This window comes from Ovis canadensis, chromosome 22, assembly GCF_042477335.2.
Source record: "Ovis canadensis isolate MfBH-ARS-UI-01 breed Bighorn chromosome 22, ARS-UI_OviCan_v2, whole genome shotgun sequence".
Classification (NCBI taxonomy): domain Eukaryota; kingdom Metazoa; phylum Chordata; class Mammalia; order Artiodactyla; family Bovidae; genus Ovis; species Ovis canadensis.
Window position 1 is genome coordinate 60,469,325 of NC_091266.1, and position 234,816 is coordinate 60,704,140.

Genomic DNA, 234,816 nt, shown 5'->3' on the forward strand with positions numbered 1-234,816 from the left:
TGTAATTATTACAATTGTATTTCTTTTTGGCCGTGCTGGGCCTTCGTTGCTGCACTGCGTTTTCTCTAGTTTCTGTACTCCGGCTTCTCGTGGTGGCTTCTCTTGTTGCAGAGCACAGCCTCTAGGGCTCCTGGGTTCTAGGGCACAGGCTTAATAGCTCTAGGGGCTTAGTTGCCCTGAGGCATGTGGAAAATTCCCAGCAGGGATTGAATCCATGTCTCCCTGCTGTGGGCAGGCAGATTCTTAGCCCCTGGGTTACCAGGGAAGCTCCCTTGTAGTTATTTAGTTTGCATTGTCCTTGGGACAGATTTACACATCAGTTTTTCAAAAATGAATTATTGAAGTATTGACAGTTTGGCCTAAATTGTAAAGCAGTTGTACAAAATCTACAGCGTCTCAATCAGGACAGCTGTCGCTCTTATCTCCCCTGGTGATAAGCACACACACGGAATAAGACTGTTAATTAAACCTGGATACGGACACACGTGCTCCAGGGGAAAGAATGTGGCCACACCCTCTCTAAATGAAGTAGAGACACATCTAGAGCAATGTTTCAACTGCTAAATCAAAATCATTAGTGAATTCTGAAGTCAGTTTGTTATGCACTGATCAACACTAAAAAGAAAGAAAGGAGTAGAATAGAATGAAATGGAACAACGTGGAAAGTATCAGTGCTGAAGATTACCTAAAAAGGCCTGTCAGCAGAACCATGACACACGTAGATGTGGTACCTGATGCTCCCTGGCTGAGGATTCTTTCTGACGAAATACAAGCTACCCACCTGTGACTAAAGTTTTCTCAGCAGGCAGGTAGGTGGTCTGGTATTCCCATCTCTTTAAGAATTTTCCAGAGAAGAAAAAAAGATGGCGGAGGAATAGGACGGGAAGACCACTTTCTCCCTCACAAATTCCTCAAAAGAACATTTCAACGCTGAGCAAACTCCACAAAACAACTTCTGTAGGCTGGCAGAGGACATCAGGCAACCAGAAAAGCAGACCATTGTCTTCAAAAACAGTGAACCTCTCTGAGTGTCCCTCAATGTGGAGAAACTTTTCATCTTTAACCTAGATGTTTTATCATCGGTGCTGTATAGATGGAGAAGTCTAGAGGCTACTGTAAAAACTGAAAACCAGAAGCAGGAGGCTTAAGTCCAAAGCCTGAAAACATTAGAGAACTCTTGAATTCAGGGAACATTAAGCAATAGGAGCTCATCAAATGCCTCCATACCTACACTGAAACCAAGCTCCACCCAAGGGCCAACAAGTTCCAGAACAAGACATACCACGCAAATTCTCCAGCAACACAGGAACACTCCCCTGAGCTTCAAAATACAGGCAGCTCAAAGTTATTCCAAAACCTTTGATGTCTCATAACCCATTACTGGTCACTCCACTGCACTCCAGAGAGAAGTAACCCCGCTCCACCCACCAGAACTCCAACACAAGCCTTCCTAACCAGGAAACCTTGACAAGCTACTGATAGAACCCCACCCACAGTGAGGAAGCTCCATAATAAAGAGAACTCCACAAATTACCAGAATATAAAAAGGCCACTCCAAACACAGCAATATAACCAAGATGAAGAGACAGAGGAATACTCAGCAGGTAAAGGAACAGGAGAGTTGCCCACCAAACCAAACAAAAGAGGAAGAGGTAGGGAATCTACCTGAGAAAGAATTCCGAATATTGATAGTGAAAATGATCCAAAATCTTGAAATCAAAATGGAATCACAGATTAACAGCCTAGAGACAAGGATTGAGAAGATGCAAGAAAGGTTTAACAAGGACCTAGAAGAAATAAGAATCAATATATAATGAATAACGCAATAAATGAGATCAGAAACACTCTGGAGGCAACAAATAGTAGAATAGCGGAGGCAGAAGATAGGATTAGTGAAATAGAAGATAGAATGGTAGAAATAAATGAATCAGAGAGGAAACAAGAAAAACGAATTAAAAGAAATGAGGACATTCTCAGAGACCTCCAGGACAATATGAAACGCTCCAACATTCGAATTATAGGAGTCCCAGAAGAAGACAAAAAGAAAGACCATGAGAAAATCCTTGAGGAGATAATAGTTGAAAACTTCCCTAAAATGGGGAAGGAAATAATCACCCAAGTCTAAGAAACACAGAGAGTTCCAAATAGGATAAACCCAAGGCAAAACACCCCAAGACACATATTAATCAAATTAACAAAGATCAAACACAAAGAACAAATATTAAAAGCAGCAAGGGAAAAACAACAAATAACACACAAGGGGATTCCCATAAGGATAACAGCTGATCTTTCAATAGAAACTCTTCAGGCCAGGAGGGAATGGCAAGACATACTTACAGTGATGAAAGCAAATAACCTACAGCCCAGATTACAGTACCCAGCAAGGATCTCATTCAAATATGAAGGAGAAATCAAAAGCTTTACAGACAAGCAAAAGCTGAGAGAATTCAGCACCACCAAACCAGCTCTCCAACAAATTCTAAAGGATATTCTCTAGACAGGAAACACAAAAAGGGTGTATAAACCTGAACCCAAAACAATAAAGTAAATGGTAACGGGATCATACTTATCAATAATTACCATAAACGTAAATGGGTTGAACGCCCCAACCAAAAGGCAAAGACTGGCCGAATGGATACAAAAACAAGACCCCTCTACATGCTGCTTACAAGAGACCCACCTCAAAACAAGGGACACATACAGACTGAAAGTGAAGGGCTGGAAAAAGATATACCACGCAAATAGAGACCAAAAGAAAGCAGGAGTGGCAATACTCATGTCCGATAAAATAGACTTTAAAACAAAGGCTGTGAAAAGAGACAAAGAAGACCACTACATAATGATCAAAGGATCAATCCAAGAAGAAGATATAACAATTATAAATATATATGCACCCAATATAGGAGCACCACAATATGTAAGACAAATGCTAACAAGTATGAAAGGGGAAATCAACAATAACACAATAATAGTGGGAGACTTTAATACCCCACTCACACCTATGGACAGATCAACTAAACAGAAAATTAACAAAGAAACGCAAACTTTAAATGATACATTAAATCAGTTAGACCTAATTGATATCTATAGGACATTTCACCCCAAAACAATGAATTTCACCTTTTTTTCAAGTGCTCATGGAAACTTCTCCAGGATAGATCACATCCTGGGCCATAAATCGAAACTTGATAAATTCAAAAAAATCAAAATCATTCCAAGCATCTTTTCTGACCACAATGCAGTAAGATTAGATCTCAATTACAGGAGAAAAACTATTAAAAATCCCAACATATGGAGGTTGAACAACACACTTCTGAATAACCAACAAATCACAGAAGAAATCAAAAAAGAAATCAAAATATGCATAGAAACTAATGAAAATGAAAACACAATAACCCAAAACCTGTGGGACACTATAAAAGCAGTGCTAAGAGGAAAGTTCATAGCAATACAGGCTTACCTCAAGAAACAAGAAAGAAGTCAAATAAATAACCTAACTCTGCAACTAAAGCAACTAGAAAAGGAAGAATTGGAGAACCCCAGAGTTAGTAGAAGGAAAGAAATCTTAAAAATTAGGGCAGAAATAAATGCAAAAGAAACAAAAGAGACCATAGCAAAAATCAACAAAGCCAAAAGCTGGTTCTTTGAAAGGATAAATAAAATTGACAAACCATTAGCCAGACTCATCAAGAAGCAAAGAGAGAAAAATCAAATCAATAAAATTAGAAATGAAAATGGAGAGATCACAACAGACAACACAGAAATACAAAGGAACATAAGAGACTATCAGCAATTATATGCCAATAAAATGGACAACGTGGAAGAAATGGACAAATTCTTAGAAAAGTACAATTTTCCAAAACTGAACCAGGAAGAAATAGAAAATCTTAACAGACCCATCACAAGCACAGAAATTGAAACTGTAATCAGAAATCTTCCAGCAAACAAAAGCCCAGGTCCAGACGGCTTCACAGCTGAATTCTACCAAAAATTTCAAGAAGAGCTAACACCCATCCTACTCAAACTCTTCCAGAAAATTGCAGAGGAAGGCAAACTTCCAAACTCACTCTATGAGGCCACCATCACCCTAATACCAAAACCGGACAAAGATGCCACAAAAAAAGAAAACTACAGGCCAATTTCACTGATGAACATAGATGCAAAAATCCTCAACAAAATTCTAGCAATCAGAATCCAACAACACATTAAAAAGATCATACACCATGACCAAGTGGGCTTTATCCCAGGGATGCAAGTATTCTTCAATATCTGCAAATCAATCAATGTAATTCACCACATTAACAAACTGAAAAATAAACGCCATATGATTATCTCAATAGATGCAGAGAAGGCCTTTGACAAAATTCAACATCCATTTATGATAAAAACTCTCCAGAAAGCAGGAATAGAAGGAACATACCTCAACATAATAAAAGCTATATATGACAAACCCACAGCAAACATTATCCTCAATGGTGAAAAATTGAAAGCATTTCCCCTAAAGTCAGGAACAAGACAAGGGTGCCCACTTTCACCGCTACTATTCAACATAGTTCTGGAAGTTTTGGCCACAGCAATCAGAGCAGAAAAAGAAATAAAAGGAATCCAAATTGGAAAAGAAGAAGTAAAACTCTCACTGTTTGCAGATGACATGATCCTCTACACAGAAAACCCTAAAGACTCCACCAGAAAATTACTAGAGCTAATCAATGAATATAGTAAAGTTGCAGGATATAAAATCAACACACAGAAATCCCTTGCATTCCTATACACTAATAATGAGAAAGTAGAAAAAGAAATTAAGGAAACAATTCCATTCACCATTGCAACGAAAAGAATAAAATACTTAGGAATATATCTACCTAAAGAAACTAAAGACCTATATATAGAAAACTATAAAACACTGATGAAAGAAATCAAAGAGGACACTAATAGATGGAGAAGTATACCATGTTCATGGATCGGAAGAATCAATATAGTGAAAATGAGTATACTACCCAACGTAATTTACAAATTCAATGCAATCCCTATCAAGCTACCAGCCATATTTTTCACAGAACTAGAACAAATAATTTCAAGATTTGTATGGAAATACAAAAAACCTCGAATAGCCAAAGCAATCTTGAGAAAGAAGAATGGAACTGGAGGAATCAACTTGCCTGACTTCAGGCTCTACTAAAAAGCCACATTCATCAAGACAGTATGGTACTAGCACAAAGACAGAAATATAGATCAATGGAACAAAATAGAAAGCCCAGAGATAAATCCACACACATATGGACACCTTATCTTTGACAAAGGAGGCAAGACAATGGAGTAAAGACAATCTCTTGAACAAGTGGTGCTGGGAAAACTGGTCAACTACTTGCAAAAGAATGAAACTAGAACACTTTCTAACACCACACACAAAATAAACTCAAAATGGATTAAAGATCTAAATGTAAGACCAGAAACTATAAAACTCCTAGAGGAGAACGTAGGCAAAACACCCTCCGACATAAATCACAGCAGGATCCTCTATGATCCACCTCCCAGAATTCTGGAAATAAAAGCAAAAATAAACAAATGGGACCTAATTAAAATTAAAAGCTTCTGCACAACAAAGGAAACTATAAGCAAGGCGAAAAGACAGCCTTCTGAATGGGAGAAAATAATAGCAAATGAAGCAACTGACAAACAACTAATCTCAAAAATATACAAGCAACTTATGCAGCTCAATTCCAGAAAAATAAATGACCCAATCAAAAAATGGGCCAAAGAACTAAATAGACATTTCTCCAAAGAAGATGTATGGATGGCTAACAAACACATGAAAAGATGCTCAATATCACTCATTATTAGAGAAATGCAAATCAAAACCACAATAAGGTACCACTTCACACCAGTTAGAATGGCTGTGATCCAAAAATCTGCAAGCAATAAATGCTGGAGAGGGTGTGGAGAAAAGGGAACCCTCCTACACTGTTGGTGGGAATGCAAACTAGTACAGCCACTATGGAGAAGAGTGTGGAGATTCCTTAAAAAATTGCAAATAGAACTACCTTATGACCCAGCAATCCCACTTCTGGGCATACACACCAAGGAAACCAGAATTGAAAGAGACACATGTACCCCAATGTTCATCGCAGCACTGTTTATAATAGCCAGGACATGGAAACAACCTAGATGTCCATCAGCAGATGAATGGATAAGAAAGCTGTGGTACATATACACAATGGAGTATTACTCAGCCATTAAAAAGAATTCATTTGAATCAGTTCTGATGAGATGGATGAAACTGGAGCCGATTATACAGAGTGAAGTAAGCCAGAAAGAAAAACATCAATACAGTATACTAACACATATATATGGAATTTAGAAAGATGGCAATGACGACCCTGTATGCAAGACAGCAAAAAAGACACAGATGTATATAACGGACTTTTGGACTCAGACGGAGAGGGAGAGGGTGGGATGATTTGGGAGAATGGCATTATAACAGGTATACTATCATGTAAGAATCGAATCGCCAGTCTATGTCCAATGCAGGATACAGCATGCTTGGGGCTGGTGCACGGTGATGACCCAGAGAGATGTTATGGGGAGGGAGGTGGGAGGGGGGTTCAAGTTTGGGAATGCATGTACACCCGTGGTGGAGTCATGTCAATGTATGGCAAAACCAATACAGTATTGTAAAGTAAAATAAAGTAAAAATAAAAAATTAAAAAAAAAAACCTGGATACATCCATTGATTATACCTAATTTGGGGGTTAATGAGTTCCCAGGTGGCACAGTGGTAAAGAGTATACCTGCAGTGCCAGAGACTTAGGTTCAATCCTTGGGTCAAGAAGATCCCCTGGAGAAGAGAATGGCTACCCACTCCAGTATTCTTGCCTGGGAAATCCCATGGACAGAGGAAGGCTGGGGGTTGCAAAGCGTCGGACACACCGAGTGACAAGTATACCCACGCACACAGAATCATTTCCATGTCCTTGGGTTTCAGGGGGTGAGTGGCATCTCCCATGACTGGACCCATGGCTATGGCTGCCTTCTGTCTCCCCATGAAATCAGGGCCAGTGTGGGTGGAGGGACAAGATGGTGAGTGTTGGGAACGTGGCTACAGAGCCCTAGATAAAGTGGAAGGCAGACGGATTCCTCGGGATGCTTTTCTTTACCCTTTGGTGAAATTACTTGCTGAATTATGTTTTCTACCTGGGAAATTGGCTTTTCCAATCAAGTAATTTAACAGCGCACGTAATGCTTTTCCCATTGAGTTTTAAGGAGCCATATTTGTTTCAGTTAGTAAACATCTGTTTTGTTTTGTGTTTTTTTTTGTAAAATAAATCAGACTTATTCTCCTAGAAACCCTCTGTCTCTCCATTTGCCCATCTTTCTCCTTACGAGTTCAGGTTGGAGGGGTCGACGTCACACACATCAAGCCACTGCTCTGAGACAGAAATAAGCCATTTGAAGGGAGTCAGGAATCTGCTGTTTGTCCTCAACTTTTCAGTAAGTGTTGCTTTTGAGGAACAAGACTGACTGGTGAGTCTTGCAGGAGTAGTCCGCTGAATCTAGATGAATAGCATGGTTTTGTGGCTCTATTCCTGGGGAAAGCCTCAGGAATCTTCACTGGATAAAGATCAAGGACAGGATTTCTATTCACATCAATGCAAACACCTGCAAAGAAAGTTAAGCCTGGCTTTTCTTGAAGTCATCGGTTTTTAGATTATAGCAACGAGGTAAGCAAACCTGTGGTTGCACCAAATTTGGGGGCTTGGAGTTAACAGTTTTCCATATCATGGGATCATCTGCCACGGCCGTATATATAATTGTGCTCAGTCACCAAGTCGTGTCCGACTCTTTGTGACCCCATGGACCGGAGCCCACCAGGCTCCTCTGTCCATGGGATTTCCCAGGCAAGAACACTGAAGTGGGGTGCCATTGCCTTCTCCAATGCATGAAAGTGAAAAGTGAAAGTGAAGTGAGTCAGTTGTGTCCTACTCTTACCGACCCCATGGACTGCAGCCCGCCAGGCTCCTCTGTCCATGGGATTTCCCAGGCAAGAACACTGGAGTGGGGTGCCATTTCCTTCTGCAGGGAATCTTCCTGACCCAGGGATCAAACCTGTGTCTCTAATGTCTCCTTCATGGCAGGCAGACTCTTTACTGCTGCACACCTGGGAAGCTGGCCATTATATAGACCAGCGGTAACTGAGGACAGCGTCTAAGAGCTTGGGCATCTGACAAATTCCAGTTAAGGACAACAGGAAACACCAGACTGGAAAGTCTTCTATTACGAAGAACCCTTTGAAGAGGTAAATGAACAGCTTTCTTCGGTCATAAAAGGCAACGTCCAGGGATTTGGGATGTGAGGGGATCCTTCTGAAATCAATATGGAGTAGCTTCTCCCTCGTTCATCTTCTGAGTGGGCCTGATCCTTATCATTGTCGTATCTCCAGTGTTGGTTTTCTGAGGGCCAGACAGGTTTTAAAGTGGTTTATTACTGTTAAGTGACAGGAAACAACAGAGACAGCTTTCAGCAGGGCTCCCAGCCAACCATGATGCTCTGCCATGATTCCAAGAGAAAGCAGGACTGGCAGCACCTGGCTGAGTGAAGCCTCTGCTCACATGAATGGTCCCACACGTCTTGAATCACCTCTAGACTTGACCCCAGGAATCGATTCTATCATATGTCCTCGCTGCAGTTAGAGTGTGATTGGCTCCAAGCCCATGAGGACTCATCAAAAGCAAAAACAACAAAAAGCATGCAGTCTTTTTCACATAAACATCTTATTTTTCTTCTCCTTCCTTTGTAGTCTAAAGATTTTTCTTTTATATGTTAGGAGCCCATGGGTTGTCACGAATCATTCTCCTATCCTGATCAATATAACCTCTCTTTTTAAAGAAAAAAAAAAAAGCATGATGCTTATTATTGGATTCTTCTTTAATCCAGAGTTTTAGAATCATCTAGATCCACCACTAGCCCCATTTTTACAAATGAGGAAACTAGAATAGAGTTGAAGCAATTCATCCCAATTCAGACAGCCTAGGTTGACTGTGACTCTGGAATTCTACCCAAGTGACTCACTGGAAAAGACTGATCCTGGGAGGGATTGGGGGCAGGAGGAAAAGGGGACGACAGAGGATGAGATGGCTGGATGGCATCACGGACTCAATGGATGTGAGTCTGAGTGAACTCTGGGAGTTGGTGATGGACAGGGAGGCCTGGCGTGCTGCAATTCATGGGGTTGCGAAGAGTCGAATACGACTAAGCGACTGAACTGAACTGAACTTACGGTCCTATGAATTAATATTTTGTAATTTTGCTTCATTTCATTTCAAGATCCAAATGCTAATTTCATGCTCTGAAACAGCACAGGATTGTTTTAAGCTGTCCTTATTAGTTCCTTATCCTGAATATTTGGTATAATGTCAGCATCAATAGAATAAATCCACTTGAGTTTGGGGGCTTTCCTAGTGGCTCAGATGATAAAGAATCTGCCTGCAATGTGGGAGACCTGAGTTCATTTCTTGGATCGGGAAGATCCCCTGAGAAGGGAATGGCTACCCACTCCAGTTTTCTTGCCTGGAGAATCCCTTGGACAGAGGAGCCTGGCAAGCTACAATCCATGGGGTCACAGGGTCAAACACGACTGAGAGACTAACACTTTTGAGTTCACAACTCACAAAACATCAAAAGCAGTTACATCCCTCAGCAACAAAATATGCAATATATTTGGAACAGTTTACCACTGAGAAGAGCGTGACACGCGTCTGGCTAAAGGTGTAATTCACTCCAACTGGGATGACTTTTGAATTTAGACTATACACAACAAGTTAAATTTAAGATGTTTCCAAAGCTCTAAGAGTAGAATTCAGCTGTACTATAGAAATCCCCCATGATGGCCTAACTCTATATTTGAGGTTCTTTGAGTGTTGCCAATATAAATTCTGGACTTCTTAAGGCGCCCAAAGATTTGCTCTCAACTTCGAAAGATCCAAACCATAAAAGTCCACCCTGAGACCATTTCTTTATGTCCCTGAACTAAAGTATTTCTTCCTTTGTGTGTTGTGAAGGAAAAGGAAGACCAGATTTATACATACGGCTCTTTGGGCCAGCAGTTGCGTGCAAAGTTCTTTCAGTTTTGGCTCCTGCCTCTCAACTCTTCTGAGCACTTTAAAGCAACATCATTCTGGGACTTCCCTGGTGGTCCAGGGGTTAGGAATTCACCTTGCAATGCAGGGGTTGAGGTTTGGATTCCTGGTCAGGGACCTAAGATCCCACATGCCGGGGAGAAACTAAGCTCACACATGACAACTAGAGAGCCTGTGTGCCAGACGCCCCTGGAGCCACAGCTGGGACCTGATGGAGTGGGCAAATAAACGTTACAGTAGATATCAAATATTAATGTTAATATGATGGTATACAATATATTGTCAGTTATATAATTATAATAGTATAATGTTAAATATTATATAATAAATAATATATCATATAATATATAATTATATAAATATGAACATATATATTTAAATTTAATATATATAAATTTATATATAAATGTATTTAATTTAAATTATATTATATATAATATATATTATATAAATATATTAAATATAATTAAATATAAAAAATATACCATATATAATATATTACATTATTATATATTATGTGATATAACATTAAGTGATTATAATTAATTATATATTTTATTATTTATTATAATTATATATTAATATACTAAGTATTAGTTATATTCATATAAATATTAAATATTATTTATATTAATATAAATAAATATTATTCATATAAATATAAATATATTAAATATATATTGGGGCTTCCCTGGTGGCTCAATGGTAAAGAATCCATCTGCCAATGCAGGAGACGTGAGTTTGATTCCTGATCTGAGAAGATCCCACGTGCCATGGATCAGCTCAGCCTGTGGGCCACAACTACTGAGCCCGTGCTCAAGTTCAGGAGCCTCAACTCCTGAGCCCCAGTGCCCTAGAGCCGGTGCTCCACAACGGGAGAAGCCCCGCAGTGAGAAGCCTTCAGGCCACGTCTAGACAGTAGGCCCTGCTTGCTGCAGCTGGAGGGAAGTCCACACAGCAACAAAGACCCAGCACACCCGACAAGTAAATAAAGTGACTTCAAAATAAAGTAGTGTGGTTCTATTACTAGGCTTCGGAACAAGAATGGGCCTACGACTTATTTCTGGGTGTCCAGGGGAGGAAAAGCGGTGCCCACAAAATCGTGGTGGCAATTAGCCTTTGGGGACTTGGTTTGCACAGGGAGCCTGCCTCTGCTGCCTTCTCTACGTCATTGCAGGTCCCCACCTCCTTCCCTTCTGCCTCCCCACAAAAAAACACTGCTCCTCCCTGCTTGGCAGCTGCAGCAGATCCTGCTCCATGAAGCCCACCCCCCACCCCCCCGACCCTGGAGTTCCACAGGCCCCAGCTGACCTGCATTTCCAACCCGCCTCACCCGGGGTGAGGGCCTTAGGGTCCCTCCCCAGGGCTCGGCGGTCTGGCAGCCAGGCCGCGTGCCCACCCAACCCTGAGGCCTTCCTTCTGATTCCTGAGTCTGCAACCTCAGCCAACCCCCTCGCCACCTCCCTTCACAGAGCAACTGAAGAAAAAGAAAAGCATCTGACTACTATTGCTGCGCCTTGAAACTTAGCGATAACTATGGCAGCCGCTCGGTTGCTAAGTCATCTCCGACTCTTTGCAACACTATGGACTGCAGCACGCCAGACTTCCCTGTCCCTCACCATCTCCCAGAGCTTCCTCAGACTCATGTCCATTGAGTCAGTGATGCCATCCAACCATCTCATCCTCTGTCGCCCCTCCTCCTCTTGCCCTCAATCTTTCCCAGCATCAGAGACTTCTCCTGTGAGTCGGTTTTTCGCATCAGGTGGCCAAAGTATGGGAGCTTCAGCATCAGTCCTTCCAATGAATACTCAGGGTTGATTTCTTTTAGGATTGACTGGTTGGATCTCCTTGCAGTCCAAGGGACTGTCAAGAGTCTTCCCCAGCACCATAATTCAAACCCTTCATCATCCTCACATTTACCCAGACAACATTTACATGTTCAACTGTGGCCTCGTTCTTTATTAAATTTGAAATTAGCTTTTGCCTGGAAGCTAAAAACTTTCTGTAAAACAAAAAGCATGAAGATGAAAGGTGGAGTGAAGCTACATAAAGTGTCGTGCATGCAGGCATCTTGTATTCACATACTTCCCACGTGACTGTGACAAGCGACGTTCACACAGACAGACGCCCAGGGAGACGGCCTTGGAGCTGTGCCCGGGAGGCCCACCCCACTCCCTTCCTGTCCCTGGGGCTTCTGCAAGATGCCTCCTGTAGCTAAATGAACCCTCTCTTCTAGCGGGACTGGCTTGGCAGTCTCTCCGTACCTTGTGATCAGAGAAATGCGATCAGGACCAGAACCAAACTCTAGTGTCTTCTCATCGCACAGCACTTTGTTAATGTCAGTACACAGTTCTTAACTATACTGTCTGTTGCATGCTCTCTGTACAACATACATAACCATACATAAAACTCTGATGTGTGTCAATTACGTTTTATTTATATATGCTGCTGCTGCTAAGTCGCTTCAGTCGTGTCCGACTCTGTGCGACCTCATAGACGGCAGCCCACCAGGCTCCCCCATCCCTGGGATTCTCCAGGCAAGGACACTGGAGTGGGTTGCCATTTCCTTCTCCAATGCATGAAAGTGAAAAGTGAAAGTGAAGTTGCTCAGTCGTGTATAGCCATTTATAAAACTATGTATATAGTTACATATGTCAAGTATCTATGTCTGTTACATTTATCAACTGATTTAACTAGATCAAAATACGTCAGTAAACACAGATCTGAGTGGCTACACCATGTGTCCACTGTGTGGCCAGAACTCTTCGGGTCTGAGGACACTGTTCACCTCCGTACGTGGTAGGTTTTCTTCCAGCTTTTTATTGAAATCTCAAACTATGTCCATCAGAAGACAAACCCTAAACGTTTTCTCTAGGGGAAACAAGAATGTGCAAAGCTTCTGGACTTGGATCAAAAGGACGAAAATTGTTACCCAGACATTCTGCATTTCCTGGGCGGTGAAAATAAACCTAAACCTGGGACAGAACTGAGAACTCTGTGACCAGAAGCTGGTGTTCTGAGGGCTGATGTCACACAGCCCGACGGGTCTCAAAGCCCCAGAACATACCCGTCCCTCCCTTGAGCTCTGGCACAAGACGGCGCATCTGGAAGTCAGGTATTCCTCGTGGTGACAGTGAGGTCCCTCCAAGAATCACAGAAGTGGGGCTGGGGGGATTCATTACTGAAGTGTCGTGTTCCCCATGATTCATTTTGCTTTTATTTGGCTTCATGCAGCTCAGGACGCCTGGACTCAGGGAGGTGTTGCTACCATTCGAATTGTTGGCTTTTCTCCGGGAGTCACTTCTCTTCTCTCCAGGGATTACCAAGCCTTTAAAGGGACCCACTTCTCAAGGCTCAGAGTGTTTGATTAAATTGCTCGTTCCAGGTAAACTGGATTTTGAGGAACTCGGTTGGATTTCAGAGGAAAGATAGCCAAGCAAGGCGTGTGGTCGACAATAAAGACAGAACAAGGGATGGGAGCTCCTGGTTCCTGGAGAGGCTGGCTCCTCTGTGCAGGACACTCCACCTCTGAGCCTGCAGAAGGGTGTGGAAGGGAGTTTCTAGAATCTCCTTAAATACTGAGGTGGCGTGACCCATTTGTCAGTGGGAAAAATTGACACTTTTTCCCCCTAAAATACGTATCATTTACTAATGGGTTCGCGTATTCTCAGCAGTGTACACATAACTTTTTTGGGGTGGGGGGAAGACATTCCCTTAGTTATTCCCACAGGAGATTTGTAAACTTGATTCTGAAAATTCAGTGTATTTTCAGGGCTTCCTAGGTAAAGAACCCGCCTGCCAATGCAGGAGACTTGAGAGACTCAGTTTAATCCCTTGGCTGAAAAGATCCCCCGGAGAAGGGAATGGCAAACCACTCCAGTATTCATGCCTGGAGAATCCCATGGACAGAGGAGCCTACAGTCCGTAGGGTCACAGAGGGCTGGACACAGCTGAAGTGACTTAGGATGCACACAGGGCTTGGGAGCCAAGCCATGGGCCCAAGTACAGGCCTGTTCGTCTGTGCAGCTGCGTTACTGCCCGTGAAAGAGAGAGATTCTTCCCACGTGGGTCCTTCCTTCTCTCTGGAGTAAACCTTCCACCCACCCTGGACCAGCTTAGGGAGATCTACCCACGTTTTACATGCAGAAGGCTCTGTGGCTTGGGATAACTCTCCCTCCACTGAAGGAAGCCCATGGAGGTTGATTGCTAAGTGGCTGGGGGTGGGGGGAGGCGGGGTCTGGGGACATTCACGTGCTTCCCGGGGTGGGGGGACATTCACGTGCTTCCCGGGGTGGGGGACATTTCACGTGCTTCCCGGCACTTTTCTGCCCAGGTGTGCGCTTGGCCACAAGATGATACTTGAGAGGCTTGACTTCAAGATTATGATCACTGTTGCGGGCGGCCTCCTGATGGCTGCAAGCCTGCTGATGTGCTTTATCATCTGTCTTAGCTACAAAGTGACAAAGTCAGTGAAGGGAGAGAAGACGGTAAGAGTGGCTAACACTGCCCCCCCCACTCCCCCCACCCCTCAGATGGGATCCTGGGGCTCCGTGCTTGAGCGGGGTCATCCCTGGCCCTGTGGCTGCACCCTGGGTGAGGTCAGGAACAGCGGGAGAGTATAATCTGTTTTTCTACCCCTTCTGGTCTGGGGCTGTGAGCTCACAAGTGGAATGCCCTCAGCCGCTGGGGCTGTGCTGCTTTGCTGTCACTTAGCCTCACCGGGTTAACCCTCAGCGGGTTGATTCCACACTGGCTGGCCGCCCCCCACATCGTCTGTCTGGGCCCTGCAGACTGGGGGCTGTTGGGGTGGCTGTGATGAGTTCTCTGCCTCTGCTCATTTGGAGGATGGGCTGAGTTGATCTTGCCCTGCCTGAGTCGGCGAGGCCTGGGGGTGTCCGTGGCCCTGGGGATGGTGAGATGGGCCTACGGGACTCTGAGGGTGTTGAGCTCTGCAGAGATCCCGGCTGATCTGATAGTGGGCTGCAGGTCATTAGCCTGCAGCTCTTTGCAAAACAGTTTTTACTTTATGTGGAGTCGAGGAGCCGTTTTGCAGCAGGTAAAGGGAACGTCTCGTTTGGGGAAGTTGCCCCTGTGAGGAGGAGGGGACCCCGGAGCCCAGGCTGGGTGTCTGAGTGGCGGTCCCTGTGCATCACGCCTGCCTCGAGCCCATGCAGACACTGTCAAGCCAGACCCGTCAGATTGGTGCCACGTCCCTTCTCACGGCTAAAACGCTGGAGGAGGACAGGGCTGGGTAAGGATTCGGGAGAGGGGCAGAGAGGTACGATGGAAGGCTGGGGTCACACGTCGCCACTGCCTAGCTGAGGACCTCTGATGAGTGCAAGAAATGGATTTTTTAAGTAATCGAATGTTTCTTACAAAATCTCTGAAGGAAAACGTAACGAGCAATGACGCTGACGCAAAAGCTAAGAAACCCGCTTTGGAGGCAGGTCAACCTGAGGTTCCGCCAACTCCAGCGTCAAAGCCCCGGTGACAGTCTCGGAGAGAGATGCCCTGGGGACCCTCAATCCAGACAGGTGGAGCCCCGGCATCTCCCGGCCACAGTGCTGCCTCGGGAAGCACAGTCAGCCGGGCTGCCTCCCGACTCTGTCCCTTCAGTTTCACCGGTCCCTCAAGGGTAAGAGCTGCCTCTCACCCTGGGGGTCCCTGTGCACAGCCCAGACTCCTTAGGTGTCAGGGGTAATAACCCCGTTGCCTTTGCACCAGATAAACCTCTCAGACACAGCAGGAAATCATGAATAGCATTAATTTTGCTTACTGGTAAGAGTATGTTCCACATTAGAATGTTTAGTAAAATAATTTCCTGCTAGTTTATTTTCTGAAAACCCATATATATCACAATGTCTTTATTTTACCACCCATTCATATTTAACATAATTGCATCAGCATTTAACATAATAGCTGGCATGGGGCTATTATTTTAACTCATTAAGTGAGTTATTATATGTAACGAATGAGTTAAAGGCCCTAAAATGTGGAATGGTGCCTGAGAACACATCCTGCAATTAGGAGCTGGGCTAAGAGGTCCAAAGGAAACATCTTCAATTCACTGCTGACCACCAGGGCCGGAGGCCCAGCCCTAGTTCAGCACATGGATTCCTGCCCAATGCTGCACTCTCTCCTCAAAGGTCTTCCTTCACCAGCACTCCGGGAGCTGGCTGGGGTGGGCACACGAGAGCCCATGGCCGGGAGGGGGGGGGACACAATTCAGCCAACCCTCCCCATGTTGAACGCCTCCTTCCTGCTCTCTCCTCTCCCACCCCATGTTCTGTCCCTTCTGATCCTTAAGAAGGACATGGGGAGCTTAAGAGGCGGGAACTCTATCAGGGTTGTGTGGGACGCAGGCCTCATGCCGGTTCCCAGCTGCCACTTTGGGCCTGGGAGGCGTCCTGCACATCCCCAGTCTCACCGCTGACCCTTCCCAGATGACACCTGTGCCTGGCGAGCTCCTGTCCTAAGGCTGCCATTTCCTCTCTCCCAGCCGCCAGACCACAGACGATGACCCAGCTTAACTCTGGGGAGTGGGTGCGGTCACCCTTAAGAGGAGCGGTCACCCCCCGGGCAAGGGGGAGTGGGACTGAGTGTCACTGGGTGTCTCTGGGTTTCACTGTCCTGAGTTGAAAGTTATTGGGTTTCTACTTTTGCCGCCCCCATTAACTGCGGAACCTGGGTCCCTTCCCCCTGTCACTTTACAAATTCACGTTTGCCTACTCAGCCCTCACCTTCTAAGCTGAACAGGAGACCCACCCCAGCCCAGCTGCCAACGCGTGGGTTCCCCACTCACAGTCCGAGCCGGGAACCCGCACCCTCGCTGCCTGGCTCCCATGTGTCTGATGGACGAGGTCAGCTGCAACCCTTCCTAACCCTGAACCCATCTCCATCTTTAACCCAACCTGTCCTGCCTCACCTTAAACCCTGGTCACCTCCTCTCCAAAAGGTCACATCGGGCTGCCATGTGACAGAGGACATTTAGCGAGTCCTTGTCCCCTTCCCCCACTACGCTCACCCTCCCCGACCCTCCCCGCTCAGCGGCGGCCCCTCTTCAGCAGCCCCCCCACCCACCCATGGGCACTTTCTTGCCTTTCTCTCCCCGGCTGCCTTCAGAAGCCCGTCTCCTCTCCTCCTCCGTCGCTCAGCGCCCGTCTCAGACTCCCCCAGCTTCTAGGGTCTGCCAGGGACCGCACCCTGACCAGGTGCGATGGTTTTAGGACATGCTTGCAGGTGGGACTCACCTGAAGGGCTTCTAAACCGCCTGTGACTTAGGCCTTCCCCTAGGAAACAATTAAGTAGAAGCGGGCAGGGCGGGGCGGGGGGGGCGGGGAGCAGCTCCCTTTTCAGAAGCACCCTGAGTGGTTCTGACGTGCAGCCACAGTTCCCGATTCACGGTCTAATCTATTTCACTTTGATGTTACAGAGAAAAACGTGTGTATAAGGCAGTGTTCTCTATTTTACCCAGTCCTCAGGGACAAGTGTTTGGTCTGTGCAGCCAACGCCAGGATCCTAAGACGTGCCCGTCACCCTGCGGGTCCCCCCGGCCCGCACCCTGGGCTCCCCGGGTCTGCATCAAGTGCACACGGGCATATGCCCCCGACCCCAGTCAGTTAAGCCAGCCCTCCTGGGGCGCTCTGGTCCCCATGAGGCCCCCATTACATTCTGAGGGGTCTGCTGCTCATCTCAACTGGGACCTCGAGCTCAGACCAGCAAAACCGCAGGCTTCCCCATTCACTGCCTACCGGGTTCACTGCCTTCAGCTGAAAAAGCCCTGGGTTTCTGCCTGCCACCCGAACCGAGGGTGGCAAAGCTGCTGACCCCCGCAGGGGCGCACAGGAGCCAGATGCGTCTCCAGGCCGCTGCCTGAGGCCACTCCTGCGGGTCTGACCCAGGAGCAGGTCTTCAAGCATAAATTGCTTCTTGGGACTTCCTGGTGGTCCAGTGGGTAAGAACCCGTCTTCCAATGCGAGGGATGCAGGCTTGACCCCGGTTGGCACAGTAGAACCCTGCATGCTGCAGAGCAGTGAAGACCCAGCGCAGCCAAAATAAAAATGAGAAAATAAATAGTTTTTAAAAAACTTAAACAAGGAATAAATGCTTCTCAATTTGTTGCCTGACTCAGGTCAGTTTCTAGAACCCTGAAGTGGTTGTTGGTAGCAGTTTTGTCTATCCTGGATTCTATGAAAAGGCAGCTACCACCCCCCAGTAACCCCTCCCCTCCAAGCTCACTGTCCTGCACAAATTCACTTAGAAGTGAGGTATGTACAGGGTTCTGCCCAGGTCACAACAGACTCCCTTCTGCCTCCTCCACTGTTTACATCTCTGGTCTCAGAGAGATTCTGAGGGTGGCGGCAGTGGCTTCAATCCTTGAGAATATACAAAGAGAAGAAAAAATTAAGGGAAGGAAAACTCTGTTCATCGCACTTAGTAAGGTACTAAAGCAGACTCCTGTGGTTCAGCAATATTAAAAGGGAGTTTTAGGTATAATTTTCAATTCTGCTTATAAACCTAAGGGCTTGTACTTGCAACCCTGCCTTAGCTAAAAGTACAGAATCATTAAGAGACTGCTATAGCAACTGGACCTTGCTCTGCTCCCCAAGCATGTGATCAGAGGACCGGCTGACCCAGTCCAGGTACTGCTGAGCCCACAGGACCGTCTTCTGTGGCAGTGAGCCTGGGGCCCGGGACGCGGGACTCTTTCCTGCAGCGCTTGTACCTGGACGAACGTCTCCTGGAGCAACAAGATACAAAGAAACCGGAAGGCACTGGAAATGACTGCAGGCAGGCACAGCTGGGGCAAATTACCGACGAGCTACAAAGGCGTCAGGAGCAAGAACAGGGTACTGCACATGCCCCCTGCCCTGGACGCCCCCACAGGGGCAGGCAGCACACCTAAGCCCCCCTCCAGCCTGACCCCTGCACGCACCTCTACCCTCATCCCACGTAAGCAACCAGCTCGTCCCCACCTCGGGGAGTGAGCCAGTGAAGCTGTTGCGTTTGCTCCCTCCTGTAGCCACCGGAGCCCCAGTGAAGCCTTGCCTGAATGTCTTGACCAGCCCTTGGTGGTGGTGGTCGAGTTGCTAAGTCGTGTCTGATCCTTGCGACCCCATGGACTGAAGCCTCGCCCCCACGGATTGCAGCCCGCCAGGCTCCTCTGTCCATGGGATTCTCCAGGCAAGGATACTGGTCTGGGTTGCCATTCCTACTCCAGGGGATCTTCCCAACCCAGCGATGTAACCGTCTCCTGCATTTCCTGCATGGGCAGGATTCTTCACCACTAGCGCCACCTGGGAAGCCCAGAGGCTCTTTTTCACAAGATGAATAAAACTCCTTCACACACAGCGAGCTTTATTCTTCACGCCAGCTTTGTCAGTTCTCAGCACGCGGGCATATCTGCTTCTTCCCCAAACACAGCAAGTGACAAGAACACATGGTCAGCCCGAGTGGCCAGTGAGCTTTATTTGGCTTCCTTCCTGCCGCGGAAGAGCTGTGGGCGCTGGGCGAGGGTCCACGCTGGCCACCCTGGGGGGACGCCAGGTGCCTGCAGGCCTGATGCCGGCCCCACGGCCTGTCCAGTCCCTGCTGCTGGGCGGGGAGCAGGGGGTGTTCTCCTTGGGCAGGGGCAGGAGCATGAGGGCAGCGGCCTCCCGGGAGCCCCTGCCGATGCCTGGCTCTACTCGGAGGCAGCAACCCAGCCCGGGGAGGGCGCCAGGGCCTTGCACTCAGCACGCGTGGGGCTGGAGCACCGTCCTGATGCCGGCAGCCAGGGCGTGTGGCGTGGGGCTCTCTGCGGTGCAGCTCACAGGCAGGCCCTGCGCGGCCAGGGCGTGGGCTGTGGTGGGGCCAATGGCCACGAACTGCAGGAAGAAGACAGAGGGGTCTCAGCAGAGCCACAGGCCTTTGGAGGGGAGGTGGGGGATGCAGGGGGCACCGGGTGCAGGGCCCGTTGGACATCCTGTTAGGATGATGTCTGGAATCGGTCAGGACCTCCGTGGTGGGAGCACAGAACAAAGCCTGGAAAGCAGCTCTCTGTGAGGCAGGGGCGGCAGCCGGGCCCCCCATGGAGGCAGAGCAGTCCAGACCGGGGCCCGGAGCCAGGGGGTCAGGTTCAAACGGCAGCTCCACAGCACAGTGGCCTCAGGGTGACCCACCCTCTGCGGGCCTCTGTCCCCACCTCCATGAAGCAGAAAAGTTAACAGCTTTGCTCATCTGGCTGCTCCAAGGATTAGATGAGCAACACGTGTAACCACTTGGCCTGTGCCTGGCACAGACCCATGCCTGGTGCCCGTCGGTGGTCACAGGACCGTCATTATCCTAGGTTAGAAGCTTCAGTGGCCTGGGCCACGTTTTGCTGTGACTCTGGCCCCTGCCAGCTGTCATTGCAAGTCACTTAGCCTTTCCGATCCTCAGTTTTCTCATTTGTGAAAGGGGCTCAATCACCCTGCCTCTCAGAGCTAGCTCGGGGCAGGGCGAGGCGGGTGAAATGGGAAGATTGACAGCTTCAGGCAGAGAGGTGCTCATCCCATCCCCCTCTGTGCTCACACCATGGACAGGGACCTGCCGGGGAGTGGTCTGTGACGGTGAGCCCCCTGAAGATGGCAGCCCCTGCCCGACATGCCCATCCGCCCCTCCCCAGGCAGGCTGGCAAGAGAGAGGACGAGATATCTCCTTCACAAAGTCTTAGGAAGTGGTGGCCAGACGCTCCTCCCCAGGGGCGTGTGGGGGCAAGGAAGGAGGCTGCTTACACAGAAGCTGGGGCTCCTGGAGCCCCCACACTCCCACCCCTTCCACAAAGCAGCTACCCCTTAAGAGACCTCCCTAAGGCAAAAAAATGAAGCTGGACCCCTACCTCACACCATGCACAAACATTAACTCAAAACGGATCAGAGACCTCAATGTCAGAGCTAAAACTACAACAGAAAACAAATAGTAGTGAATCTTCATGACCGTGGATGAGGCAATGGTTTCCTAGACACGATGAAAACCACAAGCAACAAAATAGAACACTGGTTAAAAAAAACTTCTGCGCCTCAAAGGACAACATCAACACAGTCAACAGACAAGTCATGGAATGGGAAGAAGTTTGTGCAAATCATGTATCTAATAAGGGACTTGCATCCAAAAAAACAAAAAGAACTCTTACAACTCAACACCAAAAAGACAAATAACCTAGTTAAAAAGTGGCAAGGATGTGAACAGATGTTTCTCTTAAGAAGATATCAAAATAGTAAGACTCAGGGAACTCAAGTTGGTGCTCTGTGATAACCTAGAGGGGTGGGGAGGGGCGGGAGGTGGGAGGGAGATTAAAGAGGGAAGGGACAGATGTACACCTAAGGTGAATTCATGTTGATGTACGACAGCAATCACACAAATGTTGTAAAGCAAAGATAAATACAAAAAAATTTTTTTAAAAGAAGGTATCAAAACGGTCATCGTGCCTATGAAAAGATGCTCAGCGTCTTTAGTCATTAGGGAAATCCTAACCCAAACCACAAAGAAACTACTTCATACCCACTAGAATGGCTATAATCATATAGACAAAAAAAAAAAAAATAACATGTGTTGGCAAGAATATGGAGAAATTAGAATCCTCATATATTGCTGGTGGGACTGCAAAATGGTACATCCACTTTGGAACACAGTTTGGCAACCGTTCAGAATGTTAAACATAACGTCACCGTATGAGCTAGCAACTCTACTCATAGGTATACACTCAAGAGAAATGAAAACACGTGTTCACACACACAAAAACCTGTATTTAAATGTTCAGCTATTACTCATGATGGCTCAAAAGAGGACACAATCCAAATGTCCACCAGCTGATGAGTGGATAAATAAAAGGTGGTGTATTCACAGAATGGACTGTTGTCTGGTAACGCAGAGAAATGAAGAGCCGGTACATGACGACACGGGTGAGCCCTGAAACGATCGGGCGAAGTGAAACGAGCCAGTCACCGCAGACCGTGTGCGGTGCGACTCCATTTGTATGAGAAGTCCAGAACACGGGGAGGTCCGCAGAGACAGGGAGAAGGCCGGTGGTGGCTGGGGGGCTGGGGCGCGACTCTCACGGGCACGCGGCTTCTTTCACGGTATTAAAATGTTCCAGAATGAGAAGATGATGGCGGCACAACTCCGTGAATTTACTAAAACCCACTGAATTGTACACTTTAAAAGGTAGATATTTAAGTCATAAAAAGTGAATTTCATGGTGTGTGAATTATCTCTCAATAAAGCTGTTTTTTTCTTAAAAAAAAAACAAAACACACACATTAAAAAAGAAGGAAAGAAACTCCCTGAAGTTGGGAACCAACACATAGCAAGCATAATTTCAGCAGAAGCAATCTGGTCACAAGATGACGTTTCCACGTGAGCCTTTTGTTTTCCCTGAAACGGACGGGTCACAGGAGGGGGCGCATCTAGAGAGCTCTGTTGTCAGATTTACCACCAGGGGCCTGTCTGGACCCACAGAGCCCACGGGGCTGGACCCAGGCTGCGGACGGGGCCCTTGGAGCAGGGCAGCCCACTCCCCACCGGGCCCCCAACAGCGCATCTCTGTTCCATCTCTGGGCCCCTGCCTGGGGCTGAGGTGGGAATGGGGAACCAGTCTATAAGGCAGGGACAGTCCCGACCCCCCCGGTGTGCTGGGCCACCAGCAGCCCTTCCCCAGTCCCCCTCGGGCCCTGTAAGAGCATCCCCATTACAGGGCTGTGATTACTTGCCAACTCCTAAAGAGTACAAATGGAAATCCTTTGAGTTAAAAACCCCAAAGAGGAGAAAGGATTTTAGAATAGATAATTTCAAGGCAGATGGGAAACAAGGGGAAGCATGCTAATAGCCAAGCCAGGACCTGAGCTAAGGGCTTGACTTGAACTCTTTCAACGAACCTATCAGGGAAGACCACGCACATGTCTCCGAAGACCACAGAGGGATAACTGTCCTCACGCTGCACAGGCTCACAGAGGTTAAGTAACTTGTCCAAGAGCACCAGCCAGGAAGCGGCGCTGTGGGCTGTGCGCAGGGGCCTGGGAGTCCCGACGCCCGCACTGCACAGCACGAGGACTTCCTGGACCAGGGCTGGAACTCCCCGCGGTGGAAGTGCAGAGGCCTGACCCCTGGACCGCAGGCAAGTCCAGCCCTGCCTTTTCTCCAGAGCTGCCATCAGGGACTCTGCGAGCTCAGGAGTGCTTTGACTTCGCATGGAAATTCTAGGATAATTAGTAAAAGCTAAAACAAACAAAAGGATCTGAAACAAAAAGATCAAGAGCCCACTGAATATCATACCTTAATTTGGCCAATGCTGTCACCAGATAACTCTTGAATATGCTTGAGACTGTGTGTCAGGCCAGAGGGGCTGAAAAATGTGATGCTGGCGGGAACACCCTGGAGAGGGGAGAGTAGAGTCAGTCCCTTGCCAGGGGCCGAGGAGAAAGATGCTCCTCGGCTGGTCACCATCACCCCTGGAGCCCAGGGTGCACCCCGGGGCAGCCCAGGGGCATTCGCAGCAGGAGGGCCCCCACTGAGAGATGCTCCCCAGCTGGTCACCATCACCCCTGGAGCCCAGGGTGCACCCCGGGGTAGCCCGGGGGCATTTGCAGCAGGAGGGGCCCCACTGGTTTGGGTCCCAGGCTCCCTAGAGATGCAGCCCAGGTCGAGAGCTGTTTAGAGGCGGGGTGGGGGAGGTTGGGCGCTGTTCCCTGGGCGCTCTGCCGCCCTCGCGTCTGCGTCTGCCCGGCCAGAGGACACAGGCATCTGGGACCCAGCACCCAGGCGAGTGGACAGCGCCTCCAGCTCCTGTGGCCAAAGCACACTGATCAAGTCAGACAGCAGGGAGCCTGCTCCCTGGCCCTCTCCGTGGCTTCTGGAGATGGAGCAGACAGATGGGCCCACTGGGCCTCTCTGCTCTAGTTGGTGCTAACAGGGCCTCCCAGGTCGGCAAGGCATTCGGAAGCCTGTCCTGGGAGAGGAAGGGGAGGCGTCTTATTGGGTGCAGATGTGGAAAGCTCCCATCAACCCCACAAGAGCCGAGCATTATTCTGCCTGAAGCCTCCAAAGGTTCCCGCTGCCTCCCCAGTTCGACCCAGACCACGCCCCGCCCTGTGGGCCTGCCTGGTGTGCACCTCACCCCTCTCCAACCTCTGCCCTGCAGCTCCACCACCGACCCAAGTGTCAAGTCCACTGCGACCCCGGGCTTTCTCACTCTTGAATGCTACACAGAGGGCTTTGCGTAAATTATCTCCTTTAACCCTTGAAAAACCTTACCAAATTGGGTCTGTTCCTACTTCCCAGATATAGAGATGGAACCAAAAGGAGGGACACTCCCCGCCCCCCCCCCCCACCGTGAGTCGCAAGCTGCGATGGACAGTGGAACCAGTGTCAGGAGGCTGGCGCCCCTCAACCCTGCCTGTGCCACCCGGGGGCCCCCGGCCCGAGCTCCTGAGAAGCGGCACGCACCTGCTGGGTGTAGTAGCTGGTGAGGTTCCCCTGGATCCCTGGGTGTGGAATAGTCTGGTAGACGGTCACGCTCTCCAAGGGGATCCCTGGGCACAACGGAGACCAGGAGACAGACTTTACTGCACCGGGAATGGACCATGGGGCTCCGTTAGTGGAGGCCCCCCAGGGCCGCACGACCTTCCAGGAGCAAGCGGCCGGGCACCGAGGGGCGGGGGCTGGGCCGGCCCTCCACACCCCACCCGATGCTGCGGAGCGGTCACACGGTGCAGGAGGAGCAGATGACAAGGAAGGATGGGGTCCCGAAGCCTCAGCCCCCCTCGGGACCATGATTCCTTTCGTCCCTGCGTCTGTGTGAACTGTCCACCAGCCTGGCCCTGGCCACTTCCGCCGTGGCTGCTGTCCATGTGGACTCCCACCCTGCGGGCCAGGGCTGGAGGCAGACCGCACGGGGGTCTGTAAGCCTGGGGGGTCAGCGGCCACGAGCTTTCAGGGCCCCAGACAGCCTGGGATGGAGCCCAGGGTTGGAGCAGGAGCAGGTCTAGGTCAGCTGAGCTGCAGGCCACCCCGTGCTTGAAGAGATCGGCTCTCCCTGAAGACCAGCTTCCCCATGTGCCCACCCAGGGGTCCTGGCCACCCCACCACCACCGAGGTCCTAGTGAGGGCTCCGGGTTCCCCGCCAGCCCCCAGCTGAGCTGAGTGGGTTGTGGGGAGCGGATCTGAAGCAGGAAGGCAACTGCACCCCAAACCTAACATGACGGGCGCCCACCTCCCGGCCCACTGGCCCAGCCCAGCCTTGCCCTCCCTCGAGGGCTCTGGGGTGACGCTTTGTCACTGCGCAGGCAGGCTCTCGGGACCCGGAGAGGCCGGGGCAGGCGTGGCCCCGAGGGCCAGTGCATTCAGTCACCTCTGTCCTTGAGCATTTTTGGCAGGATCTCTCTCTTGAGGGTTCCGCAGGGAAACAGAAGAGGCAGTGCCGATGACTCCCCTGCGAATAAATAGGCAGGCGTTGTAGAAAGGCCGAAGGTAACGTGTCAGGGGTGTGGGAGGCTCAGCCCCAGGCACCGCCCTGGGTCACGTTGGTTCCAGGACAGAGTGGAGGAAGCTCTCGGGGTCATGGCGGGGTTGGGGGCAGCATGTGGAACACTAACGCTCATGCGTGCCTCGGGCTGCAATCCCCCCAGCTTCAGGAGGCCCTCCCACCCTGGTGGCCCCGGGCAGTGGTGAGCATGCAGAGCTGGGTCACAGGTCAGGCCCAGTACTGGCCCCAGAGTAAACAGTCTCTGCCTCCAGGGTGGACTGGCTGGGAGGGAAGTAGCTGGAACCTGGGCTCCACGGGCAGGCAGCAAATGGGAGCCGGGCGTGGATGGTGGACGTGCAGCCGCCCCAACAGAGACCAGCTGCAGGGCCACTTCTGTTATGGTGGGGATGGCGGCCACCAGGCCAGGTGCCCCAGGGGCTGAGGGATGCCGGCAGTGGGGAGGCCCAGCCTGCTCAGAATGGCCCTGCCTCCTGCCCCCACGTACATCTCTGCTCTGGGAGAATCAGATGGAGGCCTCTAATTGCAGAATTGTGGAGACACCATGGAGACAGCAGCTCCCAACAAAATTGATGGGCCGTCAGGTGTCAGAATCCTCCCCAAGAGTGGAGGCTTGACGGCAAACAGCCTCTGGGGGAAGGACGCCCATGGCCCATCTCATCACCATGGAAACTGACGGCATCTCCCACCAGGGCACTGCTTGACCACACCACTCATCATCTTCGTCGTAAGATCACTTATGGAAAACGAATGAATGAATGAATTTTAAAAATTCCTTTTTTGGATGAGCTCAGCTAAACAGGGCAGTGTGAAAGCTGGTTGAGTGTTCTGCAGAGGTGAGCAGTGAGGTCTCCCTGCGATGACAGGGAGCACAAAGGGCCTGGCAACAGTCTAACCCCACGTAGGATGGTGAACCTCGGGGCTCGGATGCTCTGCACTCCTTTAACAGGAAGAGGGCCTGGCCTGCTGGGCAGAAGACGGCAGCTGCGCGGAAAGTCCTGAAAGCGCGCTACGTGGCCGGGGCGGGGGCTTCAGTCTCTGCAGGCAACGCGCGTGATGAGAGGGAGTGTGTAAATGTCATTTTCCTGGAGGAGACGCGTGTGTCTGTGAAACTCTAACGACCTCCAGGTCTGTGCCTTCTCAGGCCTGCTAGCAGTGGGCACTTTACGGCGGATAATCAGGATGATGAGGCTGATGGTGGGGGCGGGTGCGTGAAGGAGAGCCCAGGAAGTGGGCAGGTTGGCAGGAACAAGTTGTCGGTCAGCTCAGCTGCAAGTCCAGGGGGACAGTTCAAATAACCTGAGTAACCAATCAACTATAATCCAGGGAGATTAAAAATCAATAAATAAGCCTGCCTCTGACGTCCTCCCCTCCTCTTTCTCTCAGAAGACGCTGTTAAGAGTCATCTTCTGCCTCTGACCACTTCACTCGTCCTTTCTTTTCCGCCAGCAGGGTCACCCTGGGAGGGAAGACCTGTCCATCAGAACAAGAAACTACCAGATTCACTGAGGTGATGGCTTTAAGCACTTTAACAGTGCCCGTCACGGAGTAAAGAAGTATTTCAGTCAAACAAATAAGCAGTAACTACGAACTGGCCTTTCTACTCCAAGAATGCACTGGATCAGGCTTCAGAGGTGACTTGCAAGAAAATCCTAAACATCTAGGAGAAACCAGGGGCAAGTCCTTATTGGTCAGGATGGATTCTCATTTAGACGTGATTCTAGTTGGGAACTGAAGGTTCATTAGGACCCACAGGCGCACACTGGTCGAGCCGTGCAGAGTCCGTCCTCCCGTGCAGAGTCCGTCCTCCCGCTTGTCCCCTCGGAGCGCTGGGACCCTGGATGGTCACGAGGCCCCCGGAGCTTCCACAAGCCTGCCAAACAGCGTGCTGCGCAACCCTGGGGCACCCCCAGGCCATCCCTGCGGTGCCCCAAGTCAAGAGGGGTGGCTGAGCTGTGGCCTGTGCTCCGTGTGACAGGGTAACACGTTTTTTGTTTTTTCATTTTGATTGATTTAAATTTAAACAGGCACATGTGGCTCCCACAGTGGACCATGGTGGATGGTGGTGGAGAGGTGCCAGGGCCAAGCTGACCACCCAGTAATGCCCAGCCCTCGATACCAACAGTGACAGTGACCCAGGAAAGAGGAAATAAGGTCATTCATAAGAGAAAAGTGGGAAAAGGAGAGTGAATGGGAACCTGCAAAGTCCACTGTCCGCTGCCTGAGCGCCGGGAGGCCTGGCCCACGGGGAAGGGGAGGCCCAGGACTCTTGCAGGGGGGGCTCCCAGCGGTCAACAGGAACACACAAGCCCGAGCCCCTTCACCAACGGCACTGGCTCCTGACAGGAGGGCCCCCTAAGACTTCAGAAAGACCGAGACAGGCCAGCGCCACCTTGAGAACAAATGTTCCAACACACCACGCCCCACACAAAATGGCCCCAGAAGAAGTACAAGTTCCCGGTTAAGGTATTGCCCTCCCTGCCCACCCCGATGCCAACACCAGGGACAGAGAAGACAAAACCCTCTCCCAGACAAACTCACAGCAACACCTTGGGTGTCAGCAACCAACTGGCCCTGTCGCCAAGCTCAGAGAAGCTCTAGAGAGGGCCTGTACACCGCGGCCCCGGGTCAGAGCCCAGCACATGGTCTATGGCCGCTCTCCTGTTACGACGGGCAGAGGACAGGCCCGCAGAGCTGCCTGCACCCGGTCCTCAACAGAGGGGCCATTGATCTCGAGGGGCATGGCCCCGATCTCCTCAGCAACAGAAGGTGAGCTGGTTCATGGGGGTGTCTGATGACACGCATGTGTCAGGGAGGGGCCAACGTGATAAGGACACACGAGCGTGTGAGCATCTGTGTGCAGCTGGAGCAGGCACAGCCGGGGGGTGGGGGCTGGGACACACAGCTTGAGTGGGGGCTCCCCTACAGACACACTGAACCTCTGCTCTCTCTCTTCCAGAGTTCTGCTCCAGAAAGCTTGGCTCATGCCAGAAGCTGAGAATTTCATAACTAGTGCAAAGCCTAATTCCTGCTGAAATATAAACCTCCCTAGAACCTGTGCCGTTTTAAGTCTCAGCCCATGTGCTGCCCGATGATGAGCTTATGATGGGGTAGGGGGTGCTCTTTCATGGAGGAGTGGGCTTTGTGGGGGAGGAAATTCAGAGAAGGAAGCGACTCCTACAAGGAAGGGCAGGCGGGAGAGCTGGCAGGCAGGCAGACAGACAGACAGACGGTGCCCAGTAGCTCCTGCTGCCTTCACCCACCCCTTACAATCCCCAGAAAGTCCTGTTCCTGGTTTTGTCTCCAGTCCTTTCATTCTGTGTCAAGTTCGAGTTGTCTCCAGTCCTTGGGTGGAGCGGGTGGAGGGCAGTGGGCTGAACCTGATAAGCACAGATGGGAGCAGATACAAGGCACCTGATACAAGACAGCAGCAGCTACAAGAGCCCAGAGGGGTGCACGCACTCAAATCAGCTGTGTCATTACCAAGACAGCACCCAGGAGACGGCCTGCCCCGAGGCGCTGGCTGGGAGGCCCCCCACAGCAGCACCGGGCTCGACTGGGGCCCTACTCTACTTACTGGAGCAAATGTATTCTGCAAGCTTCTCTGCATTTCCACAGGTTTCTCCTTCTGTATGCAGGCCAATTCTGTTCACTGGAAAACAACAACAACATCTATGTATTTACATGGTTGTTAAAGTCCTTCTGTTCCAGGGCAGTGTTTTAAAGATGCAGAGACGAAGGCACGTGCTTTACAAAGACACGGAGTGTCTCCCCTTGGAAGCTGGCGTGGGAGGTGGGAAGAGGCACTGTGCACCCGAGAGGGAGCTGGGTCCCAGCCTGCGGCCCCCCCTTCCCCGCGGCCCCCAGACCTGTGGCTCTGGGTGATACAGGGTCAAATTAGCAACTTACTCTCAAAAGGTTCAGGAAAAATTCAGTTCTTTGCCTTGTATTTATACTTTTCCTGTAAGTTCCCTTCAAAATAAAGATGTATATATAAAAGAAAAAACTACATAACCATCACACAGATCTATCATAATTTAAATTGAACTCTTCCCCTGTTAGTGGACACTTGGAGTTTTTCATTTTTTTTACATTATAAGTAACACTACGATATAGTTGTGTATCCCAACCCTCTCCCCGCAAAGACTCTTGAGAGTCCCTTTGAGAGCAAAGAGATCCAACCAGTCCATTCTAAAGGAAATCAGTCCTGAATATTCATTGGAAGGACTGATGCTGAAGCTAAAACTCTAATACTTTGGCCACCTGATGCGAAAAACTGACTCATCTGAAAAGACCCTGATGCTGGGAAAGATTCAAGGCAGGAGGAGAAGGGGACAAGAGAGGATGAGATGCTTGGATGGCATCACCGACTCAGTGGACATGAGTTTGAGCAAGCTCCAGGAGCTGGTGATGGATAGGGAATCCTGGCGTGCTGCAGTCCATGGGGTCGCAAAGAGTCGGGCACGACTGAGCGACTGAACTGATAAAAACATTTCTCCTATTTGGGATTATTACCTTTGGATAGATTACCAGAGAAGGGATTAGTGGCCAAAGGGTACAAATAATTTGGTAAAGCCTTTGAATACATGTTGACCAAGTACTTCTCAAAACATGGGAACTGATTTTCAATGCCATTTAGCCATATCTGAATATATTTATTTCACCGCAGTCTTATCGGCATCGTTATGTAGTGGACTAATTACTTGTTATAAACTGAGTAAGGAAAAGAATCTTTTAAACTGAACCACGGGGCTCCATGAACTAAGTCAGGTCAGCGGGGAGGACACCTCCTGCTCCCCTCTCTCCTCTGCTCTCCACCACACTCACCCCTCTGCACGCTGGCTGCCCCAGGGGCGCAGGTTTTCCACACCCAGCAGTTCTCCGGCTCTCAGCTGGGTGTCCAACAACCTAACTCACGTCTGATGCTCTCTCCAAGGAGGCAGCGTCAGATCCCAAGGATCCGGGGCTCAGTTCCCCGGATCACGCCGCCCCCACTTCAGACCTAGGTTGTCGCTTGTGCTTCTGACAGACCGGCTCTGAGTCGGAGGGTCTCCCGGCCCACTCCTTGAGTTGGGTCACTTGCTAGAACAGCTCACAGAATTCAGGGAAAAGGTGTAATTTACTGTTGCTGGCTTCTTACGAAGGGTATTTCAAAGGGTGTCAATGAACAGCCAGATGGAGGAGCTACATTGGGCAGGGATGGTTCGGGGTCTGGGCCTCCCGGCTCCTCAGTGAAACTGCTCTTTGGATTTTTTGGCGGCTTCGTTGCATGGGCACAATTGACTAAATCACTGGTCACTGGTCATTAATTCAACCTCCGGGCACCCCACCATTCTTCTCCCTGGAGGTAGGGGGCAGGGAGGGCAGGATCTGAAAGTTCCCACTGGAATCACGGGACTGGTTCCCAAGGCAACTAGCCCCCAGTCTAGGGGCTTCCCAAAAGTCCCAACTCAGATGGAGTTGAAAGAGATGTTATGAATAACAAAAGACACCTTTTTTTTTTTTTCTTATCACTTAGGAAATTCCAAGGGTTTTAGGAGGCCTGGGCCAGGAATAGGGATAAAGACCAAATATACATTTTTTTATTATAACCACAATATCACAGTCATTCTTTGGTGTTTTATTTGGGCCTTGACTGCTTACCTAGAGAAGCAGTAGCATGTCCCACCACATACACCGACTTAGCATTCCATTTTTCTTTCAGAGACCTCTTCCAGACTGTAAAACATGAAATTCGATGTGAGTTGCAGATACCACGGTGGCTGCCTGCAGCTGTTTGTTCCTCCTAAAACACTTGTGAGCAAGGCAAACTATTAATGACCAGATATAAAGAACAGCATCTCAAACTAAAATCCATTTTTATATTCTATTCATAGTCTGCAGGCAAGTTTTTAAAAATCACTTTGGCCAAATGTGTCAGTATGCCTTGCTTGAAATAGTAAGTCATTTCCACAGCTGGCACTAGAAGCATTTTTAATGAATACCAGTAAACAAACATAATGAAGAATTAATTTGCTTGGTGATATTAAAATATAAAACTCTACCCTTTTTCCTTTGGCCACGCCATGAGACTTGTGGGATCTTGGCTCCCAGACCAGGGATTGAACCCACAGCCACGGCAGTGAAAGCACTGAGCCCTAAGCACTGGACCACCAGGGAATTCCCCCCAAAATCTAGACTTTTAGATAAAAAAGTTACTGCTTGTGAAAAAGAGGCAATTTAAATCTCTAATAAAGCAACTGCTGTTTACTTGCTGTCCGACACTTTGCAACCCCGTGGACTGCACCATGCAGTCCTCTGTCCTTCACTATCTCTTGGAATTTGCTCAAATTCATGTCCACTGAGTTGATGATGCTATCTAACCACCCCATCCTCTGCCATCTGATACAAGTGATTTTATTTGGGACATAAACCAAAGCAGTCAACAAACTGTCATCTCAGATAGGAAGGCTCATTTATCCATTAGGTCAAAGTAGAGATAATACATTTCAGGTTCAGAAACAAACACAGTTTTATAGAGGATGTTATCATTTTATGACAAAAGTAAACATTTTAAAATATGGGTTAAAGAAATACTGAAGAAAAAAAAAAAGTATCACAAGGCCACTTGGCATTCAACACCCTTTTAGGAGATCCAAGGAAACACTAGTTTTTCCTTCCTAAGATCTGACACCCGTCTGGGCGTTTAGTAGGCAGCACAGTCCTGTTTCCTGGGGACTTGGCACCTCGAAGTGCTCGCTCCCATCAGAAGGCTCCCAGGTGACGCTGTTCTGGGTGGGACACCAAGAAACAGCCTAGAGGAAGGAATCTCAACTCTTCTTCCCTCCAAAGGTAACACAGACACAAAGGAACTCAGTACCTAAATACTTTTTGAACTAAAAGTCACTGCGCTGTTTCAAACGTGAGGTCCAGCTCTTTCCACACTGAGCATCACCGACGGGAGAAACCAGAGTGACATCCAGAGGGATTCACAGCAGACCCCGCCCTCACCTTCAGCTTTAGTGTCTTTCTGCAAACACCGCTCCACGGCTTCCACCGCTCTGGGGCTGGTGAAAATGAGTCCCCCGTAACCTTCGGGATGAGACAGCTGCACACCAAACAACGGCAGAGGAATTTTATACGATGGCCAAGTTCAACGTTGCCCAAGATTCCACATCTTCACAAAAGTAGTAGGCAAACTACATGCATCCATCCATCCATCCACTCAAGACGTGAGAGCTCACTATGTGCCTGGAACTACTCTAGGTCTTTAAGGGCACACAGGTAAATTCATAGCATTTCCCTCAAATAGCTCACAGTCTTGGGGAGGGACGGGTCAGTGTGATGCGGGGTGGCAGGCATAAGGGAGCAGAGGGGATGTAACTCAGCCTGGGCATGGCTGGGGTGTAGGGAGGACCGCAGACTGGACCTGCATCCGTAATACACTGGAATATTCAAGAAGTGATATCAATGCTGAAGCCCCAGTTTCTGAGGATAAAAATGGGGACAAAATCTACTGACCACGTATTCTGAGCCCGGCAGTGGGCTGTCTTACACACATTGCTGCACTGAATGTGTGACAATACCCTGTGACGGGTGGAAAGTCTCGAATTGATCGGATTAAGACACAGAGGTTTGACACAGAGGCTTGGCGAGGATGAGGAAGCAGCCGAGGTGAGGGGTGCAGCTGTGATCTGAGCACGTGTCTCCACGGTGCCCAAGCCTGAGCACTCACTCACCGCACCACCAGAGCTTCAGCTGGAGCTCAGACACCCCCTCAGGAAACAAACTACCTGCGGGAGACAGGCTCCTGTTTCTAGCATTTTTCAGACCATCGGGGTCCTAGCAACGAGCTCGGATGATGAGCTCTGCTTCCGTTAAAGCTGCTTATGCGGGTCCCTTACGTAGTCCTCACAGCACATAGTCAGGGCAGATGCCAACTATTGAACGAATAATTCAACATTCAGCTCAAACGGAAGGGAGAAAGCAGAGAGGTGCTCCGTGACGGGCAGACTCCAATATGCAGAGCATGGGGGTGGTGGTGGGGGGGGTGCGGAGGGGGGATCCTGGGGCTCATAGCGGCCTGGGAGCCCAGTGGGCAGGGGTGGGCACACCCACCCCGTGAAGCCCCCGACTCTCGGCCCACGTGTCCAGAATGGAGCCCCTGGGAAGGTTATCTGGTGGCAGGTGCACAGTGGTGGAGGCTGCTGGGCACCGAATCTTTAGCTGGAACTGCTCCGATGGGGCTTCCCTGGGGCCGTCCCCGGCTGTAATCTATCACCCCAACCCGGGGGCAGTAGTCCCAACCCTCCCTCTAATCTGCTGCGGAACCCGGCCAAGGTGCGGGCCTGGGGAGAAACAACAGCTGTTGGGCTCTTTGCTGAGGTCGGGGGGCGCGGCCTGCAGGGAGGAGGAAGGGGAAGGGTCCGCGCCTCTGACAGCCCGCAGGCGGGGCCTCGCCGCGGGCCGCCTCTGGCTCAGGCGGCTTTCTGGAGGGGCTGCTAGAGGCTCGGGCTGAGGATCCGACAGAGGCTGAGACCTGGGGCAGGTGAGTTCACGTCGCCAGACTGAGACGAGTGCTCATAAACCGAGTGCTCATCAACGGGTCCTTCCCACTCGGGTTGGGAAGGATGCCATGGAAACCAAAGGTGTCTCATTGGAAAACGATGGTGCTCAGAGTCTGGCGAACCTTACCTTCTCCGACAGACCGGGGAGACACAGAAACTCAAACGATAAAACAGGGATCAAAGTGGCTTCGAGCCCATATAATCCCAGCTCCTGCAAATAAAAGGATACAGCTTTGAGCTGGCAGGGTGTTTTTTGGAAAATAAGGAAAAGGTGCCTGTTTCACAATTTACACTGTGCTCACTCCTCAGCTGATAGCAGATCGCCCCACCCTTGACTGACTTCAACACAAGCCAGGGCCAGGCGTTCTGGGACTGGGTGTGCCAAGCACTTACCCTGATGTAGGGGTCCTGGCCACAGTCGTCCTCCTTGGGGTCTTTCAGCAAAAGAACCTTCATTACGGCCTGGCAGTCCTTACAGGGTGCTACAGGGCAGGGAAAGGGGATGTTAACTTGATCTCCAAGGCTCTTCCTGAGCAGGGTCAGTGGGCCGGGCGGGCATGGGGCGCAGGTAATCAGCAGCAGCTTGGCTGGCCTCTCCCTCCCCCACAATGACTTGGCGTTTATGGGCTTGTTCCTTCTGAAGAACCTGTCACCGATAAGGCCTGAGGACAGCAGGCTGGCACTTGATATCACTTGAAAAGGCGGATTAAAGCCACTAGGGAAAGGCAGTGTCCTAGCGGAACACTGGAGACTCACAGAAGAGAAGTGATGCAAATTTTGGGTTGAATCAATAATAAATAAGAGAAATGAGTACCTTTTAAGGAAAGGAATAATTTTCCATTTCTTGATAAATCTACTCAGTTGCTTATAAGCTCTTTAGGAAATGATTATATTGATTCTTCTCATATGTTTTACAATGTGGTCAAGTACCATGAGATAATCTTCCAAAAATTTTTGAGAAACCTGGAAAAAAGCCTGTTGATATATATCAAAAGGCGTACATACTTCATACCCTTTCTTCCTATAGTTTCACTTTTAGAATAAATTCTAAGGTGTTATTCATAAATGTGTGCAAAGATTAACATAAAGGTGTTCGTCCTGGTATTTTTTTTTTAATTGACATATAACATAGGGCAAATTTAAGGTGTACAAGTGTGATTTAATACATTTATATGTTGTGACACAATTACCTCTGTAACATTAGCTAACATCTCTATCACTTCATAAAATTATCATTTCTCTTCTGTGGTAAGAGCAATTAAGATCTAGTCTCTTGGCAGCTTTGAAGTTGATAACACAATATTGTTGATTATAACCACCACGATATTCATTAGATCCTCAAAACTCAGCTGCAAGTTTGTATCCTGGTATGCTTTATAATTGCAAATAGTTAGAAACGATGTAAATGTCCAACAGGGAGAGAATGGCTAAATGAATCATGGTACAAGTCTACAAAAAATCACTAAAATATCCATAAAAAACTTAAATTACATGGGTTGTTTAATCACAAAATAATGTTAAGTTTAAAAAGGCAGGATACAGAATTGCATAACATGTCTGATCTTACAGATTTTATATACACATATACATGAAAGAATATTCTTTGCTGCTAGGTTAGGGTGATTATTTTCTCCTCTATCTCTTTCTGTATCATCCAATTTTATTTTTACAATAAACATTAAATTCCTCTTGTATCAAAGGAGGAAAAAGCACGTTATAACCATCCAAAGCTCTCGAAACAAAAGCCGCCAAAGACCTGCAGAACAAACTCTGCTGGAAACGCAGATTACATCCCACAAGTAGCATTAGACTAGCAATTACTTAATTAATATACAGTGGTTGATAATTGTCAAAGAGAATATATTGTTTGGAGCAGAAATGTGTTAACACTGGGAGCCATTACTAATAAATAATCACTGAACGTATTTCTGGAAACTTATAACATCTATGGGACATCTTAGAAACTCTGGCTCCAAATGAATTGCTTTGTATCTAAGCAACCAATCCTGGGTGAACTAATAATAATTATGAAGCCAAGTTCAATTACTGCTGCTTTCCAGCAGTTAGCTGGAGAGCCGGGGCAGGGGGGGGTGGTGGTTGAGGGGGGGCTTGGGGAAAGAGGCAGCAGCACCGTGTCTATCATTTCCTGAAGTTACTCACCATGCGTCTAACACAGAAACCAGAAATCCCCCTTTCCAGGATGCTCACTCTTAGGTGCCAACTTGGCCGGGCTCGTTTTCTCCATTTATTCAGCAGTGCCAACCTAGGTGTTGCTGGGCGGTGATCCACTCGCCATTCGTTGGCTTTAGTAAAAGAGATGACCCTAGGGCATCAGGGAGGGCCTGCTTCAGTCAACAGGAAGGCCTAAAGAGCAGAACTGAGGTTTCCTCGAGGAAGAAAGAATTCCACTGCAGCCGCAGCTGCAGGTAGTGCCCGAGCCCGGCCTGCCCTTCCCGTCGGCTTGCACCGTGGATTCCAGGCTTCCCTCGCCAGCCCCCACAGCTGCACAAAGCGATTCCTTGCACCAAGTCTCCTGATTATATCCCCTACTGTTCTCTCTGCTGAACCCTGGCTGACACACCTCCCAATCTGGGGGTTCAGCGATGTACGTCACTAAGTGGCAGAAGTGAGTGACAGAAGATGAGATGGTTGGATGGCATCACCGACTCGATGGATACGAGTCTGAGCAAACTCTGGGAGAGTGAAGCACAGGGAAACCTGGGGTGCTACAGAGTCGCACATGACTTAGTGACTGAACAACAGAAAGGGGCCTGGGGCTTCCCCAGGGGAGAAGGGCAGGCGTGACTCAAGTGCGAGGACCAGGGAGACTCTGGTTCACTGAGAAATGGGGATCTACCGGATCCCCAAATATCCATTCCTCCCTCCCCGTGCACAGACAGGAGCCCTTCATAACGTCAGGTACGTGGATGCCCAGGACAAATACGTGCAGATGGATGTGGTCAGGTGAGGAGGTGCTGGTCCAGATGATGGAAGTGGAAGTGATGCACACACTTCGGGTCCCGCCTGGACAGGAAGTGCTGTTCCTGCCTCCCTGCCGGGTGGAGGATGGATGCAGTTGGTCAGTAAGAGCTGCAGGGTCTTGCCCTGGGGGTGATGCAAGGAGCAGGACCTCTTTGCATGGCAGAGCCACCACTCAGCCAGAGTGTTTACATCAGAGGAAAGAAACATTCTATCCTGTTCCAGCAAATGTTAACGGTTCTCTGTTAGAGCAGTGGGACCCACATCCTCATCCATGCAGAGCCCAGAATGCTTCCTGGAGGACCCGATGTTCCTGGAGGATCATGTTCAGACTGGAGGCAGCACAGGTTCAAGCCTGAGGGGTGGGGAGAGGCCTGGGGCGGCTGGAGTGTGCAGGGGAGAGTGGAGAGATGGCCTCGTCTGGCCCTGTTAGGGAGTATGGACTTAGTAGCAATGGAGATGTCTTGTTGATGGAGGTACTGTTCTGCTTGCTCTTTCTCTTCCTTTTTCTCTCTGGGGCAACATAAGGAGGCAAGTGCAGGGTCACCGAACAGGCACAGGACTAAGGGCCAAGGGAGGCGGGTTCTGGTCCTAGCTTGACTGGCCACGACGTGATCTCGTTTTCTCTCCTGTTAAATGGGAATACCCTCTGCCCTCCCAAGGCACGGAGCGACTCACAGGACATAATGAATGACAGCTACCCAGTTGTTGTTATGTAGTCATTAAATCAGGCTTGACTCTTCTGTGACCCCATGGACTGTAGCCCACCAGGCTCCTCTGTCCATGGCATTCCCCAAGCAAGAATACTGGAGTGGGCTGTCATTTCCTTCTTCAGGGGATCTTCCTGACCCAGGGATCGAACCTGAGTCTCCTACATTAGCATGTGGATTCTGTATCACTGGGCCTCCTGGAAAGTCTTCAGTTCAGTTCAGTCGCTCAGTTGTGTCTGACTCTTTGTGACCCCATGAATCACAGCATGCCAGGCCTCCCTGTCCATCACCAACTCCTGGAGTTCACTTAGACTCACGTGCATCGAGTCAGTGATGCCATCCAGCCATCTCATCCTCGGTCGTCCCCTTCTCCTCCTGCCCCCAACCCCTCCCAGCATCAAAGTCTTTTCCAATGAGTCAGCTCTTCGCATGAGGTGGCCAAAGTACTGGAGTTTCAGCTTTAGCATCATTCCTTCCAGAGAAATCCCAGAACTGATCTCCTTTAGGATGGACTGGTTGGATCTCCTTGCAGTCCAAGGGACTCTCAAGAGTCTTCTCCAACACCACAGTTCAAAAGCATCAATTCTTCAGTGCTCAGCCTTCTTCACAGTTCAACTCTCACATCCATACATGACTACTGGAAAAACCATAGCCTTGACTAGGTGGACCTTAGTCGGCAAAGTAATGTCTCTGCTTTTGAATATGCTATCTAGGTTGGTCATAACTTTTCTTCCAAAGAGTAAGCGTCTTTTAATTTCACGGCTGCAGTCACCATCTGCAGTGATTTTGGAGCCCCAAAAAATAAAGTCTGACATTGTTTCCACTGTTTCCCCATCTATTTCCCATGAAGTGATGGGACCAGATGCCATGATCTTCGTTTTCTGAATGTTGAGCTTTAAGCCAACTTTTCCACTCTCCTCTTTCACTTTCATCAAGAGGCTTTTTAGTTCCTCTTCACTTTCTGCCATAAGGGTGATGTCATCTGCATATCTGAGGTTATTGATATTTCTCCCGGCAATCTTGATTCCAGCTTGAGTTTCTTCCAGTCCAGCATTTCTCATGATGTACTCTGCATATAAGTTAAATAAACAGGGTGACAATATACAGCCTTGACATACTCCTTTTCCTATTTCGAACCAGTCTGTTGTTCCATGTCCAGTTCTAACTGTTGCTTCCTGACCTGCATACAGATTTCTCAAGAGGCAGGTCAGGTGGTCTGATATTCCCAGCTCTCTCAGAATTTTCCACAATTTATTGTGATCCATACAGTCAAAGGCTTTGGCATAGTCAATAAAGCAGAAATAGATGTTTTTCTGGAACTCTCTTGCTTTTTCCATGATCCAGTGGATGTTGGCAATTTGATCTCTGGTTCCTCTGTCTTTTCTAAAACCAACTTGAACATCAGGGAGTTCATGGTTCACGTATTGCTGAAGCCTGGCTTGGAGAATTTTGAGCATTACTTTACTAGCATGTGAGATGAGTGCAATTGTGCGGTAGTTTGAGCATTCTTTGGCATCGCCTTTCTTTGGGATTGGAAGCCTTAGTTGGATAATAAAAACATGTGAGAGCAAACCAAATCTACTCACTGCAAATAAGGAAAATATTTCTTCTGGGTTCTACTCTGTGGTTCTCTCGGGTAATAAAACTGACACCTTCTGGATAATGACTGCTTAGAAATTCCATGAGATGGGCTGCAGGACTGGAAAAATAAAAATCAAATACTGCCCTTGGCCCTTCTCTGCCATTGCTCTAAGCATCTCCAAGGTAGTACTAAGAGGAGCCACCGCTGAAGCTTCCCGGCCACACCAGAACCAGCATCTCCAAGTTCACTGAGAAACAGATCAATGGACACGTGCACTCAGTCATGCCAACACACTGGTACTTTTCTTAGTAACTGAAGGTTTAAAGCTAAGACTGTGCAGAGAATTGATTCTCCTTCACATCTACCCTCTCACAACTGACAGGTACCAGTCACTGAACTACTGGGCAAATCCAGCCCAGGGCTGAATCCAAGGGCTCAGAGAAAGGTCCACAGACCCCTTCTCAACAAGGGAGGGGGTGGGACGTCCCTGCTGGGCCAGTGGTTAAGAATCAACGAGAAGCCCGTGCACCGCAGCTAGAGGAAGCCTGTGCGCAGCAATGACGATCCAGAGCAGCCATCAATCAATCAAGTTTAAAACAAAAAACGTTTTTTTCAGTTGACACCTGGCTTCCCTGGTGGCTCAGAGGATAAAGCGTCTGCCTGCAATGTAGGAGACCTGGGTTCGATCCCTGGGTTGAGTAGATCCCCTGGAGAAGGAAACGGCAACCCACTCCAGTATCCTTGCCTGGAGAATCCCATGGACAGAGGAGCCTGGTGGGCTACAGTCCATGGGGTTGCAGAGTCGCACATGACTGAGCAACTTCACACACCTGCATCACAGCAACAGGAGGAAGCCTGGAACAGGAAAGGGGAGAATGGGGTATATTCTCAGGCTTTTATGCAAGGAGGTTTGTATGTGCGTCACTTTGGACTTTGGCAAGAGGCCTGGTGGTGTGGAAGAATCTTGTGCCAGAGGGGCTGAAACCTGGGTTCTGGTCTATGCTGTCCTTCTCTTGGTATCTGTTCTTGAATCTGTGAAATAGGTTTGAACCAATGGTTTCCCTGGGCCACTTTCTTCCCCATAGTAGATGCTCAGCAAATATTTGTTCGCATTGTGGGAAAACAACGTTTTAGATTTACTCAGCAATTTTTGGAGTGTGGGGAATGGCCACTTTTCCTTAAACAGACAGGGAACTGACTTGATTAAGGCCTCTTTGCTGGTAAGAGAGCCACGTCTCAAATCCATACTTTTAACCCATGTCCTGCTGCTTTGAGTAGCAGCAATAAAAGCAGCTGCCCTTTCATGTGGCACTTACATGTGTAATTTACGGGGATAAGCATTTTACATGCAAGATCTTAATCCTCATTTAAACCAGCAAGGAAGGGCGTATTATTCCTTTTTTACAGAAAAGGAAACTAAAGTTCTGCAGGTTTGAGTAATGTGCTCAGGCTGCACAACACAGCAGTTGGCAGAGGTCATAATACAATGTAACCCAGTCTGGAGCCCAGGCCCGGTCTCGCAAGCATATGCTACCAGCTCTCTGCTCTTTTAAGATAAACTCCAGACTCCGTTATACAGAGTGGAGCATTGATAAGTCAGAAAGAGGAAAACAAATATCAAATATTAACGCATGTATGTGGAATCTAGAAAAATGGTGCAGGCGAACCTATTTCCAAGGCGGGAAGAGAGGCATAGATGTAGAAAGCAGGCATGTGGACACAGCGGGGAAGGGAGGGTGGGATGAACTGGGAGACTGCGATTCACAACCATACATTACCATGTGCAAAACACGTAGCTAGTGGGAGGGTGCTGTACAGCCCAGGGAGCTCTGCTCGGTGCTCTGTGATGACCCAGAGGGGTGGGGCAGTGGGGGCGGGGGCGGTTGCGAGGGAGGCTCCGAAGGGAGGGGATATCTGTATGCATATAGCTGACTCATGCTGTTGTACAGCAGACACTAACACAATATTGTAAAGCAAGTATATTCCAGTAAAAAAAAAAAAAAAAGATAAATTCTGAGTTAAGCTAAGGGGAGCCAGTGGGTTGGCAATCTAGTCTCTGACTGAGTGAAGTTCCCTGGGGCCAGTACTGGACTTTCTTGAAGGACAAAAACCATGGGTAGTCCATTTATTTATATTCACTGCTCTAACTCACACTCTGACCATGAGCTGAACACTGGGGACTAATCCCAAGGCACAAAGAAAGGCTTTTCCCCTCTTATTAAAGAACTAGATACTTATTGAGGATAATGTGCAAACTACAAAACAGTATGTTCCTCAAAACATTAAAAATAGAATTCCTATGATCAAACTGTGGTGGAGAAGACTCTTGAAGAGTTCTCGGACTACAAGATCACACCAGTAAATCCTAAATGAAATCAACCCTGAATATTCACTGGTAGGACTGATGCTGAAGCTGAAGCTCTATTACTTTGGCCACCTGATGCAAAGAGCCAACTCACTGGAAAAGACCCTGTTGCCAGGAAAGATCGAGGGCAAGAGGAGAAGGGGGCAAGACTCAGGGACAGCTCATTCCTTTTTTGCAATCACACTTCCCACCTACTCTGCTCGTTTTACAGAGAGAAAAAGGAAAGATATAGACCTCGCTCTCAGAAAGCTGATGTCTTCTCTGGTGACTTTTTTCCCCCAAATAACATTAACAGGCTGCAAACTGGCAGTCTGTGGGATAAATCTGACTGGTAGATGACTTTTATTTGGCACAATTTTACAAATCATGTTTTTTGGTAAAAGTCCAGCACTCCAGGTTTTCTTGCAAAGTGAGAACTGAGAACACTTTTCCACTTGGCCACAACTTGCAGAGCCGCTGGGTGCACGCTCTCTAGTTTACCACAGTCCTCTCCACTGTGTTTTCTCAAAATGGGCTCAGGTCTGTCCTTTAGATATCCCCACAGGCCCTGAAAGTGTTAATTGCTCAGTCATGTCCGGCTTTTTTAGACTCCTCTGTTCGTGGGATTTTGCAGCCAAGAATACTGGAGTGGATTGCTATTTCCTACTCCAGGGGATCTTGGTGACCCCAGGGATCAAATCCAGGTAGAAGGTAGATCCTTCAACTGTCTGAAAGTGAAAGTCAAGTCACTCAGTCGTGTCCGACTCTTTGTGAACCCATGGACTGTAGCCCACCAGGCTCCTTCCATCCATGGAATTTTCTAGGCAAGAGTACTGGAGTGGATTGCCATTTCCTTCTCCAGGGGTATCTTCCCGACCTGGGGATCGAACCCGGGTATCCCGCATTGTGGGTAGACGCTTTACTGTCTGAGCCCCCAGGAAAGCCCTAAGTGAAAGCGCCAGTCTCTCAGTCCTGTCTGACTCTTTGAGACCCCATGGGCCAGGATCCTCTGTCCATAGAATTCTCCAGGCAAGAACACTGAAATGGATACTCCTTTCCTTCTTCAGGGGGACCTTCCCTACCCAGGGATCCAAACCGAATCTCCTGCATTCAAGCCTGGCTTGCTGCAGTCCATGGGGGTCCCCGAGTTGGAGACAACTTAGCGACTGAACCAACAACAACTTGCTCTAAAGCAGACGAAGCTGATGCGTGAATTTTAAAGAAACCTTCAGATCGAGAAATGCGCTTAAGAATAGTGGGCTAAGGGTAGGTATCAGGATCGCATTCACTGATTACGAACAAGGCTGTGCCACCGACTGTGCTGGGCGACGCCTGCCGGGTTGGGGCATCTGCTCTGGTCCCGGAACCTTCTTTCCCTTCGGTGACCGCGCAGCACGGCCCAGCGCCCACCCAGGCCAGCAGCGACCTAAGGGGTTCCGCTGCCAAATCGACACGCACAGGCAGTGCCGCAGGCGGGTCCCCGTGAGTCTGCGGAACTCCTGTCTTGGCCGGTACCGTGCACAAGCGACACCTACCTAACAGGGCTGACGAGGCGCTGGGCAGGCGCCCACTCCAGGACGGACTCTCAGGGTTTCCGCCTGCAGGCCGCCGGGAGGCGGCGCGCAGCGCAGAGCCGGGAGGGCGGTCCCCTCACCTCTTGGCCGGCGTTGCCAGGACGACAGTCCAAGCCCCGCCCCCCGTTACTGGTCACCTGCGCCCGTGGTGGGAGATCCAGGAGCACGCGCCGAAGCTCGCGCATGCGCACTGACACCCAGGCCCGGCGACCTAATGAGATGGGTCAAACCACTGCGCAAAGCGAGGGGGGGGTGAGGAGAACCTTGGAAAGACGAGTCGCTCAATGGAAGCAGTTAGAAAAGGCCAAGATAGGACCCCCCAAATTGGACTTGACTTTCGGACTTCACGGCTGTGGGGTTGACGCCGACTCCGCGCCGAGGGTCTTCGTGCCCTCCTACCCGCCCCACCTCGGCTTGAATGGGTGGATCCAGAAGGGCGGGCGCGCGGGGATTGCGCAGGCGCAGAGGCGCCGGCAACATGGCGTCCCGGCCGAAGCGGCGTGTTGTGAGCCCCGTGCCCCCGGCTCTGGGCGACGAGGAAGAGGAGGATGAAGTGGAGGAGGAGGACGAAGACGACAGTGACGAAGAAGAAGAGGAAGAGGACGAGGCCGTCAATGAGGTGAGACGCCCGTGCGACCCCGGTTTACCTTCTGTCTAGGAAAAAAGCAAACTTTTTGATAACCAAAGCCGTGTGAATGGGTGAGCTGCCTGAAGTGGCGGCTTCCCCCTACCTGAGGGTCTTGAAACAGATCCTGGAGATGAGGAAAGGCCCTCACACAGGCACCACGTCGGTCTTTGACACACCGCAGCCACAAAGGTGTTTTCAGAAGGCCTACGCAGGCCGGGGCGGCGGAGGGCCCTGAGCCCTCCTATCGCCGCACCACCTTCCTCGGTGACTGTGTTTGGTTCTCAGGCTGAAGCCACAAATCCTCCTGGGTCGTCAAGGCCCCGAGTCCGTCCACTGCTCTCCCCGTGGCCTCCGCGCCGGGGGTCCCGGTACCCGCCTCCCTCACGGCGGCCCAGCCGCGTTTCCCGGAGGCCCGCCTCCTCCTCAGCTCTTCGCGCCGCCTGTATTATTCCTGCTGTGATTTCCCTCCGTTGTTCAAGTCTCAGCTAAGTCGACGTATCTTCCTTTCAAACCAGGTTCTGGTGACACGTTCTCATAGAACTGGGTCCTACCATAGAGCCTGGTTCTGGTGAAAGTGAAGTCGCTCAGTCGTGTCCGATTCTTTGCGACCCTATGGACTGTAGCCTGCCAGGCTCCCCTGTCCATGGGCTTTTCCAGGCAATAGTACTGGAGTGGATTGCCATTTCCTTCTCTAGGGTATCTTCCCAACCCAGGGATTGAACCCGGGTCTCCCACATTGTAGACCAGACGCTTTACCGTCTGAGCCACCAAGCCTGGCTCTAGGGATACTTAATGTTTGTTGTTCCTTAAAAAGCAGAGAGGTTACTTTGCCAACAAAGCTAAGTTGGTAAAGAATCTGCCTGCAGTGCAGGCGACCTGGGTTCAATCCCTGGGTCGGGAAGATCCCCTGGAGAAGGAAATGGCAACCCACTCTAGTATTCTTGCTTGGGGAATTCCATGGACAGAGGAGCCTGGTGGGCTGCAGTCCATGGGATGGCAAAGAGTCGGGCGTGACTGAACAACTAACACTTTCTTTCAGAGACATTACTTTGCCAACAACGATTCGTCTAGTCAAAGCTATGGTTTTTCAATAGTCATGTACGGATGTGAGAGTTGGACCATAAAGAAACCTGAGCATGGAAGAATTCATACTTTTGAACTGTGATGCTGGAGAAGACTCTTGAGAGTCCCTTAGACTTCAAGGAGATAACAACCAGTCCATCCTAAAGGAGATCAGTCCTGGGTGTTCATTGGAAGGACTGATGCTGAAGCTCCAATAAGTTGGCCACCTGATGCGAAGAACAGACTCATTTGAAAAGACCCTGATGCTGGGAAAGATTGAAGGCGGGAGAAGGGGACGACAGAGGATGAGATGGTTGGATGGCATCACTGACTCAATGGACCTGAGTTTGAGTGAGCTTTGGGAGTTGGTGATGAACATGGAGGCCCAGCATGCTACAGTCCATGGGGTCACAAAGAGTCAGACACGACTGAGGGACTGAACCGAACTGAATGTTGAATGAGTAATTAAGACTGAATGGTCCTTAAGACGCTAGAATGCCTAATAGGTAGCCAAATGTAACACGTCCAAAGCCAAAGTGGTAACTTCGGCTCCTAGACTTTGCCATGTCTATAAATGTTTTCCAAAAACTGGGGTCCCTTCTTGGTGGGTGTCAAGCCTGCAGACACAGCCAAGCCCAAGATCGGAAGAAGGAGCAATTTATTCTTGGCAGCAAATAAGGAGAACACCGAGGATCTTTCCCAAAGCCGTGTCTCTCCAAACAGCAAAACTGGGGTGGTTTTAAGTTGTCATTGTTCAGTCACTAAGTCATGTCCAACTCTCTGCGACCCCATGGACTGCAGCATGATTCAGTGATGCTACCCAAGCATCCTGTCAGGTTGGTTTATTTTTCTCCCTCAGTTTTTGTCTCATCGCCAACAAAAATTTGTAATGATAGACTAAAGGGTTTAAAACAAAAGACAAGTTACAGTTCAAGCAGATAGATCTTTTATTAAATAGACACTCCCAAGACACGGGAGCAGGCCTACCCCAGTGGAGTTACTGTAATGATCCCTTTCGGTTTCTCTCTTTTTTGACTTCCCGTCTCCTCCTCTTGTTGTGCAGTGGGCAGAATAGGGCTTGTACCCAATACCAGTCAAGAAATGGGATGTAAGTGGGCGTACACTCAAGACCAGTTGACAGTTGCATGACAACAGGCTCTATTGTGCATCTCTTCCCATAATCCAGTCTGTTGTAATCAGATGTATATATGTATAGAATATTTTATGAACCCTTAATGGGCTCTTAGCTGCCTAAGGTTATTCGAGGAAGCCCCTGTGGTTGGTTTGTATCCACAGTGTGTCTAGGGTACATTAGAAGTTGGAAAAGTCTCTGGTTATTTTGTATCATATCTGTGAGCTCCTCTAGGCACTTCTGCAATGGGGTTTAGAGATCAACGTGGATCCTTTTTGGCTGGGCCACCCTTCGCTGCTCATGCCTAACTTCCACCTAACAATTTCATCCTCATCCTTCCTACCTAACAATTTCAGTCTCCCCTTTCCCCTCTTGCCCTCTGTCTTTCCCCTGCATCAGGGTCTTTCCAGTGAGTTGGCTCTTCACATCAGGTGGCCAAAATATTGGAGCTTTAACTTCATCATCAGTTATTCAGTAAATATTCAGAGTTGATTTCCTTCAGGATTGAATGGTTTGATCTGCCTGCAGCCCAGGAGAAGGCAATGGCACCCCACTCCAGTACTCTTGCTTGGAAAATCCCATGGATTGAGGAGTCTGGTGGGCTGCAGTCCATGGGGTCGCTAAGAGTCGGACACGACTGAGCCGACTTCACTTTCACTTTTTACTTTCGTGCATTGGAGAAAGAAATGGCAACCCACTCCAGTGTTCTTTTCTGGAGAATCTCAGGGACAGCGGAGCCTGGTGGGCTGCTGTCTATGGGGTTGCACAGAGTCGGACACGACTGAAGTGACTTAGCAGCAGCAGCGGTCTGCAGCCCAGGGGACTCTCAAGAGTCTTCTCCAGTACCACAATTCAAAAGCATCAATTCTTCCGTGCTCAGCCTTCTTTATGGTTCAACTCTCACATCCATACATAACTGGTGGAAAAACTATAGATAGCTTTGACTATACAGACCTTTGACAGCATAGTGATGTCTCTGCTTTTTAATATGCTATCTAGGTTTGTCATAGGTTTCCTTCTAAGGAGCAAGCATCTTTCAATTTCGTGGCTGCAGTTACTGTCCGCAGTGTTTTGGGAGCCCAAGAAAATAAAAATCTGTCCCTGTTACCACTTTTCCCCTCTCTATTTGCCATGAAGTGATTGGACTGGATGTCATGATCTTAGGTTTTTTAATGTTGAGTTTAAGCCGGTTTTTTCACTCTTCTCTTTCACCCTCATCAAGAGGCTCTTCAGTTTCTTTTCATTTTCTGCCATTTCTGCATATCTGAGGTTGTTGATAATCTGACAGTCTTGATTCCAGCTTATGAGTCATTCAACCTGGCATTTCGCATGCTGTACTCTTCATAGAAGTTTAATAAGTAAGGTGACAGAATACAGCCTTGACAAACCCTTTCCCAAATTTTAAACCAGCCTGTTGTTCCATGTCTGGTTCTAACTGTTGCTTCTTGACCAGCATACAGGTTTCTCAGAAGACAGGTAAGGTGGTCTGGTATTTCTATCTCTTTAAAAATTTTCTACAGTTTGTTGTGATCCGTACAGTCAAAGGCTTTAGCATAGTCAGTGAAGCAGAAGTAGATGTTTTTTTGAGAATTCCCTTGCTTTCTCTATGCCATCGAATGTTGGCAATTTGATCTCTAGTTCCTCTTTTTCTAAACCCAGCCTGTACATCTGGAAGTTCTCAGTTCACATACTGCTGAAGCCTAGCTTGAAGGATTTTGAGCATAGTCTTTTTAGCATGTGAAATGAGTGCAATTGTATGCTAATTCGGACATTCTTTGACATTTTGATTGGAATGAACACTGACCTTTTCCAGTCCTGTGGCCACTACAGAGTTTTCCAAATTTGCTGGCATATTGAGTGCAGCACTTTCACACCATTGTCTTTCAGGGTTTGAAATAGCTTAACTGGAATTCCATCACCTTCACTAGCTTTGTTTGTAGTGACCTTTCCTAAGGCCCACTTGACTTCTCATTCTAGGATGTCTGTCTCTAGGTGAGTGAGCACACCATTGTGGTTATCTGGGTCATGAAGACCTTTTTTGTGTAGTTCTGTGTATTCTTGCCACCTCTTCTTAGAAGTCTCTTCTGCTTCTGTTAGGTCCATACCTTTTCTGTCCTTTCTCATGCCTGTCCTTGCATGAAATGTTCCCTCGATATCTCCAGTTTTCTTGATGAGCTCTCTAGTCTTTCCCATTCTATTGTTTTCCTCTGTTTCTTGGTGTTGTTCACTTAAGAAGGCTTTCTTATGTGTCCTTGCTAGTCTCTGGAACTCTGCATTCAGTTGGGATATCTCCTTTTCTCCAATTCCTTTCACTTCTTTTCTCAGCTGTTTATAAAGCCTCCTCGGACAACCGCTTTGCCTGCTTGCATTTCTTTTTCTTTGGGTTGGTTTTGGTCACTGCTTCCTGTACAGTATTATGAACCTCCATCCATAGTTCTTCAGGCATTCTGTCTACCAGCTCTAATCCTTTGAATCTATTTGTCACCTCCACTGTATAATCATAAAGGGATTTGATTTAAGTCATAGCTGAATGGCCTAGTGCTTTTCCCCACTTTCTTCAATTTAAGCCTGAATTTTGCACTAAAGAGCCCATCATCTGAGCCACAGTCAGTTCCAAGTTTTGTTTTTGCTGACTATATAGAGCTTCTCCATCTTTGGCTGCAAATAATATAATCAATCTGATCTAGGTATTGACCATCTGGTGATGTCCATGTGTGGAGTCGTCTCGTGTTATTGGAAGAGGGAGTTTGCTGTGACCAACATGTTCTCATGACAAAACTCTGTTAGCCTTTACTTCACTTTGTACTCCAAGGCCAAACCTGCTAGTTATTATCTCTTGACTTCCTACTTTTGCATTTCAATCCCCTATGATGAAAAGAACATTTTTTAAGTTAAGGGTACATGTATATTCATGAATGGGCTTAAGCAGAGGAGAATTAAGCATAAAATTGAGGCAAAGGTTGGTCAAGTCCCAGCTTTAGTTAATTGAAGTCGGAAGGGTCACCATCTTTATTCCATCCTCCACCTTGTGGGGACTTTAGTTCCTGCAGATCTCAGGTATTATTATGTTTATCTTTTGAGGAGGAACTGGGACTTCTGTCACTGCACTGTTGTTTAATTACCTTTTCTCCGTTCCTCTGTGTCCTTCAGATAATTAATTACTGAGACCTGTTTGAGGGCAAGCACTGTGGTCAGGCTTAGAATACAAAATGGATGAGGCCAGAATGGCTTATTTTATGTCAAGAAAGCCATTTGTGGTTCTTTATCACCTGGCACGCCCTAACTTGTCTGCTTTTATAAATGGTCCCCAAATTCAGAAGTTGCTCAAGTTCAAAACCTGAAAGTTAGATTTAATTCCTCCCTTATCCTTAAAATCTTGTTGGCTTTATCATCAGTAGCCAGACATTTCTCATCAGTGATTCTGTGCCGGTCACAGGCCACTCTTTGACTATCTCTTGCTTGGACTTCTGTAGTACGTTTTAACTGGCTACATTCTTGTAACCTCCAGTCTCTCCTCCATCCACAGCAGAGAGATCTTTTAAAAATATAGGTCTGGGGACTTTCCTCACTGTCTCGGTTGAGACTCCACCCTTCCACTGCATGGGACATGAGTTTGATCCCTGGTTGCAGAACTAAGGTCTCCATGCTGCGTGGCATGGCTAGAAAAAAAAATGTAGCTCTGTTCTCCCTTCCTTGCTTTGACTGCTCCGGTGGGTTCCCGTTTCACTTGTAAGAAAATCCAAAGTTCTAATGGTTATTGGACTGAGAGGCCGCTGGTATGGCAGGATCAGAATACGGAAGAGAGTGATGGGAAATGAGCATGAGGGGGAAGTGTGGGTGTAAAGTGAGGACTGTGGTTATGGGGGCTGGTCTATAATAGTAACTCTACTGACTGGTGGGGGCTGGAATATAATAGTAGCTCTACTGACTGGTGGGGGCTGGTATATAATAGTAACTCTACTGACTGGAGGGTTTTTGCAGAAAGTAACACCAGTGGCTGGCAGTTTATATAAGTGAATATTGAAACGTCTTCAGTCAATAATGTTTAGGTAACAAAAGATGAATTAATACGTCTCTGGCCAATAATGTGAAAAGCTCCATGGAGCAGAGCTTTCCCCTACAAAACAGCTCTTTACTTTGGCCCCTTCCTTGAACGTGGTCTCATCATTTTTTATTTAGCACTTTTAACTGGCTGTTTAGCTAACTTTGTGTTGTAGAAATCAGTACTTGTGTTAACATGGATAATCAGACTACCAGTGATTGAAAATTTGTGTAGTAACCATCACTGACGGTAGTGTAAGAAACTAGGCACTTGGATGTAGTGTTGGTGTGATGATAAACTGATGCAGCCTTTTGGGGGGGGGGTGCAGTTTGACAAAATCAAAGCTTAAAATATGTAAATCCTCTGATTCAGTGATACTGCTTGTAATTTAACCTCTATTTAGGATCCTCAAAGGCTGATCTTATTTAGCACTTAAAAGCCTTTAAAGTTTTGTTTTCGGAGTGAAGTAGTCCTTTTGTTTATTTATGGAATGTTTCAGTGGCGTTGCTTCCTAGAGTCTGTTTCATGTCACCGCGAGAGATGCGTTTGCCCAGCTCCACAGACCTTTTGGTTGCTTGTACTCAGCACGTTTCCTCCTGCCTCAGGGCCTTAGTACGTGCTGTTCCCTGTGCCTGGAGCTCTCTTTCCTCGTCCTTGGTTCCCACCTCCAGTGTCTCTTCTCTAAGGGAAGCCTTTCCTGAATTTCTGGCTCCTATTACTTAAGCTCCTATAGCCCCATTCACCTATCTGTAGCCTCCAAAGGTGTGATCTGTTTATTTCCATGACTCTTTCCTTAATGAAGTCACTCAGTCATGTCCGACTCTTTGTGGCCCCGTGGACTGTAGCCTACCAGGTTCCTCCGTCCATGGGATTTTCCAGGCAAGGGTACTGGAGTGGGCTGCCATTTCCTCCTCCAGGGGATCTTCCCAGCCCAGGGATCAAACCCGGGTCTCCCGCACTGCAGGGAGACGCTTTACCATCTGAGCCACCAAGGAAGCACATTTCCTTAATGTCTGTGTTGCCGCCTAAACTGTAAGCTCCACGAGGGTGTGATGTCTGCTTTTCATCTTGAGTGCCTGTCACAGTGCTTGGTGCAGAGTGGAACTCAGTAAACATTTGCCCAGTGAATGAAGCCTGGCCTTGTATCCATGGGCTGAATCAAGCTCCAGGCAATGCCAGGGACTTTTGGAGTGTTTTTTCTTTGTTCACACTTACTGCAGTCAGGTAAGAGTTTCTCTTTTGCTTTACTCAGAACAGACTTTCTTTGCATTAAAACCAGGTCACTCTGAGCACTCTGTTGTTCTCAGGCTTTGGTTTCAGATGAGATGGTGTAAAGGTGCTTTGTTGCCTGTGCAGATGGCAGTCTTGGCGATGTTTGCTTTTTATTTTGAAGCCTAGACAGTTGTAATTCTTTTGGTAACATTTTCTTCTTTTCCTCCTTTCGCTGGCATGTTCTGTAGATGGAGAGAGAGCCAAAAAGAATGGGGGAGGGGGGAAGGTAGGTGGAGGGAAAAAAACAATGGGCAAATGGAAAATAATGCCTGAATTGTCTTGGTGAGTTATGTATGATGACTGACTTTGTGTGTCATTTACAGGAAGTGAATATTGAATTTGAAGCTTATTCTATCTCAGATAACGATTATGATGGAATTAAGAAGTTACTACAGCAGGTATGGTCCTTATTCCCTGCACAGGAGTCTGCTCTTCTAAGAAATTCCAGGCCATTCAATATAAGTTCTGTCAGATTTCAGTTTTACTCTTCTAGAATTCCCATTCCTGCCTGCCTCCCTTGCCTGGAGGGAAGAATGCTTTTTTCCTTTCCCAGGGCTTCCTCCCCTGTTTGAGCCTCTGTCCCCAGACCTCTTCCCTTGGTGAACACACTTAAGTATTCTGTGTTCTGAAATGCCCTCCCTGTCATCTTTTCATTACTTGTGCTGTTACTCAGTTTTTCTCTAATTCATTTCTCAACTTTGTGGGGTTGGAGGAATTCTCAGGTAATCCCTGTTTCACTGCTCTGCCACCTGGTGTCACAAGCAGCAGAGGGCTCGGTTCTCTACCTGTCAGAGCCTCCAGGGTCTGTGGCCTGATGTCCCCTCCCGCCACCCCCTCCCTATCCTTGACCCTCCCCAGCACGTCCTGAATTACCACCGACTGCCTCTTCTCACATCTCTGTGCCTTGACTTCTTTGATTCACTTCGGCTTTTTCTTTCCTTTTGGATTGCTTTTATGGGTCATCTTCCTGGTCAACTCATTTGAAATTTCACTATTTTTATTTGCATATGGAAATGAGGAGTTTTATTAGAAGCTATTCTTCAGTTTTAATTTAAAATAATTTTTTCTCTCTTAGCTTTTTCTAAAAGCCCCTGTGAACACCGCAGAACTCACAGATCTCTTGATTCAACAGAACCATATCGGGAGTGTGATTAAGGTGAGCAGGACATTGGTGTTTATTCTGATTAAATTAGCTCCGTATCCTAAGTTCCTTCTGATTTACAGCACACAGGCCAGAAACTCAGATTGGAAAGTATTACTGGCTAGCAGGCCATCTCAGCAGTCCAGGGTTATTAAATGCAGTGATCCAGGCAGTGGCAGTGGGTGGTAGGGAGAGAAGTAGGCTGATTCAGAAGAGACTGGGGAGGTGAAATGCGACCGGGCTTAGTGAATGACCGGGTCTGAGAGAGGGGAAAGGAGTCGAAGAGGATTCCGCAGGGTCTGTCTGGAGAACCACAGTCCAAGTGTGGAGGAGAATCAGGTCAGGAAGGGAACATGACTGTGGGTTTGTACGTCTTGCATTTGATTGCATGTGATACATGCAAGTGAGCAGTGGGGCAGCTGCTGGAGTCTGGGGTGTTTTTAGCAGATAAACAGTCACTGACGTCATGAGAGGGGTTGAGATTGCTCAGGGAGGGCAGGGATGGACTCTGGCCGCACCGGTGGTAGCTGAGTGAGTGAACTGAGTGGCAGAGCCTGCAAGGAGGCTTGGGAGTGGCAGGAGCGGGAAGGGGGAAGCTTTGAGTGGTGTCATGCAAAGCAGGGGGTGGCGTTTGGAGGAGGGGCAGGCCGGGCCTCTGTGCACTCTCCGCTGGCTCTGTCAGCTCTGCGGCCTGACGGGCTGCCCCGCAGCTTGGTGTCTGAGGACAAAGCAGTCCTGCTTGGCTCATGGAGCCGCACTTGGAACAGAGCTCTGTGCGGGCGGCTCCTGTCACTTCAGTCACAGTAGCTGGAGGGGCTTCAGCGGGGCTGGAGGATTTTCTTGCCAGGTGGCTCACTGCCTTGACTCCACTGGGAGCCCAGCGGGGACCGTGGGCCTCCCTACCCAGGAGAGCCAGGCGGAAGTGGAGAGCACCATGGTACCGAGTCATTTGCAGCATCTGCCTCAGGAGCAGATGTGAAGGTCCGTGCAGGTTCAAGGGGAGGGTGCACAGACCCCCCTTGCTGGGAGGAGTGTCTAGGTCAGTGTCAGACGAGAATGTGGGATCGGAGAAGGGATGGGGACCACCTGTGGACGGCAGTCTGCCCGGTGACCTCACATACGCCCACGTGGCGCTCTGTCCGTGCGGGTGGTGCTGGTTCCTTCAGAGCGGTGGGTGCGCAGGGTGAGGTGTGTACAGCCGGGTCTGGTACTGGCTCGGGCTCTGTACGTGTAGCCGTCTGCATGAAGTCTTTTTTTATATCCCCCGCACCCACCTCAGTCTAAGGTTCCACTCTAACATAATCACTGTTGGCCTTCTCACTTTGTTTTCAAAGCCAAAATTCTTGAGAAAGATTCTACGTTCAATTTCCACCTCCTCTCCTCCTGAACACCAAACACCTCAATCTGGCTTTTACCCCCGACTCTCCTGACGTCCTGAAACTGATGGGGTCGCTAGTATCTTTGCACAGCAGACACTTTTCAGACCTGCGGCCAGCATGCAGAACCTCTGGCATGCAGAGTCAGGAGCACGAAACGAGTGACACCCCGGAGGCTTCCTCTCATGGGCTCAGTGGGGAGGAGCAGGCCGCCTGCTCTTTCAGCAGGTAGATGTGAGCTCTCGCTGACGAGTGTCCTGAGACCTGAGGGACACCAATGAGAAGCTGTCACTTTATTTTTGAAAAGTTTATTCTCTGGTTGGGGGATTCATCCTTTAATTGAATAATTACACAAACAAATCCAAAGTACAGTCAGGGATCCCTTGGCTCCCACAGAGACACCTGAGGTGTCCCAGGGACCAGACTTCTCCTTCTGAGGACAGGGACTGCCAGAACTTTCTGGACCCTGTGGAAGTGGGGGAATTTGGACTGTTCGAGAGAAGGCATTTTCGAGGGTTGTGGAGGGAAGAGGTGGGCTGTGCGTACCGCACGTGCTTGCTCAGCTGGAGACTCGGGGCCCAAGAGGCTCGGGAGAGGTAGGGGGTGGGCTGGGAGGAGGCCGGACTCAGGTCAGGCAGGGCGGCTCCTGCGGGGGAGGCGGGTGGTGGTGGACGAGGCTGGGCTGTGGTGACCAGCAGACCCCGTGCTGCTGCCTGGATGCCCGATGGCCTGTCGAGGAAGAGGGCTGAGCATGTTCCAGAGTGCTTGTTGCTTCTCGAGGAAGCATTTGGCAGGCTTCGCCTTGAGGGAGCCTTTTTCACACTCCCTGCCGTGGGCCTGTGGGTACCAACAGGCTTCGTCACAGTGGCTGGGGGTCCACCGTCTGCTGTTGCTTTCAGGGGGCCCAGGCGGTCGACACAGCACGTTTCCCTCTGCTGCTTTCCCCTCTCCTCCGAGAGAAGGCATACCCTTGGGCCTCTCACTGGGACTGGTGGTCTCTCCTGAGCCGCCCTCTCATCTTCTCCTTTGCACCCTCTTGTTTTGTTGAGCCTCAGGCTCCCCTCGCTTTGGCACATCACGTGTTTGGGTGACCTGGGCCTTAGCGGCCTTGCCTGAGCCACCCTACCCTTCCGTGTTCAGTAGGTGTGTTTTGTCGTAGAGCCTGGTTGGCCCCTCGCCTGAGGTCCCCTCAGTGGCATGGTCCGCTCAGATCCAGGAGCCAGGCCCCCCTGCAGCTCAGTCTGCTTTGACTCGGGCCCCGCAGGCAGTTCTACCCTGCTCTCTGTTCCTGCTGAGGCCCTGGCCGCAGGAGGCGCCCTGGCACCGCCGACTGCTCCTGTGCCTGGCTGAGTGGCGGTGCTGGGACCCCTTCCCGCAGAACAAGTTCAGGGACACTCGGGGCAAGCCTGGGTCCCTGCCGTCCTTCGGGGGAAGAGCAGCAGCCTCGTTTAATTCATTCAGCACATCTTCCCCGAGGACTTAGTCTGTGCCAAACTCTGTGCTGGGGACTGGGGAAGCCGAGAGAGGAGTTTACAGCTTGGACGAGCGGACAGGCAGCAGGTGAAGCAAAGTGTGGCCGATGCGTTGAGTAGAACCGAAGCAGGAGGTCAAAACACGAAAGGGTAGGGTGGCTCAGGAGTCACGTACCCCACTCTCGGTGCCGCTTTTGCAGTTTCTCGTTTCCCGTCTCACCCTCTCCTCTCCTGCCCGTGCGCTGAGGCATTGTTCATCTTCAGCTGTGGTCATCACTGGCCGGTGCTCTGAAGCATGGGTTTTGGGTGAGACAGTGTTGTGGACGCACAAACAAGCCTGGGCGGCCTCTAGCATCTCTTAGGAAAGAGACTAAAATGGTTGCCTTAATGAGGGCTTATCTGTTCTGGACTTAAAATACACTGAGCAGAACGTCTTAAGAGTCAAGAAAGATACTGAGAGCAGAAGGAGATCACCCAGCCTGTGAGAAGAGGACAGAGTCAGGGAGGTGACGTGATGGGAACAGGGCTGCACAGGTTTAGTCCATGAGGCTTTGCTAAGGCATGACAGTAAAACAGAGTTTTCATTTGAAATGTGAAAAGATAAATGCCACCTAGATTCCAGGACTTCTTACTGTACTTCTTTTCAACCAAAGGTAAAATGAGTGTTTTCTTTTTTTTGAAACAGCAAACGGATGTTTCAGAAGACAGCGATGACGATGTGGATGAAGACGAGATTTTTGGTTTCATAAGTCTTTTAAATTTAACTGAAAGAAAGGTTGGTTTCATTGGGTGGCCATTAGAGTGGTTATTCGTTAGGGCAGAACCTAAAAAGTTAATTCTATTTAATCCTTGATGAAAGTGTGTTTTATATCAGATAAAGATACTAAATATAAGGACATGTGCTCTTGTGAAATCTTAACTGTAATCCTTTTTTCAATATAAAGATATTTTTGTTTCTCTGAATAATCTGTACCCAGTTAAAGTCATTTACTGCCTGTGGTATAGAGAATTGTCCTCTGAGTTTTAAAGAATGGGTTTTCTGATGTTGGTGTGGACACAGCTGTTTTTGCTGTCTCTACAGCTGTTTTCTTTGATTCTGAGTCTTCATTGCTTCCTGAAATTGAGGACACTCACATGTATTTGTATTTTCATTCATATATTGACTCATTGATGGGTTCTAGTTAAAAAAAAAGAACCCAGGGGGTTTACCCTCCTTAGAATAAGATGCAGGCTACACTTTAATTTTTAAGTGAACTTTTCAGATACTTTCGTCTTATGGGACGGACTAGTTTCTATCCCAGTATGTCTGAGTTAGTATAACCTTCTCTGACCACTGAGTATGGGCTAGTAAATAACCAGGTGTAGTTACTTTTGAAAAAGAATCAACACAATCAGACTTGTAAAGTGAAAGTCGCTCAGTCGTGTCCGACTCTTTGCAGCCCTATGGACTACACAGTCCGTGGAATTCTCCAGGCCAGAATGCTGGAGTGGGAAGCCTTTCCCTTCTCCAGGGGAGCTTCCCAACCCAGGGATCAAACCCAGGTCTCCCGCATTGTGGGCAGATTCTTTACCAGCTGAACCACAAGGGAAGCCGAAGAATACGGGAGTGGGTAGCCTATCCCTTCTCCACTGGATCTTCCTGACCCAGGAATTGAATCAGGGTCTCCTGCATTGCAGGCAGATTGTTTACCTACTGAACGATCAGGGAAACCCGAAGACTTGTAAGGTTTTTTTTTAAAGGCTTTGGCAGGAAACCACACTTATCTATAAGATACTAAAAAGTGATAGCTCTCACGTTTATGTTTTCTCCTGTGGTTGATAGCCTGTGATAGAGCGAGCCTTCTCTTTGCTTTCTAGGGTACCCCTTGTGCTGAGCAAATTAAGGAGTTGATTCTGCGCCTCTGTGAGAAGAACTGTGAGAAGAGCACGGTTGAGGAGTTGGACAGGCTTTTCAACGACACCGCCAGGCCTGTGGGCTTTCTGCTGAGTGAGCGATTCATTAACGTTCCTCCACAGATCGCACTGCCCATGCACCAGCAGCTTCAGTAAGAGCCTGGAAAACGCCTTTCAGCAGGAGGCTTTCCCCCAAGTAGATTCAGAAATGTGACTCCAATGGAATATGTTGGTTTATGCATGTGTTGGGGGAGTGCCTGAGAGATGTATGTGTTACTAATAATAGGCTTTTTAATAGTTTTAATTCCTTAGGACTGTTGTGACAATAGTCTTAATAATCGTAAAGATTTAAATGGTATAAAAATTAGAGTTTCATATACACTTTAACGCCTATTTGATGAGTTTTTCATCCGCTTCAGAGATAGGATTTCTGTTTCACGAATGAAATGTAAATAATTACAATAACAAAACCGTAAAATTCCTAAATTCCATTGGGATATTCTGTGGCGAATGCAACCATGGCCTGATACTGCCTCTCAAGCTACTCAGGGTTTGTTACTGTTTTGCTTTAATGCAGCAGCTTTAAGTTTACAAGAATATTTTAACTGTACGGAGAGATAGGAATTGATATTGCCTGTGCTTTGACATAGAGGAGGATGAAATTACAGGTGGACACCCAGGCTTTACAGAGTATTATTTCTCAGAGGTCAGGGTACATCTTTGTGATTTCGCTGGAAATAGTTGGTGCAAATGTGACTATGGTTTGAAACCTTTTGGTTTTCCATTTTTCCTTTATACAGTTGCTTTTTAGCTTTGTTCTTTCTCCCTTGCCCCCTCCCCTTAGCTGCTCCTCATACTGTACTTGTGGTGCCTGCCTGTTTGACTTGTCTTTTTTCTGATCAGCTGAAGCTCACGTTTGTTTGATTTCATAGGAGGATCAGCTTTCTCCTGATCCTGTGAAAGAAAGCCGATGTGGGTTGTTTTGAGTTTCTTTACATTTTTGTTTAGCCAGACATACGGGGTTGCTGCTGCTGCTAAGTCGCTTCAGTCGTGTCCGACTCTGTGCGACCCCATAGACGGCAGCCCACCAGGCTCCCCCGTCCCTGGGATTCTCCAGGCAAGAACAATGGAGTGGGTTGCCATTTCCTTCTCCATGCATGAAGGTGAAAAGAGAAAGTGAAGTCGCTCAGTTATGTCTGACTCTTAGCGACCCCACGGACTGCAGCCTACCAGGCTCCTCCGTCCATAGGATTTTCCAGGCAAGAGTACTGGAGTGGGGTGCCATTGCCTTCTCCACATACGGGGTTATGTATGATTTAAAGGAAGGAAGGAAAGAGTTAAGGTTTCATTGCTGTCTCATTGATGTGGTAGTTCAGGGCATCTGTCTGGCCATTTCTGGCAGGCCGGAAATAAGTCCCAGGTGCCAGTGAATGGAGACTGTAGAGGTCACCTGCTGTTGAGGTCACCACGATGGCATCGGTCATGGCTGTGTGCCCTTGTGTGTTTCAGTTAAATGTTTTAGAAAATCCAGATTCTTAGGTATTTTTAACAGAGCAGTGATGTTGTTGAACTTGAGACTCTCTGTTAAGTTGCTGTGTATCTACAACTCAAGAGTGCTAATCTGCGAGTCACCATACGATTTATTATAAAAGACGCTGCCATAGTCAACTGAAGTGCATCCGGCTGCTTTAGAAGCATCCAGATCTAACGTCTGTCGGTTAAGCCTATGTCACCACAGAATTCCGTGAAGAGGTCTCAGTGGTTTTCTCTGTGCGCTGGTTTGTCCATGGATCTTGTCCGGCCCAGCAGGCAAACCTTGTGTCTGTGTTTGTGCCTCGCAGGAAAGAATTAGCAGAGGCACGCAGAACTAACAAGCCGTGTGGGAAGTGTCACTTCTACCTTCTGATTAGCAAGACGTTTGTGGAAGCAGGAAAAAGCAATTCCAAGAAGAAACGGAGCAACCAAAAGAAAGAAGCGTTAATGTTTGCAAATGCGGAAGAAGAATTTTTCTACGAGGTAAGACTGTCCTGTTCCATCTCTTTGTTTAAATGTAAATAAGGATTTTCTTAATAATAATCAGGATTTCTTGCTCTCTCACTTTATGCTGAAGTTTATATGTGGCCATTCTGTTTTTAAACCTCTGTATCTACAGCGCCTTGGAGCTAATAACAAAGTGGGGAGCAGGTGATTATCAAGCCGATCACGCTGATGGTTGGCCATTTACAGTGTGCTTAGTATGAGGTCTTCATTCTCCCACCGCTCTGGAAGGTGGGCGTTAGCCTGGTGGACAGGTGGGGCCGTGGAGCCACTGCCTGGTGGTATGGAAGGTGGGGTGGGCCCTGTGCCCCTGCTGCTGGCTCCCATGCCGCCCCGTGCCCTGGGACCTAGAGGTCATGTCCCTGGCAGGACTCTCCCTGTAAGCTTGTGCCCATGATGGACAGATGCCACAGCATATACTTCCTCATGCTGCCTGCCTCTCAAAAATGCTAAGTCTCTGAGGAGGACATATTTTCCTGGATTGGATGATATCACTTATTTTAAAAGGCGTCCACTGAAGACAAAAGCTCTATAGATTGAGCTCTGTCCTTGTTTTTCAGGAAGTACGTAGGTGGAAATTGTTTAAAATGTGTGCCTCAGCGCTTGAGGTGGGCCAAGGCAGGGGCGAATGTGCGGGTGTTCTAAGATGGGTTGGTCACGCAGACTTACTGTCCTCACATGAAGCTTTATGCCAAGGAAGCAGCCGGGACAGTGCTAAGACTAGTCTCACGGTTCTTCTCATTAACTGTCAAATGCTATGTCTTAATTTCACTTGTGTATCCCAAGATTATTTTGAGAATCAAATGGGCTTGTGAATATGAGTGACTTCAGAATTATAAAGGTGAAAGAAGGTGAAATTGAGTCGCTCAGTCGTGTCCAACTCTATGCGACCCCATGGTGTAGCCCTCCAGGCTCCTTTGTCCATGGGGTTTTCCAGGCAAGAATTCTGAGGTGGGTTGCCATTCCCTTCTCCAGGGGATCTTCCCAACCCAAGAATCGAACCCAAGTCTCCTACACTGCAGGCAGATTGTTTACCCTCTGAGCCACGAGGGAAGCCAGGGCATTATCACTCAGCTGCTTGTTCACCTCCTAGAAGTAGGACGCGTCTACCCACTCTCTTCATGCAGGTTAGAAATCTCCTTGGGGAGTGCTTTGTAACTTCTACCTGACTGTCCCATTTGAGCTTCCTTTCAATTGTCAGCCTTATTACATTTACCGCACTATTGTATTTCTTGTTATTGATTAAATGAGTTTTGCCTTCAGCTTGTGTGAATTTTAAATTTATGGTCCTTTGGTTTAGAAGGCAATCCTGAAGTTCAACTACTCAGTGCAGGAGGAGAGCGACACGTGTCTGGGAGGCCGATGGTCCTTTGATGATGTACCAATGAAGCCCCTGCGAACTGTGATGTTAATTCCAGGCAACAAAATGAATGAAATCATGGAAAAACTGAAAGAACATCTCTCTGTCTAACCCATCTCCCATGGACCGTGGCGGGCTGGCTTCTGCACAGTTACCGGAAGACTTGGTGGAGGCTTCCTGAAAAACTCACGACTTTATTCAGATGAAGGTCCTACAAAAAGTTGGGTTCTGTCAGCCGTGTCTGCGACACATTTACAAAATATCTTTGCTTTTTTAAAATTTTGGTCAAATTAAGAACAGTTAAGAACTTTTCCAATAAGAAGAAAAACCACGGGGTAGTAATTTAAGGAACTCAATAAAAACTTCTATTTTTAGTTTAAATAACACACAGAGCGTTCTTCCTTTCAGGGCTCCGTGTGGGCCGTGGCGCCTCGTCGGTGCTGCCCCGGTGGGCCGGCTGCCGCGCCACCTCTGGGGCAGGTATTGCACATGGGGCTTCGTGGACGCTCCGCAGCGTCACTGCACACTGCACCTCTGTTCAGTAGTTTCCGGGCACTTGTCACACATCTGCTCCTTTTTCGTTGCTGAAATAGGCGATAGGTGATCCATGACTTGCTGTAGAATATCCTTACTTTCACTGGGAGGCAGATTACTGAAATAGTATTGTGGTGCCAGTTGCATAAATCTGTTAAAAAACAAAAAATTATTAGTGGTGAGAGATTACCAAGCAAACATGACTGGACCCTTCCCAGGCCTGGAGGGTGTGCCTCCAGAATCTCGATTAGTCTGAACTTCTCAGCGACTCAGTCTGCCTTTGTAGGATGAGTACTTTGTGGTTCTCGTAGGACCAATCCAGCTGCATTTCTAGGAGAAGCTGGGTTCTCTCTGTCACTAACCACTGGGGAGACTGGTTTTTCCCCCAAGGCCTTCACAGTTCTGCAGCAGGTCAGATCAGGTGCTCGGGAGAACTCGGTGTGTGATGGAGGGAGTGTGTTTGCATCTCTTACTAACAGCACACTTTCCAGCTGCTGAAGCTGGACACACCTGTAGTTGCTCCTGGCTCCTGGCTGGAAAGATCAGCTGCCCGAGTGGGAGTGGTGTCTTCCCAGTGGGCCCGCACCTGCGGCGGCTGTGAGACAGTCCATCCACACCGCTCTCCCTGCAGGCCGTTCACTGTGCAGCCAGCGACCTTCCCGACGGAAAACGTTACTCTGGCTTAAAACCCTCTGACTGCCTTATACCACACTTAGGATCAACTCCAAACCCTCTCTGTGGTCCGTAAGCCCTCTGCCTCTCGTACCCACCTGCTCCCAGCCTCGCCTCCGTCCTGCCCTTTTGCGCTTGCTCCAGTCTCAGCGCTCACTGTCGTGAGAGGTGGCCAGGCTCACTGCAAGGTCTGCACCTGTGGGCTCTGCCTCCTCAGCGTGCCACGCTTGGCCCTGTGTTTCTAGACTGCATTCTTTCTCTCTGCTGTAACCTGAGGCACGGGCCTTTCTTAGTCATCTACAGGGACCTGCCTTTACTAGCTATGCTCCACACAAACTTAGATTAGCAGTCGTATAAGCTACTTATACTGAATGTAAGGAAACCCGTCTGCCACGTGCGCATCAAGTAGGAATCTAAGAGAGAGCCCTTTCGCTCCACTGCACTCACAGCTCGGGCGCGATCTCGGAGGCGGTCCTGATGTAGTTGTTGCTGGCGATGCTGAATTTGTGGAAGAGGACCCACTCGGGCATCCTCCCAGCGACGGAGTAGCAGGAGCGCGGGTGCAGCTGTGCGACCTGCTTGTGCGTGAGCATCAGGTAGTTGCCCGCCCCGTCCACGTCCCGAGCGATCTGAGAGGCGGCGCAACGGAGGAGGAAAGGCGGCGTGTGAATGCAGAGATGCATACGGCAAAAATACCGTGTTTAAAATTCCAAACTACTCCATAGAGAATAAACTACTGATTCGCTACACGTCTTCCATTTTCAGATACAGAAAGTAAGACATATACATGTTTTGCCCAAAACTTAAGAGCCAGCGATAAGGATGTGGACTAATTTCATCAGTTTCAGGGCAGCGTGCCAAAACAGCATGGGTGCAAAGGTGAAGGTTCTGGTCAAGAAATAAAGCTGTTCCCTGCCATGTCGTGGACTGCACACAGGCATCCAATGCTTTACACCTGACGTTTTGGCTCAGTTAATTCCTCACCATAACCCTGTGACATCTGTTTCCATACAGATGAGGAAATCCATGCTCAAATGCCACAGTGCTGCTCACTGTGATGTGAAGGATGCGTGCATTTCTGTAACAGGCTTTATTAACCGTTCAGAGCAGCTGCCTTAGGCAGCCTTTGCTCCAGGAAAGAAACCGACGGGATGCTGTCTACCTGTCGGGCGCCACATCACCAGTCAAGTGGGGACAGCCCGGTGCCGTGAGGAACTGCAACTGACATTCAGCCAGGGTGCTGTAAGAGCTCCCTCTGATGAGAAAGATCTCCTGTCCTTCCAGACAGAGCGAACCGTCTAGCTTAGCTCTTCACTCCCTTGAGGGGACGTATTTAAATACTGAACATGCAGTAACGTATAAGGGTTTTCACACCAATAAAATAATCACCCTAAGTGAGACTTCTGACAGGATGTCCTGAATGTGTGAGATTTTTGTAAAGACCGCACCGCAGGTGGCCTTGTCCATTCTTACCTGCATAAAGTAACCAGACAGAAGAGCTTTCTTTATGTTCAGAGTGTTCTCCTTTGAGCCGAAGGCAGGTTCTGTGTAGGGAAGCTCGATCCGCTTGATGATTTCTAAGAGTTCAGCTCGGATGACCTCTGCCGTCCTGAGTGCTGAGCAGTTGAGGAAGTAATCGTGACACCACTTTTCCACACAGTCTAGGAAGGAACCAACAAAAGGCTGCTGAGACGTGACCTGTCACAGCCGAGAGCCCGGGCTGGACACGCTCTTATCTCTGCGCCCTCTTGTCCCGTGAGCCAGTGGCGGGAGGCGGCGAGGACAGAGGCCTCTGGTGGCTCTGCCAGGCGCAGAGAGGGTGCAGGACCTGGAGCAGCTGCAGGGACTCCAAGATCCTGCCAGCTGTGTGAAGTGCAGGGTCCTAGCACTGACCCTTAATCTGGATCACAAGGGGCAGGAGAGACTGTCTTAAAGATCAACATTTTGTCCAGCGTGTGCATGGCCAGGATGTACGTGGCCACAACATTTAATCAGGCTAGGAGGCAAAAGCTTACAGTGCACATCTCTGCTCCATGAAAATATCTCACATGTCTTAGTTGTAAGGAAAGGATCACTACTAGGCTGACTTGGGAATCAATGTTGCAGTTAAGCTCGCCTGCCGGAGTTGCAAGTTTTATTGACACATTAAAAGTCAGTCCCCTGCAGCAGTGTGAAGTCCTCTTTCTGGCCATCTGGGATGACGGAAGCTGGACCCGGTTGTGCCTTGACCTGGGAGCACACGTGGCCTGGCACGGGGACTGCAGACCTTCGGCGCTGTCCTGTCCAAGTCATCCGGCCTACCTGGAGCCGTGAAAGCACGCACTTGGTCACGTGATGACCAAGTCATCCGGCCTGCTCTCCAAAGATGCTGCCAAATTCCCTGGGTACCTCGCTGACAACTTTTTCTTCTTAGCGTTAAAAACTAACTCCCTGCTCCGTACCGTTCTGCCGTTCTGACTGCTGTCACGTTTTTCACTTTACTTCGAGTACTTTTTCACACCCTCTGTTGGAGCAGAGGAGGCAAGAGAAGCATCATGGAGGACAAAGGTGGGCCTGGTAACCCTCCTTGTAGCCAGTTCTCTGGCCGCCTTTGCATTAGTGCTCCGCCCTCTTGGCCTCTGAGATCCCCTTCCTGTCTTTAAGGCTGGAACAGAGTCTCCCATGGAGGAGTTTGCCTCTCCGTTACCCCTGTAAGTTGGAACATAACCCACTGTGGTTCAGACACAACCTGTCCTCTGCTGCAGGTTTTCCACGAGCTACTCTATTCCCTGAACACCCCTCCTCTCTCATCCCCTCCTCAGCCAAGCTCAGTCTCCCTCAGCTCACCCGCCTCTTCGTTACTAATACCTGGAGCTAGGGGTGGTGTGTGTGTGTTTTGTTTTGAGTGATCACATTCTCTCTCCATTTAGCAGTGAACCTGCCATGTCAGAAGCAGCACGAGACACAGCTCTGGCTGCTGGCCACCTGGAGATGGCAGTTCTTTCCTTCTCCCCGGGCCCAAGAGGGCAGGGCCGTGCCGGGCAAGTCCAGGTCTCCCGTCCCTGTGGCCCCAGCAGGCTCACTCTGGAGGCTGTGGGCTGGGTGCCAGGGTGTGTGGACACAGGGCCCCGTCTGCAGGAGCAGGAGGGTGTCTTTACGGTTAAACCTGTGGGTGCACAAGGGGGGCCTGGAGCGCCGTGCTGCTCAGGTGACCCAGGGGCTCGGGGGAGAGAGGATGTTTGCTGAATCATAACGCGGCTTTGTTCTGGGAAGGAGAGGATGACTAGGAGGTGATTTCTGAGAACACTGAGCCTTCACTTACGCTCACTGGCGGCGTTCAGAGTCGTGTCCTGGTAGGCCTTGTAGATGTTGATGAGGGTGAAGTGATCTCCATCGGGATGTAAGAACGTCTTCCAGGAAGACAGGGCGGCCTCCTCAGCTCCGCGGGACAGGTGCAAAAAGCAATTAGGAGCTTTAAGACATGAAAAGTCAGAAGGTTGGCGATAATGAACATTCCCCTCAGCACAGCAGGCAGAGGGGGCTCACTGCCACGTGCAGCCCTGCCCGTCTTCTGGGAATAACGTGTTTTCCTTGTTTACTTAGAAATCAGAGACGCTCAGGGTGAGCTGTCATCATGCGCGTGTTCCTGTTAGCTTTACTCAGGGCTGCTTGGCACAGCGGACACCCTGCCTGTATTACAGCCGGAGCCGGGGAACCTGGTGCCTCAGAGGCCCAGGGACAGGACTGGAACCCAGGTTCTGATGCAGCAGAGCCTCTGATTTGCTCTGCCAGTAAAGGAATCTATTCAGACCTATAAACCAAGGCGAATGAGGTGGGAGAAGACAGGAAACGCGCGAGATTGGCAGGGGTAAGAACACTTCCGGTGACGAGTGCCTCTTGGTCGGTACCGCTTACTGCAGCAAAAGCAAGCTTGGTGTGCTGTCACCTGTCTGATCTAAGAAACCCTCTGGGTTTTTACTTAGGTATTTTTCATATTAAGATAATTCTCACCCTTTTCTACCTTTTCAATCTGTTTGAATTGGACTATTACGTTCCCATGTCAGTGGATCTCATTCAAATCTATACCTGCTGCAGTACAAAAGGACTGTCCTGAAGGAATACCTGTCACCATGGCAGCGATGGTGAGCATTTCATCGACACAGTCAAATTCACAGGATGCTAAGATGGACTTGGAGAGTTGTGGATCAAGAGGGAACTCTGACATGATGATTCCGAACTCAGATAGATTTCCATCGTTGTCCAGTGCTGCCAGGTAATCTAAGTCTTCCAAAGCCTGCATCAGACTCTCTGGTGCTGGGGAAGACAAAATTGACAATTAGAAAGTCTCATACCACCAAGATGGGGCAACAGGTACTGGATTTGCCCTCCCACACAGAACAAACAATAAGCAAAACACGGGAATCAATAGTCTGCGAGGCAGAGACCACCAGGCAGTGAACGGCAGTGATTCCTGAGAGGGGCCATCACTCAGGGAGCTTCACTGCCCTGAGTTTCCTGGCTGTGGTGGGAGGAGGGGAGCTGGGGGAGCTGCCAGGTTCCCCGCATCATGGAGGTGGTGCTGAGGGTCCCTGGAGACTCGGGGGCGGGGGTGGTCAGAGCTTGCAGGTCAGCTTCCTGAGAGGAGAGCGCTCTGCAGGAGGACTCAGATGGACGAGGGCCCCTCACTCAGTCAGCAGGGCCCGTAGGAGAAACCACTCCAGGCTAGGAGGGACAGCATCTGTGCCTGGTGCACCCATGCAGTCTCCGACAGGCCCGTTCCCACCAGCCAGGCTGCAAAGCTTCACGGTTCATGGGGCTCTGGGGAGGAAATAATAACTACACTCCCCGCCGCCCCCCACCCCATAAGCGCGGTTCTAGTGCCACCTACATAATCCTGAGATCAACCCCTGAAAGGATCGTCCTGCAGCCCAGGGCAAGCTCGAGAATACTTATAGGAATACGAAATGTCCAATATCCAATGCAGTGAGACGGACTGTGTCTGGCATCCAATAAAAACCACGTGGTAGGAAAATATAATCCCACAATAAAGAGAAGAACGCACCAATCGAAGCTGACCCAGAACTCACACAGATGACAGCAACAGCAGACAAGGAAACTGAAAGAGCTATTTGCCATTTGTGCAGTTAGAGACCCTGAGGCAAGGGTGAGGCCTTGAGAAGTCACAGTCCCAGGGAAGTAAACAGATGGGCTCCTTAGAAAAAGTATTTAGTCCAAGGTGCCATCAGCAAGCCCTGAAATCAAAAGTAACAACTGACCTGCCTGAGAAGGTTCAAGAGGCAGCAGCAGCAGAAATAAGCATCTTGGATTAAACAGGGCAGGAGGGGCTGGGAGTGCAAACTTAATTACTGAGAGCTGTTTAGAAACCAGTTTCCATAAGTCAGCAAAGCTGCTTCATCGTAAATTACAGGATCTCTGGGGACTGTCCCTGTGAGGATCTGGCTGGACAGCCAGCCTCTGTCCCCGGAGGGCACTGCTCCTCGTTTTTATACCCTGGAGTTGAGTCGGCTGCACACAGGGTGACTGGTGGAAATAACATCATGACTCTGCTCCCGGTCCTAACAGCAGCGGAAGAGAGGAAGTTCTTGGGGGTTTCATTATGCTAGAAAGAGCAAGTTAATGAATGCAGATGATACAGGTGAAGGAGCACTCATAAAAATAACTGCATAAGGTTTGCTAATATTACATTCTACGTTTTAAGCCAGCTCCCCGGTACGGCCCATAAAATTGTAGGTAAAAGCAAAAGGGTTTAGATGAGGATTCTTTATGGCAGTGCTGTTTAAGTGTAATCCACGGTAAATAATGCTAACAAATGGAATGTAGATGTTTTAGTGCCAGGCCTCTTCTTTACAACACTGCAAAATCACGCTGCTCTACTCCAAAGGCAATTTCAATATGAACAAAACATCGCCACTGTACTCCCTGCGGGATAGCTCACTGCAAGGTCACACGCCTGCCCCACAGCCATCGCTCAGAGTCACCTGGAGGGCTACTGACACACTTTCCTGCACCCTCTTCCCACGGAAGCCCAAAGGCCAGGCTCCAACATGGAATCTGCGTTTTCATGCCACAGCACTTGCAGAAAGGCTGCTCACAGAAAGGCTGTTTGTCTAGAATAAGGGTTGAGCCCACAGCCAGATGGAGGGCTCAGCACTGATCCGAAGCAAGAGCGCAGGTCCGATGGGTCCAGGGCTCTGCTGTGTCATTTCCAGAACCAACAGCCTCATGTGACATCTTTCCTATGGCCTTGGAAAGTCTGCCAAGATTTTCGATGTCAAATAGCAGAGTGTTCCCTTCCCTGTCATGGGGACCTCCACTCAGGTGCTCAGCAGGGGAGAGAAGTATGCAGAGATGGAGACAGGAAGCTGCGTGCCTGTGCCATTCAGCCTCTGCCCTCGAGGGTCCCAGAGGCATGGCTTGGGGTCACAGGACACATCCTTATCCCAACCCGCTTGGGCTGATGCTAGTCTGAGTGGCCGAATGTCACGCAACTGGTAACGAGGGCCAGGGCGCTGGGGTGCCTGCAATCCCGGCCGCCTCTGGCCCAGTGTGCCGAGGACAGCCCTGTTTCCCTCCCTCCCCAAGCTCGAGGAAGGCTGGCATTCCCGTTCAGCCTCCACCAGCTGGGCCCAAATAACAGAGTCGCTGGGCCCACAAAGAGCTGAACGGGTTCCGAGGGCTGAAGGTGCTTCCCTTCTGTGTCTTCTAAGCTCTCCCTCAGATTTTCTTTTCATTCTGAAAAATGACCTCCTCTCGCTCCCGAGAGCCTCACGACACTGGCTCTCGTGGGTCTCAGCACCTTCATGCCTCTTCTCCACCCTCCTCCCCGCCGTCTAGGAACAGCAGTCGGCTCTGTGTGGCCTCAGGCAGATGATGTGTGGCCTCTGTGCATTCAGAAACTGAGGTGGGGCCTCCTGCCAGCGCTGGGGTCGAATCCTGGCTATCTGGGGGCAACCGGCAGCACGCTCCCTGCCGGGGATGGAGGGATTCATGCCAGGCTCCCTCCCGCGGCCCATTTCCCCTCCGATCTCCTCTTCACACAGACCGTTATGTTTTAGCCCCTTTGTAAACTCCAGAGCAGAATCTTGCGTTTCCCGTGATGACCCACCACTTCTCGGGCGCACTCACCAAGCAGGCTCCTCGAAGAGAAAACTGCGGAGCGTCTTGACTCCCTGATTCAGAGGCTGAGAAGTCCCAGCCTCAGCCCCACAGGCCAAGGGTCTGGACGCATCTTCGGGGCCCTGACTCGATCCTGCCCTTTCCTCCTCCCCCCGTCTCTGAGACGGCCCTGTCTCGTCCCAAATGCCACGTCCGGCAAGTCTGCATTTGGGTCCACTCTTCACAGATGGTTCCAATGCCAGTCGTCTGGCCGCCAGCAAAACGAGCTCTGAGGCCAGATACCAAGGTGACGTCCAGCGTGGGCCTGGGCTCAGCGAGCTTGTCCCCGCCCGTGCTGACAGCGCTCCCCTGCCCTCCCAGAGGGAAGAGGCCTAGGACCACCTCAAGTGGTCGGCTGGCCCTGGACTCCCTGACCCTGATCAACAGGGACTGCGTCCTCCACTCACCATGGAGGTCAGTCCTCAGCACCAGCTTAGAAAATGAGGAATTTTTTTTTTTAAGAGAGCTGTGCCAAGGGACCCTGGGGGAGGGCATGGCAACCCACTCCAGTGTTCTTGCCTGGAGAATCCCCATGGACCGAGGAGCCTGGCGGGCTGTAGTCCATGGGGTCGCAGAGTCAGACACGACTGAGCGACTAAGCACACACGCACACACAGGCCAAGGGAACTGGACAAAGAGCCTAGTGACGCCAAATCTGCCTCACGTGGCCGCGAGTCCTGCAGAGGCGGCTATGCTGCATCTGCGCGTTTCATTTACGAGCGGCGTTAAAGGCAGCAGCTGCAACCGTCATCTTTTTTTTCTCCCTTTCAAAACGATGAGTCAGAGTTAATCCACGGTTGTATTTCCCCAAAGCAAAGCAAAAACAGTTATGTGCATACTGCCAGGAGACAAGAATAAATCGCTTCCCTCGCCCTTTTGTTCCCCGCTCTCGGCTCTAAGCCCCAGGCACAGAGTGAGCGGCAGAGGGTGACCACTGAGAAACACAGCAGTTCCTCTGCACTCTGGCTGTGCTGTGCCATTTGCTTTTTAAAATCTTGGACGTTACAAGGCCTGCTCTTCTCTCGTCATGCTGGTCCACCAAGTAACTACTAGCATGAAAACAAGATGCCCAGGCAATCAACATGAAAGAAAAAGTGAAGCCACTCAGTCGTGTCCGGCTCTTTGCGACCCCATGGACTATAGCCCACCAGTCTCCTCAGTCCATGGAATTTTCCAGGCAAGAGTACTGGAGTGGGTTGCCATTTCCTCCTCCAGGGGATCTTCCCGACCCAGGGATTGAACCTGGGTCTCCCCTGCACTGCAGGCAGACGCTTTACCGTCTGAGCCACCAGGGAAGCCCAGCATAAGCAGTTTTCAAAAATAAAACCTGTTTCTTCAGGGGGTGGTGTCTGGAGTGATGACTGGCTGGCTGGCAACAGATGCCCTGGAGTCTCCAGGGAGAGACTGGAGAGATGGATGTGAGTGACCCACCCCTGCCTTCCAGACTCCCTTTCCCTCAGGGACCAGAGCGAGACCCAAGGGCAGGGGGGCTTCACCATTTTCGAGGTAAGGGCTCATGGCTAAAGGAATCCTGGTTTCCCAGCCTTTCTGGACCTCATCACTCATCCCCCAGGGCCCCAGCCTGTCCCCTCCAACCACTGCTATAGAAGAAAAACGCATTCTGAGTTTACTCGCTTACATTCGCTTACATACGTTTTACAACCTTCCTGTGACTGCTTCTTTCCTCCGAGCTACCATCTCAAGGTATGTTTATCACTAATGTATCTATCACTTCAGCTAGTAAGGAAGGGCCCAGGCCTAATGAACCTCTTCTCAGATGGGGAAGCTCTGTGCCAAACCAAGCTGGCTGATACCCTCAGGGTCAAGCCTCAGGCTTGGGACCGCATGGCTGTTATCCTGGTAATGTGCTCATTTTCCCAAGAACCTGAATGCCACGGCTTCCTTTACATGCATTCAATGTAGGCCTCTCTCTCCTGCATGCCTAAGCTTCTGCTGGAGAACAGCGACCCTTTCCCTGCAAGAACAGACGGCTCCCAGGGAGGAGATGGCTACAGAGAAGGAGGGAGGTCTGTCTTGAACGAGACAAGGCGCTCACCTGGTCCCTCTCCTCCTGGAGATCACTGCTCCTCTAGGGAGAAGTCTGTTGAAAACCTTAGATTCCAAGGGTGCCCAAAGTAACTGGTCTTCCAAGTCTTTACTGGCAGAGTTTCAACATTAAACCCCCTACGGTTCTAGGGTAGGTCTCAGCGCCACCCCGGCTTCCACTGGCCTGGCCACCTGTCTCCCTGTGTCCAATGGCAGACAACATTCCAGTGTCAGGACGGGTATTTCCCAGAGGGTGCCTTTTTTTTTTTTTTTTTAAACAAAATTTTCAGATGACTTCGGAGAATGTTTACCTCTAGTGGAGACAAAGCTTTAGGACAAATCAAAGCCCCGGGCTGCTTGCTCTGCCAGGGGGCCACCCGCTCTTAGGACGGGGGTGGGCAGGAGCTAAGCGGGCAGGGCTGCAGCCAGGCGCCCTGCTGGCCCGCGCCCGTGCCTACCGGGTCTGTTCATGAAGTCACAGTGGCCCAGGCCCGCGATGTCCACTCTCTTCATGAAGAGCACCATGCTCGTGAGGTTGGCTTCCTGCATCTCTGCTGGCTTCAGGGGCCGCATGTCCCTGGAGGCAAATTCTTCGGAGTACAGACAGAAGAGTTTTCCTGGAAGAGACCGGGCAAAGGCGGGGCTAAGGCGTCTGGGGTGCCAGCAGACGGGAACCGCCGTGTGTGGCTCCGGGGCCCACGGGGCTACCTGAGGGAGAGGCGCCGAGGAGCTGCTTGCGGGTCTCGGCCTGGCTCTGGCTGATGGGCTGCGTGACGAGCGAGTCTGCTCTGATCCTGGGGTTGTACACCTTTGAACGGAAGGACAGCGGCTTGAGCATCAGCTCACTCAAGACCCCACGGGCCGGTCACCCGGAAGTGACTGCTGTTTGCAGCACCTGACTTCGTGAACTGCTCTGCTACTGTCGCGTTCCTTTTGTACGACATTTGCTATTGCTTCACTTGCCTTGAGATGGAAACTGCAAGGGCTTTGATAAATGGATTGAAGGGCTGTCTGCTTTCAGTGTGGCTTCTGTGAATATGAGGGCTCTGCATCGTCTGCTGAAACACGGATGCCGCTTCTCAAAGCGCCACGCTGCCCAATGGGGACAGATACTCACGTGCCCCATGGACAAAAGGATGATCCTCCAACAATGCTGCGTTTCCTCAAGCTTCTAGTCAAATGGACTGTGACCCCCCCAAGGGTCTCACCTCTATAACGCACGCTGGGCCTTCCCGGTCCAATAGGCTAATATAAAGCTACAGACGGCACTGACAGTGATTCTTCTCAGGGCTAAGTTTAAAGGTAAGTGGTAAGCCTGGGTTCTCTGAATGGTGGATAAATGCTGTAAGGTCAAGCCAAACGGGTTCCGAGGAAACCTTCCAATGGCTGGAATGGCTCTGTCATAGTAATCACGGATACTTAGGAGACCCGTAGTCTCCTGGGGGGATAAAAGTGACACAGCACCTCCTAACAGTAAACAGAGCAACACTCAGGGTAGGTTCTTTTCAGATCTTTTCAGTTTACAGGCTAGGACTTCCGAAACCCCACAGTCTGAGAGCTTGAGCCATCCTATTTCCGTTTTTCCTAATTTTTAAGGACAGTGATTAAAAGCATACATTTTTAAATTTAGGATGGAATTTTACCATGTTAATGATAAAGCCAAAATTTTCAAAAATAAAAGTCAGTGTACTTGAACCTAATCTCTAGTAAATTACCTGGGAGAAGATGCTAATTACTTTGATAAAGAGGCCACCAAAAACACCTAAGACATGTATGGAAGCAAAGATTAGTTCGGGAGTCAAGTAATTTGCTTTAGTAGTTGTGTTTCCTTAAAACTTTTTCCGTTAGCACCTCAATCAGTTTAATTTTCCAGACTTCCAGCCTGCTAATGAAAGGCAGTTGCCTATGCTCAAGACTCTGGTTACTGCACACAGCAGCGCTTCTCTGCACACATGGCCAAACAGAGAAGTCCCCAGATTGCAAAATGACAGGAACCCAAGACAATGGTCAGCAGTCTGATAACTGCCCTGCTCAGTTTAGGCAATTTACTTGCTCAATAATAATTACCTTTCTTCTCTCCACACCCACATCAATAACAAACTTGACTGTGTTGCTACAGATCAAAGATTCTCCGGAGCTAGCCGTCAACACCACTCGTCTCTGATAAACTGGGCATCTTTTTTCTGTTTCATCGTTTGGCTTGAACAGTGCACATTTCTCTTTTGGATACAAAGGAACAACTACCAGCTCTCCAAGATCTGGATTTAAGTTAGATCCTTCTTGGCAGACAATTTCATAGGCTTTTTCAATATCCTAAAGTAAAACAAGAACATCATCCATGAGAATAAGGTACATTATAAACAACTTTGTCCACATTACATAGAACTATAGGCAAAACCAAGGACCTACTGAGTAGCACAGGGAACTCTGCTCAATGTCATGTGGCAGCCTGGATGGGAGGCGAGTTCAGGGGAGAATGGATACATGGATTTGTATGGCTAAGTCCCTTTTCTGTCCACCTGAAACTATCACAATTTTGTTAATCGGCTATACTCCAATACAAAATAAAAGTTAAAAAAATAAAAAAAATATTTTTAAAAATTTGGCAAAAGCTGCATAATGTATTCATGGAAAGAAATACTTGTCTATAGGTATCGTCAAATAAGAAAGGAAGATATAACTGTGTAAGAACATTTCTTTGGGGAAGTTAAATATAATTTATAAATGATCTCATTGCTTTTAGTCCAAAATGGCTTTCCTTTTGTGAAAAGTACTGTCTTTGCCTTCATGCATTTCTCTAGCTTAAGGCAGTTTCTCACCTCTGTTAACAATGACAGGGAAACAAAAGTTATTTTCAGATTGGTGAGAATGCACCACTGTGCTCTGATGGTGGCAGGACTAAGAGCTGTAAAGCAACCTCTAGGTTTCCAATAGAAGCAAATATACATACACGTCCCATAATCAGGACCTTAATCTGGGTCATTCTGAAAATCATTACCCATTAGCATTTAACATTTTAAAAACAGCAGAAATGCAATGAAGCAGGCAGGAAATAATCACTGTTATTTATACGTTTGCAAGATTCAGGAATTTAGAAATACTCTTTAAAAACATTTCATTATCAAATACATTGAAAAAGAGTAAATTATGTGCCCTAAAACTATAAATAAGTATATTACTGCAAAATGCTCAAAAAGCAAGACACTTTACACAGTACTTTTCTAGTGAACTCTTCTCAAACCACAACCGGATTTCTACAACCTCACATAGGAAAGATGCCACAATGTAATTCTTACACCTTTTAAATTTGTTTCCAAAATTTGTTGTTTTTTTTTTAAGGGTCTAACTACCAGATGGAGGAAGGCAGTCAGTTCAATCCTCTGACTCTTTGCGAACCCATGAACTGCAGCATGCCAGGCCTCCCTGTCTATAACCAACTCCCGGAGTTTACTCAAACTCATGTCCTTTGAGTTAGGGATGCCATCCCACCATCTCATCCTCTCTCATCCCCTTCTCCTCCTGCCTTCAATCTTTCCCAGCATCAGGGTCTTTTCAAATGAGTCAGTTCTTTGCATCAGGTGACCAAAGTATTAGAGTTTTAGCTTCAACAGGAAGCCCCATTTCATTTTATTAGATTAGATTTCACCAAAAGCCTAACAATGCCTTCTGTGACTTTTATAAAGATTTGAGGCCCCTGCCCAGCGCTCCAGCTCATCTTTCCTTCCCTCCACACTACCTGTCGGATGGGACTTAACTAACTCAAGGGCTTCGCAGGTGGACATATCTGCCTGGAAAGTAGCAAGACCTGGGGTGACCTATTACCCCAGAGACCCCGGGGAAGCAGGGCAGAGGCGTGGCCCACACCGCCGTCACCTGGGCACCTCCTCCTGCTCACACTTCCCTTTCCTATGGAGCGGGTCTACTTGGGGCACGTTTGTTTTTTTTTTTAACCAAGCAAAGAGCAGGACTACTGACTGTAAAGAATGAAAGCTTGCCAGCTGGAATAATCAGAATAAAGCTATTTATTCCAACTTTTTTTTATCATTCTAATCATGTCACATTTTCAGCGAAGCAAGCTTAGAGACTTGCAGAGAGGAGAGTGAGTCCTCGATCTGCAGCTCCCTGCATGCGGCTGCTGCCCAGGCCTCACAGGGACCTGGGTACGTTCCTCTTGGTGGGGAGGTGGCACCCTTGGCACACACAGCGACCTGAGCTGGAAGAGGAGGCTCCATTCCAGCAGCCCACTCACAAGTGTCCAACCAAAATAAACCTTCAAACTGCACTGCAATAGTTCTCTCACTCTCTGAGAATCAAGGCCTGTCATTTTTCATTTGCTTCCAGCTGCTAAAACTTCAGTTATAACAGGATTCTAATGTTGAATTTTGTTCCAAATGGGGAAGAAAAAGAATTTTTAAAAATCTTCAAAAAGAAATCAAAAGCAGAGCAAAATAGAAACATTACTGTATCTACTTTAGATTCCTCAGGCTCAGATGACAGAAAGCTTGGAGGTCCTATCTTCAGAATTTTTAAAAAGTGCCTAAGAGACTCATCCGGTGCATCAAACTGTTTACTCATTTCCTTCTTGCTCAAGGTGTGCAGAGCATTTACATCCGCAGGGCTTTCCCATGACACCTGCAACAACTGTGGAAGACGCAGCCCCTGAGCTGACGAAGACATCCGGCCCCAGAGGAAAGGGCCTTGACCAGATGGGATATTTTCCAGGAAAACCTTCCACCTAAGAGCACCTTCCTGTGACAGCTTCAAGTTGCACGACTATCTGGCTAGACGGTCTCATTTGTCTTTATTTTTGTTTTCCAGTTAATCTACTTCATTTTTTCTTCAAATTATAAGATGGTAGAGTGGTTAGGAGCAACACCCTGGAAACATGCAGGTCTCCGTGTCTTGACTGAGCCCAAGACACGGGGAGTGCCTGGCTCTCGGGTGTTAACTCACAGCATGCGAGGGAAGACGGGAGGCATCTGACGTTTCTGAACCAAAACGTCTGAGGGTGTCTCTGCACTTTAGAATGGATTTCTTAAGAGGAAAAAAAACCAACAAGTAGTACACTTCTGTTAGACTGCTTGGCTTTGATTTCATATGACATTTCGTTTGCTGTGGCAGATTCTAAAGTTGTATACTGAAATCAAGAAAGATTCAAACAGCAAAGGGAAAGATGGTCAATAGCTATTAACACGGATTTCAGGGCAAGACAAAATTTTCCAAAAGACAAATTCTGAGACTATAAGCAGAGTATCTTATGCCAGTTAATCCTGACATAAGGAGTTAAAAAGAAAAAAGAAAAGTCCATCAGGATACTGAGCTGTGTTCAGCTTGTTAGGGAATAGATGGAGAAAAGAAAACCAGGTAACAGCTGTGGGATTTGGGGCTGGGCTGCGAGGAAGATCGTTGGCTCCCAGAGAAGGCATGCTCTAGCTGCAGGACAGCTGTCCTGCCGCCCACCGGCCGCCCGCTGGACGAGGAGACCCCCCCAGAGACCCCGGTGCTCCACTCGGCCACAGCAGCAGCCGCTGCCAGGACGAATGAGTCCTCACGCTCAGAGGCTCAGAATTGCAAACTCTGCCCCGAGCCTTCCCTGCACTGCCACGTGCGTGACTTTAAGACTGCAGGAAGCATAGTTTCTTAAGGAGACGTCTTTCCGGTCTGACTTCCAGGAAGATTCTATACCCTTCTAAGCCCTGTGGATTTTTCAGCTTCTACTACTATCCTACATAAAAATGCATCTTCTGAAGTCTGACAATTAAAAAGTCATTATGACATTACTTATAGCTTCTATTAGAGAATCAAATACTACCCCCAGCTCTGTTATGAGCGTTATTCAAAAATCCATGTGAGAATTTTTGGTTACTCTGAAGATGACTACTCACCCTGTCAGTCTTAATTATACTGCCCCCGTCCCCAGCATTGAGACATATGCCTTCTCTTTACCTGGTGACTCTAACTTTCAAATGTCTTAGACTCTTTAATTCTGCCCTTCCTCCCTTCCTGAGGCTTTACCCAGTTACACTGAAAACGTCTGTTCTCAGAAATCCTTTCCGTCTCCTTAATCGTTGTATTTCTTCCCTCAGGACTTTCTCGAATATCTCGCATCACGCAGGATTAGGGAGTGATAATAGAATACATCACTGTAGCAGGCAGATTTCCTACTCAAGAAACTGTATAATCTACACATGAAGAACATAAGTATGCTGTGGTTTATCATGTACTGGAGATTCTGAATTACTTTCTTTACAGAAACAGATAAAATTTACATTGTGAGAAAACTGTCTAAAGGTCTCAAAGCTCAGTCATCCTTCGTGCTGTGACTATGAAGCAGAATCAACACTCCTGAAGGCGTTTCAGAAAGCGTGTGCACACTTAAGGCTCTGATGCAGAGACAAGGTGCTTGTCTTTGTTCAGCTGGTGGCTCGGCCAGTAGCAAGCAGCTTCCTTTTGGTTTTTGTTTAATCACTGGAATCGTCATAGTCTAAAAGGTATGGCTTTTACTGGGAGTGAAATGACGGGCAGGGAGGAACAGGCCTGGCAGTCAGTCTCTAAGAAGAAAGTCTAACTCTTAAAAGAGTCCGGAGGTTTTTAGATCTGGCTCTCACGGCAGTGGGAGAGAGAGAAGCAGGGTCAGGGTTAACTGCGTTCAGACAAATGCAACCCCAAGTGGACCCTGACTGTCTGAAAGCAGTGACAGACGCGCAGGTGTCCATTTCCAGTTGTGCTTTTGGAAAGGCAGCTTCAAGTGAAGTGTTTGCTCATTCATCTTTTTAAGAAAAGTATAGGGAGACAGCCCTCTGGGTGTGCCGTGAACTCTAGTGTTCTGCCTAATTCTCCGCTGACTGTTTAGGAACACTTTTTTGCTTCCTGATTCTCTGCCAAGCGCTCAGGATGTGTTCTGCATCTCCAGCATCTGTTCCTGCCATAAGGCGGGCAGCCGCACCAGAGTGTCCCCTCTGCTGAGAGGGTTCACGGTGAGCCTCTGGGGCAGCCCAGAATCCCACCCGCTGGGGGGCAGGAAGTCAGCTCTGGAGATCACCCCACAAGCTCCTCAGACTCCCCCCTCCCTCTCCTCACTCTGTGCTTCCTGCTTTTAGAAGCATTTCCCTGTTCACCTTTAAAGCACAGGCTTTATTTACTCTTTATCGAACCTTCTTCCGAAGTATAGAGTAATGAGGTATGGTGGAACCAAATATTTAAACAGCTAATTAGCAATGTGAAATCTGTAGGTTATTCAGATCTTCGCAGCAAGGTTCAAAGGCTCCCAATAAGTAACCTTATTGCTCTGGTAGGTTAGAGTATTACTTACTTACTTGTTCACAGGCCAGAAAGACAACGATGTCACCCTTCTCACCCGAGTGGTGAATTTCAAAGATAAGGCGTAAAATAGACTCAAAAGACTCCTTCTGAGCCCCACTAAGGTACACAACCTCCATGGGGTGCTTGTTTTTCACTTGGATGAGAGGCACGTTTCCATAGTAAGAACTGAGCTTGTTGATCAGGTGAGGTGAGGAGTTAATTATGAGCTTCAGTTCCGGTCTTGCTAGTAACACATCTTTAAGAAGTCCAAGTAACACGTCAGTTGCGATGCTTCTTTCATGAATATCATCTAAGATGATGACCCCATAGCTACCCAAAAAAGGATTGGACATCATTTCTCTTTGCAACATATCATCAGTACAATACCTACAAAAAGGAAATATTAACGTTAGAATGCTCTCATTAAAAAGATCATACAAGAAACTCCTGACATAAGCCACAAAGATGCCTGTCTAGTATCCTTCTGTCTAAATCGAGAGCTTAAAATCTTTATCGGGGCCAAGATTCCTTTAAGCTGATAAAATCTACAGACCTTCAAAACTGAAAAATACATATAAACAAAAATTTTAAGCGTAGTTTGCATATGTTCACTGACCCTCTAAAGACCATCACTGAACCTTAGGTTAGAGACCTCTGCCTTAAATGTTTATTACAGATACTAGCAAGAGCTACATTGAACATTTGCCCTGAGCTTTTTAAACAAAAAAGTAACCTAGCAAAATACTCCTGTCGGGTAAGAGTTTTCCCCTCTTCCATCAACGGAAGGACGTCGAGTGGGAGCACACACTGTTCAGCGGAGCACACACACGTACACGGATGACCGTCCTGGCTCAGGTTCTCGGCCCGGTGGGTTCAGGAGAAGGACTCTGTTGGTGGCACTTTTTGGGAGATGACATCACCAAGGTGTGAGCATCACCATGTTTGAAATGTCACCCAAATAATACTCACACAAAAGCACCTAAAAAGTAATCACCTATTTGAGGGCAGCATGCAAACTGGGGAGTTTTCCTAGAGGAGGAAGGGGTCAGTAGTGATTTTAATGGAACTTTCCAGTTCTTGGGAGGGTTTTAAAAAATAATCACAAATACCTATTCATCATCCAGAACCATACAAACATCATCTTTCTGACAGTGTTCACATATCTACCTGTATTATTCCTTGAGGAAGCCAATCCATAAGCTTTATACCAATTTAAGGTATTTATTTTATTTGTCCCTGCCTATGGCAGGTCTGAAACATCTATTCTGAGAAAGGCCTGCTTGCAAGGGTGCCCCTTGGCTGGCATTTGGGAACTTAGACTTGGGGAGTGTTCTCACATTCCCAGAACTGAGGCTTACTGTCTGTAATATGGTCCAACCTTCTTTCCTTCTGGCAGTCCGGAATTTTAGAATACAGCAGGAGGCAGAGTGCCTATGTGACCAGCGCCCAGCACAGGCCCCTGGCACAGAGTCCCTGATGAGTTCCCGACAGGACTGCATTTCACACTCGTCGTCACAGCTCGCAGCTGGAGGGACGAAGCATGTGCTAAGGAGTCCGTGAGGAGGGGCTCCTGGACGCCCAGCCTGGTTCCTGCAGGCTGCACCCCTGGCACCACTTCCCTCTGCTGACTCTATCCTTCAGTTCAGTTCAGTTCAGTCGCTCAGTCGTGTCCGACTCTTTGTGACCCCGTGGACTGCAACATGCCAGGCCTCCCTGTCCATCACCAACTCCTGGAGTTTACTCAAACTCATGTCCATTGAGTCAGTGATGCCATCCAGCCATCTCATCCTCTGTCGCCCCCTTCTCCTCCCAGCTTCAATCTTTCCCAGCATCAGGGTCTTTTACAAGGAGTCAGTTCTCTGTATCAGGTGGCCAAAGTATTGGAGTTTCAGCTTCAACATCAGTTCTTCCAATGTATATTGAAGACTGATTTCCTTTAGGATGGACTGGTTGGATCTCCCTGCAGTCCAAGGGACTCTCAAGGGTCTTCTCCAACACAAAAGCATCAATTCTTTGGCACTCAGCTTTCTTTATAGTCCAACTCTCATATCGTTACATGACTACTGGAAAAACCATAGCTTTGACTAGACGGACCTTTGTTGGCAAAGTAATGTCTCTGCTTTTTAATATGCTGTCGAGGTTGTATCCTTACACTGCAGTAAATCTGAGCTGTGGACCAACTACATACGGGATCCCATGAGTCTTCCTAGCAAACCATCAGATGTAGGGGTGGCCTTGGAGACTCTGACCCAGTCCTCAATTAATCCACTTCAGGGAAGAAAGAAAAAGGAGAAAACATTAAGTTTCTAGTGTGTGCCAGGCATTTTGCTGGTACGATAGTTCTCATTTAACCTTTAGAGTAAACCTTCAAGATAGACACTACTATCCCATTACTTGTAAAAGAGGAACCTGAGGTTCAGACAGGTTCAGTATCCTGCACATGGTCATAATGTAAGGGAGAGGGTCAACTTAAGCCTGAATATTACATCTCACGCCATCATCAAATTATAAAGATCACGCCCGTGGCCACCATGGATTCGTATAAAGCCCACGTTCCCCCTTTCTGCACCTCTATGGAATCGGACGTGTGCTTTCTGCCCTTCTCCTATACTTGTTCTCATTCTGTGTCTATCTTACCAAACAAGCAGTGATAAGTTGCTGATTATTCCTTTTCTCAAACTTAAGAAATAAAACATATTAAATACTACAGTACTATACTTCATGCAAAATAAAAACAGGGTTGCATCCAAAATCTAGCTGTCAGGTGTTGCGCTGAGATTAATTAGTCTGATACAGTGATATAAGTGCTACTGGTTCTTGTTTAACACAAGCTATTTTAGTCTATGCTACTTCCTTAACATCAGAAATGAAATCCCTATCCCCTTCTCAGCAAAACTCATCTAAGCACTGATCTGACAGGAAGAAATGCTCCTTCTCTGCCAGACAAAGTTATGTATGTGATAGAAAAATGTCCAGGCTTAATCAAAAAGGGAGAAGTTGTGATTTACCTAAACTACGAGACTCAGCAAGCTAGACCTGGCCTTTCGGATGATTGCAAGGAGATCCGACCAGTCCATCCTAAAGGAGATCAGTCCTGGGTGTTCACTGGAAGGACTGATGTTGAAGCTGAAACTCCAATATTTTGGCCACACGATGCGAAGAGCTGACTCATTTGAAAAGACCCTGATGTTGGGAAAGATTGAAGGCAGGAGGAGAAGGGGACGACAGAGGATGAGATGGTTGGATGGCATCACCAACTCAATGGACATGAGTTTGGGTAAACTCCGGGAGTTGGTGATGGACAGGGAGGCCTGGCGTGCTGTGGTTCATGGGGTCGTAAAGAGTCGGACATGACTGAGTGACTGAACTGAACTGAAGGGAATACTAAGGATCAATCCTAAAACTTCCCACACAAACCTCCAGCTTTCTATATAAAACAGAGACCTATTTCTTACCTTATATTAATAAGATCATGTGTACAGTACGTAAGAAAATGCTGTCCCTGATGACCATGTAAAAAGATGGATACATCTTGGAAATATCATTTATACCTTAAATTCTTAAGACTAAATTTCCGAAAGCTAAGAGCATAATTTAGGAAAGTTTAATTTTTAAGTTATATTTATTGAATTTGACCTTACAAATGTGAATAATTTTAAAAAAATCTGTGTTCTAGAGGGTTCTTATTTGAAATTTATGTATCACTTCCACAAGATATTGTGATATCTATTAATAGTTCAAAGACTATTTTAGGCATATGATATTCAGGTATCCACTGGTTTGAAAAAAGCCAGGAAAAAAGCTTAAAGAAAAACTACACTGTTCTATATAGAATCCAGAAAAATGGCAGTGGCATAAAGATTATATTTACTAACTGCCTATTATGTGCCCAACAGATTAGATGCCAAGGAAGTACAAAGAAAATGGAAAAGACAATGTCTAATACAGAATACTCCCATCCATGGTCAACAGTCACCCTTCAGCTCAGTTCAGTTCAGTCACCCTTAGAGCCTCTTATTTAAATAGCTTCTCAGTCTGAACTTATCAATAACTATGGTGAGCATGCGTCTTCCAGGCAATGAACGTGGCTGGAGTTTACCTCTTTAGTCACCCAGATCACTAACACGGGCACCATGCTCCCACGCACCAGGCATGCACAGCAGCTCCCTGAGTTCTCACAACAACCCCTGAGCACATGTGGCAACTACCGTGGCTCAGGGATGAGGAAGCGGAAGCAGAGAGGTGGGGCAAGGCAAGGCAACAGGTGCGCATCTCTGAAATCAGCAGAGACGCTCATTTCACAGCCACGTCACTGCTCTTCGGAGCACAGAGCAACAGGAAGAAAAGAAAGGATGACTTTCTTTTATCAACACAGGGCTTTCCACTAGCTCTGGCCCCTTTGCTTGCAGCTCAAACTCTGTGAGCAACAAATCAGAGTATCTGCTGACTCTGCACTGGCTGGGGCATGTCAGGATGGAAAGCGCAGCGTCCCAGCAACAAGCGTGCCCGGGAAGTGAAGAGGAAAGACAAGACGGCTGAGCAGCCCGGCAGATGCGGAAGCCACCAGAACCTGCTGCGGTCACTAGTTCCCCTCTGCCTTCTAAGGTGTGCTACGGGTCAGCTCCTCCACAGCTTCTGAAGGCTATTCTCTGCATTAAGAAAGGAAAGCTACATGCAGAAAGAGCTAAAAAAACTGTCAACAGAAACTGTAGTCCTGCCTTTGGCTGTAAGGATTGAATGCCTCAGTCCTACAGGATTTTCCCCGTAAAGCATGAAAGCCAAGTCCCTACCCATAACAGATGTTTAAAAGATGAGGTGTGGCTCTGACCTGCCCTGACAACATTACTGGGTTACTCCATAAGTGTTTCACCTCTGCTGCTGCTGCTGCTAAGTCACTTCAGTCGTGTCTGGCTCTGTGCGACCCTATAGACGGCAGCCCACCAGGCTCTGCCGTCCCTGGGATTCTCTAGGCAAGAACAATGGAGTGGGTTGCCATTTCCTCCTCCAATGCATGAAAGTGAAAAGTGAAAGTGAAGTCGCTCAGTTGTGTCCAACTCATAGTGACCCCATGGACTGCAGCCTACCAGGCTCCTTCATCCATGGGATTTTCCAGGCAAGAGTACTGGAGTGGGCTGCCATTGCATTCTCCGGTTTATCTCTATGCCTTTCTAATATATATATAAATACGTACTCTTGATCTATATTAGTAAGATAAAAACCCCAAAATATTTCATGTTAAAAGGGACCACATCCAAGAGTCCTTTTCATAAGGTTTTCAAAGTTGCTGCTGCTGCTGCTGCTGCTGCTGCTAAGTCGCTTTAGTTGTGTCCGACTCTGTGCGACCCCTGAGACGGTGGCCCACCAGGCTCCCTCGTCCCTGGGATTTGCCAGGCAAGAGTACTGGAGTGGGTTGCCATTGCCTTCTCCTCTAAAGCTGAGATGGCATTAAAGATAAAAACGTATCTATTAAATGTAAACTAGTCAGAACTGTCCTTTAATTAAAAGGATGACCACTTGAAAGGCCACTTTAAAATAGAAACGATGAAAAATGAATCTGCTGAGTGTGGGATCCTTCACCCTTTGAAGGGTGCATGTCCTGCCCAACTCCTCAACTTGTCTGTGAGTTCCCCAAAGCAGGGAGGTTTGTACGTTTACCAATTGTATAATAAACAGTTTATAAACACACACTAACACAATGACTTGGGGACATCATGGCGCTAGTAAGAGAAGGTTATGTATCTTCGAGAAGTGCAAGTCCCAGGGCTCTTGATGGAAAGGTCCCCTATGGTTTAACACCGGCCTGAGGATTGATGTCTTCTACTTTTGAAGGTAAACGTTTGCGGGAAAGCAGCTTACTGCAAACCAAGTGAGTTCTACAGGCATTCTGGGAGTGATAAGCACTCTACCAGGGTCCACAGCAGCTGGCGGGGACCAGCGCTAGTCTTCCTTCCCATCATCAAGGGTGCTGCATACCCTCCACGGGACCAGTACGTCAGGCGCTGGGGGTACAAGTGAGCAGAGACCAGCCCTGCCCACGGTCCTCTGCCAGGCTGTGCAATGCCAGGGGATGCCGCAGCATCGCAGCATCCCTGCCAGGCCAGCAGAGGGCGTTCCCAGGGGTGTGCCCTGGCGTGCTGCTGTGCCCACAACAGAGTGAGAGACGGGCAGACACACTGCTCCCAAGACCCGTGTCTCAGCCCCCGTGCGGGCGGGCAGTGCCTGGGGCAGCTGAGGCCCTTGGGACGCCTCATCTTTCCACGAGGGCTGCAATGGAAACTGCCTGAGAAACTGGCCCAGAGCAGGGTTTTTTTTCCACTTTTCTTTTTCCCTCTAAACTCTTGGAACCTGCTGTGTAAAGGAAATCTCACAGTGAAGCTAAAGACAGATAAAAGGATTTTTTCTCCTCCTCACAACTTGTGGGAGCTACTGACAAGGGTCCCTGGAATCCGGAAGCACCTGAAAAGCAGAGTTGTGAAAACATTGACCCACACCGCCACCATGAAGGGCTGATATGGCATTTTACAGACTCCAGCAGAGAGCTTTCTAATTTACATTAAGGGAGGATTGAGGAAGTCTTCACAGAGCGGGTGACCTCTGCACAGGGCCGTTCATGAAATCAGCCCGGCCTGGAAGAGGCACGGACACTCCAGGTGGACGGAAGACGGTATCGAGGCCCGTGGACTCGGAGAACCACGTGTCACTGTGGCTGGCACTGGGCAGCTCCTACAGACCCACCAGAGCTGGAGCTCCAGAAGTTCTCTGCGGCCAGCCAAGACAAGTCAGAGCTTTTTGCTGAGGACTGTGGGGACATACGGAAGAAGTTTACAGACAGGGGATCTCTGATGGTGTCAGGCTGGTGACAGAGAGACGAGTTACTGTTATACAAGTTACAGGGGCTTAAAGCAGAGAACGCAAAGAACACGCTCTTCTGGGACTGCAGAAGACGAGCCAGGAGCCGCCCCAGGCACAGCACGAGGAAGCCCCCCACACTAACCTCAGGATGGTTTCACTGGTACAGCAGTTCTCAAAAGGAATCACGTAGCCGACTTCATGACCAATGTTAACATCCATCTCGTCTGCCACGCGGAGGGCGAGCTGGACCGCCGTGGGCTTGTGGACCTGTGTGCACACCACGCCCCCGTGCTGGTAGTGGATGGAAAGGCAGTACTCAGCACACCACTGTGGAACCTTCAACGGGACAAATGAGACAGGGTCAGCCCCAGGAGCACAACAACAAAACACAAGGGTTTGTCTCATACGGGATTTTTCCTTCCAACCTGTATTTGCACATCGAGTTATTACTAGAAAATAAAGTTAGGAATAAACAGCAGTTAGCACGGACTGTGAAAGTTAGACCCTCAGATGAAAAAAGGAAAATTAAAAAAGATAAAAGGCAAAGTAAAAAAAATTTTTGTTAACCTCAGCTGTTACGAAAAGACTAATATATTTAAGATTATTACTTTCTTTCTGGTTAAAAGAAAGCACCATCAAAGATACGGCTTTTGGTACCAACTCTAATGCTTTAAGCAATGTAAATATTAAATATCATTTAGAAGAAAAATAGTCGTTCAAAATTATAACATTTACATTTAAATCTAAATGATCATAACAAAATAACCAGATAAGCCTACTTTAACTTTCCCTGGCAATAAAACCTAAAATACACTGGCATTTATCAACTAAATATGATGAAAAATGAGCTCAGTGAGATAACCAACCAATCTTTTCAGATTTAGAAAGAGTCAGTTATAAGATTGCCAAGTTATTTCTTTTCAAATCCTTGTACGAAAATGTATAATAGTTCAATTAATTCTATCGAGTTTATCTCTGTAAGAATTATTATAGTAGAAAGCACTAATTCATTTGCATGTGCAATCTTTCTAAAAATTTTCTTCTACGTATTACAAATTTAGAACAGTATACGTATATATGAACCTATATCTCACACACATGTATGTGTGTGCAGCCGTCTTGGGCACTGTCAGTAAGTTATACTTTGTTACATGTATTTTTAAAATAAATCATTCTGAGTGCTTTTTAACAGATTCAAGGTATTTAAGAGTTTTGACATTTTAAATTATCTTCAGATTTGCTATTTACTGGGGCTTCCCTGGTGGCTCAGAGGGTAAAGCGTCTGGCTACAATGCGGGAGACCTGGGTTCAATACCTGCGTTTGATCCCTGGGTCGGGAAGATCCCCTGGAGAAGGAAAAGGCAACCCACTCCAGTACTCTTGCCTGGAAAATCCCATGGACAGAAAAGCCTGGTAGGCTACAGTCCATAGGGTCGCAAAGAGTCGGACACGACTGAGCAACTTCACTTGCTATTTACTAGACCCACTGTGAGATTCCTAGATTTTACTACTCACTATAACTTGAAAAATAAACATGACTTATCGGAAATCAAGTAACTGCAAAATGAATCAAGTAACCTGCAGATTCCTGATGACTGAAAGTGTAAATGCAGTTCCTCTATTTTAAGACAGGTGTCAGCCTTGTCAACAGGCTGAAAACTAATCAGCAATCATTTACTCAATACCAGCTTTGTCTAACTCTTTGTGACTGTATAGTCCATGGCATTCTCCAGGGCAGAATACTGGAGTGGGTAGCCTTTCCCTTCTCCAGGGGATCTTCCCAACCCAGGGATCACACCCAGGTCTGCCACATTGCAGGTGGATACTTTATCAGCTGGGCCACCAGGAAAGCCCAAGAATACTGGAGTGGGTAGCCTATCCCTTCTCCAGCGGATCTTCCCGACCCAGGAATCGAACTGGGGTCTTCTGCATTGCAGGTGGATTTTTAACCAACTGAGCTACAAGGGAAGCACTTGTTCCACGAAAGATGAGACATTTAACACACTACCTTCAGCAGAGCTGGAATCAAGGCACACCACAGGAATGGACAAGGCACTCAAGTGGACTCAAGTCAGGAGTTCTAGACTTGACCTGCCACTAGCTTCTGATTTGTAAATATAGATTTTACAAGCTTCCACTCCCTTTCCTGTAAAACGAGGTAAATGGTTGAGAGTCACCCCTCAACGTCTGAGCTCCTGTGCCATTTTCTCCACTGGTGCTGGAGATTTCCATTTACTCCTATACACAAATTCTGCAAGACTAGACTATGACAGGATGCTTGCCATGCCGTAAACATCATACAGGCCTGGCCGTGCAATAAATATAAACCAACCAACGGTCCTCACTGTCCTTTATGCCTCCCCCTCAGTAGAGCAAATTATTTCATCTACGAGGCAAAGAATATCATTCAGAAATGGGACAGCTCTTCTAACCATCAGTTAAAATAGCCAGCAGAAAGGCTGGAGACACACGTGTTGGGCTTACTGTGGGGACTACTCTGCTGACGCAGCCAAGCTGAGAGTTTGGGCCCAAATTACAACTGCAAAGCTCCTCTCCGGGCAGCTCTGACTGCAGACCATGTACCGCCGCTTTCGGCAACGATCACACACGGATGACAGCAGTGATGCAAACACAAACTGAAAGGCTCGTCTCTCAACAAAGAGGAGAGACACGTGAGATCGCCTCTCCCGATTATTATGACTTCCGAGCTTTGGCAGACCTTCCGAATCACTCTAAGCAAGCAAAGGTGCCCCGGGAAGTCTGGGGCCGTGGCAGACTCCTGAGTCTCAGCTGAAAGAAATGACGGTTTGGCAAGTGCTGGAAGTGTGAGCATTTCCTAACCTCAGGGATTTCAGGCACTGGGATTTCGGCTTCACAGGCACTCTTGCATTCTTGGCGCTCATAACAAATAGCATACCATGCGGGGCCCCGATTCTGAATCTCCTCCAGGAGTGACGGCTTCTCCGCCCCGACAGTCCCTCCCCTCCTCACGGGTAGCATGTGTGCCTCTCGGAGATTCTGTGTTGCTCTCCAGTTTCTCTTTGGAAGATGTCCTTCCCCTCCCCTCCCCTCTGGCATCGCGAATATACTTTAGTTCTTAGTGAAAGTTGCGCAACTTTACAACCATCTTGGTAACAAACAAGGTAGGAAACTGTTCTTTTATAACTGAAAAAAAAAAAACCCCAACAACCAAAACCAACCTATTCACAAATTTACCTGGGAGTTCTGGCAATAGACATCACTCACATTTATGTATGTGGTCTAGAATTTTTCCCTCCTAGAAAAATACCAGGACTTCAAATATTTTCATTCTGAACTCACCTAACGATTTTTTCACATTCTCTCGATCCAGTTAATTTTTTTTAACCTTTGGAGTGGCATGCGGGATCTTCCTCTCCCGGCCAGGGATTAAACCGGTGCCCCCTGCAGAGGAGGCGTGAAGTCTTAACCACTGGACGGCCAGGGAAGCCCCCTCAACCTAGCTTTAAAGGCATTTTCTAGGCTGTGTGATGGGCCCACGTGGTAAAGCCTGCCTCGACCCGCTCTGGGTACACAATCAAGGCTGGAGTGGAGCGGGCCCTTGGCTCGTATCCCCTCCCTGCAAGCAGGTCGCAGGACCCTAGCCAGTCTGCCGCTACAAGAGCAGGTAAGGGAGTCCTCCAAGAACCCAGAGTCTAACCTAGATCATGGCTTCACCGTCTGGGCTCCGCAACTGGAGTTCTCCAAGTTGCACCAATTTGGAAAATGAAGCAGCCAAGACTCTCCATCCCTCACCCCGGGTGACAGGCACGAGGCTGGCTGCTGGGCTCCGGGAAGCGGCGGCCGGCCTTCTAGCTGGGCTCATCCGGATCCGAACCAGGAGGACAGCCGCCTGAGTCACGCTGGTGTGGTACCTCCTGCCCCTCCAGCCACGACGAGAGACTATGCCCCTCTTCTGGTGGATACATGAGTAAAGGACATGAGACAAAAGGGATCCAGGAGGCCCAGCACCACTACAATTAAACGCATTCTAGTCCCAAGGCCCCAAGCCCTCCTTGAGTACCTCTGGTCTGCCCCGGGTGGCTAGGTCCTCTTCTGGGCCACCCAGGGTACAGCTGTGCTGAGGTCCCAGTCACTCACTTTCATTTAAGCACCAGAGTCACGGAACCCAAAGTCAAAAGGAACCGTGTTATCGTTGTTCAGTTGCTAAGTTGTCTCACGACTCTTTGTGACCCTGTGGACTGTAGCCCGCCAGATACCTCTGTAGTATATTCAAAAGCAGAGACATTACTTTGCCGACTAAGGTCCGTCTAGTCAAGGCTATGGTTTTTCCTGTGGTCATGTGTGGATTGAGAGTTGGACTGTGAAGAAGGCTGAGCGCCAAAGAATTGATGCTTTTGAACTGTGGTGTTGGAGAAGACTCTTGAGAGTCCCTTGGACTGCAAGGAGATCCAACCAGTCCATTCTGAAGGAGATCAACCCTGGGATTTCTTTGGAAGGAATGATGCTAAAGCTGAAGCTCTGGTACTTTGGCCACCTCATGCGAAGAGCTGACTCATTGGAAAAGACTCTGATGCTGGGAGGGATTGGGGGCAGGAGGAGAAGGGGATGACCGAGGATGAGATGGCTGGATGGCATCACGGACTCGATGGACGTGAGTCTGAGTGAACTCCAGGAGATGGTGATGGACAGGGAGGCCTGGCATGCTGCGATTCATGGGGTCGCAAAGAGTTGGACACGACTGAGCGACTGAACTGAACTGACTGATGATGGAATTCTCCAGGCAAGAATACTGCCGAAGTTGCCATTTCCTCCTCCAGGAGGATCTTCCCGACCCAGGGATCAAACCCGTGTCTCCTGCATTGCAGGCACCACTGAGCCTCTGGGGGAGCCTGAAAGGAATTTTAAGGACCAGCAGTTCACCCCAAGGCATGAATCGCTACAACAACATTCCTGCAAGCTGCCTAACCTGCACACACGAACCAGGAGGTCAGAACACACTCCTGAGAGAGGGTCCCCTTCTGGAATAAGTGTCACACATCCCTGGATACCATGATCTGTACATCTTGCGTGAACACAGCTAGACTCTGCCAGCAGAAAACGGGGGTAAGTTACAGGTGTCAAAAGGTGAAGTTGTTACAAGTGAACACATTCTATAGTATCCAGCATCTTAATTTAGGCTAAATCTCAGTTATGTCCTGCTTATTCAGCTCATTAACTCATCCATGTCATGGGAAATTTCAGGACAAGTAAAATAAGACAGCTCCAAAAATATTTCACTCTCTTTCAGGCTTCTTCATAAACTTGCTCCCAAAAAAAGGTAATAAGAAAGGCTCTCTAAATGCATGAAACATTGTCCTCTTTTCCAGAGAGCAGTCACTAAATAGCCTTCCATCCCACCTGCACCGAAGAGAGATGGAATTTTTAAGATCCAGCACAACACCCATGGTCCTCTTTGAAAGGCTTGAGGCTAAAGTCAGACTTTTCTTTGAAAGGTTTAAAATGCTAAGGAAAAAGAAAATAGTCTTGGAAGCTCTTTAAAAAAAAAAAAATAACCAAGTTGTTTCCATAATTAAGAAGACAACCAATGCTTTCATTATCTAAATTGGTTTAGAAGAGGCCCACAGTCTCATTTGAGTACTACTTTTGATTTCTCCCACTCTGAAGATACATACTGCCTTCACACTTAATAGAAACCAGCATGACTTATTATAATGATCAAGAAGTTAAAGATGGCAAGAGAAACCACTGCTAGGTAGTAACACATCACAGGATAACAATTCTTGCCCTTTAAAAACACACATTCTAAAAGAAAACTCAAGTATGTATTAAATTTTCCTTTAAATGACCGTGTAGGTTAGCAGTTCTGAAACTAAATTTCGGGTGTTATAAGACTGAACGAGCAATCGTGAATAAGCAGCGCTCAGTTTCTCACAGTCAGAGAAGCAAGTTACAAGCATGGAAACGGGAAAGGCTCGGACGAGTGCAGGACAGCTGAACTGGAATCAGAACCACCAGTAGAACCCAGGGTTTTTAAGAAGAGAGAGACAGAAATACAGATAAAACGGAAGTATGGAAAGGGAAAGAAATACAGAGAAGTAAAGAGAAACAGAAAGAGAGAAGTCGAAAGAGCTAGAGAGAAAGAGAAACAGCTTCGGAGCTAGAAAGACAGAGGTGTGAGCACACACATCTCACATGTTAGTTTCCTCACCCTGCTCACGGAGCGGGCCTGAGAGCAATGATAAGCCAACAGCATCCCACTGCCGACACATCTTGGGCTTCCCTTCCGGTTCAGCTGGTAAAGAATCTGCCTGCAATGCGGGAGATGTGGGCTCAAAAGATCCCCTGGAGAAGGGAAAGGCTACCCACACCAGTATTCTGGCTGGAGAAATTCCATGGGCTGTATAGCCCATGGGATTGCAGAGAGATACGACTGAGTGACTTTCACTTCACTTCACTAGGTTTTTAAATCTAATTCTCCACTAAAAGGAACCACCAGGGCTCTTAGAGGAAAATGGCTTTTTGTAAGACTGGAACAAGGAACATACTAGATGAGCCTGTAACACCTTGGGCTGCAAAGCAGAGACATGCTCAGAGAATGATGTCAAAAGGACACAGAAGTCATCTCAAATGTGGCCCGTGTTCCACATTAGGAACAACCTGAGCAACAAAGTAAATGGGCTTTGTAATGAACCCACAGAATAAGAACTCATGAGTCCACCCTGACATAAATAAATGAATCAATAATGAAGGCTAAAGAGCTCAGTTTTACAGAAGAATTCCAAACGTTAAAGGTAGGAGGAATCTTGGAATTAGAACAATCACCGTTTGGTTACTACCGTGTAAGGATGTCGAAGGTAAGAATCACGCCAGGATGCTGAAGCTGGCAGGTGGATGTGTGATGAGAAGCAGACTGGACACGGTCTCCTAGCATCTCCCCAAATATTTTAAATGATAGGGGGAAAATCATAACCTTACAAAAGATATCAAGACAGTCACCACCTTGTCAAGTTACCAGATTTAACGTCATTGCTACTGCTGCTGCTAAGTCGCTTCAGTCGTGTCCGACTCTGTGCGACCCCACAGACGGCAGCCCGCCAGGCTCCCCTGTCCCATGGGAAAACTCTTCTGTCCCCTGCTGTGAGGTCCTGAGGAAGACACACAGCTCTTCTGTGCTCTTCCCGCCACAAATGCAGAACTGGAGTCTAACCCAAAGGCAACACCAGACAGATCCAAACTGAGGGATGTTGTGCAAAACACCTACTACCTTGTACTTGGCAAAAATGTCGTGGTTGCGAAGGACAAGGAAGGACTGAGCAGCTGCTTCAGATCAAAGGTGATGAAGCAGAAAGGACAAGGAGATGCAGTGTAACCGAGGGTTGGATTCTGAACTAGAATTTTTTTTTAAATTACAAAGGAACTTAGTGGAAAAACTGATGAAATCTGAATATTACAAGTTAGATTTTGGTAATTATATTGTGGCTAGCCCTGTTTTTAGTAGGTACTGCTGAAGCATTTGGAAGTAAAGGATATGATATTGTCAACTTACTCTTAAAAGGCTCAGAATAAAATCATGTGTGTGTGTGTAGAGACAGGACGATGAAGCAAATCTGGTAAAATGTCAACTGTGGTGGAATCTGAGTAAACTGTATGTGGAAAAATCTTTGGACTATTTTGCAACTTTGCATAAGTCTAAAATTATTGCAAAATTAAAACTCTAAATCATTTTTTTAATTGCCACTTGTTCACAGAAACCAGGAAAGTTACACTCCTTCTGTGTTAATCATTAGCTTCCTAAGACAAACTGAAATCATTCATTGCAGCAACAACTCATCATAATAAAGGGAAAATTATAATACACCTTTGATATTGGCGGTTACAAACTCAATTAAAGGGGAAAAAAACCACCTGTGATTCATTTCACCTCTCTTCAAGCTCCATTTAGGACAAGGCAGGCTCAGAGGTAGTAAAACCTTGAAACAGCACAGTGTAAAGAGTTCTTAGAATGCCAAGACAGTCATGTGACATTCATTAGACAAATGATCACATCCCTCTGGGCCAGAGTTTCATCATCTGGAAAATGAAGGGGCTCTATCAGATTATTTCTACTCTAATTTGTACATCATGAAAATCTGTAAATTCCTTTCATAATAAAAATACTTATTGCTTGCTTTACAAAATATAGATCTCACTCAAACCTCGAGTTCAAATATAACAACAACAAACTGGCCAACAAGTTGTCACTAGCTTTCTGTGCCAATTGTTTCCTCCTCTTTCCTTCATCCCAGGCAAGAATACTGGAGCGGGTTACCTTTTCCTCCTCTGGAGGATCTTCCTGGCTCAGGGATTGAACCTGTGTCTCCTGCCTAGGCAGGGGGATTCTTTACCACTGAGCCACCAGGGAAGCCCTCTGTTATTTCTCAGAGTTTGGAAAACAAAGATTGCCTTGTGTTTTTAACTTTCCGTAGCTTGACCAATGTCACCAACAAGCGTATCCGTGCATTCTGAGTATCAGACTGCTAGACATGTAAACACGGCAGTTAATTCCAAAACTTACTGTGGGCCAGTAACATCTTTTAAAATACAATATGCATGACAGAATACTTTTTTTTACAACAAAATAATTTGAATAGATTCTTCTACTAAAGAAAGTTCAGTGGTACAATAAACACGATTAATATCCTCATAAGTATTAACTTTTATTCAGCCGGCTTTCATAAAGGAAATCAGGTTAAGTAACTTATCTGAGGAACCTGAATTGCTAAGATTCCTTTCTGTTTCGTCTTTCAGTTTGGACAATATCATTCTTACAACAGGACACTAGGCTGTGATGCTATAATTATTTCAGCACTAAAAAAGTACAATGTACAGAGCTAACTGGTTTTTTGCACGGGCTACTCACCTGAGAGCTCTTGCCACACTTAGCGTCCCCCGAAACGATCACAACTTGACTCTGAAGCAGCTTCTCCATAAAGGAGTATTTTTCCTTCCATATTGGAAGGTCTTCTCTTTCTTTCAGAAGTTTATAGTAACGTGATGAATACGGCAAGCCATCGAAAGGGTTAAGTTCCAAATCCTCACACGCCAGAACTCCCTCCTCATCCCCGTCACTGGAATCCAGGGACTCGGGGAAATAGCGTTTTTCAGAGGAGGAGTTAGGACATTCCAGGGTTGCTGCTTCCATCTTGTCCAAGGGAGCTTAAGCCGCCGGCATTCTCCTGCAACAACCCACTGCAAACAGAGCCGTCTCCGTACACAAACTCAGACGTCCCAACCTGCGGGACTGCAGGTCAAGGCCCTAGCCAGCTGAATTCCTCCGGTCTGCATCTGCTCTCTGCGGCGTTGGCTGCTGTGCTCCAGCACTCCTCTGCGCATTCAGGGATGGTCGATAAAGCTAGACGCAAACTAAACAAGAAGGAAAGTCAGGTACACAGACATACGAGGTGCTCAGAAGAAAAAGCAATAGGCATTCCAAAACAAAAGCCTGATTTTTTCTGTTAACGGGTTACTGTCTGGCATTTCTGCTGCCTGTTTAAAAGGCCAGTAATAATGCAGACTCGCTCTTCAGGTCTGGTTGGTTGCCGTTTCTCCCTGGCCAGTTTGAGCACGAGCCTACCCGGGACCTGATTCTCCCTGCTGACCCCTGTCCCAGGTCCCGGCATCTTGATTGACAGCGGAATCGGGAGCAACAGGCGGACATTGTGAGTGTGAGGCTCCATCACGTGGTCACTAATCCCACCACAAAGGAGACGGCAGACCCTCTAACTGTTGAGGGCCTGGCGAGTGTTCCCCCACACTGGCTTCAGAAACTCCACTATTAATTTATTTAGTTTAAAAGAGTATTAAATTTTCTTTTTCATTTTACATTTGCCTGTGCTAATTTACAAAGCCAAGTGAGTGAATTTATTATATTTTCCCATCTGAGGCTATGCTAGCTTTGGTTAATGAGGTCTTTTATTTGTTTAACTACATCAGAAATCTCAAGCATATTTCTTGAGATCCCTGGGTCTTAAGCCCAACATGTTAGATTTAAGAGGCAACAAATTACAACACTTAATTTAAATGAAGAAGAGAAAAACTGCCTAAGAAAGGGTAAAATTTACACTAGGAATAGTTTGTATGTGTCAGGGAAGGGATCCTTCCTTTTCCAATCACTGGTGGTTTTTAAAAAATTCAATCAGTAGTGCTGGAAATAAGCACCTTTTCACATTAACCAAGGGGAAACTAAAAGGAAAGAAAAACTCAAGTAAAAAAGAATGCAGAATAAAATATCTTTCATGGTATCTTGTCACTCAGATCACTCTTTTTATGGCACCTCATTTATCAGAATTATTGCTTGAGATTGTCAGAGTTAGTAGTCTCTAACGGCTAGCTTCTAACCATAAGTAATGAAAACAAAACACTTCTCTACTGGTCAAGTCAGGCTCCAGGGAAACAGCCAGTCACTCAGGAAACAATCTTGAGAGTGCCTTCCAGGGCTTAAACTAATAAACGAGGCACTGGTCACACACATAAGGATACTCTGGGGGTAGGACGAAGATACTCTGGGGGTAGGTACAGAACTTTTAAAAAGTCACAGATCACAAGAGGGAGAAACTGATCTCCATGGTGGGGAAAGAACGTGCTGGTTCTATGAGGGTAGAGTTCTTCAAAACTCGTTCTGAAAGCCACTGTTTAAAAATTACAATGGAACTGTCAAGGTGTGATAATACAAATGTAATACGCATTAACTCCACAATTCCGCACCGAGACCAGAGCCACAGAAAAACTCCAAAAACATGGCAGTCTGAGGTCACGGGACAAGCTGACTCTGCGACGGCGCCCAAGAATCAGAAACCTCAACTGCTTAAGAGAAGTCAGTGCTTAGTTTTATGTTCAGCTTTTGTTTCGTTCTGATTAGAATCCCTTCCAAGGGATCTCATCTTACATGTAAATTAAATTACTGTTACTATGACTGAAGACTGCCTTAGGTACTATTTCCGAATTGTTTTCAGTTCAGTCGCTCAGTCATGTCTGACTCTTTGCCACCCCATGGTCTCAGACTGTTTTATCTTAAAAAAAAAAAAAAAAAGGCAGCACTATTACTGTTACTAAACACGTGTCTTTGAAATGTTTCTCTTACAGTGCTCCCTAAAAGTGTAATCATCTTGTAATTAAAGTCTTACTTAGAAAGTACTGACCACGTTGAATCCTCGGGAACAGTCACGGTTTCTGAATAGGCATCTTTCTAGAAGAAAGCTAAGGCTGACCTAGCCTCTTTTCACACAAACCATGTGTACAGATACACATCACCTACTTATCTGTTCTGGTGGCTCAGAGATGACCCACAGAGCAGTGGACTCCACTTCCTCTCCCTGTGAATCTGAGCTGGCCCCGTGACTCGCTGTGACCACAAGAATGCAGTGAAGTGATGCTGGACTACTTCCTGGGCGTTCAATTGCTTGAAAACACTCTCCCTTGGAGCCAGCTGTCGTTCTGTGAGGTGGAGAAGCCACTAGGAGGAGAGCGAGGCTGGGCGTCTGCTGACAAAAGGCACGGCCCGCCAACCACGTGGGTGCGTGGTGGAAGGCGCCCCACCCCGGCACGGCCTCCAGATGACCACAGGCCCGGCCGACGGGACGTCTGCACAAGGAGCGGCCACGGGGGCCCAGTCACCCGGAGAACCACGGGACGGGCCACCAAGTTCCAGCAGCAGAAAACCAGACTTCTGCCGGCTAAACGGAGCACACTCGGGATTTATCTGTTTCTTCATGACTCAAGGTCCGTTGGAGAAGACTCGAGAGTCCCTTGGACTGCAGGGAAATCAAACCAGTCCATCCTAAAGGAGATCAGTCCTGGGTGTTCAATGGAAGGACTGATGCTGAAGCTGAAACTCCAATACTTTGGTCACCTGACTCGAAGAGCTGACTCACTGGAAAAGACCCTGATGCTGGGAAAGATTGGAGGCAGGAGGAGAAGGGGATGACAGAGGATAACATGGTTGGATGGCATCACGGACTCAATGGACACGAGTCTGAGTAAACTCCGGGAGTTGGTGATGGACAGGGAGGCCTGGCGTGCTGTGGTCTATGGGGTCGCGAAGAGTCAGACACGACTGAGCGACTGAACTGAACTGAACAAGGGCACCAACGCACTGGTTCTGTAAGAGAATGAGGTTTCCAGATTTCCCTGAAGTGACGGGGGCCAGAGGCCAGACGCGGCCACAGAGCCCTCCTTCCCCGGGCATGTGGCCCCCACGTCACAAGGTCACTCCCATCTGCTTCTCTAACTACTCTCCTACACGGTGCTTAGAACCAGACAGCCTTGTTGCACAGAAATGCCTGTGAAGGCTGAGTCCACAAAGGGCTCTACGCTGACCCCAGCGAGTCTGAAGGGTAAAGCGATGAAGCCCGCGACACCTATTTGCAGCTCTCTCGGGACCTGTTTTTCTTTCTTTTGGTCTATCTTTATTTATTTGGGCTTCCCTGATAGCTCAGTTGGTAAAGAATCCACCTGCAATGCAGGAGACCCCAGTTTGATTCCTGGGTCAGGAAGATTCTCTGGAGAAGGGAAAGGTTACCCACTCCTGTATTCTTGCGCTTCCCTGTGGCTCAGCTGGATAAGAATCCACCTGCAATGCAGGAGACCTGGGTTCAATCCCTGGGTTGGGAAGATCCCCTGGAGAAGGGAAAGGCTACCCACTCCAGTGCTCTGGCCTGGAGAATCCCATGGAATGCATAGTCCATGGGGTCGCAACGAGTTGAACATGACTGACCGACTTTTACTTTATTTAACTGGAGGGGAACGGGCTTTACAATGTTGTGCTTCTGCCGTACAACAACACGAGTCAGCTGTGAGCATACGTATGTCCCTTCTCTCTCGAGGCCCCCCCACCGCCTCATCCCTTCCCTCTTAGTCGTCACAGAGCATCAGGCTGGGCTCCCTGCGCTGTGCAGCAGCTTCCCACTGGCTATTTACACAGGTGGTGGATAAGTGTCATGGCTGCTCTTCCGGTTTGTCCCACTCTCTCCTTCCCCTGCTGTGTCCACAAGAGCCTTTTACTGTCCTACAGACTGAGTTCCTGGTTTGGAGGGACGAGCGGCTGAGTTTTGACTCCACCAGCTCAAAAGACAGACACACACAGCTCTCCTCACCGATTCAGCAACTGGCGGGACCCGTGCCGATCACTTTCTCCTCGTCACTATGGTTTAATTGCTCAGCTGTGTCCGACTCTTCACCACCCCATGGACTGTGGCCCGCCAGGCTCCTCTGTCCTTGGGATTTCCCTTCTCCGGGGTATCTTCCTGACCCAGGGACTGAACCTGCACCTCCAGCATTGGCAGGCGGGCTCTTTACTACCGAGCCACCAAGGAAGCCCCCCTTTCCCCCAGACGTGCTTAAATACACACAAGGGATTCGTGTCCTGGCCTTGGGCGATTTAATAGTAGCAACCTAAATAAGGGAAAATGAGTAATACAGGCTATACGTCACTCAAAAGTAAAATCTGTCCTGTTATCAATATAAACTACATTCTATGACAAGAATTTTAAATCTGAAAGCAAACTGGCATTTGCCCATTTTTCAAAGCTATCCTACGTGAGACTGTAGATCACATAATTTGTCAAAGACTGCTCTCTAAAGTGCATCTATTACAACTCTTAAATGAGCATTTATGAAAATAATACATTATCCAGCATAACATGAAACCACCTTACCAAGAATCAGAAGTTAACATGTGGCTAACGAGCTACATATTAGCCATTTATATTTTGGCTCTGGGCCAGTAATTCTAGAAATGTAAATGGAGTCCATAGACAAGGATAAAGCTTTCAAGGGACTAAGTCAAATAACGTGGTGAAATTTGTCCTGAATAACTGTTTCACTGTTTGATGCTCCTCATCTGCACTTTCCCCCCATGTTCAACTGAATATCAATGGGTTCTTCACACCTACCAAACCCTCACCTGTACAATTTCAGCAATGCACAGGTCTGGCGATCCCCCAACACTTACTCTCTGGACCTCTTCTCTCTGTAAAAGGCCTGGTAAGGTCTCATCCTGTTTCACGGCTCTAATGCCACGGTATGTGGCGGTCTCCCTGTTTATATGTCCCGTCAAGCCTCTCTCCCTGAACTCCAGTCTCATGCATTCAACTACCTACTAGTCATCTCCAATGTGGATATTTAGCAGGCATTTCACACTTTATGTACCCAAAGCTAAGTGCTGACATCTGCCCCAAAGCCATACACCTGGTCCGCTCATCTTCCTTTCAACTGCTCAGACCCCCAAATCTGAACGTATTCTTCATTTTTTTAAAAATCTCAAATCCCATCTCTGATCCGTCAATGGACTTGCTGGAGAGAACAGCAGCATCCAAAGATGTGCGTGTCCAAAGGCCTGGGATCTTCAATATGTACTCTGCTTGACAAGAGGGCTGCAGATGTGATCAAGTTGAGGACCTTGGCCAAGGGAGATCGTGCTGGTGGGTCCAAGCTAATCACAGGGTCTGAAAATCAGAGACCCCTTCTCAGGTTTAGTCAGAGGGAACACGACCAAGGACGAAGGGTTGGGGAGATGCGATGCTGTTGGCTCTGAGGATGGAGGGCGGGCTTGTGAGCCATAATGCAGTGACCTCTAGAAGCTGGGAAACCAAGGAAAGGAATTCTCTCCTAGAGTGCCTAGAAAGCACCACAGCCCTGCCTGATTTTAAACCAGTGATGAGCATTTAAAAACATGTATTTTAATTTTTATCTCTATATTTGGCTGTGCTGGGTCTCAGTCGCAGTACGTGGATCTCTAGTTGAGACTTGTAGCATCAACTCTTAGTTGGGGCCTGTGGGATCCAGTTCCCTGGTCAGGGCTCCAAACCGAGCCCCCTGCATTGTAAGTACAGAGTCTTAGCCACTGGACCACCAGGGAAATCCCAAACCATGATGAACTAACTTCTAACCAAAGCAAATTATGATAATAAATAAATTACCACTAAATTTGCGGTAATTTGTTACAGGAGCAACAGTTAACTAATACATCTGGAAATGCCCGTTCTACCTTCAAAATATATCAAAACCCCCATAACGTCCACCATGAACAGCTGGTCTGAGCCACTAACCTCTCATCTGGATTACTGCGACATCCTTGTGACTGGTCTTGGTTCCACCCTTAGTCTCTTGCAGTCAAAGTGATCCTGGTAAAGTCTACCTAGGTCTCCTCTGCTCAAAAAATTTCTCGTGATTTAGAAACTTCACCTTACTCCAAGGAAAAACCACAATCCTTAACAGGACCTGCAAGGCCTGTGGGATCCAGAGGCATCACCTCCCTGCCCCAGTTTCCCTGGCTTGCTCTCTCACTCACACTTCTCTGCTCAGGCGGCCCCCTCACTGGTCCTCAAACACACAGCACACGCCTGCCTCAGGGCCTGCTCTGCTCTCCACCCGAAACGCTCCTTTCCTCCGAAACCCAAATGGCCAGCTCCCTTATTCCCTAAAGACCTTCATAGAATGTCAACTCTGCCACGGGGGGCTTCCCTGCCACAGGTCTGCCCTGTCTGAACGTTCAGCCACGCTCCTGTGCCCCAAACCCACTCCCCCAGCTCCTTAGCCTGCCCTGTTTCCTCTTTACATCTGTTTATTGTTGGAGCCCTCCGCAGAGTTGGGGAGGTGTCTTTTTCTCCCCACCTTTACGGCAGAGTTGGCACATGGAAAGCATTCAACAGATACTTGCTGAATGAATGAATGATGTTGCCAGCACATCAGGGTACTGCTGTTCAACCATCCGGGTTGCGCTCTGTTCAGTCAGTGACCAAGCTCTTCGAAACTTCACCGCATTCTGTCCCTTCCATCTCCCTCTGATCCCAGACACCCGTGGCCACCTGCCTTCCTCCCCAGGCTCTCCACTGCAGCCTCTCGTGCACAGATCTGCACTCGCATCACATTATTCCACTCACAGCTCCAGTTAGCTGGCTGCCACTGCATCAACAGAGCTGAGACACTTCTGTTGGGAGCTCACTATGTTTCTGGATTTCAGTGACTTTTTTGCCCCCCGAATATGGCACAGAATAGACCCTTGCTGTTTTTAAAGGTTACGGCCTGAGAGTCTGGTGAATTAGCACATCCGTCAACTGAAATATCTGCGAGCTTTTCGCATGAACCACGCACAGAAATCACAAATTAGCTCCTTTTTCAACATTTCTTAGAGCTGCTTTTTTCTTGATGACTTGAGTGGTTGTGTAGAAAATCACAGAGGTGCACTGAGATCCACACAACAGCGCGCCTCAAGCACGGCCAGCAGACCCCCCGATCTTTCGGGTCACTTGTAAACAACCAATATGAGGAGGCCACATCCCTAAGGATTAGAGAACTACTGAACCATCTGTACTACACACTATCTTTCCTTTCCGTCTCTCTACTCGAACCACTATTGAGCTATATCCTCTTTGGCAGTTTCCACAGCCTGAACCCAGATACAGTGGGTACTCGATTAGCAATCAGGGTGATTCAACCTCTGTCCCTTGGGGATTCTATGCTTTTTAAGACTGACATCAGATTGTGTTTTATTACAGGTGTTATTCTCAATCTAATAGGTTTTCTCTATTCTTAAGCCTTCTCATCTTCAATGCTTGCATTTTCATGTCTTCCATTTTCTTATTCAACCAATATTTGAGTGTCTACTAAGTATCTGGCCTGTGAACATGAGTAACATGTGAACAGGCAGGGCTAGGTCCTGACCTCATGGGGCTTACAGTCTAGCTGAAAACCAAGGTGGGGGGTCAAACAAAGACTCTTAATCTTGTAGTTAAATAAGGAAGACCTCCCTGGTAGCTCAGACGGTAAAGAATCTGCCTGCAGTGCGGGAGACCAGGGTTCAGTCTCTGGGTCGGGAAGATCCTCTGGAGAAGAGAATGGGTACCCACTCCAGTGTTCTTGCCTGGAGAATCCCATCGACAGAGAAGCCTGGTGGGCCACAGTCCATGGGGTGGCAAAAAGTCGGACACGACTAAGTGACTAACACTTTCACCTTCTTTCCAGTAAGTAAAAGAAGGAAGACTGACAGGTATGCGACAGGAAAAAGAAGAGATCCAGAGACAGGTGCATTCACAGATGAGACAAGAGCCCCATCAGGAAAGGCTGGATAAGCTATTACTAAAACTATTAAGTTTTATTTTAAATGTCATGGGTCTAACTCAGTCATTTCTTGATTAAAATTTTTATCTTTTAAACATTTTGCTTTTCTTTACAATTTTGTTAAATCTAACGTGCTACTCAATTTTCTAAATATTACCTATGATTTTTCTAATATCTACCTTCAATTTTCTTTATTACTACTGCATGACAAGTTCTAGGAGAGCTGGCGCCAACTGAATGTAAATGGCAGAATGGAATGGATATTGGAATTATGAGCAAGCTTACCAAACAGGGCAGTAAGTTCAGTTCGGTTCAGTCGCTCAGTCATGTCCGACTCTTTGCAACCCCATGAATCGCAGCACGCCAGGCCTCCCTGTCCATCACCAACTCCCAGAGTTCACTCAAACTCAACATCCATCGAGTCGGTGATACCATCCAGCCATCTCATCCTCTGTCGTCCCCTTCTCCTCCTGCCCCCAATCCCTCCCAGCATCAGAGTCTTTTCCAATGAGTCAACTCTTCACATGAGGTGGCCAAAGTACTGGAGTTTCAGCTTTAGCATCATTCCTTCCAAAGAAATCCCAGGGCTGATCTTCAGAATGGACTGGTTGGATCTCCTTGCAGTCCAAGGGAAGTAAGAGAAACCAGCAAATCCCATTCAAGTGAAAAATTATCAGAAATATTAAAAACTAAACACCACTTCTTGACTATTTAAAATTATTTTCACAAAGGTCTGTGAAAACAGGTCTTTTCTACGATCTAATTCACAGCCTATCCTTTTTCCTCTCCACTGCTTAGGAAAAGTGTTCTGGGAAAAACACACTTACACAAACACCTTGCCTTTTAAAAAATTATTTTAATGTAACTTCCAAATTTGTTTTGACACTATTTATGTGACCAATGCATTTTTCTTGAAGAATTTGTGCTAATTTTCATTGGAAGTTTCAAAAATAATTTAATAACTATTTAAAGTCTCTTCATATTCTGCAGAAGAAGAAATTATTTATTATTCAAATGTTTGCAAACAGGATCATATGGAGAGTCAGGAATTTGTTAGAAATCCTAGAGGATGTCCCTGGTGGTTCAGTGGTTAAGAGTACACCTTGCAATGCAGGGGACACGGGTTCGATCCCTGGTTCTGGAAGATCCCACATGTTGCAGAGCAACTAAGTCCAAGTACCACAATCACTGAGCCTGTGCTCTGGGGCTCTTGAGCCGCTAGTGAAGGCCGAGTGCCCAGAGCCCGAGTTCTGCAACAAGAGAAGCCACCACAAGGAGAAGCCTGTGCCCAACAGAGAGCAGACCCTGCAGCTAGAGAAAAGCCCCCACACACACAGCCACAAAGACCCAGCACAGCCAACATAAATAAAGAAGTCTTTCTAACGGATGTGAGTCTGAGCAAACTCCAGGAGACAGGGAAGGACAGGGAAGCCTGGTGTGCTGCAGTCCATGGGGTTGCAAAGAGTCAGACACGACTTGGCAAATGAACGCCCAACAAGGGGAGCAACTTAGTAAAAGGAAACATCTGTCTACGTGGAATCTTTGGAACAACGCTGGAATACTAACGCAATCTCAGCACATGTGCTCTACACATTCACTCAGGTTTTCACGTGGCGTCCTCCAGCTCCAGGTTTATGATAGACTTCCTAAGGTCAAGATTCACTCCTGAGTCATCTCTGCAGAGTCTACACCGTAACATAGGCCTTTGCAAAGATTATGTGACCAACACATATTAGCTGAAATAATAAACAATACACTCGTGAACCATGATGACAAGGTTTAGAACAAAGGAAGGTTAATGAGGCCCTGCAAGTGAGTAATGACGGTCCTCAGGATAGAGGGCTGTTATTTCTTTGGAGAACAGGATCATTAGTTCCCTATTCCACACCAACTCTGTTCAAAGTGCTTGACTGTGACAAGATAAGGAGCTTGCATTGCAGCGTAAATTAACTGGCTGCTTCCTCCCCTGAAGAAGTCTTGCTATTACCCTGAACTAAACAGTATGATTAGGGCCACAGTCTATTTACATTCTGGCACCAGCTCCTAATCTCACTGCAAACCAGTAAGAGTCTGTGGACTGACACTGGTCTGCACACTGCAGACTTTTGAAAACAAAGGTCCTATCCAACCACCAAAGCTGGACTAGTACTATGGACAGCAATAATGATAATGAGGATGATTCTACCAATTAGCCTTTATGGAGTGCTTACTGGGCGCCAGATGCTGCAAGTACTTAAGCACTTTATATGGATTATTTCATTTAAACTCTTAAGGACCCCATGAGGGTTTACTTTATTATTTCCGTTTTTTTTTTTTTTTAATGAGGAAATTTAAGCCTTCAGAAGCTTAGTTAATTCACTCAGCTTCGAGCTGCTCAGCTGGGGTAGAGCAGGTGCTGAAGTCCTGCAGTCTGCTCTCAGCTTCGCCCCAGGTATGTGTCCCAGGTACGGGTCCAGTGTGTGCTCAACCGTGTCGCACCACGCTGCTCCCTGACTGCGTTAAAGAACTACAGCAGGCTCCCGCAGCAACACTGTGGGGTAGAGAACCACTTGATGTTACAGGAGGTATCAGGCAGGGTGGCCGGGAAAACATACTGTATGATGACGGTTCTTTCATGGAAAGGAAAACATAGCTGTAATCACCCATGCTGAGAGCTGCCATCAAATATCTAATATGAAAGCTTTATTTTCCAGGTGTACTCTATTTTAATCAAAAGCAATGGACTTAACATAACTGGGCTTTTAAGAAGATTACTCCTTTGCTTTCCTTTGTTTTAATTGGCTCAGAGCTCCCCAAAAGCACATCCTATTGTATACCGTCATCCTGCTTATTTAACTTATATGCAGAGTGAAAGTGAAGTCGCTCACTTGTGTCCAACTCTTTGCGACCCCATGGAGTGTCAGAGTACAGCATGTGAAATGCCAGGCTGGATGAAGCATAAGCTGGAATCAAGACTGCTGGGAGAAACACCAATAACCTCAGATATGTAGGTGACACCAGCCTTAGGGCAGAAAGTGAAGAAGAATTCAAGAGCCTCTTGATGAAGGTGAAAGAGGAGAGTGAAACAGCTGTCTTAAAACTCAACATTGAAAAAACGAAGAACATGGCATCAGGTCCAATCACTTCATGGGAAACAGACGGGGTAACAATGGAAACAGTGACAGACTTTTATTTTCTTGGGCTCCAAAATCACTGTGGATGGTGACTGCAGCCATGAAATGAAAAAAGACGCTTACTCCTTGGAAGAAAAGCTATGACAGACCTAGACAGCATATTAAAAAGCAGAGACATTACTTTGCTGACAAAGGTCTGTATAGTCAAAGCTATGGTTTTTCCAGCAGTCATGTAGAGATGTGAGAGCTGAACAATAAAAAAGGCTGAGCACCAAAGAACTGATGCTTTTGAACTGTGATATTGGAGAAGATTCCTGAGAGTCCCTTGGACAGCAAGGAGATCAAACCTGTAAGTCTTAAAGGAAATCAACCCTGAATATTCACTGGAAGGACTGATGCTGAAGTTAAAGCTCCAATACTTGGGCCACCTGATTTGAAGAGCTGACTCATCAGAAAAGACCCTGATGCTGAGAAAGATTGAAGGCGGGAGGAGAATGGGACGACAGAGGATGAGATGGTTGGATGGCATCACTGACTCAATGGACATGAGTTTGAGCAAGCTCTGGGAGTTGGTGACGGACAGGGAAGCCTGGCGGGCTACAGTCCATGGGGTTGAAAAGAGTCAGACACAACCAAGCGATATCTCAATAATAACAATAATATACCAAACACAGGTTGAATTATCAATCCTGCACAATTTTTTTTCAAGAATTCTACATTCTACTGGCAATTTGCACATAAAGACTTCCCAAGCTCAGTCAATGTTTGTGTAGCATAATAACATATTACTCCCTACATGTAAGTCTATAAATCAAGGGTTTTGTTAGAATTTCAAATGGCTGGGCCACTCAGTGCTTTTTAACACTATTTTGATGATTATTTTTACTGGATAATATTCTAAAAACTAACACGTGAGTAAAAGCAAAGTTAATAAAGTATGCTAAAATATTAATTTGACTTATTTATGCAGTCTAGTTAGATATCTGAACAAATGCATGAGCCAATCAAAGTTGAAAACTAAAAATAGGCTATTGCCAGTCTCCCTAAGGAATTCACCGTATTTATTTTACCTACAACATACACAAAATGAACTTTCATACTTCTTTATCAAAGACAGTATTGCTTGGGGCATTATCATACCTCCTGAAGTTATATTTTACTTGAATCGTTGCTCTAAATGGAGATTGTGAAAAACAAGAAATATGAGGAAACTTTTTCACAAAGTGTGTGTGTGTGTGTGTGTGTGTGTGTGTTCAGTCAATCGTGTCTGACTCTCCACGACCCCATGGACTGTAGCCCGCCAGGCTCCTCTGTCCGTGGGATTCTCCAGGCAAGAATGCTGGAGTGGGCTGCCATTTCCTCCTCCATGCTAACAGAGTCATGGGTAGCCATTCTGCACCAACTTTATTAAAACAAGAATCAATGGATACACTACGCTGCGCACTCTAAGGCAGGTGGAGGAAAACAGCATCATTCCAGGGAGCGCCAACACATGGGCCTGGGAGAGCAGGGCTTCTGGTCTGTCCGTCTCTCCAGATTTTCTGGCCCCTCCTCTCCAGCCTCTGCCCCAGAGTTTTATCCCCAGCTGTCTTCTCACCGCACATAACCTCCCCGGAGAATCTCACTCACATTTTAACTTCAATCACTGAGTGCTTCGCCCGAGTTTCTATCTTCATCTCAGACATCTTTCTACAGTTCCAGACCCACACGTCCAAGTAACACTTACGGGACGTCCCAACTTAGCTAACAGGCCATTTCAGGGTGAACGTTCAAAACTGAACTTGTCATCTACCCCACTTCTCACACCTCTGAGAAACAAAAGGCTTCTTTCACGTTCCAGATTCAGCAACTGACAGACAGTGTCGTCAGCAGGAAGTCATCCCTGGCTTCTTCCCCACCTCCACCTCTAGCATCTCCAAGGCTGCTGATTTCACCTCGCTCAGCAGCCCCTCCTCCTGATTCCCAACACCATCACCACCAGAGCCTTAGTTATCTTATTTCTTCACAGAATTGCTGCAAAATCTCCAGTTTTGCTTTTCTGCCTCTATCTGTGGCTCTCCATCAACGTGACATCATTCACAAGCTGCCAGAGACCTCTGTCAAATGCAAAACTGGTCACGTCACTGACTCAAGTGCCTTTTATTACCTTCAAGACAAAAGCCTCACTCCCAGGTTCTTTCTGACTTAGTCTGTATTTGCCCCTCCAGCCTTCCAGTATGTTCTCTCTGCTCCAGCCACAATCCTATCCCCTGTACCTCTGCCCAGTCTCTTCCTCTGCCTGGGTGGTCCCCCTGCCCTCCCAGACAATCCATCAAGTCATTTCCTAGTCCCTCCTGGAGAAGAAATCCAGGTCCCAGGAAGTACCTAACACATTACAGGTGCTCACCAAATATTTGCTGTGTGTACGCTGGAGTTAATGACAACCCTTTACATTTAATAAATTCTTTGCAATATACAAGGAATTTTCATTCACATCTATAATCACATTTGACAACCACTGCAGGTTTTATCATCCCGAGTTATCAATGAGGAAATAATGGCCCCTGACTTTCCCAAGATGGAAGAGCAGGAATTAATGCAATCATCCCTGACTAAAGGCTTGTCTTCTATTATTATCCTACTTAATTATCAGGTACACACTGAAAACCCACTATGAGCTGAAAGGAATACGGAAGCAGCCTAGGTCATGGACTTAGCTCTAAAATGTTTAATCTCATCAGAGGCACAAGACCCGTACACACAAAAAATGAGAAAATTCTACAAGATAGTATAGTATATATATAAAATAGATAACCAATAGGGACCTACCATATACACAGAGAACTATATTCAATATCTTATAAATACTGGAAACAATCTTTAAGGTAAAAGAATCTGAAAAGGAACATATATATATAATATATATGGCTAAATCACTGTACTATATACCTGAAACTAACACGATATCATAAATTATACTTCAAAAAAAAATTCTAAGAAGAAAAAAGAAAGTATAGTGTAGCATAGGGCTAAGTGCCAAAGTGCACAGTGACCCCGGGGGGAACAGAAGTGCACTCAGTGGGCACTCACCTATCCTGGGGGCTTCCTGGGCCTCAGGGGGTAAAACATCGCTCTGCCGATACAGCAGACGCAGAAGACGCGGGTTTGACTCCTAGGTTGGGAAGTTCCCCTGGAGAAAGGAATGGCAAGCCGCTCCAGTATTCTTGCCTGGAAAATCCCATAAACAGGGGAGCCTGGCGGGCTGCAGTCCAGGGGGTCGAAGCCTTGGACGTGACTGAGCGACAGCATGAACACACGCGCACCCGCCCTGGGAAGGCTCTCCAGATAGCAGATGGGGGAGTGGGCAGCATGGCTCTGTAGCCGTTACACCATGAATGATTAAAAGGGCTAACAGAGAGGCATTTCTTAAGTCCAACAATTTGAGTGCAGACCATGACAGGTCTGGAGGACAGAAAGGAAACAGCAAAAATGGAAATATAATTGTTTTCTGCCTTTGACCAAATTCCTTCTGAGTTTTAGAAAGTAACAGAGGGAAGAGTTCCCTCACTATGGAAAAACAGAAATCCAGAAACAAAAATGAAAACTTCCTCTGACTTATGAGAGTAAGTTTATGAAACAGAAGTACATTCATCTGCTTTATTTTCTTTCTTTCCTTTTGAAACCATCCTACTTGAATTAAACCATGTTAACTTCCTAAAGGAATTACTTTTACTTTGAATTCTGATGCGGACAAGAGATTTAAACAAGAAGAAAGGCCACTTCTGTCTCTTAATTGCTACCTTGTTATTTCCTGGGACAGTGCTTTGGCTTGCTACGTGTAGTTGAGCATCAGCAAAGTAAACAATAATGTAATTATTCCCTCCAGTGAAGAGCTGGGAAACTTTTCCGAACATGACAGTGAAAACAAATAGAAAAAGTAGTACAAAATACCCAAAGGGACAACCAATACCTTTACCATTCATTTCAACCTCCAGCCGCTAGCAACCGACCTCAGGTCATCCCCTCCAGTAATAAAGCACGGTCCCTTTATCTAGAGCAATTTCTTTAAAGCTCGTCTCAATCATTCAACAGACATTTAACAAGTACATTGTTACTGGAGAAAAAGAAACTGAATACCAACCCCTGCCTTGGACATTTTTGTATGTATCCCTTCCTCATTTTCACCCCCTTCTTTAGTCATTTGTTCCACAGGTACACAATCCCCTAAAACAAATGCTGTTTTTCAGTTGCCCATGTCACCTATTACCTAAAATATGTCAATGCAAGACTGCCTCAATGTCAAGCTCATAGTTATCGATAAAATCATTCATCTATACTACAAAATATTTACCAATATATATCTCCATTTTATAACACAGTTATCCTCTGGTAAAAAAAAGAAAAAAGTCTGCATATAACTATTTAATTCTCGCGCCCTTGTTACATCGAGATCTACAATTTTGGTTCTTCTTTTTAAATACAAGTGCCTAATCCTTTACTACACGGGAAAATTTAACCCTACCTCCTCTTTTCTGTTAATAAAAGCCAAGCTTTAATCATTATCTTCTTACTTTGACTATGACATTATCAATGAACATCATTATGTTTGTTTCTCCAGTGAAAAGACCAATTCATAACTTGGATAATGATGTGAAAACTAGAATTTGAAAAGACTGTACTACAGAAGAACTGTTGATCTTAGAGCCTTTCTATCTAAAAACCCATTCCACATCTCTAAGTAATAAGAACAGGTAGTCAAGGTACCATGAAGTGTTTACCTTCCAACTTGAATTTATTACTTTAATATTGTAGCTGTTGAATTACAGGTTCTGTATATATCACACCGCTTGTCAATATCCACATAAACATAAACCTTGTGGCTTTGACAATGAATCTGAAAAAGTCCCCAAACAGTCTGAGAGGGGAGAGCCCAATTTGGTGGAATATAATAAATGTCCCTTTCCATCACAGAATACCTGCTTCTCAGGTTCAATTAACCTCTGAAAGTAATTCTCCTTGATGTCCTTGTCATCTGCAGGGTAGGAAAGAATGAGCAGTCATTAACGTGACCCCAAAACGCTCTCTTCTTTTCATTCCCCTCAAGTCCTGTCTAGGGCAGCAGGAGGAACTGATGGAGGGGCCAAAATCTTCAGACCGGAGCACTGCAGGGATCACGCCTTCCCTCCCACCTGCACGTGCATTCCCCTTCTTTTCCTTCTCTCCTCCCCTTAGGGTTGCTCTTCTTGATCTCTACAGCACCCTCCCCGTGGTCTGAATTTTTACAGCCTACCAGATAAAACGCCCGGTGATCCCCAACGCTTCCTGAAAGCACTACCTGCATCGATGTTTTCAAAACCACTCTTAGGAGAAAAAAAAGACTATGGTGTGGGATCTTGCTACAAAAAAGGTTACGGTGTGTTTCACTGCCCTACCAAGCTTTGGTACAGAACGTGCGAGCGCGAAAACCAGGAGCTCTGAAACAAATACACACACACACACACACTTGGTGATACAACTTGGAGCGAAAACCAGGAGCCCTGAAACACACACGCACACGGTGCTACAACTTGGAGCGAAAACCAGGAGCTCTGAAACACACACACACACACACACATACACAATACTAAAACCCGGAAAGATCCGACTGGGGCCCACGGCCTGAAAGGTGACACTCGGGATGACAGTGCAATGTGCGCAGCGGAGGCGCCTTCTCCCCGCTTTTCGGGACCCGGGCGACGCGCTCGGCCCACTGCCGACCACTTGCTCCCATCTGCTAAGAAGCGCTGCCCGCCAAAGTGACACGAGTGGCCGAAGTCCGGCCCCGGGCCGGCCGGGCGCACCCTCCCCACCCGTGGCCGGCCCCCAGCCTCGCGGCCCGGGGGCCCGCAGGGAGGGCGGGTCCGCTCCGCGCGCCCGGCCGCGGCTCCGCGAGGCTGGGGGGCGGCTCGGGGTGGGGGGGGGGCGGCTCGGGGTGGGGGGGGGGCGGCTCGGGGTGGGGGGGGGGCGTCTCCTCCCGGGCGTTTCACCAGTCGGGGCGGGGTGGTCCAGGGCCGACCCGGCGGGCCCGCAACAGGTGCGCCCGGGCCGCCCCCACCCCGGCCTCCCGCCGCCGCGGCCCGGCCTTTACCTGCGGTCTGCGGCCGGAGGCCCGGGCGCGGCCGCCCTTCCCCGCCGAGCTCGCCGGACGCGCGGACTGACGAACGGACGCCTCGGATCGGCGACGGAGGGCCCACGGGGCCCCACCCGAAGGCCCCGCCTGGGACGCGAGGGCCGCCGCGGGGAGGGCGCGACCGCCCGACCAAGCCGCCCCGGGGCAGCGCGCCTTCCGCCCGCGGGCGCCCGCCGCCCGCCGCGCTCTCTGGCCCCCTGGAGACGAGAGGGCCCTCGCGCTCGTTCGCGTTTCCTGGCGTCTTTTGGTCCCTCCCTCTCGCCGTCCTTCCTGCTCCTCCTCCTCCCCCACCCCGCCCTCCGGGTTGTCAGGGCAACCGAAGCGACGCCGGCCCCCCGGAGGAGAGGCGTTAGAAGGGGCTTGCGGCGCCGGGGGCTCGGCCGGTAGGAGCCCGGGAGCAGCTTCCTCTATGGAGCTCCAGAGTAAGGGGGCCGGGGCCGGGGCCAGGGCGGGCCTCCCCCGGAACGGGTGTGGGCGCCCTGCGCGAGGCTCCGCAGGCTTTTTAAAAACGCTTTTGACTTGGATATACGGTCTCCCTTTCGAGAGTCGAGAAAGGGGCTAAATCCCGCGGAGTGTGATCGTCGGGAGCCGGAGGGCTGCGTGAGCTCGGGAATGTGGGCTGGCGGAGGCAGCGCCCCCAGGGTATTGCTTCCTAAAATGACCGCCCCCACAAGCAAATCCATTTCTTGTTACTATTGCTGTCATTATTATTGGAGCTTCCCTGGTGGCTCAGATGGTAAAGAATCCTCCTGCAATGCGGGAGACAGAGGTTCGATTCCTGGGTTGGGAAGATCCCCTGGAGGAGGGCATGGCAACCCACTCCGTTATTCTTGCCTGGAGAATTCCATGGACAGAGGAGCCTGGCGGGAATACAGTCCACAGGGTCGCAGAGTCAGACACGACTGAAGCGGCTTGGCATGGTACAGTCCTCACTGTTTTGTTTGGTACTTTGATTCATTGACCATAAGTCACCGTTCTGCTTCTAAAATGTCAGCAGTTGAACCTGCAAGGAGGCTAGCTCTTGTACTTATTAGAAGATACGGCATCCTCTTCGCAGTAGTCGGAGGTTTGAAGGAGAGAAAAATTTTGAGCTTTGTGCAGGACTGTTTAATTCGTTGCTAGAGGTTCTCCGAGGTAGGCTTGGACACACAAAAAGGAAAAAAAAGTTACGATTTCTCTTTCTGTTTCCCACTTTGTTTGACAAACGGTGAGCAGTCTGGAATTATCCGATCTAACACAAGCTTTAACTTACTGTGTTTTTGATTGTTGTTCAGTGTTCTGTGCTTAGTCGTTCAGTCGTGTCCGACTCTTGCAACCCCATGGACTGTAACCTACCAGGCTCCTCTGTCCATGGGATTCTCCAGGCAAGAATGCTGGAGTGGGTTGCCATGCCCTCCTCCAGGGTATCTTTCCAACCCAGGAATACAACCCAGGGCTCCCACACTGCAGGCGGATTCTTTACCATCTGAGCCACCAGGGAAGCCCATTGATTGTTGTTGTTATATTATTACTACTGCTACTACTACTACTATCCAAACCTCTCTAGGGACACAGAGCTCCATCCTTCTTTCCCAAGCTGTTTTATTGCTCCTTTTGTTCTTAAAATAAGAAGAGTGTTTCATATGGAGACTAGAAAGACCTAGAACTTTTATAGGAGGATGCAGTTTAACTCTGAAAACCAAGTTGTCTTTTCTTGCACAATTTCAGAAATGAAAGTACTCAGACCATGTCCATTCTCTGGGGTATATGCTGATGTTAAAGGTCGTTAGTTTCCAAGGAGGTTTCTAAAGAGTTTTTCCTTTCTTTTAACTCCCTTGCTGAGCAGAAAACTTATAAGTTGAGAATTATAGTTTGAGTGGATTTTATCCACTATTCTATCACTCACACTTGTAACTCTCTGGATTTTGTGTGTTATCTAACCTGTTGAAAGAAATTTAACTTACAACAATGTTAGAATTTTTGTATCATTTCAAACTAATGCTAGGGTGTGTATGTTCTCTCTTTGCTGCTGCTAAGTCACTTCAGTCGTGTCCGACTCTGTGCGACCCCATAGACGGCAGCCCACCAGGCTCCCCCGTTCCTGGGATTGTCCAGGCAAGAACACTGGAGTGGGTTGCCATTTCCTTTTCCAATGCACGAAAGTGAAAAGTGAAAATGAAGTCGCTCAGTCGTGTCCGACCCTCAGCGACCCCATGGACTGCAGCCCTCCAGGCTCCTCCATCTATGGGATTTTCCAGACGAGAGTGCTAGAGTGGGGTGCCATTATAAAGTGAAGTGAAATATCTCTCTTAAAAATGCCAACTTTATTTCTTCAAATTTATGTTACTGTTTAACCGTGTAAACTAAAAATTTCAAGTATGGTATTGAATTTGGTATTTCCAATTTCAGTACCAATATCAATTTCAAATTCCAATACCAATTTCCATGGTATTCTCTGTGTTCTAAATACTCTCCTGGGGTGGAGGATTGAACAGTGAATAAAACCCTGTTAGCTTTGGTTATCCCTGGGAAACTGAGCAGATACTTGCCCAAGAACTTCTGAAAACCTCCCTGGGGTCTGAGATTAGGGGAAAGGGAATGCACAGAAGGCTTCCGGCAGAATAATCCAACAAAGAGTGTGGGAAAGGGGTTCCAGACAAGTCCCTGAGACCAGAGAGAGCAGTGTGGGTGTAAGGTTCAGAGGTCAAAGATCAGTAGAGCTGTAACTGAGAAGACTAAGGGGTGGAGGGGAGAAGGAAGAAAAGCGACAAGGCTGGAAAAGTGAGTAGGAACTGGATCCTGGAGACTTTGTAAAATGGTGAGAAATTTATTACCTCTATGAATGACACATCCGCTTTATATCTGATCACAGATATATCTGATCACATTGGGTCTTAAGGTGGAGAATATTTGTTAAAGAATCTTTTATGCCTGGGACACAACTGTAAATTTCTTTACATACTCTCAAATGCTGTCACCAGTTTAATTTTAGATAATTCAAACAATGACCATTTACCTTAGAGAATTCTTTAGCAGCCTAATAAGCATCATTTTGGGTGAACGTTAATTTATTTGCTGTTAATACATATTTCAAAGGACAAGATTAGATGGTCTTTAGGTCCTTTTTAACTTCAAGAAATGTACCCTACCAGATTCCACCTGAGACTCAAATTACTATTTTATTCTCTCAAAGATACTGGAAAATACTATGGCTATGATATTAACAAATACTACAATTATACTGTTATCAGTATTATATTAACAATATAGTATGTTGTTATGCCAATATTATCTGGCATATTTTAAGCCTGGTGTGTACATGATACCATTTGTTATTGGGGGGTTTCAAGTAGCATTTTACTGGTGTCGTTGAATATAGCACCAGTAAATTGATTTAAAAGGAGGCACCTTCTTCATTGCCTTTAAGGATTAAACATGTACCTAAGGACAACACCAAAGAACTACTAGAAATAACCCCGAAGTCAGTCTTACCCATTCTGTTTCCACACACTTAAGTTTCTATTACTTTTAGGAGTGACCTTTATTGACTGAGTCGTTAAAATCCCATAAACATAAGCACTTCAAATCCCACAGCTGGATCACACTCTGGCAATAAGCAGAGGGTGACTGGGGCTACCACTGTTTTGCAGAATGATAGTAAGTCAATGATCCAAGAAATGACTCCTAGGGGAAAGGGGCAAATTAAATCAGCTTACAACCCTGGGCTGTTCAGAATGGTTTTGGCTCTTGGCTTACATATTTACATCTTTAATTATTTTCTTCCTAAACTAACAACACTGTTGGAAAGATAACCCATGTATGAAATAACATGAAAAATGCACATCAAATTCCTATTTTTTTTTAAATTTTATTTTTACTTTAATTTGCTTTACAATACTGTATTGGTTTCTTTTTGGCTGTGCTGGGTCTTCACTGCTATGCACCGGCTTTCGCCAGTGGCAGCTAGTGTGGGCCACTCTCCAGTCCAAGTTCTTCTCATCGTGGTGGTTTCTCTTGTTGTGGAGCACAGGCTCTGGGTGCGCCAGCTCAGTAGTTGTGCTGCATGGGCTTAGATACCCTGCAGCGTGTGGAATCTGCCCCGGCCAGGGCTTGAACCTGTGCCCCCTGCATTGGGAGCTGGATTCTTACCCACTGTGCCACCAGTGAAAGTGAAAGCTGCTCAGTTGTGTCCGACTCTTTGCGACCCCATGGACTATACAGTCCATGGAATTCTCCAGGCCAGAATGCTGGAGTGAGTAGCCTTTCCCTTCTCCAGGGCATCTTTTCAACCCAGGGATTGAACCCAGGTGTCTTGCCTTTCAGGCGCATTCTACCAGCTGAGCCACAAGGGAAGCCCAGGAATACTGGAGTGGGGAGCCTATCCTTCTCCAGTGGATCTTCCCAACCCAGGAATCGAACTGGGGTCTCCTGCATTGCAGGCAGATTCTTTACTAACTGAGCTCGCCAGCAGGGAAGTCCCCAATTCCTTTTTTTCCTTTTTCTTTTTAAGAGAAGATTTATGTTCAACAGTACTATCTCTTCCCTAATATTTTAGTAAGTGGCAATGCCAAGGAGTAGCTTTGCAGGTCTTTAAACTTTCCTTTCATGATCTTCCCTAGCCCACTAAATCACCCTAAATAAGCACATACTCTGAATTTTAAAATGTGTATATTTATCAAGTGCAGCATCAAGATACACCCTTAGCTCCCGCTTACAACCATATTGCCACCTGCCCTCTGAACTCTCCCTAAATAAAAAATGCTGGGCCTAGTTCAGGCCAGGCAGCAGTTTCTTGAGAGACACCTCCCTTTTCAAAGGAATCCTAAATGGGATTCTAGGTTACTCCAATGACTAAGAGCCTGAGACGTAGCCTTAAAGGGGTGAAGACCTATTTCTCCAAACCTGTTTTCCCACTGGTCTGCCCCATCTATGGGTAGGATCTCACCATCTTGCCAACTACTCCAGCTGGAAGTCTGAGTGTCATCCTGAGCTCCTCCCTTTTACTCAGCACCCCTCCCACTCACCCCACCCACCAGCGTGCCTGTCTATTCCACCTTACACACACCCTGACTGTGGCTTTCTCTGCAGTCATCACCCATACTCCAAGCCACCATCTTGCCTAACCTGTGATGGGAGTCTCTGCTGATTTCTGCATTTCCTCTCCCTACCTGTGCTCACCTGGGGGCCAGAGTAAGCTTTTCAAAATGCACAGGTCATGTCACTCCCCTGCCAAAAGCCTCCCCCAAGAGTTCTTATCCAGCTGCCTCTGCAACCCACCGCGTATGGGATCTTGGGCACACTGTGCTTCAGCCCAGCAGCCTGTTCGTCCCTTCAGCGTCCCAGGCTCCTTTGGGACTGCGGGCCTTTGCACAGGCTCTTCCCAGGGTGGGGGCGCTCTCCCTCCTGCTTGGCCCCACTCAGTGTCTTCTGCTTTCAGCTGAAATGTCAGCCCGTGCTTCGTGTTCAGGTGTTCAGTCGTGTCCGACTCTGCGACCACATGGACTGTAGCCAGGCTCCTCTGTCCATGGGATTTCCCAGGCAAGAATACTGGAGTGGGTGGCCATTTCCCTCTTCAGGGGATCTTCCCGACCCAGGGATCGAACCCCTGACTCCTGTGTCTCCTGCATTGTAGGCGAATTCTTCACTGCTGAGCGGTCAGGGATGCCCCATGTCACTCCTTGAGTGCTTTTCTCTGATTCTGCAAAGAGGGTCAGGCCACCTCCCTATGTTACTCCTGTCTCTGCAATGATCAGAACCTGTAATTCTCTGGTTAATTTTCGCAATCTGTGTTCTCCACCGGGCTGTAGGGTGGCTGAAGAGGGCCCAGTCTACCATTCTGCTTCCAACACTTAACATGGAATAGGCCCCGAACAAGCATTTATTGAGTGGATGGCACTGCTGTAACACCTGGGTGCCTTATTTAATTTTATTTCCTTAAGAGTGTTACGATGTGCTTCAAAGGGAAGCCATTTTACTCTGTAACAGAAAGGGCTGTGCACCAGTGAGATTTGAATTGCCTCTTGTGTTATATGCTTTGGGTAAAGTTCATTTAAATCAGGAGCTTGTAAATGTCAGGTGAATTACAAGTATGGTATTTCTTTTTCTTCACTAGTTTAAAAGGGGATCTTTTAAGTATATCATTCTATCCAGTAAAATTAAGAAAATAAGAAGGCAATCTTATTTGAGGGGACTGAAAGACTGCCAGTTCATAGGTTCAACAAAATCTTTGCACTGCCAAGGAGAACTTATTCATTAATTATCTGAGAGACTGCAGAGTATTTAAGAGCAATAAATTAGTGAAACCCAGGAGTGTTTTTTAAAAGTCTGTGTAACAATTTTTTGTCAAGTAGTCTTAGTTTCTTACAGAGTGAAACAAGTCAGAAAGAAAAACACTAATACAGTATATTAATGTGTATACATGGAATTTAGAAAGATGGTAACGATGACCCTATATGCAAGATAGCAAAAGAGACACAGATGTATAGAACAGTCTTTTGGACTCTGGGAAAGGCGAGGGTGGGATGATTTGAGAGAATAGCACTGAAGCATGTATATTACCATATGTGAAATAGACTACCAGTCCAGGTCCGATGTATGAGACAGGGCGCTCAGGACCCGTGCACTGGGATGACCCTGAGGGATGGGATGCGGAGGAAGGTGGGAGAGGGGTTCAGGATGGGGGACACATGTACACCTATGGCTGATACATGTCAATGTATGGCATAAACCAGTACAGTATTGTAAAGTAATTAGCCTGCAATTAATTTTTTTTAAAAGAATATTAATTCTATCAGTTAGATTGCAATTCAAAAGTTACCATTGAGAAATAAAGGCTTATTTAAATCAAGTTTAAAACTTAAAGAAATTCAAAGCAACAGGTTTTAAGTAGCTATAAAATCCCCGTCAAAATGCTGACTTCATTGCCACCCTGACCTCAGGGTGCTCAGCCCGCCTCAGGGAGGGGCAGACCGACTGGATGGGCGCAGCTGTGTGTCAGCAGAAGCTCAGCACTATCCTCCAACCAAGTCTGTACCCGATACCTTGGATTCCACCTCCGCTTGCTGGGGAAAGAAAGCGCTGTTACCACTTGCTTGGTCTGGGGAATCTGCCCAAACACGCCCAAGAAACTAAACTAAACCGACCAGTTTACTGGAGGGGCTTGTGCCTGAGCATCACCCAAGAGTGGCCTGGATGAGTCATTAAGTACAGAAGGTGGGGTAAACTTGTTCACAAATAAACAATTCACACCAGTGTTCTGTGCATTTCCCTGCTGACTGGGCTGGGGCAAAACTGGAGATGCTTATCCTGGGACCCTGCCCAAGTCTCGGGACATTTCTGACCTGAGCAGCAGAAAGAAAGGAGACATCCCTTGCTTTTAAATTCCTTTAGCTGAAACTCCAATACTTTGGCCACCTGATGCGAAGAGCTGACTCATTTGAAAAGACCCTGATGCTGGGAAAGATTGAGGGCAGGAGGAGAAGGGGACGACAGAGGATGAGATGGTTGGATGGCATCACCAACTCAATGGACATGGATTTGGGTGGACTCCAGGAGTTGGTGATAGATAGGGAGGCCTGGCGTGCTGCAGTCCATGGGGTCGCAAAGAGTTGGACATGACTGAGCGCCGGAACTGAACTGAACTGAGCAGTAACCTGCCCCCTTCCAGGCTGTCAGAGATGCCTTCCTGGCCTCACCTTCTTGGGAGAGCTCTCTCATTCTCATGCTCTCCTGCCTCCTTGTTTCTGCCTGGAGCCCACTCACTGCCCCATCCGTGTGTCTGTCCTTAAAAGCATCTCGCCAACGTTACCATCTCTTAAAACACATTGCCTCTCTGTTTACCCTCCTCCAACCCAAATCAGAGTTAATTTCTCCCTCATAGGTACTGTCTGCACTTTATTACTACTTTATTATTCTAACGTGTCGTGAGTGATATATATTTGTATGTTCAGCTCTCCCATTAGAAGTTACCTTGAAGTGGGGACTTCCCTGGTGGCCCAGTGGTTAAGGATCTGCCTTTCAGTGCAGGAGATGTGGGTTCAATCCTTGGTCAGGAAACTAAGATCCCAAATGCCTTGAGGCAACTAAGCCCTCACATTGCAGCTAGAGAAGTGCCCCAGGGAAGACCTAGCACAGACAACAAAAGAAAGTTAACTTGAAATGGATTAAGGGCTTAAATATAAGACCTGAATTGTAAAGCTCCTACCAGAAAACATAGGGAAAGAGCTCCTCAGCATTGATCTTGGCAATGGTTTTTTGGATATGACACTAAAAGCACAAGCAGCAAAAGCAAAAAATCGACACATCAAAGGAATAGTCTTCTATACAGCAGAGGAGACAGTCAGCAAAACGGAAAGGCAGCCTACAGAACGGGAGAGGATGTTTGCAAACCATCTCTCGGTGAGGGACTGATCATCTCAAACACATTAGGAACTCATACAACTCAATAGCAGGAAAACAATCCATTTTAAAAATGGATAGGAGACCCAAAGAGACATTTTTTCCAAAGAAGAGATATGCAAAAGGTCAACAGATACGTGAAGAAGTGTTCAACATCACTGATCGTCAGGGAAATGTGAATCAGAACCACAAGGAGATGCCACCTTACACCTGTCAGAACGGCTGTTATCAAAAAGATAGAGGTTTAAGTGTAGGCAAGGATGTGGAGAAAAGGAACCCCGGTCCACTGTGATTATCCTCTTAATAACACAGGTCAGCCCTATTCATTATGAGAGGGGGCTGCACAAGTGCCTGAATAGCGGAGGATGAGAATCATTGGCTGTCTTGGAGGCTGGATATTACAGAAATTGTATCAGTTGTATTACTCTATTTAAAGGCTTTTTATAGTTTATATTTATTTTTATATTTGTATTTTCTCTGGCTTCCCTGATAGCTCAGTTGGTAAAGAATCCACACCTGGAATGCAGGAGACCCTGGTTCAATTCCTGGGTCAGGAAGATCCTCTGGAGAAGGGATAGGCTACCCACTCCAGTATTCTTGGGCTTCCCTTGTGGCTCAGCTGGTAAAGAATCTGCCTGCAAGGTGGGAGACCTGGTTTCAATCCCTGGGTTGGAAAGATCTCCTGGAGAAGGGAAAGGCTATCCACTCCAGTGTTCTCCAGTGTTCCAGGGACTGTATAGTGCACGGGGTCGCAAGAGTTGGACACGACTGAGTGGCTTCTACATTTTCTCCATTATGCATTCGTTTTCTCTTTCATCTTTCTGCTTATATCTTTACTTTCATTATTTCAATGTACTGTTCTTTTTTAAAAGTTTTTTTTGTGATAGATTCTTGCATCAGTGCTTTCAGCCTTCTTTTTAAAATAAATGCATTTAAGGCTATGAATTTCCCTCTGAGCCCAATTTTTTTTTTTTTGTAAAATTGTTTTGTAATATACGTACATATAAGAAAGCAGACAACGTTAAATCTGCAGGTTGATGAATTATCACAAAGTAAACACACTCTGTTACGAGCACCCAGATCAGGAAAGGGACTACCATTAGTTGTTTAAGTCTGAGTCTCGTAGTATTGCCGTCTATTTCAAAGATCATATCTGATCATTTCAACACCCGAATCACTTGTAGGATTGTTTCTTTTTTCTCTTGTTGCTTAATATTCAGCCATTTGGTCATGTGTCCTGGGATTCCTGGTAATTTTTGATTGAATCCTTGACATTCTTTGTGAAAAATCATAGAGGTTTGGGTAGGCATTATCTATAGAGAACTTTCGGAGAAGGCAATGGCACCCCACTCCAGTACTCTTGCCTAGAGAATCCCATGGATGGAGGAGCCTGGTGGGCTGCAGTCCATGGGGTTGCTAAGAGTCGGACATGACTGAGCGACTTCACTTTCACTTTTCACTTTCATGCAGTGGAGAAGGAAATGGCACCCCACTCCAGTGTTCTTGCCTGGAGAATCCCAGGGACAGGGGAGCCTGGTGGGCTGCCATCTATGGGGTCGCACAGAGTTGGACACGACTGAAGTGACTTAGCAGTAGCAGCATAGAGAACTTTATTTACTTTTGGTTGGCATTTAGGTTACAAATAAATTACCTTGCCTCAGTTGAGGATACTCTGTTTTCAGTTTGCCCTTATTTCTAGGATGTAGCCCTCCATTTCAGGGACATTAGCTGAAAATCTGGAGTTTTCACGAATGTCCTTCCTTTTCAGCAGGTCTTATACTGCATTTCTTGATCCCTAGCACCATGATATTGCCAAAATCTCTGCTTATTCATGGTCAGCAACTTCCCCAGGGAGGAGTTGCTGGGCTCATTTCTCCGTGTCCCCATTTCACTCATTAAGCCCATTAAGCCTTGGTTGTTTTGGCAGTCTTCAACTCCAGTGTTTTTGTGTGACTGTTGCAAGTGTTACTTTCTATTTGTCTTGCCCCAGCTGTGAATCAACCACAGGGACTGTAGGGGGAATGTAGGGCCAGTTTCAATGTTCTTTTCTTCTCTTGGGGAGCTTGGGCCCTAATCTTGTCTACGTTCTTGGACTTTATGGCCTTCGTATAGCTGTTTTTAAATATACTATCCAGTTTTTGTTCTTTGTGGAAGTATTACTGTGATACCTGCTAGAAGACTAAATTGATAATTAAAAACTTAACAGAAGATCCTCAAAGACATTTAATTCAAAAGACTTAATCAGGGCTTTCAATAAATTTTTCATAGCCTTCTATTTCTTAAAAAGATCTGAAAGCATATGTAAAATTTAATTTATTACACCCGGCAGTATTTCCTGCCTTTTAATCATTCAATACGTAGTTCGCAATTTATACATAATATCCATGTCTTCTAGTTTGTGATCAAATTGTATAAATCCTAGTTAATAAAGATAACTTTAAACTTCAGTAGATGATATTTTGGGGCTAAGTCCTTGAAGATTAAAAGAAACTTTTATGACTATTTTATGTCCATTGCAGAGAAAGCACTTTTGATGGTTAAAAAATTATATATACCGAAAATAAGCTGAGGCCAAAGATAACTAATGGAATAGTTTCTCCAGGGGAAAGCAGTATCTGCTATCTATTAACGTCTTATCTGCTAATTTGGTTGAAAATGTGCTCAGGTAATTCCTGGAGTTGGTTAAAGGTGTTACTTAAGCCTTCTTGAATCTACTTAGATGATGGTGGTCTTTTCTCTCTCTGTTGACTGGCTTCCTCTCTATTCTGTGCATATTTTGGGATAAGGACACATGTGGCACCCCACTATATGTTAAAAGTTTCAAGTGCCCAAGGAGAGACAGAATTTTCTTTCTTAGCTTGAATTATAAGAGCAGGATCCTTGTTAGACCAGCTGTATCAGATGCCCACCTCATCATGAAGGATGGAGGGGAGGGATGTCCATGACGGCTCATAAGCCAGGGAAGCTGTGAGGATCTGGGTGAATGTCACGGCATCGTCAGCCAAGGTGACTGTGCAAAACCATTGTGGTTCAATACTGTGTTCAGTGGGTCTTCGACTTGTTGCAGGGATGCCTGTTCCTCCCTGATCATCTCCTCCAAAACTGTTAGCATGGAAGCAGAAACACTCTTCACTGAGTTACTTCTAAGATCCATTCAAAGAAGCGGGGACTTTTTTTTTTTTTAATGACTCAACTGTTTCACCTTGCCTAAGGTGACAAACATGAGTGGTGCTGGAAACCAAAGCATTATTGCAGCCAAGTCTCTCTGACCAGTATAAAATTTTACCTCTTATTATTTTATTCACAGCATTTCAATCATTAAGGTAGTCAATATCCAAACCAAATTTCTCAACAAGTTTCCTTTCTCCCCATTTCTCAGGATGGAAATCCTCATGATGTTTCTGTTTAGAAAGTTCTCTGTACTTATACCTGCTTTCTTGTCTTCCAAAGTGAGAGAGTCAAACTGAACTTTAAAGAATCTTTTCTATAGACTTAACATGATGAGTTTAGGCCCAGTGAAATCTAAGACACAGAGTAGCCACAGTATTCTCACTTCTTGATGTATAAAGTGAAAATAACTTGTATTCCAATTTACTATTTAATCCTAAGGATGAGGCTGGTCTAGGAGTCAGAGCTGTAGTGTCATAGCCTGTGGCTCTGAGCAGGCACCCCTGACACAGCGTTCTGAAAGCCAGCTTTGTCTGTTTCACCGTTGAAGACCAAGTATGACAGAAGTGTTAGTCGCTCAGTCGTGCCCGACTCTTTGTGGCCCCCATGGACTGCAGCCCATCAGGCTCCTCTGTCCATGGGATTTTCCAGGCAAAGATACTGGAGTGGGTTGCCATTTCCTTCTCCGGGGGATCTTCCTGACCCAGTGATCAAATCTGGGTCTGTTGCACTGCAGGCGGATTCTTTACTAACTGAGCTAAGAGGGAAGCCCTAAATAATGACACAGGTCAGGACCAGACTCCCTGGTTTAGTACCTGTGTGACTCAAAAGAGCTTTGGACTTTTAGATCAATGTCCTGCCTTCTGTGGCTCAGGCCCTTGTAGTGAAAGTATGTCTTGGGTTTAGTAATGCTATGGATTACATGGTAGACGTTTCAGATCTTTAAAAGGAATAACAATTGCTATTCAAGCCTGGCATTATCCCATCTGTGCTATATCTGCATGAACATGGAGCCTGTCTTTTTTTTTAACTTTTTATTTTGTATTGGAGTATAGCCAATTAACAATGCTGTGATAGTTCCAGGTGGACAGCAAAGGGATTCAGCCATACAGATAAATGTATCCGTTCTCCCCCAAACTCCCCTCCCATCCAGGCTTCCACATAAGATTGAGCAGAGCTCCCTGAGCTATATTCAGCTGGTCAATATGCAGCTTGTCTTAATTTATGCTTCATGTTATTACAGATGTATATTTCATGTCACGCACATACATATGTACTTCTTACTTTGGAAGTTTTCAGAGTCAGAGCATAGTTCAAAGTCTTAGAACGAACACTTTTGCTCCTTTCATGGAGATACGATTGTTTACATTTTGCCACACTGGACCTCTCTTCCCATCTCTCTCCCTCCCCCTCCCCTCTGTCACTTCTTGGATACACACACACACACACACACACACCCTTTTGCTGAACCACCTGAAAGTGGTTGCACACGGCATGGTACTTCAATCCTGAATACAGCAATACATGTAGGACATTCTCCTAGAGTCACAGTACAGTTAATAGCGGCCTCCAAACTCAGCCGTGATGTGGTAATAACAGCTCATGTGCACTCCCGATTCATACTTTCTCAATTGCCTTCATAACGTCCTTTATGGCTGTCTTTATTTCTTTCCAAGTGACCAGGATCTGATCCAGGATCGTACACTGTGTTTAACTGTCAGAGTCTTTTAGTCTTCTTTAATCTAGAAAAGTCTCTCATATATATATATTTTTCTTTCATGACACAGTTTTGAAGTGGCCAGCTGTCTTTATGGAATGTCCCAGGCTAGATTTGTCTGATTGTTGCCTGAAGATGTGTTCAGTGAGGTATTTTCACAACGGATGTAACCTTACACTGAGGCTGCGGATTCCAGCGCTGTATCCTATTTTGATACAATGTCGCGGCTGCAGCGGAAAAGGAAGAGATTAATTTTCTGGAACGCAAGGGAAATTCGAGTTGAAGAATCTCTGTTGAGAAGAGAAAAACTAGTTTTTCTGGGCTGTCGAGACTGTGCTACAAGAGCCGGTCAATTCGCAGTGCTAAGCCACCGCTTGGTGCTTCCTACCATTCTAGGTGTGGGGCGGCAGTGTGGCAGGCAGCCTGGGAAGGAAAGGTGTGCCCTTCTTTTTAAGAAATCTGCTCCGAGCAGAGGAGAGCCTGACATACGTGAAATAATTTTCCAGTGGAATAGACAGTGTATCTCAGCTTAGGGCCAGGGCCCAGATTTGGGCATGGCCAAGAATGAGTGAATCAGTGGCTTGTAATTGGGCCAAACTCTGCTCTCCGTATCTTTATTTTTACTGCTTCCAAGTATCCACTTATGACTCTAATTAGACCTGTATCTTTGCAGCCTTCCACACGCACCACCCCTGGAGAAGGGAAAGGCGACCCACTCTAGTATTCTGGCCTGGAGAATTTCTTGGACTATATAGTCCTTGGAGTCGCCAAAAGTTGGACACGACTGAGCGACTTTCACAAACACGCACCTCAGCCATTCATGCCTTTATTCCTTCGCCCAGTGCCCTGCCCTTCTCTGCTGTCCACTCTGCACTGGTGGGCGGCCCCTACGATGCCCCCAGGCCCCCTTCTGCCCCCAGCATCCTCTCCCTGGTCCCCTGCCCCATTGTGCCAAGTTGGCTTGCGCGGCTGGTGGCATGGGGCACAGTGCTGCCGTCCCTCCCTCCATTAGGTTGTAGACGACCGGAAGGTCTGCCTCGGGCCGATCTTCAGCCTCTCTCACCCTCTCTTTCTTTCTCTCTTTTCCCGATGTTGCCAAGACCTGAACCCACTCAAGTGTCCCTCTGACCGGGAGCCAGTGAGGACTGACTCCTGCCAACAACTCAGGGAGCTCGCTCGTAGCCAGATTCTCCAGGCTCAGCTGAGGCGACCTCGGCTGGCAACTTGACGGCCACCTCAAAGGGAGGCTCTGAGCTCTGTCTACCCAGCCAAGCCATCCCCAGACTCCTGACCCTCCAAAACCATGAGATAATAGGTTCTTGTTGTTTTAAGCCACGAAGTTTGGGGGGTAGTTAGTTAGGCAGCCTTGGAATATCAGATACCATCTTGTGCCAGACACCCTGGCCTTCCTGACTCCAGGCAGCACTGATCTCGTCCAGCCAGAACTACTTTTGTGCTTTGCCTCCTTTTCACTCTTTCCAGAGCTGCTTCTTTTACTTTTGAGATGAGTACTATAGTCTGTTGCTATTGTTTAGTCGGTAAGTTGTGTCCAGCTCTTTGCAACCCCAGGCTCCTCTGTCCATGGGATTGCCTAGACAAAAATTCTGGAGTGGGTTGCCATTCCCTTCTCCAGGAGATCTTCCGGACCCAGGGATCGAATCCGTGTCTCCTGCACTGGCAGGCAGGTTCTTTACCACTGAGCCACCAGGAAAGCCCAAGTCACATAGTTACAAGTTTCAAAACTCCAAAGGTACCAAAGAGTACATAGTGAAAGGTCACCTCTTGCTGTGACACCGTCCCCCAGTTCCCAGCCTGCAGGCAACCACCTTGTTATTTTTTGATGTATCATTCCAGAGATAGTTTAAACATTGTATATATATGTCAATTCAGGTAAATTATATACGCTACATTCTTTTTCTCTATTCTATACTTTTTTTTTTTTTTTTGTCCTCTGTTTTGGAGAGCTTTCTGTTTAGTCCATCATGAGCTTTTTCATTTTTTTTTTTTAAACAACTGTGCAGTATCTACAGAATGAATTTGTCTAATTTGTTTAACCAGTCTACTGCCACTGATCATTCAGTTTGGTTCCAGTCTTTGCTACCATGATAGGCTGAACAAAATATGTCTATTTCCTAATCCCCCAAACCTGTGACTGTGTTACCTCCCATGGCAAAAGGGACTTTGCTGGTGTATTGAGTTAAGGATGGCAAAATGGGGAGAGTGGTTGTATTATTCAGGTGGGCCCAAAGTAATCAACCACAAGCGTCTTCATAAGAGGGAAGGGGGCGAGTCAAACGCCGGAAGCGGATGTGAGGGTGGAAGGGGAGGCTGGAGCGATGCGAGGTCAGGCACCGTGGAGTGTGGGAAACTTCTAGAAGCTGGAGAAGTCTTGGGAATGAACTCTTCCCCCAGAGCCTCCGAAAGAACAGGCCTTCAGTTTCAGTTTTGCTGGATAAGACTCACCCTGGACTTCCATCCTCCAGAGCTGTAAAAGGACACATGTGTCTTGTTTTAAGCTACTTTGTTTGTGGCTTAAAGCTCAAGGCTCAAATTGGTTTCAGCGGCAGGAGGAAATCTGTACAGCTATTCTTACCACCACCCTAGACAAAGTTGCACTAAATAACATGTCCTGTGCCTGACATTTTGCATTTGTGCTCCTATATTTGTAGAATAAATGTCTAGGTGTGGGACTGCCTAGAGTCAAAGGCAGTGAGAGTTTGATAATCGATAACATCCTCCACAGGGCTTACACTAATTTCCTGTCCAACAGCAATATACATCTCTCTCTCTCCACAACCTCCCCAGCATGTGCATTTTCAGACTTCTGGATTTTTACCATTCTGCAAGTGATAAATCCTAATTTCCTAGTGTGACTGAAAGTAGGGGCTGGCTGCTCACCACTCAAAAGCCAATACTGAGGCCAAGTTTATTGGTGGAAAGTTTGCTTTATTTTGGATGCCGGCAATGGGGGTGGAGCAGGGGCAGACACCTGTCCAAGGGCTGACTGCCCCAACCCCCAACCCCTGACAGTCAGGGGCAAGAGCTTTTATAGACAGACGGAGGGGCTACATGCAAACACAGCACAGTCAGCTCTGTCATCTTGAAACTGGGCGTCGTGGTCTGAGCAGCGTCATCTTGTTTTCAGTTCGCTTCAGTTCAGTCGCTCAGTCGCGTCCGACTCTTTGCGACCCCATGAACCACAGCACGCCAGGCCTCCCTGTCCATCACCAACTCTTAGGGTTCACCCAAACCCATGTCCATTGAGTCGGTAATGCCATCTAGCCATCTCATCCTCTGTCATCCCCTTCTCCTGCCCTCAATCTTTCCCAGCATCAGGGTCTTTTCAAACGAGTCAGTTCTTCACATCAGGTAGCCAAAGTATTGGAGTTTCAGCTTCAACATCAGTCCCTCCAATGAACACCCAGGACTGATTTCCTTTAGGATGGACTGGTTGGATCTCCTTGCAGTCCAAAGGACTCTCAAGAGTCTTCTCCAACACCACAGTTTAGAAGCATCAATTCTTCGGCACTCAGCTTTCTTTACAGTCCAACTCTCACATCCATACATGACCACTGGAAAAACCATAGCCTTGACTAGACGTTGGCAAAGTAATGTCTCTGCTTTTCAATATGCTGTCTAGGTTGATCATAACTTTCCTTTCAAGGAGCAACCGTCTTTTAATTTCATGGTTGCAATCACCATCCGCAGTGATTTGGTTTGTTTTAGGTACAGTTAGTCTTCAGTTCCAGGGTCGGTTTGTTTCCATTTCTTGAGGCCAGTTCTTGGAATCGTGGCAGCCTATGTCGTGGCTAGAGTGGTCATCGTGTAGTTAACCTCTCCACCTGGTGGGGGTCCCAGTGTCTACAAGACAGCTCGTGGAATATGGCTCAGAATATAAACTACAGCCTTTGAGGAAGAGCTAAAGGTTCTTGGTTTTGCTTCATGACTACATTGTTATCATTATTTGGTCTCCTTTGACTGTTCTCCTTTGTTTCTGCATGTTCTCACTTCTCTGATTAGACTTGTTCTTTGGATAAAGTTTTGCCACAGAGCAAAGGCAGGCAGAGGACCTGGGGGAAGGGCCATAGGATCCTGCTCCGTTTCCCCAGAACGACCTGATTATTAACTTGTCCTCATCTGCACTGCATGTTTAGGGTGTGACCTTCCAGGCTAGGATTCGGTGTTTATTTCTGCCTTATCTTCCACCGTTTGCCTTTGTGCCCCTCCCACTACCTGACATAAAATGGGTTCTCCCCGGAGAAATGAGACAAGGAAATACCCAGAGGCAGGGATAAGAAATGTGACACAGAGTCCATTTTATCCATCTCTCTATCCCTCAAGTTTCTTTTATAACATAAAAATGTCTATTTTGGACTTAAATATCCTAATCGCAGTCATTGACGAGTGAAGAGTTAAGAAACATTTGCCTGGAAACATGGGATCATTCTTGCTGTTGGGTGGATATGGGCAGGATCAGCACACAGCTAGTGTACGGCCCCACCTCTAACCCCAGACTTTCCCTTGGAGGTCAACACAATCCAGGCTCCTAGCCAATCCTCGCCAATTCTCGGATACTCTTTGCTCATGAAATAAAACCTGCTTGTTGTGCCCAGTTCAAGGACTAGCAGCTGCATCAGGAACTGTAACTCAAGTTGCAGTTTTCTTGTGAAGGAAACAAATGGAAACTTCCACCACCTTCCTCCTCTCTGCTTATCTTGGGGTCAAGCTACACCCCCATTCCTCACGTTTTCTTCTTCATTTGTATGGCTGACATCTTTTAAAAAACATTTCTTTTCCAAGTTTCCAGCTTCCTTATTTACTTTTTTTGAGATCTTGAAACTTCAGGGAAAGGAAAAGCTATGACCCTCTTAAAAACACTGGAAGGTGAAGTTTGTTGCTTTTGTTTATAATGTAGACCAGTTGGTTTGATATTTTAAAAAGTCTCAAAATTTTGAGAAATCTCCTGGTTAATAACTTGAACTCAGCTGACTTTTTAAAAAATCTGTTTAATGTGTAGTGTTTAGCTTCAGTGTGAACCAACCTTAGACTATGGGTTTAGGATTTTCAAAACTTCCAAGGAACAACAAAACTTAATGAAACAAATGTAATAAATCATGGATGTACAAAGGAGCCCAATTACCAATTTTTTTCCCCTGCTGTTTCTTGAAGAGGAAAAAGGATACAAAACAGTGAAGCCGTTGAAGAGAAACATGTACCTTCTGCCTCTTTGTATTCTGAATGGGTAATGACAAAAATACCCAACAAATGATTTTAAAGGCAGAGGGGTGATTCTCCATTTTATTTCTGATTATGTGTGCACAAATTTGTTGGTACTCCCTCTGCATGGCCCCTAAACTTGAGTCCTTTAGTGTCTACCAGAAGGAAGGCACGGAGAAGGCAATGGCACCCCACTCCAGTGTCTTGCCTGGAGAATCCCAGGGACGGTGGAGCCTGGTGGGCTGCTGTCTATGGGGTCACAGAGTTGAACACGACTGAAGCGACTTAGCAGCAGCAGCAGCAGGAAGGCATGCTAGTAAGCAGACGTGGACCAGAGGCCTGGCTTTCCAGGTGCTTCCAACTGTAACTTGATGACAGATAACTCAGCGAGAGTCAGGCCAGTTTGCCACACCTGTGTCTACTGAGGCTTTCTTATGAGTCATTGCCATCACTGCTTCCAGGTGGTTTTGCTTGAGTTTATTTTGCTGTTGTGTAGTCACTCGGTCACGTCCGACTCTTTTGTGACTGCGTGGACTGTAGCCTGCCAGGCTCCTTTGTCCATGAGTTAATTTTAGATGAAAAAAATTGTGGTTGTGCCAGCAGCCCAGTAAGGCAAGGTAGCATGGATGGGCACGGGAGTCAGTCAAGCCTGGGTTATTGTTCACTAGCTCTGGGATGTTTCCCATTTCCCGTGGCTCAGGGAGATAATGGGCCCGACCGTGCAAGGTTCCCACCAGTTCCAAGGCGGATCCAAAGGACAGACACATGTGTAGATCACGAATACTGAAATAAATGAGGCCAAAGTGGCTTTGTCCTGTGGAGGGAGGGCTGTTCTTCCATGGAAGAAGTCGTCTGCATATCTGGAGACCAGAATAATTTGCACAGTCATCACTTCTTTTCAACTTAGCCCATAAAATAGGTGAAGGGCCATGCAAGCAAAGAGTCGGACACAACTGAGCGACTGAACTGAACTGAGCTGAATGCAGCACCAAATTGGAAAACCTGAAAGGGTGGAGTGATTGGAACAATGTGTAGTTTTTCCATTGAAGCACAGATTTCCCCCCCTATAATTTGTATTTGAGTGGCATTTTCAAAATTTGGACTGCTCTATGTATCAACCTGACAGCTTGTATTCAACTGTTTGTGATTAGCAATTTCTTCTCTTCTTTTTCCTCATAATTTAATTATTTTACTCCTCTGGGTAATGTGAAAAAGTAGAGAGAGCCCTTAAATAGGATTTCCATCAAGAGGAAGTGGGAGCTATCAGCTTTCCCTGAAGATAGGCTTAAGAAGAAGATTATGTTAAAAGAGGACCTTTGTGAGCCAGGGACAAACTGTTCTGATGGCTCAATTTAGATTTTTGGTATATAAAAAGAAAATCTGTGGTTAAAACACTGGCCATTTGCATTATTCATAAGAGCTAAAGGATGGAAGCAACCTAAGTGTCTATTGACAGATGAGCAGATAAAATGCTGTTTAGCTTTTTAAAGGCAAGGAATACTGACATGTGCTACAACTTTTTATATTTTTAAAAATATTTTTATTGAATAGTTGATCTACAATGTCATGTTACTCTCTGCCATACAGTGAAGTGACTCAGTTGTACACGGACATGCCTTCTTTTTATGTTGTTTCCCATTGTGGTTTATCACAGGATGTTGATATTCCCTGTACTGTGCAGTGGGACCTTGTTCATCCAGATGCACATTACAACTTGGCAACAATATAAGTGAAGTAAGCCAGTCCCCAAAGGACAAGTACTGTAGGATTCCAATGTCTAAAGACAAGAGATAAGACCGCTGGGTAGCGGGTCTGTCCTGTATTTAAGAGAAAGCGACCCATGCACTGGAGGGCACCGTGCAGGGGGAGCCCTCGACCCCAGGGTGTCTGGGCAAGAGTGAGGCTTTCAGGGTTGGAAGCAGTAACGGAGACGTTGGCTAGGGGTACATATCGGACCTTATGCAGAAACATCAAGGAGTGGAGAAATCAGGTGCAGATCCCAGAGCTGGATTGGCTGGCTGGATACACTGTTTCTGAGGAAGTGGAGCATTTTATAGGAACAGGGAAGTTTGTTTTGCTGATGTGGAACCTTGGCAGGAGTGGCTGCGTGTAGGGCCTAGAAATTCGTGTCCTCACCTCTCACCTGGAGTGGTCTAGTTCACAGTGACAAGATAGAGTAGCGGGGCCCATGGCTCGGGCAGGGGTAACGGGCAGTTTGACAGATGCGTGCAGGGTTTTAGTTTACGATGACCAAGTTCTGGAGATGGGCAGTGCTCATGCTTGTACCGCAGTGTGAATGTCCTTAGTACCACTCAGCTGTCCACAGAAAAATGGTTTAAGTGGTAAACTTTGTCACATGTGGTTTTTTGTCCTACCAGAATAAAAAGATTTTGAAACACTTGCCATTTAAACACCTACTATGTGACCTAACAGTCGCACTCCTGGGCATATACCCAGAGAAAACTATAATTCAAAACGACACATGCAGCCCGATGTTCATTGCATTTATTATAGCCAGGACATGGACACAACATAATTATCCATCAGCAGAGGAGTGGATAAAGATGTGATACATATGGCCAATGGAATATTAATCATAGAAAGGAATGAAATTGCATCATTTGTAGACATGGATGGACTTAGAGATTGTCATACAGAGTGAAGTAAGTCAGAAAGAGAAAAGCAAATGTCATATATTAACACATAAATATGGAATCTAGAAAGATGGTACAGTTCAGTTCAGTCACTCAGTCGTGTCAGAATCTTTGCAATCCCGTGGACTGAAGCACGCCAGGCTTCCCTGTCCTTTACCAACTCCCAGAGCTTGCTCAAATTCATGTCCATCGAGTCGGTGATGCCATCCAACCATCTCATCTTTCCTTTGTCGTCCCCTTCTCTCCCTACCTTCAAATGTCATGACCCATGGACTGTGGCACACCAGGCTTCCCTGTATATCACCAACTGCCACAGCTTGCTCAAACTCATGTCCATTGCTTTGGTGATGCCATCCAGCCATCCCACCCTCTGTCATCCCCTTCTCTTCCCGCCTTCAGTCTTTCCCAGCATCAGGGTCTTTTCCAATGAGTCAGCTCTTCGAGTTAGGTGACCAAAGTATTGGAGTTTCCAATGAATATTCAGGTTGATTTCCTTTAGGATGGACTGGTTTGATCTCCTTGCAGTCCAAGTACCACAGTTCGAAAGCTAACTTCTTGACCTAGGAAATTGGAAAGCTAACTTCTTGACCTAGGGAATTGCTTAGTATCAAATAGAAAGAAATGCTCGAAAACCCTGGAGGTAAGATTGCGCCTTCATTTCTCCTGGGACTGACCTGGGAGACCTTGAGGAATGAGGCGGGGAATCAGGCCTTGCCTTGTGATTCACATGAACCAGTTAAGATGAGCTAGCCCCTTAAGCTGTGGACTTGTGAACCATGATATCTAGAGAAGTCAATTCTCTGTGAGATACAAGGGATTTGAAGCTGGTCAAAGGTATGCAAACTCAGCTGACTCTCGCTGACCTTAGCTGTTGGAGGTTCAGTTTTTCTGGCTGGGGTTCTGGTGGGCCCTTTTTTCTCCTCCTGTAACCCTGGGTCCACCTTCTTCCCATTGCCTCTGAAGGCTCCTTAGTCTCCGTGGGTGGTGAAATTCTCAGAGGTTGGCCATAAACCTCCAAGTGAGCTCTCTCACTGAATTTGATTATATTCCAATCTCTTCTTTCTGACCTGACTTTTTAACCAACCCCAAAGCTGTGTGATTTTGCTTTTGAAATTTTATGATTTCTCTTGGGGCCTCTCATTCTTGATTCTTCACTTCCCCACCCAGTAAGTGTGTGACTTTGTTTTTTTCTGCCTGTACTACTTTGGGGATTTTTGTAAGTATTGTGACTTTTCACAATGAGAAGAATATAGACTTTGCTGACTCGAGCTTTCCTGATGGCTCCCTGGGTAAAGAATCTGCCTGCAATAGAGGAGACCCAGGAGATGTGAGTTGGATCCCTGGGTAGGGAAGATTCCCCTGGAGGAGGAAGATGGCAACCCACTCCAACACTCCTGCTAGAAAAATCCCATGGACAGAATAGCCTGGTGGGCTGCAATCCAAAGGGCTGCAAAGAGTCAGACACGCCTGAGCGACCAAGCACAGCACAATCAGTCTTCATTCTTTTCAGTTCAGATGACACTGAGGCCATGCCAAATAACACAGGGCAAGAATATGGACTTAGGAGGTAACTACTGCCCCTTGCACTGTCTGTGACTGGGCTTTTAAACATTTTATCATGTTTGACCTCATTTTTTTTTTTCTCATTGCTTGAGAGCATTGCCAAACATAAAATGGAATTTCAGACTAAAGTGAAGAAACATGATACAGAATACAGAATAAATCAGCAATCATTTGGCCTGTACGTTTTTATTTTTATTTTTCTGGATTTAAGATAAAGACCAAAAAACCTTAATCTCTGGTTTGAGTCTTTCAGTCCTGGGATGGCTTGTTTAGCTCAGTTTTAGATGTGACACTATTTCCTTACAGCCATCTTTATAAGGTGTCCAAATGAATCGATACTGTTGATCGCAATTCATTGATTTATTAAGCAGAACACTTAAGGAACTTTTTTCTTTTTTTTCTGAAGACTTTCTTTAAAACATTTTTCTAATAAAAAGATTTTCTGTCTCTCGGAGTAGTCCTGGTAGTAAGTGCAAACACTGGAATGATCGTTGTTTTGGCAGAAGGCCATGGAAACGTTGCTGTTGCTTTATGTGGTTTATGGGAGGTGGTGACAAACATCATTAGAGCAATGATCATAAATAGAGACTGTGTCAGAGTTTGAGCTCAGCCGCTGTGGTTGCTGTTGACCCAGAGCAAGCACAGGGAAACTTACACACCAGCAGTGGGGCACAGAATTTATAGCAATGGTTTTGCAGCTTGCTTGCCAGAACTCAAATCTGTCAGTAGACCAATACTTTGTTAGGTGAGGCTCCTTGGTTAGGGTCTCTTTTTTGAAAAAGAGGCTTAGTGTGGGTTTATATATGTTTATAAAACAAATTTGGGGGAATACTTACACCTACTATTCTTTTGTGGAGACACATGCTGACTTTGCTGGCCACCTAATTATTTCCTTCATTAATCTGAAAACATTTGTGTCTACTTTTGGCCACCTCATGCGAAGAGTTGACTCATTGGAAAAGACTCTGATGCTGGGAGGGATTGGGGGCAGGAGGAGAAGGGGACGACGGAGGATGAGATGGCTGGATGACATCACCGACTCGATGGACATGAGTTTGGGTGAACTCTGGGAGTTGGTGATGGACAGGGAGGGCTGGCGTGCTGCAGTTCATGGGGTTGCAAAGAGTCAGACACGACTGAGCGTCTGAACTGAACTGAACTGACTTCTTCTCCCTTGAACTTGGCTGCTCTTGCCTCTTGCACTTACATAGAAATTTTAATGAGACTTGGGATTTCCACTGGGATTAAATCAATAGGTTATTCTGGTGAGAACTTTATAGTACTGAATTTTTCAATCCATGAATTTATTGCACCATTTATTATGTCTTTCCATTCTAAAATAATGAATTCTTTTCTTTGAAGGGCAATATATCTTGTAGATTAATTGTTAAGTTCATTGCATTTTTGGTGCTTTGTAAATAATTAAAATTTAATTCCAAATTGTTAGGTGTCTGACTAGCTAACTTGCTGTATTTACCTATAGATTTTTTTTTTGGATTATCAATGTACATAATCACCTTATGTATAAATGGATTGTTTTCCTTCATCGGCAGTTCTTTTGGTTTTTATTTTCATTTTCGCATTGGCTAGGACCCACAGTAAAATGTTGACCAGCAGTGCTGACAGTGGTTATCTTTGTCTTCCCAATTTCAGAGAATACTTTGTGTTTCACATCAAGAAAGATATCTATTGTTGTAATAGATCTCTTTTATCAGAATAAGGAAGTTCCTTTCTATTCCTAACTTGCTTACTATTTCTTAAAATCGTGGAATGGGTTTTGAATTTTATCAAGTACTTTTTATGCATCTGAGATGATCATATTCCTTTTTCTTTAATCGCCGGATGCGTTGATTGTCTTAATTGTTTTTCCATGTTAAAATCAATCAAGCATTCTAGTGTAAACAAATTTGGATTACACTTCCTACATTATCCTCTTTATATATTGTTGGCTTTAGTTTACAGAGACATCCTTAAACTTTGTTTTCAAATTTACGTACACTACGTGTTATCTTTTCTGATGTGTAGTTCTGTGAAGTTGCTCCGTGTGAATGTAAGTTTTCGTTCCACTTGGGTAAGCACCTAGGAGGAGGGTTTCTGGATCACATTGTCAGTACACATTTGACTCTGTAAGGTGCTGCTGAATCGTTTCTGGAAGTGGCCGTACCATTTCAGTTTCTTTAACGATACAGGTGTATTCACGCAACTTATTCTTGCGTTTGGTAACACTTCATCTGACCCCTCTTCAGATTTCAGCTGGGGCTCTTCAGCAGACAGGTTAGCAAAAGGAAAACACTGTATTCACTTGCACAGTGTGCACCTCACAGGGGAAACATCAGTGAAAAGGAACTCTTAAGTGGTGGCTTTGCGTTCTGGCTTCTGTGGCATCTTCAACAAAGAGCAGTACCTTTGTAGAGAAATAACAGGGGACAAGGAATGCAGTTTTCGTCTTTTAAGGCAGCAAACTATGGTAAGGTAAATACATGAAAGGAAAACTTTGACGGAGTCAGGTTTGTCCTTGTGCTGTCTGTGGGCTGATGAGTCTCTAGTAAGAAAAGCAACAACAAAAAAAAACCAAATAAGTTATTCTGTCTTTAGGAAGAAATGGAAGAGGATGGAGAGCTTTTCCTGTGTGTGCTGCTGCTCAGTTCCCTTCAGCTCAAAAATAGTTTTTGTCAGAAAGTGACATCAAAAATTTAATAATGTTTAAATCAGACATTTGGATTTGGTATTTTGCCAATGTAATCTGATCTGTAAAATGTACATGTGTAATGTTTTATGTGGTTTCTTGTTTTTGATTTTTTTTAGTATCCCTTATTAACTTTCTAATGCCTGTAGGGTCTGTAATGATGCTGCCTTTTTCATTCCTGGTGTTGATTATTTGTCCCTTTTTTCTTGTAGTCTGACTACAAGTTTATCATTTAAAAAGAAAAAAAAATCCCCCACCCCCCCAAAGAGCAAGCTTTGGCTTCCATTGATTTTTCTGCTTTAAGGTTTCTTGGTTTAGCCTCTTTAACCTTCCTACTGCTCGATTTAGATTTATTCTGCCTTTCTTCATCTATTTTCTTAATGTAGATGCTTAGATAATTGACCTAATATTTTTCTTTTCCGATGTAATAATTTACTGCTATAAATTTTCCTCTAAGGAGGAATTTAGACAAGTTGTTTATTCAGTTAAATATTTCTTCATTTTCCTTGAGACTTCCTCTTTTGCCCATGGATCATTGAAAGTATACTATTTAATTTCCACATATTTGGAGGTGTTCTAGAAATGAGAACATACTTTATTTGATTTCTATTCTCTAACTTTATAAGAATTTGATTTATGACCCAGAATATAGCCTATTGTACCCTGCCATACTGACCATTCTTGAAGTTCTGAACTTCTTTTCTCAATCTGCCTATTATTTGCCTTTCAGAATCCTCAGGTCATTGGTTATCTTTTGTCCCATGGTTTTCTTTGAACCAGTGGGAATGACAAGCTATCACACCCATCCTACATGGAGGGTAGACCACAAATTGTCAGTACATTAAAATTTTTTTTGATTCACACTGAACAACACTGGCCTGTAAATCTCTTTTCTTGCACTTGCCTTAGGTTTTGATTTAAAGGGTATTTTTATTTTAATCTCATAAAACAAATTGCAGAGTGTTTCTTTTTCTATTCTTGGAAATAGTTTGTGTTAGATTTCTTTTTTTAACTTCTATGTTTTGTAGGAAATTTTAGTGAAGCCACCTAAGCCTGGAAATTTCTTTAAAGGAAGATTTTTTGACTACTGAATCAATATATTTAATATAAGACTGCTCATTCTACTTTGAGTCCATTTTGCTTTTACTGATGTTGCTTTTTACTGGATATTTATTTTTCACATGTACTTTAAAATCTGGCTTAAAGTTATTCATAGGGAAGGAGGTTTAAGAGGGAAGGGTCATATATACATCTATGGCTAATTCATGTTGATATATGACAGAAATCAAACCAATATTGTAAAGTGATTATCCTTCAATTAAAAATAAATAAAATTTTTAAAAAGTTATTTAATTTCAACTTATCTTTCAAAGTCTTCAAATCTATAGTTCAGGCCTTCTTAAAAGTTGTATATTATTTTTCTACTGCTTTTTTCCTTAGTAACTCTTATTAAAGATTTGTCCATTTTATTATGCTTTTGAAAGAGTCAAGTTTTAGCTTGGTTGATTTTACTGTGTAGGGGTGTGTGTGTGGGTGGGAAGTTGTCTTTGCATTTTATTCATTTCTATTATGTCTTCCCTGTTTGAGTTTCTTGTTCTGTTTCTAACTTATTGACCAATGTGTAGTTTATAGATTTTTTTGCAAAGTTCATATTCTAATGCTCATGTTTAAATGTATACATTTCTGTTTAAGAATGGATTCAACTGTATCCTATAGTTTTTGAAATTCATAAAATATCATTTTTTTTTGTAATTTTATCTTTGACCTATGGGTTATTTAGAAGTGTGTGTCTCAATGTCTAAAAGTTGGATTTTCTAGTTAGCCTTTTGTTTCCCATTGTTAACTTAATTATGTTATTGTCAAGAGATTTTGATCTGTATTATTCCACTAATTTGAAGTTTATTTGCTTTACCATACAAGTATATCATTAATGTTTTGAAATTGTTTCAAATTTACTCGAAGTATATTTTCGGAATTGTTAGATCTGTGTTCTAATATGTTCATTGAGTATATTTTTTTCATAATCTGTTAAAATCTTTGACATCCTAATTTTTACATTTTTTCTGTTTGCTGAGAGATACATTAAATATCTCTCATGATTATGGCTTTGGCTCTTTTTATACTCTGTCAGCTTTTGCTAATATGTGAGGCTATATTTGGATATATTTGATTGAAGTATATATTTGTGTGTGTGTGTGTGTGTGTGTGTGTGTGGTGTTTTTGTTGTTGTTTTTTTCTACCATGTTGCTTGTGAGATCTTAGTTCCCTGAATGGGCTCGATCAAACTTGCACCTTTGGCAGTGAAAGCACAGAGTAAAATCGACTGCTAGAGAATTCCCAAAATACGTATATCTTGGTAATTTGAACATTTATCATTTTTATCATCTATATACATATGTGCTAAGCCTTATGACTGATACAGCTTCAGTAACTTTGGTTAAACTGTGCTGTGTGCATGGGTTTTGCATATATATTTATTTATTTTTCTCTACTTTCAACCATTTTGTATCTGTATTTTAGATATAGTTTTGTAAATAGCATAAAATTGGATTTAGCAGTTTAACCATTTTTAACTAGGTCATTTAGTCAATTTGCATATATTATGTACCCTGATATGGATTCTATACTTATGGTTGAGTATCTGATATATATATATGTATGTATATTTATATGTTTGTATTATTTTATTTTATGCCATCTGTTGGTCCTACTTTGATGTTCTGTCACCCTCACTTGTTTGCCTTTTGTTGGATTACTGTGATACTTTTAGTCATTTGGGAGTTTTTGTATTTTTTTCAGTGGTTGTCATGTTCATCTAAACATGTATTTGTAAGTTGTAAGTGTCTAAATTCGACTTATCCTTCTGAATGATACAAGAGCTTTAGAGTACTTTAATTGCCTTAACTCTACTTGAGTTACACAATTATATTTACTTTTATTTTCAGCTTAGTATTGAAATAATTGCAGAACTACTTGTGATTGTCAGAAGTGGAGATCCTGCATACCCCTCGCTCAGTTCCTCTCAATGTTGGTTGGTTGTTCAGTTGCTGGGTTGTGTCCGGCTCTCTGAGACCCCATGGACTGCAGTATGCTAGGCTTCCCTGTCCTTCACTGTCTCCCGGAGCTTGTTCAAACTCACATGCATTGAGTCAGTGATGCCATCCAACCATCTCATCCTCTGCCTTCCCCTTCTCTTCCTTGCGTTCATTCTTTCCCAGCATCAGGGTCTTTCCCAATGAGTGGGCTTTTCACAGCAAGTGGCCAAAGTGTTGGAGCTTCAGTATCAGTCCTTCCAATGACTATTCTGGATCGATTTCCTTTAGGTTTGACTGGTTTGATCTCCTTGCTGTCCAGGGGACTCTTAAGAGCCTTCTGCAGCACCACTGTTCAAAGGCATCAGTTCTTCAGCACCCAGCCTTCTTTATAGTCTTACTCTCACACCTGTACATGACTACTAGAAAGACTGTAGTTTTGACTATACAGACCTTTGTCAGCAAAGTGATGTATCACAACCAGGAAATTGATGATAACACAGTCTTCTGATCTTCCACAGATTTAAGCAGCTTCACATGAACTCATCTGTGGGCATTTAGTTTTATGTATGTTTATAATGTCAGTGACCACTACTGTGGTCCACGCACAGAACAGTCCAGCAGAAGGATCCCTTGGGCTGTTTTTTATTTTAGCCACAGACTCTGCTCTCTCCCTGTCTCCCGTGGAAACCTCTAGTCCCTTCGTCTCTGTAATTTTGTCAACGAAACAATTTTATAGATGTATAAGGCATCTATGGATAAGTACACACAGGTATAAGAAATATACAGGTAAGATTATACATGTATAACTCAATGGATTTTTACATAGTTAACATATAAGACTTGGAATATTACCAGCACTGCCAGAAGCTTCTCTCTTGGATTTCCTTCCAGTGGCTACTCTTACCTTCTCTCCAAAGAGATCTCTGTCTCTGACTTTTTACACTATAGCTTTGTCCACTCTTCATTTTGTAAATAGAAACTTATTTTTCCTGTGTCTGCCTTCTTTTCCTCAGTGTTGGCCTTCTGAGATACATCCGTGGTGATGCCCTTGAGTAGTGAGTTCACGTTCGTTGTTGTATGCATTTCATAGTCATGTACGGATGAGAGAGTTGGACTATAAAGAAGGCTGAGTGCCAAAGAATTGATGCTTTTGAACAGTGGTGCTGGAGAAGACTCCTGAGAGTCAGTTAGACAGCAAGGATATCACACCAGTCAAATCTAATGGAAATTAACCCTGAATAATCATTCAGTGGAAGGATTGAAGCTGAAGCCCCAATTCTTTGGCCACTTGATGGGAAGAGCCGTCTCACTGGAAAAGACCCTGATGCTGGGAAAGATTGAGGACAGCAGGAGAAGGCGGTGACAGAGGATGAGGTGGTTGGATGGCATCAATGACTCAATGGACATGAGTTTGAGCAAACTCTGGGAGATAGTGAAGGACAGGGAAGCCTGGTGTGCTGCCGTTCATGGGGTCACAGAGAGTTGGACGCAGCTTAGCAACTGAACAACAACAACACTCTCCCCAAGGTCTTCATCCCTCCTACTGGCAGTTGTTTTCAGTTGGGTCTGTTATAGCAAAGTTGCATCTTCTGGTGAACATGTGTGCATGTCTGCTGGATATGTATCAAGAGTGGTAGTAGTGTTTATTTATAGAGTATATGTGTGTTCAGCTTTAGGAGATCACTGCTAAAAATTCTCCACACTGGCCATGGCAATTTATATTCTCACTGCCTGTGTTTGAATGTCCCAGTTTTTTTTTTTTTCCCCATTCTTCCCAATACTTACTATTGTGTCAGCTTTAAACTTTTTTAGATTTTGATTTAGTAATTTTAAGGGGTGTGTAGTATCTCACTGTGTTTGTAATTTGATTTTCCTTGATGCCTAAATAGATTGAGCATCTTTTCATGTGTGTTAGTTTTGGCCACTTGAATACTCTTTGGGGGAGAGGCTGCTTGAGTCTCTTGCCTAACTTTCTATTGAGTTGCTTGTCACTTCTATTATTGATTTGTAGGAATTCTTAACTGTATTCTAGATCAAAGTACCCTGGTTATATTTTCTCCCACTTAGTAGCTTGCTTTTCCATTCTCTTCATGATTTCTTTTGATGAGTAGAAATAATTTTAATATAATCAATAAATATTTTCCTTTATGGATAATGCTTTTGATGTTTTTCACAGAATTTCTTTTTTGTCTATTCACAGTTCTTGACAGTATTCTAAAAGACAATATCTTTTAGAAGCCTTTTTACATTTTTATTTATCATCTGTCTGGAATTGATTTTTATTTATTGTGTATATTTATTTATTGTGTATATTTTAAAAATATGGCTGTGCTGTCGATATAGCATCATTTATTAAAATGACCATTTTTCCTTCACCATTCTTCAGTGTACATTTTATTAGGAATTAAGCATCATTTATTTATTGTGTATATTTTAAAAATATGGCTGTGCTGTCGATATAGCATCATTTATTAAAATGACCATTTTTCCTTCACCATTCTTCAGTGTACATTTTATTAGGAATTAAGCACTATATATTTATATATATATACACACACACATGACTCTTTTCTGGTCTGTAACCTCATTCATTGGTTAATTTTGTTTTGTTCTGGGAATGAGAAGCCTAATAAAACAGTCTCTGCTCTTAAAGTGCTTACAGCTGAAAGTAGGAATTAGTTAAGTAAACTGCGAATTTCAATGTGATGGGTTGTAGAAGGAAAAAGTGTTAAAATTGTGCTTTCATCTAAGTTTAGGATTAAACTGTGAAGATTCACTTTAGTACAGAAACTATAGTGCAGTAGTAAGATTCTCATAACTGAAAGAAATTTTGCATTTCATTTCCTAGATTTTCTTTATAGTGCACCATGTACAAATATATCCCTAAACATACATTGTTCAGTTTTGCCTGTTTGGCTTTAATATCAAATGGCATCAAACCACGTGTATTCTGTACAGTTGTGGTTTGGGTTCAGTAAGCTTTTTAGGACTAATTACATTTTAATGATGGAATTTTTTCAGGCAGTGGGGAAACCTTTGTGCCAACTGCTTCCATTAAATCAGTAGTTCCTAAAATATGGTATGAAACGTGACTTTAGGCATTAACATTTTAGCATGTTGTTCGTTTTATATTTATTTTTATAGCTGCTTTCTGAAGTTGATTTAAAAAGATGCCAGGTTTTTCATTTGCTTACGGCATAAAATTTCAAGTTAACTTAAGAACACTGAAGTCGACAGTTTTGCAGATGGTAGATGCCTTGTGCATCTATGGACAGGGTAGAAATTTGAGGTAGCGTGAGGAAGACATACTTGGATAACACTGTCTCATTTAGCCAAGTAGTGCCTTTTTCATGGACTTTCCTGGTGGCTCAGATGATAAAGCGCCTGTCTACAATGCGGGAGACCCAGGTTTGATCCCTGGGTCGGGAAGATCCCCTGGAGAAGGAAATGGCAATCCACTCCCGTCCTATCGCCTGGAGAACCCCATGGACAGAGAAGCCTGGTAGGCTACAGTCCGTGGGGTCACAGAGAATCGGACATGATTGAGTGACCTCACTTTCACTCTCAGTGCCTTTTTCTGGCCCAGGGAATGGGCAGGGAGGCGGGGGAACCTGTCAGTGCTTCCTTTTGACTGAAGCCACTGTCTGGCCAGGTGAAGGTGCTCCTTAGGAAAGTTACCGTGGGCTGAGACGGCAGAGTGCACGAGGCAGGATTGTGAGAAAGGTGGAAGGGAGCTTAGGTCTGCTATTCTTCTGCCATGGTTGCCTGTTAAGGATGCACATGATTGAATGTCAACAAACCTGTAGTTTCTTTGGTTATAAGATTAAATAACCCCTTGTTGTCTGGTCTTCTTCCTTGGCAGCTGGGGAGGTAAAGGGTGGTGTAAGTGTACTTGCATTTTGAATTGAGGAATGGATGTGCAAAAACTGCGCTCTCTCTTGAGCAGGTGGAGCCTCAGTTTCAGAGAGAGTGATGCTTGGAGGGTGGATGTCAGAGGATGGCAGGAGCTAAAGGCAAGACATTGAGCCAGAGCAGGAGGGTGGGGATAGAAGGGGAGAGGGTGCATGGGGAAAACCTCCATCCAAAGTGAATGCATGAGGCCACAGTGCTAACCTAGAGCGGATTTTATGATGCGCTCAAGGTGCTCGGCCATCTGTCTGCAGAAAGGAAGAGAGAATCAACAAGACCTGGGACTGTGGATGTGGGAGAGAAGTTCAGTTAGTTTGGGAGAGATTGTAAGAGTTCAGGTGTTGGACAGTGGAAGCATGATGACCTATTCATGACAGCAAAGAGCCAGCTGGAGGCAATTTGAGGTGGACAGAAAGGGAGGGTCAATGAACCTAGGAAATCTGAGGTTACTGGGGCCAGTGCATGAGGCTAAAATGGTCACCACAAAGCTAAGCAAAGGTGCCAGGGGTGGGATCTTGGCTGGCTGGAGACAGTAAGTTAGAGCTATGGGAGTGGCATGAGAAGGAGGCAGACAGACAGACTGACTGCGCAGAGCCCAGCGGAAAAAGCAAAAGGCCACAGCCGGTGGTATTGTCCAGCACAGTGCCTTCTTGCATATATTGTTGCTGCCCAGTCACTATGTTGTGTCCGATTCTCTGCAACCTCATGGACTGTAGCCTGCCAGGCTATTTGAAGTGTTTGTTAAATACCTGTGTAGGTATTGGATGTCAGAAATTTAAGAGATGTAGTAAGAATTCAACTTTTGGAGGTAGAGTTTGTGGCAAGCTTAACCTTGGAATGGGGTCTTGTACGTGGTGGTGAAATTTAAAAAAAAAAAAAGAAAAAATGACCTGCGAGGTCTTGTAGCAGTCAGCTTGCCTGAAATAGAGCCTAGAGCTTGGCTTCTCAGCCTCCCACTTAGAACTCTGTATGGCTCTCATTTAACACGTGCTTTTAAATCAGCATGACTCTCTTTGGTCCTTTTCCACAGTAAGTTAGAACTCAGGCCCAAGGTGACATCCGGCAACCTGGTCTGGAGGGAGGAGACAGGAAACAGAATCAGATTGTGCTTGATGACTGGACACTCCTAAGGGTGCTGGGCTCTCCTAGAGCTGGGGCGGGTTACATGCTAAACAGGTGAACAGTGGGCCAGGTCAGGCATGCAGGTCAGCCAGGCGAGTCGGCAGCATCTGACAGTGCTCGGTAAGGCCTGGGAGGAACCTGGTCCCGCGGGAACCTAGCTTAGGCAGTAGGTGGCAATGTCGGCAAGCCAATGGAAGCTACATTAACACATGAGAAAATATCATCTGATCATTTTAATAAAAGCAGAAAAGTCATTTGAAAGTCAGCCCTCAAGTATGGCTGTAAATGCTTAGCAAATAAGCAATTGGGAGTAGGAGTGTTCTTAACCTGATAAATGGTTTGCACAGATTTTTTTTTTAATATTGTGTTCCCTTTAAAATCAGGATCAAACAAATATAATGTTTGAGCTTTGCTGGACAAGGAGAACAAAGGCTAAAGACTGGAAAGGGTGAAACCACCAAATAGTTCTTTTATTTTTTCTGAGGTTATATCTACCAAAATGGTAGAGTTTATATCATATACAATATAAATGAAAGGCAAATGATTATCCCAGAGTTTCAGAAGGTGACCAGCAGATCAACAGACAAACATCAATTGGTACATTTCTATGATACTGGTTAAAATTGTTAGCACAGTTTAAAATATCATTATGCCAAATTAAGGGAACGTAGGAATACCCATTTTGATAGATGTGAGTCCTGTAATGAAGAAATTTATGCACCTTTGCTGAAAAATAGTACAAAAGACTCAATGATAAGTTTCACAGGTAGGTAGACTGAGAATTGTAAAGTTATTTCTAATCAAAATTGTGCTGGGACGGCTAACAAATGAGGGAAACCTATGAAATTAGATCGCTATCTCCCTTTATATATAAAATCAGTACCAAATGAGTCAAGAGTTAAATATGAAAGGTAAAATTTAAAACTTTTGGAAGGATATATAGGAAAATGCATTTCTATTTTTGGGATGGGCAATAACCTTTTTCATAGCAAGACCATAGAGCAAGGAAACAAATCAGTCCTGCAGAAATTCTGTGTTTGCAGCCAATCTGACAAAGCAGAGGGCCCATGGCAGTTCTCTGCATTGCTCAATTTTGCAGTGAACCTAAAATAGCTCTTTAAAAAAGCATATTAAAATAATGTCCAGGAGATTCCGTTTAAAAGTGATCTGAAAATCTGATAGCATGCTGTATTCCTGAGGGTATGGAAGTAGGTGTAGAATTGTGCTGGTGTGTGTGTGTGTGTGTGCGCGCGCGCTCGTGTGCGTGCGTGTGTTCCCCAGGTGGCGCTGGTGGTAAAGAGCTCACCTGCCAGCTCAGGAGATGCTAGTTTGATGCCTGCGGTAGGGAAGATCCCCTGGAGGAAGGCATGGCAACCCACTCCAGTATTCTTGCCTAGGAAATCCCAAGCACAGAGGAGCATGGTGGGCTGCAGTTCACGGAGTCACAAAGAGTTGACACGACCGAAGTGACTTAGCATGCATGCACAGAGAGGGAAGTCATATTAATCCATTTTAAACATGTATGTTCTCTGATTTTATCCTCTAGACACTTTCCTACATGAATGGAAAGGTAAGCACATACATTGTTTATGGTAGGAAAAGGTTGGAAACATTCTCAAAGCCCTATAAAAGGAAATAGGCTAAATATACTGCATTCATATAATGGCATACTTCCTAGGTATCAAAAGAAAAAGGATAATTCAGTCTTTTCTTAATGTTTTAGAAGAGTTTCAGCTTTGCATCTTTTTATTGGTAATTCCATGTACATTTTTAGGATTCTACTGACAAATTTGCTGAAACTTCTATCAGGTTTTGCTTTTTTTTTTTCCTGTGTGACCATTTCACATTTCCTCAGACCAGGGTTATCACACATATTCAGTAAATTGAGAATACTTGTTCTTAAACAGTTTTTAAGTTGTAAAGATTGAGGGCAGAAGGAGAAGGGGGCAGCAGAGGATGAGATGGTCAGATAGCACCACTGACTCAATGGACATGAGTTTGAGCAAACTCTGGGAGATAGTGAAGGACAGGGAAGCCTGGTGTGCTGCAGTTCATGGGGTCACAGAGAGGTCAGACATGACCTATCTTCATAATAGTGGCAATTTTGAGTTACATGTTATCTTTCATTTGCTTTTCTAAGGAAAATTCTGCAAAAATTTTCACTATTTTCCCCATTATTTTATCTGATTCACTTATCTCTTAACTGGATTCTCAAAACAAACAAAACAGAAGATTCCAGGGGCCTGTTCATTGTGCTTGAAATTTTATCCCTTCCCTTTAATTACTGCTTTTATTCAGAACTAAAAAATTTTCTCTGACAACTTACTTCTGGATGTCAGAATGATTTTTACCTTATTGTTCATTTTTAATCAACTTCATTTCACATTTCAACAATTTTTTGCATTTTCTTCTGTGCTTAACAAATAAATTGAAACCCTTCATATATCCAAATTTGAAATTTAAGATATTTTTACTGCCCTCGTCTAAAATAGTGTCTCAAAATTGAAGTTAAAATGGCAATCAACCTTTGTTAGTTTTTAAAATCTTAAAAAAATTTTGTATATGAGATACACACCTTTTACAAGTGTACAATCTAGTGGATTTTTTAGTATGTTCACAAAGACGTGTGGCTATCACTGCGATCTAAATTCATTTCATGAGCCCCAGAGGAGATCCCATACCCATTAGTGCTCGTTTCACTCTCCCCTGCCCTCCCTGCTCCCGGCACCCATTCATTCACTTCTGTCTATGGATTTACCTAGTCTGAACTCTTTGTATAAACAGAATTCCATGGTATGTGGCCCTTTGTGCCACTATTATTAACTATTTTTTCCCTTTTTTATCACTGACTTTTTGAATAAACATTTTTGTGCCTAGTTTACATTCAAATTTTCCTTTTCACTGACAGGAAATGTTTTAGAGTCATTAAAATGTCATTGTATTTCACAGTGTTGTTGTGCCTCAAGATTTCATTAATTTAGAATGGGCAGGTGATCTAACTACCCTTCTCGGTTCAGTTCAGTTCAGTCACTCAGTCGCGTCCGACTCTTTGTGACCCTATGGACTGCAGCACGCCAGGCCTCCCTGTCCATCACCAACTCCTGGAACTCACTCAAACTCATGTCCATTGAGTCGGTGATGCCATCCAACCATCTCAATCTCTGTCGTCCCCTTCTCCTCCCACCTTCAATCTTTCCCAGCATCAGGGTCTTTTCAAATGAGTCAGTTCTTTGCATCAGGTGGCCAAAGTAGTGGAGTTTCAGCTCCAGTATCAGTCCTTCCAATGAACACCCAGGACTGATCTCCTTTAGAATGGACTGGTTGGATCTCCTTGCAGTCCAAGGGACTCTCAAGAGTCTTCTCCAACACCACAGTTCAAAAGCATCAATTCTTCGGTGCTCAGCTTTCTTTATAGTCCAACTCTCACATCCATACATGACTACTGGAAAAACCATAGCCTTGACTAGACGGACCTTTGTTGGCTGAGTAATGTTTCTGCTTTCTAATATGCTGTCTAGGTTGATCATAACTTTCCTTCCAAGGAGTAAGCATCTTTTAATTTCATGGCTGCACTCTCCATCTGCAGTGATTTTGGAGCCCTCCAAAATGAAGTCTGTCACTGCTTCCACTGTTTCCCTATCTATTTGCCATTAAGTGGTGGGACTGGAAGCCATGATCTTAGTTTTCTGAATGTTGAGCTTTAGGCCAACTTTTTCAAACTACCCTTTAGACTCTTTAAAAGAAAAATCCAGTTTGGAATGAATATTTAAAATACTCCATCTAATATAAGAGAAAAATCCAAGAAAAAGAGCATAGCTGTTATAAGACCCTGAAGTAGTCATTGTTTCCAATATTGGGAGGCAGATTTCCTGATGTGATTTGGGGATGAGCAGCATCTGAAATATATTTTAAATACCTAGATTTTCAGAGTGCTTAGCTCTAGAGTCACAGGTGTGGAACGTGGGTACCAGTAGTCCAGGACTGCATTCATCCTGTCGAAAAGCCAAAGCTACATCTGAATGACTCTTGTATGTGCCTTAATTTCAGATGAGTTTGACCAAACACTTAAGAATGGGTTTTCTGCACAGCAAATCGGTTTCCTGACTTAAAGCTGCACACATAGTGACATAGCCAAAGCAGTTCACTATCGTAGAATCTGCAGCAGTCGAGTATTATTTGATGTCTGGTTTGTTTATTTGATTTCTCACTTCATTTAGTTCAAGTTTTCCCCTATCCTGATGAATTCTTTATGAGCTGTTTTGGATAAATAAGTCACATCAGTCCTTTCATTTTGACAATTTGCCAAACACGCATGTAAAACTTGATCAAACCCAGCAGTTAGTCTGATTCTCTGAAATTTCTGTTGTTTGAAAGCATCAGTTTTCACTGTGCTATCTGACGAGTAAACCTTCTTGATTTAACTGTTTAATACCCTCAACTACTCTTTGTAGTACTTGACAATAATGCTGAATGTTCCTTCCTGTCTGTTCTTCAAAGTGATGGTAAAGCACACTTTAATTTGATTTACGTGTAATCCAAGTAAACGCAGTTTCCTCATGATCCGTGACCTCTGATTTTTGAGAGTTCTCATTACATTTAATTCCGTCTGAAAGCATATCTGTGTAAGTAGTGTGTATCTTGTAAAAATACTTAACAATATCAACAAAACCCCCTGATATGTACATTCATCAGAAAACCCAATATATACATTCATCAGTTGAGGAGTAGACTAAAGAAAATCTGGTAACAATCTATTCATCTGTGCATTTGTTTTACAGTACCTGTTGAAGAAGCATTTTAATAAATTCTTTCTATGTTCCATTTGATTCTCTGTAAATTGGGATCACAACTTTGGAGGGAAAAAACTTGCATTCACAGTGTGTGACAGTCCAGGATGAAAATTCAGGGTACTTGTGGAAGTCAACAAATTCATTACAATGAGGCTGTTCAGACAGCAGAAATAGTTTTCTGTTTGCAAATTCTGTTTCATGTTTAGGAATACTCCACTTCTTGTGATCTTATCACTTCTGTCATCATTTTAGTGACCAGTACTTTCTTGGCTAGGGTGATTCCTTTTTATTAAAAATTTATTTATTTATTGGAAGCTAATTACTTTACAATATTGTGGTGGTTTTGTCATACATTGACATGAATCCACCACAGGTGTACATGTGTTCCCCATCCTGAGCCCGCCTCCCACCTCCCTGCCCATCCCATCCCCCTGGGTCATCCCAGTGCACCAGCCCCAAGCACCCTGTAATATGCATTGAACCAGGACTGGCAATTCGTTTAACATCTTATATTATACATGTTTCAATGCCATTCTCCCAAACCATTCCACCCTCACCCTCTCCCACAGAGTCCAAAAGACTGTTCTATACATCTGTGTCTCTTTTGTTATCTCGCATACAGGGTTATTGTTACCATCTTTCTAAATTCCATATATATGCATTAGTATACTGTATTGGTGTTTTTCTTTCTGGCTTACTTCACTCTGTATCATAGGCTTCAGTTTCATCCACCTCATTAGAACTGATTCAAATGTGTTCTTTTTAATGGCTGAGTAATATTCCATTGTGGATATGTACCACAGCTTTCTTATCCATTCGTCTGCTGATGGACATCTAGGTTGTTTCCATGTCCTGGCTATTATAAACAGTGCTGTGATGAACATTGGGGTACACATTTCTCTTTCAATTCTGGTTTCCTCGATGTGTATGCCCAGCAGTGGAATTGCTGGGTCATAAGGCAGTTCTATTTCCAGTTTTTTTAAGGAATCTCCACACTATTCTCCATAGTGGCTGTACTAGTTTGCATTCCCACCAACAGTGTAAGAGGGTTCCCTTTTCTCCACACCTTTTCCAGCATTTATTGCTTGTAGACTTTTGGATTGCAGCCATTCTGACTGGCATGAAATGGTACCTCATTGTGGCTTTGATTTGCATTTCTCTGATAATGAGTAATGTTGAGCATCTTTTCATGTGTTTGTTAGCCATTTGTATGTCTTCTTTGGAGAAGTGTCTGTTTAGTTCTTTGGCTCATTTTTTGATTGGGTCGTTTATTTTTCTGGAATTGAGCTGCAGGAGTAGCTTGTATATTTTTGAGATTAGTTGTTTGTCAGTTGCTTCATTTGCTATTATTTTCTCCCATTCAGAAGGCTGTCTTTTCACCTTGCTTATAGTTTCCTTTGTTGTGCAAAAGCTTTTAATTTTAATTAGATCCCATTTATTTATTTTTGCTTTTATTTCCAATATTATGGGAGGTGGGTCATAGAGGATCTTGCTGTGATTTATGTTGGAGAGTGTTTTGCCTATGTCTTCCTCTAGGAGTTTTATAGTTTCTGGTCTTATGTTTAGATCTTTAATCCATTTTGAGTTTATTTTTGTGTATGGTTTAGAAAGTGTTCTAGTTTCATTCTTTTACAAGTGGTTGACCAGTTTTCCCAGCACCACTTATTAAGGAGATTGTCTTTAATCCATTGTATATTCTTGCCTCCTTTGTCAAAGATAAGGTGTCCATATGTGTGTGGATTTATCTCTGGGCTTTCTATTTTGTTCCATTGATCTATATTTCTGTCTTTGTGCCAGTACCATACTGTCTTGATGACTGTGGCTTTGTAGTAGAGCCTGAAGTCAGGCAGATTGATTCCTCCAGTTCCATTCTTCTTTCTCAAGATTGCTTTGGCTATTTGAGGTTTTTTGTATTTCCATACAAATTGTGAAATTATTTGTTCTAGCTCTGTGAAAAATACCATTGGTAGCTTGATAAGTATTGCATTGAATATGTAGATTGCTTTGGGTAGTATTCTCATTTTCCCTATATTGATTCTTCCAATCCATGAACATGGTATACTTCTCCATCTATTAGTTTCCTCTTTGATTTCTTTCATCAGTGTTTTATAGTTTTCTATATATAAGTCTTTAGTTTCTTTAGGTGGATATATTCCTAAGTATTTTATTCTTTTCATTGCAATGGTGAATGGAATTGTTTCCTTAATTTGTATTTCTGTTTTCTCATTGTTAGTGTATAGGAATGCAAGGGGTTTCTGTGTGTTGATTTTATATCCTGCAACTTTACTATATTCATTGATTAGCTCTAGTAATTTTCTGGTGGAGTCTTTAGGGTTTTCCATGTAGAGGATCATGTCATCTGCAAACAGGGAGAGTTTTACTTCTTCTTTTCCAATTTGGATTCCTTTTATTTCTTTTTCTGCTCTGATTGCTGTGGCCAAAACTTCCAAAACTATGTTAAATAGTAGTGGTGAGGGTGGGCACCCTTGTCTTGTTCCTGACTTTAGGGGAAATGCTTTCAATTTTTCACCATTGAGGACAATGTTTGCTGTGGGTTTGTCGTATATAGCTTTTATTATGTTGAGGTATGTTCCTTCTATTCCTGCTTTCTGGAGGGTTTTATCATAAATGGATGTTGAATTTTGTCAAAGGCCTTCTCTGCATCTATTGAGATAATCATATGGTTTTTATTTTTCAGTTTGTTAATGTGGTGAATTACATTGATTGATTTGTGGATATTGAAGAATCCTTGCATCCCTGGGATAAAGCCCACTTGGTCATGGTGTATGATCTTTTTAATGTGTTGTTGGATTCTGATTGCTAGAATTTTATTGAGGATTTTTGCATCTATGTTCATCAGTGATATTAGCCTGTAGTTTTCTTTTTTTGAGGCACCTTTGTCAGGTTTTGGTATTAGGGTGATGGTGGCCTCATAGAATGAGTTTGGAAGTTTACCTTCCTCTGCAATTTTCTGGAAGAGTTTGAGTAGGATAGGTGTTAGCTTTTCTTGAAATTTTTGGTAGAATTCAGCTGTGAAGTCATCTGGTCCTGGGCTTTTGTTTGCTGGAAGATTTCTGATTACCGTTTCAATTTCCATGCTTGTGACGGGTCTGTTAAGATTTTCTATTTCTTCCTGGTTCAGTTTTGGAAAGTTGTACTTTTCTAAGAATTTGTCCATTTCTTCCAAGTTGTCCATTTTATTGGCATATAATTGCTGATAGTAGTCTCTTATGATCCTTTGTATATCTGTGTTGTCTGTTGTGATCTCTCCATTTTCATTTCTAATTTTGTTGATTTTTCTCCCTTTGTTTCTTGATGAGTCTAGCTAATGGTTTGTCAATTTTGTTTAACTTCTCAAAAAACCAGCTTTTGGCTTTGTTGATTTTTGCTATGGTCTCTCTTTTGTTTCTTTTGCATTTATTTCTGCCCTAATTTTTAAGATTTCTTTCCTTTTACTAATCCTGGGGTTCTTCATTTCTTCATTTTCTAGTTGCTTTAGGTGTAGAGTTAGGTTATTTATTTGACTTTTTTATTGTTTCTTGAGGTAAGCCTGTAGTGCTATGAACCTTCTCCTTAGCACTGCTTTTACAGTGTCCCATAGGTTTTGGGTTGTTGTGTTTTCATTTTCATTCATTTCTATGCATATTTTGATTTCTTTTTTTGATTTCTTCTGTGGTTTGTTGGTTATTCAGCAGTGTGTTGTTCAGCCTCCATATGTTGGAATTTTTAATAGTTTTTCTCCTGTAATTGACATCTAATCTTGCTGCATTGTGGTCAGAAAAGATGCTTGGAATGATTTCAGTTTTTTATTTTTTTTTAATTTACCAAGGCTAGATTTATGGCCCAGGATGTGATCTATCCTGGAGAAGGTTCCATGTGCACTTGAGAAAAAGGTGAAATTCATTGTTTTGGGGTGAAATGTCCTATAGATATCAATCAGGTCTAACTGGTCTATTGTATCATTTAAAGTTTGTGTTTCCTTGTTAATTTTCTGTTTAGTTGATCTATCCATAGGTGTGAGTGGGGTATTAAAGTCTCCCACTATTATTGTGTTATTATTAATTTCCCCTTTCATACTTGTTACCATTTGTCTTATGTATTGTGGTGCTCCTATGTTGGGTGCATATATATTTATAATTGTTATATCTTCTTGGATTGATCCTTTGATCATCATGTAGTGTCCTTCTTTGTCTCTGTTCACAGCCTTTATTTCAAAGTCTATTTTATCTGATATGAGTATTGCTACTTCTGCTTTCTTTTGGAATATCTTTTTCCAGCCCTTCACTTTCAGTCTGTATGTGCCCCTTGTTTTGAGGTGGGTCTCTTGTAGACAACATATATAGGGGTCTTGTATTTGTATCCATTCAGCCAGTCTTTGTCTTTTGGTTGGGGCATTCAACCCATTTACATTTAAGGTAATTATTGATAATAATTACTTTGCTAATGCAAAGTAATGCCGATGCCATTTACTTTATTGTTTTGGGTTCAAGTTTATGCACCCTTTCTGTATTTCCTGTCTAGAGAAGATCCTTTAGCATTTGTTGGAGAGCTGGTTTGGTGGTGCTGAATTCTCTCAGCTTTTGCTTGTCTGTAAAGCTTTTGATTTCTCCTTCATATTTGAGTGAGATCCTTTCTGGGTACAGTAATCTGGGCTGTAGGTTATTTGCTTTCATCATTTTAAGTATGTCTTGCCATTCCCTCCTGGCCTGAAGAGTTTCTATTGAAAGATCAGCTGTTATCTTTATGGGAATCCCCTCGTGTGTTATTTGTTGTTTTTCCCTTGCTGCTTTTAATATTTGTTCTTTGTGTTTGATCTTTGTTAATTTGATTAATATGTGTCTTGGGGTGTTTCACCTTGGGTTTATTCTGTTTGGGACTCTCTGGATTTCTTGGACTTGGGTGACTATTTCCTTCTCCATTTGGGGGGAGTTTTCAACCATTATCTCCTCAAGGATTTTCTCATGGCCTTTCTTTTTGTCTTCTTCTTTTGGGACCCCTATGATTCGAATGTTGGGGCGTTTAACATTGTTCCAGAGGTCTCTGAGGTTGTCCTCAGTTCTTTTAATTCTTTTGTCTTTTTTCCTCTCTGTTTCATTTATTTCTACTATTCTATCGTCTACCTCACTAATCCTATCTTCTGCATCTGTTATTCTACTGTTGGTTTCCTCCAGAGTGTTTCTGATCTCATTTATTGCATTATTCACTATATATTGATTCTTTTTTATTTCTTCTAGGTCCTTGTTAAACATTTCTTGCATCTTCTCGATCTTTGCCTCTAGGCTTTTTATCTGTAACTCCATTTTGTTTTCAAGATTTTGGATCATTTTCACTATCATTATTTGGAATTCTTTATCAGGTAGATTCCCTATCTCTTCCTCTTTTGTTTGGTTTGGTGGGCATTTATCCTGTTCCTTTACCTGCTGGGTATTTCTTTGCCTTTTCATCCTGTTTATATTGCTGTGTTTGGGGTGGCCTTTCCATATTCTGGCCGTTTGTGGTTCCCCTTTATTGTGGAGTTTCCTCGCTGTGGGTGGGGATGGACGGGTGGCTTGTCAAGGTTTCCTGGTTAGGGAAGCTTGTGTCAGTGTTCTGGTGGGTGGAGCTGGATTTCTTCTCTCTGGAGTGCAATGAAGTGTCCAGTAATGAGTTTTGAGATGTCAGTGGGTTTGGTGTGACTTTGGGCAGCCTGTATATTGAAGCTCAGGGCTATGTTCCTGTGTTGCTGGAGAATTTGCATGGTATGTCTTGCTCTGAAATTTGTTGGCCCTTGGATGGTGCTTGATTTCAGTGTAGGTATGGAGGCATTTGATGAGCTCCTATCGATTAATGTTCCCTGCAGTCAGGAGTTCTCTGGTGATCTCTGAATTTGGACTTAAGCCTCCTGCCTCTGGTTTTCAGTCATATTCTTACAGTAGCCTCAAGACTTCTCCATCTATACAGCACTAATGATAAAACATCTAGGTTAATGATGTAAAGTTTCTCCACAGTGAGGGACACCTGGAGAGGTTCACAGAGTTACATGAAGAAGAGAAGAGGGAGGAGGGAGATAGAGGTGACCAGGAGGAGAAAAGAGGGGATCAAAAGAGGAGAGAGCAAGCTAGCCAGTAATCACTTCCCTATGTGCTCTCCACAGTCTGGACCCCTCAGAGATGTTCACTGAGTTACACAGAGAAGAGAACAGGGAGGAAGGAGACAGAGGTGGCTAGGAGGACAAAAGGGGGAATCAAAAGAGACAGATCCAGCCAGTAATCAGTTCCCTAAGTGTTCTCAATAGCCCAGAACACACAAAGAGGTTCACAGAGTTGGGTAGAGAAGAAAAGGGGGAGGGGGAAGATAGAGGTGACCTGGTGGAGAAAAAGGGGAGTCCAAAGTGGGGGAGAGCAATCCAGCCAGTAATCTCACTCCCAAGTAAAAATGGGTACTGAAGATTGGGTTCTTAAAGGTACAAAATTGATAACAAATACAAAAAAGCAAAGATCAAAAATCTAGAGTAGAGGTTAGATTCTCAAAAATACAATATTAAAGAAAAGAACAAAGTCACAAAAATTATAAAATATATATATATATGAAGTTTGCTCTAAAAATAGGGTCTTCCCCCCCCCAAAGTAACAGTAGGTTATAAAAATGAAAATTAAAGGAGTAATAGAGGACTTAAAAATTTTAAAAATATTTTAAAAATTAAAAAAATGATAATAGTAAAAATATATCTAGGACTTTCTCTGGTGTTGTTGTGGACAGTGTGGGGTCAGTTCATTTTCAGATAGTTCCTTGATCTGGCTTACGCTCCTGAAGAACTATAGGCCCTTTCCTATGTAGTCGGTGCTAACTGCAGGGTTTTAATCTATTGCAACTGTCACTTCCAAAGCGGTTCCCTCTGTTTATATTAGCTTCTGTTTGCTGGCCTCTTCAGTGTCTAATTTCCACCCTGACACAAGGGGGTGGTGGTGGTCACTTTTTTTAGGCTCACTTGTTCTGTCGTGCTGTGGGAAGGGAGGAACACTGCAAACAAATATCACTGGTGTCTGTGGGGAGTGCTGCCAGTGTCTCAGCCACCCTGGGTTTGCCCCACGCACGGGCATGTGTGGTTTCTCAATCTACACTGCTCAGGCTCTAGGTTGCTCTGCCAGGCACTGTCTGAGGCCGGTTCTGGGTTGAGTGCACTTTCCAGGTCAAAGCCGCTCAGGTTCAGGTTCTCAGGTACTCCATAAAGGCGCAGACTTGACTGAGCCTGCGTTTTGTGCCCTTCCCCTGTCCAAGCAGCTCAGGTGGCCAGGTGCTTGGTGAGCTGTGACTTACTGCCTCCCCTGTCCCAGCCACTCAGTCTTCTGGGTGTCCAACGGGCGTGCCTTCTCAGGCGTACCGTGTGTCTCCTCTGGGAGGAGGGGATCTCTGGCTGCGACCCTCCTGGCAGATGTTGACCATCCAGAATCCCAAGAAGTCTTGGTTAGCAATGAAGCCTGCTTGCAGTTTGGTAGATGACGCCTCTCTGGGGCCGCAATTGCCCCCTTCCGGCTCTGGCTGCCCTCGCCTGCCTGTCTCTGGCGGAGAATCAGCGGGTCCGCAGCTGGCTAGCTCTGCTCAGTCCTTTGTTCTGAGAGTGGGCCTGGCAGTGTTTTAGGTTAGGGCTTTTTGTGGGATGGTGTTTTCCAGTTGGCTCAGAGGTTAAAGCGTCTGCTTGCAATGCAGGAAACTCGGGTTCGATTCTTGGGTCAGGAAGATCCCCTGGAGAAGGAAATGGCAACCCACTCCAGTATTCTTGCCTGGAGAATCCCATGGACGGAGGAGCCTGGTGGGCTACAGTCCACGGGGTCGCAAAGAGTCGGAAACGACTGAGCGACTTCACTTTCCTTTTTTGCGGGATAGCTATCCCACAGTCTGGTTTGCTATGTCAAGTTAGTTCCCTCAGATTGCCCTCGGGGCATTCAGGCCTGGTCCTTACTCTAAGCAATGCAGCCCTTGCCTCCCTGCCTAGCCCCCACTTGCTAGTGGCGGATGCAAGCGTCTGTATTGCTTCTTTGCTGGGAGTTGCCTTAGGCACATAATCTGTGGGGTTTAATTATTTATTTATTTTCCCTCCCGATTATGAGCCCTCCAAGGCTCACCACAGATTTGCCGGTGAGAGTGTTTCCTGGTGTTTGGAAGCTTCTCTCTCTTTTAAGACTCCCTTCCCAGGATGGATCTCCGTCCTTCCCTCTTTTGTCTCTCTTTTTATCTTTTATATTTTTTTCCCTACCTCCGTTCGAAGACAATGGGCTGCCTTTTTGGGTGCCTGATGTCCCCTGCCAGCATTCAGAAGTGGTTTTTTGGAATTTTCTCAGCGTTCAAATGTTCTTTCGATGAATTTGTGGGGGAGAAAGTGATCTCCCCGTCCTATTCCTCTGCCATCTTAGGACCGCCCTCTGATGATTCTTTTTGAAATAATTCTGCATCCCGTTTCAGCCCTTAGGTTTTAAATTTTTACTATTATATGGGTGAATTTTTAACTTTTCAAAGGTTCTGCCAGTCTTCATTCTCTACCCCCGCCAGTTTCCTCCTTTAAATTCTGCTAGAATCCTTACTTTCCATTGCATTTTAAATTTGGGAATGATCTGTAATTGTAGAAAACAGTGGACAATTTATCTCAAATTAAGGCAGACAAGAGAGTAATTCAAATGCACTTAAAATTTGCCACTGTGTTCAACTGAACCCGATAATTGTATAATCAAATTATTCTTATACTACAAATATTGAATTATTGATGGGGTATGTGTTGGAGTTTTTCACTGGAACATTTGTTTCTTCAGGCTACTCTGCTGTATTGGTGGTGATTTCACATGCTGTTTTATCTGGCACTGTCAGACTTTGTGAGGGCAAGATACATCAGATAAGTTAAGGTGTGCATAAAGAATGCATAAATCATGCTGCCCCGTCTTTAGTTATACTCGCTGTTTGCCATAATGCTTTGTGTCCTACAAACCAAGACTTATGACAAATTTTATTTCCTGTGATTTGCTGCTAAAAAGAAAGTGTGGTGTGTTTATGATGGCATACACTGCTCATTGTGTGTGCTTCTGACAGGTGAAAAATTGTGTTTTAATTGTATATTAATGAGATCCAAATCCTCTGCTTGAGACTTTAAATATTTGTTTGAAAGAATTTTCTAGAGACTAGTGCTAGTAGACTTCAGTCTCCTCTACTGTTCATAGGGCAGGAGGACCTTTCACCTCAAACCTGTGTGAGGGGGTGTGAGCCCAGGGCATGGTGGGAGTATCCCTGGAAGTGACTGCTACAGGGGATGGGGGGATAGGACCTCAGTTATAACAGGAGTGACTGCAAACTGCTCAGCTGTACTTTGTCAAATCGAACCAAATGCATTTCCAGCTCCACATCCCTTTAGTCCAGTAGAAAATTTTGCCACAGACCCGGGAGTGGGAGGTGGTTTCAGAATGATTCAAGCGCGTTACATTTATTGTGTAGTTTTTCTCTATTATTATTATTTTAAATTTTTATTTTTACTTTATTTTACTGTACAATACTGTATTGGTTTTGCCATACATTGACATGAATCCACCACAGGTGTACATTAGCTCTATCTCAGATCATCAGGCAGTAGGTACCAGAGGTTGGGGACCCCTGCTTTAGTGCTATCTCAAGAGTACCAGTTCCTGCTATACACAGACATGGGGAGGTGGCCAGAGGGGATGTTGGGGTGGGGAGGGGGCACTCTGCTAACAACCTGGGAGTTCAAATATTGCATGATTTACAAGAAAATGTTTTATCACATGAACACACTGCTAGGATTCCTTGTTGAGTCTTGCAACGGGCTCATGCAAACGAAAGACACACCCCCCACCACACACACACACACACACAGATTCAGACTTTACTAGCTTTATACTAAATCTCTCTCTGGCTCTGATTATTTCATGGCTTAGGGACCCCCTTGGCCCATCAAAATCCTTAGTAAATACGGGTTCCGCTGGGCAGTATTCCTCCCCCGGACTCACACCATGTCCAGATGCCTGTGTGCTCCCCTCTGCCGGGTAGTGCTTTCTGTCACGTGGCCTCTACTTCTGGCAGGATTTAGCCCTGGTCTGCTTTTAAATGTCTGTGGACAGAGTGTGGTAGCCCAGTCATGGGACCTGGGGAGCAGAGCAGCTCTTCTGTCTGTAACAGGAGGAGCCCCTCTATGACTCATTCTGGTGAGGAGCCAGGAACCATGCTTGGAGAAGCCCTCGGCCTGTGGCGGCCAGGGCCCCCTGTTCTGGGAGGGCTGCTGGGCCGGGCGCCTCCTGGCTTACATCCGCCTCTCTGGCTGAGGCAGAGTCTCTGAGAGAGGCCGCACCCCTGGCCTGCCCTGCGGGGTGCCTGGTGATCTTGAAGCTCCTCTCTACACCCCTGAGGTAGAGAGGAGCTGCCTCAGGGCGACCTCTGAGTGGGAAGAGGGGTGTCTTCAGACGCCCCAACTGCCTTCTTCTCCACTCCATCAGTTCTGGTTCTATGTCTCGTGTTTTGGAATCTTTATTTATTTATTTATTTTTTAAACTTTATTTTACTTTACAATACTGTATTGGTTTTGCCATACATTGACATGAATCCACCACGAGTGTACATGAGTTCCCAAACATGAACCCCCCTCCCACTTCCCACCCCATATCATCTCTCTGGATCATTCCTGTGCACCAGCCCCAAGCATCCTGTATCCTGCATCGAACATAGACTGGCGATTCGTTTCTTACATGATAGTATACATGTTTCAATGCCATTCTCCCAAATCATCCCACCCTCTCCCTCTCCCTCAGAGTTCAAACATCTGCTCTATGCATCTGTATGTGTTAGTATACTGTATTGGTGTTTTTCTTTCTGGCTTACTTCACTCTGTATAATCGGCTCCAGTTTCACCCATCTCATTAGAACTGATTCAAATGTATTCTTTTTCATGGTTGAGTAATACTCCATTGTGTATATGTACCACAGCTTTCTTATCCATTCATCTGCTGATGGACATCTAGGTATTTCCGTTTCTTGGCTATTATAAACAGTGCTGTGGTGAATATTGGGGTACACGTGTCTCTTTCAATTCTGGTTTCCTCGGTATGTATGCCCAGCAGTGGGATTGCTGGGTCATAAGGCAGTTCTATTTGCAGTTTTTTAAGGAATCTCCACACTGTTCTCCATAGTGGCTGTGCTAGTTTGCATTCCCATCAACAGTGTAAGAGGATTCCCTTTTCTCCACACCTTGTCCAGCATTTATTGCTTGTAGACTTTTGGATCACAGCCATTCTGACTGGTGTGAAGTGGTACCTCATTGTGGTCTTGATTTGCATTTCTCTGATAATGAGTGATGTTGAGCATCTTTTCATGTGTTTGTTAGCCATCCGTATGTCTTCTTTGGAGAAATGTCTATTTAGTTCTTTGGCCCATTTTTAGATTGGTCATTTATTTTTCTGGAATTGAGCTGCATAAGTTGCTTGTATATTTTTGAGATTAGTTGTTTGTCAGTTGCTTCATTTGCTATTGTTTTCTCCCATTCTGAAGGCTGTCTTTTCACCTTGCTTATAGTTTCCTTTGTTGTGCAGAAGCTTTTAATTTTAATTAGATCCCATTTGTTTATTTTTGCTTTTATTTCCAATATTCTGGGAGGTGGGTCATAGAGGATCCTGCTGTGATTTATGTCGGAAAGTGTTTTGCCTATGTTCTCCTCTAGGAGTTGTTTATAGTTTCTGGTCTTATGTTTAGATCTTTAATCCATTTTGAGTTTATTTTTGTGTGTGGTGTTAGAAAGTGATCTAGTTTCATTCTTTTACAAGTGGTTGACCAGTTTTCCCAGCACCACTTGTTAAGGAGGTTGTCTTTAATCCATTGTATATTCTTGCCTCCTTTGTCAAAGATAAGGTGTCCATATGTGTGTGGATTTATCTCTGGGCTTTCTATTTTGTTCCATTGATCTATATTTCTGTCTTTGTGCCAGTACCATACTGTCTCGATGACTGTAGTAGAGCCTGAAGTCAGGCAGATTGATTCCTCCAGTTCCATTCTTCTTTCTCAAGATTGCTTTGGCTATTTGAGGTTTTTTGTATTTCCATACAAATTGTGAAATTATTTGTTCTAGTTCTGTGAAAAATACCACTGGTAGCTTGATAGGGATTGCATTGAATATGTAGATTGCTTTGGGTAGTATACTCATTTTTACTATATTGATTCTTCCAATCCATGAACATGGTATATTCCTCCATCTGTTAGTTTCCTCTTTGATTTCTTTCATCAGTGTTTTATAGTTTTCTATATATAGGTCTTTAGTTTCTTTAGGTGGATATATTCCTAAGTATTTTATTCTTTTCATTGCAATGGTGAATGGAATTGTTTCCTTAATTTGTATTTCTATTTTCTCATTATTAGTGTATAGGAATGCAGGGGATTTCTGTGTGTTGATTATATATCCTGCAACTTTACTATATTCATTGATTAGCTCTAGTAATTTTCTGGTGGAGTCTTTAGGGTTTTCTGTGTAGAGGATCATGTCATCTGCAAACAGGGAGAGTTTTACTTCTTCTTTTCCAATTTGGATTCCTTTTATTTCTTTTTCTGCTCTGATTGCTGTGGCCAAAACTTCCATAACTATGTTGAATAGTAGTGATGAAAGTGGGTACCCTTGTCTTGTTCCTGACTTTAGGGGAAATGCTTTCAATTTTTCACCATTAAGGATAATGTTTACTGTGGGTTTGTCATATATAGCTTTTATTATGTTGAGGTATGTTCCTTCTACTCCTGCTTTCTGGAGAGTTTGTATCATAAATGGATGTTGAATTTTGTCAAAGGCCTTCTCTGCATCTATTGAGATAATCATATGGCTTTTATTTTTCAATTTGTTAATGTGGTGAATTACATTGATTGATTGATTTGCGGATATTGAAGAATCCTTGCATCCCTGGGATAAAGCCCACTTAGTCATGGTGTATGATCTTTTTAATGTGTTGTTGGATTCTGATTGCTAGAATTTTGTTGAGGATTTTTGCATCTATGTTCATCAGTGATATTGACCTGTAGTTTTCTTTTTTTGTGGCATCTTTGTCAGGTTTTGGTATTAGGGTGATGGTGGCCTCATAGAGTGAGTTTGGAAGTTTACCTTCCTCTGCAATTTTCTGGAAGAGTTTGAGTAGGATAGGTATTAGCTTTTCTCAAAATTTTTGGTAGAATTCAGCTGTGAAGCTGTCTGGACCTGGGCTTTTGTTTGCTGAAAGATTTCTGATTACAGTTTCAATTTCCATGCTTGTGATGGGTCTGTTAAGATTTTCTATTTCTTCCTGGTTCAGTTTTGGAAAGTTGTACTTTTCTAAGAATTTGTCCATTTCTTCCACGTTGTCCATTTTATTGGCATATAATTGCTGATAGTAGTCTCTTATGATCCTTTGTATTTCTGTATTGTCTGTTGTGATCTCTCCATTTTCATTTCTAATTTTATTGATTTGATTTTTCTCTCTTTGTTTCTTGATGAGTCTGCCTAATGGTTTGTCAATTTTATTTATCCTTTCAAAGAAGCAGCTTTTGGCTTTGTTGATTTTTGCTATGGTCTCTCTTTTGTTTCTTTTGCATTTATTTCTGCCCTACTTTTTAAGATTTCTTTCCTTCTACTAACTCTGAGGTTCTCCATTTCTTCCTTTTCTATTGCTTTAGGTGTAGAGTTAGGTTATTTATTTGACTTTTTTCTTGTTTCTTGAGGTATGCCTGTATTGGAATCTTTAAAGGTGAATTTATCTGCAGGATGATTTCCATTGTAGGGGAAACAAATGACTGCAACAACCTGGGTTCTGGGCTCTAGAGAATGGGAAGCCTGTGAAAGTTCTCTGAGATCCGGGTCCCAGGGAGCCAGCAGGGCCCGCAGTGCCTCTTGTCATTTTTCCATTTCATGGGAAGCCACGACCCCAGACCCAGCAGAGCTTGGCAGTGTCTGGAGTTGGACAGACTAGGGAAGGCTCTGAGTCCCAGCCTGAAATGTGGGATCAGCCTTGCTCCAGGTGCCTGAGCTAATACAGTGGCTTCAAAGCACTTAGCATTGCATCTGGCCCAATGTGAATGCTTATATAAATGCTAGTATTATCACAACAGTTTTGTTTCTGTGGTGAAAAGCATAAAATTATCCTAATAGAATCAAAAAAATTTTAAATGAAATTGATATAAATTTGATATTCCAAAAGAATTTTAATAATTAATGGATTCTTTTTTTCCCCCTGTTCTGGGAAAAATGGAATTTTATTTTAAAAAGACATGGAGAGGAACAATAATTAATAACGCCCTTATATAACTCAGAATGAACTATAGTTTAAAAAGAACAATTGCCTAAAATGATAGCTTTGCCGAAGTGACTGGAATTTTTTTTTTTTTTGTCAGTTGCTTTGCTTGTTGAAGAATTTCTGTGAAACACTTATAATACTTGTATTTGAGGCACCTATCTCATTTTTAATGACATTTTTATAAAACCCCAGTTACATGCTTCATATCAAGTGATTTTCTTAGCTCTCAAACAAAATCAAGTTTGTTATAAGTAAGAAAAAATATGCTTTCTAGAGAAGTGGAATGTCAAGGAGGCAAAGGTGGAGCAGGGGAAATATATCATACTCAAGGAAAATTCAAAGAATTTTAGGTTTTGGAAGTTTTCTATTTGAATGAACTGTGATCACTCATCCCAGATATGGCAGAATGCCATCTAAAGCCACATTTATTCACATTTTAAAATAATGGCTTATTTTATAATTTTATTTTAAAGTTGTTATTGAATTTGTTACAACACTGCTTCTTCTGTTTTTTTTTTTTTTTTTCCTGCCATGAGGCATGTGGGATCTTAGCTTCCCAACCAGGGATTAAACCCACACCCCCTGCACTGGAAGGAGAAGTCTTAACCACTGGACCACAGCAGGGAAGTCCCATTTATTCACATTTTAAACTTAGAACCAGGAGAAAAATGGAGATTGATATACATATTGAATAACTTGGCTGTATAGCAGTTTGGCTACAAAGTATGTATTCTTACCAAGAACATGAACATTTTATAGAGAATGCATGATAGCTCTTAAAGCTTAAACCAGTACTTTGTTTAAAATTGAAATGTAGTTGATTTGCAGTGTTGCGTTTCTGCTGTACAGCAAAGTGATTCAGTTATACAATATGTATGCTTTTTAAAAATAATTTTCATTATGGTTTATCACAAGACATTGAATATTGTTCCCTGTGCTATACAGTAGGGCCTTGTTGTTTATCTGGTCTATTTATCATGGTTTGCATTGGCAACCCACTCCAGTGTTCTTGGCTGGAGAATCCCAGGGATGGGGGAGCCTGGTGGGCTGCCATCTCTGGGGTTGCATAGAGTCGGACAAGACTGAAGCGACTTAGCAGTAGCAGTAGCAGTTGCCTGTGCTAATCCCAGACTCCCAATCCACCCTGCCCCACCCACACTCCGTCTTGGCAACCACAAGTCTGTTCTGTAGTTAAACTGGTACTCCTACCCTGGAAAGGAACAACAGCCAAGGTGGGGATGAATACATCTGAAGGAGGATTCAAAGTGATATTTATTGGGGAGTCCACTGTAAAAAAAGCAAAAAAAATTATATATATATATATATATATATATATATATATATATATAGGCTTTCTAGAAGATTGTAGAGAAAATATGATTTATTGGAGATATCCCTTGCTTCCATGCTTTAATATCAAGCCTTCATATATAATGCAAGTTTTATACTAGCATAGAAAATGGAAAGGAGCAGTCAGATTTACTGTTACGTATGAGCATGAATAATTTTTATTTTTATTGCTTTCCCACTTCAGATCAAGTTGGAATTTTTCACTTTTGACCAAAGGCTCTTGTTGGGTTTGCAGAGAGTATAGCAGAGGTACACGAAATGTCATATATTTATTGTGCACGTTTGTGATGGGATGTAACATAATTGAAGTAGTAATTTGAAAGTTATGGTTAGGAATTTTAAATAAATTTAAAGTCAGAATTTAGCAATTAACTTCTAAGAGTTAAGTCGTTGCGTGACAATCTGCAGGTATATTCATTTAGCAACTTCAGTGACCAAGAAGGGACTCATTTAGGCCCCTTAAGAAAGTCTCTGACAAACCAAAGGGAAGATAATTTTAGTAAACAATTCAGAAGGAGAAATGTGAACTCATTGTGAACTTGTAAGGGTGAGTCCTGGGTAGTGTAGAACCTGTCATGATCTTTCTCTAAATAGTGCCATACAATTTTACGTTATGCATAAGAATCTTACAATAGCCTATTTCTGTCCTCCACATCCTTCATTTTATTGTAGTTTTCTTCTATATATCCCATTAACCTCCCAATGCATTTCTATAATTTTTACCTTAGGAAGATGATGTATTTTATACTTCCCCATACATTTGCTGTTTTTTGTGTCCATTATTCCTTTGTGTAAATGCAGATTTTCATCTTGTATGATTTCTCTTCTGCCTGAGAAACTTTCTTTAATATTTTTTATAATTCAGCATTGCTGGTGATGAATTCTCTCGGCTTTTTTCCCCCTTAAATTAAAAAAAAAGCCTTTATTTTCATTTTATTGCTTAAAGAGATCGTCCCTGGGTAAAGAAATCCAGCACTCTGAACTTGAAAGACATCTCTGCACTGTGATAGATTCCCTGGTGGTTCAGATGGTAAAAGTGCCTGCCTGCAATGCAGAAGACCAGTGTTCGATCCCTGGGTTGGGAAGATCCCCTGGAGAAGGAAATGGCAACCCACTCCAGTATTCTTGACTGGAAAATTCCATGGACGGAGGAGCCTGGAGGGCTCCAGTCCAGGGGGTCGCAGAGAGCCGGACCCGACTGAGCGACTTCACTGCGCTGTGATGGGCTTGCATGTTTCTGAGGAGATGTCTGCTGCCAGTCTTATCTTTGTTCTTCTGTGATTAATTTTTTCAACCTATGGCTGCTTTTAAGATTATTTGCTGAATTTCAACAATTAGATTAAAACCAATGCTATCAATATTTGGCATGGTTTTCTTAAGTTTATTCTGCTTGAGGTTCTTGAAGTTCTAGGTCTGTGGGTTTATGCTGCTGCTGCTGCTGCTGCATCGCTTCAGTCGTGTCTGACTCTGTGCGACCCCAAAGACGGCAGCCCACCAGGCTCCCCCATCCCTGGGATTCTCCAGGCAAGAACACTGGAGTGGGTTGCCATTTCCTTCTCCAATGCATGCAAGTAAAAAGTGAAAGTGAAGTCGCTCAGTCACTTCTCATCAAATTTGGGAAATTTTGGCTTTTTTTTTTTTTTTTTTTTGCTTAAAACAACATCAGTTTATTGTCTTACATTTCTTGAGGCTGGGCTCCCCCTGAAGCCTATAGGGGAGGATTCCTCCTTGTCTTTTCCAATTTCTGGTGTTCTCCTGGCAATCCTTGATGTTCCTTGGCTTGGAGATAGATCACTTCGATCTCTGCCCCTGTTGGACAGAGGATAGACATAGCATTGTCCTTGTGCCTGTCTAGGTCTCTTTTCTTCTTATTAGGACATGAGTCATATTGGACTTTCATCCCCCTTTACTCCAGTAAGACCTCATCCTAACTAATTACATATGCAGTTATCCTATGTGCAAAGAAGATCACATTTCCAGGTGCTGGGGACTGAGGACTTCTACATACATTTTTCGAGTGTGAATTCAACTCATAATAGGCAAAGAAGTGAAGATGTAAGTGAAAGAGTCCTGAGTTTAGTTTTCTGTAAGAAAAATGGAAAAAGTAAAATCCATGAGCAAAAGTAAGTGGCATATGATGGTCAGTTTTTAGCCCTTTACATTGTATTTCCAGCTTACTTTCTGAAATCTAGGAAATGTTTCCATATATTCTTTCTTTTCACCAGCTGCTATGGTAATGATAGTCTTCCTCTGTATACATATTTCTATTGCATTTCTCTGGATTTAATAATAGTAAACATTACCAATAGTGAGATAAACGTGATAAGTGAGATAAGAGTGATAAAATTGTTATGATTATCTCACTTGGGAAAAGGAGAAATAAAAGATTAGAGGAATATGTTTTGTTTTAGAACATTATGTTGAATACATCAGTTTAAATCAGTGTGCGGCTACTGCACAGCATGGTATGGCCATGAAGATCCACAAGCAAGGTTAAACATTTGAACCAGTACTGACCCTCAGGTCTCTGAGTAGTTCTCAGATGTATTGCTATTATTCCTCTAATTTTCTGTCTCCTTTTTCTCCTTCTTTGAACTACAGTTACGCATATGTTGAACTGCTTGATGTTCTTTTGAGTCAGTGGCTATGTTCTCATCTCTTCTCTCACTGTGGTTCATTTTACCAATTTTGTACTGCTGTGTCTTCTGGTTTATTGGTGTATTTTCTGCCATGTATAATCTACTTTTGATTCCATTCCATTGTTCATTTCAGACTGTATCTTTCATTTCAAGAAGTTCCAATTTGGTATTTTTATGTCTTCTGGCCTTTTTGTTTATCTTCTTAAACACACAGAGCATAGTTACATTAGGTCATGTCCTTGTTTATAAATTCTGTCTCCTCTATTACTTCTGGGCTCATTCTTATCAATCGTTTTCACTACAGGTTGTATTTTCTGCCTTTTGCATATTGGTGATGTTGTTCCTAAAGTTTTTTTTTTTTTAATCACAGCTTAGAGTTATAAAACAATTATAAAAATGAAATAGTACAGGTTCTCACATAATCCACAGTCACTTTCCCCTATTAGCCTCTTACATGAATATGGCACCTTTGTTACAGTAATGAACCAATGTTGATAAATCATTATTGACTGATTCAGATTTCTTTAGTTTTTACCGAATGCTCTTCTTCTGTTCCCCGATCCCATCCTGAATACCGCATTACATTTCGTCTTCACGTCTCCTTAAGCTCCTCTTGGCTGTGACAGTCTCTCAGACTCTTTTTGTGTTTGGTGACCTTGGCAGTCTTGAGGAGTGCTGGTCAGGTGTTTTGTAGAACATCTTTCAATTGGGATTTATCTGCAGTTTTTGTTGTGATTAGATTGAGTTTATGGGTTTTGGGGGCAGAAAACCAGAGATGAAAATGCCATTTTCATTACGTTGAACTAAGGATACACCCTGTCAACATGACTTAACACTATTCATGCATAATTTTAATCTCCTGGCTGACGTCCTGCTTGTCAGGTTCCTTGGTAAAGTTACCCTCCTTTCCCCCGCTCCTTTCCCTACTGAAGGCTCTGTGTAGCCCACACTGACGGAGAAACGAGTTATGTTCCATTTCCTTGAGGGCAGAGTGTCTCCATCAATTACTTGGAGTTCTCCTGCATAGGAGATTTGCCTCTTCTCCCACATTTGTTTTGTTCACTCCTTTATTTATATTAGTGTGAAGTCAAGGATATATATTTTATACTTGGAGTTACAGTCCGATGCTCAATTTATTTTGCTACTCAAATGTGCCAGTTTTTGCCATTGGGAGTTTTTTTTTTCTGGCTGGCTCTTACTTTTTTTGGCATCCCCACTGTGGTGGGCTTTTGTTTTCTTTTAGCATTAACTTACTTTCCGGCACACTAAGATGCTTCAGGCTCATTCATCTTCCGTGTTTCCTGCCGCATTTCTAGAATCAGCCCTTTATCCAAGGAGTTCTTCTTTCTTTAATTGAAGCATTAGGAACCAAGATCTCCATGCTAGATGAGCTTATTGCTATTGGCATAATCTGCTTTTAGACCTTCTCCTCTGACAGAACAAGGAAATATGAGCATATATGCGTGCATGCATGCTAAGTTGCCTCTGTTGTGTCTGACTCTCTGCGACACTAGGGACGGTAGCCTGCCAGGCTCCTCAGTCCGTGGGATTCTCCAGGCAAGATTACTGGAGTGCCCTCATCCTGGGGATCTTCCTGACTCAGGGATTGAACCCATGTCTCTTGCATCTCCTGCGTTGGCATGTGGGTTCTTTACCACTAGCACCACCTGGGAAGCACACATACATGTACCTGTGTGTGTAAGTGAAGTGAGATATGCAGTCATGCTGTCTCCAACTGCAGTTCACTACAGTGTGGATCATTCTAACCTCCTCTCCCTGCTCATCCATAAACACCCACTCCAGCAGAGATATCTGACTCCTATTATCTGCCATCCATTTAGTTAACTGGCTAAACTTTGTATACATGCATGTTAATATCAGAATGCTTAACCTGTACCCTGGGGGAAATGAGGTGATCAGCTAGTGTATAGTGCTTGGGTACAGTTTCTTTAGCCCTCAGTTTTAGAGATTCTGCTTATTTCCAAAGTGACTTAGGGTTGAAAGAGCCCTTTCCCCTGCCTCAAAGAGGCAGACTCACACGTCCGTAATAGAGTTCGATGGTTTTGCCACCCTCTGCATTCTGCCTTGAGATTCTGCAACCACCTAAATGATTTTTAAAATGTGCACATATTAAGCTTCATTCTTTGTGTTGTAAGGTTCTATGTTGCTCAGTCAGTTGTGTCTGACTCTTTGCAATCCCATGAGCTGCAGCATGTCAGGCTTCCCTGTCCTTCACCATCTCCCAGAGTTTTCTCAAACTCATGCCCATTGAGTTGGTGATGCCATCCCACCATCTCACCCTCTGTCGCCCCCTTCTCCTCCTGCCCTCAGTCTTTCCTGGCATCAGGGCCTTTTCCATTGAGTCGGCTCTTCGTAAGCCTCTATGGTTTTTGACAAATGCTGTGTCACATGTCCACGTTTACCGTATCATGGTTGTTTCACTGCCCTGAAAAACGCCCTGACGTTTCACCTCTTCATCCTGCCTTCCCTCTCTTGAGACCTCTGGCTGCTCTCTTTCTCCTGTCTCCATAGTTTTGCCTTTTTGAGAACATTACAAGTAGAATCATACAGATGTGTCTCTTTCACACTGGTTTCTTTCATTTAGCAATATGCATTTAAGAGTCTAACATTTTTTTATAGCTTGATAGCTCATTTCTTTTCATTGCTGAATATCATTCTGTGGTAGGGAGGTGCCACAGTTTCTTTATCCATCAAAGGACCTATTGTTTCTGCTTTTTTTGGTGGTTATGAATAAAGCTTTTGTAAACATTATCAAGCAAGCTTTTTGGGTAAACATAAGTTTTCAAGGCAACTGGGTAACTGGGAGCATGATTGCTGAATCATATGGTTAGCTTTGTGGAACATAAGACTATGTTTAAATTTGTGGGGAAAAACCCAAAAAACCCCAAAAAACCCTGCCAAACTGTCTTCCAAAGTGGCCACACCATTTTACATTTTTACCAGCAGCGAATGAGTTCCTACCGCGCTGCATCTTTGCTAGCATTTGGTATTGTCAGGCTTCTGGATTTCAGCCATTCCAACATACCATGTAAGTGGTATCACGTTGTTTTAATTCGCAATTTCCTAATGATGTATGATCTTGAGCATCTTTTCACATGTTATTTACCATCTGTGTGTCTTCTTTGGTGAGGTATCTGTTCAGCCCTTTTGCCAATTTCTTAATTGAGTTGTTTTCTTATTGTTGAGTTTTAAGAATTCTTTTTTATATTTTGGATACAAGTTCTTTATCCAGCGTATGTTTATACAAATATTTGCGAAATGTTTTCATCTCTTTTTGTTGGTAAATATGTTTGTTTCATTCTTGCTCCTGAAGGGAATTTTTTTTACTGAGTGTGCCGCTCTGGACTGATGGCTCCCTTTCCTCTCCCCTCTGAATATACTCCTGTATTGTTTTTTGGCTTCTCTTGTTGTTGTCGAGAATTCTGCAGTGACCCTAATGTTCCTTTGTAAGGGGACGTGCATTTTCTCTCTGGTTGCTTTTGGGGTCTCATCATTGCCTTTGTCCTCTTGTTCCATTTTTGTGTCTAGGTACATTTTTCCTACTGATCCTATTTGGAAAGTGTTTTGCTTCCTTAAAGTTGTGACTTCATATTTTTAGTTAGTTATGTCACATTTTCAGTGATTATCCTTTAAATGTTGCCTCTCCTCTATTTTCTTCATTCTTCCCTTGAATGAATATGTTAGATCTTCTCTTTCTGTTTTCTTAGTCTCTGTTTTATATGTCCATTCTATCCTTTATTCTGGGAAAGCTGGGTAAATCCTGCAAATATATAATTATCTTTTCATTTTTTGCTTACTTTACCATTCCACCCACCTACTTAGTTTTATGTTTATTTTGACTTCTAGAATGTTCAGTTGCTTTTCTCCTCAGATGTTTTTGATCATTTCTAACAATTGTTGTTGTTGTGTACTCAGCTTTGGAAAGAATTGTTTTATTTCTTTAAAACTTCTGTACCTGGCTCTTGGATAGTCTGAATCTGACAATTTCAACTTCTTCCATTCTTGGAGGGTGTTTGAAGTGTGGGTTTTATTATGATTTAGGTGTAGTGAGGCTGACAGAGCAGGAGATGACTGCAGCAGTGGAGAAGGTGACTTGTTACAGTTCCCAAGGGGCAGAGAAATGCCATGTGGGGGCTGCCCAGGGAGGCGCCAGGAGGCAGCATGAGCAAGGCGAACTGCAGACGAGAAAGAGCCTTGCTGCTGTGGTTTCCGTGCAAAAGGCTTACAAGGCAGAGTAAGCAGGCAGCAGGCTTCAGGTTGGCTAGTTTGAGTAATTTCCACAGGCTCTGGGGTGGATGCCCTGTCCCTGGTTGGTTGGTACCATCTTGGAATGATGACGGCTGGAGGTGCTGGCCTGGAGTCTGTCATGAGAAGAGGTGGGGGTAGTGTGGACTCTGGCCCGGTAGTTTTGTTCATATGGAAGGTGCACTGGAGGGCAAATTTATCATCTCCAGGAGTCGGCTAGCCCTGGGAGGGACTATCTCCCCAGGGTCAGTAAGGCCCCAGATGTCTAAACAGCAGAGGGAAAAGACTTGTTTTCTACCGAAAGACACGTCTCTGACCCTGTGAGCTTGCTTGTCTTCCTTTGTGTTTGGCGATCTTTGATCTTAAGTTATGGCTGAATTGGGGACTCTCTCCTTCAGAGAGTATTTGCTTCTGCCCCAGGGGTAGCTGAGGGGCTCATGGGAATGGTGACCACTTTGGAGTCCCTGGAGACGCTCAGAGCAGGGGCTCTGGCTCAGCTGCTGCCCTCCAAGTTCAATATCCCGGTAGCATCATTGCTGTGTTGCCCTGGCCTCGTGATAACTCTATGCCCTGCTGTTTACAGGTCAGGCCTGCTCTGAATCTCCACCCCTCTGGCTCCCTGCTTCTCTGGTCCTGGTTCTCTGCCTCTGTAGGTTCCTCTGTTCCTGTTTTGAAGGTAGTGTGGGTTCAGTTCCAAACTGCCGTGGTAAGGCAGATCTCACAAAAAAGTGCGTTACTCAAATGTTTTGGATTCGCTGTGCATATAAAAGTTATGTTTAGACTATACCATTGTCTATTAAGTATGCAGTAGCCTTAGTCTGAAAAAAACAATGTGCATCCCTTAAATAAAAAATACTTTATTGCTAAAAATGCTGTCATCCGAGCCTTCAGTGAATTGTAACAGCAAAGATCACAGATCACCATAACAAATATATTAGTAGTAATAAACATGTTTGGAATACAAGAAAATGACCAAAACGTGACACAGAGACATGAATGAACAAATGCCACTGAAAGAGCAGCAGTGTTAGACTTGCGCAATGTGGGCTTGCCACAGACCTTCACAATTTTTCTTAAAACAAAATCTATGAAACAGCATATGAACTGTAGACCGCCAGGCTCCTCTGTCCATGGGATTCTCCAGGCAAGAGTACTGGAGTGGGCTGCAGTGTCTTCCTCTAGGGGATCTTTCCAGCCCAGGGATCAAACCTGCATCTCTTACCTCTCCTGCATTGGTAGGCGGGTTCTTCACCACTGATGCCACCTGGGGAACCCAGAATTTATAATGAAGCCAAGTGCAGTAGAAAGGTGAAGGGGGTGTGCCTGTCCTGCCTTCGGTACACTGAGGCACTGATTTCTCTTCCCTCTGGTTCCTGATTGATCTAAACCCTGCTCATATTTTAAAACTCCATGGAATGGGGAGGCAGTGGAGAAGTGGGCTGTCTCTACGTCATTCTACCTTTGATGAGACCAACGGTGTCTCAAAGGACACGTCCCATCCCAGGTCTAATTGTTGTGGCGTGGAGGGCCCTTTAGAAGACAGTCTGATGTCTGAAGCTGATCCCATTCGATGACCGATCTCACTGCCTCCCTGGCCCTAACTCACCACCCCGACCTTTCCACCTGAGTTGCCGCAGTGGCCTCCTGGCTGGTCTCCTTGCTCCCATCCTTACCTGTTGCCAATATGGTAGCTGGAGGGATCCTGTTAAAACCTAAATCAGACCACTGTTGTCCCCACAACCTTTGAATTGCTTCCTATCTCACATAGAAGAAAGTGAAGTTGCTTAGTCATATCCGACTCTGCGACCCCATGGACTGTAGCCTACCAGGATTCTCTGTCCATGGGATTTTCCAGGCAAGAATACTGGAGTGGGCTGCCATTTCCTTCTCCAGGGGATCTTCCCAACCCATGGATGGAACCCGGTCTCCCTCACTGTAGGCAGACACTTTACTGTCTGAGCCACCAGGGAAGTCAAACATTTTTACAGAGATCCAAAGGCCCCAGATAACACCCTCCCCGCCTCTTCTCATGACTTCTCTCACTCACCCCCTCCTGGGGATGCTCATGGTCTGGTGCCTGCCTGGGTTCCGTGCAGTGCAGGGACCGTGCTGGGCTTGCTCGTGCTGCACAGCCTTTGGGCTGGCCGTGCCAGCTGCGTGCGGTGCCTTCCTCCAGACTTTGGCATGCCTTGTGCGCTGTTCTATCAGCTGCTTACTCACAAATGCCACATCCTCAGAGGGACCTTCCTCTGCCACCCCAGTAGAAAACTGCAACTGACCCCACGCTCCCTTGTCCCGTTCTGCTTTATTATTTTTTTTCTTAGCACTTAGTGTCATCCTACGTACTATATATTTTCTCTTGTAAAAAAATCAACTTTATCGGGATACGATTTACATATGATATTAATGAAATGTAACCCTGTGTAAGTATGCAGTTAGATGACTTTTGCCAAATGGATTCATTGGTGTAACCAATGCTGAGGTCTAGAGAGGGCATGTCTATCACCAGAAACTCCCTGTAGGTCCCTGTGCTACTTTCAGTTACAGCTTGAGGATCTGATGACTGTCAATGTCAATGCTTGCCGTTTCTAGAACGTCGTGTAAATGGAGTCAGTCTGCATGAACTCGGTTGTCTGGCTTATTTTATGCAGCATCACGTTTTTGAGCTCCATCTGTGTTACAGTGGAGGTTCCCTGGTGGCTCAGATGGTAAAGCGTCTGCCTGCAATGTGGGAGACCCAGGTTCGGTCCCTGGGTTGGGAAGATCCCCTGGAGAAGGAAATGGCAACCCACTCCAGTACTCTTGCCTGAAAATTCCATGGACAGAGGAGCCTGGCAGGCTACAGTCCATGGGGTCGCAAAGAGTCGGACCCGACTGAGCGACTTCACACACTAGATTCCAGTACATATCAACAGTAGTAACTAGTCACTGGTTGTTATGAATTAGCTGATCAGTCTTTTTTTTTTATTGCTGAGTGGCATCTCCTTGTGTGGATATTCTATAGTCTGTTCACTTACATGCTGATTGGCATTTGGGATTTTCCAGGTTTTATTGATTATGAATAAAGCTTCTCTGAATATTCATGTGTGGCCATATGTTTCATTCGCTTTGGGTAAATACCTAGGGGTGGCATTGCTTGCTCATTGTGCAAGTCTATATTTAACTCTTTGAGAAGCTGCCAAACAGTTACTGAAAGGGATGGCACTGTTTTGGATTTCCACCAGGACTGTGCAGGTTATAGTTGTTCTGCATTCTTTTGACACTGGGTGTCCTTAGTCGCTCTCATTTCAAGTGTTCTAGGTATCATCTCCTCATTTTAATTTCCATTTCCTGATGACTAGTAATATTGAATATCTTTTCATGTTCTTTCTAGCCATTTGTAAATCTTCTTTTGTGACCTATTATTTCATGTTTTCTTATTTTTAAATTGTGTCTTCTTATTATCGAGTTGTAATATATTGACATATTAATAATTTTTGTCTAGACACAAGTCTTTTTAGATACATGAATTGCTAATATTTCCTCCCACTGTATGTATTACCTTTTAATTTTACTAGTGGTAATTTTACAAAGAGTAGAACTTTTCATTTTATTGAAACTAAGCTTATAAAATTGCTTTCTTTTATGGTTAATGTTTTTTTGTGTCTCATTTAAGAAATTTTTTGTGTAATCTATGGTGATAAAGATTTTCTCCTAACGCTCAATGTACTTTGTGTATCTTTTCCCTCCACCCATTAAAACACAAGCTCCTTGAGGTGGAGAATTTTTTTTTTTTTTTTTGAATCTGTTTATCGTTCAATCCCCAATGTTGCATCAGTTCGTCATCCATAGTAGGCTCTCAGTAAGTATTTGTTGTTGTTGATCAGACTCTCAGTTGCATCTGACTCTTTGTGACCCCATGGACTGCAGCACGCTTGGCTTCCCTGTCCTTCAGCATCTCCCGGAGCTTGCTCAAACTCATGTCCATTGAATCGTTGATGCCATCCAACCATCTCATCCTCTGTCGTTCCCTTGTCCTCCTGCCTTCAATCTTTCCCAGCATCAGGGTCTTTTCAAATGAGTCAGTTCTTTGCATCAGGTGGCCAAAATATTGGAGCTTCAGCTCCAGTATCAGTCCTTCCAATGAACACCCAGGACTGATCTCCTTTAGGATGGACTGGTTGGATCTCCTTGCCATCCAAAGGACTCTCAAGAGTCTTCTCCAACACCACAGTTCAAAAGCATCAATTCTTCAGTGTTCAGCTTTCTTTATGGTCCAACTCTCACATCCCTATGTGCCTACTGGAGAAACCATAGCTTTGACAAGACGGACTTTTGTTGGCAAAGTAATGTCTCTGCTTTTTAGTATGCTGTCTAGGTCTGTCATAGCTTTTCTTCCAAGGGGCAGATATCCTTTAATTTCATGGCTGCAGTCACCATCTGCAGTGATTTTGGAGCCCAAGAAAATAAAGTCTGTCACTGCTTCCATTGTTCCCCATCTATTTCCCATGAAGTGATAGGACCAGATGCCATGATCTTCGTTTTTTGAATGTTGAGTTTTAAGCTGGCTTTTTCACTCTCCTCTTTCACCGCCATCAAGAGGCTCTTTAGTTCCTCTTTGCTTTCTGCCATAAGGCAGAAAGGTGTCATCTGCATATCTGAGCTTATTGATATTTCTCCTGGCAATCATGATTCCAGCTTGCACCTCATCCAGTTTAGCATTTCTCATGATATACTCTGCATATAAGTTAAATAAGCAGGGTGACAATATACAGCCTTGACATATTCCTTTCCCAGATTAGACCCAGTCTGTTGTTCCATGTCCAGTTCTAACAGTTGCTTCCTGACCTGCATACAGGTTTTTCAGGAGGCAGGTAAGGTTATCTGGTATTCCCATCTCTTGAAAAATTTTCCACAGTTTGTGTGATCCACACAGTCAAAGGCTTTAGTGTAGTCAATAAAACAGAAGTAGATGTTTTTTTCTGGAATTTTCTTGCTTTTTCTACAATCCAGTGGATGTTGGCAATTTGATCTCTGGTTCCTCTGCCTTTTCTAAAACCAGCTTGAACATCTGGAAGTCCTTGGTTCACATACTTTTGAAGCCTATCATGGAGAATTTTGAGCATTATTTTGCTAGCGTGTGAAATGAGTGCAATTGTGTGGTAGTTTGAACATTCTGTGGCATTGCCCTTTGGGATTGGAATGAAAACTGACCTTTTCCAGCCACTGCTGAGTTTTCCAAATTTGCTGGCATATTGAATGCAGCACTTTCACAGAATCATCTTTTAGGATTTGAAATAGCTCAACTGGAATTCCATCACCTCCACTAGCTTTGTTCGTAGTGATGCTTCCTAAGGCCCACTTGACTTCTTACCCCAGATGTCTTGCTCTAGGTGAGTGATCACACCATCGTGGTTATCTGGGTCATGAAGATCTTTTTTGTATAGTTCTTCTGTGTATTCTTGCCACCTCTTCTTAATATCTTCTGCTTCTGTTAGGTCCATACCATTTCTATCCTTTATTGTGCCCATCTTTGCATGAAATGTTCCGTTGATATCTCTAATTTTCTTGAAGCAATCTCTAGTCTTTCCCATTCTATTGTTTTCCTCTGTTTCTTTGCATTGTTCACTTAGGAAGGCATTCTTATCTGTTCTTGCTATTATTTGGAACTCTGCATTCAAATGAGTATATCTTTTCTTTTCTCCTTTGCCTTTTGCTTCTTTTCTTTTCTCAACTATTTGTAAGGCCTCCTCTAGCAACCATTTTGCCTTTTTGCATTTCTTTTTCTTTGGGATGGTCTTGATCCCTGCCTCCTGTATAGTGCCACAAACTTCCATCCATAGTTCTTCAGGCACTCTGTCTATCAGATCTAATCCCTTAAATCTAATTGTCGCTTCTACTGTATATTCTTAAGGGATTTGAGTTAGGTCATACCTGAATGGTCTAGTGGTTTTCCCTACTTTCTTCAATTTAAGTCTGAATTTGGCAATAAGGAGCTCATGATCTGATCCACAGTCAACTCCTGGTCTTACTTTTGCTGACTGTATAGAGCTTCTTCATCTTTGGCTGCAAAGAATATAATCAATCTGATTTCGGTATTGACCATCTGGTGATGTCCATGTGTAGAGTCATCACTTGTGTTGTTAGAAGAGGGGGTTTGCTATGACCAGTGTGTTCTCTTGGCAAAGCTGTGTTAGCCTTTGCCCTGCTTCATTTTGTACTCCAGGGCCAAATTTGCCTGTTACTCCAGGTGTTTCTTGACTTCCTACTTTTGCATTCCAGTCCCCTATGATGAAAAGGACATCTTTTTTTTTTTTTTTTTTTTTTTTTTTGGTGTTCTAGAAGATCTTGTAGGCCTTCATAGACTGTTCAACTTCAGCCTCTTTGGAATTAATGGTTTGGGCATAGATTTGGATTACTGTGATATTGAATGGTTAACCTTGGGAATGAACAGAGATCATTCTGTTGTTTTTGAGATTGTATCCAAGTACTGCCTTTTGAACTCTTTTGTTGACTATGGTGGCTACTCCAATTATGTAAGGGATTCTTGCCCACAGTAGTACATATAATGGTCATCTAAATTAAATTTGCCCATTCCAGTCCATTTTAATTTATTGATCCCTAAAATGTTGATGTTCACTCTTGCCATCTCCTGTTTGACCACTTCCAATTTACCTTGATTCATTGACCTAACATTCCAGGTTCCAATGCAATACTGTTCTTTACAGCATTGAATTTTACTGGATGAATGAATGTTTTTAGAATTTTCTTACACATATGCATATAAATAACACATTAGATTATTTTGCATATTTTATAAGGTAATATAGTCAATATGAGCTAAAGTTAGAAGCACAGTGGTTCCAGGTATAAATAGAAGATATTTATTTTTATATATAATATTCTATCATATAAATGAAGCTCAGTCAATTTATTTGCTCTCTTGTTGAGATGCCTATTTCCAAGTTTTCATTAATATGTTATTAATAATGTGAAAGTGATTTTACCAGTGTGTGAATATGTTTCATATGACACCTGTTTTGAGGGATTGATAATCTTTTTCGCCTGATGTGAGAAAATCAGTCTCCCCCATAGCATTCAGTTCAGTTCAGTCACTCAGTCGTGTCTGACTCTTTGCAACCCCATGAATTGCAGCACACTAGGCCTCCCTGTCCATCACCAACTCCCAGAGTTCACCCAAACTCATGTCCATCGAGTTGGTGATGCCATCCAGCCATCTCATCCTCTATCATCCCCTTCTCCTCTTGCCCCCAATCCCTCCCAGCATCAGGGTCTTTTCCAATGAGTCAACTCTTCCCATGAGGTGGCCAAAGTATTGGAGTTTCAGCTTTAGCATCATTCCTTCCAATGAACACCCAGGACTGATCTCCTTTAGAATGGACTGGTTGGATATTCTTGCAATCCAAGGGACTCTCAAGAGTCTTCTCCAACACCACAGTTCAAAAGCATCAATTATTTGGTGCTCAGCTTTCTTCACAGTCCAACTTTCACATCCATACATGACCACTGGAAAAACCATAGCCTTGACTAGATGGACCTTTGTTGGCAAAGTAATGTCTCTGCTTTTGAATATACTATCTAGGTTGGTCATAACTTTCCTTCCAAGGAGTAAGCGTCTTTTAATTTCATGGCTGCAATCACCATCTGCAGTGATTTTGGAGCCCCCCAAAATAAAGTGTGACACTGTTTCCTCTGTTTCCCCATCTATTTCCCAGGAAGTGATGGGACCAGATGCCATGATCTTAGTTTTCTGAATGTTGAGCTTTAAGCCAACTTTTCCACTCTTCTCTTTCACTTTCATCAAGAGGCTTTTTAGTTCCTCTTCACTTTCTGCCATAAAGGTGGTGTCATCTGCATATCTGAGGTTATTGATATTTCTCCCGGCAGTCTTGATTCCAGCTTGTGCTTCTTCCAGCCCAACGTTTCTCATGATGTATACTCTGCTTATAAGTTAGATAAGCAGGGTGACAATATACAGCTTTGACGTACTCCTTTTCCTATTTGGAACCAGTCTGTTGGTCCATGTCCAGTTCTAACTGTTGCTTCCTGACTTGCATACAGGTTTCTCAAGAGGCAGGTCAGGTGGTCTGGTATTCCCATCTCTTTCAGAATTTTCCACAGTTTATTGTGATCCAACAGTCAAAGGTTTTGGCATAGTCAATAAAGCAGAAATCGATGTTTTTCTGGAACTCTCTTGCTTTTTCGATGATCCAAGGGATGTTGGCAATTTGATCTCTGGTTTCTCTGCCTTTTCTAAAACCAGCTTGAACATCTGGAAGTTCACAGTTCACATATTGCTGAAGTCTGGCTTGGAGAATTTTGAGCATTACTTTGCTAATGTGTGAGATGAGTGCAGTTGTGTGGTAGTTTGAGCATTCTTTGACTTTCTTTGGGATTGGAATGAAAACTGACCTTTTCCAGTCCTGTGGCCACTGCTGAGTTTTCCAAATTTGCTGGCAATTGAGTGAAGGACTTTCACAGCATCATCTTCCAGGATTTGAAATAGCTCAACTGGAATTCCATCACGTCCACTAGCTTTGTTCATAGTGATGCTTTCTAAAGCCCACTTGACTTCACTTTCCAGCGTTAGTACATTGAAATAGGCTTTTCTTAAAGGCAATTTTGCAATATGTACCAAAATTAAACATATATACATCTAAAGACTCAACAGTTTTACTTCCAGCAATTTGTCTTGTAACAATACTTGCATCAATATGCAAAGTTAAATGCACAAATTTTTTAAATTGAAGTATCATCTGTAATAAATGATAGAATACAAACAGAAGTTTGTCTTTAAAAATTGCATTAGTTACATGTATTAATATGCACTAATGTATTAATATGGAATCTCAATCTGTTAAATGAAAAAGGCAAACTTCAAAACAGTACCTTGAGTATAATGCCACTTTGTAAAATTTTGCATGTTTGTTAAAGAAATCATTGACTTTTCATCAAATTATTGCTGGTGATCATCTCTGGGGAGGAGATTATGAGAGAATTTTATTTCCTGTCTCAGTATTTTTGTACTGCTTGACTTTTATTTTTTAAGGAAAAATGATGACTAGGTATTTTATATTATTCATAGAAAAAATAATGGTATCACTATTTTAGGAAAAATGTGCTTCATTGAGAGAATTAGTTTCTCAAAGTTTCCAATGAATGGGCTTCCCTGGTGGCTCAGACAGTAAAGAATCTGCCTGCAATGTGGGAGACCTGAGTTTGATCCCTGGGTTTGGAAGATCCCCTGGAGGAGGGCATGGCAACCCACTCCAGTATTCTTGCCTGGAGAAACCCCATGGACAGAAGAGCCTGATGGGTTACAGTACATGGGGCTGCAAAGAGTTGGACACGACTGAGCGACTAAGCACAGCACAAAGCATGAATAACTCTTTGTTTCTTATTTGAGATAGTGTAGCATGCCTTTTAGAACTCATCCTATGGGATGGTGTTTATCACCTTTATTGTTGAAGTTAATACTTGAATGACTTCTGTGGTCTAATTTTCATTTGTTGAGTTATCTTGTAATTTTGGTTTAGAAACAGGTATACCTTTATTTATTTATTTATTTATTTTTCCTCTCTGAGTGAGAGTTTATTTATGTTTGCTCCTGAGTCATTTATTATTATTGTTATTATGACTTTATTTATTTTAATTGGAGGTTAATTACTTTACAATATTGTATTGGTTTTGCCATACATTGACATGAATCCACCACAGGTATACATGTGTTCCCCATCCTGAACCGCCCTCCCTCCTCCCTCCCGGTACTATCCCTCTGGGTCGTCTCAGTGCACCAGCCCCAAGCATCCTGTATCTTGCATCGAACCTGGACTGGCGATCCATTTCATATATGATATTATACACGTTTCAATGCCATTCTCCCAAATCATCCCACCCTCTCCCTCTCCCACAGAGTCCAAAAGACTGTTCTATACATCTGTGTCTCTTCTGCTGTCTCGCATACAGGATTATCGTTACCATCTTTCTAAATTCCAGATATTTGCATTAGTATACTGTATTGGTGTTTTTCTTTCTGGCTTACTTCACTCTGTGTAATTGGCTCCAGCTTCTTCCACCTCATTAGAACTGATTCAAATGTGTTCTTTTTAATGGCTGAGTAATACTCCATTTTGTATATGTACCACAGCTTTCTTATCCATTCATCTGCTGATGGACATCTAGGTTGTTTTCATGTCCTGGCTATTATAAACAGTGCTGCGATGAACACTGGGGCACACGTGTCTCTTTCTATTCTGGTTTCCTCGGTGTGTATGCCCAGCAGTGGGATTGCTGGGTCATATGACAGTTCTATTTCCAGTTTTTTAAGGAATCTCCACACTGTTCTCCATAGTGGCTGTACTAGTTTGCATTCCCACCAACAGTGTAAGAGGGTTCCCTTTTCTCTACACCCTCTCCAGCATTTATTGCTTGTAGACTTTTGGATCACAGCCATTCTGACTGGCATGAAATGGTACCTCATTGTGGTCTTGATTTGCATTTCTCTAATAATGAGTGATGTTGAGCATCTTTTCATGTGTTTGTTAGTCATCTGTATGTCTTCTTTGGAGAAATGTCTGTTTAGTTCTTTGGCTCATTTTTGGATTGGGTCATTTATTTTTCTGGAATTGAGCTGCAGGAGTTGCTTGTATATTTTTGAGATTAGTTGTTTGTCAGTTGCTTCATTTGCTATTATTTTCTCCCATCCTGAAGGCTGTCTTTTCACCTTGCTTATATTTTCCTTTGTTGTGCAGAAGCTTTTAATTTTAATTAGATCCCATTTGTTTATTTTTGCTTTTATTTCCAGAATTCTGGGAGGTGGATCATAGAGGATCCTGCTGTGATTTATGTCTGAGAGTGTTTTGCCTATGTTCTCCTCTAGGAGTTTTATAGTTTCTGATCTTACATTTAGATCTTTAATCCATTTTGAGTTTATTTTTGTGTGCGGTGTTAGAAAGTGATCTAGTTTCATTCTTTTACAAGTGGTTGACCAGTTTTCCCAGCACCACTTGTTAAAGAGATTGTCTTTACTCCATTGTATATTCTTGCCTCCTTTGTCAAAGATAAGGTGTCCATATGTGTGTGGATTTATCTCTGGGCTTTCTATTTTGTTCCATTGATCTATATGTCTGTCTTTGTGCCAGTACCATACTGTCTTGATGACTGTGGCTTTGTAGTAGAGCCTGAAGTCAGGCAAGTTGATTCCTCCAGTTCCATTCTTCTTTCTCAAGATTGCTTTGGCTATTCGAGGTTTTTTGTATTTCCATACAAATCTTGAAATTATTTGTTCTAGTTCTGTGAAAAATGTGCCTGGTAGCTTGATAGGGATTGCATTGAATTTGTAAATTGCTTTGGGTAGTATACTCATTTTCACTATATTGATTCTTCCAATCCATGAACATGGTATATTTCTCCATCTATTAGTGTCCTCTTTGATTTCTTTCACCAGTGTTTTCTAGTTTTCTATATGTAGGTCTTTAGTTTCTTTAGGTAGATATATTCCTAAGTATTTTATTCTTTTCGTTGCAGTGGTGAATGGAATTGTTTCCTCAATTTGTCTTTCTATTTTCTCATTATTAGTGTATAGGAATGCAAGGGGTTTCTGTGTGTTGATTTTATATCCTGCAACTTTACTATATTCATTAATTAGCTCTAGTAATTTTCTGGTGGAGTCTTTAAGGTTTTCTGTGTAGAGGATCATGTCATCTGCAAACAGTGAGAGTTTTACTTCTTCTTTTCCAATTTGGATTCCTTTTATTTCTTTTTCTGCTCTGATTGTGTGGCCAAAACTTCCAAAACTATGTTAAATAGTAGTCGTGAGAGTGGGCATCCTTGTCTTGTTCCTGACTTTAGGGATACCTTTATGTATTGGGGTGGCCAAAAATTTCATTCAGGTTTTTATGATGTTACTTACAAAAGTTTATGGTTTAAAGATAATTTCAAGTAGAAATCTCCTAAACATTTTTAGGAAGTTTAGGAAAGGAGATGAAAGGTAGGGGCCAGTAGGTAGGTGTGAGAAGAGGGGGAAGAGATTGAGGGAGGAAGTTGGAAAAGGTTGAAGAGTAAAGCAATACCTGATGGGAAGATTAAGAAGACTTATTTGTGTTCAACTGAGATCAAAGCTGTACATTTGTAATTAGTGCAGAGAGGGGAAGTAAATGTATTTTCAAACTGTTTCTTAGATATTGGAGGAGAGACTTTTTGGAAGGAAAACTATAACATACTAGCTGCCTCTGAATTTTATTCGCTGAACAGATTTACTGATTATTTACAACAAAGGACCTGACAATGAATCTTGGCTGTTAAGACATGGTTAGAGGCAGGAAGCAAATGAATATGAAAGCAATCCTATAGCAGAAGCAGGGGATTTCTTATTCAGGACATTATTCTGATAAATGCAAAGAACAGTGACCATTATTTATAATTAGTGCTTGATTTATGACCCTGTTTCTTTCTATACTGGCTGCAAAAGTACAATTTATTTTTCTGTGTGCACCCTGGTAACCTATTTAGAATGAGTCAATCTGGAGACATTTCTGGTAAAAAAAAAAAAAAGAATTTTTTTAAGTTAAGCTCATCCAACATTTCTGTTTATCCTTGTTATTGCAAACCATTGCTGTTGGAGAACCAGTGACATAGTTATATTTATAAAAGAGCCTCATTTGGAAGAGCACAGTATGTGGCAAATATTATATATTGATGTATAAATGAAAATTGCAGTGATTTCATTAATAAATCACAACTCCTAAAGATTCCTATTTATCAGCTATGTTGATAACGAGGGTTGAATTTTTCCCTGAAGGCCTTCATATCAGTTGGGCCACTCTGTTCTTTTTTAAATTATCTCATTCATTTTTAGGTTTGCAGTGGCTTTCCAAGAAGGTTGCTGTCAACAGAGGTGGGATGATAAACCCCTTTTCTTGCTGTAATCTCCTTCATTGCCCTTTCTGGCTGCATCACTGAGGCATGAGCTCAAATGTCTCTTGGTACCTTGGTCCTTTTCCTTTAGAGCAAGGATCATAGTCATAGGAATTGTGTTGGGGCCTCTTGTCATACGTTTGAATCTGCTGTAGGACCAGACTCAGCAGAGATCCACCTGAGAACTGGATCCACCTGTCTTGTGCCCCCATACTCATAATACTGTGCAGAGTGACGACCTCACCGTAACATTCAACTGAAGATACAACCAAAGAACAGAGAGTGGTTAGAAAAAGGGAGATTGGCAGGAGATGAAACAGAGAAGGAAAGTGGTGGTTGAGGGGAATTTAAGACCATAGCCCCTGATGTCATCACTCTTCAAACTGCACAATACACTACAAAGCCATAGGATTTCAAAGATTTTCATGTCAATATGCTTTATTCCATTTTATTTGTGTGAATAAGGGGCTCATAATGATATAGTTGATTTGTGTTAGGAGCTGGACTGAGTTAATTTTTATAGGGCTGCATGGAAGGCAACTGACAGTCAAGAGCCAGGTGTCCCATCCTATGGGAAGACTCACATGAACTAGAAGATGGGTAACGTAATGACTTGACCTCACTAAACAGATGCACTGGAGGCTTCTCTTTCCTATTGGAAGTTTCTATCTATTTTTCACACTTACTGGTAAATAATGTACATTCAAAGTATGGATAAGCATTGACAGCTGTAGCATAAAATACGGTAAGTTGTATATTGTGAGTTAAGGCATTATCTTTAATGGTTAAAATTATTCTCAACATATTAAGGATCAATATAAAATCCCTTGAATATTTGAATAATGTCAGATTAGCTTGAATCAGACATTAATTGAATAGTGTTGGGGGTGGAGAGTGAAGAGAACCTCAGTTTATCACCTCAAGGAGCTTAGTCTGTAATTGGATTGAAGTTGTCATCGGAATGTAGAAAATATCAAAGACATATAACTCCCAAGGATTTCTGAATTTGAAACTGGACCTTGGGAGTTATATTACATTTTAATGTAGTTCTAAAGTGTAGATTACCTGGATACCCAGTTACTTGGGAGATGAATAAGACAATAAGGATATAAATATTGAGACAAAGATATATACAGGCCCAAGACAAACATTTTTGGCCAACCCAATGCAACCCATGCATGGTACATGCATGCATGCAGCACCTTGTTCTGTTATTCTTTTATTAAATAATTCAGACCTAACATATCTAAAACAATCACACGTCACCACTCAGCTTAAGAAACACTGTTACCAATAAAATTATTTTTCTGCCATTCCATTACTTTTTCTTCCTCCTTTTGATACAGTTTTATCTTCTTAAACTTTAAGTAAACTCTATCATTCTGTACATACCATTTTACAGTTTGCTTTTGTGATTCAGCCCCTCTCCACTCTGATTTATTAGTGCAGACATGCTTATTGTAGTGGTAAAGAATCTGCCGGCCAGTGCAGGAGATGTGGATTGGATCCCTGGGTCAAGAAGATCCTCTGGAAAGAGAAATGGCAGCCCACTCCAGTACTCTTGCCTGGAGAATCTCATGGACAGAGGAGCCTGGAGGGCTACAGTCCATGGGTCATGAAAAGTCAGGCATGATTGAGTGACCGAGCACGCACGCACGCATTCAGTCTTAACTGCTGTACAGTACGCCAATTCATGATTGTTCATAATTCGTCCAACCCTCTTCTGCCAGCCATTTAGGTGGTTTTCAATCATTCCCAGTGCTGTGGACATTGTTGCACATCAGGGGCTGTGGCTGGGAGTGAAGATCCCATTTCCTGGATCGCCCAAGGAAAATGGGATCGCCCCCATTTCCCACTTCGCCAAGTTTTTCTCTGAATAGATGTCTCAGCTTGTGCTTCCACTGGCAGTTTACAAGTGTTGCCTTTGTTTCTCTTTTCTGCCACTGGCAGATTTCAGTTTTTGTGAGTTTGATTGTGCAGCCTGTTTGAATTTCAAATTTCTCATCATTGAGATGGTGTGTTGCACTGGGATTCCGCTTGGGCTGAGTGGCTTGGTCAGATCTGTTCATGGTGGTGTTTTCTTAAGAATGTAGATAATCTGCAAAAATAAACAACCCAAATTAAAAAAAATGGACAGAGGGAGGGAAAGATGGCGGAGGAATAGGACGGGAAGATCACGTTCTCCCTCACAAATTCCTCAAAAGAACATTTCAACGCCGAGCAAACTCCACAAAACAACTTCTGTAGGCTGGCAGAGGACATCAGGCAACCAGAAAAGCAGACCATTGTCTTCAAAAACAGGTAGGAAAAAATATAAAAGACGAAAAAGGAGACAAAGGAGGTGGGGCGGGAGCTCCGTCCCGGGAAGGGAAGCCCGTCCCGGGAAGGGAATTTTAAGAAGAGAGGTTTCCAAACACCAGGGAACACTCTCCCTGCCGAGTCTGTGGCGAGCCTTGGAGACACAGAGGGCAACATAACAGGAAGGAAAAATAGATAAATAATTAAAACCAAGAGATTACAAGCCCAGCAGTAACTCCCCCAGCGGAAAAGCAGCACAGACGCCTGCATCCGCCATTGGGAAGTGGGGGCAGGGCAGGGATGCGTGGGAGGCGCGGGCTGCAGAGCTTTGCAAGAATCGGGCAGGAACGCCCCATGCGCAACCAGAACGATCTAACTTGGGCTAGCAAACCAGACTGTGGGATAGCTACCACGCGAAAAGCTCGAACATAAGACACCGCCAGGACCGAGCACAGAACAAAGGACGGAGCGGAAAAAGCCGGCTGCAGACCATTCCCCACCGGGGACAGGCAGCCAGAGCCGTAAGGACTGGAAAGGGGCAATTGCAGACCCGGAGAGACTTTACTTACCTAACTGCAAGCAGGCTCCTTTGCTAAGACTTCTGGGGGTGCTGGACAGTCACAGTCTGCCTCACGGGGTGCGCCAGCGGTCCACCCAGAGAGCTGAGCGGCAGCGGCGGAAAAGGTGACAAGCCGCGGCGATCGCGCTCGCCAAACTCCTGAGCTACTCGGACCTGGGAAGGGCACAAAGCGCAGTCCCAGCCGCATTTGTGCCTCTGAGGGCTGCCTGAGGGCCGAAACTGAGCGGCTTGGACCGGGGAAGTGCACGCAGCCTAGGGCCGGCCCCAGACGGTTCCCGGCTGAGCATCGTAGAGCCGGAGCGGTTTGTGCGCCGTGAGAAAGGACAGGTCAAGCGGGGCAGAAATACTGTGTGCACACGACAGTGCTATTTGTTTGCAGCATCCCCCCTCCCCACAGCGCGACTGAACTAGTGAGCCTAAAAACCAGCAAACAGAAGAAGTTAAACAGAGGGAACCACCTTGGAAGTGAGCCCACACGGCCCATAACATCAGAGAAGAGCCAGATATATTTTTAATTTTTTAATATTTTTAAAATCATTCTTTTTTTTTTTTTTTGCTTTTTGCTTTTTTTTTTTTCATTTTTTTCCGAGCTTTTTTTTAATTGTTAAGTCTTCTATTTCTCCCCTAATTTTTATTTCTATAACCTAGTATTACTATTTAAAAAAAAAAAAAAGACTTTTTTTTTTTTTTTTTTTTAAGGCAAACACCATATATACTCTTTGGATGGTTGTTGGTGTTTTGTTTTGTTTTGTTTTTTTTTTTGTTTATTTGTTTTTTAATAATTCTTTTTTTTTTCTCTTTCTTCCTTTTTCCTTCTGCTTTTCTTTAATAATGTATCTTTGAAAATCCAACCTCTACTCCAGATTTTTAATCTTTGCTCTTAGGTTTTTGTTGTCAATTTTGTACATTTAAAAACCCAAACTTCACTACCCAAGTTTACCTGAGAGCGAGATTACTGGCTTGACCACTCTCTCCTCCTCTGGCCTCTCCTTTTTCTCCACCAGGTGGCCTCTGTCTCTTTTCTCCCCCATCTCTTCTCTATCCAACTCTGTGAATCTCTGTGTGTTCCAGACGGTAGAGAACACCTAAGGAACTGGTTACTGGCAGGATTTGTCTCTCTCCTACTCATTCCTCTCTCTTATCCTCCTGGTCACCTCTGTCTACTTCCTCCCTCTCCTCTTCCCCGTATAACTCTGTAAATACCTCTGAGCGGTCCAGACTATAGAGCGCACATAAGGAAGTGACTACTGGCTAGCTTGCTCTCTCCTCTCTTGATCTCACCGCATCTCATTCCAGTTACCTCTAACTACCCCCTCCATCTTCTCTTCTCCTTGTAACTCAGTGAACCTCTCTGAGTGTCCCTCAATGTGGAGAAACTTTTCATCTTTAACCTAGATGTTTTATCATCAGTGCTGTATAGATGGAGAAGTCTAGAGGCTACTGTAAAAATAAAACTGAAAACCAGAAGCAGGAAGCTTAAACCCAAAGCCTGAAAACATTAGAGAACTCTTGAATTCAGGGAACATTAAGCAATAGGAGCTCATCAAATGCCTTCATACCTACACTGAAACCAAGCTCCATCCAAGGGCCAACAAGTTCCAAAACAAGACATACCACCCAAATTCTCCAGCAACACAGGAACACTCCCCTGAGCCTCAATATACAGGCAGCTCAAAATTATCCCAAAACCTTTGATGTCTCATAACCCATTACGGGTCACTCCACTGCACTCCAGAGAGAAGAAACCCAGCTCCACCCACCAAAACTCCAACACAAGCCTCCCTAACCAGGAAACCTTGACAAGCCACTGATAGAACCCCACCCAAAGTGAGGAAGCTCCATAATAAAGAGACTCCACAAATTATCAGAATATAAAAAGGCCACCCCAAACGCAGCAATATAACCAAGATGAAGAGACAGAGGAATACTCAGCAGGTAAAGGAACAGGAGAGTTGCTCACCAAACCAAACAAAAGAGGAAGAAGTAGAGAATCTACCGGAGAAGGAATTCCGAATATTGATAGTGAAAATGATCCAAAATCTTGAAATCAAAATGGAAACACAGATAAATAGCCTAGAGACAAGGATTGAGAAGATGCAAGAAAGGTTTAACAAGGACCTAGAAGAAATAAAAACGAGTCAAAATATAATGAATAACACAATAAATGAGATCAGAAACACTCTGGAGGCAACAAATAGTAGAATAACGGAGGCAGAAGATAGGATTAGTGAAATAGAAGATAGAATGGTAGAAATAAATGAATCAGAGAGGAAACAAGAAAAACGAATTAAAAGAAACGAGGACAATCTCAGAGACCTCCAGGACAATATGAAATGCTCCAACATTCGAATTATAGGAGTTCCAGAAGAAGAAGACAGAAAGAAAGATCATGAGAAAATCCTTGAGGAGATAATAGTTGAAAACTTCCCCAAAATGGGGAAGGAAATAAACACCCAAGTCCAAGAAACACAGAGAGTCCCAAATAGGATAAACCCAAGGCGAAACACCCCAAGACACATATTAATCAAATTAACAAAGATCAAACACAAAGAACAAATATTAAAAGCAGCAAGGGAAAAACAACAAATAACACACAAGGGGATTCCCATAAGGATAACAGCTGATCTGTCAATAGAAACTCTTCAGGCCAGGAGGGAATGGCAAGACATACTTAAAGTGATGAAAGACAATAACCTACAGCCCAGATTACTGTACCCAGCAAGGATCTCATTCAAATACGAAGGAGAAATCAAAAGCTTTACAGACAAGCAAAAGCTGAGAGAATTCAGCACCACCAAACCAGCTCTCCAACAAATTCTAAAGGATATCCTCTAGACAGGAAACACGAAAAGGGTGTATAAACCCGAACCCAAAACAATAAAGTAAATGGCAACGGGATCATACTTATCAATAATTACCTTAAACGTAAATGGGTTGAACGCCCCAACCAAAAGACAAAGACTGGCCGAATGGATACAAAAACAAGACCCCTCTATATGCTGCTTACAAGAGACCCACCTCAAAACAAGGGACACATACAGACTGAAAGTGAAGGGCTGGAAAAAGATATACCACGCGAATAGAGACCAAAAGAAAGCAGGAGTGGCAATACTCATGTCCGATAAAATAGACTTTAAAACAAAGGCTGTGAAAAGAGACAAAGAAGGCCACTACATAATGATCAAAGGAACAATCCAAGAAGAAGATATAACAATTATAAATATATATGCACCCAATATAGGAGCACCACAATATGTAAGACAAATGCTAACAAGTATGAAAGGCGAAATCAACAATAACACAATAATAGTGGGAGACTTTAATACCCCACTCACACCTATGGACAGATCAACTAAACAGAAAATTAACAAAGAAATGCAAACTTTAAATGATACATTAGATCAGTTAGACCTAATTGATATCTATAGGACATTTCACCCCAAAACAACGAATTTCACCTTTTTTTCAAGTGCTCATGGAACCTTCTCCAGGATAGATCACATCCTGGGCCATAAATCTAAACTTGATAAATTCAAGAAAATCGAAATCATTCCAAGCATCTTTTCTGACCATAATGCATTAAGATTAGATCTCAATTACAGGAGAAAAACTATTAAAAATTCCAACATATGGAGGTTGAACAACACACTTCTGAATAACCAACAAATCACAGAAGAAATCAAAAAGGAAATCAAAATATGCATAGAAACTAATGAAAATGAAAACACAACAACCCAAAACCTGTGGGACACTATAAAAGCAGTGCTAAGAGGAAAGTTCATAGCAATACAGGCATACCTCAAGAAACAAGAAAAAAGTCAAATAAATAACCTAACTCTACAACTAAAGCAACTAGAAAAGGAAGAGTTGGAGAACCCCAGAGTTAGTAGAAGGAAAGAAATCTTAAAAATTAGGGCAGAAATAAATGCAAAAGAAACAAAAGAGACCATAGCAAAAATCAACAAAGCCAAAAGCTGGTTCTTTGAAAGGATAAATAAAATTGACAAACCATTAGCCAGACTCATCAAGAAGCAAAGAGAGAAAAATCAAATCAATAAAATTAGAAATGAAAATGGAGAGATCACAACAGACAACACAGAAATACAAAGGATCATAAGAGACTACTATCAGCAGTTGTATGCCAATAAAATGGACAACGTGGAAGAAATGGACAAATTCTTAGAAAAGTACAATTTTCCAAAACTGAACCAGGAAGAAATAGAAAATCTTAACAGACCCATCACAAGCACGGAAATTGATACTGTAATCAGAAATCTTCCAGCAAACAAAAGCCCACGTCCAGATGGCTTCACAGCTGAATTCTACCAAAAATTTCGAGAAGAGCTAACACCTATCCTACTCAAACTCTTCCAGAAAATTGCAGAGGAAGGTAAACTTCCAAACTCATTCTATGAGGCCACCATCACCCTAATACCAAAACCTGACAAAGATGTCACAAAAAGAGAAAACTACAGGCCAATATCTCTGATGAACATAGATGCAAAAGTCCTCAACAAAATTCTAGCAATCAGAATCCAACAACACATTAAAAAGATCATACACCATGACCAAGTGGGCTTTATCCCAGGGATGCAAGGATTCTTCAATATCCGCAAATCAATCAATGTAATTCACCACATTAACAAATTGAAAAATAAAAACCATATGTTTATCTCAATAGATGCAGAGAAGGCCTTTGACAAAATTCAACATCCATTTATGATAAAAACTCTCCAGAAAGCAGGAATAGAAGGAACATACCTCAACATAATAAAAGCTATCTATGACAAACCCACAGCAAACATTATCCTCAATGGTGAAAAATTGAAAGCATTTCCCCTAAAGTCAGGAACAAGACAAGGGTGTCCACTTTCACCGCTACTATTCAACATAGTTCTGGAAGTTTTGGCCACAGCAATCAGAGCAGAAAAAGAAATAAAAGGAATCCAAATTGGAAAAGAAGAAGTAAAACTCTCACTGTTTGCAGATGACATGATCCTCTACATGGAAAACCCTAAAGACTCCACCAGAAAATTACTAGAGCTCATCAATGAATATAGTAAAGTTGCAGGATATAAAATCAACACACAGAAATCCCTTGCATTCCTATACACTAATAATGAGAAAGTAGAAAAAGAAATTAAGGAAACAATTCCATTCACCATTGCAACGAAAAGAATAAAATACTTAGGAATATATCTTCCTAAAGAAACTAAAGACCTATATATAGAAAACTATAAAACACTGATGAAAGAAATCAAAGAGGACACTAATAGATGGAGAAATATACCATGTTCATGGATTGGAAGAATCAATATAGTGAAAATGAGTATACTACCCAAAGCAATTTACAAATTCAATGCAATCCCTATCAAGCTACCAGGCACATTTTTCACAGAACTAGAACAAATAATTTCAAGATTTGTATGGAAATACAAAAAACCTCGAATAGCCAAAGCAATCTTGAGAAAGAAGAATGGAACTGGAGGAATCAACTTGCCTGACTTCAGGCTCTACTACAAAGCCACAGTCATCAAGACAGTATGGTACTGGCACAAAGACAGACATATAGATCAATGGAACAAAATAGAAAGCCCAGAGATAAATCCACACACATATGGACACCTTATCTTTGACAAAGGAGGCAAGAATATACAATGGAGTAAAGACAATCTCTTTAACAAGTGGTGCTGGGAAAACTGGTCAACCACTTGTAAAAGAATGAAACTAGATCACTTTCTAACACCGCACACAAAAATAAACTCAAAATGGATTAAAGATCTAAATGTAAGATCAGAAACTATAAAACTCCTAGAGGAGAACATAGGCAAAACACTCTCAGACATAAATCACAGCAGGATCCTCTATGATCCACCTCCCAGAATTCTGGAAATAAAAGCAAAAATAAACAAATGGGATCTAATTAAAATTAAAAGCTTCTGCACAACAAAGGAAAATATAAGCAAGGTGAAAAGACAGCCTTCTGAATGGGAGAAAATAATAGCAAATGAAGCAACTGACAAACAACTAATCTCAAAAATATACAAGCAACTTCTGCAGCTCAACTCCAGAAAAATAAACGACCCAATCAAAAAATGGGCCAAAGAACTAAATAGACATTTCTCCAAAGAAGACATATGGATGGCTAACAAACACATGAAAAGATGCTCAACATCACTCATTATTAGAGAAATGCAAATCAAAACCACAATGAGGTACCACTTCACACCAGTCAGAATGGCTGCGATCCAAAAATCTGCAAGCAATAAATGCTGGAGAGGGTGTGGAGAAAAGGGAACCCTCCTACACTGTTGGTGGGAATGCAAACTAGTACAGCCACTATGGAGAACAGTGTGGAGATTCCTTAAAAAATTGCAAATAGAACTACCTTATGACCTAGCAATCCCACTTCTGGGCATACACACCGAGGAAACCAGAATTGAAAGAGACACATGTACCCCAATGTTCATCGCAGCACTGTTTATAATAGCCAGGACATGGAAACAACCTAGATGTCCATCAGCAGATGAATGGATAAGAAAGCTGTGGTACATATACACAATGGAGTATTACTCAGCCGTTAAAAAGAATTCATTTGAATCAGTTCTGTTGAGATGGATGAAACTGGAGCCGATTATACAGAGTGAAGTAAGCCAGAAAGAAAAACACCAATACAGTATACTAACACATATATATGGAATTTAGGAAGATGGCAATGACGACCCTGTATGCAAGACAGGGAAAGAGACACAGATGTGTATAACGGACTTTTGGACTCAGAGGGAGAGGGAGAGGGTGGGATGATTTGGGAGAATGCCATTCTAACATGTATACTATCATGTGAATTGAATCGCCAGTCTATGTCTGACGCAGGATGCAGCATGCTTGGGGCTGGTGCATGGGGATGACCCAGAAAGATGTTATGGGGAGGGAGGTGGGAGGGGGGTTCATGTTTGGGAATGCATGTAAGAATTAAAGATTTTAAAATTAAAAAAAAATAAATAAAATAAAATGTTAATACTCATAAAGAAAAAAAAATAAACAAATACTAATAGAAAAAAAAAATGGACAGAGAACCTAAATAGAAGATGTACAGTTGGCCAAGAGATACATGAAAAGATGTTCCACACAGTTAATTGTTAGAAATGCAAGTCAAAATTACAATGAGGTATCATCTCACACCAGTCAGAACACCCATCATCAAAAAGTCTACAAGTAATAATTGCTGGAGAGGGTGTGGAGAAAGGGGAACACTTCTGCTCTACTGGTGGAAGTGTAAATTGGTGCAGCCACTGTGGAAAACAGTATGGACATTCCCTAAGCTAAAAATAGCTACCATATGATCCAGCAATCCCACTCCTGTGCATGTATCTGGAGAAAACGAATTTGAAAAGATACATGACCACTTATGTTCATAGCAGCATAATTTACAATTGCTAAGACATAGAAGCAATCTATATATCCATTAACAGATGAATGGATAAAGAAGATGTGGTATACGTACACAATGGAATATTACTCAGTCATCAAAAGAAAGAAATAATGCCATTTGCAGCAACATGGATGGACCTAGAAATTGTCATACTAAGTGAAGTAAGCCAGAATGAGAAGGACAAATATTGTATGATATTGTTTATATGTTGACTCTAAAATATGATGCAAGTGAACTTATTTAGGAAATAGAGACACATATAGAAAACAAACTTTGGTTACCAAAGGGGATGGCAAGTGTTGTGGCAGAGCTACATTAGTAGCATGAGATTAGCAGATACAAACTACTATATATAGATAACATTAAGGTCCTATTGTATAGCACTTGTTCAGTTGCCAAGTTGTGTCTACCTCCTTTAGACCCCATGGGCTGCAGCATGTCAGACTCCTCTGTCCTCCACTACCTCCTGGAGCTTGCTCAGATTCATGTCCATGGAGACAGTGATGCTATCTAACTATCCCATCCTCTGCCATCCCTTTCTCCTCTTGCCTTCAATGTTTCCCAGCATCATCACAGGCCACAATTATTTGATAACTTGTAATAAACTATAATGGAAGAGAATATGAAGAAGAAAATTATATATATATATATATATATATATATATATATATATATGAAATGGAATCGCTTTGTACACCAGAAACTAACACAACATTGTAAATCAACTGTATTTCATTTAAAAATATAAGCTAAGCAGATGCACTGTGAAGACTGTCCGTTCACCACTGTCCCATCCCAACGTCCTGCTGGTCCCTTGCTACCACCCCCAACCCCCCGCTATGGTGCTTGTGTCCTTGGGACACAGGGTCAGTGGGTCAGTGTCCCACCAATGTGCCGAATGAATAGATGTAACCTTATTCCTTGGAAATAAATGTGGTGTGGAATATCTGCTTGACACCAAAATGGTCAATAAATTGAACCAGAGAGTAATTGCTCTGTCTCATGCTATGAAGCACCCACACTGACTTATTCTTGGTTCATTTTTACAGACTTGTTTCTATTATAGACAAAAAAGCTCAGGGAGGAAGAATTAAGACTGGTAGTTTTATCTTAGCTGGATTTTGTTTTCATAGAGATAAGTGAAAGTGTGCTATTCCATTTTTCTTATTCAATGCTATTATGACATGAAAATCTACCCAAAACACCAGTCATACTTCTACCACTCTAATTGCCTTTCATTTTTCTAAATTTCTTTTTCAGCTCTTCTGTTCATGTGAATCTGTAGATTTTGTGATTATAATCAGTCTATGCAGATTTGTCTTCCTCTCCCAGCATATCAAACACACTTACATTAGTATGTATTTTTCCATGTGTCTTTTTAGTGGCTAGATACTCTTGCATTTAATGATGTACTACAGTGTATGTAACAAATTCTATACTCTTGGACATTTGTATTCAATTTTTGTTATCAGTGATGCTAAAGTGATTCTCTTGGTTTTTATGTAACTTCTGCATCTCTCTATTTAAACATAGGCAGGTAGTAGATTGCATACAGAGGGTTTGAGGGCCTGGTTCTGGAGTCACGTTTCCCAGGTTCAAATTCTTGTTCTGTTGCGTACAGTGTGCCCTCCCTGGAAAATTATATGACCATTATGTGTCTATGGTGCATCTCTAAAATGGGGAAATTCAAGTAGCTCCTAAGGTTGCTATGAAGATTAAATGATAAAATATAGGTAAGTTGCTTAGAACAGTCTGATACAAAGTGAAGGCTCATTAAAATTTAGCGATTAAGCAGCAATAGTCACAATAGCCAAGGCATGAAAGCAACCTACATGTCCATCAACAGAGAAATGGATGAGTAGGGTGTGGTGCATACACACAGTGGAATGTTACTCAGCCAGGAAAAAGAATGAAATAATGCCATTCGCAGCAACATGGGTGGACCTAGAGATTATCACACCAAGTGAGTCAGAAAGAGAAGGACAAATACTGTATGATATCACTTAAACGTATAATCTAAACAAATGATGCAAATGAACTTATTTATGAAACAAACTTACAGTTACCAAATGGAAAAGGAAGGAGGGATGAATTAGACTATTTTGTTGCTGTTGTTCAGTCGCTCAGTCCTGTATGACTCTTTGTGACCCCCATGGACTGCAGCACGCCAGGCCTCCCCATCCTTCACCATCTCCCAGAGCTTGCTCAAACTCAAGTCCATTGAGTCAGTGATGCCATCCAACCATCTCATCCTCTGTTGTCCCCTTTTCCTCCTGCCTGCAATCCTTCCCAGCATCAGGGTCTTTTCTAATGAGTTGGCTCTTTGCACCAGGTGGCCAAAGTACTGAAGTGTTAGCTTCAGCCTCAGTCCTTCCAGTGAATATTCAGGGTTGGTTTCCTTTAGGATTGACTGGTTTGATTCCCTTACTGTCCAAGGGACTCTCAAGTCTTTTCCAGCACCACAGTTGGAAAGCATCAGTTCTTCAGCACTCAGCCTTCTTTACATGACTCTCATATCTGTACATGACTACTGGGAAAACCATAGCTTTGACTATACAGACCTTTGTTGGCAAAGTAATGTCACTGCTTTTTAATATGCTGTTTACGTTTGTCATAACTTTTTTTCCAAGGAGCAAGTGTCTTTTAATTTCATGGCTGCAGTCACTGTGTGCAGTGACTTTGGAGCCCAAAAATAGTCTGTCACTGTTTCCATTGTTTCCCCATCTATTTGCCATAAAGTGATGAGACCAGATGCCATTACCTTAGTTTTTTTCAATGTTGAGTTTTAAGCCAGCTTTTTCACTCTCCTCTTTTACCTCCATCAGGCTGTTTGGTTCCTCTTCACTTTCTGCCATTAAGGTGGTGTCATCTGCATATCTGAAGTTATTGATATTTCTCCTGGCGATCTTGATTCCAGCTTGTGCTTCTTCCAGCCCAGTGTTTCTCATGATGTACTCTGCATATAAGTTAAATAAGCAGGGTGACAATATACAGCTTTGATGTACTCTTTTCCCAATTTGGAATCAGTTCATTGTTCCATGTCCGATTCTAACTGTTGCTTCTTGACCTGCATTGCCGGGAGCCAGCGTGAGGAACTCCACCCATGGCAAAGGTCATGAGGAAGGAGGCTTGGCATACGCAAAGGTGTGATCTAGCCTCAGGAAACCCCCTGTTCCCGAGCATCTAACCCCCAAACCAGAGTCTGTTTTATGCTCTCCTCCATAACCGTTTTTCTTGGAGAAGGAATAAATGTGCAGCTCCAAGGCAATAAAAATTCCTGGGCGTGACAAGAGTGTTTCAGCTTACGGACTCCTCTGAAGGTTATCTAGCCCACCTGTATAGGTTCGTCCGGCCACATGTGATTGTTTACAGCCTCCCAATCTGAGAGGCATGAGATGTTTTAGACTTACTAAAGGCAAATTCTTTTGGGGAGTTAGAAATTATTAGTATAGTGGGTTGGTTAGGAATTATATTGGTGAAGGGTTTTTCATTTGTTGTGTCAATAATTGCTGCTAATTCCCTGCTCTGGGTGGGACAAGGATGTCTCAGGTCAAACCTCTCTGCTGACAGACTAGCTTGTGTGACAGGATTATCCATACTGCTGCCACTAGGCACATGATTGTTTACTACCTCTCAACCATAAACAGCACAGAGAGTTTTGGAGTATTTTGAGAGTCTTAATTAGCATAGGGCTTTTTCTTCTTGTTGAGTCAATGATTGCTGCCAGGCCTCCATATCCGTAGGCACCTGGGAATATATTAATCAATGTATTTGGACTATAGAAAAGGAAATATAGTAGTTTTTAAGGTTAGCAATACTAGACTTTTTGAGTTAATGGATTTTCTCTTTTGTAATAGATCACTGTACTTTGTTATAAATCACTGTGTCCTTGCTACGTAAAAATGTAACTTTATCACTATCTTAAGACTAAATAGATCTTAAGGGGAGCATTGGTGAAAGGATTTTCATTTGTTGGGTTGATGTTTGCTGCTAAATGTCCATATTCCCTGCCCTTATAATGAATATAACTAACATATAGGAGAAATAAGTATTAACCTTTAAGCATATAGGAGAAATAAGTATTAACCTTTAAGATTAATCATGTTAACCTTGGGTTAAATAAATTCCTTTCTTGATTGTAACTCACTAGACCCTCACCCTATAGGAATGTAACTTTATTTGGAGGGTGGTGCCTGGCTTAAGAAAAAACACCCTTGGAAAAAATAAGTTTTTTGGTTCTCAGAAAGAAAGGATCATAAAATCCCTAAGAACTTTTTATGTGAAGCACCTGATTTTGATAAAGGTCAGGACTGCTGACCCCCCGCGTGACTCTGTATTCATCCCTATGTGTAACAGAAGGTATATAAACTAACCCCAAAATAAAGAAATCGGATCAGTTTCCGGAAAGACTGATTCCTCCATGTCGCTTCTTTCTTGCTCCCGTTTTTCTGGCTGAATTCCCATCTGGAGCATGGATGCTATTCCACGTAGACCAAGTTATTCAGCCTCTTTTTCTCCACTAATCTTCCTACTACACTATCCGTTTCTAATCTCTCTATATATCTGTGGTTAAATATGTATTTTTCCAAAGACGCCGACGTAGTCCACACCTTCAAATTCCCTGGATCCACCGGGGCTGGACCCCGGCACTGCATACAGGTTTTGCAGGAGGCAGGTAGGTGGTGTGGTATTCCCATTTCTTAAAGAATTTTCCACAGTTTGTTGTGAGCCACACAGTCAAAGGCTTTAGCGTAGTCAATGAAGCAGAAGTAGATGTTTTTCTGGAATTCTCTTGTTTTTTCTATGATACAATGGATGTTGGCAGTTTGATCTCTGGTTCCTCTGCTTTTTCTAAATCCAGCTTGTACATCTGGAAGTTCTCAGTTCACATGGTGTGGAAGCCTAGCTTGAAGGATTTGAGCATCACCTTGCTATCATAGGAAATGAGTGCAATTATGCGGTAGTTTGAACATTCTTTGGCATTGCCTTTCTTTGGGACTAGTGAAAACTGACATTGCTTATTTATTTAATTTGGAAATTACTGATACACACTACTATATATAAAAATAAACAGCAAGGTCCTACTGTATAGTTTGGGCAAGTATACTCAGGGTCTTATCATCTATAATGGAAAAGAATCTGGAGAAGAATACATAGATAAATGTGTGTATATATGTATATGTGCATGCATGCTCAGTTGCTTCAGTCATGTCTGATTCTTTTTGACCCTATGGACCCTAGCCTGCCAAGCTTCTCTGCTCATGGGAATCTCTAGGCAGGAATACTGAAGTGGGTTGTCATGCCCTCCTCCAGGGGATATTCCTGATCTAGGGATTGAACCCACATCTCTTATGTCTCCTGCATTGGCAGGTGGATTTTTTACCACTAGTGCCACCTGGGATATATATAATAACTGTATCACTTTGCTGTGTACCTGAAACCAATGCAGCATTGTAAATAAAGTATACGTCAATAAAAAAAAAATTAGCTATTAAATAATCCAGATCTTAGGGGGAAGGATGGAGATATTAATATGTGGAAACCTAGATGAAATATGATTGACCATAATCATGCTGATAATTGAAGCTGGGTGTCAGGTACAAGGGGTTCACTATAATATTCTTTCAATTCTTTTATGCGCTTGAAATGTTTTAATACTAGAAAGTGAAAGTACACGTAATACAAACATTTTTATTTCACTTAAAATTTTTTTTTTTTTTTGCTTTTAGTTATTTTCTTCAGATATGTTTCTAGGAGTGGGGTCACCAGGTGGGATATTTTTATGATCGTTGTTTTGAATATGGCTGAATTGCTTTAGGAAAAGATTGTATGGTGCTATCCACAAGTAAGCCGATTGTATCACAATCTCAAACAGCATAAATAAGGTATTATCATTACGTGCTTGTCACCCAATTTTATCAATAAAATGGCATCTCACAGTTATTTCCCCCCCCCCCCCCCTTTTAAAGTTAAGCAGAAAGTGCAAACATTTTGTTTTAAATTGTATTTAGTTTTGGCTGCACTGGGTCTTCATTACTGTGTGCAGGCTTTCTCTAGCTGGCGAGTGGGGGCTGCTGTGGTTGCGGGCTCAGGCTTCTCATTGCAGGAGCTTCTGTTCTTCTGGATTACGGGCTCCAGGATGCATGGGCTTCAGTAATCCTGGCACAGTAGTTGTGGGCACAGTAGTTGTGGCACATGGGCCTACTTGTCTCACAGCATGTGGGATCATCCTGGACCAGGGATCAAACCTGTGTCTCCTGTATTGGAAGGCGAATTCTTTACCAGTGAGCCCCCAAGGAAGCCCGAGCATTTTCTTAATTGTGGTTACTACTGGTTATCATTTGCAAAAAAATTATCTGCCTCTGTCCTTGGTCCTTTTATCTGTGAGGATTTGATAGGATTCATTGTATGAAAGCCATATATAATGGTTTGGTGTTAAACTCACTGAAACTATCATATTTTACTTAAAAATTATTTATTTAATTGGAGGCTAATTACTTTACAATATTGTGGTGGTGTTTGCCATACATTGACATGAATCAGCCATGGGTGGACATGTGTCCCCCATCCTGAACCCCCCTCCCACCTCCCTCCCCATGAAATGGAGGAACTGCCATCACTATTTGGTATCGTGATATTTGAAGAATCCCTTCTTTCATATGTATTCACGGCAAACATGCTTTTTGACACTTTCACAGCCCGAGGTGTAAGAATGGTTATGATCTCTGTGTCTTACTGATTTGGAATATGTTCCTGATTTATGCTTGCTGTAAACGCACGGTCAAGCCGTGATGGATTGCTCCGAGGTGGCAGCTACCACTGTTCTTTAATAGCAACCCCTCTGCCTGCTGTCACCTTTGTTGTGGGCCACCGGCCACCAGAGGGCCAGGCTGCAGATGTCCCTTCTCAGTAAATTTGCAGGTGTCTCTGGAAGGACAGAGAAACTGCCACCCTGTTTTTATGGGATTCCATATGTGTAATGAACGTACCCAGATTTGCTTTTTCTCTCTTTCAGTCCCTGCTTTTCATGGCGCTGATGAGAATTGGTAAAACCAATACAGATCATGATCACAAATTCTCTCCATAGTGTTTTAAAATATGGTCAGTTGCTTATCATTAAGATACTGAGTAATATTTTTATTCACTCATCTTTTGAGACTCCTCCTGTGGCGGCTGGCACATTTCTGTTATATTATTACAACCCATGTATTTAAACTTTTTAGAATGTCAAGGCCTAATATTATACAGTGGTTTATTTAAACTTTATATTTTTCTGTATTTAAATGTATGATTTGTAAATGATAGTTTTTTAAAATGGATTTCTGGCGTGTACTAGAGAGCCACATTTTATTCCATCTTTGTAACCATGGGGACCGAACAGTGACAGTCTATGAAGCCCTCTATTTCAATTTCATGTTATTTATTACTTGACAAATGGCAAGAGGGGCATAAATTGTCTTATTTGTCAGATTTGCATAAGAAGTTTCTTACAAAAAGCTTTTATAGTACACAACATACATAAATTCTTACATAATCATCCTTTTGAGATTGGCCTTATAGTTTTTTGCTGTTTTTCCTTTCTCTTTTTCTCTTGGAAAAAATTTTGGGTGTATATCTGTATTTTTATATTGTTAAAGTGTAATTGACATCTAATGTTATGTTTTGGGTGTATGACATAATGATCTGACATTTGTATTCATAGCAAAATGATCACCAGGTTAAGTCTAGTTAACGTGAATCATTATATAGAGTTATAAGCATTCCCTCCCCCCCCGCCCTTTTTTCTTGTGATTTTTAAGATCTACTCTTGAAAGTGAAAGTGTTAGTTGCTCAGTCCTGTCTGACTTTTTGTGGTCAGACCCTGTGGACATAGCATGCCAGGCTCCTCTGTCTATGGGATTCTCTAAGCAAGAATACTGGAGTGGGTTGCTATCTCCTCCTCCAGGGAATCTTCCCGACCCAGGGATCTAACCCAGGTCTGCTGCATCTCCTGCATTGCCAGGCGGGTTCCTGACCACTGGTGCCACCTCTACTCTTCAGCTCAGTTCAGTCGCTCAGGCGAGTCTGACTCTTTGCGACCCCATGGACTGCAGCACGCCAGGCCTCCCTGTCCATCACCAACTCCCGGAGTCTACTCAAACTCATGTCCATTGAGTCGGTGATGCCATCCAACCATCTCATCCTCTGTCGTCCCCTTCTCCTCCTGCCCTCAATCTTTCCCAGCGTCAGGGTCTTTTCAAATGAGTCAGCTCTTCGCATCAGGTGGCCAAAGTATTGGAGCTTCAGCTTCAGCATCAGTCCTTCCAGTGAATATTCAGCACTGATTTCCTTTAGGATGGACTTGTTGGCTCTCCAGCTTTCAAATATGCAATATTAACTATAGTCACCATGCTATATGTTACATCCCCGTGACTTAATTATTTTGTAGATGGACGTTTGTAACTTTTGACCCCCTTAATCCGTTTTTCATTCCCCCCATCCCACCCCACCTGGCCTCTTGCAAGCACCAGTCTGTTCTTTGTTGGAAAACTTTTAAGGTAAGAAAAATTTGCCATGAGGGAAAGAAATTACCAGTTGTTTTAAAGGAAAGATGCAAAATTGAAAGGTGTTTTTTTTTTTTTTCTTTTTGTTAGTAATCTTTAGAAAAGCTAAACTTTAAGCACAAGTTTATGACATAAGACTATATGATTGGCTAAATTTGGATACTGGTTTTCAGACTTAAATAAACAAAAGTACCTTTTAAAAGATCTGATAGTTATAATGAGGAAAAATAGAGTTCTAAAACTCCTGTATAAAAAGCATCTAAATTGAATCTATGCCTATGTGTTTGTATGTGTGTTGTGTGTGTATTTTATAAAATTATGAAAACAATTCCCCAAATAGTGTTTCTACTTAGATAAATGTCAGTGCAAATGTGGACATAAACATCTTGGCTAAATAAATAAATAGCTAAAAGATGGGCTTTTGAGTTTTCCAAGATGTTGATTGTAGTCAGTTTGGGAAAGATATATTATTACTTATGACAGCTGGTAGGTTCATGTCAGGGTACAGCAAGTCAGAGCTGTTGACCTAGATGTACTTACTTCCCCTTGCAATTCCAGCTTCACTGTCGATCCTGAGGATGAAGAATAAATGTAAAAATAAAGGGATTTGTTCATGTATTGGGAGTAAACTCAGTTTAGCATACTTTCCCAACAGGGTGCCTATTCCTTGCTCTGGTCCAAAAAAAACCTTCTCAGATATTTATAAGTTGTCTCACTGATTATTTTACCCACATTTGAGAGCCTTTCCTCTGCGTTCCATGCTAAACATAAAGAGGCATCTGGCTGGTCTCCTGCCTACTTCGCAGGGTCAAGGTGAACATCACCAAACCTCTCTGCCTGTGGCCCTCCTAGACCATCTCATCCTCTTCTTTATGGACCAAGTTCCTGCCAGTGAGCAGCCTTCCTGACCCAGGGCTGGGAGGGAGCCTCCCTCCCTTCCTTCTCCGGTGTCACATTCCCAGCCTTCACTCATTCAAATAATGAGTGGTTCATTATTTGAACCACTGGTTCATTATCTCCCTTTCTCTTGTTACTTTCTCTTGCTCGTTTAAAAGTGTCCTTGGAGTTCAAATAAGTTCCCAATTTAACCCTGATGTAAAATGTGTGGCTGGAGGAAACCTGGAGATCTAACCAACAGTACATTTTTTTTTTTTTTACCCCAGGGTCTGCATATCACATCTCTGATCCTAAAGTTAAAAAGTGAAAGTTGCTCAGTTGTACCTGACTTTTTGCGACCCCATAGACTATATAGTACATGGAATTCTCCAGGCCAGAATTCTGGAGTGGGTAGCCTTCCCCTTCTCCAGGGGATCTTCCCAACCCAGGGATTGAACCCAGGTCTCCCACATTGCAGGTGATTCTTTACCAGCTGAGCCACAGGAGAAGCCCCAAGAGTACTGGGAGTGGGTAGCCTATCCTTTCTCCAGTGGATCTTCCCGACCCAGAAATTGAACCGGGGTCTCCTGCATTGCATGCGGATTCTTTCCCAAGTGAGCTATCAGGGAAGCCTCTCTGTTCCTAAGAGACAATTAAATACACATTTGAAAAGCCAGGTGACCTGTATTTTCATCATGATTCTGCCAGTTAGCACTTTGTGACCTTGGACAAGTTAACCCTCTCTGCGTCTGAGTTTTTTTTATTGTTGTTGTTTAGTCTCTTAATCGTGTCCCTGACCAGGGATCAAACCTGAGTCTCCTGCATTGGCAGGCAGATTCTTTACCACTGAGCCCCTGGGAAGGCCATCTGGGTCCTGTCTGGCATTAACAGTTTTCTGCCAAAAGCAGCTCTTGTGTGGCTGGATATTTGGATCTTGTTAAGTCGTGCTTCAAAGTAAAGAAGATGGAGAGCATCACTGTGGGTTAGCGCGCTAACCTTTGGGGTTCTGGGCGTGTCAGGTCTTGTCTTGGGCTCGGTCAGGCTGCTATAATGGTTATGCCTCCAGGCAGTCTTTAACCGTCTTAACCACTTAATCAACCATCTACACACCACGCCTTTTCCAGGGTAGCGGAGCTGGAGGGGGTGATGGTGAACAGGGAGGGTTCTGACTCTGTCTTGTCCCTGCAGCTGGCAGTGGGCACACTGCTGGGTCGGGGGGCAGTGGCGCATCCATGGTCAGGCCAAAGTGATGGACAGAGGTCTCTGGCTATTTGCCCATGTCAGTGATGAACAAGGCGTGAGAAACACATGCAAAGCTGGGGATGTTGTCTTCTTGTTTCTCACATAAATTTGTGAACCGTTTGATTTGTTCCTTTTGAAACTGGGCATTCATTTAGATTTTCTTACCTTTTTTTTAAATTAAAGTTGTTTTTTTTTTAATCTTGTCTGCACTCAGTCTTTGTTGCAGCGTGCAAGCTTCTCCAGTTGTTCTGCAGGGACTGAGTTGCCCATGGCGTGTGGGATCTTAGTTCCCTGCCCAGGGGCAGAACCTGCACACCCTGCTTGGGAAGGCGGATTCTTAACCATCAGACCATCAGAGAAGTCCCAAGAATTTCTTATCTTTCTTGATTTCCAATGGGATCATTATTTTTTGTCTTAAAAAAGAATTAAAATTAGTTGATTTACAATACTGTGTTCATTTCAGGTATAAAGCACCATGATTGTTATACACACACAAACACACACACACACACACACACACACACACACGCATATATATTCTACAGATTGTCTTCCCTTAACAGTTATTACAGAATATGGAGCTGAGTATCCTGTGGTATACAGTAGGTCCTTATTGGTTACCTGTTTTATATATAGTAGCATGTATATGTTAATCCCAATTTTTTAAGCTGGATGTCTCTGGAACTGAAATTTTACTCAGCTTCTACTTATCGTGAGGGTAATTCATAACAGTCTGCCCATCCTGGTCTCTGACAGGTTTAAGGAGGCTCTGAATAGTTTTAGGAGGCTCTGACAAAGAAAAGAGTTGTTCAGTTAACAATGTCATAATGGAAGTCACCACGCTGTTCCGCAGTCAGAGTTGCAGAAATTGAATGAAATGACTCATGTCGAAAGACCTGTGTCCGACAAGTGGTATGTGATCATTAATTCCTCTCCCCGTGTGCTTGAATTAGTATTTAAAACACTGAAATACGTTTTGCTAAGAAAACCAACAGCTCCACAAAAGTAATGTATATCATTTATTTGTATAGTTATTTCTTAAAAAATAGATATTTCAAATACACCAAAAGTATTGAAAATCATAATATGCCCCAATGGACCGCCTAGGTTTCAAAGGTTAATGTTTTGCCGTATATGCCTTAAATTCTTAATGACATGAAACCTTATAAATGCAGTGGTGAGTCACCCTCCTGCCCCAGCTTACCTCATCCACTCCCTGGCTCTTTTTAAGAGCACTCTCTCCTGGCGATGTACATTCGTCAGTGTTTTCCAGCTTTCACTATGTCTCTATATTTATAAACTATATTTATAGTTGTATAGTTTGTATACAGTGTGCTGTACGTTTTAAAAAGATACACACATACAATGCAGTGTATCCTTTGAACCTGTGTTTTTACACACTCACTTGAGATTTGAGTTGCCTGGAAAACTACTTCCTTTTAGCTGCTGTGTGGGCTTCCCTTGTAGCTCAGTGGGTAGAGTCTGCCTGCGATGCAGGAGACCCAGATTCGATCCCTGGGTTGGGAAGATTCCCCCGGAGAAGGAAATGGCAACCCACCCCAGTATTCTTGCATGGAGAATCCCATGGACAGAGGAGCCCGGCAGGCTACAGTCCATGGGGTCACAAGAGTTGGACGCGACTTAGGGTACCATTGGTCTGAAATATCCCATAGTTTATTTAGATGCTTCATAGATTTTGTCACCAAGCACTGCTTTCATCTCTGATTCAGAGCCGGTATTCAAACCCAGCTTTCTCTAATTCCATCAAGCAATGCATTCAATAAATACTAGGAAGATAAAATTTTAAAGAATGAGCTTGCAGACTGCCTGCTATATCTCTGGGATCTAAATATAAAGGAAATTGGCTGTCCATCCTCCTGGCAAAGCAGGATCAGGGCAGCCTTGTCTTGCTGGGAGAAGGGGGTTGGTATGGGGCTATACTGCAGGAGGCCCCGGGGTCCCAGAGGTAGTGGGTCAGCTACCTGAGATATTGGCTGATGGGGGAAGCAAAAGACCCTCTCTTTATGGATAATAAATATTGGGGAATCAATGACATTAAAAAAATTAGAGTGTAGTTAATTTATAATGTTGCCTTAGTTGCAAACGTACAGCAAAGTGATTCAGTTACACATTTGTTGTTCAGTCGTTCAGTCGTGTCCAAGTCTTTGAGACGCCATGGACGCAGCATGCCAGGCTTCCCTGTCCTTCACCATCTCCTAGAGTTTCCCCAAACTCAGGTCCATTGAGTCTGTGATGCTATCCCACCATCTCATCCTCTGTTGCACCTTTCTCCTCCTGCCTTAAGTCTTTCCCAGCATCAGGGTCTTTTCCAATGAGTTGGCTCTTCACATCAGGTGGCCGAATTAGTGGAGCTTTAGCATCAGCATCAGTCCTTCCAATGAATATTCGGGGTTGATTTCCTTTAGAATGGACTGGTTGGATCTCCTTGCAGTCCAAGGGACTCTCAAGAGTCTTCTCCAACACCACAGTTCAAAAGCATCAATTCTTTGGCACTCAGCATTTTTTATTGTCTAACTCTCACATCTGTACATGACTACTGGAAAAAATCATAGCTTTGACTATACAGACCTTTGCTGGCAAATTAATGTCTCTGCTTTTTAATATGCTGTCTAGGTTTGTCATTGCTTTTCTTCCCAGGGGCAAGTATCTTTTAGTTTCATGGTGCAGTCACCATCCACAGTGATTTTGGAGCCCAAGAAAATAAAAGTCTATCACTGTTTCCATTGTTCCCCCATCTATTTGCCATGAAGTGATGGGACCGGATGCCATGATCTTAGTGTTTTGAATGTTGAGTTTTAGGCCAGCTTTTTCACTCTCTTCTTTCACTTTCATCAAGAGGCTGTTTAATTCCTCTTTGCTTTCTGCCATAAGGCTGGTGTCATCTGCGTATCTGAGGTCATTGATATTTCTTCTGGCAATCTTGATTCCAGCTTGTGATTCAACCAGCCCAGCATTTCTCATGATGTACTCTGCATATAAGTTAAATAAGCAGGGTGATGATATATAGTCTTGACGTATTCCTTTTCTGATTTGGAACCAGTCTGTTGTTCCATGTCCAGTTCTAACTGTTGTTTCTTGACCTGCATACAGGTTTCATAGGAGGCAGGTAAGGTTATCTGGTATTCCCATCTCTTGAAGAATTTTCCACAGTTGGTTGTGATCTACACAGTCAAAGGCTTTCGCACAGTCAGTGAAGCAGTAGTATATGTTTTTCTGAAATTCTCTTGCTTTTTCTATGATCCAGTGGATGTTGGCATTTTGATTTCTGGTTCCTCTGCTTTTTCTAAATCCAGCTTGTATATCTGGAAGTTCTCAGTTCACATGCTGTTGAAGCGTAGCTTGAAGGATTTTGAGCATTACTCAGTTAGCGTGTGAGATGAGTGTAATTGTGTGGTAGTTTTTACATTCTTTTGCATTGCCCTTCTTTGGGACTGGAATGAAAGCTGAGTTTTTCCAGTCCTGTTTTTCCCAGCCACTGCTGAGTTTTCCAAATTTGCTGGCATATTGAGTGCAGTGCTTTAACAGCATCATCTTTTAGGATTTGAAATAGCTCAGCTGGAATTCAATCACCTCTACTAGCTTTGTTCATAGTGATGGCTTCCTAAGGCCCGCTTGACTTCACACTCCACGATGTCTGGCTCTAGGTGAGTGATCACACCATCATGGTTATCTGGGTCATGAAGATGTTTTTTGCATGATTCTTCTGTGTATTCTTCTTAATATCTTCTGCTTCTGTTAGATCCATACTGTTTCTGTTCTTTATTGTGCCCATCTTTGCATGAAATATTCCCTTGCTATCTCTAATTTTCTTGAAAAGATCTCTAGTCTTTTCCATTCTATTGTTTTCCTGTTTCTTTGCATTCTTCACTGAAGAAGGGACTTCCCTATAGCACAGATGATAAAGAATCTGCCTGTAGTGCAGGAGACCTGGGTTCAATCCCTGGGTTGGGAAGATCCCTTAGAGAGGAAATGGCAATCCACTCCAGTATTCTTGCCTGGAGAATCCCACGGACAGAGGAGCCTGGCGGGCTATAGTCCATGGGGTCGCAAAGAATCGGACACGACTAAGTGACTAACACACACACTTAGGAAGGCTTTCTTGCCTCTCCTTGCCTTTCTCTGAAACTCTGTATTCAGATGGGTATATCTTTCCTTTTCTCCTTTGCCTTTTGCTTCTTTTCTCAGCTATTTGTAAGGCCTCCTCAGACAACCATTTTGCCTTTTTGCATTTCTTTTTCTTGGGGATGGTTTTGATAACCACCTCCTATACAATGTTGTGAACCACCATCCACATTTCTTTAGGCACTCCGTCTATCAGATCTAATCCCTTGAATCTATTTGTCACTTCCATTGTATAATCGTAAGAGTGTGTAGATGTTAATTCCAAAAGTCCCAATTCATCTCTTCTCTCCCTACCACCTTGGGTAACTATAGGTTTGTTTCCTATTTCTGTGGGTCTATTTCTGTATTGTAAACAAGTTTACTTGTATCATATACTAGATTCCACTTGGAAGTGATGTCATATATATTTGTCTTTGTCTGATTTACTTTGCCTAATGTGATAACGTCTAGGTCCCTCCATTTTGCTGTAAATGGCACGGTTTCATTCTTTTTTATGACTTGGTGATGCTCCATCGTGTCTGTGTACCCTGTCTTCTTTATCCACTCCGTTGCTGATGAACACTTAGACTCCCTTCATGTCTTGGCTGTTGTGAATAATGTGGCTGTGAACACTGGGGTATCTTTTCGAGTTAGAGTTTTCTCTTGATAACAATGGTAGTTTTTGAGGCCTGAAAGACTCTGAGGGAGGGGGAAAGGTTTTAAAGGCAGTGTGAGTCAAGGGCCCAGCCCTAAGGACTTAAAAATCCAGCAAGGGAGACGAAAGTAACATGAAACAGAAAAACTAGGTATGGAACAGCTTGCTGTTTGCTGTGCCCCTTGTCATCTTTTACAGAAATGAAATACCCTCTTTTTCTCGACATCTTGACTTCTGCCTCAACAATGCCTTCTGGAACTACTTTCAAGGCATCTAGTGCAGAACAAATTTATCTCTAAAGGCCATGTAATATTCCATGCTATGGACATACCATCATTTATTTGACTATTCTGTTATTAATGGGTTTTCTCCTTTTGTTGCTGTAATTGGCTAAAAGCTGTAGCAGTTAATGTCCACTATATATATGTCCCGATGTGCTCAGACTTCTGCAGGAGAGTCTACCAAGACTGGGATGGTTGCAGAGGAGGGTGTATGTATCTCTAATTTTAATAGATGCCATCTTACTGCTTTCTAAAAAGGCTAGAATTCATACTCCACACCCTGCCCCCCACCAACCAGTGTATAGCTGTCCTTTCCCCACGTGGTCACTTCTGATAGTCATGAAGCTCTTTTTAAGTGTCTGACATTGTTATCCATTTCCATGGCTACTAGGCAATATAAGTGTCTTTTTGGAAATTGTTTATTTTCACCGTTTTGTCTACTGCTCATCTTTTGCGTGGTTGTTATTATTGCCCTTTCGGTTTTCCCCTTGGTTAGTTTGTAAGAGCTGTTTATATAGAATCGGCATCAACCCTTTGTCATCTGTGTTACAAATATTTGGACCAGTGATTTCATTTGCCTACGACTTTGCTTACCAGCCAATTCACTGAAGGGTGATAATGGCAAACTGAGTTTCATCAGCTCAGAGAACATCCTAATTTGTTCCATAAGTTAACCAACCTTTTGGAAAGGTCCATGGATGAAGTGTGAGGTCGATGGGTAAGATGCAGTCACCTCATTGATGAACGTGGCAGCTCACTGCATCAGCTGAATTTTCTATCACTCAATGCTTTTCCAAGGTTCTTCAAACCATAGGGAGACATACCTACAGTATGGCTGATGTAGAGGAAAACACAGCTGGTCTTTGAGCAGCTATAACACACTCAGCCAGTCTCTCTTGTCGTTATGGGAAAACAGCCCTGAAATACTGTATCATTTTTCTTTTCTAGAAATCACATCATCCTCAAAGCCTCATCCGCCTGTTGTGGGCAAAGTGACTCATCACAGCATTGAACTATACTGGGATCTGGAGAAGAAAGCAAAGCGGCAGGGGCCCCAGGAACAATGGTTCAGGTTTTCTATCGAAGAAGAGGACCCCAAATTGCACACTTATGGTATCATTTATACGTAGGTGCAATGTTGAATTGCTTAATATTTTGCTTTGGTTTCTTGATTAGCTGGATTGGTTTCTGTTGTCTCTAAGAAGACTTGTTTTTTGAAATTAAAAGGATGAGAGAGCATCATTGGATCCATTCTTTCTGTGAAGGATGAGTTTCGGAAAAGAAGGGTGAGCAGTCGCTTTGAAATTAAACCTCCTAGACCTCTGAGAGCTCTGTAGGCTTCTGAAATATTCTAATGGTATATATTTCAAATCCGAAATGTGGAGACAGAATCAGAGGAGAGTTGGATGAAATCACTTGAGGTTCCCATCAGGGTGCCCTGGGCACAGGTGTGACAACTCCCTGACACTCACGTTGCATCACTGGTCCCTCGCCGACTCTTCCAACCCACCTGCCACCTCCATCTCTCCTCCATCAGGGCCTGGCTTTTCGCCTTCCTCTTGAATGCATTTCCTTCTGTTTTTAATTATTTATTTTATTTTTTGTGGCTGCACTGGACCTTCATGGCTTTGCATGGGCTTTCACTCGTGGCGGCAAGTGGGGGGCTACTCTTCTTTGCAGTCCGCTGGAGATGAGATGACTTTTTCTCATTGAGATGACTTTTCTAGTGGCAGAGCTTAGGCGCTAGGCGTGCAGGCTCAGTAGTTGTGGCGCTTGGGTTCAGTACTTGCGGCACACAGGCTTAGTTGCTCAGCAGCATGTGGAATCTTCTGGGACCAGGGATCGAACCCATGTCCTCTGCTTTGGCAGGCGAGCTCTTATCCACTCCGCCACCGGAGAAGTGCTCCTTCTGTTTTTAACACAGCTGGTTCCTCCACACCACGCACGTGTCATACCAAATACTGGCCCCTCCTCAAGAGGCCCCCCGAGGTAGCCATCCCTCCAGCCCGCTCTCCTCTCTGCTGTGACCAGGTTTCATTTTCTCGTGATGTCTGGCTCTGCTGGAGTCACTTTGCCATTGGTCTCTTCATTTTCTGTCTCCCTGCACCCCAGCATCTAAACTCCATGAGAGGCAGGTAAGATTCCTGCTTTGCTTCAGGCTTTCTCCCCAGCTCCAGACAGTGTCAGCACACAGGAGGCCCTCAAAATACTTGTATCAAGAAGTCATTTGTCCCCCCCCCCCCCCACCGCCTTAGCTTTTACTTCAATCCTTATTTCTTCCTTTGCCAGCTCTACTACTTGTAAAATGACTTGTGTTTTAGGAATAAGACTGAAAATGAGGTACCAGTTGGTTTTATATGTAACTTTTAATTTTGACATAATGGCAGCTTCACATCTGGCTGTGAGAAATCGTACAGAGCAATCCTGCGAACCTCTCACACTTTCCCCAGTGGGGACATCAGGGAAAGCTGTAGGGCAGAGTCACCATCCTGGGGATGTTAAGGTCGTGATGCAGAACAGTTCCAGCGCTTGGCTGGACTTCACTCAAGGTGGCATTGTGCTGAGGGTACAAAACCTAACCATGGTATCCTTGCGATTTGATGAATGATTCTTTGTACCTAGAAAAAAAAAATGCATGCACGTACCTGAAAAAAGCAAATCCACCCCAAAGCATGAATGATGATATAATAAGTATCCCTATATATAGAGAAAAAGATTCAATTTCTTTCCTGCTGTCTCTCTTGGTACCGTGAGCCGAGCTTGGAGACGTCAGGTGGGACTCTCCTAGGGGCTCCTTTACTTCCCGCCTCCATTTCTCCTGTGCTGGGTGAGCAGTCAGGTCCACTGGCCTCCAGCCTGGGTTTCTCAGAGATCTGAGTGCTGCCTGGCCTGGAAGCTCAGCTGGTTGGTTGCCTGGTGTTTCAGGACCTGTCCCGGAGGCCTTCAGACCCCCAACCCTGAGCCACCATTGTGAGACGCTCAAGCTATCGCAGAGGATTAGCACAAGCCTTGACGCTAGGTGGCAGAGTGCGACCGTGTTAATCTTGACCTTTTCTTGGTTCCATCCCTTTCCCCCTGGGTATATCGTCGTTAAAACTAGGAAATGCCTTTCTTTAAAAAAGCGGCGATCTAGACTACCTGACCTTGGGCGTGTGGATTTAAGAACTTCGTTTTGACCCGTCGCTTTCTGTTCTGCCCCACTAGCCAGTCTAGGGTCGATGCTGGCGCTCCTTCTCACAGCCCGTGATCTAGCTTTTGTGAGTTCTCCCTCTGCACATCCTTTCTGTGCTTTCTTTTGTTCAACTCCAGCATGTCCCTTGCGAGGCTGCAAGGAGGATCTGTTTTCTGAGTTGTCACTGCTGAGTTCCCAGGTCCTACAGCTGTCCACAGCGGCTGATGTAATTGTCCACATCCCTTTTAGTTGCTGTGTAATTGTCCAAATCCCACATTTTCTTTTTTAACCTTCCTCTTGTCACGTTGCCTGCAATGCGTTTCCATTGCTTGCAGGATGAAGGTCAGACTCCCACAGACTAACATTGGATGCTCTTCAGTTTGCCCACCGCCTGTCTTTCTTCCTGTCTCTTATTTCTGAGCACGAACCGTCCAGTGAAAGCTGCTTCACGTCCTTGGATGACGCCTTGAATTTTCTTGCACGTGTGTTCAGCTATTTTCCCTGTTCAGAACAATCTTCCCTCCCACCCTGCTCCATCCTTCGCTCCACCCAAGCCAGGTTCTGTCTTGACTGAGATGTTCCTTTTGCTCTCCTATTATCTACCCCTCTAAATTCCTCTAATAGTCGTTTCCCCTATCATGCATTTCATTCATTCATTCAATCAGCACCTACTATGTGCCAGACATTGTTCTGGTTGCTGGGGATACCGCACTGGACAAACAGATCCTAATTCCTCCCTTGTGATGAGGAAGATGAATGGTAAGGAAGGGGCAGAAGTGAAAATACAGAGTGTGTCGGATGGTGGTGAGTACTGAGGAGGAGAAGCCGGGGGCTTGGCATGGAGGTGAAGGCTTCGCTGAGCAGGTGACATCCGTATGAAGGAGCAAGGGAGGGGTATCTGTGAGTGTCTGGAAGAACGTCCCGGGCAGAAGACACAGCTGGTGAAAATGCCTGGAGTTCCAGAAACGCTGAGCAGTGGAGTGAATGAGAGGGGTGACAGGGGCTGGGCCAGGGAGGAGACCCCCGGTGTCCTGGGGGCTGCCCCTCTGCCAGGGGAGAAGCCTCTGGGCCCCCATAAACCGTGGAGGGCATGGTGGTCTCGCCCCGGGAGGGCTACTCTGGCTGCTGAGGGAGGAGCCGAGGCGGCAACAGCAGGGAGCGTCTGTAATAATTTAGGTGGGAGACGACAGAGTGGTGAATTCAGGTTTTTTAAAGACCATTTTGAAAACTTTTGCTGGTGGACCAGGCACGGGATGTGAGAGGAGGAGGATAGCAGGGGGCATCCGTGGGCAGCTCGAGGTCGGGAGCACCGCTGGGATGACATACAAGTCTGTGGGCTTTTGGAGACCTGGCGTCCTAGAAAGCGTGGCAAGTCAGACACACAGGCCCCTGGCCCTGCCTCCCAGCACCTTCTCTGAGTCCTGAGCCGGCAGCAGGGCCCGCCTGCCTTTTCCGGGGCTCGTTTTGCGGCTCCAAATGCTCTGATCCCCACCCTTGCCTCAGGAGGCCTACAGGTTTCCGTCGCAGCCTCTGGCCAGCTTTCTGTCCTCCAAGCGCTCAGCACCCACTTCCCGCAAACGTTTCCCAGCTGAGACGGATCGCGGGGCGTGATGAGCACACCGTTCCTGGACGCCCGTCTCCCCAGCTGCTCCCTCCTCACGTCGTCCCCTCCTTCCTCACACTCTCTTCTTCCTCATGTCCTCTCCCTGCAGGGGCAGGGAGTCGGTCAGTCCACTTTGTGAGTCCAGCAAAGTTAGCCTCGGTGCTCAACCAGCACAACTGGCTCTCTAGTACCGTAACAGGTTTGTCACGCTTGTCACGTAAATGATACACAACTCCGCAAACAAGAGCACACAAAAGCACAGCCTCTTGTCGAGCGTGCATACATGTGACAATGTACGCCAGACACGTGAACTAACAACTGGCATGATGGGACACATTAGCACACGTTCACATCTTTGCAAGTTCACAGCTTGAAGGTTCTCGTGTAGGGGACTTTCTCTGCACAGTCACGTGCCAGCTGTGTGTCTGCCTGCAGGAAGGAGACTGGGGTGGAGGACACCTGGGGGGCAGGAGCGGACGCCTGGTTTGTCCTTTGTACCCAAGAGTTCAGCCCAAGGTGAGAGACGGCTGGCCTTCCAGGTGAGCTCCATCCTGGGGGTAGTCAGTGCTCAGAAACCCTTCCAGCCACCCTTCTGGTAGCTCTGGAGGACACAGCCTCCATGACCTGCTGTCTTCACCGCGGGTCTCCCTCCCGTCTAGGGGCTACGCGACCAAGCATGTGGTGGAAGGCCTGGAACCGCGGACCCTGTACCGATTTCGGCTGAAGGTCACCAGCCCCTCCGGAGAGTATGCGTACAGCCCGGTGGTCTCGGTATCCACAACCCGTGAGTATTCAGAACTCGGAGCCCATTTGTCTAATGGTGCCCGGCCAGCATGAAGGGGAAGACTCTGCTTTCTGCTCGGCCTGACCGGTCGCAGAAACTGCTCCGTTTTTGAACGCTGTGATAACATTGTTCGCTGTCCGGGCCTGGCCATCCCACAAGGGAAGTCGCGTTATGCTCAGACAAAAGTGAGACCTGTTTTTGTGTCGGCTGGCACTACCCTGGGAGCGCACATTCAGGAAAAAAAAGGATGCAGTCACCTTTCTTAGGAAACGAGCCGTGGGGCGTGTGGGCTGCCCCAAGGGTTCCCAGGCCGAGAAGCAGGCTGCCCGCCTGGGTGACCTCAGGGGAGAAATCCGTTTGGCATTTTGTCCCTTTGAGACAACGTCAGTGTATCGTCATGACTGGACGCATAAACCTGGTTCCTGGGGATGCCGTGGGTGGAGACACAGTGGGGGAGGGGTGAGAGGCCGATTTAGGAGTGCAAATATTTTCTGTGATCATACTTTCTCTTTTAAAGGTTTGTTTATTTTTGGCTGTGCTGGGTCCTCATTGATTTGCATGGGCTTTCTCTAGGTGCACTGAGTGGGGTGACTCTTCATTGCCGTAACGGGCTTCTCATTGCGGTGGCTTCTCTTGCTGCAAAGCACACACAGGTTCTAGAGCGCACAGACTTCTGTAGTTGCGGCTCCTGGGTTCTAGAGCACAGGCTCAGTAGTTGTGGTTCATGGGCCTCGTTGCCCCGAGGCCTGTGGGATCTTCCCAGACCCAGGATCGAACCTGTGCCCCCTGGCTGGGCTTCCCTGGTGGCTCATCTGGTAAAGAATCCGCCTGCAATGTGGGGGACCTGGGTTCGATCCCTGGGTTGGGAAGATCCCCTGGAGAAGGGAAAGGCTAACCACTCCAGTGTTCTGGCCCAGAGAATTCCATAGACTGCATAGACTCTTTGGGTCGCAAAGAGTTGGACACGACTGAGCGACTTTCACTTTCCCCTGCACTAGCAGGCTGATCCTTCACTACAGAGCCACCAGGGAAACCCTGTGATCGGTATTTTAAAGCATCTTGAACGTGTGTGTGTAACGCAGTGACATCTTTGAACCAGAATGCTGTGAAGATTAAAACGGTCAGAAGTGTTCTTCCCGGCCCACCCACTGAAAACACAGACAAACCTTTTTCTCGGTTGCATAAAGGGAATCCACCTCTTGTGAGTTAAATGTTATTTTCAAGTTTCATTCGGTGTAGCATTTGGCTTGAATACGGGTGTATATGTTTTCAGAGAGTTTCAGTTGTGTCTGTAAGGCCTTTACTCATGGAAGTTTTCATGTGCAGGAAAGATCATTCAGATTTTGAGTTGGTTCATAACAGCTTCCATTGCATGGGGGCCATTAGGGGGTTGAATCTCAGTTTAGCAAGCTGAGAATTTAGTTAAAGCTGAGAGTGGCGACATCGTGTACACCCCCTAAATGGTGCTCAGCTGATTGGGAAGAAATACAGTTTCAGAGAAGGCTTCTGACGTGAAATGGTCAATTCCGAAGATGCTGGTCAGAAAAGATGGCTTGGCCCTGAAGCTGGAGAGGATGAACGCACTTGCCTTTCTGTGGAAGCTGTTGACTCCTGGAGTCAACAGGGGAAAGAAAAGGCAGCTCTTTGTGCGCTTGGGGAAGGCATAGAGAAGGGAGGAGAGCAGAGAGGAGAAACATGGGCGAAGGGAGCCCACCGGGTAAAGAGAGGCTCCGGAGGCCCGCTTTGGGGCAGGCGGCTCCCCCAGGCCAACGCTCAGCTCCCTGCAGCCCTCTGGGGGCTCCCCTCCTGCGTCCTGGGGTGCCCTCCCCTCCACTCCTGGGCCTACCGCGTCCCCTCCAGGGGCAGAGCTCTGCTCCAGGTGGGTCCTTATGGGGCTGCCCCTGGCCTGCCGGGCACTCAGGTCCTCCCCCAGCACAGAGCCGTGTCTCAGGGTCTCCCCGCCTCTAGCAACACTCCATTGCCTCTTATTTTACATAGTCATTCGTCTTTCCTGGCCTCCACCTACTGTGTGCTGAAGGGCGAGGGTGATGGGTTAGTCACGTCTAATTATAGAAGACTTAAGACGCGCGTGGGCAGATAGTGAACAGAATGCCCCGAGATGGACCCGGGAGGAGGAAGAGATGCTCTGACTGGCTCAGCTTTCTTTCCTGCGTCTCAGGAGGTGGGTCTGGTTCCCACTGGTTGGGGAGATGCCCCTGAACCTGCCAGGTGAGTGGAACCGGGCGCAGAGAGGCCTCTGGTGGCCACTGGCATCCTTAGTATCCCACCGAAGCCAGGGCAGGGGCTCCTGGACCTTGTGGCCAGAGGTTACGGGGAGTCAGGGTACCACCTGGAGTTCTAGAAAGACAGAAGACCCCCCTCCCACCATAGCTCTTGGTATGTCAGCTGACAGTGGTGGCGCCTGCAAGCCCGGTGTGCCTTCTCCTTGCCGAGTGGACTTTGGAGAGGCAGCCGTGGATAACTGGTCTGGTGGTCCAAAGCCTTTGTCACTGCAGTCCTCGGCTTCCACGGATCAAGAGACAAGGCCTCCTGCAGGGATGAGGGTGGGCTGGAGAAGAGGCTCCTGGTGACGCCCTGGGAGCCAGGTGCTGGGTCACAGTGGATGTACCTGCCTCCAGGACGCGTGCCAGACCTCAGGGCCCTCTCCTGGGTGGGAAGGATCTGTGTACCTCTTCCTTCTGGCTGGCTGCTGCTCGCTTAGGCTGTTACTATAATATACAAAGCAAATTCTCCTAAGGAGGCAGATCATGCTAACCAAAGAATTAAAAATGTGCACATTATATAAAACAAGCGAGAATGCTTCTGTGGGTTGATAATTTGCATTCGGTTTGAAAGTGTTTTAATGAATCACAAAAGCATGTACTTTGTTTGAATAAAGGATGCTCAGCCTTTTTTTTTTTCCTTCCCCAGGTAAAGTACCGGAGATTCTTGCTTAAATGAGGCATGCCATTTTAATCAGTTGGGCCCTTAAAAAGAAAGAAAAACAGCTGCTGCTTCTTAATTGGCAAATATTTTCCCCAATGAGCTCATCATTTATTCACTGTTTTTAATAGAGACTTAAATTCCACCAAGAAAGGTGTTATCACGCCGCTTCAATATCTGCTGGGGGATCTGCAGCTTAATGACCCTCCTAGAGAACGTGAGCTGAGGCTTCCCAAACACTTCTCTGTCCCCTCCTCCTCTTGGCCAGGTGTCCCCTCCCGAGGTCCCACCTGACCAGTGCCACCCATCTAACACACGTGGGTGCTCTAACACAAGTGTCTTCACCACCGGCAGCATCAGTTCAGTATTTGGAATTGCGACACCCGGGTCAACATCAGAGAAACAGACCCACAGATGCAAAGCCTGCCTTTGTCGTGTTCCGTTGCACGTACTGACAGCAGGTCCCTTGGGCCAGACCCAGGGTGTCTTAAAGGGCTTGGGGGCGGGGGCCTGAAACATTCTGCTCACCCTGGAATTTCCTCTGTTCTTCACGACTCCTGCCTAGAGTAAGATGGGAGGAGCTGCTCTGCCCTGCAAACAAGAGTCTTTGCATTTCTTTCCTGTTTCTCAGTCAATTCCTGTAACCAGAGCTACCTTTCAAGCCTTGGTGGTCCCTGTCAGGGCTGGTGGTCACACTCGGTACCTCTTTGCCTTCCCAGCAGGGCTCTGAGAGGGTCAGTGAGTTAATGCTGAGACAGAACTTCCATCCCTGATGACAGTTACTGCTTCCTTTTGCTGGAGCTCAGCGAGCAGGGTGTGGTGAGCAATTCTGTTGTTTTCCTTCTCTTCCATGAGGTGTCCCTTTGTTCTCAGAATGAGTTCAGAGGGCGCTGATGACCCGTTACAGAAGCCAGGACAGGCAGTGTGTTGTGTTAGCTGCTGAGTTGTGTCCGACTCTTTGCGACCCCATGGACTGTAGCCCACCAGGCTCCTCTACCCGTGGGATTCTCCAGGCAAGAATACTGGAGTGGATTGCCATTTCCTTCTCCAGGGGATCTTTCCAACCCAGGGATCAAACCTGGGTCTCCTGCATTGCAGGCAGATTCTTTACCGTCTGAGCCTCCAGGGACATTTATTTAAATTACATCCTAATATCATGATACCCTGGTATCTGCTATGCGTGGTCCTCAAGCTTCTAAGCGTGAAATGAACTTCCTTCATTTTCTGATATTTGCCTGCTGCAGAGCTCCTTGGCTGGGAAGGGGAGGGCCTGCACGAGGAGAGGTGTGCTGGGGCAGAGAAGAGGGGCGGCGTGGGCTAGAAGTGGTCAGGCGGCACTGTGCTGGGCGCTGTGTGTGCTTTTCGGACTTCCCTTCACATTCCAAGAAATCAACACGTTTCTAAAGGCTTCTAAGCTTTAGGCCTCCCCTTTCACTTCACACTTGGCAGGAGTTGGGGTTCATAGATGTGTATTTAAGGTGTCTGCTTGTACCCAATGTTTAGTAAGAGTGGAAGCCTACAGTGGACTGGTCAGCTACGTCAGCATCTAGTCAAGCCCCACACTCCTTCCTTGGATGACTCCCTCAGCCTTTCTTGTCCTGGTCTGTGGTCTGAAGGAGAATCTAAATGCATCATGTAAAGTCCTAGATTCAGTTAATAGGATCGAGTTAGGATACCGTACTTTAAAATTCAGTAGAAATAGGATGAGCTTCCTATGTTCTAGATAATTTTGGAGAAGGCAATGGCAACCCGCCCCAGCGCTCTTGCCTGGAGAATTCCATGGACAGAGGAGCCTTGGCGGGCTACAGTCCATGGGGTCGCAAAGAGTTGGGCCACAACTGAGTGACTATCATAATTCCTATGTTCCTCTAAACTATTCCATTCAAATCATGTATTTTTGTGTTTTTAGTGGCAATTGAAGTTTGCGATTCACAGGGGTGGGGTCTTTGGTGCAGTAACGGACTTACCTACGACACCTTCCTTCTCCTTTCCAGGAAGGGAGAGGGAAAGGGAACTTTGGGTTTTGTTTGCTCACTAAAGGATAGATCATTTTAAGTCCGTCCAACTCTAGTGTCCAACTCAGCCACTGCACTGTTGGAATCTGGGGCTGGATAATTCAGGCTGTGGAGTTACCCTGGTCTGCAGAGTGTTTAGAGGCATCCCTGCCTCCAGCCCCTAGATGCCAGTAGTACCAACCCTTAAGTTGTGACAACCAGTCACAATATCACCAGACTTCACCAAAAGTCCCCTGGGGAGCCCTCCCATCGCACCTCCCGAAACCAAGGGGCTAGAGATGACCCCTCTCTAAAGGCCAGGGCCGGCTGTGGGCCTTGCCTTCTGATGGCTTATCGTGCTGCTTTTGTTTAAGGCTCTGGGTCTAAAACTATATGTGGGATGATGACAAGGAAGTATAACGTAGCTGAGACATCTTAAGGAGGCTGGCAATCTCAAGCAGACAACATGGTTGTTTCAAGAACGATTTTCACTCGGCTTAAATTTATTTTACCGGAACAGAAGAAAGGGTATCAGCTGAAGGTCACTCTGATAGGGATCCACTCATTCCTCTGCCCTTCTGTTTCCTGGCTTGTACTCTGTTCAGGGAGACTTGTCCAGGCAAACTGGCAGGAAAGGGGCTCCAGTGCTGGGAGCTGCCCCGGACCACTTCTCCACCAGCACAGGGGACCAGGGACCTCTGCAGGCTGGACGTAAGAGGGAGGGTAAGCTGTGGGGTGAGCCCCAGGAGGCAGCCTGATGTGCGATGTGAGAAGACGGCTGCGGGGGATGTTTTCTTTCAGAGTTGAGAATATAACAGCTGAAAGCCCCACAGCATGAAGAACAGGGGAGGAGCCTGTGTGTGTCTCTTTCTCTCCGGTGCCCCCTAGAGTGAAGACCGGGGATGGACGTTACTTAGTTCAGTTCAGTCGCTCAGCCATCTCCAACTCTTTGCCACCCCATGGGCTGCAGCCTGCCAGGCCTCCCTGTCCATCACCAACTCCACGAGCTTGCTCAAACTCATGTCCATAGAGTCGGTGATGCCATCCAACCATCTCATCCTCTGTCGTCCCCTTCTCTTCCCCCCTTCACTCTTTCCCAGCATCAGGGTCTTTTCTAAGGAGTCAGTTCTTCACATCAGGTGGCCAAAGTATTGGAATTTCAGCTTCAGCATCAGTCCTTCCAATGAATATTTAGGACTGATTTCCTTTAGGATGGACTGGTAGGATCTCCTTGCAGTCCAAGGGACTCTCAAGAGTCTTCTCCAGCACCACAGTTCAGAAGCATCAATTTTCAGCACTCAGCTTTCTTTATGGTCCAACTCTCCCATCCATACATGACTAAGTCCCTTAGACATGTTAGATGAATGAGCCCCTTGAGATGACTGAAGCCAGGGATTATCAGCTCGATGCCTGTGGGGGCAGGTAGGATGCTACTTGCATGTGGGAGGTTGGACACCAGGCTAAAAGGAAAGGCACTCTGCTTGGGGCCAGGGCACCTGCCACTCCGTTACTGTTACCTGCACGAGAGTATGTGTGCTTGGTCATGTCTGACTCTGCAAGTCTGTGGACTGTAGCCCGCCAGCCTTCTCTGCCCATGGAATTCTCCCGGCAAGAATACAGGAGTGGGTTGCCATTCCCTTCTCCAGGGGACCTTCTCAGCCAGGGACTGAACCCACGTCCCCTGTACTGCATGTGGACTTTTTTTTTCCTTACTGCTAAAGACACTTAAATAATGTGCAGGTGCTGTTCTAGTGCTTTGTATTATTTCACGTAAACTTAATCATCGACAAAGGCAGAAAGTCATGGAAGCTGAAACACGTGAAGCCGTGAAATAAACGTCCTGCTGGACGGCTTCTTTCACGTGGTTCTGCAGTCTCACGTGGTTCTCTGCCTCGTTCTCTTCCACGAGGAGTCACTACACAAAGGGCCTCTCTTCTCCCGTTGCTCCTCTACTGTTTCTCAGGACCCTCCCCCCGCTCTCCCCCACTCGCAGGCTTGCCCCCACTGTGAGGCTTTCTCACCATGTCCCACCTCTCTGGGTATGAGCCCTTCTGCCCCCTCAAGCCCGAAGTGGATGTTATGTTCCCAGGGAAGGACTAGCAGGGTGGGTTCCCAATGTTAAAACCATCTGTCTTTTCTTGTTTGTTGTTCACATGGCTTAGTGACTCCCTGGCAAACAAAACCAGTCCGTCGTGACGATGGTGGAGGTTTTCCTTGCTCGTAAGAGACGTTTATGAAGTCTTAAGAAATCTGGAAGGTTTATTTTTCAAATATCAGAATAACATCCACACAGCAGTGCTTTTATAACTTGAAAACGTCCCAAGCCTTTAGGACAGTCTAAATGTTCTCCTCTTAATATGTGAAAACAAGATCTTTTTTCAGTAAAAGGAGGAGTGGAGTATGTCATGTAAGAGACACTCAGCGAAGTTGCCAAGTGCCTTCTTAGAGGTGAACATGAACTTCCACTCGAGGCTGCAGGAGCAATAGAGCTGGAATGTATCTCCTTTCTTTCTATTTTGGATGACCACCTTCCATCTGCTTTCTTCAGGAGAACCCATAAGTAGCGAACACTTGCACAGAGCTGTCAACGTGAACGATGAAGATCTGTTGGTGCACATCCTGCAAGGAGGGTGAGAGAACTCTGCCTTTTACAAACTTAGATCTGTTTTAATTCACAGCAGTGCTTAAAAGCTGGCTCCAAAATCGATCTCAGATGACTGGTGTGAGTTCAGCCTGGTTCGTAAGGACGACCATAGAAAGCCCCACATAAATGCTATTATTTAGTGAACACTGAAGGCAGAAATGCCAAGTCTGGGTGTCGCATTTTCTTCCCAGAAATAGCTTCTGATTCTTGCTTATATGCCATAGCATTTGGGCAAATTTCACCCCTAACTGCCCATGTCTAATTCCTGATGAAATTAAGGAATCACTCAATCAGCTGTTTCTAATTCAAATGACTGATAAAACCCTAGAGGGGAAATGGTGGCCGTGAATGCCACAGATGGGCTATCTGCAGCTGCTTCCCAAATGAAAAGGGGGCGAGCTTACCCAGACCCTTTTTGAATTGATAGTTTTGAGCATCTTAGAAGATGGGGCTTCCCTTGTGGCTCAGCTGGTAAAGAATCTGCCTGCAATGTGGGAGACCTGGGTTTGATCCCGGTTGGGAAGGTCCCCTGGAGAAGGGAGCCGCTACCCACTCCAGTATTCTGGCCTGGAGAATTCCATGGACTGTACAGTCCATGGGGTCACAAAGAGTTGGACATGACTGAGCAACTTTCACTTAGAAGAAAGGTCATCTCTGAATTGAGGCTCTGTAAGCTGGAGAAGAGAAGGTTCCTGCAAAAAGCCACAGCTTCCAAGCTGCTATTTAAGAGCTTGGCTTTTTTCTCTGAGCAGCAGAGCTTCACTCCCAGTAGGTGAGACGGGATCAAGGGAGAACTGTGGCTCTCCCTCATTCCAGGCTCGTGTGGCGGGTGGAGCTGAGAGCATGCAGCGCAGACACTGTGTCCTCTCCATAGTTTAGGGGGGTCTGCTCTTGGTGGAGGATTTTATCGAATTGCATAATGGTTCTGCATTGGAGAAAATGCCTATTTCAAGTGAAATTACAGCAATTTCCTCCTCTTTCCTTGTGAATTTGGATCCTTTAACATATTAGACAGGGCAGTCTAAGACAACAACTTAATGGCCCAGGCGGAATTGGAATTTTTGGGAAAATGAACCATTCTAACCACCTGTGCTCTGCAAGAGGTGTCAGCTGTGAATCCACAGGAAGTGGTGCAGGCACGTTAATCTCTTTCTCTTCTGTGTTTTTCCCCAAGCAACGTGAAGGTTGATGTTCCCAATAAATTTGGCTTCACCGCCCTGATGGTTGCTGCCCAGAGAGGATACACCAGGTATGGCCCTTCCCTCCTCATCCCTTAGTGAAGGGTGGAGCCCCTTGCTTGGGAGGGGAAAGGCTGTGGGGGTTCTCTTTCCGAAACTGTGCCTCATGCGGGCTGAACACCAACTCAGTGGCTCTTATCATAACACCAGACAACACGCAGGGGAGGACCTAATGTATAATCTCATGGTAAGGAAGAGAGATAGCCATTTCAATGACATTTTGCAAGGTATTTTATATGTTCTGGGGAAATTGGTTATCAGAATGTTAATTTCCTCATAAAGGAAAGGGGAGGGCTATTCATTCTGGAAAACAAACTTCTCTGATAGGTTGCTCAGATAAAATTTCCACTGACACACTCCATTTTCTCTACACAGAGATAAGCATAAATACTAATATTTTCCCATCATATTTATATTTTAAGTACTAAAATGCCATTTTGAAAGAAATAGAACATGGATTTCCATTAAATGCTAACACTTGAAAACATTTCAAATGGCTGTTAAAGTGACAATGAGTTAGTTTGATAGTCTGGTTTGTTTCATATGGTGAAGTTTTTTGTTTTCAAATAATTCACATAAAGGGCAAAAACTTGTGGTTTTTTTTGGGAGGGGCTGGTGTGGAGAGGTGATTTCCCAGTTTAATAATACCTGGTTTTTAAAGCCAGCTGCCTCTGAAGATGGAGGAGAGTGTGTTGCCTTGATAAGTCTTAAATAGTTCATTTTTCCTGAGTTATCATGGGTTCTTACTCATCAAAACTGCTTATCCAGCAATACTGAAATTTGTTTTGTTTAGGCTTGTGAAAATCCTCATTTCTCACGGCACAGATGTGAATTTGCAGAATGGAAGTGGCAAGGACAGGTAGGTGTGGAACCTGCCCTAAGTGGTCGCCATGCTTGTGTTATTCAGCTTACTCCCAGAGGGCTTTTGACTTAGCCCCAATATTTTCTTGTTTCTTTTGACATTACTGAGGCGTGATAGGTTACCAAAGGAATGATGGTGACTCAAAAGCTGGCTTGTTCATTTGTTACTTATTGTTACATTCAACCGGGTAATTCTGGGGATATCTATTACAATGCGTCTTCCCTCCTTAGCTCAGAGCCCAGCACACTCTCTGTGCTCAGTAAATGATGGATGTTGAAATGGTTATCTCCAGCTGTGTGCTGGGCATTTGGCTGTAAGGGCCTGTGACACTTGGCCCCTCCCTAAGGGCTCTCACTGCATTTTGCCCAACTCTGTTAACGGAAAGTCTTAGGTGCCTCTAGAGTGAGGAACAATCATGGCAATACAGCTGGAGAAGAACCTCCCTGAGGTGGAAGGACCGAGTGCATCACAGGAGAAGTTTATGAAAAGAACATGATACTCACACGCTTGTTCGTATAGTGATGTGAGAATGTTTTAGAAAGACTTAATCATCAAGCTAGTGGTTGTTTAGTTAATTATTTCAAGTCTGCCAATAGTTATTGAATGACTACCATGTGCCAGGCTTCACCATGCTTGGCCCTTGGGTAAAACAGTGAACAAAATGCAAAGCCTTTGCTCAAGGAGCTTGTGGTTGTGTGGCAGATGCAGAGTGAAGGGGTCTGCGCTGCAAACTGGTCTGTAAAGAGCAGCTAGAGGACCCTGATCAGGCCTGGTCGGCCATGAAGAGAACATCAGTTTCCCAAATCAGAAAGCCTGCCTGCTGTGCCCTCTGGACATAGTGCAGCAACAGATTTTAGTAACACTGAAACAATCACTTACACATTTAAACAGTAGTGTTTCAAGTAATTTTTAGGTAATTTGGGAACTAAACCACAGCGGCGTGTGGTCACTCACCTAGAATCAGACATCCTGGAATGTGAAGAAAAATAATAGTGCCATAAAAAGGAAAAAGAAAAGAAAAAGCTGAGAGGTACCAAAAAAATTTTTTTTAATATAAATTAATTAGAAAATAAAAATTGTTGAGAAATAAAATGGACCAATTTCTCATAAATCTCAGAGGAAAAAATTAGAAATCTGAAATGACTCATAACAGAAAATTTAAACATGAAAAAATTGGTACGTTTGTGTCTAAAGTAGATTTGATTGAATCATTGAAATGGGTACTTAATCTTTTTTAGAGAAAATTTAAACCATTAAAATCAACACAGTAAGCAGAACATCTGAAATAACCCATATCTATATAATAAACTGGAAAATTTATTAAAAAGATTACCTCCAAAATAGGTTCTGTGGTTTGTCTGCTCTACTAATGAGGTTGTTCAGATTTTCTAGGTACTGATAGTAACCTCGAACTTTTCCAGAGCAGAGAGAAATTGGACAGCTACAGAGGATAGCCTTATTGCTAAAATCTGGTAGAAAGAAAGCAATTTGCATGTCTTTATGTGAAGACATTTATGTGTCTTTTCCATCCCAACTACGGGGCTCATGTCGGAGGGTAAAGGTGTCTTGATTAGGAAATTTCATAATATAATACTTCTCATAAGTAGACTAAAGGCGAAACCTGTGTGTCCATGAGAACTAATCCTCTCTTTTTGTCCTAATTTTTTTTTTTTTTTTTTTTTTAGCAATGACTTTTTGAGGAGATGGGATCAACTATCTTAGAGGATGTCCTATCTTTGTGATCTGCTCAACTGTCTCCTAGGTGTGAAGGAGGCATTTAACTTGTTTGTTGTTCCTAATAAAGTTAAAATTAGGTTTAACAAATTGATTTGATTCAGGTTAACATCTTTAGCAAGAGCACCTCAGGGTCAATGTTGTGACTTCAGTTTTCCGGGCTGTGATGCAGGTTGTCCCACAGCTGGATATTCTAGTTCTGATCCTTTGGTTAGGGTATAACAGCTAAACCCTTCTTTTGTAAAGATAATAGTTTCCGATCGCAATTAGGAAATAATCTATGTTCTAGGAATTCAGTACCATGTGAATATCCTATTCTCCATTAACCTTTCATACAAAAATTTTAGCATCCACCACGATCCTTGCCTAAATCAATGTTTAATTGGGACTTGCCAAAAAGTGATTTTCTAATTCCATCATTCGTCCTATATTTATTTTGCTGGTAGTCTTCTTTTAACCAGAGCTTTCCCTCACCAACTGAGGATGGACTCATTTTATACTATAAACACAACACAAATGTTTATTTTAAGCACAATAAAATGTTTATTTTCTTTTAAGTACCAATATTTAGAGTAAGGATTTCATTTAATGGTTATCTCTAATAGTGCCCAGTGAGATTTTTTTTTTCTTTTCTTTTCCTCTTTTGAATACCATCATGGACTGGTAGGTATTTTTCAAATCTGACATTCTACTCATTTACAGTGATTATTCATTTTTTGGAGGTTTAATTCACATGCCATAAAATTAATTTTGCTAAAATGTACAATTCAGCCTTTAAAAATATATTAACAAAGTTGTGCAACCACCATTATTCTATAATTCTAGAGGATTTCCATCAGTCCAGAAGGAAGCTCTGAATTCATTAGCAGTCATGCTCCATTTCCTCTCCCTCCAGCCCTGAAAACCACTAATCTGTCTCTATGGACTTATCTATTCTGGACGTTTAATATGAGTGAATTAATACACATATGGCCTTTTGTGTCTGGCTGGTTTTATTTCGCATAATGTTTTAGGGTGCACCTACATTGTAGCCTGTTTCAGTACTTCATTTCCTTTTTATGGCTGAATTCTATTGAATGGATATACCACAGTCGATTTATTAGTTGATAGACACGTTATGTGTATAATTTTCTTGACTCTTCCACCCAAATTAGGATTCCTCTCTGAGGTTTAAACCAGGGAGGCTAAATATGAACCTGAGCACGGCAGCTGCACTGAATAGCCAAATGTTTCTTCTGCTGTGTGTTGCAGCCTGATGCTCGCATGCTACGCGGGACACCTGGATGTTGTGAAATATCTCCGAAGACATGGTGCTTCTTGGGACACTAGAGACCTGGGAGGCTGTACAGCTCTGCACTGGGCTGCAGACGGAGGCCACTGCAATGTGATCGAGTGGATGATAGGGGACGGCTGTGAGGTATGGGACCCTCCTCGTCAACTGCACACGTGGAGTTAGGAACCCAGATGCTATTCCACAGGGTTCAGGGGAAGCAGGACCTTATGTGGATGCCTTTGATTAGTTGAACTGAGCAATGCTGGAGGAAGTTCTCTGACTGATGAGCAAGAAGGTTCCTGAAGCCTTGGGACCAAAAAGATCCTGATAGGATTTTTACGATAGTGAGGCTTCAGGTTGTCATGGAGGTTCAATTTGTGTGTGGGGCGGGGGGGGGGGAAGGAAACTGTGCTGAATGAGTCCAGAGCTGGACCTGATGTTGCTTCTGCTTCGTTTGTTCTTTTCCTCATTTATCTCTTCTTTCCATCTGCCAACAGAGCTTGATTGTATCTTGACCACACACCAGATACTGTCACAGGTGCTGGACACACCAAGACGTTCAGAACTCTTACAGCCACAGTGCAGCTTATTGCTTTTAGAATTAGATCATTTTTTATTCTTTGCTTTAAAGATGAATCATTACAAAAAATTTCCAAAGGGCAAACACTATATCAAAAAGAGAGCATTCCAGCTCTTGTGTCTTTGCTTTGAAGCAGGTGGTGCTTCTGGTTCCAAGTCATCAGGAAGTACAAGTCCTACTTGGCAAGTAGAAGAGTTGTTTGGACATCTATAGACATTTTGAAGTTGGGCAAATAGAATTAGCTCAATTACGGTAACTGCTGAAAACTTTCAAAACTTCTGTTCAAGACTTCAAAGAAGTTAAATAAAAATATTAGGGCATGGAAATAAGGAAAGATGGACAAAATGCTGTCCTAATGCTGAGCGCCAGATGGGGCAGGGTTTTGAGACGGTAAACTGATGACCTGGAAAATAAACTTGGAAGTAGAGTTCGGTCTCCTGGAAGATGTCTGTAGATTTGCTCAGTTTCTGTCTCAAGTGTGGCTGAGGGCAAGCAAGGCTTAAGCTGTGGGATCTCACTGGTTATAGAGTGCGAGGGCCCCTTGAAGGAAAAATACCTCAGTCATTAAGATAAATCCCTTTTATTACATTTCTTGTTTTCTTTGTTTTAGAAACATGCACAAAAGGTCAAAAGGATCAGCCTGCGTGCCTTGGTGGTTAGGGCTGGCCCACACCTGCCTTGGGTGCTAGTGACAGGCACATTCCTCTTGTTTGGTTTATGGCGAGTTTTGCTCATGCTTTGGACCCAGTAAGAATCTGTAGTTGAAAACGATGGTTGACCTTTGCTGAAAGAAGGGCAGGTCTCTGCCACTGACATTTAAATACTGGAATTTTGGAAGTGTAGGCTCTCTGTGCTTCAGTTATGGACATACTCATTTGGGGTGAATACCATCTTTTTCTGTAGAACTGCAGCTCCATAAATGTGTCCACTGAAGATTTCTGTGTGGCTGGCAAGTGGCAGGTAGATGATCTCAGCACGATGGAGGGATGGGCCTGGGAGGAAATCCATCACCACCTCTTCTTGAATCGAATGATCTGTACTGAGTGTGACTTATTTCCATGGGGAACCATTTCTACATTTAATGAGCCATGTGACCTCAGGAAGGCCGTTTGACTTTTCTGAGGTTTGGTTTAAACACGTGTAAACCAGGAATAAAAATAGCTACCCCTGTTTCACCTTCAGGACCCAAAGAGAAAATGTGCATAAGAGTGCAATGAAAATGCATACAGCACCCTGTAATTTCAGGCAATTATTTTATTATTACTTAACCATAACAGAGCTTGCTGCCTAGAAAGGTTATTTGTTATTTGCAGGGGGAAGAGCTGCAAATCTTAACGGTGTTGCAGAAGGTAATCTCAAACATACAAATCACCTGCAAGGTCTTAAAGCTCTTCTGGCAGGTCCTTGTTTGTTATTCTGGTCTGATGTTTTACTGAAGCTATAGATTTCTTTGAGTAATTCTTCTGTAACAGAATCAGGTGTGTGTGTGTGTGTGTGTGTGTGTGTGTCTGTGTGCATCCAGGGATCCATCTGTGTGCACATGCATACATTTCCTTCTGTATCATGCCTCATGGAATTATGAGGTCTTCACGGAATTGGAGGAGACAACATTTACATTCCCTTATTTTAAAATGTCTTTTAAAGCACAAAATTGTGAGATGTTGGTGTAGGTTATTGGGAAATGGCCCATCTTGTTAGCTGGCAGACTCTTGTTTTGGACAAGGCATTAGGTTGGCTGATTTTTCAGGCTGGACTTCATGTCAGAGATCTGGTTGCTTTGTATTTACTTGTAATTCTTCTGCTTAAAATTAATACCTATTGGTAAATATCAGGGTGGGTGTTTATATTCCTCTCTTGTTCCAGAAGGCACTTATAGTTGCTTATAAAGATACTTTAAAAAAGAAGCAGAAACTATAAAAACAGGAGAGGAAAGTTAGGCAGGAGAAAATAAGGCAGCTCACATGGGGCCAAGGAGAAGGGGATTATGTTCATTTTTCTATCCCATCTTCTTTCCCTTTGAAGGCAGTGTAAATGAAGATGCTCATGGGTGGTGAGAAGCATCTTGGGGCCTGTTTGCACCCTTTAAAGTGGCCCAAACACAGATGCTTGCTGCGTAAATGTGAACAAAGTCAGCACAGTCCAGCTGATAATCACTAGGTCTAGAAAGACGGCTATCTAAATCGGGGGAATTTGGGCAAGTAGACATTGCTCTATAAGCTTCCCATGAGTGATGTGCAGGGCAAGAAAGTGGGCTGAGAGCCATTCGCCCTGTGGTTCTGCAGGTGGACGTTGTCGATGCTGGTTCCAGGTGGACCCCACTCATGAGAGTCTCTGCAGTCTCGGGGAACCAGGAAGTTGCCTCTCTGCTGATTGATGCAGGTGCAGACGTGAATGTGAAGGACAAAGACGGGAAGACCCCTCTCATGGTACGACTTGCTCCACATAGCAGCCTGGCTTGATGTGTGGGATTAAGGTCACAGCTGCCCCATAAGAGCCCTTCTTTTGAGCTCAGCTGCATAAAAGCATCAGGTTTGGGTGGCGTATGTATTCCCCACTGGCTTGTGAATTAAGACATGGTGATGTCATCATGGCATTTTTTGGGGGGAGCCCAGTCTAGTATCTTTGTAGTCTTTCTACAACTATTTCTTGAAGCATTGCCAACTCCAGTCTCTGGGGCCATTTTGGGATCGGAACAAAGGAGTGCTGTTCTCTGTCCAGGTCTGGCCTCGGACGTGTTGTCTCACATGGAGGAAAGCAGATTTCCTTTCCATTTCCCCTGTGTTTGCTGGCGCTGTGCAGTGGGGTCCACACGCCCATCCTGCAAGGCCCTGGTGGCCCCTGTCGGCTCTGCCTCTGGAGGGGGTTGCTGGTGGATGTCCTGCACCTGCCTGCACCGAGATCCCCTTCCTGCTCACACCCCACTGTTGGCCTGTTTTCTAGGTGGCCGTGCTGAATAACCACAAAGAATTAGTCCAGTTACTTCTTGACAGAGGGGCAGACGCAAGTGTGAAAAATGAGGTATGTGACTCCATCTCCATCTCAAGATTTCTCTGGAGGGGAGGAGGGAACAGAGGCATGAAAGAATTTTTCTTTTGCTTTGTCTTTCAGTTCGGCAAAGGTGTCCTCGAAATGGCCAGAGTTTTCGACAGACAGGTTGGGATGTTGTTGCTGCCCGTTGAGGCTAATTTTGTAGCATTAAAAAAAAAAATTTAAACCTCAACTCTTGGATTACATGCACCTGTTTTTGTTTATCTAGAATGTCCTCTCCCTATTAGAAGAAAGGAAAAGAAAGCAAATGCTGAAGAAGTCATCTATTCGCTGACCAGGGAACCTCTTACTTCCCTCTCAAAGCCCAGTGAAACAAAGCAAAGCGGGATTTGAACTGGAGAGAAGGAATTCTGTTTCTCTGAGGGCTATACATTTGATTACTTATTTAGTTGAAGATTCACAGTGACTTTTGTAACATACAACTGTTCCCACTTTGAAATACACCTTTTTACCTAAACATGCATGGCGGTGGTGTTGTCTCTGGGCGTCTGCAGGATGAGGATTTTTTCCTGAACTTGAGTTAAACGTGAAACAGAATATTTAGGTCCCGGAGATGGAGATGCATAGCCACACACTGGTCTCCCTCTTCCCGCTCCCATCCTCCCAGCTGTCTGCCCTCCGAGCCACCCTGGGAGCCGGTGGAAATTCCCGCCCCGCCCCCCTCCATGTGTTCGCAGTTCTGTCCTTCCCTCCCAGCCTAAGGCCTTGCAGCCGCATCGCCAGGTGGTGCTCCCTCCTGGAGGGATGCTCCTCCAGAAAGCCCAGGAGGCCACGAGCAGAGTTTTCTGCTGAGCTGTTGGCCTCACATCAAAGTGCGAGATACATAGTTCAAGACTCTGCTTCTGGTGTTAGAGGAGTCTTTTTAGAACAGCCCGGTCTGAGGATGTGTTTGCATAGACTCAGGCCGTGGCGATGAAAGACCTGCCCTGCTGGCCTGTTGACAGCTTTGCCAAGGAGGAGTTTCATGTCTCTGAGTCCTCAGAGCAGAAAGTGTTCTGATGGTGATCGCTCAGATCGGACACAAGCAGGAATGGACAGGTGCTGCTTGGGGGCTCAGACACAAACGTGTTGGCGCTTGAACTCAGCGGACACACTTAAAATCGGCAAAGAAGGGAGCTAGCTGACCACATGCATTTCGTGTCTCCAGAGAGACGAGCTGGTTAACTTGGCCCCGAGAGAAGACAGGCTACAGAGGTCTGCCCAGGACAGCAATCTTCTCTGCAGAGAAAGACCAACTTACAGGTAATAAAAGTGCCAAAACTTTGGGGGAAGCACATGGGGCAAAAACACACAATTTTATTGATGTTGGCAATTTTCGGCTTCATTCCATACTATCTATAAATGGGCTTCCCTGGTGGCTCAGTGGTATAGAACCTGCTCGCAGTGTAGGAGGCATGGGCTTAATCCCTGGGTTGGGAAGATCCCCTGGAGGAGGGCATGGCAGCCCACTCCAGTATCCTTTCCTGGAGAACCCCATGGACCGTGGGTCTCATGCAGTCCTCTTCTTAGCTGTTTCACTAGCGTTCTACCTTTCGTACAAATGCTTACTCCTCTAGAT

The 234,816-nt window shown here is 45.0% G+C and overlaps 4 protein-coding genes across 11 annotated transcripts; 2 read left to right on the forward strand and 2 right to left on the reverse strand.

Moving 5' to 3' along the window:
- Nucleotides 1–19,473: 19,473 nt before the first annotated feature.
- UROS (uroporphyrinogen III synthase) lies at nucleotides 19,474–44,417 on the reverse strand. Of its 3 annotated transcripts, XM_069566863.1 has the most exons (11): nucleotides 43,326–43,551; nucleotides 36,336–36,498; nucleotides 34,569–34,657; nucleotides 34,303–34,386; nucleotides 32,620–32,716; nucleotides 31,273–31,347; nucleotides 29,207–29,281; nucleotides 25,498–25,578; nucleotides 24,594–24,679; nucleotides 23,424–23,522; nucleotides 19,474–19,999 (listed from the first exon to the last, which is right to left on the reverse strand). In XM_069566863.1, exons 3-11 carry the CDS (start codon nucleotides 34,629–34,631, stop codon nucleotides 19,865–19,867), a joined length of 795 nt encoding a protein of 264 aa, XP_069422964.1. In that variant the 5' UTR covers nucleotides 34,632–34,657; nucleotides 36,336–36,498; nucleotides 43,326–43,551; the 3' UTR covers nucleotides 19,474–19,864. The 3 variants fall into 3 exon arrangements, with proteins under 3 accessions (XP_069422964.1, XP_069422965.1, XP_069422963.1); XM_069566864.1 differs by lacking the exons at nucleotides 36,336–36,498; nucleotides 43,326–43,551 and adding an exon at nucleotides 44,096–44,417; XM_069566862.1 differs by lacking the exon at nucleotides 36,336–36,498 and having other exon boundaries at nucleotides 43,326–43,576.
- Nucleotides 43,794–61,160, forward strand: BCCIP (BRCA2 and CDKN1A interacting protein). 2 transcript variants are annotated; one of them, XM_069566860.1, is made up of 7 exons: nucleotides 43,794–43,983; nucleotides 51,824–51,898; nucleotides 52,576–52,656; nucleotides 56,175–56,264; nucleotides 57,347–57,534; nucleotides 59,224–59,398; nucleotides 60,720–61,160. In XM_069566860.1, exons 1-7 carry the CDS (start codon nucleotides 43,843–43,845, stop codon nucleotides 60,888–60,890), a joined length of 921 nt encoding a protein of 306 aa, XP_069422961.1. In that variant the 5' UTR covers nucleotides 43,794–43,842; the 3' UTR covers nucleotides 60,891–61,160. The 2 variants fall into 2 exon arrangements, with proteins under 2 accessions (XP_069422961.1, XP_069422960.1); XM_069566859.1 differs by lacking the exon at nucleotides 60,720–61,160 and adding an exon at nucleotides 60,395–60,681.
- Nucleotides 60,947–111,957, reverse strand: DHX32 (DEAH-box helicase 32 (putative)). 3 transcript variants are annotated; one of them, XM_069566854.1, is made up of 13 exons: nucleotides 111,636–111,940; nucleotides 110,485–110,540; nucleotides 94,222–94,724; nucleotides 85,483–85,676; nucleotides 78,503–78,875; nucleotides 73,254–73,499; nucleotides 71,895–71,994; nucleotides 71,645–71,803; nucleotides 66,087–66,278; nucleotides 65,287–65,436; nucleotides 63,459–63,646; nucleotides 62,433–62,614; nucleotides 60,947–61,464 (listed from the first exon to the last, which is right to left on the reverse strand). In XM_069566854.1, exons 3-13 carry the CDS (start codon nucleotides 94,501–94,503, stop codon nucleotides 61,296–61,298), a joined length of 2,235 nt encoding a protein of 744 aa, XP_069422955.1. In that variant the 5' UTR covers nucleotides 94,504–94,724; nucleotides 110,485–110,540; nucleotides 111,636–111,940; the 3' UTR covers nucleotides 60,947–61,295. The 3 variants fall into 3 exon arrangements, with proteins under 3 accessions (XP_069422955.1, XP_069422954.1, XP_069422956.1); XM_069566853.1 differs by lacking the exon at nucleotides 110,485–110,540 and having other exon boundaries at nucleotides 111,636–111,957; XM_069566855.1 differs by lacking the exons at nucleotides 110,485–110,540; nucleotides 111,636–111,940 and adding an exon at nucleotides 96,616–97,461.
- A 14-nt stretch (nucleotides 111,958–111,971) lies between these two features.
- FANK1 (fibronectin type III and ankyrin repeat domains 1) lies at nucleotides 111,972–233,715 on the forward strand. 3 transcript variants are annotated; one of them, XM_069566857.1, is made up of 11 exons: nucleotides 111,972–112,099; nucleotides 212,332–212,496; nucleotides 216,818–216,942; nucleotides 224,428–224,509; nucleotides 225,698–225,772; nucleotides 226,555–226,620; nucleotides 229,609–229,774; nucleotides 232,493–232,636; nucleotides 233,151–233,228; nucleotides 233,319–233,363; nucleotides 233,467–233,715. In XM_069566857.1, exons 2-11 carry the CDS (start codon nucleotides 212,447–212,449, stop codon nucleotides 233,530–233,532), a joined length of 897 nt encoding a protein of 298 aa, XP_069422958.1. In that variant the 5' UTR covers nucleotides 111,972–112,099; nucleotides 212,332–212,446; the 3' UTR covers nucleotides 233,533–233,715. The 3 variants fall into 3 exon arrangements, with proteins under 3 accessions (XP_069422958.1, XP_069422957.1, XP_069422959.1); XM_069566856.1 differs by having other exon boundaries at nucleotides 111,978–112,099; nucleotides 212,332–212,509; XM_069566858.1 differs by lacking the exons at nucleotides 111,972–112,099; nucleotides 212,332–212,496 and adding an exon at nucleotides 212,603–212,669.
- The last annotated feature ends 1,101 nt before the right edge of the window (nucleotides 233,716–234,816 follow it).

Coding starts and splice junctions, on each gene's coding strand:
- UROS (XM_069566864.1), bottom strand. CDS start 34,631: ATGAAGGTTCTTTTGCTGAAAGACCCCAAGGAGGACGACTGTGGCCAG. Junction 32,717..34,302: donor TCCCCGGTCTGTCGGAGAAG/GTAAGGTTCGCC, acceptor TTTGGTGTGCAG/CTGTCTCATCCCGAAGGTTA. Junction 24,680..25,497: donor AAAAATGCTCAAGGACAGAG/GTGACTGAATGC, acceptor CGTTGTGCCCAG/GGATCCCCTTGGAGAGCGTG.
- DHX32 (XM_069566853.1), bottom strand. CDS start 94,503: ATGGAAGCAGCAACCCTGGAATGTCCTAACTCCTCCTCTGAAAAACGC. Junction 71,995..73,253: donor TGGGTGTGGAGAGAAGAAAG/GTAATTATTATT, acceptor TTCCGTTCAAAG/GTGTACAACCCCAGGATCAG. Junction 71,804..71,894: donor CCTCGGCGCCTCTCCCTCAG/GTAGCCCCGTGG, acceptor GGTCTCTTCCAG/GAAAACTCTTCTGTCTGTAC.
- BCCIP (XM_069566859.1), top strand. CDS start 43,843: ATGGCGTCCCGGCCGAAGCGGCGTGTTGTGAGCCCCGTGCCCCCGGCT. Junction 43,984..51,823: donor AGGACGAGGCCGTCAATGAG/GTGAGACGCCCG, acceptor TGTCATTTACAG/GAAGTGAATATTGAATTTGA. Junction 52,657..56,174: donor ATATCGGGAGTGTGATTAAG/GTGAGCAGGACA, acceptor TTTTTGAAACAG/CAAACGGATGTTTCAGAAGA.
- FANK1 (XM_069566856.1), top strand. Junction 225,773..226,554: donor GCCCAGAGAGGATACACCAG/GTATGGCCCTTC, acceptor TGTTTTGTTTAG/GCTTGTGAAAATCCTCATTT. Junction 233,229..233,318: donor ACGCAAGTGTGAAAAATGAG/GTATGTGACTCC, acceptor TTTGTCTTTCAG/TTCGGCAAAGGTGTCCTCGA.